Source organism: Lithobates pipiens, unplaced genomic scaffold, assembly GCF_037356315.1.
Source record: "Lithobates pipiens isolate NorthernLeopardFrog02 unplaced genomic scaffold, aLitPip1_a1.2 Scaffold_8, whole genome shotgun sequence".
NCBI lineage: Eukaryota > Metazoa > Chordata > Amphibia > Anura > Ranidae > Lithobates > Lithobates pipiens.
The window spans coordinates 650431120-650719477 of record NW_027507903.1 but is presented as its reverse complement, the minus strand read 5'-3'; the positions used below and the strand labels follow the sequence as shown (position 1 = coordinate 650719477).

Sequence of the window (288358 nt, the reverse complement as noted above, 5' to 3'; positions counted from 1 at the left end):
ATCGCAGGGATCAGGCCTGACTCTGCGATCGCTGCAGTTATGTGTTTAGTGTTTTGTAAGTGACAGTGATCGATCGATACTGCACTTGGGTGGGCTGGGCGGAGGGGCAAAATGCAGGTGCTAGCAGGTATCTGGGCTGATCCCACTAACAATGCATTTTTTTGGAACCCTAAACTGCTGGGGACGCTAGTATAGATCTGATCAGATCAGATATTGATCTGTTCAGATTCTATACCACTACGGGAGGTGTATGCTTTGCGCGTGGGTGTTAGCGGTACTGGCACTAACCTAGCGCTGCCTGGGGCGACGCAGACCCTGACACTAAAACCTAATTGATATCACCCGCCGGGTGATCAGGGGGTTAAATCTTTATTGGGTAAAAAATGGTGGGTGCCCTGATGCTATAAAAAGCAAACTAACCGGAGTCACCCGTAACACTTATACGGTGATCAGTGGTGAAAGGGTTAACTAGGGGCAATCAGGGGGTTCAAATTTTTATTAGGTAGTATATGGGGGTCCCTGACACTATATAAAAACCTGACGGGGAACCTAAATAACTAACTGGCTAACCAGCGTCACCAGCGACACTTATACTGTGATCGCTGGTGAAAGGGTTAACTAGGGGCAATCAGGGGGTTAAAACCATTATTGGGTAGTATATCGGGGTACCTAGCGCTATAAAAACCTGGCGGTGGAGAAGGGGGCGTGTCCGGCCGGCGGAGAAGATGGCCGCATAACTCCGAGCTCCTGCCGCCTCACGCTATACAGCGGTTGACCGCGACCGAACGGAGGGGTTTCTAAAGAGTGAGTGACACTCTGGAGACAGCGGACATCACCGGCACTATGACTAAGCGGCGGAAAAGCAATAGACCGCCTCAGCGCCTCACGGATTTCTATACAGCGGTACCTCAGCGAATCCAAGATGGCGCCGGCGCTCATTCCGGCGGAGGACACAGCACGAATGGCGGCCCTCAGGCTGGGGTGAGTCAGGCCCCTACAGATGTGAGAAGCTCAGGGGAGAATTCTCCCCCTTCTACCCCCACTATGCGCAGCCCTGCTAAATCCAGGCAGAGAAGGGAGGGAGATGAATTCTCGGCTGGGCTGCAGCATGTCTCCTCACAGCTCTCCTCACAGAAGACACAGGCTGAGCCCTCTATTGCTCTATTTCCAGCATCTGACTCTGCTATATCTGAGAGTACCATGAAGAATATGCTTTTCTCTCAGGAGCACTTTATTCAATGATTTCTCTGACATGTTTGCAGCTGTGAATAATACTGTTCAAGCTCATTCTACACAAATTCATCATTTAGAGTCTAAAATGGCGGATCTTTACACTGCCCATAATGAGCTTGTTGATGCATATACTGATCAAGAAGCTGAGTTACAACGCCTTCAATATAAATTATCAGACTTGGAAGACCGTTCCAGGAGGAAAAATATCAAATTCAGAGGTATTCCTGAAACTATACCTCCGAGCGATCTCACCAATTTCGTTCAACGCCTTATGAAAGCTCTCATTCCATCTCTGACAGACATTGAATTGTGTGTGGATAGGGCGCATCGTATTCCGAAACCTAAATTCCTTCCTGACACTGCTCCTAGAGATACTCTGGCGCGTATCCATTATTATCACGTAAAGGAAAGGATAATGGGGGCGGCTAAACAAAATCCAGTGGTTCCTGAGGAATTTACAGGTATATCTTTATATACTGACATTTCACAACAAACAGCATTGAACAGGAAGAAATTGAATCCTCTCACGAAGATTTTGCGCAACAATAACATCAATTACAGATGGGGATTTCCCATGAAGCTCCTCGTCTCATGGAATGGTAAATTATTCCCCATACATAGTGTGGATAAAGGAATACAACTGTTTAAACAGTGGAATCTGCTTCCGCCTGATGAGCATCTCCCCGCTTCAAATGCTCCAGAACGCCTGGCTACGGATTGGAAGTGATCTGCCTGCTGAGAAGTATATGTCCTCTCCGTAACGTTGCTAATAATCGGTAGCGTGAGGCCGGGAGGTCGAACGTTAGTTTCCACCCCTTTTGTTGTGCCAAGTGCGCTGCACTATTGGGCTATTTACACCACACCTTTTGTTGAAGCAGCTTTTGCTGCCCATTGTCCTGTTTATACAGGTCTTTTTTACTTATGATGATCGTGTTCCCATTTTTGTTCTTTGTTTTGTGGTTTTCCCCCCTCCCTTCTCTTTGGGTCACTGCTTATGATCTATTCTTCAAGGAAAAAGAACATGGCTTCTGGTATGTGGATCTTTCATTGTCTGATGTTCTACTTCAGCTGCACCTTATTCGGTTGCAAGTACATCACCTCTTCCAAATGGATGGCTGTCCCAACTCTGCCTGGCTCCTTACAGCAAGGACACCTACATCTCCTAAGATATCTCTTCAAGATTACTGGACTATCCGGTTCTGCAACTTCACAGCATATACTCAAGCTTTGATATGCCATTGACGTTTATGTCGATTAATACCAAAGGCCTTAACAGCCCCTTTAAACGGTCTGCACTGCTAAAGGAAGCTCGATCACTTAAAGCGGATGTCATATTCGCTCAGGAGACGCATTTTGCTGCACATAAGTGTCCTAAACTATATTTCAGGAACTACTCCAAAATTTTCATCTCTAATGGTCCTAAAAAGGTGTGTGGAGTCCTAATTGCTATTAAAGACTCTGTTGTGTTCCGGTCCATCCAAACCATCCAAGATCCACTTGGACACTATCTCATACTTATTTGTGAACTCAACCAAAAAACATTTACATTGGTCAATTTATATGCTCCAAACACCCGACAAAAATCGTTTCTTGCTCCTCTGCTTACAAAAATTTCAGAGGTGGTTCAAGGCACCCTCCTTTTGGATGGAGATTTCAATGTGGCTCTTGATCCTGCCTTGGACTCTTCAGCCCAGGCCAGGAGAACAGGGCAATCTATTGTTCCTCTGCTTTTACAATATGAGCTGTATGATGTTTGGCGCTGTTTACATGGATCGGAGAAAGATTATACGTTTTTATCAGCAGCACATTCTTCCTACTCTCGCATAGATTTATTCTTGACTGGGAAGAATTCGCTCCAAAATGTCTTGAGCTCCAGTATTGGCACAATATCTTGGTCAGATCATGCACCGATTGTGTTGTGCTTTGATGATGCATTGCGAAACACTCCTCCTCCAATTTGGAGGCTGAATGCCTCCCTTCTGGGTGACAAGCTAGTGTGCCAAACAATCCTGCAGGAGCATAGAAATTTCTTTGAATTTAATGACTCGCCTGATATAAATAGATTCACATTGTGGAATACTTATAAAGTATACATGAGGGGGGTATTGATTAAGTTGGCATCCATGGTTAAAAAAAAGAGAACAAAGCAGATTGACGATTTGCTACACTCCATAGCCTCTAACGAACGAGATAACAAACTTAACCCAGACCCCCAAAGGACGCAGGATATCCTTCGAGATAGACAGCAATTGAGGTCCCTACTTCTTTATAAACAAGTAAATCCCCTCAAATATCTTAAGGCTTCCTACTACGGATTGCATAACAAAGCGGGAGCATGGTTGGCTATAGGGATGAGCCGAACACCCCCCGGTTCGGTTCGCACCAGAACTTGCGAACGACCCCCGCGTTCGGTACGAACGTTAGAACCCCATTGACGTCTATGGGACTCGAACGTTCGAAATGGAAAGTGCTAATTTAAACGGCTAATATGCAAGATAGTGTCCTAAAAAGGGTTTGGGGACCTGCCTCCTGCCTCAGGGGACATGGGTCACTGCAAAAAAAAGTTTTAAAAACTGCCGTTTTGGCGGGAGCACTGATTTTAATGACGATTAAAGTGAAAAAAAAAAAGTGAAATATTCCTTTAAATATGGTGCCTGGGGGGTGTCTGTAGTATGCCTGTGAAGTGCCACGTGTTTCCCGTGTTTAGAACAGTCCCTGCACAAAATGACATTAAACGGAAATAACACCATTTAAAACTGCTTGCGGTTTTAATGTTATATCTGGTTCCTGCAATATGGTTGAAAATCATTCAGAAAAATGGCATGGGTAGCCCTCCCTGCCCATTACCAGCCTATTTGGGTCTTGTACGCATATTAAGGGGAACCCCGTACCCATATTAAAAAAAGGAAATGCGTGTGGCCCCCAGGCCCTATATACTCAGAACAGCAGTATACAGGCGGTGCAAACAAGACAGGGACTGTGTAGGTTTGTTGTGTTAAGTTGAATCTGTTTGTCATTTTCAACCGGTACATTTTTAAAGTGTAGCTCCAGTCAAAAAAACTATTTTTAAGCTTTTTGGAAAACATAGGGAAGGGTTATCACCCCTGTATAATTTGTTTTGTCGTCCATCTTTTTTCATCTCACTTGCTGCTGTCTCCTTGCGTTTGCAAGTAGGAGATGTTTGTAAGTTGGATGTTTGAAAGTAGGGGCCTGCCCTATATTATAGCGGTATGTACTGGGTACAGAGCACGCAGACAGCACGCACTATCTCCTAACAATACTGACTGCAAGCTCTATTATTAGCCACTTGTTAGCCCAATGTTTGCATAAAGTGAAAGATGAAGTTATGCTGAGTAAATAGATATCAAACATGTCACTCTTCAAAATTGCACATGCCCGTGGAATGGCGCCAAACGTCGCTACTTAAAAAATCCCCATAGGCGACGCTTTAAATTTTTTTTTACTGGTTACATGTTTTGAGTTGCAGAGGAGGTCTAGGACTAGAATTATTGCTCTCGCTCTAACATTCTCGGCGATACCTCACATGTGTGGCACATGCGAGCACATGGGGACATGGGCGCTTTAATTTTTATTTTATTTTTTTATTGTTCATTTTACTTTATTTATTTTAGTTTGACATTTTTTTCCCCAAAAATATATTTTTGATCACTTTTATTCCTATTACAAGAAATGTAAACATCCCTTGTAATAGGAATATGGGGTGACAGGTCCTCTTTACGGTGAAATCTGGGGGGTCAATATGACCCCACATCTCACCTCTAGGCTGGGAAGCCTGAAATAAAAAAATAAAAAAAGATTCTGGCTTTGATCGTACTGGCGAGTTGGTAGAAGCACCGGAGGGCAGTGAGGGGCGTCTATGGCTGGGTATTTCAGGGTATCACCGAGTATGGCTGGGTATCTCTGAATATGGCTGGGTATGGCAATTTATGGCAGGGTATTACAGAGTATTGGCGGGGTATTGGCGGGGTACTACAGAGTAATAGCAGGGTACTGCAGAGTATTGGGGGGTACTACAGAGTAATGGCAGGGTACTGCAGAGTATTGGGGGTACTGCAGAGTAATGGCGGGTACTGCAGAGTAATGGCGGGTACTGCAGAGTATTGGGGGGTACTGCAGAGTAATGGGGGTTACTGCAGAGTAATGGGGGTTACTGCAGAGTAATGGGGGGTACTGCAGAGTAATGGCGGGTACTGCAGAGTAATGGCGGGTACTGCAGAGTATTGGGGGGTACTGCAGAGTAATGGCGGGTACTGCAGAGTAATGGCGGGTACTGCAGAGTATTGGGGGGTACTGCAGAGTAATGGGGGTTACTGCAGAGTAATGGGGGTTACTGCAGAGTAATGGGGGGTACTGCAGAGTAATGGCAGGGTACTGCAGAGTAATGGCAGGGTACTGCACTGCAGAGTAATGGCGGGGTACTGCAGAGTAATGGCGGGGTACTGCAGAGTAATGGCAGGGTACTGCAGAGTATGCACTGGTATTGCAGAGTATTGGCAGGGAATTGAGGGGTTAAATTCGGTGAGCAGCGATGTGGGCACTGCAGATGCAGCCCACATCGCTGCTGACACCGATCTCTTTCCCCTCCGCTGTACCGATCGGTACAGAGAGGGGAGGGAGGAACCGGCGTCATAAAATGACGCCGGTTTGTTTCCAAGTGATCACTCCGTCATTTGACGGAGCAATCACGTGGTAAACGGCCGCTATGAGCGGCCGTTTACCGTGATCCGTGATGCACACAGGACCCGGCGGTCACGGATGCTCTCGAATGCGCACACCTCGGGGCACGCGAGAGCAGAATTCTAGGAGGCCGTTAATTAACGGCCTCTCAGAGTTAAACAACCGCCCTGAAGCCGTTAATCGGCAATGGGCAGTTGTTAAGTGGTTAAAGCTAGATCACTAGCTATATAGGTGAGGTGAATATAGTGGTGTATACTGCAGACAGGGCACAGACAACAACCACTACACAGCAGCAAGATAGGAAATCAGCCAAAAACCATTGGTGTGTACTGTGTTGAAGGTACACAGAACACCCACTGCTTCAGATGCTAAGTAACACACTACACCTCAAAGGCGGCCTTATATAGTGTGGGGCGTGCACTACACAGCCTGAGCTATGATTGGCCACAGGCAGGATGCCTGTGGCCAATCATGGCTCTCCTCGCTGCCGGCGCTGCGATTGGCCAAGCATGCGGGGTCACAGTGCATGCTTGGCCAATCATGGGGCAGCAATGCACTGCGCCACCGCAGTGCATTGTGGTCCGCGCGCGCGTCACTCGAATTTTGACGCGAACATCCAAAACGTTCGGAATTCGCCGAACGGACGAACAGCCAATGTTCGAGTCGAACGTACGTTAGACTCGAACACGAAGCTCATCCCTAGTTGGCTAGAGTAGTGAAGGCAAAACAGATTAAAAGAAGAATAGCCGGGGCGTGGCTTGACCATGGAGGAGTGAAGACGTGTGTCTCCTCAGCTCCGTCTCACCGCCGCATGATAACAGCGCACGGAGGGTGAATCTGTCCCCATCCTCACACAGCGATGTCCCACAAGAGCCGGGCGTCATCCCAGCACTCACGGGTGGACCGCTCGCGGCAAGCACAGCTGGACAACTTCTTCCCGGGGCAGGAGGTGAAGGGCCGGGAGGCCTCCAAAATGGCGCCGGCAGGCAAGGCCCTGAAAGCTGGCAAGGCCGCGCCATCCACGGCCACAAAGTCGCACCGGAGGGATGCCTCGCCGATACCTTCCCCGCAGTTGGTGAGTGATTCGGCCCCCCCGACCTCCCCACGGTCCCCCGGGTTGCTGCCAGAAGCCCCTGACGAACCGGACCCCCTGGCTGATGCGGATATCAGGCGCCATATTCTGTCCCTCCCCACCAAAGCTGACCTGGAGCGCTTTGCAGATAGAGTGGAGAAGGCGTTTAAGGAGGACATTGCACAGCTTAAGGCAGACACAGTACACCTGGGGGGTAGGATGGAGTCCCTGGAGCAGAGATTTGAGGAGGCTCTCCCTGTTATACATATGCTGAAGGACCAATGTGATGCACAGGGCCGTCAGATTGAGGCCCTGCTTTGCCAGTTAGACGACGCCGAGAACCGCAGTCGCAGAGCTAACATCAGGATCCGGGGCCTACCTGAGGCCACGGGAGCTAGGGACATTGTTCCTACCCTGGAGGGTGTTTTTAAGGAGATCCTAGGCTTACCTGCTACGGCTACTGTGGAAATTGACCGTGCCTTGAAACCCCCCTCTCAAGATGTGAATAATCCCAGAGACATTATCTGTAAGCTACATAAGTATACGCTTAAAGATCGCATAATGCAGAAAATGAGAGGGAAACCCTATTTTGATTTTGATGGTGCACACCTGGCTTTTTACCCGGACATTTCAAGGCGCACTCTTATGCAACGCAGGGCCTTGCGTCCCCTCCTGCTGGCTATTCAAGAGGCTGGACTGCCATACCGCTGGGGGTTTCCCTTTGCCCTACAAGTTACCAGGGATGGTAAGACCGTGACTCTCCGCACTAAAGATGACCTCCCACATTTTTTGGCTGCCTTGGAGCTGGAACAGGTAGACTTCCCGGACTGGAGGAACCCTTCGGACTTTGCAGCTTTTAGATTGCCGACACCGCAACCGTGGCTGCCAGCTAGAAGTCAGAACCGCAGACGGCGCCACAGGAGACAATCAAGGGATCTTTCCACGGATGCTGCTGCCCCGGGTCCCTGAGGGTACCAAAACTTTTTCCCAAGGACATACTCCTGTGATCTGAAGAACTCTGGGTTGACTTGACTTGACTTACTTGGAATTCCCCACGGCACCCTGAGCTGGTTCTGGGTTTTTGGTTCGCACTGGCAGTTAATTTAATTTGATTTTTTTTGTCTCTCTTTTTAATGGCCATATTATTTTTTTTTATTATTTTCATTTCTTTGGTTCTGCCGTGGGGACCCTGTGAACTGTTAATGATTGCTGCTTTATGTGTTTTTTCCCCTCCTTTATCGCACTAAGTCAGGTGCGGTGGGCGGAGATGGGGACCCACTTCCCTCTTTGTTATGGGATTCCGCGTACCCCCAGTAGGATGCCCGTTTTTTTCTTTTTTTTTCTTCTATACGGGTTTAGATCCTGGTGAGGATCTGGAGTTGTGGCTTGGGCCCCACCCCCCCTTTGGGGGGGGTGGGGACCTCGCCATAGCTTTTAGTTTTTTTCTACATCTAGCCGGCCTCGGCCGCTATGTTTTATCAGTTGTACCTTGTATATCTTTCACATGTATGTTTTTCCTCCCCTTTTTTCTTCCCCTCTCTTCTTTTGCCTGCCCTCTTCTTCTTGACTCTTCTCTCTTTAGGTCTGCTCTGATGTTCTGCCGTCTGCACCGGGCGCACCACCACTTCGCGAGCATGTCCCGGCCTGGACTTTTGGGATGGCTACATTGCGGGTAAGCACTTACAATGTTCGGGGCCTATGCTCCCCTCATAAGCGTAGTAAGCTCTGGGGGGAACTGAAGCGGCTGAGGTCGCAGGTGATTTTCCTTCAGGAGACTCATTTTACGCATCAGTCGTCCCCTAAATTGCCCACCCATCTTTTCAACCAGTGGTTTCTAAGCAACTCCCCCTTAGCTAAATCGCGCGGTACAGCTATCGGCATACATAAGTCCTGCCCCTTCCAACCCTCTGCTCATAGGGTTGACCCCCAGGGCAGGTATGTTTTTTTGAAGGGCACTATAGCTGGACAACTCTATACGTTCGCGACACTCTATGCCCCTAACGCTGACCAACTTGCTTTTATTGACCGTACCTTGGACCGTCTAGCGGAGTTTCGGGAAGGTTTTCTAATTGTAGGAGGAGACTTTAACGTAAGCCCTGACCCCCAACTGGACACTTCCCATGCGAGACCCTCCCATTCCTATAAATTCCTTAAACATTACCGCAAGACTTTGCAATCCCATCTCCTGTCGGACGGTTGGCGGATACTGCACCCCTCGGATAGGGACTACAGTTATTATTCCTCGGTACATGATGTGTACACACGGATTGACCACATCTACGTTGACCGTAATGTCCTGGAACTCCTTCAGTCTGCGGCCATAGACGTCATTTCCATCTCAGACCATGCCCCAGTGACAGTGGCTTTTGCCCTGCCCATGGTTCAACAGAGGGCCTGGACATGGCGGCTTAATGATAATTTATTGGATGATGGCATAGCGGTGAAGGAGGTCACGGATACGCTGACTAACTACTTTAAGGAGAATACACCGGCTGAGATAGGTGAGGGGGTTGTATGGGAAGCTCATAAGGCGGTGGTTAGGGGGGCATTAATCTCTCAGGGGTCTAGGCTTAAAAAAGCTCGTCGGGCGGATTTTACGCGGGTGTATACTGCCCTTCAGAAAGCGGAACTCGCTCATAAAACTAATGGGACTCCGGAGGCTTTGTTGGCCCTGATGGAGCTACGGGAATTATTTCTGCGGTTATTAGACCGCCAAGCCCGCAAACAATTTCGCTTTTTGGCCCACAAGTATTATGAACACGGGAATAAGTGCGGTCGGATGCTGGCTCGTGCCCTCCGTAAACGCCATGCCCAGACCTATATTCACAAACTACACGATTCGGCAGGGGTTCCGGTTGTCCAATCCTCTAAAATAGCGGCCGGGTTCCGTGACTATTACACAACATTATATAACTTAGACTCTACAATCTCCCCCGCGACCCGAGTAGATAGACTCAAGGCGACCCGTGCCTATTTGGCGGCGGCTGATCTGCCGAAGCTTACCGAAGAACAATCCGCTGCCTTGGAACTCCCAATCACGGTGGAGGAGATTGGGGCCACGGTGGAGTCCTTGCCCAATGGTAAGAGTCCTGGTCCGGACGGATTTACTAAGGTTTACTATAAAACTTTCCTGCCCCAGCTACAGGCTCCCATGTGCGCTTACTTTAATGCTATCGCAGGGGGCAGTGCCATCCCCCCGGAAGCCCTTCTGGCTCATATTACTGTGCTGCCGAAGGAGGGCAAGGACCCCACCGTCCCCCAGAGCTACCGCCCTATTTCCCTCCTTAATGTGGACATAAAGATTCTGACGAAAATTCTAGCAAATAGACTGAAGCTCCTTATTCCTGACCTGGTCCACCCGGACCAGACAGGCTTTGTTGCTGGGAGGGAAGCCAGGGATAACTCCCTTCGAGCGGTCCATCTTATTCACTGGGCCCGCTCCCACCCGGTCCCGCATCCGTATATTGTTTTGTCCACTGACGCTGAAAAAGCTTTTGACCGCATAGACTGGTCCTACCTGACAGAGGTACTTCACTCAATACAACTGGGCCAGCGGATGTTGACGACGATTGCGGCCTTATATTCTGCACCTTGTGCTCAGGTCAAAGTAAATGGGATTTTGTCGGCCCGGTTCCCCATTAGAAACGGCACGAGGCAGGGGTGTCCTCTTTCACCCCTCTTGTTTGCCCTAGTGCTGGAGCCGTTTCTCCGCACGGTGCGGGCTAGCCCCGATATTAAGGGCCTCCAAGTTGGTAACACAGAACACAAACTCTCGGCTTATGCTGACGATGTGTTGTTTCACCTTACGGACCCCCTGCTCTCTCTGCCAAATCTGATGAGGGAACTGAAACTTTTTGGGTCATTGTCTAATTTTAAGATAAATTTTTCAAAGTCGGAAATACTCCCTGTCCACTTAGCCCCGCATCTCATGACATCCCTCAAGTCCGCCTTTCCCTTCGTTTGGACTATGTCGTCCCTGCGATACTTAGGAGTACATTTAACGAACCGTTACGATACCCTGTACTTAGCTAATTACCCACCCTTACTGGATGCGATCAAACGAGATCTCTTACACTGGACGGGGACGGCGTTTACTTGGTTTGGTCGGGTGAGTGTCATAAAGATGAATGTCCTACCCCGTGTGCTCTTTTACTTACAGATGCTTCCGATCCCCTTGCCCAAATGTTTCTTTGACCGCTTAAATAGTATGATGTCTCGCTTTATATGGAACGACCGTAAACCTAGAATAGCGTTACGGATACTGCGTCGTTCGAAGAGGTGGGGTGGACTGGGTGTCCCAGACATTAGACAGTATTATCAAGCGGTGGCCCTCCAGAAGATTCTAGACTGGCATTTCCATTCTCGAACTAAGCTCTGGGTCCCTTTAGAGAAGTATCTGGCGGGTAGGAACTTGGCTTACGCGCCCTGGTTGCCCCGGGTATATAGGGGCCTGGCGGAGACGACCTCCCCTCTGACGACCCATGTGTTCTCAGTTTGGGACAGGCTCAATGCGACCCTTAAGCTGGCTCCCCCTATGTCCCCGGTGGCCCCATTGGGGGGTTTCCTGTGGTTCCCGCCGGGAGAACAGATGGGTTTCTTTGGGAATTGGGTTGACGATGGGAACGCTAGTTGCGGGCAATTCTTGAGGGATGGTGGTCTTATGCCATATGAGGCCCTGCCCGTCGGTAGCTGTGGCTCCCGAATGAACTACTGGAGATACCGGCAACTACACCACTTTTTTCAGGCACATGGTCATACTATTAGGGATCCCCGGACCCTTACCCCGTTTGAGCGCATCTTTCTTGCAGAGGAGCCGACTCCACACCTGGTTTCCGAGTTATACCGGCTGTTGGACTCGGCCAGCTCCCAGACTACTCCTGCCTATATTAGACGGTGGGAGACTGACTTGGGGACAACGTTCACAGAGACGCAGTTATCACACCTTTATTCCCTCACCCATTCGTCCTCTAGAGATTCCAAGGTTCAGGAGACCAACTTTAAGTTATTAGCACGCTGGTACCGGGTGCCGGCAGACTTGGCCTGTATTTACCCCTCCGCATCGGAGTCCTGCTGGAGGGGATGTGGACAGCGAGGAACCCTAGTTCACGTGTGGTGGGAGTGCCCCCTAATCCGACCCTTCTGGGAAGACATACAGGGTCAAGTGAAGGCTGTGACCGGGATTGAGGTCCCCCTCTCGCCGCTGCACTTCCTTCTGCAGGTGCCCTCGGTCCCGCTTAGGGTTTATAAGAATTCCGTGTTGGCACATTTGCTGAATGCAGCCAGACGCCTGATTCCGTTATATTGGAAGCGGCCTGGAATCCCCACTCGAGAAGAGTGGTGCAGGGGAGTGCATGCGGTGAAGGAGGCAGAGCACTGGGTCGCTACCTGTAAAGGCCTAGAGGATCGTTTCCACGATATCTGGAGATCCTGGTCGACGTATGCATCGGATCCTAACCATATGCCCTCCAGTCTAGACGTGGCTCTGCTGGAATTGGCAGACCCCACCCTTAAAACTCTCAGACTGGGCGGAGCCCAGGGGGGGACTGGATCTCCCCCTGGAAGCTCTTAGCGTAGGCATACTGCTTACGAATATTGAAGCTGGGGAGTGGTGTGCCCGGTGCGGACGGAGCGGACATTTGGTGACTATACTCAGGTAAATGGACCTACTTTTCCTATTCTCTTCCTGTCCCTGTCGTTCTTCCTTTCTACCCTCTGCTGACCTTTTCTCTTTTCCTTTTCCTCTTCCCCATCTTTCTACCTTTCTTGGGTCAGAATGTCATGTAACCTGAGCTGCCGAAGCTGGTAGGTGGTGGGCTGGGATCCCTATTTTGACGCTTGGGCTGCCAGGCAAGAAATTCTAAGTTTGGCGGAGGGAGGCGTTCCGGCCGACCCTCTGTGGTGACACCGGCTCCCGGGATGCGCTGGCGGTGGAGGGTGGTTAGCTGGCGGCTGTTGGGGCCCCCCCCCTCTACCCTGGTGCCGGGACGGTGTCCATTTCTCTGGTCTCTGTCTGCCGGATTTTGACCCACTATTGGTTGAGGTAATTGTTTCCTTTTACCCTGGCACTTATCTGGGTTTCCCAGCCCGCCTGCTATGTATACACCCAAGACATTCTCCTTCTCCTTATGACTCTAAGACCTCTCTCTTTAAGTCTGGTTAAATGTTCAACTTACATGATGTTACTCTAGCACTGGAGTGGCCTTTTTTGAGGCCGCTAAATATTGCACTTCAATGTGATGTTGGACCTGTATTGTTTTTCTGTCTCTGTTATATTGCAATAAATACTGATTACACAAAAAAAAAGAAGAATAGCCACTCTTACCCATCCACTTACCAAACAATCTGTTACCAATCCTAAAGATATAGCCAATGTGTTTGCGGACTATTATCAAACGTTATACGATCTTCGCAATGACGGGTCTACTCCTCAACCATCTCCAAAACTTATTGATGGGTTCTTAAAGGATTTAAAACTACCCACCCTTTCTAAAGATCAAATTGACTCCATCTCTCAATCATTTACTACACAATAAATCTGTTTGGCCATTCACCAACTTCCCAACCGTAAGTCTCCTGGAGAAGATGGTTTTATAAATGAGTACTATAAACACCTTTCTACAGAAATTGCCCCGCACCTACAATCAGTCTTCAATCTTGCTTCGTCCTCGGGATTTTTTCCAACTGATATGCTTAAAGCGGTGATTGTGACGTTACCTAAACCTGACAAAGACCCCACTAGCCCAGTTAACTATAGACCTATCTCCCTTCTTAATACGGATGTAAAGCTGTATGCCAAACTTTTAGCAACTAGATTGCAATCAGTCCTTCCCTATCTAGTTCACCCGGACCAAGTAGGCTTTGTACCTGGTCGTCAGGCCCCAGACGGCACTAGACATCTTCTCAACTTAATCTCACAGGTTGGATCCTCTCGGGTGCCTTCTCTGCTTCTATCTTTGGATGCGGAGAAGGCATTCGACAGGGTCCAATGGGGTTACCTTCAGGCAGTGCTCAACGCCTTCGGAATCGCAGGGTGGTTACAAAAGGCTATATTAGCTCTCTACTCCAACCCCTCGGCCACGGTACTTACATCTGGGATCACCTCCAAACAGATACACATTACCAACGGGACACGACAAGGGTGCCCCCTTTCCCCAATAATTTTTACACTTCTCATGGAACCTCTAGCAGAGCATATCAGATCTCATCCTAAAATAACTGGAATGTCTATAGCTGGTAAAGAGCATAAAATCAGCTTATTCGCTGATGATGTAATGCTTATACTCTCTAACCCCTTGACATCGTTGACTGCAACTCAACAACTGCTGCAGGATTTCAGTGCTGTATCCTATTATAAATTGAATGCCACAAAATCCCAAATTCTTGATATTAACGTCTCAGTGGCCATGAAATCTACTTTATCCAAACGATTCCCTTTTAAGTGGGCCACTCACTCTATACCCTTTTTAGGTATTAATTTGACCCGTCAGACCTCTCAATTGTTTAACTATAATTTTAAACCCTTTCTAGAAACATTACCTCAACAATTGTCACATCTGCATACTCAAGGTCTATCTACCACGGGGAAAATAGCAGCACTTAAAATGATTATCCTCCCCAAACTTCTCTATTTATTTCGCACGTTAATCCTCCCTATACCCCGCACCTTTCTTTCCTCAGTCCAAACAACGTTTAATCACTATATATGGAATCGTAAACCTCCCAGGTGCTCTATTACTATCCTTTTAAAACATAAGAGAATTGGGGGCATGGGTGCCCCTAATGTATTGGCGTACTACAAAGCGTGTGTCCTGGACCAACTTAAATACTGGTGGTCCCCATCCGAACACAAAACGTGGAATTCCATGGAAGCCGGTGATAACCCTAATAGAAATCTCAAGGCAACCCTGATAGCTATTCAACTAGGGGCTCGTGTACCTCCCTCCCATATTCCCACTATCCAGATTTCCACCACCTTATGGTCGGAGTTTCATGTTTCCTCCATATCTACTCAGCCATTATGTAAACTGTCTACCCCGCTTGAGGTTCTTTATGACTTCATTCCGTACCTTGATTTGAAACCTTGGATCTCCAAAGGCATTACTCTTGTCAAAGATTTATACCATGAAATGTCCCTATACAAATTTGACGATTTAATCACCAAATTTTCTCTCCCTACATCAGCTTATTTCTCCTATATACGCATTTATTCATTTCTACTCTACTGAAGCGCCCATTACCGTTGTACCTGTCATTGCCTTCTTCACTCTATAAGTTACTCTAGGATCCTAGTAACTCCATTAAAGGAATTTCCCTATTCTATGGTATTTATACCTTCCACGACTCTTTCTCTAAAACTACTACTATCTCCAAATGGGAAAAAGTCCTGAGTAAATCGTTTCCTGACACTCACTGGAAATCAGCATTTTCTACCACTTACGCCTCTACTAGATGTGCTAATCATTGGGAACTGTTTCAAAAAGTTGTACACTCCTGGTATCTCACCCCCTACAGATTGAGTAAATTTTGTCAGGACCGCACGGCCTTATGTTGGAGGGATTGTGGTGATGTAGGCACTTTGTTCCACATCTTGTGGTCTTGTAAATCGGTGCGATCCTTCTGGAACAAAATTTTTGTGTTGGTATCTGAAAAAAGCGATACACGTATAGATCCTTCCCCTGAACTCGCTCTGCTTCACCTCACAATACATGAATTTCCATCCAATACCAGAACCGTACTTACTCATCTTTTGCTAGCAGCTAAATTGACTATCACTAGACTGTGGAACTCGGATAAATCTCCATCCCTTACTGATGCAGTAACTACTCTCAACCATCAGTGCGAGATGGAGAAACTATTAGCTATCACTGATCTCAAGATCATATCATTTAGGACCAAATGGAAACTATGGCTTTCACACCCACGGTGTACGGTTAAAGGTTAAAGAATGATAACGTGTTTTCATGCCTCAAGCCATACCATGTACGTGTACCTATCATTTATATCTGCCCTTGATATTTGCATAAAGTGACTCCCCCTTCCCTTCCTTTCCATCACTCCTTCCTCTCCCTCTTATTCATCTGCAAGGGCACCATCTATCCAAGATTTTCATCTAATGGAAGTGAAAGTTCACATCGTCTGTAGAAATTATATCTATATTAAACTTTCAATTCTCTTGGCTACCTGGTGCCACTTGAGGTTTGCACCCCGTGTATTCTCAGATTGCCCCACTTGTTTCCCCATTTTTGTACATTTCCTGTTGTGTATGTATTCTTTCTTTATTTTATATATATATATATATTTTTTTTCTCTTTTGCTATTAGTAATGTTTAAATTGTAGGGTGAGAGGCCCCTTCCCTCTCAGGTACAATGTGATCCCATTGGGGTGCCTGTGAGGGAATGGGGGGTTATCTCTTGCCTAATACATGAGCGAGTTATTCCTTTACTTACTTTCTATGCAAAGATTTGCCAATATAAGCAACTATTTCATAATAGCGGTTCATTGTATGGCAGATATTGAATATATGACTTTGTTCTTTACGATTTCTGTTATTTTCTGAAAATTCAATAAAAATTATTGAAATTAAAAAAAAAAAAAAACCTGGCGGTGAACCTAAAAAATAACTAGCTACCTAGCGACACTAGCGACACTAATGCAGCGATCAGAAAAATGATCGCTTAGTGACACTGGCAAAAGGGGGTGAAAGGGTTAATTGGGGGCAATCAGGGGGTTAAAACCATTATTGGGTAGTATATCGGGGGACCTAGCGCTATAAAAACCTGGCAGTGAACCTAAAAAAATAACTAGCTACCTAGCGACACTAGCGACACTAATGCAGCGATCGGAAAAATGATTGCTTAGTGACACTGGCAAAAGGGAGTGAAAGGGTTAACTAGGGGCAATCAGGGGGTTAAAACTGTTATTGGGTAGTATATCGGGGTACCTAGCGCTATAAAAACCTGGCGGTGAACCTAAAAAAATAACTAGCTACCTAGCGACACTAGCGACACTAATGCAGCGATCAGAAAAATGATCGCTTAGTGACACTGGCAAAAGGGGGTGAAAGGGTTAACTCTAAGGGCAATCAGGGGATTAAATCTTTATTGGGGGGTGGTAGGGGGCTACCCTGGACCTAACACTAACTGCCCTGACAGTTTTTACTTTTACAACTGACACTGAATGCAGTGATCAGTAAATAAATGATCACTGCAATCGGTGACAGTGTGACTCGGGGGGGGACATCGGGGGGCGATCGGGGGGGTGATCGGGGTGGTTTGTGTGCCTATGTGTTATTTAGTGTCAGTGTAGTGTTTGGTGCACTTACTTTCTGTCTTCTCTTCGCAGTCCGGTCAATAAGACCGTCCCGAGGAGAATTACATCACTTCCTCCCTGCCTGTGTATACAATACACAGTGGGAGGGAGCTTCTCATTCGCCAGGAGCGATTGAGAGGGGATGGCCAGAAACCAACGGCCATCCCCTCATCCCGGATCGCTCCTGAAGCGAACCGGACTGCCGCATGCAGTGGGAGGGGGTCCGATCGGACCCCCCCACCCGCTGGAAGGCAAGCACGTACATGTACGTGCTTGTGCCTGTACATGCCATTGTAATGACGTACATTGGCATGCGGCGGTCCTTAAGTGGTTAAGGGGAACCCTGCACCCAAAATATGTTATGTTAATGTTAGGCAGATGCCTGTGTTGCACAAATGAACTACACAACACCAGCAACGAGGGGGTAGATTGAGGTGCATGCTGTGCAGGAGGCACACTACACTGACTGAATATTAGGCAGATGCCTGTGTTGCACAAATCAATTACACAACACCAGCAATGAGAGGGGGTAGATTCAGGTGTATGCTGTGCAGGAGGCACACTACACCCACTGTAACAGTGGCGCAGTGCATTGTGGGCCGTTCGTATCACACAAATTTGATGCGAACGGGCCACAAAGTTCTGGTTTCGATAAACGGACGAACTGACGAACGGCCGATAAACATGAGTTTGAATCGAACACCGGGCTCATCCCTAGTGACTGCATTAACGTTCCTAGTAAGCAGATCTGCGTACATGGGAACCATAGCATAACCATACAAAATTATGGCCCACTGAGCAATGATAGAGTACGGCTTGCGTCATTGGTAGCAGTGGGAGTGTGCACACGGTTGTGTTCAGAGCCATGTAAGTAGTGTTCAAATTCTGAGACCCTTTGGGTCTCAGAGGACGCTTGCCACATGGCTCTGCACACAACCATCTGCACACATCACTACTGTATTTCTATTTGAATATATACATGTGTGTGATTGGTTCTTTTGAAATAATACAAGTGTCTGGCTGATTCTGAAGCCACCAACTTCCTTTCTTATTCATGTTTACAATATAAATAAAGGGAGCTGCTCATCCTAGGGAGGATTCTGCTAAGCTCAAGTGTGATACCAGCGTCTGTCTGTGTTACTTGGAGATATACAAGCGTGCTTTCCCGGGAATTATACATTGTATTTGTGCTTTTAAGCGCAAAGAAATTATTTGCTTATAGGAGAAGCTTATAATTTCCAGCACACCAGTGAGTCCCGCAGCTAGCATCCACAAGGGGGAGGTAGGCGCAGGGACGGCATGACATGTGCTGGACTGCACAGTCGCCGTTGGGCGGAGCCAGGGGGCGGAGCCACTGCGTCCATCTCGTGCTAGCAGGGACAGTGCTAGCAGTTGGAGAGCGGAGGAGGAAGCAATCCCCACCCACCCTCCCTGGTTTGGTACGGGGATTCGGTCTCGGGTGATAGTGTGTTTCATTGGGCGGTTCTGGGGGCTTGAGATGAGGAAGTGAGGTACAGGTAAAAAGGCCTGTTGTACCCATCCATGGGATGGGAGTGGTTGTAGGTACTTCCAGGTTACAAGGGTTTGACCTGGAAGGGTTTAAAATGGGTAGGTCACTGCTACAGTTGGTTATAGCCTCTGAGACAGGGGTTGCCGTCTGGAGGTCAAGAGGTTACAGTTGAAGTTGTTGGCAGTGACCATTTTATGTTGTGATGCTACGTACCCATGACCCCTTGGAAAGGCTGGGAAAGTTTCTTACCGTATTTAAATGTTGGTATTTATTAAAGATTATATTTTGGTTAATAAAAAGTTTAGGCCTGATGGCCATTTACTCCAAAATCTGTCCAGTCGTTTGTTAAGAGGGACAAGGTTTGGGAGGGGGCGGGTAAGCCGGGTTATGAAGGTTCCGAGGTAATGTAAAATATAACACTGGGTTGAGTCCTACAGATGTCAAGCAGTACTGGACCTCTTTATTATAAAAAGGTCAGTAACGCTTTTGGATGATTACCCCGCCATGGCCTTTCAATGATGTTCCTGCTGACTCTCAGAGGGCCTTTGATCAGTTCCTCCCGTTGGGGTGTCCGTGATGTCAGGAGAGTCCAGTAGAGCCGTGTACTCGTGTTAGGTCCCCCGTGCACCACACACAGCCAAGTCCATTGCATCCTAACTGCTCTCCGCCTCTCCAGGAACTTTGTGCGGTCCCCGGTATCCTCTATATCAGATGATCACCATCTGATCCGCATGTTATGTTTACAACTCAGTAAGTGTGTTGTGATCTTTATATACTGGGGTTTAGAACTGGATAGGCCTTTGCGCTTATGATTACACTATTACATACTCAGTGCCTTGGTGTTAATTATGCTCTGTGTTCATTTGCACCCGATATAGGATCGCTGGTCCATTAACCGTTTGTGCTGTTCGTCTGTCTTATCCTGGTGTGCGCCTATGCTCGCCCTAGGTGTTGTGGTTTGCCTATTTACTATCTGGTCTCACTGTTAGGAGCATGCATTGTTCACATTGATGCAGCAAGTACAGTGGTGTGAAAAAGTGTTTGCCCCCTTCCTCATTTCCTGTTCCTTTGCATGTTTGTCACACTTAAGTGTTTCGGAACATCAAACCAATTTAAACAATAGTCAAGGACAACACAAGTAAACACAAAATGCAATTTGTAAATGAAGGTGTTTATTATTAAAGGTGAAAAAAAATCCAAACCATCATGGCCCTGTGTGAAAAAGTGATTGCCCCCCTTGTTAAAACATACTATAACTGTGGTTGTCCACACCTGAGTTCAATTTCTCTAGCCACACCCAGGCCTGATTATTGCCACACCTGTTCACAATCAAGGCATCACTTAAATAGGAGCTACTTGACACAGTAAGGTCCACCAGAAGATCCTTAAAAGCTACACATCATGCCGAGACCCAAAGAAATTCAGGAACAATTGAGAAAGAAAGTAATTGAGATCTATCAGTCTGGAAAGGGTTATAAAGCCATTTCCAAAGCTTTGGGAATCCAGCGAACCACAGTGAGAGCCATTATCCACAAATGGCGAAGACATGGAACAGTGGTGAACCTTCCCAGGAGTGGCCGGCCGCCCAAAATTACCCCAAGAGCGCAGCGACGACTCATCCAAGAGGTCACAAAAGATCCCACAACAACGTCCAAGGAACTGCAGGCCTCACTTGCCTCAGTTAAGGTCAGCGTTCATGCCTCCACCATCAGGAAAAGACTGGGCAAAAATGGCCTGCATGGCAGAGTTCCAAGGAGAAAACCACTGCTGAGCAAAAAGAACATCAAAGCTTGTCTCAATTTCTCCACAATACATCTTGATGATCCCCAAGACTTTTGGGACAACATTCTGTGGACCGATGAGACAAAAGTGGAACTCTTTGGAAGGTGTGTGTCCAAGTATATCTGGCGTAGAAGGAACACTGCATTTCAGAAAAAGAACATTATACCAACAGTAAAATATGGTGGTGGTAGTGTGATGGTCTGGGGCTGTTTTGCTGCTTCAGGACCTGGAAGACTTGCCGTGATAAAAGGAACTATGAATTCTGCTGTCTACCAAGAGATCCTGAAGGAGAATGTCCGACCATCTGTTCGTGTACTCAAGCTGAAACGAACTTGGGTTCTGCAGCAGGACAATGATCCTAAACACACCAGCAAGTCCACCACCGAATGGCTGAAGAAAAACAAAATGAAGACTTTGGAGTGGCCTAGCCAAAGTCCTGACCTGAATCCTATTGAGATGTTGTGGTATGACCTTAAAAAGGCAGTTCATGCTCGAAAACCCTCTAATGTAACTGAATTAGGACAATTCTGCAAAGATGAGTGGGCCAAAATTCCTCCAGGACGCTGTAAAAGCCTCATTGCACGTTATCGCAAACGCTTGGTTGCAGTTGTTGCTGCTAAGGGTGGCCCAACCAGTTATTAGGTTTAGGGGGCAATCACTTTTTCACACAGGGCCATGATGGTTTGGATTTTTTTTCACCTTTAATAATAAACACCTTCATTTACAAATTGCATTTTGTGTTTACTTGTGTTGTCCTTGACTATTGTTTAAATTGGTTTGATGTTCCGAAACACTTAAGTGTGACAAACATGCAAAGGAACAGGAAATGAGGAAGGGGGCAAACACTTTTTCACACCACTGTATATGATATTGTGTACCTTATGACATGTGTGTAGCGGTACCCTCATAAGAGCCACTGGTTAAATCAGTACCCCACTGGTTGCCCTGACCCTGCAAGTCCTACACGACATCCGACACCTTCGGTTCAGACATTTTTTCTTATAATGGTGACCACAATGAGATAAATACACCTCAATTGGATATTTCAATAGGCCGGTTTACTTGGTGGAATTAAAGTAGTTAAAGGTAACAGCACAGATTTATATTGACCAGAAAACCAGGACCAGGAGGACCTAGAAAAAAAAAATCACAGAATTCCAATCTGTGACCACTGGACAACATTTCAAAATTCATCCCCTTATCACATGCAACTCGGAGTATGTAACCTACATGCCGGAGTGCCCATGCTCATTCCAATACGTAGGCTGCACGACGAGAGAATTGAGGGAGAGAATAAATGAACATCTAACGAATAGCTAGTAGATAGTGAATTGCAGACTGTCCCTGCTCCAAACACCAAACTGTCCCTCCCTACACTGAGAAACGACAGCTGCAGAATCGGTCAGCAGCACAGCAGTGCACTATAATATGCTTTCTATATTTGAAAGAAAGTATATTATACGTGTACAACCCTATATACTGTACACCTATACCAGTCCTTCAAAGGACCTTTGTGGACCTAGTAGCTATTGAATTGCAGACTGTCCCTGCTCCAAACACCAAACTGTCCCTACACAGAGAAATGAAAGCTGCAGAATCGGTCAGCACTGCATGCAGTCCACTATAATATGCTTTCTATATTTGAAAGGAAGTATATTATACGTTTATTACAACCCTATGTACTGTACACCTATACCAGTCCTTAAAAGGACTTTTGTGGACCTAATAGTAATAGCTACTGATTAGACTGACTGTCCCTGCGCCACACAGCAACCTCTCCCTACACTGACAAAAGACAGAATGTAAAATGGCCGCCAGATCAGGTCTATTTATAAGGTAGGGGTTATGTCCATGTGCTGAAATGTCTCAATTGGCTGTCCTGTACCCCATGATGGATGTATCATGGGTCGAAGTTCTTCACAATGTAAATTAATATGTCCACAGCACCAGAAGTCCACTGGTTTGGCGAATCGCGAACGAGCAAAGTTCACCGCGAACCGACCGCCGGGCGAACCGCAAGGCCATCTCTAGAGAGGAGTAGCAGACACCGAGCGATTGGTAAGGTGGATGAGTCTGGCGGCAGCATTCATGATGGATTGAAGAGGTGATAGACTATGTAGAGGTAAGCCAATGAGAAGGCAAGAGATGATCAGCGAGTGAATTAAGAGCTTTATTGTGTCATTGGTTAGAAAGGGACATATTTTGGAGATGTTGCGGAGGTTGAGGCAGCAAGATTTGGACAGTGATTGGATGTGGTGCTTAAAGGAGACTTCAGAGTCCAGGACCACACCTAGAACCTTGGCATGCGGGGATTGGCTTATAGTTGTGCCATCGAGTTTGACCGAGAGATCAGGGGAAGGGGAAGGGGCATATGGGGGAGGAAAAATTCTAAGTTTGGTTTTGGATAGATTGAGTTTGAGGAAGTGGTGTGACATCCAGACTGATATATCTGATAGTAAATTAGTGATATATACCTGAGGAAACAGAGGGAGTGTACAGCAAATATCTCCTAAACAGCTCATGTTTAGGAAATATTTCCACTACCTATAGGTAAGCCGTATTATAGGTAAAAGTCACAATCAGAGGTTTACAATCACTTTAAGAAGAAGCACATTGAGGTCATGGAGAAAACTAGCCAGTCTCCAGACCTTTATCCTATAGAAAATGTATGGAGGGAGCTGAAACTTCGAGTTGCCAAGTGACAGCCAAGAAATCTTAAATTGATTGTAAAGCTTTCATTTTTGTTTTCATTAAAATAAAATAAAATGTCATACTTACCTGCTCTGTGCAGTGGTATTGCACAGAGCAGCCTGGATCTTTCTCTCCTCGAGTTCCTCGCTGGAGCTCCTGGCTCCTCTCTCCTTTTTGGGTGCCCCCCCCCCCCCCCGCAGCAAGCAATTTGCTATGGGAGCTCCCAATCTGAGCTTCTGCTCTGTGTCCATTCACACACGGAGCCGCGGTTTGGTCCCGCTATCTCCTGATTGGCTCACTGGCTGTGATTGACAGCAGCGGGAGCCAATAGCTCTTGCTGCTGCCAATAGCCAATCAGGATTTTGAGTACCCAGAGAGGCAAGGCGCTCCTGGACATCGCTGGATCAAGAGGGGGCTTGGGTAAGTATAAGGGGGTTTGGGGGGCTGCTGCACACAGACGTTTTTTTACCTTCATGCATTGAATGTATGAAGGTAAAAAACCTTCTGCCTTTACAACCACTTTAACCATTTCAGCCCCGGAACATTTGGCTGCCAAATGACCAGGCCACTTTTTGCGATTCGGCACTGCTTCGCTTTAACTGACAATTGCGCGGTCGTGCGATGTGGCTCCCAAACAAAATTGACGTGCTTTTTTTTTATACAAATAGAGCTTTCTTTTGGTGGTATTTGATTGTCTCTGTGGTTTTTATTATTTTTTTGCGCTATAAACAAACATAGAGTGATAATTTTGAAAAAAAGCAATATTTTTAACTTTTTGCTATAATAAATATCCCCAGAAAATATATATATATTTTTTTTCCTCAGTTTAGGCCGATACCTATTCTTCTACCTATTTTTGGTAAAATAAGCTTTTATTTTGCGCAAAAATTATAGTTATAGGGGATAGTTTTAAGCCATTTTTTAGTAATGGCGGCGATCAGCGATTTTTATCGTGACAGTGAAATTATGGTGGACACATGGGGACAATTTTGACACATTTTTTGGGACCATTGGAATTAATACAGCGATCAGTGCTATAAAATTGCATTGATTACTGTAAAAATTTCACTGGCAGGGAAGGGGTTAACCACTAGGGGGCGGGAAAGGGGTTACGTGTGTCCTAGGGAGTGATTCTAACTGTCTGGGGGAGGGGCTAGCAGTGACACAACACTGATCGCTGCTCCCGATGAGAGGGAGCAGACTCAGGCGGAATTTTGAGGGGGGGGGGGGCAGAGTGCCTAACATACTGCCCCTTGAGCCATTTTCACCCCTCTCACTCCTCTGTCTCACTCCCCTGTCTCTCGGCCCCCCTCTCTCACTCACTCCCTCTCTCTTACACTCACCCCCACTCTCTCACTCACCCAACCCTCGCTCTCATCTTCTCTCACACTCCACCCCTCTCTCAGCCCCCCTCTGTCTCTCACCCCCTCTCTCTTACACTCATTTCCTCTCTCTCTCACCCACACTCTCTCACCCTCTTTGCCTCAAACCCCCTCTCAGCCCAACTCTCTCTCTGACCCCCTGCCCTTCTCATGATAAACAAATATGGATGGGGGGGTCTTTTGGTTTGTGTAATTTTTTTTTGGGGGGGTGGGGGCAGAATTTTACTACTGGATCCAGACAGCCCAATGTCTTGGGCCAGCCCTGTCAGCACACACATTTTTTCACCCACCCCCTCTCTTACCCCTCTCTCTCCCACTCCACCCCTGTCTCTCAGCCTTCCTCTGTCTCTCACTCCACTCTCTCTCTCACCCCCTCTCAGCCCCTCTCAGCCCCCCTCTTTCTCACTCCCACCTCCCTCTTACCCCCCTCTCATCCCCTCTCTTTCTCTTTCACTCCCACCTCTCTCTCTCACCCCTTCATAATATACAAAAATGGATGTGGGGACCTTTGGTGGGCGTGATGGGGTTTGTTTTTGGTGTGGGGGGCAGAATTTAATTCTTAGTAGCACAATACAGCAATGTCTTGGGCCAGCCCTGTCAGCAAACACATTGCTTACCTCCTATTCAGCTTTTCATACTAGTGTCCTCACTTCCTGTAACTTCGCCACCTACCTCACCATCTTACCTTACACAGACTGAAGATCAGAGGGAGGCACAGGATATATGGATGGAGGGTGGGTGTTGCAAGTTGGTGGTTGGCTGCTAAGATGAAGCAACCAATCACCTGCTTGTTAACCAGCTCCACCCTCCATCCAGAACTGTCTCGGCTCCCACTGTTGGCTCTGTGAGGATTACAGATCAACGGCGGGGGGGGGGGGTTGCTAAATGGCGGTACTGCGGTGGTCCGAATGGGAATGTGACGCGGTTCGCATTTGGCCCGCGGTCTGCCATTTAGTGATGCCCATTAAAGAAATGTAGTAATTGGGCAAACCTATGAAATCTGCAGGGGATTAAATCATTCTTTTCCTCACTGTGTGTGTATATATATATATATATATATATATATATATATATATATATATATATTTTGATATTGGGGGGGTGTCTGGCTCAGTGGTAGGTGAGTTCACAGTCAACAGGAACTTCAGTTTAAGGGCGTGGTAGCCCACTTTTATTGAAAGTAACAAAAAATGAAAGTTCATACATGCATGGGTTGCCCACACAGGGGTTCTTATCCCAAAAATTACAACACAAACAAAAATTTCAAGCCACCTCGCTCTCAAGGCTCGCTCAGCCTTGGTTGCAGTACAAAGCTGCGCAGGCCCACTCCTGGCCTCTATGAAGGGGTTCTCTTGACACTCCAGGCTTTCACACTCCTCCAAGACTCACAGTCCCCTCTGGTCCCCAAGACTCTCTCTTCCAGTTGTCTCAGCTATGGTCTCCCCGACTCTCTCAGCTGGCCCAACTCTCTCAGTCCACTGACCTGGAACCTCTCCCACATGGAGTGCCGTCTCAAGGATATTGGCTGGGTTGTTAAACTGTAGCACCCCTCCCTCCTGAGTTATGTTCAGATCTGCCTTATAATGAGTGTGTGCACCTGGACATACACTCACAACCTGCAGAACTTCTGGAAATCCCGAACACAAGACTGAAGACTCCATCCCTCCCAATGCTCTTTGAGGTCTTCAAGTTTCCATCCCCAATCCAGACTTACAAATTCCAGAGAAGACTTAAAGCCTAGTTTTCTATGCTTCACCAATCTTCTGCTGGGACTTCTCAAACTGCCTCTTTGAGAGTCCTGCGTCCATTTTACCCTAATTTTCACAGAGACCGGGGCTCTCACTCTCACAATATATTGTATTTGGGTGTGAAATTTATACTGAAACATAACAACCGATGAGATGCTGGCTCCTATTACCTCTATACAGATATAGTAAGCCCTTGTACACATGTTGTCGGTTAATCCAACTGTGTGTGGGCCCCATCGGACTGTTTCCATCGGAATATCCAACGGACAAAGTTTGAGAGCTGGGCTATAAAACTTTCCGACAAAATGCTCCGATCGGACTTTGTCCAATCATGTGTAGAGAATTCCGATCGGACAAAGTGCCACGCATGCTCAGATCAAATTACTAGACCAAAGCTATTGGCTATTAGCCTGAACGTAGTCCCGTCGTAATGAAATAACATTGCCACGTTACGTACGATTGGATTTTCCGACAACTTTGTCCGACCGTGTGTATGCAACACAAGTTTCAGACAAAATCCGTCGGACAAACTCCGACAGATTTTGTTGTCGGAATGTCCGACCGTGTGTACAAGGGCTTAAGCCGCGTACACACGGGCGGACTGTATGGCCAACTTAGTCCGTCAGACAATCCGACGGACAGTCTGTCCTACTTTCGAATGAACGGACTTGACCACACACGATGAACAAACAGTCCGCTGAAAGCTTGCGCGATGACGTGTACAGCACGTACGACGGGACTAGAAATAGGAAGTCCAAGACACAGCAATGCAACCTTTCGCCGTGTAAATCCTTTCTGAGCATGCGCCATACTTAGTCCGTCCAACTAGCCTACTCACGAGCGGATTGTCCGCTGAAACCAAAGTCTGACGGACAATATTACGGAAATTCCGAAATACTTAGTCCGCCAGACTGCACGCTGAAAAAGTCCGCTGAAGCCCACACACGAGCGGACTGTCCGCTGAAATGTGTTTCGACGGACTAAGTTGGCCAGACAGTCCGCCCGTGTGTACGCGGCTTTAGAGGTGATTTGCTCTGATTTATAGAGGCAGTATAGCAATATTAATATTAGTAGACATTTGTCCTATAAATGGAGACTCGGGTCCTCAGCTGTTTATAATGAATGAAGAGGATACCCCTCGTTATAATAACTTACCTTTGGCTTTTGGTGTGTTCTTCCTCCTCTGTACATCAAGATCACACGTGTTGGCATATATATTTTCCTCACAAAATTGCTCTGCAGAGAAGCATAGACCTTCTTATCAATATTGTAGATTTCAGGGAGGATATTCAGATATAATGTAGCACTATGAGAGCAATGCATACTCTCCACTCAATATTCTTCCCATCAGAGATCCACACATATCAGATATGCTCTAAAGGCCCGTACACACAATCAGACTTTTTGACAACAAACATGCAAATTAGCTGTTTTGGAGCAACATCCGACCGTGTGTACGCTCCATCGGACAAACTTTTTTGGTTTTCATCAGACTTTTGTTGGCTGTGCGAACGGACAAACTTTCTGGCAACAAAAGTCCGATGGAGCAAAGTCTGATCGTGTGTACAGAAAACCATAGGACTTTTGTACAAAGTACAAACAGGCATGCTCAGAACCAATGCAAAAGATCAGACAACAATACAGAAGTTGACCAAAGGTGGCGGTAAAGAGCAGAAAAACCACGTGATTTGGTGAAAGTTGGCTGAAAAAGTCCTGCTGTGTGTATGCAATACAAGTTCAGGGCCGATGCCCTTTGTACAAAAATCCAAGGGAAAGTTTGTACAAAGTCCTATCGTGTGTATGAGGCTTTAAGCCTCATACACACGGTCGGACTTTGTACAAACTTTTCCGTGGACTTTTGTACAAAGGGCGTGGTCCACAAGTTTGTATTGCATACACACGGTCGGACTTTTTGACAACAAACACGAACGTGGTGACGTCACAACGTACGGACGCCACATCAAAAGAGGACGTTCAATGACTCCAGCGCCACCTTTGGTCAACTTCTGTATTGTAGTCTGATCGTTTGCATAAGTTCTGAGCATGCGTGTTTGTACCTTGTACAAAAGTCCGATGCTTTTGCGTACACACGGTCGGACTTTGCTCCATCGGACTTTTGTTGCCAGAAAGTTTGTCCGTTCGCACAGCCAACAAAAGTCCGATGAAAACAGAAAAAGTTTGTCCGATGGAGCGTACACACAGTCGGATGTTGCTCCAAAACAGCTAATTTGCATGTTTGTTGTCAAAAAGTCCGACCGTGTGTACGGGCCTTAAATCTGACTTTTGTTGGCTGTGCGAACGGACAAACTTTTTGACAACATAAGTCCGATGGAGCAAAGTCCGATCATGTGTATGCAAAACCATCGGACTTTTGTACAAAGTACAAACACGCATGCTCAGAACCAGGGCAAAAGATCAGCCAACAATAGAGAAGTTGACCAAAGGTGGCGGGAAAGAGCAGAAAAACACGTGATTTGGTGAAAGTTGGCTGAAAAAGTCCTGCTGTGTGTATGCAATACAAGTTCACGGCCGATGCCCTTTGTACAAAAATCTGATCTTGTGTATGGGGCTTAAGGATCTCATTAGTAGAGGTGTCAACCCTAAAGCCTCATACACACGGTCAGACTTTGTACAAACGTTCCCGTGGATTTTTGTACAAAGGGTGTCTGCCGTGAACTTGTATTGCATACACACAGAAGGACTTTTTAAGCCAACTTTCACCAAATCACATGGTTTTTCTGCTCTTTACCGCCACCTTTGGTCAACTTCTGTATTGTTGTCTGATCTTTTGCATTGGTTCTGAGCATGCGTGTGTGTACTTTGTACAAAAGTCCTATGGTTTTCTGTACACGCGATCAGACTTTGCTCCATCAGACTTTTGTTGATCGTGTGTACAGAAAACCATATGATTTGGTGAAAGTTGGCTGAAAAAGTCCTGCCGTGTGTATGCAATACAAGTTCTCGGCCGACGCCCTTTGTACAAAAATCCACAGGAAAGTTTGTACAAAGTCCGATCGTGTGTATGAAGCCTTAGGGTTGACACCTCTACCAATGAGATCCTAAAGCCTCATACACACGATTGGACTTTGTACAAACTTTCCCTTGGATTTTTGTACAAAGGGCGTCAGCCGTGAACTTGTATTGCATACACACGGCAGGACTTTTTCAGCCAACTTTCACCAAATCATGTGGTTTTTCTGCTCTTTGCCGCCACCTTTGGTCAACTTCTGTATTGTTGTCTGATCTTTGCCATTGGTTCTGAGCATGCATGTTTGTACTTTGTACAAAAGTCCGATGGTTTTCTGTACACACGATCGGACTTTGCTCCATCTGACTTTTGTTGCCAGAAAGTTTGTCCGTTCGCACAGCCAACAAAAGTCAGATGAAAACCGAAAAAGTTTGTCCAATGGAGCGTACCCATGATCGGATGTTGCCTAAAGGCCCGTACACACAATCAGACTTTTTGACAACAAACATGCAAATTAGCTGTTTTGGAGCAACATCCAACCGACCGTGTGTACGCTCCATCGGACAAACTTTTTTGGTTTTCATCAGAGTTTTGTTGGCTGTGTGAATGGACAAACTTTTTGACAACATAAGCCTGATGGAGCAAAGTCCGATCGTGTGTACGCAAAATCATCGGACTTTTGTACAAAGTACAAACACGCATTCTCAGAACCAATGCAAAAGATCAGACAACAATACAGAAGTTGACCAAAGGTGGCGGTAAAGAGCAGAAAAATCACATGATTTGGTGAAAGTTGGCTGAAAAAGTCCTGCTGTGTGTATGCAATACAAGTTCAGGGCCGACGCCTTTTGTACAAAAATCCACGGGAAAGTTTGTACAAAGTCCAATCGTGTGTATGAGGCTTAAGGATCTCATTGGTGGAGGTGTCAACCCTAAAGCCTCATACACACGATCGGACTTTGTACAAACTTTCCCGTGGATTTTTGTACAAAGGGTGTCGGCTGTGAACTTGTATTGCATACACACAGCAGGACTTTTTCAGCCAACTTTCACCAAATCACGTGGTTTTTCAGCTCTTTTCCGCCACCTTTGGTCAACTTCTGTATTGTTATCTGATCTTTGGCATTGGTTCTGAGCATGCCTGTTTGTACTTTTACAAAAGTCCGATGGTTTTCTGTACACGCGATCGGACTTTGCTCCATCGGACTTTTGTTGCTGGAAAGTTTGTCCGTTCGCACAGCCAACAAAAGTCCGATGAAAACCCGAAAAAGTTTGTCCAGTGGAGCGTATACATGGTCGGATGTTGCCTTAAAACAGCTAATTTGCATGTTTGTTGTCAAAAAGTCTGATCATGTGTATGGGCCTTAATAGATAAATTACAAAAAAAATACAACCATGGGGGAGGCTTTGAGGCACCAATAACCATCAACAAATGTATATAAAATTACAAAAATGTTATTAGAGCATGATTGAAAACATCAAAGGGAATAAGACATATTATGTCCTAAATAGAGGAGAAACAAAACATACAGTGCCTTGGAAAAGTATTCATACCCCTTGAAATTCTCCACATTTTGTCATGTTACAACCAAAAATATAAATGCATTTTATTGGGATTTTATGTGATGGAGCAACACAAATGCCGCGTACACACGATCAAACAGTCGGGTGGAAAAGTCCGGCAAACACAAGTCCGCCGGACAATCCCCCCGTGTGTAGCCTCCAGCGGACTTTTTTTACCCCCAAGGTACGGCGGACTTAGAAAGTAGTTTTGCACTCCAATCTTCCCGGCGGACTTGCATTTCGGCGGACAGTCCGGCCGTTGGTATGCCAGTCCGCCGTACTTTTGAAATGAGCGGACTTTTCCCGCGCGGAGAAAAGTCCGCTCATTTTGAGCGCGTCTCCAGGTAGACGGGGCCAGCGAAGGATGCGTCGCTGACCCCGTCACCTGGTATGGACTTAAAGGGGAACCCAAAAAAAATCGGCGTGGGGGTCCCCCCCAGGTCCACATCAGACCCTTGTCCGTGCACGCTACCCGGCCGGCCAGGAAAGGGGGTGGGGATGAGCGAGCGCCCCCCCCCCCCCCTCCTGAGCCATACCAGGCCGCGTTCCCTCAACATGGGGGGGTGCCTTGGGGAAGGGGCGGCGCGCGGCCCCCCCACCCCAAAGCACCTTGTTCCCATGTTGATGAGGACAAGGGCCTCTTTTCCGGACAACCCTATCTTCTGATGTGGACCTAAGGGGGACCCCCACGCTGATTTTTACGGCGTTGGGGGTTCCCCCTTAAGTCCATACCAGGTGGGGGGCCAGCGACGTCTCCTTCACGGGCCCCGCCTACCTGGAGACGCGCTCAAATTGAGCGGACTTTCCTCCGCATGTGTGGGCGAGTCCGTTCATTTCAAAAGTACGGTGGATAGTCCGGCGGACTTAGTACGCCGTATTAGTCCGCTGAAAAAGTGCCGTTTGTGGGCAAGTCCGCTACGTGTGTACGCGGCAAAAGTGACACATAATTGTGAAGTGGAAGGAAACTGATAAAAGGTTTTCAATTTTTTTTTTTTACAAATGAATGTGTGAAAAGTGTGGGGGGTACATTTGTATGGCGCCCCCCCCCCCCCCCCCCCCGAAGTCAATAGTTTGAGGAACCGCCTTTCTCTACCAGCTTTGCACATCTAGAGAGTGACATTTATATTCATTCTTCTTTGCAAAATATCTCAAGCTCTGTCAGAGATTGGATGGAGAGCGTCTGTGATCAGTAATTTTCAAGTCTTGCCACAGATTCTCAATTGGATTTAAGTCTTGACTTTGACTGGGCCATTCTAACACATAGAAATGCTTTGATCTAAACCATTCCATTGTAGCTCTGGCTGTATGTTTTCGGGTTGTTGTCCTGCTGGAAGGTGAACCTCCGCCCCGGTCTCAAGTCTTTTGCTGACTCTAACAGCATTTCTTCTAAGATTGCCCTGTATTTGGCTCCATCCATCTTCCCATCAACTCTGATCAGCTTCCCTGTCCCTGATGAAGAAAGACATCCCCACAATAAGGCTACCACCACCATGTTTTATGGTGGGGATGGTGTGTTCAGGGTGATTTGCAGTGTTAGTTTTCCGCCACTCGATTGCCGCGGGGATACCCGCAATGTAAACAGCATCTCCCCGTTCTGCCTAGCAACAAGTGACACTGATCTCTGCTCCCTGTGATTGGAGCAGAGATCAGTGTTCACTAACACACAGCAATGTCCCCCACAGTTAGTAACACGCCTCTAGGACACACTTAAACCCTACACTGCCACCCCCTGGTTAACCCCTTCACTGCCAGTGTCATTTACACAGGAATCAGTGCATTTGTATAGCACTGATCGCTGTATAAATGACAATGGTTCCAAAAATGTGTCAAAAATGTCCGATGTGTCCGCCATATTGTTGCAGTCACAATAAAAATCGCTGATCGCCACCATTACTAGTAAAAAAAAAAAGTATTAATAAAAATGCCATAAAACTATCCCCTATTTTGTAAACGCTATAACTTTTGTGCAAACCAATCAATTATCGCTTATTGCGATTTTTTTTTATACCAAAAATATGTAGAAGAATACGTATCGGCCAAAAACGGAGGGAAAAAAATGTTTTTTTATATATTTTTTTGGGGGGGGGGGGGGGGTTGGTTTCTGGTGAACAGAAATTGAGCATCCTATAGCATCGCCGGAGGACATCCACATGCCCAGATATCAATAGATAGCACAAGGGATAGGAGCTCAATCATAACTCAAACTGGGACCAAACAAGAAAAGTAGCCAGCAGATATTGTAATGATATATCTGCACACAGCTCAAAATACATAAGGGGGATATGATCTCCATGTATAAATATATAAGGGGGGATATGATCTCCATGTATAAATACATAAGGGGGGATATGATCACCATGTATAAATACATAAGGGGGGATATGATCTACATGTATAAATACATAAAGGGGGATATGATCTCCATGTATAAATACATAAGGGGGGATATGATCTCCATGTATAAATACATAAGGGGGGATATGATCTCCATGTATAAATACATAAGGGGGGGATATAATCTCCATGTATAAATACATAAGGGGAGGATATAATCTCCATGCATAAATACATAAGGGAGGATATGATCTCCATGTATAAATATATAAGGGGGATATTATCTCCATGTATAAATATATAAGGGGGGATATGATCTCCATGTATAAATACATAAGGGGGATATGATCTCCATGTATACATACATAAGGGGGGATATGATCTCCATGTATAAATACATAAGGGGAGATATGATCTCCATGTATAAATACATAAGGGGGATATGATCTCCATATATAAATACATAAGGGGGGATATGATCTCCATGTATAAATATATAAGGGGGATATGATCTCCATGTATAAATACATAAGAGGGATAATGATCTCCATGTATAAATATATAAGGGGGATATTATCTCCATGTATAAATACATAAGGGGGGATATGATCTCCATGTATAAATACATAAGGGGGATATGATCTCCATGTATAAATATATAAGGGGGGGGGGGGTATGATCTCCATGTATAAATACATAAGGGGGATATGATCTCCATGTATAAATATATAAGGGGGATGTGATCTCCATGTATAAATATATAAGGGAGATATGATCTCCATGTATAAATACATAAGGGGTGATATGATCTCCATGTATAAATACATAAGGGGGGATATGATCTCCATGTATAAATACATAGGGGGGGATATGATCTCCATGTATAAATACATAAGGGGGAATATGATCTCCATGTATAAATACATAAGGGGGGATATGATCTCCATGTATAAATACATAAGGGGGATATGATCTCCATGTATAAATATATAAGGGGGATGTGATCTCCATGTATAAATATATAAGGGAGATATGATCTCCATGTATAAATACATAAGGGGGGATATGATCTCCATGTATAAATACATAAGGGGGGATATGATCTCCATGTATAAATACATAGGGGGGGGATATGATCTCCATGTATAAATACATAAGGGGGATATGATCTCCATGTATAAATATATAAGGGGGGATATGATCTCCATGTATAAATACATAAGGGGGGATATGATCTCCATGTATAAATACATAAGGGGGATATGATCTCCATGTATAAATATATAAGGGGGATATGATCTCCATGTATAAATACATAAGGGGGGATATGATCTCCATGTATAAATACATAAGGGGGGATATGATCTCCATGTATAAATACATAAGGGGGATATGATCTCCATGTATAAATATATAAGGGGGATATTATCTCCATGTATAAATACATAAGGGGGATATGATCTCCATGTATAAATATATAAGGGGGATATTATCTCCATGTATAAATACATAAGGGGGGATATGATCTCCATGTATAAATACATAAGGGGGATATGATCTCCATGTATAAATACATAAGGGGGGATATGATCTCCATGTATAAATATATAAGGGGGGATATGATCTCCATGTATAAATACATAAGGGGGGATATGATCTCCATGTATAAATACATAAGGGGGGATATGATCTCCATGTATAAATATATAAGGGGGGATATGAGCTCCATGTATAAATACATAAGGGGGGATAAGATCTACATGTATAAATAGATAAGGGGGGATATGATCACCATGTATAAATATATAAGGGGGGATATGATCTACATGTATAAATAGATAAGGGGGGATATGATCTCCATGTATAAATACATAAGGGGGGATATGATGTCCATGTATAAATATATAAGGGGGGTATGATCTCCATGTATAAATACATAAGGGAGGATATGATCTCCATGTATAAATATATAAGGGGGGTATGATCTCCATGTATAAATACATAAGGGGGGATATGATCTCCATGTAATAAATACATAAGGGAGGATATGATCACCATGTATAAATACATAAGGGGGGATATGATCTCCATGTATAAATACATAAGGGGGGATATGATCTCCATGTATAAATACATAAGGGGGGGGATAAGATCTCCATGTATAGGGGATGTATGGGGGAAATAGCCATCTGTGTTTTGTGGTTCTCTGTAATAAAGAACCACTAACATCTGGTAAGCGGCAGCGTGTACTGTGGTGGAGGTTCTGGTTTCCACAGATGACACATGTTTTTGGATTTACTTCACTCTCTCTTCACTGTGGAAGATTGTATTATTTTTTGTCTGGGACTCTTTTGATGAACTTTTAGTAGAGTCATTATTTCTATTGATCTATTATGGTTCAAGTTGAATAATTTTTTATATTTATACGCTTGAGTTAAAGCGGGGTTCCACCCTAAAGTGGAACTTCCGCTCATCTGAACCCCCCCCCCCCCCCACTCCGGTGTCACAATTGCCACCTTTCAGGGGGGAGGGGGGTGCAGATACCTGTCTAAGACAGGTATTTGCACCCACTTCCAGGCATAGACTCCCATCGGAGTCTATGCCTCTTCCTGTCCCTGCGCACTGTCTGCTGGGATGCACACGGGTCCCAGAGACAGCGCGGACAATTCCTATCGTGCTGCGCGACTCGCGCATGCGCAGTAGGTAACCGGGAAGTGAAGACGCAACGCTTCACTTCCTAATTCCCTTACCTAGAATGGTGGCTGCAGCAGCCGAGAGCCAAGCGATCGATCGACCTCGGCTGCCGGCATCGCTGGACCCTGGGACAGGTAAGTGTCCATTTATTAAAAGTCAGCAGCTGTAGTATTTGTAGCTGCTGGCTTTTAATAATTTTTATTTTTTTCACAGTGAAATCCCTCTTTAACAATACTTTTATGGTCAGATTTGTTTAGATAATTTATTTTGTATTTATTTATATGAATTTTTTGCACATATTCTTATACAACATTGGGGAGATAATTAATATTTTGTGGATTGGATAGTTTCACTTCAATTTTCACTGATTAAGTATTTCATAACTTTTAGCGCAGCCCACTTCTTTTTTCTTGATTCTGTGAATGTAGTATAATTTTTGGGTATTGCAGATTGTTCGGTTCTTTTTGATTAGGCAAGCACGTTTTTTTATTTTTCTATAAATACATAAGGGGGGGTATGATCTCCATGTATAAATACATAAGGGGGATATGATCTCCATGTATAAATACATAAGGGGGGTATGACCTCCATGTATAAATATATAAGGGGGATATGATCTCCATGTATAAATACATAAGGGGGGATATGATCTCCATGTATAAATACATAGGGGGGATATGATCTCCATGTATAAATACATAAGGGGGATATGATCTCCATGTATAAATACATAAGGGGGGATATGATCTCCATGTATAAATACATAAGGGGGATATGATCTCCATGTATAAATACATAAGGGGGGTATGACCTCCATGTATAAATATATAAGGGGAGATATGATCACCATGTATAAATACATAAGGGGGGGATATGATCTCCATGTATAAATACATAAGGGGGGATATGATCTCCATGTATAAATATATAAGGGGGGATATGATCTCCATGTATAAATACATAAGGGGGGGATATGATCTCCATGTATAAATACATAAGTGGTCCATATAGTGTACTTGGTGTTGAGTTATTCACCTTAAGGTCAGAGGAGAGGGGGGCTCTTTTTATGTCTGGAGGAAAAGAGACTTAATCTCCAAATACAGAAAAGGCTTCTTCACAGTAAAAGCTGTGAAATTGTGGAATAGAATTAACTATTTTTTGCCCCCCGCTTTTATTGGTTGAACTAAATGGCCTTTTTTTCAACCAGAACTTATTATGTAACTACGTATATGCTTACTAACATGTATAGGCAATAACACCAGAGATTGTAAATCCGGGGAATTATCTGCCTCCTGTGGGTTCAGGAACATTTTTTTACCCTGGTGGGGCATATTGGACCATGCTTTTTATAAAAAAAAAAATAGTTTTGCCTTCCTCTGGATCAAATGTATTATAGAGCTTTGTATATTTCTATTTATATATTTATTTATCTTCTCTAATTGGTGAACTTGATCGACTTTGGTCTTTATTCTACCGGACTAATTCTGTAATCATGTCACTGGTAGGATCAAGAAGAGTTTTTTTTTATTTTTTTACCCCTGACAAACATAACACAACTTTTTTATTGGAATTTTTCCCAGGCAAACAAGGAGAAAATAAGAGGAGCTCATTGATTACACCCCCTTTAATAATACTACACTTTCTTGCCAGGATTCCCACCTCCGTCACTATCCATCAATGATCACATCTCTGACCTACCTGACTCCATCTCCAGATCTTCAGGTCTCCTCATTGCGGACAATCCCGATTCCGTGCCCTGCAGAGTCCGTGTCTTCAATAGGAGTTGCCCGTTTTAGAACATTTTGGTTTTGGGAACTAACAAACACCACAGACGCAAAGAGGAAGTGTATATATTTCTGTATTTTCTTTAGCATTATTACTAAACCAGACATTTGCTCTTGGGGAAGTTGGCAATTGCGCAGTCATACAACACTGAACCCAGATGAAATTTTCACACACATTTAGTTTTATTTTGGTGGTATTTAATCACAGCTGTTGTTTTTTTTTTTTTTTTTTTTTTTTTTTTTTAGCTACACAAAAAAAAAAAAGAGTGAAAATGAGAAAAAAATATGTTTTTCATATTTTGTTATAACATTTTGCAAACAGGTAATTTATCTCCTTCACTGATGCGCTCTGATGAGACTGCATTGATGGGCACTGATGGGCACTTATGAGGCGGTACTGATGGGCACTGATCGACTGCACTGATAGGCACTGATGAGGCAGCACTGATAGACACTGATAGTTTGCACTGATGGGTACTGATGAGGCGGCACTGATGGGCACTAATAGGTGGTACTGATGGGCACTGATAGGTTTCACTGATGGGTACTGATGAGGCGGCACTGCTGGACACTGATCAGGAGGCACTAATGAGGTTGCACTTATGGGTGTCACTGATGGGCACTGATAGGTGGCACTGATGGGAACTCATAGGTTGCACTGGTAGGCACTGATGAGGCAGCACTGATGGTCACTGATCAGGAGGCATTGATGAGCTGGCACTGATGGGTGGCACTGATGAGCACTGATAGGTGGCACTGATGGGCACTAATAGGCAGCACAGAGAGGTGACACTGTTGGACACTGACAGGCTGCACTGATGTACACTGATCAGTAAGCACTGATGGGCACTGATAGGTGGTACTGATGGGCACTGATAGGTTTCACTGATGGACACTGATGAGGCAGCACTGGTGGACATTGATCAGGAGGCACTGAAGAGGCTGCACTGATGGGTGGCACTAATAGGTTGCATTGATGTGCACTGATGAGGCAGCACTGGTGGGCACTGATCAGGATGCACTGATGAGGCGGCACTGATAGGTGGCACTGCTGGGCACTAATATGTGGTACTGGTGGGCACTGATATGTGGAACTGGTGGACATTGATAGGTGGCACTGGTGGGCACTGAAAGATGGCACTGATTAGCAGCACATGTGGGCACTATGGGGACTAATGTCCCTTTAATCCCTCTAAAAGAAGCCATGCTTTTTTTTCCTTCACCCTGACAACGTGAAGAAAAAAAAACGGTAACCGGTACCTGTTTATTTCCGTGATCAGCTGTCATTGGCTGATAGCTGATGATGTGGTAAAGGGCCTGCTGTGATTGGCTCTTTACCTGATCTACGATCAGCCAAGTCTCACGTAGAACATCTATGGATGCCCTCCCGGCAATATAAGCTGTTGTGGAAATTTTATGATGATGTATTTAATATGTATTGTCACAGTGTGTCCCAGTGTTAGTTCTCCCGCAACCCGCTCTAAAGAGCTGACTGGGGCAGACTGACGCTGGTTGAGATCTGTCTGATAGTGAAAAGCTTCTTGATGATACAGAGAAGTGTTTGCAGAGTGAGGATATGTCCGCCAGTGAAGGGCCCCTGTGCAATGCACAGACGATCGTCTGGGGGGAAGACATTATCGGTTATGGGGGAATGCACACTTTTGTCTTTCGGTGTCTGATTAGCACATGGGGGGGCCATGGCGTGCCCCTGCAGATAGTCTCCCATGCATAGGAATGGTAGCATAATCCAGGTATGCATTGTTCTCTGAACAATGCAGAATAAGGATTCACACCAATGGTAAAAACGGTCTGACACAGCGTCCATGATTTCAAGACCAGCCATGCGAGTACAGGGGGCGGGAAATCATATACACTGCCGCTGCCCAGACACACCCATAAGACTCCCCTAGTCATTGTTCATTGGTTGAGATTTGTATAACTCCTCCTGTATGCCTGTGCTTGATTGGCTGATTTGTGAAGCAACCAAGCTCTATTGAGCTAAGGATGTAAGAATGGTGGTCATGTCTGTGTTACTTGGAAAGATACAGAAAACAGGGTCGTACGAAGATGCATTATACCAAAAGGCTGAAAGTGACATGGATTACGTGCAGCGTATAGCGACATTTCCACATCAGTGATGGCGGGCCAGGATATTATGGAGTGAACAGAATCATCTAAACATCGGATCAGGAGGAGGGAAGAGCGGATCCCAGTTCAGGACATCAAACCGTTTGAAATACTTTGTTGTCCTGAGGCAAAGGGGTTTGTTTTATCTGTCCGATGTGTTAGGTAGGTTCCGCTTTGCAAAAGAACACATTTTTCATCTTTTGGTATAATGGCGGGATTTAATTTGTATGTTTGTCAGTATTGTTTGGAAAACTTCCCTCATCTATAGGACCCATCTAATACAACCTAAAATATTTGTGTAATTAACTGTATGTTGTGTATGACTGAGCAGGCTGATAAGAAACTGTATGCTGTGGAATAAGTTGGTGATGTATGTAAGAAATAGAAATGTGTGAATTGTGATTATTACCTATGTATGGGACCAGAAAGACAGTTGTGTATATTGTTTAACTGATGCAAGACACATGTCCCCATAAATGTAATAATATTTTTCACCTACAAATGGTTTAGTGAACTTTGTGTTTTAAGTTGCTTTTGAAAATGGCTGCCGCATATTCAAGTGGCAATGTGGCTGGGGGGGGGGGGTGGGGGTCAGCCATGCAGGATTCTAGGCAATAGCATGGAGGGATTTGTTTTGTTTTGAGATGAAAAGATCAAGCATGCAAGCAGCATTGTCTTGGTCTTGTGTATCTGTTGACCTTCCAACTTTCAGAGCCAAGTATTGTGTTGTATTTGGGAACACTGGACCCTAGTTAATGCATCCGAAAGTGTTTGTCTATGGTTAAGTGTTCATTTGGTGCCTCAATTGTGTAGTCAGTTTTTGTGGGGAGAAATTCTGTTTTTCTAGTGAAGAAATCTTGGTTTGTGGTGGTTTTGGCGGGATCAGCGACTGCATGTCATGTGTTAATGCCACCATGTGGTCGTGGCCCGGCTTTCGTCGGCCATTTTGCTCTAGTACAGATTTCATCTACCGTGTGCTCGTGGTCTGGCTTTCGTCTGCCATTTTGCTGTAGTCCAGATTTCATCTACCGTGTGGTCATGGTCCGGCTTTCGTCTGCCATTTTTCTGTAGTCCAGATTTCATCTACCATGTGGTCGTGGTCTGGCTTTCGTCTGCCATTTTGCTTTAGTCCGGATTTCTTCCACCATTTTGCCATTGCCTGATTTTCATTTGTTGCAACTGCCATTTTGTGTCTGCTGTGTTTTGGTTTTGGGTGAAATTGCTCTGCTTTTGGGCCAGATTTCAGAGTTTAGTAAGGTTGAGTAATCTTTTTGCAGGAGTTTCAGTGGTCTGACTGCCCAGGGGATGGAAGTCGCGGGGGATTCCCTCCCATTTGCAGTATAGTGGTTTATTCCACCCTTTCCTGGACACAAGTTTTTTTTAGACATGTTGAAGTTTCCTATATGATGTTATAAAGTCCAGAAGGGGGTAGCCATAGCTATTTTTTTGTGTCTAAGGCTAGGTTCACACTATAGCGATGCGGGAACGCCGCGAATCCGCGGCGTTTTCCCGCATCGCATACCTCCCGCCGGCAGTTCACACTGCCCTATGCGGACGGCTGGGAGTGTCAATGATATGTTAATGACACCCCCAGATCCGTCCGCATATCGCAGTGCGATCTGCACACTCGCACAGGAATCGGATCGCATGGTGTGAACACCCATGCGATCCGATTCTGCTGCGGACCAAAAAAAGGGTCCCGTGCGAGTTTGCTGCGGGAGCGATGCGAATTCAGCCATACTATCTGTATGGCTGAACTCGCATCGCTACGGAGATCGGATGTGATTTGCACTGCAGTGCGGTGCGAATCACATCCGGATCTCCCCCCGCAGCAGTGTGAACCCAGCCTAAAAGACATAATATGAAGTTCAGGGAAGGTAGGCTTCCCCTCCTCCTTCCTGTCCATTGATATGTAAATAAACCAGTTAGATGGGTTTTTAGAACTGATCAGACATCAGGAAGTTCTTTGCAGGATGTGATGTATAAACAGGAAGTCGGTGGGAGGAGCTTGGGGTCTTTTGAAACAAGCATGTGGACAAAGGGACTTGTGTTTGGAAGGACCATGGAAATCACTTTGGTTTTAAAATTTTAATTCCAGTTGTTTTGCAAAGTTTTATACTGCAATACAGTTTTGGGTAGAGAGTAAACAGGAGGAATCCACGTTATTGTTGTAACATCTAGGTATAGAGAGAAGCCACATTGTTCTGTAGAGAAAGCGGGCGAAAGTGTGCTATGCAGTTTAGTCAGGCAACGCAGTGTACAGTCGTACCGCGAATACGCTTGTGTATGCATACACTGTGAGGGGTAGGGACATAATTCGGGGGGGGGGGGGGGGGTGAGCTGTGGTTGTTGACTAATCATTTGACATAGTTAATAGTTGGTTGTTATTATGGGTATTGCAGTGTAAAAGAGTGGTTAAATAACACCTCAGTTAGGGTTTCTAGTTGGGGGACTGGACCAGATATAGTGGTTGTCCGTGAATCCACTGTAGAAGAAGGCACTGGGCGGTGCACTCCCGAATGGGTGCAAGGGTTTCCCTGGAGGCAAGGGTAAGACGATAAGCTGATTTGAATCGCCATGGGCAATGGGCAGTCCGTGCAAGGGAAGGAATGAGAGGCTTCCCACAGTCAGACGAATGCACAGTACATGAAGCCTAGTTTTGGGGCAAGGGCCATTAAACCCCTTAAGGAATTATATAGGTGGTCCAAGGATACTACTTGGGGTATTTGACGCCTGGAGTTGGGAGAAATTCATAACTGAGTTTAAACCCAGGCTCTGGACAGCAAAGACCTTAGATGTAGCTCAGCTGTGGCTTTAAAAATCTGTAATGATGAGTGGGTTGATGGATGTGTAGTACACGCTTGTGTGATTAAAATACGCATACCTGTTTTTGAATTTATGTGGCTGGTCCATGCAAGGTTTGGAGCTGCTGTTCTGTTTTTCCCATTTTATTTTTTTCTACCGCTAAAAGAGTGAAGGCAGCATACCGTCTGGTTGTTTTTGCTTTTTATTTTTGTTTTGGAAACTATGAAATATCTCCCTCACGTTTGTATCTAAATGTTTGTCTCATGTCTTAGTATGTAGTAACATGAATATGTTAGAACCCACCGCGGTGGCCCTCCTTCACTTCGTGGCCGCTGTATTTTTGTAGGAAAATATATATATATATACACACACAAGTAATAAGGAATTCAGCCATTGTTGATGAAACAATTTACATCACATTCAGTTACATACATAGTTACATAGTTAGTAAGGTTGAATAAAGACACCAGTCCATCCAGTTCAACCTGAGTGTCTACAATTGTCCCTATCCCTGTACATTGCACACTCACATTGCTCCCTACCCTCAAGCCCACAATCTAAGGTCCCCATTCATATACTAGGGCCAATTTTGGACAGAAGCCAATTAACCTACCTGCGTGTCTTTGGATTGTGGGAGGAAACCAGAGTACCCGCAGGAAACCCACATAGGCACAGAGAGAACATGCAAACTCCAGGCAGGTAGTGTCGTGGTTGGGATTCAAACCAGTGACCCTTCTTACTGCTAGGTGAGAGTGCTAACCACTACACCACTGTGCCGCAGTCCAAAAGGAACGTACGTTTTTAAATGATGTATCCAGCGTGTCTCCATGTGTGAGATTTCTCTTCTAACATGACAGCCTCTTCAGTGAGTCAGTTTGGTCAGTTTGTCAATGGCAACAAACAGAGTATTATTGGGATTCTAATGATGACATCGGTCATAGTGTTTGGGCACACTGTGGCCCAGGAAACGCCTTTTGATGTTGCCAACATGTTCACCCAACCTCACTTGCAACACCCTGATAGTTGGACCTACATATTGTCTTCCACTTTTACATTGTAACATGTAAACTACATTTTAAGTGGAACATGTAGTAAAGGAATTAATAATTCACGTAAAGTCTTTTGAGATCGTAAACTTTCCAATCTCATCCCTTTAAATGAGTGAAGTGCACAGATTACATTTGCGACATGGGAAAAAGCCTTTTAAATCTTGAAGAAAGGTTGATCTCACTGGTCGATCCATAAGGTTATGGGAAATGATATGCCTTAAAGATGGGACTCCTCTGAAAAGTACACAAGGTTGTTCTGGGAGCACACATTCCAGTACAACATTGTGTACTGGGATGTGTGCATAGTATAGTTTCTTTTGGTTTGGGGGTTCTTTTTATTTGCAAAACCATGGAGTAGCCATGGGTGCCAAGTCCACCCCCAGCTTGGCAAACTTATTTATGGCTAAATGGGAGGAGGACATCATTTTGAGTAATTGCCCACCTCAGCTTCTTCTGTGGCGAAGGTACATCGATGACGTCCTCCTCCTATGGGAAGCTGATCTCCACTCTTTGGAAACCTTTATACCAACACTAAACTCTATTGAGCTGGACTATGCTGCTAGTAAAGAAAAATATCCTTTTTAGATCTAAATATCATAGTTAAAGACAATCAGTTAATTACCACCACTCACTTTAAAGAAATAGATCGTAATAGGTTCATCCCAGTTGACAGTTGTCACCATTGTGATCGATACCCCCTGTTGATGACCGTTTGAGTCGAAACACGTAGGGCTGGCTATCGGAGAGTCCCATACTGCTTTTTTTAATGATTTTATGCTATTTTTATATTACTATTGTATCCTCTTTTATGTCTCCTTGACTGTGAGAAATTTCCCAATAAAACATTATTGGCTGATCTGCACTATATGAAGCACTTTTTTCCTCCTTTTTTATGATACTTTCGGTACTGGTGAACACTGACGGGTTGGATTCTGAAGTTCCGGACATGTGTGGAAACCACCTTTGGCCGTTAACCTATCCTTGTGATTGGGACCGTGTCATCACACTTTAAAGACAACCATCCGGCACCTCAGTATCACATCCAAAAGACAACCATTAATGCGCATTTGACCCATTGCCAGATGGTATGTGTGTCCACCTCTGCTGGTAAGAGTACCTCATTGAGTGTCTATAAGTATTGATGTTCTCCGTGTCACAAGCATCATCCCCTTGTGCAGTCATCACCTCTGAGACACCACGGTTGATCCACATTTGGATCTAATCCCCCACATTGATTCACATTTCCCAGTTGTATATTGGTCATTGGACTTCAACTTGCACATTGTACTGTATCGTTCACTTTGTGATTTTTTATGTAATTCTTTATATGGCTATTACAAGCCTCAGCGCTACACATTTTTTGTTCATGACAGTTGTCACCATACTGGATAAACGCAGTTCCTAAAGGCCAATATATGCGCCTGAGGCGGAATCGCTCTTTGGAGAGCGATTTTTTGCTTCAAGCCCAAGAGCTGAAATCTAGGTTCATTGATAAAGGCTATGATGGAAATAATCTAACATCTACTATTAGGGAAGCTGCTTAACTAATAACATTTGTAGGGATCAGGCAAATGAGTCATTTAGAAGTTCATTCATTACCTCCTATTCGACTCAACATTATGTTCTGAAAAAGATCTTTTGCAAGTATTGACAACGTACTGGAACCTGTGCTCCCAGAACAGCCTTGTGTAATTTATTTTCAGAGAAGTCCCGTTTAACCACTTAAGCCCCGGACCAATTTGCAGCCAAAGCACCAAGCCCCTTTTTGCGATTCCGCACTGCATTGCTTTAACTGACAATTGCGCGGTCATGCGACGTGGCTCCAAAACAAAATTTGTGTCCTTTTTTTCCCACAAATAGAGCTTTCTTTTGGTGGTATTTCATCACCTCTGCAGTTTTTATTTTTTGCACTATAAACAAAAATAGAGCGACAACTTGTCGCAATATTGTTTACTTTTTGCTAAAATAAATATCCTCAAAAAATATATAAAAAAATATTTTTTTTCCTCAGTTTAGGCCGATACATATTTTTCTACATATTTTTGGTAAAAAAAATCGCAATTAGTGATTATTGATTGGTTTGCGCAAAAGTTATAGCGTTTGCAAAATAGGGGATAGTTTTATAGCATTTTTATTAATATTTTTTTTTTACTGGTAATGGCAGCGATCAGCGATTTTTATTGTGACTGCGACATTATGGCGGACACATCAGACATTTTTTACACATTTTTGGGACCATTGTCATTTATACAGCAATCAGTGCTATTTAAATGCACTGATTCCTGTGTAAATGACATTGGCAGTGAAGGAGTTATCCACTAGGGGGCAGTGTAGGGGTTATGTGTGACGTTATGTTTTTTTTTATTGTAGGGGGCGTGGCCTGGCATGCAACGTCACTGATCGTCTTTCCCTATAAAAGGGAACAGACGATTGGTGACAGCCACACTAGGAAGCACGGGAGAGGTTTTTTTACACAGACCTCTCCTCATTCTTCAGCTCAGTTACCCGATTGCGGGACACCAGCGGTGGTTGGGTCCGCTGGTCCCGCGGCCACGGTCACAGAGCTCAGGACCGTGTTGGGAGCTTTTTCCGTTTTTCACCCATCACTTGCTGGATTTGATTGGTACACTGGATTTCATCTCTAAAGCCTTTTTCATATTGACTTTTCCTTTGATCTATCCTATCTATGGAGGGCAGCCTCTCCCACCGCCTGTAAAAGCAATCAAGCGGCTAAACAGCTGCTATGATGATTTTTACTTTGCAGGGAATAGCCCGCTGGAAAAAAAAAAAATATCTGAATGATGCCAGCAGCTGCACCCATCATTCAGAGATCTCCACTCAAAGTCCAGGGTGTCATATGATAACCTATGGGCGGGAAGTGGCTAAAGTGCTCGATACGGCTTCATAAATGCAGCCCGCTATCACATTTTACCAACAAAGTGGGTTATATTGTGTTTGTGAGCACTACAATTCATTTATTTTCGTGTATTTTTTTTTTTTTTTTTTGATAGATGACTACACAAATACCGTGTGGCATAAAAAAAATGCTAGATAATGATAAAGTACAAATGGTGCCAACCTTGAAACTATTACAAATTATTTGGTAGCTGCCCCTTTAAGTGAACAACCTACTCAGAAAATAGTGAATATGTGAAGTAAGGCACCACTCAAAAATAAATTCAATATTGTGCAAAAAACTAAATATTCCTTAATATGTAGCATCAGCCCTATTACACAAAAGCAATATAAAAATATACCAGAAATATGTTAAGTGTTTTATGCAGTATTATGTAAACTTTATACCAGGACATTTTATCAAAAAAAATATATATAAAAGTGTCCACACAAAAAAACAGAAGTGCCCACCGTGAACCAAAAATAAAACAAAATAAATCCTCTGTGCAATGCTTGTATTCTAAAATAGATCAGTTAGTCCCATCCACCGTGCCTTATGAATGACTGTGAAAAACTCTTCTTCTGGTCCTCATCTCGCTGGTCGCTCACAGAACATCGTGCTGTGCAGGACATACACCACCAATCTCCTCCGACAAGGGCCGGCCGGGAGATCTCCTACATCCTTACAGGAGGCTGCCTAAACTGAAAGAATTGTTCATCTCTAAATATGGCATTGCTCCATCCTTCTATGCACGTGCACCAGGCAAGGGTCAACCTGATAGTGATTCAGGGCCGTTTTTAAGGCAGGGCAAAAGGGGCAGCTGCCCTGGACCCTGTCATTGTTGTGGGGCCCAAAGCAGCTGCTTCATACTTGCCAACTATCCTGGTTTAAATTCCCTCGTCCCTTGAGGTTTTAGTCCTATGCTGTGTCCCGATATCTCAATGTGAAGTGCTGCTACTAATGCTGCCCAGCTCTGCCTTATTGTTGTGTAAAGATGACTCACCTTCAGACCCTGTGTTTACATGTAAATACCAGCATTCATATGTAAATAGGGGCAGCCAGTGGCATTGATATGTATATCATGCCCCCCTGAGGTCATATCCACAGTAATCTCTAGCAACCAATCAACAAGAAGAAATCATGTGCTGTAACCTTTAGCAACGAATCAGTGAACCATAATGTGTGCTGTAACCTCTAGCAACCAGTCAGTGAGCGGTAATGATACACTGTAACCTCTGGCAACCAATCGCAATAGCTGCCTGATCTGATTCAGTAAACTTATATTGAGTCTAGCTGCTATTTATTGTATGTCTCAGAGCAGGTGGAGAGCAAAAGTGCATGGGGGGGGGGGGGGAGCCTAAGAAAAGTTTTGCCCAGGGTCCAATTAATATTAAAGACAGCCTTGTAGTGATTCCATATTGGATGTGAGAGAGGAGAACACACTGGATGCAACATTCATCCCACTCTTCCTGTTGGGATAAGTTCTAAGGCTGTATAGGTCTTTAAGGCCACAAGGATCTGGTGAGTGTCCTCCTAAACCACACGTGGTGGAGCACATTGGAGAGCTGAGAAGTTTTTCACAGTCATTCATAAGGCATGGTGGATGGGACTAGCTGGTCAATTTTAGAATACAAGCATAGGACAGGAGATTTATTTTGTTTATTTTTGCTTCATGGTGGACACTTTTTAAGTTTATGTGGACACTTCTATACAGGGCCGCCATCAGGGGAGGGGGGGGTGGCTCATACACATATAGGGGGCCCAGACCCCAACCAGGTCTGATGACAGTGAGAACGGGGCAGCAAACATCGGTGTCCTCGGGATACAGGCAGGATAATAGCTCCTTGCTCATCTCCATACTACAAGTAGGCGGCCGTAGGGAAGGTAAGCAGCGAGTTCAGCTAGGACCAAGTAGGGAGAAGACACCACTTCCCTGACCCCTGAAGAAGCAAACAGCAGTGGGCGCAGCATACCCATTGCCTCCCAGTGCCTAGACTCCTCCAACCTCCTCTTTGCTCCCAACTCCATCAACAAGGACTGTGGCCCATAAGATAAGGACTGACAGGAGGTGCAGGCAGTCAGAGATCTGCTGAGAGGAGTAGAGCACCCCCATCTTCACCCAGAAGGAGAATGGGCCCTGCCTGCTGCTGGTCATCATGAACGTCATGGAAGGTATCGGGCATCAAACACAGTCACCTAACCGCAGATAACGACTGGGACAGGGGGGCACAGGATGGACTGCAGGGCTTGTGGTGTCTATTTCATCCCCCATCCTCTCACCTCATCCTCCTCTCTCTCTCACACCCTCTCTCCCTCAGCCCCCTCTCTCCCTTACCCTCTCTCTCCATCACCCCACTCTCTCTCACCCCCTTATCGATCCCCCCATTTCTCTCTCACCCCTCCCGCTCACACTCCCGTTCTCTTGCCCCCCAACCTCTCGCTCACCCTTCTTTCGTCCCCTTCTCTCTCACCCCATCTCTCTCTCAACCCCCTCTATTTCTCCCCCCTTTCTCTCGCCCCCTCTCTTACCCCCTTTCCTCTCTTCTACCCCCTGTCTCTCACCTACCCTTTCTCTCACCCCTCCCTCTCTTACACCCTCTCTCTCTTACCCCCCCATCTTACCTTCTTCTCTGTCTCTCACCACCCCCACAGCGGGTATGGAATTGAGGGACGGGACTGGGGGAGGAGGAACACATGAGATGGAGGAGATGGGACTGGAGGAGGACATGGGAATGGAGGATGGGACTGGAGGGGGAGGACATGGAATAAAGGACATGGGATGGAGGAGGAGGAGAACATGGAATGGAGGGACTGGACTGGAGGAGGTGGAAGACATGAGATGGAGGAGATGGGACTGGAGGAGGACATGGGAATGGAGGATGGGACTGGTGGGGGAGGACATGGAATAAAGGACATGGGATGGAGGAGGAGGAGAACATGGAATGGAGGGACTGGACTGGAGGAGGAGGAAGACATGAGATGGAGGAGATGGGACTGGAGGAGGACATGGGAATGGAGGATGGGACTGGAGGGGGAGGACATGGAATAAAAGAGATGGGATGGAGGAGGAGGAGAACATGGAATGGAGGGACTGGACTGGAGGAGGAGGAAGACATGAGATGGAGGAGATGGGACTGGAGGAGGACAAGAGAATGGAGGATGGGACTGGACTGGAGGAGGAGGAAGACATGAGATGGAGGAGATGGGACTGGAGGAGGACATGGGAATGGAGGATGGGACTGGAGGGGGAGGACACGGAATAAAAGAGATTGGATGGAGGAGGAGGAGAACATGGAATGGAGGGACTGGACTGGAGGAGGAGGAAGACATGAGATGGAGGAGATGGGACTGGAGGAGGACATGGGAATGGAGGATGGGACTGGACTGGAGGAGGAGGAAGACATGAGAATGGAGGAGATGGGACTGGAGGAGGACATGGGAATGGAGGATGGGACTGAAGGGGGAGGACATGGAATAAAGGACATGGGATGGAGGAGGAGGAGAACATGGGATGGAGGGATTGGACTGGAGGAGGAGGAAGACATGAGATGGAGGAGATGGGACTGGAGCAGGACATGGGAATGGAGGATGGGACTGAAGGGGGAGGACATGGAATAAAGGACATGGGATGGAGGAGGAGGAGAACATGGAATGGAGGGACTGGACTGGAGGAGGAGGAAGACATGAGATGGAGGAGATGGGACTGGAGCAGGACATGGCAATGGAGGATGGGACTGGAGGTGGAGGACATGGAATAAAAGAGATGGGATGAAGGAGGAGGAGAACATGGAATGGAGGGACTGGACTGGAGGAGGAGGAAGACATGAGATGGAGGAGATGAGACTGGAAGAGGACATGGGGATGGAGGATGGGACTGGACTGGAGGAGGAGGAAGACATGAGATGGAGGAGATGGGACTGGAGGAGGATATGGGAATGGAGGATGGGACTCGAGGGGGAGGACATGGAATAAAGGAGATGGGATGGAGGAGGAGGAGAACATGGTATGGGGAGATGAGACTGGAGTAGAGGGAGAACATGTGATTGCTATGGCCGCCGAGTGTATCACACAGGAGCGCACCTGCAAGCTAACCCCCTCAGGAGAGTGCTTCCTAGAGGGGGGCTAGCTCCTGCGGGGAGGAACTGAGACAGCCGCCGAGGGACCCCAGAAGACGAGGATTGGGGGCACTCTGTGCAAAACAAACTGCACATTGGAGGTAAGTATGATATGTTTGTTATTAAAAAAAATAATAATAATAACCTATACAACCCCTTTAAGGAATATATATTTGTTTTGCACAATATTGAATTTATGTTTGCTCATACAGGAGTAGTGCCTTATTTTATATATTCACTATAAAAAATTGCTGCAGCCACTATTTTTTTCTCCGGGGCCTCTGGAGAAAAAATATATCATGTTTGGGGTTTCTAAGTAATTTTCTAGCAAAAAAAAAAAAAGATGCTGAGTTTAAAATTGCCGCGGCCAGTAAGTGGTTAATGCATTCCGAGAAAACATTTGTATCAGTTTTATGGCAACACATGAATATAATATGCAACAAATGTACCCCTTATCACACCCTCAATAACACTTAATGTGTGAAGATGGAACAAACTATGACACACAACACAGTTTTGTTCTCACACTTTGACACATTATATTGACTATTCTTATAAATTTTGAGTTCATTTTTCATCTCTTGAAAACTCTGTACTGGATACCACATCAGATTCCATGTATTGTGTTCTGCTACATGTTTTTGGTACAAAAAAATCCCAATAAGCGTATATTGATTGGTTTGCGCAAAAGTTATAGCGTCTACAAAATAGGGGATAGATTTATGGATCATTTATTAATTATTTACTAGTAATGGCGGCGATCAGCAACTTATAGCAGAACTGCGATATTACGACGGACAATCTGACACTTTTGACACTGTTTGGAGACCAGTGACACTAATACAGCGATCAGTGCTAAAAATATGCACTGTCACTGTACTAATGACACTGGCTGGGAAGGATTTAATCATCTAAGGTGATCAAAGTGTTTAAAGCGGGAGTCCACCGGGACTCCGCATTTTTTTTTATTTTTTTAAAAGCCAGCAGCTACAAATACTGCAGCTGCTGACTTTTAAAATAGTGACACTTACCTGTCCAGCGCGCCCGCGATGTCGGCACCCGAAGCCGATCTGTAGATCGACACTCGAGTGCTGCCGCCGCCATCTTGGGTATGGGAATCAGGAAATGGAGCCTTTCGGCTTCATTTCCCGGTTCCCTACTGCGCATGCGCGAGCCGCGCTGCGCAATGAGGACGGTCCCCGCTGCCTCTGGGATCTGTGTGTTTCCCAGCAGGCAGCGGGGCACTTGCGGGAAGGGATGGGCACTTGCGGAAAGGGGCGTAAGTTACGCCCCTTTCCGCAGAGAGCTATCCCGGAAGTGGGTGCAGTTACCTGGATTATCCAGGTAACTGCACCCCCCTCCCCCCTGAAAGGTGCCGATTGTGGCACCGGAGGGGGGGAGGGTTCCAATGAGCGGAAGGTCCACTTTAGGGTGGACCTCCGCTTTAACCGCTTCAGCCCCGGATGGTTTTACCCCCTTCCTGACCAGAGCACTTTTTGGGATTCGGCACTGCATCGCTGTAACTGACAATTGCGCGGTCGTGCGACGTGGCTCCCAAACAAAACTGACATTCTTTTTTTCCCCACAAATAGAACTTTCTTTTGGTGGTATTTGATCACCTCTGCGGTTTTTATTTTTTGCTCTATAAACAAAAAAAGAGGGACAAAATAAGAAAAAAACGCAATATTTTTTACGCTATAATAAATATCCCCCAAAAATATAAAAAAAAATGTTTTTTTTTCCTAAGTTTAGGCAGATATGTATTCTTCTACATATTTCTGGTAAAAAAAAAATCGCAATAAGCGTACATTGATTGGTTTGCGCAAAAGTTAAATGTCACTCGTAGTGAAGGGGTTTACACTAGGGGGCGATCAAGGGGTTAATGTGTTCCCTAGTTTGTGTTCTAACTGAAGGGGGGAGGGGACTGTCTAGGGGAGATGACAGTTCGCTGTCCATACTCTGTACTCTGTATGAACAGACAATCTGTCTTTTCTACCCTCTGAGAACCGGAAAACTGCGTGTTTACACACCCAGATCCTGGTTCTCCGTGTCCCAGCGGCGATCGCGGGAGCCCGGCGGTGATTGTGACCGCTGGGCATTCGCATCAGCTCGGGGGCGAGTGGGCGGTGCACGCACGCCCCTTAGTGGCCACAGGGTGAAATGACATTACATAATGTCGTTTCGCCCAGCCGTGCCATTCTGCCACAGTATAACTGCGGCGGCTGGTCGGCAAGTGGTTAATGTGTCCCTAAGCAGTGAGTACACCCCTAAGTGAAAATGTCCAAATTGGTCCCAATTGACCATTTTCCCTCCCCAGTGTCATGTGACTCGTTAGTGTTACAAGGTCTCAGGTGTGAATGGCGAGCAGGTGTGTTAAATTTGGTATTATCGCTCTCACTCTCTCATACTGGTCACTGGAAGTTAAATATGGCACTTCATGGCAAAGAACTCTCTGAGGATCTGAAAAAAAAAGAATTGTTGCTCTACATAAAGATGGCCTAGGCTATAAGAAGATTGCCAAGACCCTGAAACTGAGCTGCAGCACCAAGGCCGTACAGTGGTTTAAAGTGGTTGTAAACCCTTACAACCAACTTTGACCTACAGGTAAGCCTAGATTAAGGCTTACCTGTAGGTCCAATAAATATCTCCTAAACCTATACGGTTTAGGAGATATTTACCCGAAGTCAGTGGTGCGCAGGCGCACTGGGGCAGGCCGCAGTGCTGGCTCCCATGCGCATGCGCGGGAGAGATGTCATTGCGGCTCTGGCAAATCACAGCGCCGAAGTCGCTCCGGGACCCATGACAGCGGCGAAGAGGAAGACGGAGGACCGCTTCAGGGGCTTCATTCTCAGGTAAGTTATTCATAATGAGCTAGTGTGCTAAGCATACAAGCTAATTATGCTTTTGCCTTACAGAGTGTGCTTTTAAAAAAAATTATTTTGCCTTTACTTCCTCTTTAACAGGACAGGTTCCACTCAGCACAGGCCTTGCCATGGTCCACCAAAGAAATTGAGGTCACGTGCTCAGCATCATATCCAGAGGTTGTCTTTGGGAAATAGACGTATGAGTGCTGCCAGCATTGCTGCAGAGGTTTAAGGGGTGGGGGGTCAGCCTGTCAGTACTCAGACCATACGCCGCACACAGCATCAAATTGGTCTGCATGGCTTTCATCCCAGAGGGAAGCCTCTTCTAAAAGATGATGCACAAGAAAGCCCGCAAAAAGTTTGCTAAAGACGAGCAGACTAAGGACATGGATTACTGGAACCATGTCCTGTGGTCTGATAAGACCAAGATAAACTTATTTGGTTCAGATGGTGTCAGGCGTGTGTGGGGGCAACCAGGTCAGGAGTACAAAGACAAGCATGTCTTGCCTAAAGTCAAGCATGGTGGTGGGAGTGTCATGGTCTCGACCCTGCTGCCGACCCTATTGAGCATCTGTGGGGCATTCTCAAACGGAAGGTGGAGGAGCGCAAGGTCTCTAACATCCACCAGCTCTGTGATGTCATCGTGGAGGAGGGGAAGAGGACTTCAGTGGCAACCTGTGAAGCTCTGGTGACCTCCATGCCCAAAGGGTTAAGGCAGTGCTGGAAAATAATGGTGGCCACACAAAAGATTGACACTTTGGGCCCAATTTGGACATTTTCACTTAGGGGTGTACTCACTTTTGTTGCCAGCAGTTTAGACATTAATGGCTGTGTGTTGAGTTATTTTGAGGGGACAGGAAATTTACACTGTTATACAAGCTGTACACTCACTACTTTACATTGTAGACAAGTGTCATTTCTTCAGTGTTGTCACATGAAAGATAGCAGAAAATATTTACAGAAATGTGAGAAGTGTACTTACTTTTGTGAGATACTGTACGTGGTACTGTGCAGCCGGCCCGCATTGTCGCAGTAGATGTACAGTCAGGGCCAGATTGGGAATAAAAACCAGCCCTGGAAAAAATTTCATACCAGCCCCACAGCATAACGTCATTATTTTCTTGTTCATGAAAGGGAAAACCATACATTTTAAAGCACATTTGATGAAGAGAGTATTATATATAGATATGAAATCACATAGGGCTTTATATATATATATATATATATATATATATATATATATATATATATATATATATATATACATACGGCCTCACTGTGTCCATCAAATGCAGCTTTACTGTGCCGTGAATGCAGTCTCACTGTGCCCATCATTGCAGCCCCTCCTGTGCCTTATGTCCCAGTCTGCAGTCCCTGTCTGTGGGAAGGTGTGTTGTTGTTGATGCTCGGTACGGTACCTTGCATGCCAGCAGGATATCCATGATGGCTAGGAGCAGGCAGGGTCTGTTCTCGTTTTGGATGGGGACGGTGCTCCTTCCAGAGGATCTGTTTGCTGTGAGATGGAGTGGTCCCTGGTCACCTGCACCTTCAGCCATCCTCAAAGAGCAGGGGGGAGTGGAGATCACAGGGGTGGGGAGCAGAGAGTGCTGGGGGGGGGGGACTTGAGAGCACTGGGGGGGGGCAAAAAGAACAGGAGTGGAGAGCACGGTAGGCTGAGAGCACTGGGGGGGGGGGCTAAGAGTGTGGGGTGGTGAAGAGCACTGGGGGGCGCAGAAAAACAGGGGTGGAGAGCACGGGGGCTGGAGAGTACAAAGAGCAGGGGGGAGTGGAGAGCAATGGGGGAGGGGAGCTTGAGAGCACCAGTGGGGGTCAGAAAGAACAGAGGTGGAAAGCACAGGAGACTGGAGAGCACTATGGGGGGTGGAGAGCACTATGGGGGGTGGAGAGCACTATGGGGGGTGGAGAGCACTGGTAGGGTTGGAGAGCACATAGGTGAGGGCAAAATGCAGGGGGGGTGGAGAGCACTGGGGGGTGGAGAACAGGGGGAAGAGCACTGGGGGGGGAGAACAGGGGGGAGAGCACACTGGGGGGAAAGAACAGGGGAGAGAGCACTGGGGGGAAAGAACAGGGGGGGAGCACTGGGGGGAAAGAACAGGGGGAAGAGCACTGGGAGGGGAAGAACAGGGGGGAGAGCACTGGGGGGAAAGAACAGGGGGGAGAGCACTGGGGGGGAAAGAACAGGGAGGACAGCACTGGGGGGGAGAACAGGGGGGAGAGCACTGGGGGGGTTGGAGAGCACATAGGTGAGGGCAAAATGCAGGGGGGGGGGGTGGAGAGCACTGGGGGGGAGGAGAACAGGGGGAGAGCACTGGGGGGGGAAGAACAGGGGGGAGAGCACACTGGGGGGGAAAGAACAGGGGGGAGAACACTGGGGGGGAAAGAACAGGGGGAGAGCACTGGGGGAAAGAACAGGGGGGAGGGCACTGGGAGGGGAAAGAACAGGGGGGGGGAGCACTGGGGGGGGAAGAACAGGGGGGAGAGCACTGGGGGGGAAAGAACAGGGGGGAGAGCACTGGGGGGGGGGAGAACAGGGGTGAGAGCACTGGGGGGGAGAACAGGGGGGAGAGCACTGGGGGGGAAAGAACAGGGGGAGAGCACTGGGGGGGGAAGAACAGGGGGGAGAGCACTGGGGGGAGTGGAGAGCACTGGGGGGGAAAGAACAGGGGGGAGAGCACTGGGGGGAGTGGAGAGCACTGGGGGGAATGGGTCTGGTATAGATTTTTAGGGGGACCCCCAACATCATTTTTTTTTTACATTTTGGCCTGGGGTTCCCCTTAAAATCCATATCACACCTGAAGGGTCTGGTATGGATTTTGAGAGGGACCCCCACACCATTGTTTTTTAAAATGTTGGCGCGGGATTCCCCTTAATATCCATACCAGACCTGAAGGGCCTGGTATGGAATTTGGGGGGACCCCCACGCATTTATTTTTTATTTTTGTTCTGGGTTCCCCTTAATAAGTCAAAGGGCCTGGTAATGGACTTTGGGGGAATCCCAGGCCGTTTTTTTCAACTACTTTTATGTGCATTGCAGAGACCCGACAATTTATTAATAGCCGCTAGTGCGAGTACTTTTGAATTACTTTTTTTCCTTTAGAAATGTAATTTTGCTCTCTGACTGTTCTAAACACGGGAAACATGCGCCTGATTACAGGCATACTATAGACACCCCCCAGGTACGAAAATTTAAAGGAATATTACACTTTTATTGTTTCACTTTAAGCTTAATTAACCACTTCAGCCCCGGAACAATAAACACCCTAAGGACCAGAGGTCTTTTTACAATTTCGCACTGCGCTGCTTTAACTGGTAATTGCGCGGTCATGCAATATTGCACCCAAACGAAATTTGCGTCCTTTTCTTCCCACAAATAGAGCTTTCTTTTGATGGTATTTGATTGCCTCTGTGATTTTTATTTTTTGCGATATAAATGGAAAAAGACCAAAAATGTTGAGAAAAAATGATATTTTCTACTTTTTGTTATAAGAAAAATCGAATAAACTCCATTTTAGTCATACATTTAGGGCAAAATTTATTCAGCCACATGTCTTTAGTAAAAAAAATGTCAATAAGCGTATATTTATTGGTTTGCGCAAAAGTTATAGCGTCTACAAACTACATTTTCTGGAATTTACACAGCTTTTAATTTACGACTCTCATTTCTTGAGGTGCTAAAATGGCAGGGCAGTACAACCCCCCCCCCAAATGACCCCATTTTGCAAAGTAGACACCCCAAGGAAGTTGTGGAGAGGCATGTTGAGCCCATTGAATATTTTTTTTTGTCCCAAGCGATTGAATAAGGACACAAAAAAAAAAAAAAAAGAAAAGAAATTTACAAAAAGTTGTCACTAAATGATATATTGCTCACACATGCCATAGTTATATGTGGAATTACACCCCAAAATATATTCTGCTGCTTCTCCTGAGTACGGGGATACCACATATGTGGACTTTTTGGGAGTCTAGCTGCGTACGGCACCCCGAAAACCAATCACTGCCTTCAGGGTTTCTAAGGGTGCAAATTTTTGATTTCACTCCTCACTACCTATCACAGTTTCAAAGGCCATAAAATGCCAAAATAGCACAAAACCCCCCCAAATGACCCCATTTTGGAAAGTAGACACCCCAAGCTATTTACTGAGAGGCATGTTGAGTCCATGAAATATTTTATATTTTGCCACAAGTTGCAGGAATTTTAAATTTTTTATTTTTTTTTGTACAAAGTTGTCACTAAATGATATATTGCTCACACATGCTATAGGCATACATCAAATTACACCCCAAAATAAATTCTGCTGCTTCTCCCGAGTACGGGGATACCACATGTGTTGGACTTTTTGGGAGCCTAGCCACGTACGGGACCCCGAAAACCAAGCACTGCCTTCCGGATTTAAATATAAAATGCTACCAAAAAAAACTTAGCGATCGCAGGGATCAGGCCTGACTCTGCGATCGCTGCAGTTATGTGTTTAGTGTTTTGTAAGTGACAGTGATCGATCGATACTGCACTTGGGTGGGCTGGGCAGAGGGGCAAAACGCAGGTGCCAGCAGGTATCTGGGCTGATCCCGCTAACAATGCGTTTTTTTGGAACCCTAAACTGCTGGGGACGCTAGTATAGATCTGATCAGATCAGATATTGATCTGTTCAGATTCTATACCACTACGGGAGGTGTATGCTTTGCGCGTGGGTGTTAGCGGTACTGGCACTAACCTAAATAAATAAAGTAAAGAGTCCTGCGCAAATCGTGCCACTGAAAAAAATTGATAATAGATATAAAAATGTGAAAAAATGTAGAAACAGTCAATAAAAATGGGAAAAAGTCAAAATTCACACACCGATGAGTGAGGATATATAGTGAAAAAAAACGAGAGAAAGAACGGGACCAAATGTTCCAAAATTCACAAATCCAGGCTCTCAGAACTCTCACCTCAAGATGAAATAGGCAAGCAAATGAAAATAACCCCAGAAACTTCTCCTTTGTTTCTCTGTATAAAGCTACCAAAGAATTGCGGATAAAGCATGTAATATATACTTCTGCCACTAGAGGGCCATTTCCAGCTCTTGGATGTAGTATTGCAGATAACAGCTTCTATTTCCGTAGTATGGAGCTTAAAAAGAACACAGAGGAGAGGGGGAAAGGGAGAGAGAGAGGGGACTCCAATCGTGTAGTGGTTCAAATAAAGTAGATAAATTTATTAAGCAATAACCTAGACTCTCACATTTCAAAGTTAAAAATACCACAGATAGAGGAAGATGGAGGTCTGGCGTCTTCCGCCAGTCTTACGCTACTTCCGGTTTGTCCTACGGCCACTCCCTACATGTTACGTCATACCACGTGACTTCTTCAATACACGTATTTAGATATATTTTCACGTTTAGCACTTAGTGGTGCGAGGGTCCTTTTTTTAAATTTTATATACTGGCACTAACCTAGCGCTGCCTGGGGCGACGCAGACTCTGACCCTAAAACCTAATTGATATCACCCGCCGGGTGATCAGGGGGTTAAACCTTTATTGGGTAATAAATGGTGGGTGCCCTGATGCTATAAAAAGCAAACTAACCAGAGTCACCCGTAACACTTATACGGTGATCAGTGGTGAAAGGGTTAACTAGGGGCAATCAGGGGGTTCAAATTTTTATTAGGTAGTATATGGGGGTCCCTGGCGCTATAAAAACCTGACGGGGAACCTAAATAACTAACTGGCTAACCAGCGTCACCAGTGACACTTATACTGTGATCGCTGGTGAAAGGGTTAACTAGGGGCAATCAGGGGGTTTAAACCATTATTGGGTAGCATATCGGGGTACCTAGCGCTTGTTTGTGTACCTATGTGTCAGTGTAGTGTTTTGGTGCACTTACTTTTTGTCTTCTCCTCGTAGTCCGGTCAAAAAGACCGCCCCGAGGAGAATGACATCACTTCCTCCTTCCTGTGTATACAATACACAGTGGGAGGAAGCTTGTTATTGGCCAGGAGCGATCGAGAGGGGATGGCCAGAAACCAACGGCCATCCCCTCATCACGGATCGCTCCTGCAGCGAACCGGACCGCCGTATCCAGCGGGAGGGGGTCCGATCGGACCCCCCACCCGCTGGAAGGCAGGCACGTACATGTACGTGCTTGTGCCTGCCTGTGCCATTGTAATGACGTACATTGGCAATACGGCGGTCCTTAAGTGGTTAAAATCACTGCTCCCGAAAAAACTTCAGTTTCTAAAACTTTTTTTTGCATTGATCCGTGTCCCCTGGGAGAGGATCCGGTCCCCAAACACTTGATATGACAATAACTTGCATATTATCCTTTAAAATGAGCACTTTTGATTTCTACCATAGACTTTTAAAGGGTGTTCCACGGCTTTTCGAATTTGCCGCGAACACCCCAAATTGTTCGCTCTTCGGCGAATAGGCGAACAGGCAATGTTCGAGACGAACTTATGTTTGACCCGAACATGAAGCCCATCCCTAGTCAGCATATGTAAACACCTTATATGTGAGGTGTCACCACAAACACTATAGCGGGAGTAATAATTCTAGCTCTAGACTTCATCTGTAACCATAAACAGAAAAACTGTAAAAAAAAAATAAAATGAAAGTACCGTAATTTGGCCACATTCCACGAGCATGCGCAAAGTGTGACATGTTAGATATATGTTTACTCAGCATAACATCATCTTTCATATTTTACAAAAAATTGGGCTGTGTTTTTTTTTTTCTATCAAAAATACTCTGACATAAATTTTTTTAACCCCCACCAATTTATTCTTTAGGGCCTCTGCTTATGAAAAAAAAAAAAATGTGTGTGTATATATATATATATATATATATATATATATATATATGATTTTAACATATAGGAGAGAAATGTCAGAATTGGCCCGGGGTGGATGTTTTGAAAGAGCCAGTTGTGTGAGAGCAGCACTCCGACTCTCCGGTGAGCTGCTGGCACTGAATTTTAACCCTTAAAGGAAAATACACAGACTGAAGTGAGTATTTATGACAGCCTGACTGCAGTAAAGTCATAAAAACAAACAAGTGTCACTAAACCCACAACGGTAAAAATCAATCTGTACAGTGCCTTGAAAAAGTATTCATACCCCTTGACATTTTCCACATTTTGTGATGTTACAACCAAAAACGTAAATCTATTTTATTGGGATTGTATGTGATAGACCAACACAAAGTGGCACATAATTGTGGTGTGGAAGGAAAATGATAAATGATTTTCTCATTTTTTTTTTATACAAATAAATATGTGAAAAGTGTGGGGGGTAGATTTGTATGGCGCCCCCCCCTGAGTCAATACTTTTGTAGAACCTCCTTTCTCTAAAATTACAGCTACAAGTCTTTTTGGGGATGTCTCTACCAGCTTTGCACATCTAGAGAGAGACAGCATTTTTGCCCATTCTTCTTTGTAAAATATCTCAAGCTGTGTCAGATTGGATGGAGAGCGTCTGTGAACAGCAATTTTCAAGTCTTGCCACAGATTCTCAATGGGATTTAGGTCTGGACTGTGACTGGGCCATTGTAACACATGACTATGTTTTGATGTAAACCATTCCATTGTAGCTCTGGCTGGATGTTTCGGGTCGTTGTCCTGCTGAAAGGTGAACCACCACCCCGGTCTCAAGTCTTTTGCAGACTCTAATTCCATGTACACATGATCAGACTTTCAGGCAGACTTGGTCCGGCGGACTGGAATCTGTCGGACAATTCGTGTATGGGCTCTAGCAGACTTTTTTTCCCCAAAAGTCAGACGGACCTAGAAATAAAACGTGTTTAAAATCTATCCGAAGGACTCAAGTCTGACAGACTAAAAATCGGGAAAACCATTAGTCTGTGTGCTGGTCCGACGGACAAAATAGGACACAAGGGCAGTTATTGGCTACTGGCTATTGAACTTCCTTGTTTAGTCCCGTTTACGTCATCACGTTCAACATGGACGGACTTTCGAACGGACTTAGTCCGGTCATGTGTGGCCAAGTCTGTTTCGTTCAGAAAGTCCGTCGGACCTCGGCCGAAAATCAGTCAGGAAGACCGCCTGACCTAGCGGCATTACAGGTTTTCTTTTAAGATTGTCCTGTATTTGGCTCCATCCATCTTCCCATCAACTATGAACAGCTTCCCTGTCCCTGCTGAAGAAAAGCATCCCCACCACATGATGCTGCCACCACCATGTTTCACGGTGGGGATGGTGTGTTCGGGGTGATGGGCAGTGTTAGTTTTCTGCCACACATAGCGTTTTGCTTTTAGGCCAAAAAGTTGAATTTTTGTCTCATCTGACCAGAGCACCTTCTTCCACATGTTTGCTGTGTCCCCCACATGACTTCTTGCAAACTGCAAATGGGACTTCCTATGGATTTCTTCCACCAATGTCTTTCTTCTTGTCACTCTTCCATAAAGGGCAGATTTGTGGAGAGACGACTAATAGTTGTCCTGTGGACAGATTCTCCCCCCCTGAGCTGTGGATCTCTGCAGCTCCTCCAGAGTTACCATGGGCCTCTTGGCTCTTCTCTGATGAATGCTCTCCTTGCCTGGCTGGTCAGTTTAGGTGGACGGCCATGTCTTGGTAGGTTTGCAGTTGTGCCATACTCTTTCCATTTTCCGATGATGGATTGAACAGAGCTCCGTGAGATATTCAAAGCTTAGGTTATTTTTTTTTATAACCTAACCCTGCTTTACACTTATCCACAACTTTATCCCTGACCTGTCTGGCGTGTTCCTTGGCCCTCATGAGGCTGTTTGTTCACTACGGTTCTCTAACAAACCTCTGAGGGCTTCACAGAACAACTTTATGTATACTGAGATTAAATTACACACAGGTGGACTCTATTTACTAATTAAGTGACTTCTGAAGGCAATTGGTTACACTATATTTTAGTTAGGGATATCACAGTAAAGGGGGCTGATTACAAATGCCCCCCACACTTTTCACATATTTATTTGCAAAAGATGTTGAAAACCATTTATCGTTTTACTTCCATGTCACAATTATGTGCCACTTTGTGTTGGTCTATCACATAAAATCCCAAAAAAAAGCTTTTACGTTTTTGGTTGCAACATGACACAATGTGGAAGATTTCAAGGGGTATGAATACTTTTTCAAAGCGCTGTATATGCAGTAAAGCATGCTTGTTATATTCACTGTGGAACCTTAGGGGTTAATCCTTGCATTGTGTAAAAAGGCTGTTCGATCCTGTCTTCTGTGATCCTCCCTTTCTTCCAGCGTCCCCAATCCATCTCCTGATATAACAGAGCCATTGGCAGTCACTCTGCACATGCTCAGTTTGATGTGTATTGCTAGAGAGTTTTTTTTTCCTCTTGGGAGAGTGCATGTGATCACCACAGGGCCAATCAGCACTGTGCAGACACAGGGTCAGGGGTCCTGCAGCCTCATAGGACAGTCAGAGTAGAATGAAAACTCCTCCTGCAAGCTTTAACCAGACGCTGAAAGAAGTCACAAGACTCCTATATACTGCTGATGTGAAAAAGTATTTAGAAGTTTCTATTTACTAAAATAATTGCATTTCCATGTTCTGTGGGAGATTAGATATAGTGAATGCGGGGTCCAGGGTTTAGTAGTTGGGAGTTTCGGGATTAAAGGGTATGCAATCACCACCAGTGAACTTCTCTTATTTGCCCCCTTTGGTCTTTTTAATATACAGTTGAATATATATATATATATATATATATATATATATATATATTTATATACACACAGTGGGTAAAATAAGTATTGAACACATCACCGTTTTTCTAGGTAAATATATTGGTAAAGATGCCATTGACATGAAATTTTCACCCCATGTCAGTAACAACACATGCAATCCATACATACAAAGACACCAAAACGAATACGTTCAGAAATTCAGTTATGTGTAAAAAAATAGATAAAGTATTGAACATATGAAGAAAGGGAGGTGCAAAAAGGCATTGAAAGCCAAGACACCAGCTGAAATCTATCAGTAATTATAAAGCGATCCTGCCCCTTTACAGTGTAAATTAATATCAGCTGGATCAGTTGCAACTGATGGCCTTAAAAAAAGGTGTCTCATTACTGAGGTGTCACACAAGAAACATTTCATGATGGGTAAAAGCAAAGAGCTCTCTCAAGACCTTCGCAAACTTATTGTTGCAAAACACACTGATGGCATTGGGTGCAGAAGGATTTATAAACTTCTAAATGTTCCAGTGAGCACTGTTGGGGCCATAATCCGGAAGTGGAAAGAACATCATTTCACCATAAACCAGCCACGACCAGGTGCCCCTCGCAAGAGGAGTGAAAACAATTATCAGGAGTTGTCCAAGAGCCGCGGATCCCTTGTGGAGAGCTTCAGAAAGACCTGGAATTAGCAGGTACAATTGTTTCAAAGAAAACAATAATCCAGTATGCACGCTCTCCACGCAAGACTCCATTGCCGAACCTTACCAGAACCTAACCTCCTATTACTATTATGGCAATCTGTAGACAGGAATGAACAGACAATAAACAGGTGAGATATGCTTTTCTTTGGATCTTTTTCAGGTATGGCATAGTGGGCTGTGTATCTCAGCAGGTCCATGCTTTTTCACATATGTAGCCAATCTTGTCCTCACAGTTGCGGTCATTCATTGATTGTGATCCTCCCAGGATCTCTGCACAATGTTCTATGCCTCTGTCATTATTGGGTTCTCCCGTATTCCAGGGACTGTAAAAAACAGGAACAATACCCTTTAAGAATATATTTTTTAATTGCTACTAAAATCAACAAATCTGCCTCCAAATTACTCATTCACTTGATTAAAAAAAATATTTTAGACCTAAGCGAACACAGCAAGATCCACCAAAATCTCTTCAGTAGCTTTGTAATGGCCTCATTATGGTTGTTATGTGATCTCAGGAGTCTTCTGGGATGATTCAGAACCAATGTTTTATTCAAAATCAAAAAAAGTCTTGGTAGACTTTAATCACTTAATGCCCGCCTGCATTGTACTGCGGACGAGGGGCCGCTGTAGGCAAAGCAACGGACTGGTACATCACTGCCTACATCCCGGGTTTAGGGAGCGCACACCCTCCACCCATCATCCACTATGATTGTACACAGCAGAAGTCTGTCAGCAAGTCCGAGCCGGGACCTGCTTATCGGCTGTGTCCAGCCACAATCCAGAGCTCTGTATGGAGGGAACAATCTCTCTGTTTCTCATCCCTGCAAAGAAAGAAGTGTGCGTAAGAAGGAGAAGCAGCCTGCTGACAGAGGAAGCGTTGATGTTGGCTGGTGATGGGGCCCAGGGCCGTTTTTAAGGCAGGGCAAAGGGGGCAGCTGCCCTGGGCCCTGTCATTGTTGTGGGGCCCAAAGCAGCTGTCTCATACTTGCCAACTATCCTGCCTTAAATTCCCTCGTCCCTTGAGGTTTTAGTCCTGTGCTGTGTCCCAATATCTCAGTGTGAAGTGCTGCTACTAATGCTGCCCTGCTCTATCCTATTGTTGTGTACAGATGACTCACCTGCATTACCGGCATTCATATGAAAATAGCAGTGGCATTCATATGTAAATACCCCCCCCCCCTCCGGGGTCATATCCACAGTAATCTGTAACAACCAATCAACAAGCAGAAATCATGTGCTGTGACCTCTAGCAACTAATCAGTGAGCTGTAATGTGTGCTGTAACCTCTAACAACCAATCAGTGAGCGATAATGATACACTGTAACTTCTGGCAACCAACCGGAATAGCTGCCTGATTTAATTCAGTAAACTGATATTGAGTCTAGCTGCTATTTATTATATGTCTCAGAGCAGGTGGAGAGCAAAACTGCATTGGGGGGGGGGGGGGGCAAGAAAAGTTTTGCCCTGGGTCCAACCAATATTAAAGACGGCCCTCATGGGGCCTCTGGTAGTGAGGGGACAGTTTAGTACTTCATGTTCCCCACTTAGTGGTAGGTGGGCTCCATGTTGGAGCCTTCTGCGGTACAGAGCGCCCCTAGGGATTAATGTAAAATATGGGAGCTGTTCTCTGTGTCTTTGGGCAGAAGACAACCTGGTTCAGTGAGTTGAGGCAAGGACAAGATGGTGGAATAAGTGTGTTCGATGTGCAACTTGATCAAAAGGACTTCATAGTCATATGTTGGGGCAAGTAGGAACAGGCCGCACCACTGGGTGAGAAGGAGGTGCTTCTTTCTGTAAGTGTGTGGGGCCCAAGAATACAGTATGCCCCAAGGCCTACAGGCAGGATCATCCCCCACTGGTTAATGGTGAATGTCTTGGCTGGTAACTCTCTCGAGGTGCTCCTAGAGCAGGGGTAGGGAACCTATGGCTCTCGAGCCAGATGTGGCTCTTTTGATGGCTGCATCTGGCTCTCACCTCTCAATCGGCAGATTGCGTGGTGTGCAGATCTGTGGATTGAGCCCATAGGAAAGGCCGCAGCTTCGGCCTAGCTCCGGAGCGGCGGCCATCTTGGTACACCTGGCGGCGGCCTTGGTGAGCGCCGTGCTGACGTCATCATCACCCGTCTCAACTGCTCGTGGATCTGCCTGCCTGTGTAGTGGTAAGCAAGCAAACAATCATAGGGGAGATGCGGATATTACACTGGGGGAGATGACTTGGATATTACAGTTATAATTGAAATTAGTCAATCGATTAAAAAAACAAAAATTTGTTTTAAACATATTGTATGGCTCTCGTGGAATTACATTTTAAAATATGTGGCGTTCATGGCTCTCTCAGCCAAAAAGGTTCCCTACCCCTGTCCTAGAGGGTGACTTCCCAACATGTTTGGGGCCTAACATATGCTTACTAATGGAGGCCTGGTGTTGGATCAAAAGCTGTCCTTTCTGGAAGTAGGTGGAAGCTGCCCAGGAATGAGAGCCGGGGATGGAGACTCTGATGGGGGAAGGAGCTGGATTCCAGGAGGGGCCTGGTGACTCTCTTGGAACAAAGCATGGAGAAGTCTACAATCCAGCGGAAGGCGTTAATTACGATGTTAATGGTGTCAGAACTTATGTAGTGTTTCTATCACACCTGGAAGACCTCACCTGAATGAAAGGCTGCTCCCATCTGCCCACAGCCAATGATTGATGTTTGCACTGTCCCTCCTCAGTCCTAACCAGTATCTCCCACTTCCTATGGTTGGCAGCAGAGAATCCTGGATCAATAAAGAAACGGTCATCAGAAATATATAGAACACATACGCTAGAATGAAGTAGAGGAATCATATATCACTATAACGACTACAACTTATTTTTCTCCTGTTGTGCCCTCCTATTATTTTAGATAAAGAGTCATTTTAAGCAGAACAATCACATTGCAACTTCTTTATTTGTTTAAATGTTTCAGTAGGTGACTGTAACGACTCTTTCCATACAAGAAGAAAAAAATCCTGGAATCCTGATTTATTGGAACTAACGACCACACAGGCGGTCTCCACCCATGGGACCTACCATTAATGTGCGTCACCCAACAGGGCTTACTCATAGAGTAACTCATGATTGAGCTTTAAAGTGATTGTATACTCGATTTTTTAACTTTTACCTACAGGAAAGCCTATAATAAGGCTTACCTGTAGGTAAAAAAAATATCTCCTAAACCTGTACGGTTTAGGAGATATTCCCCTCGGTATGCGCCGCTGACTGCAGCGGCGCATGCGCACAAGGGGATTCTCGGCCTGAAAATCCGGCAGTGGCCGGCTGGCCGGAGTGAAATCTCCCGCGCGCATGCGCTGGAGTGACGATATCGCGGCTCCGGCCACTCACAGCGCCGGAGCCGCGATACCCGGAAGAAACGCCGAGGGAGCATGTCAGCTCCCTCGGCGTGGATCGGGCCAGATGTCGGGGCCTCGTTCTAAGGTAAGTATTTCATAATGAGCTAGTATGCGGTGCATACTAGCTGATTATGCCTTTTGCTTTGCAGGTTTAAAAAAAAAAAAAATGTGCGGGTTTACTACCGCTTTAAATCTGAAGAATAAAAATAATATGCAATATTCTTGTATCTCAAGGGAGTTTCTGGATGAATAGTATTGATAGTCAGACTGACTTGAAACAAAGTCTGAGTTTATTGTCACGCAGTTGGCATCATAAAAAGAATGTAAAAAGTATAATAGTTCAGTTCAGTGTAGGTAAAAATATATGAAATAAAATAAATAGTCATAAAGCTGTAATAAGCTTATAAAAGCATGTGCGCTTCATGGCTGCTGCCTTCTGTCTCCATGCTGTCTTGTGTAACCAAAAAGAAGCAGGAAATGACGTTCTTAAGCCTCGTACACACGATCATATTTTTCCGCAGGCAAAACCTCAGACTTTTTTAGCTCTTTTGCGCCACCCTTTGGGTTCCTTCTGCTAATTTCGTGTTGGTAGAAGTTTGGGGAGTGTTGATTCGTGATTTTCATTTTGCGATTTTCATTTTGCGCTTTTCATTTCGCGCTTTTCAGTTAGTTTCTGAACGGCCGTTCATCAAACAAGCCGTGTTGCAGAATCGGAGGAGATAACGTGTTATTTATGATTGGCCTTGGAGTCATTGCTTTGGCCCAAGTCCAGTCCAGGAACAGGAGGAGTAGGATTTATTGGACCAAAAAGTGGTTGCTTTATTAATGGTGACCAATTATGTCATATGCCTTTGCTGCAGGAGCTCCAGGAGAATAATCCAGATTATTTTCGGTATTATCTCCGGATGATGGACCCCTGCTTTCACCAACTCTTGGCATTGCTGCCCCCCTATATTAAGAAGCAGGACAAATGCATGAGGCTTTTATTTTATTTTTTGGTTGAATAATAATGATTTGATTTGGTATATTTTCTATATTTTTGGATGCACAGAACGCACTTTTTGGTTAAGTTCTATTGGCAGATATCATGTCTAATTATAGTTGTTTTATTTTTTTAATGCACAATAAAAAATATTGTGTAGAATAATACTTGACAATGTAAAATGAACAAGAGACACCAACATAGTTGTATCTTTGATATAAAAAAAAACTACGGGATAATGGTGTTGTGGTAACTTGCACCAAAAAAAAAAAAGCATAATAATATTATTCTAGATATCACAAAAAAAAAAAGCCTTTGAAAATATGTTTGGCAGAACTCCATCAGTATCACCAGCAAAGCAACTTCATTATTATCCCATTAAAGAAGAAGAGAATCGTGCGCTGCATTTCCAGATTTCCCAATTTGCCACGTCGCAAATGTTAATTCTCCATTATGAATGCTCGTTTACAAGACCGAACGCTTCCAGCTCATCCTTGCTTCTGAGTATGCATGTTTGTACTTTGGACTTTTGTCCGATGGAGTTGTGTCCACACGCTCAGAAAATCCGACAACAGACATTTGTCTGCGGAAAATTTTAAAGCCTGCCATCCAACATTTGTCCGTGGAAAATCCGACAATAATTGTCCGATGGAGCGTACACACGGTCAGATTTTCTTCCAACAGCCTGTCATCACACAATTCCCGCCAGAAAATCCGATCGCGTGTACGGGGCTTTAGACTTCTGGGGGAATTCAGCTGTTCCAACTTGTCAAAGTCTTTGTATAAATATGTCTGTGTCATCTCTCCTATTGGGTGTGTGTGTGTTTCTGTCTGACGTTCAATATGGAAGCGTTGGTTTTATAAGTTACACGTGAACGGAATAACCTCACAAAAACGTAGAACCGTGTATGGCGCACATTGATTTCTGCTAACTTCAGCAATATGCTCTACAAAAGGAGATACTAACTCCGAGAGTCATATATGGAGTTTGATTCACAATCCCACATGTAACACTTTAGTAATGTGCTGATCATGTAATGTCATATAACCAAACATCTACTAATATGAACACATATTACCAAATTGAACTACATTAAGTAACTATATACTAATACTCAGTGGCAGCCCATGCACTTTGGGTGCAGGGGCGCCACCCCCCCCCCCATCCATGAGCCTGGCCCCTTTCAGGAAGCCAGATACATGGACTCCTATGGCGGGGGTGGTACTTTTTGAAGCACCTGATTAGAGCCAGAGGCTCCAATAGGCTCCAAAATAGGGTGGGCTTGGGGTGCAGAGAGTGCGCCCTGATCTCACTCAATTGTGCGACGATAATAAATACATTATCGCTATTTTCACACAAACCATCCTCCCTGCCAATCAGGAGGCAGGGCGTCAGACCTGTTTATTGATTGGCCAAAGCGCCAGGCCACCCTATTGGATGCTTGGCGCTTAGGAAGAGGAGGGGAGGAGACACATTGGAGTGGAGGTTGCCGCCGCTCTGGTGCATTGGAGAGCTGCTGCGGTAAATCCCCTCTGTCAGAGCCACACACGGGGGGGGGGGAGGGTGTTGTGGTGCTGTCAGAGCCACGAGCGGGGGGTTCTGTGCAGGCCAGTCAAGTTCATCCACCCCAAACTCGCTCAGAACTCTCTGAGGATCTGAAAAAAGGAATTGTTGCTCTACATAAAGATGGCCTAGGCTATAAGAAGTTTGCCAAGACCCTGAAGCTGAGCTGTAGCACGAAGGCCAAGACCATACAGCGGTTTAACAGGACAGGTTCCACTCAGAACAGGCCTCGCAATGGTCGACCAAAGAAGTTGAGTGTTGGTGCTCAGCGTCATATCCAGAGGTTGTCTTTGAGAAATAGACCTATGAGTGCTGCCAGCATTGCTGCAGAGGTTGAAGGGGTGGGGGGTCAGCCTGTCAGTGCTCAGACCATATGCTGCACACTGTATCAAATTGGTCTGCATGGCTGTCCCAGAAGGAAGCCTCTTCTAAAGATGATGCACAAGAAAACCCACAAACAGTTTGCAGAAGACAAGCAGACTAAGGACATGGATTACTGGAACCATGTCTTGAGGTCTGATGAGACCAAGATAAATGTATTTGTTTCAGATGGTGTCAAGTGTGTGTGGGGGCAACCAGGTGAGGAGTACAAAGACAAGTGTGTCTTGCCTACAGTCAAACATGGTGGTGGTAGTGTCATGGTCTGGGACTGCATGAGTGCTGCCGGCACTGGGGAGCTACAGTTCAATGAGGGAACCATGAATGCCAACATGTACTGTGACATACTGAAGCAGAGCATGATCCCCTCCCTTCAGAGACTGGGCCGCAGGGCAGTATTCCAACATGATTATGACCCCAAACACACCTCCAACACCACCACTGCCTTGCTAAAGAAGTTGAGGGTAAAGGTGATGGACTGGCAAAGCATGTCTCCAGACCTAAACCCTATTAAGCATCTGTGAGGCATCCTCAAACGGAAGGTGGAGGAGCGCAAGGTCTCTAAAATCCACCAGCTCTGTGGCATCATCATGGAGGAGTGGAAGAGGACTCCAGTGGCAACCTGTGAAGCTCTGGTGAACTCCATGCCCAAGAGGGTTAAGGCAGTGCTGGAAAATAATGGTGGCCACACAAAATATTGACACTTTGGGCCCAATGTGGACATTTTCACTTAGGGGTGTACTCACTTTTGTTGCCAGTGGTTTAGACATTAATGGCTGTGTGTTGCGTTATTTTGAGGGGACAGCAAATTTACACTGTTATACAAGCTGTACACTCACTACTTTACATTGTAGACAAGTGTCATTTCTTTAGGGTTGCCACATGAAAAGAGATAATAAAATATTTACAAAAATGTGAGGGATGTATTCACTTTTGTGAGATACTTGTATATATATATATATATATATATATATATATATATATATATATATGCAGTATATCCATACAGATCTGGGCACATGGGGTTCATTCTTTGAGCATTATTTCACTAGCTTGCCTCAAGGAAATGTAGAATCTGATTGGCTTTTGGTGATGAACGGTGGACTCTCATCATCCAGAGGTAGGTGCGACACTTACCAGCTCAGCTTTGTCCCTCAGGATCAGCATGACGCCACTACGCTTTTCACATTCCTCCCGACTCCTAGTCCAGGTTTCTCCATTGGCCTGGAAATAGTAGCAGTTGGATTTAATTAGTTGCCATCCACTGGGGCAGCTGGTGCAGGAATCCCGGATCACTGGGAAGAGAGGAGAAGACAATGAAGTCAGTTCTGAGATCTCAAACCCAAAACAATGCTGCGGAAAAAACGTGAAGCTGAATAACTGTTATACCAAACGCAATCAGAATGAAACTTTCTAAATATCATACTTAAGACTAGTGATGGACGAACTTCCAACGGGACGTTTCGCGAACGCGGACCGCGAACGGGGCCGATAGTTCGCAGACCAGAACGTTCGTGGCGGGCCCCATTGACTTCAATGGGAGGTGAACTTTGCAAACCTACAGGTCAAATTTGCAGCCACAAAATAATTACTAGCTGTGCAAACATAGTCCCACCACATGGCCAGTGACATAACACATGTATGAGGTGAATCTGGGATCGACAACTACAAGCATTCTTTTTTTATATGGGAAATTGTTGTGACAATTCAGGACTGTGGAGTGCATGAAGGCAATGGAGGAGAGGAAAGGTCAGGGACCAGGGTAGGCAAAGAAGAGGGTGCAGGAGATGATCACCAGCAGCGTGACATATAGCAATGACACCTGCACCGTGATAGAGTCATCTGACACCAGCACCATGATAGAGAGCACTGACATCAGCAGCGTGACATAAAGCACTCACACCAGCACCGTGATATACAGCACTGACAGCAGCACCGTGATAGAGAGCACTGACATCAGCAGCGTGACATAAAGCACTCACACCAGCACCGTGATATACAGCACTGACAGCAGCACCGTGACATAAAGCACTCACACCAGCACCGTGATATACAGCACTGACAGCAGCACCGTGACAGAGAGCACTGACATCAGCAGCGTGATATACAGCACTGACGCCTGCACCGTAAGCAGCCCCAGGAGGAAGTCAGCATAGCACAGGGATGGTGGGAGCCCCTCATAATGAGCATAGCACAGGGATGGTGGGAGCCCCTCATAATAAGCAGCCCCAGGAGGATGTCAGCATAGCACAGGGATGGTGGGAGCCCCTCATAATAAGCAGCCCCAGGAGTAAGTCAGCACAACACAGGGATAGTGGGAGCCCCTCATAATGAGCATAGCACAGGGATGGTGGGAGCACCTCAAAATATGCACAGCAGAGGTACAGCCCCAGGAGGATGTCAGCACAGCACAGGGATGGTGGGAGCCCCTCATAATAAGCAGCCCCAGTAGAAATATGACACCGCTCAACCTCTTCAAACAGGAGGGTACGGGCATATAGTACGGTGTGCTTTTTTTGGACAAGGAAGGGAGCCAGATGAAGAAAGAAGGTCTCTGCGCTCGATTAAAACAATTGCTTATAGACATATACATGGTCTACTGGTCACATGTGTTGAATTCCTACGAGATCCATGCCTCATTCATTTTTAGAAATGTGAGGTAGTTAACACTGTCGTGAGCTAGGCGAGTACGCTTATCGGTCACAATCCCTGCGCTGAACGTCCTTTCGGACAGGACAATGGATGAGGGGCAAGCCAACAGTTCGATTGCAAATTGGGCAAGCTCTGGCCAGAGGTCAAGCCTGCCCACCCAGTAGTCCAGGGGTTCATCACTCCTCAGAGCGTCCACATCGGCCGTTAACCCGATGTAGTCGGACACCTGACGGTCTAGGCGTTCCCTGATGCTGGATCCGGATGACACCTGACGATGGGTCGGCTGAAAGAATGACCTCATATCCGAAGTCACCAACACATCTTCAAACCGGCCTCTTCTTGCAGGCGCTGTTGAATTGGTACCCGCAACTCCTTCTCTGGGAGTGGGAATTGCTCCTCTGCCAGCGCACGCAAAAGCAGAATGCAGCATTTCTCGAAGCAAGGCCTGGAAGTGCTGCATTCTGCATACAGCCCTCTGTGACGGCGGTAACATTTCCGCCATTTTGTGTTTGTACCGGGGGTCTAAGTACGTTGCCACCCAGTACTGGTCCTTGACCCTTATGCTTTTTATACGGGGGTCCCTATTAAAACACTGGAGCATGAAGGTCCCCATTTGCACTAAAGTGGAAGCGGTGTCATGGCCTAGCTCCTGCTCATCATCCAGGATAATATCGTCCTCTTCATTCTCCTCTCCCCATCCACGCACAACAGGGATCACAGAAAGCTTTAATGCATGCTCTTCTTGCTCCTCCTCATCCGCCCCGGCACCATCCTCCTCTGACTCCTCTTCAGACTCCTGTTGTTGACTTGTCTCAGATAGAGTAGCCCCCCCTGGGAATTCATCCAGCATTGCGACTTCCTCATCTTCCCGCTCCTGCTCCTCCACAGCTTGATCAATGACACGACGCAATGCACGCTCCATAAAGAAGGCATAAGGTACTATGTCACTAATGGCGCCATGGCTGCGACTGACCAGTTTGGTGATCTCCTCAAATGGCCTCAGAAGTCTGCATGCGTCGCGCATGAGCAGCCACTGGCGTGGTGAAAAAACCCCCAGCTCCCCAGAACCGGTTCTGCCGCAGAGTTCATACAGGTAGACGTTAACTGCACGTTTCTGCTGGAGCAGCCTATCAAGCATATAGAAGGTTGAGTTCCATCGCGTCGGGCATTCGCAAATAAGACGTCTAACCGGCAGATTGTGTCGCCGCTGAATGTCAGCAAGGCGAGCCATGGCCGTGTAAGATCTTCTGAAATGGCCCGAGATTTTCCTTGCCTGCCGCAAGATGTCCTGGACCCCAGGGTATTTGACAAGGAATCGCTGCACGACCAAGTTTAAGACATGTGCCATGCATGGCACGTGCGTGATTTTGCCCTGTTTCAATGTGCTAAGCAGATTGGCACCGTTGTCACACACCACTTTTCCAACTGTCAAATTGAGCGGTGTTAGCCACTGATCTGCCTGTGAACGCAAAGCTGAAAGGAGTGCCGGGCCAGTGTGGCTCTTGGCTTCCAGGCACAACAGACGCAGCACGGCATGGCAACGTCTCACCTGACATGTCGAATAGGTTCTGGGGAGCTTGGGCGGCGCAGCAGAAGAGACGCTAGCAGTGGAAAAGGAGGAGTCAGCTGAGGAGGAGAGGGAGGAGGATGGAGTAGGAGGAGAAGGAGAAGAAGAGTCAGGCCTGCATGCAATCCGTGGCGGTAAAACCAAATCTACACAGGTGCCACGGGTTACATGCTTGACGGCCGTCAGAAGGTTCACACAGTGGGCAGTAAAAGTTATATACCTTCCCTGCCCATGTTTGCTAGACCACGTGTCTGTGGTCAGATGTATCTTGGCACCGACACTGTGTGCCAGAGATACATTCACTTGCCGCTGAACATGGCCATATAGCTCTGGGATGCCCTTCTCTGAGAAATACTTCCTTCCTGGGACCTTCCATTGTGGTGTTCCAATGGCCACAAATTTGCGAAAGGCCTCCGAGTCCACCAGTTTATATGCCAGTAGTTGGCGGGCTATCAGTTCTGACAAGCCAGCCATCAACTGTTGGGCAAGAGGGTTATCCGGTGTCATCATTTTTTTACGCTCAAACATTAGGCCCATGGAAGCCTGCCTTTTTGCAGAAAAATGTGAGCTTGGCGTGGTGGAAGGTGGAGTGGAGGACAATTGTGAGGAGAGAGGAGAAGGAGAAGTAGAAGACGAGGCTGGACGGTGAGAGCCTGGAGTGTGGCTTTGTGTGTCCTGTTGCTCCCACTCGGCTCGGTGATGGCTGCTCATGTGCCTTCTTAAGGCGGTCGTCCCTAGGTGAGTGTTGGGCTTACCGCGACTAATGCGTTGACTGCAAAGATTGCAGATGACAACGCTATTGTCAGCAGCGGACACGTTAAAAAAAGCCCACACTGCGGAACCATGTGCCGGTGTCCTGGGAGCGCCAGATGTGATAGTATATGGTCAATGACTCGCTCCTGATACATTTGCAGTCTGCTTTGTCCCTCCTGTGCAATGTAAGTTATTGCTGCTTCTCCTCCCTATCTGCTGGTCCATTTCTCCCTCTGAACTCCCCTCCTCTTCCTCTCTTGTGGGCACCCACGTGACATCACTAGACACGTCATCATCAACGTCACTTTCCCCACCACTATATGTAGAGATCTCAGAGTAGGCAGCAACACCGGGGACCAACCTCCTCCTTGGGCTGATCTGGGTACTGTCGTCAGACTGCTGAGTAGCGGTTGTTGCTGCCACCTCTTCCTGATCCAATACCAAGAGTGGCTGCGTATCAGAAATGTCTTGATATGGATCGGAAAATAATTCCTGTGACTCAAGCGGAAGGTATGTGGTGGTGGTGGTGGTGTTGTTAGTGGTAGTGTCTTTGGGGGTGCACATAGCAGAGAGTGAAGAAGAGGGTGCAGATCGAGAGGATGAGGAGGGTGCAGAAGAGTAAGGCTGAGGGAGCCACTCAACCAAGTCTGGTGCGTCCTTTAAAGTAATTGAACGCACCTTCTGCAACTTCCCACTTTGGCTCAAGCCTGTTGCTCCTGCCCTACCCCTACCACCCCTGCGGAAGGGCCTGCCTCTTCCTCTGCCTGTAATTTTTTAAATGACCCTGGGACAAAACTCTCAGTCCCTATATCGATGAAGGACTGCTGCAGTATAGGGCAGCGGTCAGCAGTAATGCACCTCAACCCTATGTATTGTGGACCGATACCAGTTCTTATAGAATGGCAGACTGTACCTCACTCAACCCTATGTACTGTATCACCCTAGACAGACCAAGTTACCAGTCCTTATAAGGACTTTTGTGGACCAAGTAGGTTGTGTGTGAATGATTAGCAGACTGTACGTCAGTCCCTATACCGATGAAGGACTGCTGCAGTATAGGGCAGCGGTCAGCAGTAGTGCACCTCAACCCTATGTATTGTGGACAGATACCAGTCCTTATAGAATGGCAGACTGTACCTCACTCAACCCTATGTACAGTAGCACCCTAGACAGACCAAGTTACCAGTCCTTATAAGGACTTTTGTGGACCAAGTAGGTTGTGTGTGAGTGATTAGCAGACTGTACGTCAGTCCCTATACCGATGAAGGACTGCTGCAGTATAGGGCAGCGGTCAGCAGTAGTGCACCTCAACCCTATGTATTGTGGACAGATACCAGTCCTTATAGAATGGCAGACTGTACCTCACTCAACCCTATGTACAGTAGCACCCTAGACAGACCAAGTTACCAGTCCTTATAAGGACTTTTGTGGACCAAGTAGGTTGTGTGTGAGTGATTAGCAGACTGTACGTCAGTCCCTATACCGATGAAGGACTGCTGCAGTATAGGGCAGCGGTCAGCAGTGGTGCACCTCAACCCTATGTATTGTGGACCTATACCAGTCCTTATAGAATGGCAGACTGTACCTCACTCAACCCTATGTACTGTAGCACCCTAGACAGACCAAGTTACCAGTCCTTATAAGGACTTTTGTGGACCAAGTAGGTTGTGTGTGAGTGATTAGCAGACTGTACGTCAGTCCCTATACCGATGAAGGACTGCTGCAGTATAGGGCAGCGGTCAGCAGTAGTGCACCTCAACCCTATGTATTGTGGACCTATACCAGTCCTTATAGAATGGCAGACTGTACCTCACTCAACCCTATGTACTGTAGCACCCTAGACAGACCAAGTTACCAGTCCTTATAAGGACTTTTGTGGACCAAGTAGGTTGTGTGTGAGTGATTAGCAGACTGTACGTCAGTCCCTATACCGATGAAGGACTGCTGCAGTATAGGGCAGCGGTCAGCAGTAGTGCACCTCAACCCTATGTACTGTGGACCTATACCAGTCCTTATAGAATGGCAGACTGTACCTCACTCAACCCTATGTACTGTAGCACCCTAGACAGACCAAGTTACCAGTCCTTATAAGGAGCTTTGTGGAACAAGTGGGTTGTGAATGATTAGCAGACTGCAGCAGAAGGGCAGCAGTCAAGTATAATATTCTTTCTATATTTGGAAGAAAGAATATTATACGTGTACAAGCCTATTACCATACCACTGATACCAGTCCTGAAAAGAACCTTTGTGGAACTAATAGTAACAACTACTGATTAAACTGACCCTCACTGCCTCACACACTGCTTCCTGCCTGTCCCTATATAAACTGACAAAACAGAGGCTACTGGAACAATAATTGAAATAGCACTTTTGTGGACCTGATAGTAACAGCTAATGACTAAACTGGCTGTCCCTGCAGCACACAGCGCTCTGTCCCCTTCTCTAAACTGACAAAAGACACTCAGGCTGCTGCAACAATCACTAGCACAGCACTGCCTATCCTGAACTACACCTAACACCTATACCAGTCCTGAAAAGAACTTTTGTGTACCAAATAGCTAGCGATTTGGGTCACTGCAATCTCTCCCTGCTCCACACAGCAACCTCTCCCTATAGTGACAGAAGAAAGAATGTAAAATGGCCGCCGGTTTGGGTGTATTTATAAGTTAGGGGCAATGTCCAAGTGTCCATGTGCTGTAATGTCTCAATTGGCTGTCCTGTACCCCATGATGGATGTGTCATCATAGGTCAAAGTTCTTTTACACAGTAAACACGGAAGTCCGCCGGGCGAACGGCGCCAATAGTCCACCGAACGGGTGGACCGCGAACAGCCGAAATTCGCCGCAAAACGACCGCCGGGCGAACCGTTCGGCCATCACTACTTAAGACATTCCATATATTGTTTTTATATACATACAGTAGACCCCAAAGTGTTATCTTACAGTGTGATGATGTGCAATCATGAGTTACTGCATACTACAACGATTGAGACTTGATTAAACTTTGAATGGGCATAGTCAATGTGTAAGGTGGCCGCCTCTATCAATGATGCCATGGAATAAAAGGTCCAAGCACATGTACATTAGGAGAAAGAGGAAATTTACCGTTTAATAATATCTTTGGATTCCAGTGGCAGAACTACCGGGGTCAAAAAGGTCCACTTGTGACCAGGCCCTGGCATTCCACCACCATGGAGGGCCACAAGACCAACTAGTGTTCAGGGGCCAAGAGGGGCATGTGGTGACATCTGTAGAGAGGAGGGTAGTAGGCCAGCACACGGCCATACTCTGTTCACAACAGCTGATGGGACAAAAATCTTTCAAAATGTCCACAGAGCCACACTCCAGACACCAGCCTGGACAGGACATCTTCCCCTCAGATCTCTGTCACCGGGAGCTCAACCCCCCACCAAGCCAATTTCTCTATTACCGGCACCATTTTGTTGAAGTCTGCCCGTATACACAGATCTGAGTTAGTCTTCAACAATATGGCGCCCAAAGCCGCAAATATGGGATAAATGTTACTTGTTTTTCAGCATCTCACCAAACAGGGCATGGAAGAGGTGAGGTCAGTGTGACAGCTCCAACCAGGCCACACAGAGTCTATGGAGGGTCACTGTGGTCACCAGAGTCCCACCTTCGCTTTATCCCCTTTACATCAAACTCTACGGGATTCCCCTCTACAGTGCAAGGGGGAACTCTGCGGATCCTGATGTAAAGGGGAACTCTGATGTAAAAGGGAATGTTACAGACATAATGGGAAACACATGTGTTTGTTATAACTGTAAACAGTTAAGTAACTTGAGGTTCTCTATCTGAGGACCTCCCTTCCCTTAGAGGTAGGGAAGACATTAAATGTTTCTGTTAAATTTAACATTGAATAACAGGTAACAGTAAGCATTAGCAGGTGAAGGAACCTACCTGTTCTATTGCAATGGGCACCCTGGAACACAGTTTGGGCAACTGAGACCAGTTTTGCCATCCCTACAGCTTCATCAGTGCCACCTCAACCAACAAAGTGGAGTGCAATGCATGGAGAGGAAAAAATACAACTCCAGTATTTGTTTATTGAATGCTCTACTCAGGATGAACAAAGGTCCATGGTGGGACTCCATGAATAAAGATTTATAATGGGACCCTGTAAATAAAGGTTCATGGTTGGACCCCATAAATAAAGGTTGATTGTGGGACCCTAAATAATGGTCCAGGTTGGGATACCATAAATAAAGGTCTATGGATGGACCCCATAAATAAAAGTTCTTGGTGGGACCCCATAAATAAAGATTCATGGAGTAAGACCATAAATAAAAGTCCTTGGTTGGACCTCATAAATAAAGGTTTGTGGTGTGACCCCATAAATAAAGGTCCATGGATGGACCCCCCAAATAAAGGTTTATGGTGGAACCACATAAATAAAGGACCATTGGGGAACCCCTTGCTATCTGATATTATTAGCTCTGCATTAGGCCAGGGAGTAAGAAGGAGGGTGGAGCTAGCTATTTTCTGGGCTTCTGCCTCATAATTAATTTCAGGTACTCTAGAGCTGTCAATTAACACTGTGCTTTACATATATATATATATATATATATATATATATACATTCACATCAGTCCCTGCCCTCAAGGAGCTTACAATCTATGGTCCCTTATTCACATTCATACACATACTATGGCCAATTTAGACAAAAGCCTATTAAGCAACCAGCATTCTTTTGGAATGTGTAAGAAGTACCCAAAGGAAACCCAGGCAGGTAGTGCCGTGGTTGGGATTCAAACCAATGACGCTAGTTCTGCTAGGTGGAAGTGCTAACCACTTAGCCACTGTGCTGCCCAATAAGGAATGCCAAATGTTTACCTTTATTTATAATCAATTTTATCTTGTTCAGATCATCCGTTATGTTGGTAACTGGAAAGAGAAAACACAAAGCTGAAGAGGCTGAACATTGTAACAACATTTCTCATGACTTCCTGTCTAAGTAACAATGGTCACCAGGACATATACAGGGTGGAACTCCTCAAGTGGGGACACAGACTGCAAATAAATAAACTCAAAGGAGATTCTAATAAGATTCTTCATTCAAATTAATACAAATGAAAATGGAGATAACAAACAATATGGAACCCTTCTCACATATACTAGCACAGAAAGAGTAACCAACTGATGACATGAAATATGAATCACCAATAGGAGGAATGACCAAGGTATGTAACTAAAGCCAAAAATACAATTTACTATTGACAGTCCTGTATTGGACCTCCAATGTATATAAGGAAACTAACCAGTAATATAGCTAGTACTTCTATATGCCATAACCGAATAGCACACAGAAGTCTCACCAGTGATAAGGAAATTATATAGGGGTGTACCTATGCTTTATTAATAAAGGCATTGACATCCCAACCAATGTTTATCCCATGAGGGGAGTAACAACTGAGTTGGTATATCCAGAATGTCTCTAATTGTGAATCGCCCCTCACACAGGATTCACCTCTCCAATGGTTGACAAATTTGTCAATGACCTGGAATCTAGTACCTGGAGGATTTTTATTGTGATAGCGCAGGTAATGTCTAGGCCCGCTGTGGTTAATGCGACCCTTCTTGATACTAGCAATATACTTGTTCACCCTAACTGAAAAAGATCTAATAGTCCGTCCCACATTTTGCTGTTTGCACGGACATGTCATGAGGTACACAATATAGCGGGTGGCGCAGGTGGTCAAGGGCTTCATCTGGTAGATCACGGAGGTGGTAGTAGACTCAAAGGTCACAGACTTTCTCCTTCCAAAAAGATTGTGTGTACAAACATTATATTTAGGACAGGGATAATATCCCTTCAGGTTATGAAAAAAAGAAGGTCGAGTGGGGGGGTCTATTACATTCGGGGCAATCTGATTCCTTAAAGATGAAGCTCCCTTATAAACCACTCCTGCTCTATCTGGAAGAGCAGGACCTAACAACGGATCATTTTTAAGTACACTCCAGTGGCACAATGAAGGACCATTTAAACTTGGTGTAAGGTACATGTTTAGATTGTTCAAAAGTCAATGTACATCTATCAATCATTGAAACCCTATTAATCTCCTTGTCAATAATCTTCGGGAGGTATCCTTTCTCGACAAATTTAGAATTCAGAGTTAGGGCTTGTTGATGAAAACTAAATAGATCAGTACAGTTCCATCTGATGCATAGTAGTTGACCATGTGGGACTGATTTAAGCCATGAACTGTGATGGCAACTATTTGGTTTGAAAAAAGTCTTAGTGGTAAGACTATGGTCGATACTAGAAATTTCCAAATCAAGGAAGCGTATTGCAGTATCACTAGTCTCATAGCTCAGCTTAATGTCTCTCTCATTATCATTAAGCGTGGCCATAAAGTCATGTAAGGACTCTTCATCCCATTTCCATAAGAGGAGGTTGTCGTCAACGTATCTAGCCCACATGGCCAATTCAGGCCTCTGTAGAGCATAGACGACATTCTCCTCCCACAAAGCCATAAATAAATTGGTGAGGTCATTTGAAGGAGTTTGAGCTGAAGAGCGACTTTGGAACATTGTTCATGCTTGTTTGACTCACCGCTGCTGGTATGTGGGTCCACATCTTTGGGTAAGAGTACCCATCCCCTTTCCCTAGTGTTGGAGGCACATTCACGGGTGTCGTGTGTGAATATCACCTTGTTTTGCATCCAATTCCATTGCTGTTTCCCATGTGATTTTTTATTGTTTTATCGTGTTCAAGGGATTGCATATGATATGATGAACTTTATTTTTATTTTCATTTGAGTGACTTTTATGTTGCTAGTTTGGACTTTACTTTTCACATAGATGGTATTATTTATGAAATATTTTGTGGCCATCACAGGTCTTTATATTTTGGTTTGAGTACCATATTAGGTTTCATTGCCTATAAACCGTTATGAGAACTCCTTGATCATATATGTAATTAGCACTGTACACATGGTTATGTCACCATTTTGAAAATAAAAATTCTCAGTTCACTTACTGATTGTATATGCACTTGGCACTTTTTTCTGAGCTATTTATAGTTTGGGTCACATCCCTGGATCACATGCAAAGGTTTATATATACATTCAGCGCTGCATCTTTTCAGTTTTTTAGTTTTTCATACACTTTAATAGATTTCCTATAATTACCTGATTTCTGCAAATCAGATACATCCTTTGTCAATCCAGAATCTAAAAAAATATATATAATAAAAAAAGTAAATATGAATCAGAAACATTGGACAACAAGACTCTCCACAGACAGGAAGGGTGATCAGACTATGAAGGAAACATGTGACTGCTCAGAACGACGTTAAATCTTTACAATTGATTCAGAAAGTGACATTAGAAGGGTGAGTTACTTCCTTAACAATTTCAGTTGTGTATGTACAGAATATTTAAGCTTGAGCTATTGAGCTCTGTACAGATACATCCTTTGTCAATCCAGAATCTAAAAAAATATATATAATAAAAAAAGTAAATATGAATCAGAAACATTGGACAACAAGACTCTCCACAGACAGGAAGGGTGATCAGACTATGAAGGAAACATGTGACTGCTCAGAACAACAGTCGTTCAGAACACGACTCACGTTAAATCTTTACAATTGATTCAGAAAGTGACATTAGAAGGGTGAGTCACTTCCCTAATGATATCAGTTGTGTATGTAACGGTATATTTAAGCTTGAGCTATTGAGCTCTGTACAGAATACATTTTGTTTCCAAGAAAATATACAAAGAGAGCTTAGAAAAACATGAAAAAGGAGCAGAGAGAGAGAGATACTCGTAATACTAGCTACATGGCCTGCCTTGTGTATCTGCACTTGGCACTAATTTATCAAGGGTATTAGAACTGCATGTGCGTTTTTTTTTGTTTGTCTACAGAGATGGAGGGTGCAGGGTATTAGGACCTCCTCCTCCACAGAATTATGTATGCAGGATCTCCTTCCACTACCTCCTCCACAGAATTATGTATGCAGGATCTCCTTCCACTACCTCCTCCTCTACAGAATTATGTATGCAGGATCTCCTTCCACTACCTCCTCCTCCACAGAATTATGTATGCAGGATCTCCTTCCAGGAACTCCTCCTCCACAGAATTATGTATGCAGGATCACCTTCGACTACCTCCTCCTCCACAGAATTATGTATGCAGGATCTCCTTCCACTACCTCCTCCTCCACAGAATTATGTATGCAGGATCTCCTTCCACTAACTCCTCCTCCACAGAATTATGTATGCAGGATCTCCTTCCACTGCCTCCTCCTCCACAGAATTATGTATGCAAGATCTCCTTCCACTACCTCCTCCTCCACAGAATTATGTATGCAGGATCTCCTTCCACTACCTCCTCCTCCACAGAATTATGTATGCAGGATCTCCTTCCACTACCTCCTCCTCCACAGAATTATGTATGCAGGATCTCCTTCCACTACCTCCTCCTCCACAGAATTATGTATGCAGGATGTCCTTCCACTACCTCCTCCTCCACAGAATTATGTATGGAGGATCTCCTTCCACTAACTCCTCCTCCACAGAATTATGTATGGAGGATCTCCTTCCACTAACTCCTCCTCCACAGAATTATGTATGCAGGATCTCCTTCCACTACCTCCTCTTCCACAGAATTATGTATGCAGGATCTCCTACCACTACCTCCTCCTCCACAGAATTATGTATGCAGGATGTCCTTCCACTACCTCCTCCTCCACAGAATTATGTATGCAGGATCTCCTTCCACTAACTCCTCCTCCACAGAATTATGTATGGAGGATCTCCTTCCACTACCTCCTCCTCCACAGAATTATGTATGCAGGATCTCCTTCCACTACCTCCTCCACCACAGAATTATGTATACAGGATCTCCTTCAACTACCTCCTCTTCCACAGAATTATGTATGCAGGATCTCCTTCCACTACCTCCTCCTCCACAGAATTATGTATGCAGGATCTCCTTCCACTACCTCCTCCTCCACAGAATTATGTATGCAGGATCTCCTTCCACTACCTCCTCCTCCACAGAATTATGTATGCAGGATCTCCTTCCACTACCTCCTCCTCCACAGAAGTATGTATGCAGGATCTCCTTTCACTACCTCCTCCTCCACAGAATTATGTATGCAGGATCTCCTTCTACAACCTCCTCCTCCACAGAATTATGTATGCAGGATCTCCTTCCACTACCTCCTCCTCCACAGAATTATGTATGGAGGATCTCCTTCCACTACCTCCTTCTCTACAGAATTATGCATGCAGGATCTCCTTCCACTACCACCTCCACAGAATTATGTATGCAGGATCTCCTTCCACTACTGTGACAGACTTAGCTGGGACCAAGGCTTGTGGAGGGGACTGAATGCCAGCCTCTTGCTTGCGATTATGGGCCATGGCATTTGGGGGAATGGTGCTCTTTGTGAGCTGTATGCCTGGGGACCCCTGAGGTGGTGTTACTTGGATTCAGGTCCGTGCCCCCCCAAGACACCCAGACTCTGGATATGTATTTGCCATTTAAGCAATAGTGACTGAATCATACTGTTGAGACACAAACTGTTAGATGCTAATGTCATCAACTCCAGCCACTTGTCTGTTGTGTAAATGAAGCTAGTCTAGCTTGTAAGAGTATTCCAAACTATTGTTTGTGCTAATTAACCCTGTGTTGATGTTTATGGTAATGTGTATTGAATAGTCAGTCAGTGAGCTAGGAGACATAAAATCTTACCCTGAAAAGTCTATCTCCCCGACAACTAGTCTGGGTCAATGATTAGATAATTAGCTAATGCTAATTAGGTTAGGTTTTAGTCATCCTGCTGTATATACTTGTGTAAAATCTCAAATAACAGACTATTCCTGAAGTACTCCAAGACTGGTGTTGTCTAGTTCTTGGAGGTTCCTATAGCCATATCCATTGGACTCATGTCCCAGGACTTAGGAAGCCGTATACTGACGGAAGCACTCAAGCGGAGTGTGGGGGATAGGTTCCATCACAACTACCTCCTCCTCCACAGAATTATGTATACAGGATCTCCTTCCACTACCTTCTCCTCCACAGAATTATGTATGCAGGATCTCCTTCCACTACCTCCTCCTCCACAGAATTATGTATGCAGGATCTCCTTCCACCACCTCCTCCTCCCCAGAATTATGTATGCAGGATCTCCTTCCCCTACCTCCTCCTCCACAGAATTATGTATGCAGGATCTCCTTCCACTACCTCCTCCTCCACAGAATTATGTATGCAGGATCTCCTTCCACTACCTCCTCCTCCATAGAATTATGTATGCAGGATCTCCTTCCACTAGCTCCTCCACAGAATTATGTATGCAGGTTTCAGAGAGGACTGAAGGTCTAGTGGGGTTGGAGATCCCAGCTGATGAGGAGCAAGGAGAGGTCCGCTTTGTTCTTTGGTGTGGATCTTTGAGGTAAGCTTGCCGACGAGCTGCATGGCAGGTCAACATATGTCTGGTCAAGCATGTGGTGCCCAAGCGGCTGATGGTTTGGCCATGCGAGATATGCTTGAGACATATGTTGCAAATAGCAGCGATGCGATCTGATGCACTCGTCTCAAAAAAGGCCCACACCAAAGAACTTTTAGAATAACGCGCAGAGGCAGCACCCTGCACAGGCGGAGCTCTGCGGTGTGATTCAGTCGGTGTGCTGCCCCTAAGCTGGCCCCCGGAGGGCATCCTGCCTCGTTGGACATGTGCCTCCTCCTCCTCCTCTCTCCTACCAGGCACCCACGTGGAGTCAGTGCCCTCATAATCCCCTCCCTCTTCATTGCTGGAGCAAACCTGGCAGTATGCTGCAGCTTGTGGAACATGACTGCCAGATTGCTGTCCTTCTTGAGCATCCCCTCTCTCTGTGCTCACGCTACTGCCTTCCTCTAGCTGAGTGTCATCATCAGAGCCCACAAAACACTGGGCATCCTCCTGGAGCATGTACCCAACACTGTGCTCAAAGAGCTCAGGAGACTCCTCAGGAGGACGTGGTGGGTCTAGGGAAGGAGTCACTGATGATGACATTGAGAGGAGGGAATACGATGCGTTGGCAGCTGCTTTGTTAGTACCCTGAGCCTGGGTGAGAGAGGATGAGGAGGATGAAGAGGGCTTGGTCATCCACTCTACCAAGTCATTGGCATGTTGCGGCTCAACATGTCCAGCTGCCGAAAAGAAGGACAAGCGTGTCCCATGGCCACGTGCTGATGATGACGATGCACCGCGTCCACGACCAGCACTGTTGTCTCTAGACACAGAGCCTGCTTGCCCTCTTTTATCGGCTCGTGCCTGTCTGCCTCTCCTTGCTGGCCTTCCAGACATGGTAATGGCCTGAAGGGAGTTGGGAAAACCAGCAATTGGTAGTGTATATTGTGCTGGAGGCACACACAACTTCCACTAACTCCTGCAGATGGCTCAAATAGAGAAGAGCTATGTAGGTGGATATAGCGGTGTATACTGGGTTCAGAGCACGCAGACAGCACGCACAATCTCCTACCGCTGACTGAAAGCTCTATTTAAAACGAGCAAGATAGTTAGCTATATAGGTGGCTATAGCGGTGTATACTGCGTTCAGAGCACGCAGACAGCACGCACAATCTCCTAACACTGACTGCAAGCTCTATTATAAAAGATAGATATATCGCTAGCTATATAGGTGGATATAGTGGTGTATACTGCGGTCAGGGCACGCAGACAACAACCACTACAGAAGAGCAAGAACGAAAAATCGGCCGATAACGATCGGTGTATACTGTGTTGAAGGTACACAGAACACCCACTAACTGCTACAGACGCCAACACACTACACAAGGCCGCCGCGCTGGCGGCCTTATATAGTGTGGGGCGTGTACTACACAGCCTGAGCTATGATTGCCCACAGGCATGCTGCCTGTGGCCAATCATGGCTCTCCTCGCTGCCGGCGCTGTGATTGGCCAAGCATGCGGGGTCACAGTGCATGCTTGGCCAATCATGAGCCAGCAATGCACTGCGCCATCTCAGTGCATTGTGGGCCGTGAGTGCCACATGAATTTGGCGCGAACGGCCCATAACGTTCCGAATTCGCGAACGGGCGAACAGCCGATGTTCGAGTCGAACACTAAGCTCATCCCTAGAGACGGGAAACCTGTTACGCAATAAGGGTTTCTTAATGGGTAAATTATTTGATAAAATGTGGCAGAAAATGAAAAATAAGGGTTAATGGTTATACGTTATTTACCCCGTTGTGGAAAAATTCCAGCTATGGAGAATTAAGTAAATTGGAAGAGTTGGATTTATGGAAGACTAAAGGGTTGAGGTATATATTCCAACTATTTCATCATCATGATGTGTTAAAAACTTTTACACAATTAAGTAATGAATATGGGATCCCAAAACAAAGATCTTTACACTTTCTCCAGCTTAGGATACAGGCACAGGCCCAATGCCATGTATTGAATCTCAATAAATCTATAATAATCTCACTGTTGTCTAGAAGGGATTGTCAGGGAAATGGCTGTGGAAGTATTGGCAGGCTTGCCAGTAGAAGAAATGGGTGCCATGGGCGCATCATTTGATAGATGGATCCCCCTGTTGGCCTATAAAAGACTGCCTCTGTCTGATCCAAGTTGCTGGCTTGTCGTCAGCTTCCTGTATCCCTGAACCTCTGTTATTGCTTGGATCTCTTGTTCTTGACCTGTTCCAGACCTGTTGACCTCCTCTCTCGATTCATCCCCTGGCTTGCTCCTTGACCTTCCTTCTGCCTGAGTACCCGTGTATGACCCCGGCTTGCTATATGGACTTTGCCTCCGCCTGATTACCTGTGTATGACCCCAGCTTGCTATATGGACTTTGCCTCTGCCTGATTACCCATGCGTGACTCCGGCTTGCTGTATGGATCTTGCCTCTGCCTGATTAACCGTGCATGAGCCTGGCTTGCTATGTGGACTTTTCCTCTGCCTGATTACCCATGCTTGACCCCGGCTTGCTATATGTACTTTGCCTCTGCCTGATTACCCGTGCATGACCCTGGCTTGCTATATGGACTTTGCCTCTGACTGATTACCCATGCATGACCCCGGCTTGCTATATGGACTTTGCCTCTGCCTGATAACCCGTGCATGACCCCGGCTTGATATATGGACTTTGCCTCTGCCTGATTACCCGTGCATGACTACGGCTTGCTATATGGACTTTGCCTCTGCCTAATTACCCGTGCATGACTACGGCTTGCTATATAGACTTTGCCTCTGCCTGATTACCCGTGCATGACCCTGGCTTGCTATATGGGCTTTGCCTCTGCCTGATTACCCGTGCATGACCTCGGCTTGCTATATGGACTTTGCCTCTGCCTGATTACCCGTGCATGACCCCGGCTTGATATATGGACTTTGCCTCTGCCTGATTACCCATGCATGACCCGGCTTGCTATATGAACTTTGCCTCTGCCTGATTACCCGTGCATGACCCCGGCTTGATATATGGACTTTGCCTCTGCCTGATTACCCATGCATGACCCGGCTTGCTATATGGACTTTGCCTCTGCCTGATTACCCGTGCATGACCCCGGCTTGCTGTATGGGCTTTGCCTCTGCCTGATTACCCGTGCATGACCCCGGCTTGCTATATGGACTTTGCCTCTGCCTGATTAACCATGCGTGACTCCGGCTTGCTATATGGGCTTTGCCTCTGCCTGATTACCCGTGCATGACCCCGGCTTGCTATATGTATCTTGCCTGTGCCTGATTATCTGTGCATGACCCCATCTTTCTATATGGAATTTGCTTCTGTTTGATTAACAGTTTATGACCTTAGCTTAATTCACGGATTTGTTCTTGCTTCTTGTCATCCTGTGTTTGACCTCAGCCGGGCGTTCACTGATGTCCTCTAAAGCAGTGGTCATCATCCCTGTCCTCAGGGCCCACTAACAGGCCAGGCTTTATATATTACCTTGGGGAGATGCAGACTAGAATACTGCAATCACTGAGCAGCAAATGATATCACCTGTGATGTATTTCAGTTATCTTCGAAACCTGGCCTGTTAGTGGGCCCTGAGGACAGGGTTGATGACCACTGCTCTTGGTTTATTCCAAGCACAGCCGGGAGTTCCTGGCCTCCTGTGCACCGCCACGCCCTGGCAATCCTCATGAGGTGACTCTCTTCTGGACCCATCCAAAATCTTGCGGGCAACCCTTGCTTCTTTGGGACGTATACCTTCTGGGGCACTTTCAGAGGTATACCGCACCCAGCCACATGGGGACCACCTCTCTGCATACTGGCATCAGATCAGGTACATGACAGGGATGCTAAGAGGGTTCTTATATGTCAACAATATTGTGTCTTTTATAAGTTTCAAGAATCGGTGGATATACCATCAAAGGCACAATGGGCATGAGACTTAGGGCCTATATCCGATGACCTATGGGAGGCGGCACTGTCAGCATTGCCCATGGTTTCCATATCTCCTACACAAAAATTAACCCAACTATTCGTCCTGCATAGAACCTATCATACTGAGGAGAAGCTATTTAAATGGCAGCGTGGGGATTCACCCTAACGTCCCAGGTTGGACTTGATGGACTGATGTGTCTTTTTTCGACCTCACCTGCTATGTAACTATGCAATTGGGGTCCAGTCAATTTAATACATATGTTATGGAGATGCCCCAAACTTCACCTATACTGGCAGGGAAGAGAGGGATAGTTAGGAATAGAGGGATAATAGGTTGGAGGAATACAATGGAAGTAGGGAAAAGGTGGTGACCATTTTTTCCCTTATGACTGAGAAAGGTGGATATGCAATTATAAAAACGGCAAAATCTGATTGACCAGGAATAGATAGATAGCGATAATAGGATATTATAGATTTTTTTTTCTTGGAATATATATAAAATATATGTTTACTGTAATTATTAATATGTACATGGGATGTATGTGTGTTTTGTATTTATTGCTTATAAAATGAATAAAAAAAGGATCTGATTTAACCACTTGCTGGCCAGCTGCCGTCATTGTACATCGGCAGGTCGGCTCGTTCCTGCGAATCGCCGTACTGGTACATCGGCTCTTTTACAAGCCATAGCAGGCGCGTGTGCGCTGCACGGCGGGGGACCCAAAGCCCGTGGCCAGCGGCTGTGATGTCCACTGGCCACCTGCGATCGAGAGCCAGAATGGAGATATGTAAACACACCTGACAGAGGAAGAGAGAGAGATCTGCTTTTCCTGGTGATCAGGAACAGCGATCTCTCTCCTCCTCCAGTTGGTCCCCTCCCCCCAACAGTTAGAAACACCTCCCCAGGGAACACATTTAACCCCTTGATCGCCCCCCTAGTGTTAACTGCTTCCCTTCCAGTGACATTTACACAGCAATCAGTGCATTTTTATAGCACAGATTGCTTTATAAATGTCAATGGTCCCAAAAAAGTGTCAAAAGTGTCCGATCTGTCCGCCGTAATGTCTCAGTCCCAATACAAAAATCGCAGATCGCCGCCATTACTGGTAAAAAAAAAAAAAATGTAATAAAAATGCCATAAATCTATGCCCTATTTTGTAGACGCTATAACTTTTGCGCAAAACAATCAATATACGCTCATTGTATTTTTTTTTTACCAAAAATATATAGAAGAATACATATTGGCCTAAAGTGATGAATTTTTTTTTTTTTTACATTTTTTGGGATATTTATTATAGCAAAAAGTAAATAATATATTTTTTTTTTCAAAATTGTCGCTCTTTTTTTGTTTATAATGCAAAAAATTTAAACTGCAGAGGTGATCAAATACCACCAAAAGAAAGCTCTGTTTGTGGAAAAAAAAGGACATGAATTCTGTTTGGGTACAGCATCACACAAATTGTCAGTTAAAGCAATGCAGTGCCGTATTGTAAAAAATGGCCTGGTCATTAACCACTTGCCGACCAGCGCACGACGATGTACGTCAACAGAATGGCACGGGCAGGCAAATGGGCGTACATGTACGTCCCTTTAAATTTGCCGCCCTGCCATCGGGAGCGCACCGCCGGCGGCACGCTCCCGCGCTGGTCGGGACCCCCGTGAGTCCGGTCGCGGGACCCGCGGACTCGATCGCCGCGGGCATCCCCGCGATCGTCTCACGGAGCGGCCGAAGGAAGAAATGCCGTTGTAAACAGAATTTCTCCATTCTGCCTAGCAACTAGTGACGCTGATCTCTGCTCCATGTGATTGGAGCAGAGATCAGTGTTCACTAAATGAAAGCCCAACCCCCCCACAGTTAGTAACACTCCCCTAGGAACACTTAACCCCTACACTGCCACCCACTGGTTAACCCCTTCACTGCCAGTGTCATTTACACAGGAATCACTGCATTTATATAGCAGTGATTACTGTATAAATGACAATGGCCCCAAAAATGTGTCAAAAATGTCCGATGTGTCCGCCATAATGTCGCAGTCACAATAAAAATCGCTGATCGCCGCCATTACTAGTAAAAAAAAAAAATAATAAAAAATTATTAATAAAAATGCTATAAAACTATCCCTATTTTGTAAACGCTAAAACTTTTGCGCAAACCAATCAATAATCGCTTATTGCGATTTTTTTTACCAAAAATATGTAGAAGAATATGTATTGGCCTAAACTGAGGAAAATTTTTTTTATATATATTTTTGGGGGATATTTATTATAACAAAAAGTAAAAAATAATGTGTTTTTTTCAAAATTGTCGCTCTATTTTTGTTTATAGCGCAAAAAATAAAAACCGCAGGGGTGATCAAATACCACCAAAAGAAAGCTCTATTTGTGGAAAAAAAAGGACGTCAATTTTGTTTTGGAGCCACGTCACACGACCGCGCAATTGTCAGTTAAAGCGACGCAGTGCCGAATCACAAAAAGTGGTCTGGTCTTTGACCAGCAAAATGGTCCGGGCTGAAAGTGGTTAAGAGGGCAAATACTTCCGGGGCGGAAGTGTTTAATATGTACATGGGATGCATGTGTGTTTTGTATGGATTGTTTATAAAGTTATTAAAAAAGGTTTTGATTAAAAACAAAAAAAAAAAAAGATATAATTTGGAGACTCAATGGCGGTCCAGATTCCTCATGCGCTCACCATTCATCTGAGACATTTCTTCTCTAATACTTTTGTCTGAGGAGGAAACAGAAAATTCTGTCAGATTTTGGAGAAGTCTCCTGATAAAATTCATTAAAAAATTCATAAAAAAAAATAAAAAAATAAAAACCTAAAGAGATTACACATTGCACTGAAATGATGAAAGGTGTTTTTCATGTTTATGTTGGCATTTAAAATAAAATCAAAAAAAAAAAAAAAAAATAAGAAATGGAAACCTTAAATTGTCAGCCATGAAACCAAAGCACACCTTTTTTTTAAATGAATGCCTGACTGCAAAAAAACAAAAATTAATCTTAAAGCCTTTATCAACATGGAACAATCATGTACACACTGAAAATAAAATAAAACCTCCAAATACCACCTCCTTATTCATAAGGGAAACCTTTTGGCAAAAAAAAAAAAAAAACACAAGAAGATCCGATGTAGATCTAAAATGTAAATGAGAGAACCCGATTCAGATCCCATAGATTGATGGGCGAATTAACAAATCCGCCGGACAATTCAGTTGTGTGTGGGCTTCATCGGACCTTTGCTGTCTAAAAAAGAGATGGACTTTAGATTTAAAACATGTTTCAAATCTTTCTGACGGACTCGAGTCCAGTCGAATAATCAGTTCGTGTGTATGCTAGTCCAACGGATGAAAACCGACGCTAGGGCGGCTATTGGCTATTGGCTATGAACTTCCTTATTCTAGTCCGGTCATACGTTATCACGTTCGAATTCGTCGGACTTTGGTGTGCTTGTGCGTGGCCAAGTCTGTTCGTTTGGAAAGTCCATCGGAACTACGCCGAAAGTCAGTCGGGAAGACCGTCGGAACTAGTCCGTCGAAAAGTCGTGTGTACGCGGCATTAGAGCTTCATTGGAGACTCCCTGTACATTTGTCATAATGAAGGATTGAGAGGGTGATGGTTTCTGAAACACCAGAGAAAGGGAAGAAACTCAACCTTGGATAGTGCCGAGAGCAGAATTTTGGACCAAACCCAACCACTTTCCCACCCAACATCACCATTTTATATTTTTATTTTATTTTTAGTTACATGATGTTTAACATTTTAATTTTTTTACATTTTATATGGTTTAAAAAAAAGAAGAAATCTTAAAAGGGGTTGTAAACCCTCGTGTTTTTTCACCTTAATGCAGTGGTCTTCAAACTGCAGCCCGGGGGCCAGATGCGGCCCTTTGCTTGCTTTTATCTGGCTCTTGGGGCACTATTTCCTCCACTAATACCAGCAATGGTAAATATAACTGAGACCAGTGAGGAGGCACAATTCCTCATGACGACACCAAAGATGGGACAAGTCCACCCAATGACACCAACAATTAGGCCCAAATATGTCAACAATGGGGCACAATTCCTCCCACTGAACCCCAATGATGGGGTACAATGACTCCCAGTGACACCAACAATGGGGTACAATGCCTCCCACTGAACCCCAATGATGGGGTACAATGACTCCCACTGACACCAACGATGGAGTACAATGCCTCCCACTGACACCAACGATGGGGTACAATGCCTCCCACTGACACCAACGATGGGGTACAATGCCTCCCACTGACACCAACGATGGGGTGCAATGCCTCCCACTGACACCAACAATGGGGTACAATGCCTCCCACTGACACCAACGATGGGGTACAATGCCTCCCACTGACACCAACGATGGGATACAATGCCTCCCACTGACACCAAAGATGGGGCATTGTTTTTCCCTGTGTTGCGGGGACTTTTACTACTCCCAAAGGTCACAGTCTGGCCCCTCTAAAGTCTGAAGGACTGTAAGCTGGCCCACTGTGTAGAAAGTTTGGAGACCCCTGCATTAATGTATCCTATGCATTAAGGTGAAAAAACATCTGGCAGTGACTGGCCCCCCCAGCCCCCCCCCCGGTTTACTTACCTGAGCCCCGTATTTCTGTTGGTGGAGATGTGCTCTCCCTCCACGAGGTCCAGGCTCTTGATTGGATAGATTGATAGCAGCCATTGGCTCCCGCTGCTGTCAATCAAATCCAAAGACTTGGGGGACGGGGCAAAGTCCGGCATTCGTGTCTATGGAAACCGAATGCTGGACTCGGACCGCAAGGCAACCCCCCTCGGGAGAGCGCTTCTCCTAGGGGCTTAACCTTCCTTTCTCTCTGCTCAATCTTCACAATTTGAAAACTGCTGCATTGCATTGGACATGTTTTTTTTTTTTTAACTCCTTCCCATCCTATCCTGGTGTCCCTTTTATTGGGGCCATTAAAGTGGTTGTAAACCCTTAAGATCCACTTTTTACTACAGGCGAGCCTATAATAAGGCTTACCTGGAGCTACCCCGGATATCTCCTAAACCTGCCCAGTTTAGGAGATATCCCCTGTATCAGCATTTCCCAATGTCACTGGCACATGCGCACTGAAGCAATGATACATTTTTGCCGTTGCTTCAGCTAGTCTGCCGCTACCGGGGAGTGACGTCATCGCGGCTAAGGCCAATCAAAACATCGAGCCTGCGATACTAGACATGGGCGCCGTCAATAAATTTGTTTCGTTTCGTTACGCTCTGTTTCGTATTAGAATTCATTTGTATTTCGGAATTCATGTCCGAAATTCAATTTGGATTCGTACGAAATACGAATTTTGGTTAGATTTGTTAACTTTTGGTAACAATTCCGAATGGTCGATATGATGAATTTATCATCGTGAGGGGCTCCCACCATCCCTGTGCTGTGCTGACTTCCTGGGGTTTTAACTTTTAAGTTCGTTAACTTTTCGTAACAATTACGAATGTTCGTTAGGAATTTGGATCCAAAATTTCATAAATAAAATGTCATATTTCGTACAAAATTCGGAAGCATACCAATTCGTATTTCGGATCCTCCCGAATTTGCGGAAATTTTTTACGAATTTTCGATTTGTATGAAACTAATCGCGCATGTCTAGGCGATACCCGGAAGTAACTCTGAGATTGATGTCACCGGACGGAGCTGTGTACTGGAACCGCTGCGGGGGCTTCGATCTAAGGTGAGTATTTCATAATGAGCTAGTATGCATACTAGCTCATTATGCCTTTGTCTTGCAGATTTTTTTTTTTTTGGGGGGGGGGGGCTTACAACCCCTTTAAGTCTGGGAGGGGGGGGGTTGATCGGTCTGATCATGTGACCACTGTAATTAGCTGCCTCTGAAGGAGAAGTCTAACCATTTTCCCTCAGCAGATACTTTCGTTTCTTACTGTTTAAAACAAAAGTCAAAGTTTATGTGACTTCCCCATTTTTAACCCATTTACTAAGCCACCCGATCACTTCTACAATCTATCCAAGTGCTTGCCAACCTCTTTGTGACAAAAATAAAGTTACCGATCCTGTCACCAACTTGAAAAAAAAATGCACTTAAAGGAAAGCAAAATACTGAATTTGTTTTTTCGTAAATTTTAATACTGTATTTATTGGTGTATAACACGCAATTTTTTCCCCCTAAAATCAGGGGGAAATTGGGGGTGTGTGTTATATGCCAATCCCCCACTATTTTTAACCCTTTCTTCCGCTTTCTGCGGCTTCGGGGTATTTTCGGCGGCACTCGGCCGCTCTTGTCTATTTTCGCCCACTACAAGCCAAAAGCCACCGGGAGAATGGCTGAGTGTGGCCGAAAATAGCCAAGATAGGCCGAAAATAGCCGAGAACGGCCAAGTGCGGGCCGAAAATAGCCGAAAGCCGCCGAGAGCGGCCGAGAACTACCGAGCGCCGCCGAGATACACAGGACATCCGCTCCGTATCTCGGCGGCGCCATTTTTAAATGGCAAAGCCACAGACAAGACTGCAAATAACTGACGAGGCTAAATGTAAGGCTGCAAGTGACTGACAAGGCTGCAATGGAAGGCTGCAAATGACACTGATAAGGCTGCATTGATGGGCATTTATATGTAAGTTTTTTTCCTTAAAGTTTTTTTCTTTTAAATTCCCTCCTAAACTTGGGGTGTGTGTTATACGCCGGCTCGTGTTATACGCCGATAAATACAGTATATTAATATTTAATGGCCTAAAATGTGCCTATAGTGTCTCTAGCCCAGCCCTACTCGCCTTGCATCTCATAGTCCTCTCCTGTCCTGCAAGTTTCTAATTACTATGTGTGCCGGCTCAGTTCATCCGTCCTTCTCCCCACTAGGGATGAGCCTGATGTTCGCCCGTTCGTCGGAAACTGAACATTATGGGACGTTCATGGGAAATTTGAGCGCCTGCATAATGAACGGCAAGACCGTCAATGCACTGAGAGGTCGCAGTGCATTGATGGCTTCGAATTGGCCAAAGCATGCACCTGATCTGCATGCTTTGGCCAATCACAGCACACTCTGCTGTGAGAGCCATGATTAGCCAAAGGCAGGGTGCCTTTGGCCAATCATGGCTCGGGGAGCTGAGTTCTTACGCCCCACACTATGTAAGGCTGCTTTCACGGTAGAAGTACATAGTTTTATGAATGAGAGCAGCAAAATTACTTTTGTAAAGGAATAAATGTAATTTAAAACTGCTTGCGGCTGTAATGTATTGCCGGATCCTGGCAATATACATAAAAATCATTGAAAAAAAACGACATTCCCCCCCCCCCCCCAGTCCATTACCAGGCTCTTTGAGTCTAGTATGAATATTAAGGGGAACCTTTACCAAAGTAAAAAAAAAAAATTGCATGGGGGTCCCCCCCAAAATCCATACCAGGCCCTTCAGTTCTGTTATGGATTTTAAGTGGAACCCCATGCCAAAATAAAAAAAATGGCATGGGCGTCCCCCCAAAATCAATACCAGACCCTTATCAAAGCAAGCAACCTGGCAGGCCGCATGAAAAGGGGGGGATGAGAGATCGCCCCCCCTGAACGGTACCAGGTCACATGCCCTCAACATGGGGTGGGTGTTTTGGGGTCCCCCAAAACACCTTGTCCCCATGTTGATGGGGAGAAGGGTCTCTTCCCCACAACCCTTGCCCGGTGGTTGTGGCAGACTGCGGACTGGGCGGACCCCCCAGATCCCAGTCCCCCCTATGTGAATGGGTATTGGGTACATTGTACCCCTACTCATTCACCAAAAAAGTGTCAAAATGGTAAAAATAACAGGAGACAGTTTAGGACAAGTCCTTTATTAAGAAAAAAAAAAATGTCCCACGATGTAACTCTATCTTCGATGACAGTGCAGACGACTTAAAAAAAATCCAGGGAAAAACTCTGGCTCAATGGGAGGCGTCCACGCTCTCTCCTCTCACCCCCCCTTTTCCCTGCGACCTGCCAGGTTGCATGTTCGGATAAGGGTCTGGTATGGATTTTGGGGGGACCCCCCACACCATTTCTTTTATTTTGGTTCAGGGTTCCCCTCAATATTCAGACCAGACCCAAAGGGCCTGGTAATGGACTGGGGGGGAACCCATGCTTTTTTTTTCAATGATTGTTATCCGATCAGGATCCTACAATATATTACAGCCGCAAGCAATTTTAAATGACCTTTTTTCCTTTAGAAATGTAATTTTGCTGTGGTACTGTTCTAAACATGGCAAAGATGCGCTACTTTACAGGCAAACTAAGGAGACCCCAGGCACAATATTTAACGGAATATTTAATTCAAGTTCTGGTGCAAACCGAACCGGGGGGGGGGGGGAGTGTTCGGCTCACCCCAACTCCCCACATAACCTTCTTCCTGGCTCTTCTCATGGCAGTATACTACTTGTGAGCCAACCCCACCCCCTAGGACAATCACTTAGAATAGCATAAAATCCAGTCCCAACTCCCCCCAGTGTTCTTCTCACTTCCCTTAATCTGGACAGTCCCTCCTCACTAGGTTCAAACTCTCCTAGTAAGAAGATTCCATGTTGGAGGTAAATTATTCTGATATGAATACCTGAGTGTCAAATACTCTCATTGCCTGGTCTAAAGGACTGGTTCTCTTATGCCCCGTACACACGATCGAACTTTAAGACAAAAAAAACTAAAGGGGGGGCGTGGCTTGGCGCCGTATGGAGATGGCTGCCTGATCCTCGGGCTCTCTCCACCGGAGGCTACACCATTAGCAGTTAGGAGCTAAAATCAGCGACATCATGGGGAAACTGAAGGGAAAGTCACCGCAGTCGTGGTCGCGCTCCCCGAGAGGTACGGATCCGCCGCCGGAACGCAGTATTCCGGAGATATTCCGGGCCCGATCACGCGAGGCCGCGGCTTCACCTCGGGCCTACTCGGAACAACGAGCATCCAGCCTCAGCCCATCACACAGCAGAGAAGCTTCTCCCACAGCCAGTGCTACCGCTGCCCGCCCGCTTAATATGCAGGATCTCAGGGCGGTGGCAGCGGATATTAAAGAATCCCTTACAGCGGTGATCACTGACCTCAGGAGGGACATTCAGTCTCTTCACGTAAGGATGGAGGAGCTGGAAGAAATGACGGCCCGCCATGACACCACCATGCAGCACCTGCAACATGCCTCACATACCCACAGCAGCCAGCTCAGAGATATCCACAGACACGTGGAAGATCTGGACAACCGTGGACGCCGCCATAATCTCCGGGTAAGAGGCATCCCCGAATCTGTTGATCAGGCCCACCTAACCCAAGTGACAGTACAGATTTTTAATGACTTGCTGGGAAGACCCCCTGAATCCCCTATAGAATGGGAAAGACTGCATAGAGCGCTTAAACCCAGGGGTAGAGATACAGATCCCCCCAGGGATGTGATCTGCTGCCTGACAAGCTTTAGAATGAAGGAGGACATACTGCGTAGAGCCAGAGATCGCCGTAACCTAAACTACCAAGGGGCAGAGGTTAAAATATTTCAAGACCTATCCCCCATAACCCTTCAAAATAGGAGAGATTTACGTCCACTTCTGGACGTCCTCCGCCACAAAGGGATCCAATACCGCTGGAAGTTCCCCTTCTGCTTATCGGCCTCATCAGCAGGAAGAACGGCTAATCTGAGAGTCCCGGAGGACCTCAGGGAATTCTGCAATATTCTACAAATTCCTCTAGTGGCTCTTCCAGACTGGTACAGAGCCTACCGCAACCCTCCATTGCCAAGAACCAATTCGATGGAAGCCATACCGGTGCGGGACGATTTCCACATCCGAAGACGCAGATCGCTGTCCCCTAGGCCGCTGACTCAGAGGGATCCGAGAGACCGCCAGAGCCCCACTGCTTCTCCCGCCCATAGGAGAGCAAGGCCAGATAGGCCCTGAGGGTCTGGACTTCATATCATTGTCCATCTTCAGGTACATTCCGGCCCAGAACTGTCCTTTGTTGGGAATCTCATCATATCTACGCTCTCTTCTCAAGAATTTCCACAGGTCGCCAGCCCTCTACGTTTCACGAAACGACGTGCCCTGTCACCCTGAACATACTTATTCCCCCTTGCTTGAAACTCTCTCTTTGGACCAGCGACCAGGATTCGGATAGACGGTCCTTATGGAACAACTATTCAGTACAGGGAGATGGGGAGGATACTGATACCTTTTGTCTTCTGTGGAAGGGGAAATTTTTCTTGCCCCCCCCCCCCTTTTTCCGTGACCACCGCCAGGACCAGTGTCCATTCATTCCTTGACACATAACTGACACCGGAAGACCCAACTTGGTCAGCATGCGTCTCACATACACACTGTAATGGTCCTATACTGCCTGCGGAGACGCATTCTACTCTTTCCCCAACACCCTCTTCATCTCTATACACTTGCCCCTCCTTCTTCTCTTTTTCTCACTGCGCCAAGATGCCTCCTTTATGATTATGTGCTCTGTCTTATGGGGATAAAGTATTTGAAGATGGGCGGTGGGGGATGGGGTTGCACTCAAGGTTCTTGAAACGCTTAGCTTTTGTCACTGCAATTTACTATGTTATCAAGTTTTCTGCTTATCCCTCTCTTTATAGTGGTCCCCACACGTTAATATTGTACTCTAGAAAAAAAATCGCCAGGCTTGGTATAGATACACCTCTTTATCTAACACACGACCTCATGACGCGCTGTGGCAATACTTCCTCGGAAGCTTTATTTTATGGTGCACCTTACGACTCTAGTACCTTAACCTACCCTGAGACGCACTTGGTCGAGACATCCCCCATTCCTGCCTCTCAGATAGTCGGAAACTGATCACCCCACACTCTACTTCCTAAGAAGCTGACGTACTTAGAGCACCTCGACCACTGCTAGAGCCCAAAACTGACGCAGCTGACATTCTAGTTGTCTACACTCTACAAATTTCCTACACTTTTTTTTTTTAACCCTCAGAGAGAACGAGAGAATGACGCACCTTATCCCCCCATCCAGAGTGTAGCTTACCACCCTGTGCAACCCAACAGTCAGGATAGCATTAGTCCTTCAGCTCACCACAGTTACATGTTGTTTCCAACTTCCGAAGGGCATTTTCCACAATGAAGCCCTATCCAAAGCTGCCCCCCTGAAGTTACTATTGGTTTTACTTATAAATTTGTGGGTTTATAATATGTTTTATGTACATGTTTATGCTGTGATACATTTTACGGACCTCATACTGTGCTCTGTGATCCAGTGTCTCTAATCTTTTTCTTCTCCTCCCCTAATGTACAAACTAGGCATCTGCTCCAACGTCTTATGACTTTAGCCTAGACCTCCCGTGGACCAGCAACACCACTGACTGATTCTCGGACGTCTTTCACCCCCCCACACAACGGGAAAGTGAATATCTCCGTTGACCCATACCGGACGTACTCCTCTGTGACAGGGTAAGGTAGCTGGTCTACACATACCCCCGGTAAGTTCCTTACCCCACACACCAATCCCATCTTATTTACCCTCTTCCCTCCTTCCTCACCCCCACTCCCTGTAGATCTCCTACCCCTCCAACCCTTCCCCCTTTCCTTTCAATCCTGGGCCTCGCCTTCTCTGTCCCTTCCGATCCTCCCTCTCAAACTGAAACACACACAGAGGCTAACTTCTACCCCAGAGAACTCCTCTCGGGATCCTCCCTTCGGTAGCAGTCTGCCATGGCTGGCACACGTAATACCATGCCACTGACCAAAGTTAAGGTGGTTTCACAAAATGTTAAGGGCCTGAACATCCCTGAGAAGCGTAGCCAAGTCTTAGATATGATGGCCAAATTGAAGGCGGACATAGTATTCCTGCAAGAAACCCACTTTCATGCAAAAAACATACCGAAATTTTCAAACCATTTGTACCCGATAGCTTTCCATGCACCGAATCCTATAGCAAAAACGAAAGGGGTCTCAATCTTATTGTCAAAAAATGTGAAGTGGCATACGATTGACACCCTTATAGACCCAGAGGGGCGCTTTCTGTTTCTGAAAGGAACCATACACAACAGAACGGTTACTTTAGCTAATGTATACAGCTCTAACACAGCCCAGGTCAGTTTTGTCCGATCTATAGTTTCTGCCCTGATAGGTTTCCAGTCTGGAATCCTACTTCTGGGGGGTGACCTTAATGTGCCTCTACAACCCCTCCTAGATTCATCATCGGGGTCTTCATTCCTGCCGTATAGAGCGCTCAGACAGATTAAGCTGCAATTACAAGAACTCCTATTACATGACACTTGGCGAACACTCCACCCTGCTGAAAAGGACTACACTTTCTTTTTTCAGCCCCCCACAATAAATATTCTAGAATTGATTAAATATTCGTCTCGCAGAAGGATCTACCCCTCATGACATCAGCCACAATTGAACCATTGCTATTAGCAGACCACCATCCCGTAACTCTTACTTTAACATTCCCTGAACGCTGCACAGCCACCAAAACATGGAGACTTGACTCCTCTCTCCTCACCTCAGAAAGGGACATTACAGATATACGGGAATCCATTAATGCGTATTTCCAAGAAAATGCCAACCCGGAGACATCTCCCATTACCTTGTGGGAAGCACACAAATGCGTAATTCGTGGCAAATTCATAACCCTTAAAGCTGCCCGGAAGAGAGAACAGCAGGCTATACTCGTGGAACTGACCACCAAAATTCAGAAGCTAGAAAAGGCCCACAAGCAAACACATGCCCAAAACACATATATGGAACTTACGCAGGCCAGGAAGTCGCTTTTAGACATTCTCAACCACAAGACCCAGCGCAAATTTACCCTGACCCATAAACTTTTCTATGAACAAGGAAACAAATGTGGGAAGTTGTTAGCGAAAGCACTCCAAACCAAAAAGGCCACCGCTAACGTCCACACAATAAAAGACCCTAAGGGTAAATCTTACTCAGCCACAACTGACATAACAACACAATTCGTACACTACTTCAAAGGACTATACAATCTCCCCCAACAAACTGACACCCCATTGAGTAAAATTAACAGACAAACGCTAATCACAGACTTTCTCAACAAATACAGCCCCAACCCTATTCCGGAAGAAGAGGTTCGTGATCTTGACAACCCCCTATCCGAGGAGGAATTTAAAAAGGCCATCAAACAACTAAAGCCTGGCAAGAATCCGGGCCCAGATGGCCTCTCGGCGCCATACTTCAAAACCTTTGCGGACCTCCTATCATCCCCGTTTCTTAAAGCCTTTAACTCCCTTACACCATCCTCTACTCCTTTTCATAGATTATTAGAAGCCCATATCACGGTCATACCGAAAGAAAACAAAGACACCACCTCAGTAGCCAACTATAGGCCAATTTCCCTACTCAATGTAGACCTTAAAATATTTGCCAAAATTTTAGCGAACCGATTATTACCCTTTTTACCCTCTGCGATAATGAACGATCAGGTGGGCTTTGTCCCTGGCAGGGAAGCCAGGGACAATACCATTAAAGCTATTAACTTACACCACTTGCTTACCACCCAAAACCATAGAGGTTTCTTTCTATCACTGGATGCAGAGAAGGCATTTGACAGGCTGGCCTGGGACTATCTGGGAGCAGTCCTGCGCCACTTTGGAATACAGACTCGAATGTATAACCTCATTATGTCCCTATATGCCACGCCTATGGCAAGAGTCAGAGTAAACGGCCACCTGTCAGATGCCTTCCCCATCCAAAATGGTACGAGACAGGGATGCCCCCTATCCCCCCTCCTCTTTATCTTGACCCTAGAACCCTTCCTCCAATGCATACGTTCCAATGACAACATAAAAGGGATCCTAATGGCAGGACACACATACAAGCTAGCAGCCTTCGCTGACGATGTCCTACTATTCCTGACCGAACCACTGACGTCAATCCCCTCTCTACTTAAGGATTTCGATCTATTCCGTCGCATCTCTAACTTAAAGATTAATTTCTCTAAATCCCACGCCCTCAATATTTCCCTACCCGATGATGTAGTTACCCAATGTCAGAACAATTTCCCCTTCGTTTGGAAAAAAGATGCCATTACTTACCTAGGTACCCAACTCACCACTCAACTGTCAGATCTATACGCCAAGAACTTTGCCCCGCTGGTCCGTGCCATTTCCGAAGATCTACGAAGGTGGGATAGACCACACTTCTCCTGGTTTGGCCGTGCAGCCATTCTAAAAATGAATGTCCTCCCACGTATCTTATATTTATTACAAGCGCTTCCCATAAAACTCCCACAAACATTTTTCCGGACAGTTAGACATCTATCACTACAGTTCCTTTGGAAACACAAACGACCGAGGATTAGCTTCGTTCAACTTTCCAGACCTAAAACTAAGGGAGGGATCGGCCTCCCCGATATCCAAAATTATTACAGGGCTTGCCATCTTGGCAGGATAGCCGACTGGTCACTACACAAAGGTAGTAAAGACTGGATATCCTTGGAAGAATCCTTCTCAGACTTACCGCTAAAGTCCACACCGTGGATTCCAGCCTCCCTTATCCCACATACACTAAAGAAACATCCTCTCATAGGAGCAACCCTAGGCTGCTTCTGGGAGGCCTGCAAGAGATTCCGTGTTTCCTCAAGCCCGGGTCCCCTAACTCCTGTCCGCCTAAATCCGGCGTTTACTCCGGGTATGTCCAGCAACTTTTTAAAAAACACATGGCCACATGATACAATCCTAGCCCACCACTTCTTCCATGCAGGCAAACTGCTGGAACGTAATGCAATCCCCAATCTCCCAAATAGCCCTCCCTTCCCACGCTGGACTTACTTCCAGATCAGACATTTTCTATCTACTAATAACCATGCTGCATGTCTATCTCGGGAACTAACCCCATTTGAAAAGTTATGCTCCCAGTCCTCAACACAGCAACATATGATCTCCTACACTCACTCATTGCTTTTCACACCAGCCTCCCCTAAAGACGGGAAGGCATGTCAAGCTTGGGAAAGAGACTTGCGGCTTGATCTGTCTGAGGCAGACTGGGAACGGATCTTCACAATAGCTCATAAAGGCTCACTTAATGTAGCAATACAGGAAAATAACTCCAAAACACTCACCAGGTGGTATCGCACACCAGAGCTTTTGAACAAATTCAAACCTGAAACATCGGACAAATGTTGGAGATGCTCTGCTGATAAAGGTACATTTCTCCACATCTGGTGGGATTGCCCGTTGCTTCAACCATTCTGGTCGCAGGTCGTTGACATAACTTCTCAAATAACTACATAACCTTTAGAACTTACACCAGCTCGGCTTATCCTTCACCACGCCTCTATCTCAACCCAATCTTACAAAAGATCCCTGGGGATCCATACGATAAATGGAGCCAAACTATGTATCTCAACACACTGGGGCACGTCTAATGCCCCGACGGTGTCTGAATGTCTTACACGCGTGGGAAGGATAGCCGAAATGGAAGAGTTGATCCACATAGCACGAGATTCACCATCCAAATTTGCTCAGACGTGGGCCTGTTGGACCCACTTTCGATCCACGGACAGATATTCCTCCTTGATGAACCCTAACATTCCTCCTTGTCCCAATAGCTGATTAAGTTGGTTTACCCAATCCCTCCTTGTTAGACTAATCCAGCCATTATTATCGGGTACCTTGGGAATACCCCTCACGGGGTCGCAAAGGGCGCTCCCGCAGGCCGGGGACCCCGAGAGAAACCCTCCCCCTCACCGCTGTGGTGGGGGGGCCGAGAAGGCGATGCCCCTAGATAACTCCCATCCTCCCTCACCCCCACTCTCTTACCGACCCTCCCCACATGCCCCATTCCCCCCCTTAGAAGACTGACTCCCCCCCCCCCCTCAGATTAACCCAGCTTGACAGATTGATATCCTTCCTTGCCCCTTGAACCCATTGAGACCGGTGATAACACCTATCTTCTCAAGACTCCAGATATAGTGATCCAGGCCACAGACACTGTAGGTCAAGCTCCGTAACATATATGTGATTGATACTCTTATTACCGTTAATCCCTTATCTTGCAAGATAGGGCCTGACATGCTCACATATTCTGCTCGGTTGTATATGCCCGCAATCATCGGAGCCACAGCCAATTGTTTGATTATTATTGTGACTTGCTTGTACCACATGTTCAATTAGATGTTTTCTGTATTAGAGCGCGACAGCGCACGTTTTCGGTTCATTCAACTTACACTTTTCACTGCTATATCTGTTCTCATTTTCTATTATTGTTAATAAAAAATTTTATGGAAAAAAAAAAAAAAAAACTTGGGTTTTTGCTTGAAGGTTGTTGGCTCCAACTTGTCTTGCATACACATGGTCACACAAATGTTGGCCAACAAATTACAAACGTAGTGACGTACAAGACGTACGTGATGTCTCCATTACAAACACTAGTTTTACAAGACCGAGCGCTTCCAGCTCATCCTAGATTCCGAGCATGCGTGGACTTTTGTGCAAAAAAATTGTTGGTGGAAAATTTGAGAATCTGCTAGCCAACATTTGTTGGCAGAAAGTAAGACAACAAATGTTCGATGGAGCGTACACACGGTCGGACTTTCCGCCAACAAGCTCACATCCCACCTTTGTTGTCAGAAAATCCGATCGTGTGTACAAGGCATTAGAGTATACTCAAAGTCTTCCCGATGTTTCTATAGCATTTGTGGAGTTCTTGGCTTACTCCTATACAGTTTTCTCTTATGGTTAGCCTACTTGAGATCTATTCTACTTTTGTTTTCTTGACCATGTCTCTGTGGTACATCTTCATTGTCCCTCATCCTACTGCCTGGATGTGTGTAGGCGGTTTGCATTCCAGCTTGGACTTCACATAGTGGACTGTCAGATGCAATGGACAGAAGTGACAACTGGTCGTCTTCCGGTGGCTTTCTGCTTTCCTCACTGGTTGTGTTTTCCCAGTCTGGGCTTGTTTTAAAGTGGTTGTAAACCCTTACACATACCCAGTGAAGTGACTGGTCTCAGGTGATATAAAAAGTTACAACAAATCCTCCTACATAGGTTGTACCTGTTTATCTGCAGTCTCATCTTCTCTACTGTTCAAAGTGTCATATTTATGAAGCTTATCTGAGAGTTCAGAAAACAGGGGGCAGGGAGCTGAAGTTAGACACACAGTGAGAGCTGATTGGAAGGAAGGGACCCCCCCTTCTTACAGCACAGGAACAGAGTTGAGGCTGTCAATCACAGGATGTGTGCTTGAGATCCCTCCCCTGTAACATTTTTTTCTCTTAGTATCAGGAAAACATGTCAGATTTTTTTTATGCTGATAGCAGAGGAACACAGTAGAAGACAGAAATGACACTTAACCACCTTCAGACCGGACCATTTTGCTGGTAAATGACCAGAGGTCTTTTTACAATTTGGCACTGCGCTGCTTTAACTGGTAATTGCGCGGTCATGCAATGTTGTACCCAAACAAAATTTGCGTCCTTTTCTTCCCACAAATAGAGCTTTCTTTTGATGGTATTTGATTGCCTCTGCGATTTTTATTTTTTGCGATATAAACGTAAAAAGACCGCAAATTTTGAAAAAAAATGATATTTTCTACTTTTTGTTATTAGAAAAATCCAATAAACTCAATTTTAGTCATACATTTAGGCCAAAATGTATTCAGCCACATGTCTTTGGTAAAAAAAAAGTCAATAATTGTATATTTATTGGTTTGCGCAAAAGTTGTCACATCTACAAACTAAGGTACGTTTTCTGGAATTTACGCAGCTTTTAGTTTACGACTGCCTATCTCATTTCTTGAGGTGCTAAAATGGCAGGGCAGTACAAAACCCCCCCCAAATGACCCCATTTTGGAAAGTAGACCCCCTAAGGAAATTGATAAGTGGCATGTTGAGCCCATTGAATATTTTATTTTTTTGCCTCAAGCGATTGAATAATGACAAAAAAAATTTTTTTTTTTTTTTTTTTTACACAAAGTTGTCACTAAATGATATATTGCTCACACATGCTATGGGCATATGTGAAATGACATCCCAAAATAAATTCTGCTGCTTCTCCTGAGTACGGGGATACCACATATGTGGGACTTTTTGGGAGCCTAGCCGCGTACGGGGCCCCGAAAACCAAGCACCGCCTTCAGGCTTTCTAAGGGCGTAAATTTTTGATTTCACTTCTCACTACCTATTACAGTTTTGAAGGCCATAAAATGCCAAGATGGCACAAAACCCCCACAAATGACCCCATTTTAGAAAGTAGATACCCCAAGCTATTTGCTGAGAGGCATTTTGAGTCCATGGAATATTTTATATTTTGCCACAAGTTGCGGGAAAATTACAAACTTTAATTTTTTTTAATTTTTTTTTCACAAAGTTGTCACTAAATGATATATTGCTCACACATGCTATGGGCATATGTGAAATGACACCCCAAAATAAATTCTGCTGCTTCTCCTGAGTACGGGGATACCACATATGTGGGACTTTTTGGGAGCCTAGCCGCGTACGGGGCCCCGAAAACCAAGAACCGCCTTCAGGTTTTCTAAGGGCGTAAATATTTGACTTCACTCCTCACTACCTATTACAGTTTTGAAGGCCATAAAATGCCAAGATGGCACAAAACCCCCACAAATGACCCCATTTTAGAAAGTAGACACCCCAAGCTATTTGCTGAGAGGCATGTTGAGTCCATGGAATATTTTATATTTTGCCACAAGTTGCGGAAAAATTACAAACTTTTTTTTTTTTTTTTTCACAAAGTTGTCACTAAATGATATATTGCTCACGCATGCTATGGGCATATGTGAAATGACACGCCAAAATTAATTCTGCTGCTTCTCCTGAGTACGGGGATACCACATATGTGGGACTTTTTGGGAGCCTAGCCACGTACGGGGCCCCGAAAACCAAGCACCGCCTTCAGGCTTTCTAAGGGCGTTACAGTTTTGAAGGCCATAAAATGCCAAGATGGCACAAACCCCCCCCAAATGACCCCATTTTGGAAAGTAGACACCCCTAAATTTAGGGGTACACTAGTGAGACTAGGTAATAAATGGCGGGTGCCCTGAAACTATAAAAAAAAATAACTAACCAACCAGCGTCACCTGTAACAGTTATATGGTGATCACTGGTGAAAGGGTTAACTAGGGGGCAATCAGGGGGCTTTATGCGGTAGTATATGGGGGTCCCTGGCGCTATAAAAAGCTGCGGCGAACCTAAATACCTACCTGCCTAACTAGCGTCACCTGTGACACTAATACAGTGATCAGAAAAACGATCGCTTATTAGGCTGGGTTCACACTGGAGCGATGCGGGAACGCCACAAATCCGCGGCGGGTTCCCGCATCGCATGCCTCCCGGCGGCAGTTCACACTGCCCTATGCGAACTGCTGGGAGTGTCAGTGAAATGTTAATGACACCCCCAGATCAGTTCGCATATCGCAGTGCGATCTGCAAACTCGGATCGCATGGTGTGAACACCCATGCGATCCGATTCTGCTGCGGACCAAAAAAAGGGTCCCGTGCGAGTTTGCGGCTGGTGCGGCGGGTGCGACACGAATTCAGCCATACTATCTGTATGGCTGAACTCGAATCGCACAGAGATCGGATGTGATTTGCACTGCAGTGCGGTGCGAATCACATCCGTTCTCATAAACCGCTGCAATGTGAACCCAGCCTTAGTGACACTGGCGACGGGGGGTGATCACGGGGTTAAACCTTTATTGGGGGGGTTAGGGGGGTACCTTAGAACTAAAGGGGGCTAACCCTAACTGCCCTAACAGTTATTACAGTCACAAATGACACCCGCCGGGTGATCAGGGGGTTAAACCTTTATTAGGTAATAAATGGCGGGTGCCCTGAAACTATAAAAAAATAACTAACCAACCAGCGTCACCTGTAACAGTTATATGGTGATCACTGGTGAAAGGGTTAACTAGGGGGCAATCAGGGGGCTTTATGCGGTAGTATATGGGGGTCCCTGGTGCTATAAAAAGCTGCGGCGAACCTAAATACCTACCTGCCTAACTAGCGTCACCTGTGACACTAATACAGCGATCAGAAAAATGATCGCTTATTAGGCTGGGTTCAAACTGGAGCGATGCGGGAACGCCATGAATCCGCGGCGGGTTCCCACATCGCATGCCTCCCGGCGGCAGTTCACACTGCCCTATGCGAACTGCTGGGAGTGTCAGTGAAATGTTAATGACACCCCCAGATCAGTTCGCATATCGCAGTGCGATCTGCAAACTCGGATCGCATGGTGTGAACACCCATGCGATCCGATTCTGCTGCGGGCCAAAAAAAGGGTCCCGTGCGAATTTGCGGCGGGTGCAGTGGGTGCGACACGAATTCAGCCATACTATCTGTATGGCTGAACTCGAATCGCACAGAGATCGGATGTGATTTGCACTGCAGTGCGGTGCGAATCACATTCGTTCTCATAAACCGCTGCAATGTGAACCCAGCCTTAGTGACACTGGCGACGGGGGGTGATCACGGGGTTAAACCTTTATTGGGGGGGTTAGGGGGGTACATTAGAACTAAAGGGGGCTAACCCTAACTGCCCTAACAGTTATTACAGTCACAAATGACACCAATGCAAAAAAAATAAAAAAATAAAATAAAAAAGCAATTGGTGTCACTGTGACTGGGGGGGCAGGGGTAATTGGGGGGTGATCGGGGGGTAAAGGGGGGGTGTGAGTGTGCCTGGCATGTTCTACTGTATGTGTGGTGTGTTGGTGCAACTCACCGATACTCTCTCCTCGGTGCCGGAACGAAAAATACCGACACGGAGGAAAGAATACATCACTTCCTCTCCAGTGTTTACATTACAGGAGAGGAAATGATGTCACGGGACATTTTCATTCGTCGGGAGCGATCGCGAACGAATACCGACCGCCGCAGGCACCGGGCGGGGGCCCGATCGGGCCCCCGACCGGCGGGCAGGCAAGGACGTACATGTAAGCCCTTATGCCTGCCCGTGCCATTCTGTCGACGTACATCGTCGTGCGGCGGTCGGGAAGTGGTTAATACTCCTAATTGAGACAAGTACACATTATAGAGGGATATTTTCAACCATTACATTATGGAGGGATGATTTACAACCACTTTAAGGCACCGGGTCAGCAGAGTTTATTTTTATGAGCTTTATCCTTGGCTGCTCTTGTGATTGATGGGTTTTAATGCTTTAAGGTGTCCTTGATGTCTCTTGCTCTCTAAGCTTCCTCACTGCCCTCCGGGTTGATGTTGTTCCTTCCTGTCTTCCACTACTGGCCCCTAGCTTCTCACTCTGTTGGCCTCTGGCTTTGTCAGATTTCTTTTCTGGTTGGTGCTTCTCTTTCTTTCCCTGTTTAGGGAGGTTCTGGGCTTCTTGGCATTGTGTTTCTGGAAAAGGTTCACCATGAGTCCTCCCAGCCCTGATCACCCAGCAAGAACTCAGAGCCAAAGCCTAAGGACTTTAAGAAGACCAAGTTTGAGCAATCCCGGCCTTCCTCCTCATCTCACTCCAGCTGATGCTGTTCTTCAAGAATGTGCGAGGAATATCACTCGTCTAGTCCCCATTCACTACCTACACTCAGCATCTTCACACAAGAGACTATTGGCGGGTTTGCCATCTAAAAACAGGGGGGTAACAGGAGATAAGGATGCCGAATGGCAGAAACTGAAGTTGTTCATCAGGCAGGAAAATGAGTAGAGGGTTCGTTGAGACATTATCTCCTTATTAGAGTAAGAACTCAAAGCCCAAGTCTAAGGACACCTAAGGACTCCAAGAAGACCAGGTCTTAGCACTCCAAGTATTTTTCTTCCTCTCAATCTAGCTGATGCTGTTCCTCAAGAATGTGCAAGAAATATTGTTTGTGTATTCCCCATTCCTTACTTACACTCAAGCAGCCCTCACCCAAGAGATCATTGGTGGGTTTGCCATCTAAAAACATTTGCCTGAGGGTGGTAAGAGGAGATAAGGATGATGAATGGCAGAAACTGAAGTTGTTCATCAGGCAGGAAAATTGGTAGAGGGTTCATTGAGACATTATCTCCTTATTAGAGTAAGAACTCAAAGTCTAAGCCTAAGGAGTCCAAGAAGACCAGGTCTTAGCACTCCGAGTATTCTTCTTCCTCTCAAACTAGCTGATGCTGTTCCTCAAGAATGTGCAAGGAATATTGTTGGTGTATATTGTTATATAACACACTGATTCTCCTCCCAGCCATTGGGTCGTGAGACCCGTTTCCCAATTGGCCCGAAAGGAGAAGCGATCTTATTGGTCAAGATGGAGGAGGGAGGAGACGCATGGGCGGAGGAGAAGCAGGGGAAGCCCCATTGACCGAATCACCAGCCGCCACTGTGACTCCTAAGGTAAGGAGGCCACCCCCCGCCCCCCAGCCGCCAATGCTTTCTGCCCTAGGTGCTGACCTTCCCAGGCGCCATTATAGAAAATATATCCCTGTCTGTTAGCAAAACAATGAGTTTAAACCAATATTCTGGTAATACATGTGTCCTTTCTTTAACATGAATTGAAATTAATACAGTATAATAGAGATACTCACAGTAACGGAACAGGACACCGGTGAGGATGAACAAAATCAGGAAAGCCAATATTAGGAGGACCCCCAGGATCAGTATCACCCGGTATTTTCTACTCCTGGCAGCCAGAATTACTACAGACAGAGAGGATAGTGAATAATCCTGAGTATATCAGACGGTATAATAATCCTCCGGAATTCTTATCTCACATAAAGACATTTTATATTCATCCCGGATCATCTTATTAATAATAATAATAATAATCTGTGTGCTCCCCCTCACCATACAAATCTATCATATTAGGTTATTCTGCTGATTGAATTTTCTAACAAATTCCAATTTTTTAGAACGATTCAAATCCAGATCAGTCAAAAAATTGTCGAGAGATTCAAATTCTGTGTGAAGAATAGCTGGTTGTTAAGGAGGGGGCTGGGAAGCCGGCCGCGTCATTAACAACCGATCGCTCATCAGCTGTCCAAGTTTTTTTTTTTTTTTTTTGCTACTGACAGCTGAAATGTAAACAAAACAATGCCGGCAATAAAAAAAATGCAGAAAAAAAGACCAAAACTCCACTCCATACCAGGCCCTTCAGGTCTGTAATGGACTTATCATTAAAACAAAAACATAAACGGCATGCCCCCCCCCCCCCCAAAAATCCATACCAGACTCTTATGTGAGCATGCAAGCAAGAAAAATGGGGGGGGAGGGGGGGAGCAAGCACCCCCCTCCTCCTGAACCATGCCAGGCCCACAAGCTCTCAAATTGGGGGGGGGGGGGGTGCTTTGGGGCAGGGGGGCTTTTTAAAATATTTTGGTGTGGGGTTCCCCTTAAAATCCATACCAGATCCAAAGGCCCTGGTATGGATTGAGGGGGGCCCCACACTGGAATTCGCTTGTACTCACCCTTTCCTGGCCTGCCGAGCTGCATACTAGGATAAGGGTCTGATTTGAATTTTAAGGGGAACCCCACACTAAACCTAAAAGAAAAAAAACAGAATGGGCTCCTCTCCAAAATCCATACCAGACCCTTACCCGAGTATGCAGCTTGGCAGGCCAGGAAATGGGGGGAAAAGCAAATTACACCCACCCTTCCGCCTTCAACATGGGGGAGGGGTGCTTTGTGGCAAGGGGGTTCTTCTAGCACCTTGTCATCATGTTGATGGGGACATGGACTTCTTCCCCACAACCCTGGCACTGTGGTTGTTGGGGTACAGGGGTTACTTATTGGAATCTGGAAGCCCCCTTTAAAAAGGGGGTCCCCAGATGCCACCCCCGCATATGAATGAGTAAAGGGTACATAGTACCCTTACTCATTCACCAAAAAAGTGAATAAAAATACAGCAGTTTTTGACCTTTATTAAAAACAAAAAAACAATGTCCCTCAAAGTAAATCCAACGTCAATCAGGATACCCAACGCTACTGCTCACCCACCCTCTTTTTTGGTCGGTGGTGGTGGCGTGCATCATGATTCATATTGGATCTACTTCGGGGGAACATTTATTTTTCATTTATTTATTTTTTAATAAAGGAATTGTCAAAACCGTCTCTGCCTTTTTATTTATTTTTTTCACCTTTTTTGGCGAATGAGCACAGGTACAATGTAACCCATACTCACTCACTTGGAGGAGTGGGCCTGGGTCCTGGGTTCCCCTTTGTTAAAGGGGGCTTCCTGATTCTAAAAAACGCGTCCATCCTGCTGCCCCCAACACTGGCCTGGCAGAACCCCCCCCCCACCCCAAAGCACCCTACCTATGTTGAGGGAATGTGGCCTAGTATGGTTCAGGAGTAGGGTGGCACTCACTAAGCTTCTGGTATGGTTTTGTGGGGGGGGGGACCCCACGCTGTTGTTTTTAAATATTGGTGTGGGGTTTCCTTTTAAATACATACCAGCTCTAGGGGTCTGGTATGGATTTCGGGCGGCCCCCCATTTTTTTTTTTTTAAACTGACATTTGTTTTGTTTACAATCTGCTGCTGTTGATGGGGACAAGGGCCTCTTCCCCTCAACCCTGATCTGGTGGTTGGGGGGGGGGGGGGGGTGACTTATTGGAATCTGAAAGCCTCCTTTAAAATGGGGGCCTCCAGGTCCTGTCCCCTCCTCATGTGAATGAGTATGGGGTCCATAGTAAAAAAAAGTGTAAAAAAAAAATAAAAAAAAAAAATCACAGCAGTTTTTGACCAGTCCATTGTTAACAAGGAAGTAAACTCATTTTTTTTTTTACTTGTACCTACAGGTAAGCCTAAACTTCAACAGTTTAGGAGATTTTCAGAGTGCAGGCAGCCGATGACGTCATCCACTCATGCACTCTGAAGGTCCGGCTTACCGCTCCCGACCTTCAGAGCCCCTGCCATAAACGGCAGCTCCCTGTGAGCATGAACAGGAGTGATGCCATCGCTGCTCCGGCCACTCACTTCGCTGAAGCCCGCGAACCCGGAAGAAACACCGGGGAAGACGTCAGCCGCCTCAGCGGCAGGCATGTACTGGCCATCGGGACTACAGGAAGTTTCCCGGTGGGCCGATGGCTCAGTGGGCCGATTTCAGTGACAAAATAATGGCTACGCGGCTCGCCCTCAACTTCACAATGTGATGTGAGAAAGATGAGAAAAATACAGAGGAGAATAAGTGAAATAATAAAAGAGGTTGGTGGGGACTCCTTATGTTATGCTACTTATGTTTTGTTTTTTTTGTTGCACAATTACGTATAGTTTTATATACTGTTTTTGTGCTTGTTTACAAAATTTAAGTGGGCTGGTCTGGATGAAGTCCAGGGCCAAATTTTTGTCCCAATCCAGCCCTGCTCAGCGGTGTGCAGGTGCTGCTGCAGGGCTTCATTCTAAGGTAAGTATTTCATAATGAGCTAGTATGTAATGCATACTAGCTCATTAAGCCTTTGTCTTACAGATTTTTTGTTTTTAGTTTTTTTGTTTTTTTTTCTCCAGAGTTTACAACCTCTTAAAAAAATAAACATCACAATGCCCGCCATTACCGCCGACCAAAATGAAGGCTCCAGCAGTCTGACAGCTCCTAAATAACTAAGGGGCAGGGCCCCCTGATGATGTCATCGGGTGACCCCCGCCTCCTTGTGGTGTTGTCGACCCAGCATGTCCCAGGAACCCCATGCCCTGGGAGCGTTCGGCATGAACGGAGAGTTTTTTCCTTTTTTATTTTTTTTGCAGGTTGGCAGTGGTGGTGGGTGGCATGATTAACTATGTATCTACACCAGGGGACATTTTTTTTTTTTTTTTTAATAAAGGACTTGTCAAAAACTTGTGTTGTGTTTTTATTTACTTTTTACACTTTTTTTGGCGAATGAGTAGGCCATATTTCTTCACACGGGGGAGTATGGGATCTGAGGGCCCTCTTTTTAAAGGGGGGCTTCCACTCAATAAGCCCCCCACCCGCAAACCTCCACAGCCACCAGCCAGGGTTGTAGGAAAGAGGCCCTTATTAACATGGGGGACAAACTGCTTTGAGGGGCTTTTTGTCTTGCATTTTTCATTGCCGGCATTCTTCTGTTTGCATTCATCTGTCAGTGGGGGGGAAGCCCGCTGACAGCTGATCAGTCATCGGGTGTTAAGGACGCAGGCAGCCGGCTTCCCGACACGTTGCTTAAAAAAAAAAAAACAGCTATTCTTCACACAGAATTCGAGTTTGTTCGATCATTTTAGGTCCGATCCAAATTTGAATGGTTCTGAAAATTTGGAATTTGTCAGAAAACAAATATTTCGAAATGAAGTTAAACAAATTACATTATTATTTTATTTGGAAATTTGGATACATCCGAATAACCAAAAATGCATCCGAATTTATATTCGGACCAAAAACAAATTGCACGTGTCTACATCACATCCTATTATATCATGTAATTATCTTCTACTATAACTCTAAACTATACTCTACTATTACTTATCTTCTACTATAACTTTAAACTATACTCTACTACTACTTATCTTCTACTATAACTTTAAACTATACTCTACTACTACTTATCTTCTTCTATAACTTTAAACTATACTCTGCTACTACTCTATACTATAACTATATATCTACAACATACATCACATGCCATTACATCATATGTATTGTATTTAGAGGTGAAATTTATACTGAAGCATGGCAACCAATGAGACTCTGGCTTTTATTACCTCTATAAAGACATAGTAAGAGGTGATATCTGATTGGTTGGTCTGGGTTATAGATCCAGTATAGCAGTATTAGTATTAGTAGACATGTGTCCTATAAATGGAGACTTGGGTCCTCAGCTGTCTACAATGAATGAAGAGGACACCCCCTCATTATAATAACTTACCTTTGGCTTTTAGTGTTTTCTTCATCCTCTGTACATCGAGATCACACGTGTTGGCATATACATTGTCCTCACAAAGTTGATCTATAGAGGAAAAGAGACCTTCATATGAAGACTTACAGGTTCTGGAGAGGATATTCAGGCAATGCAATGCAGATATAATGGAGCTCTGTGAATGTAATGCCCTCAGATATCAGCTCTGCTCTCACTCAGCACTGACCATGTGTAATCCATATGCCGCTAGCATTAGAAAATAGATAGAAATTATTATATTTACTTGTTTTAATTTTTTTTTTACAATTTCTTGTTTTTAACCACTTTACTTTCTGGGGAATGCTTTATTTTATGCATACATGTGCTGCAAAATTAATAAAATCCTGCAAACAATGAGGGGGGATATGATCACCATGTATAAATACATAAGGGGGGGGGGGGATATGATCTCCATGTATAAATACATAAGGGGGATATGATCTCCATGTATAAATACATAATGGTGGGATATGATCTCCATGTATAAATACATAAGGGGGGATATGATCTCCATGTATAAATACATAATGGTGGGATATGATCTCCATGTATAAATACATAAGGGGGGATATGATCTCCATGTATAAATACATAAGGGGGGATATGATCTCCATGTATAAATGCATAAGGGGGGATATGATCTCCATGTATAAATACATAAGGGGGGATATGATCTCCATGTATAAATACATAAGGGGGGATATGATCACCATGTATAAATACAAAAGGGGATGTGATCTCCATGTATAAATACATAAGGGGGATATGATCTCCATGTATAAATACATAAGGGGGGATATGATCACCATGTATAAATACAAAAGGGGATGTGATCTCCATGTATAAATACATAAGGGGGGATATGATCACCATGTATAAATACATAAGGGGGGATATGATCTCCATGTATAAATACATAAGGGGGGGATATGATCTCCATGTATAAATACATAAGGGTGGGATATGATCTCCATGTATAAATACATAAGGGGGGATATGATCACCATGTATAAATACAAAAGGGGATGTGATCTCCATGTATAAATACATAAGGGGGATATGATCTCCATGTATAAATACATAAGGGGGGATATGATCACCATGTATAAATACAAAAGGGGATGTGATCTCCATGTATAAATACATAAGGGAGGATATGATCACCATGTATAAATACATAAGGGGGGATATGATCTCCATGTATAAATACATAAGGGGGATATGATCTCCATGTATAAATACATAAGGGGGATATGATCTCCATGTATAAATACATAAGGGGGGATATGATCACCATGTATAAATACATAAGGGGGATATGATCTCCATGTATAAATACAAAAGGGGGGATATGATCTCCATGTATAAATACATAGGGGGGATATGATCAGGGGCATTTGAGGGGGGCGGGGTCACCATTTACATCACCACCCTCAGCTATATAACAGCTGTCATCGAGAAGAAGCCTCACTCGGCGGGAGCCTCCCATTTTTTTTCGGTCTGTCGGGCGGCGTGGATTTACATTGCTGGACATTTTTATTTTTTTATCTTTTAATAAAGGACTTGTCCCAAGCTGTCTCTTGTCTTTTTTACCATTTTTGACACTTTCTTTTTGTGAAATGGTAGTGGTGCAATGTACCCCGTTACCAATTCACTTGGGGGGGGGGCTGCATCTGGAGGTCAATTGTTAAAGGGGGCTTCCAGATTCTGATAAGCCCCCCGCCCGCAGACCTCCACAACCACCAGGCAAGGGTTGTGGGGATGAGGCCCCAAAGCACCCTCCCCATGTTTAGGGCATGTGGCCTGGTATGGTCCAGGAGGGGGAGTACTCTCTCATCCCCCCTCTTTTCCTGCAGCCTGCCAGGTTGCATGCTCGGATAAGGGTCTGGTATGGATTTTGGAGGGACCCCACGCCATTTTTTTATTTTGGTGCAGGGTTCCCCTTAAAATCCATACTAGACCTGAAGGGCCTTTTTTTTTTTTATTTGGCGCAGGGTTGCCCTTCATTTCCATACCAGACCTGAAGGGCCTGGTGTGGATTTTGGGGGGACCCTAACACAATTTTTTTTTTACATTTTTGGTTTGGGGTTCCACCTTATATTCATACCAGACCCAAAGGGCCTGGTAATGGACTGGGGGGGGGGGGGGAACCATGCCACTTTTTTCAATGAGTTTTATCTATACTGCAGAGACCCGACAATTCATTACAGCCGCGATCAGTTTTAAATTACAATTTTTTCTTTAGAAATGTAATTTTGCTCTCGGACACAGGAAACATGTGCCACTTTACAGGTATACTATAGACACTCCCCAGGTACAATATTTAAATAAATATTTCATTTTTATCGTTTCACTTTACGCATTCTTAAAATCACTCTCCCGAAAAAAAACGTCCGTTATTAAAAGCATTGATACATGTCCCCTGGGGCAGGACCCGGGTCCCCAAACACTTTTTAGGACAATAAATTGCATATAAGCCTTTAAAATTAGCACTTTTGATTTTTCACGTTTGAGTCCCACAGACTTTAACGTTGTTCCGCGGCTTTTTGAATTTGCTGCGAACACCGCATATTGTTCGTTGTTCACCGAACGACAAACTTATGCTTGAGTCGAACCGTTCGCCCATCCCTACTTATCACCCCTGTCACCCAGTCAGTGTCATTAGTACAGTGTTAGTGTACAGTATTATCAATGATCACTGTATTAGTGTCAATCCCAGACAGTCAGCACCAGATTGTCCGCCACACAATCACAGTCACACTATAAGTCACTGATCACCGCCATTACTGGTATAGTGTCTGTATGGATCAGTAACTTGATCACAATCATGACTATTCTAGTGTCCCCAATAGTAAAATGTCCCCAAAAATGCAGTGTTAGCAGGATCATCCCCCGATCACTGCCAGGACTTGCGATATGTAGCAGAATTCATTATGGCCTACATTTATGAAGATTATTATAAAAGAATATTAGAAGTAGAAGTTGAAAATATTTTTTTCAACATTTTTTTTTTTTCATTGATATAGCAAAAAAAAAAAAAAAATCAGTGGTGGTTAACCGCTTCCCAACCGCCCAACATCATATGACGTTGTGGACTGAGTGGTGATATCTGAATGACGAGTGCAGCTACAGATATCTCATTCAGATATCTTCTTTTAGAGCCAGCGATTCCCTTCACCATAGGAACAATCATAGCTTGATCGTTCTTACAGGCGGTGCTTGATCGATCTTACAGGCGGCACTTGATCGTTCTTACAGGCGGTGCTTGATTGTTCTTACAGGTGGCATTTAAACGTTCTTACAGGTGGCATTTGATCGTTCTTACAGGCGGCGCTTGATTGTTCTTACAGGCGGCGCTTGATCGTTCTTACAGGCGGCACTTAATTGTTCTTACAGGTGGCGTTTGATCGTTCTTACAGGCGGCGCTTGATTGTTCTTACAGGTAGCGCTTGATCGTTCTTACAGGCGGCGCTTGATTGTTCTTACAGGCGGCGCTTGATCGTTCTTACAGGCGGCGCTTGATTGTTCTTACAGGTGGCGCTTGATCGTTCTTACAGGTGGCACTTAATTGTTCTTACAGGTGGCGTTTGATCGTTCTTACAGGCGGCGCTTGATTGTTCTTACAGGTAGCGCTTGATCGTTCTTACAGGCGGCGCTTGATCGATCTTACAGGCAGTGGGAGGGGATGCCCCCTCCCGCCGCCCTCCAGTGCTTCTCCCAGCTCACTCCTGCGATTTGCAAACCGAAGAAGGAACTGACTGGCGCCAGATGCTGACCATAGTGATTTCTGGCAAGCCAGATGGACCCCCAAGTCTTTATGATCGTTTGGAGGCTGGGTGGGATGTTATGACATCACGCCCGGCCTCTGCATTTGAAAAGTTGCCAACGCCTGGGCTGGGAAGCCAGGATCTTTTTTTTTATTTTTTTTATTTCAGGTTTCCCAGCCTAGAGGTGAGATGTGGGGTCTTATTGACCCTATATCTCACTTTAAAGAGGACCTGTCATGCCCTATTCCTATTACAAGGGATGTTTACATTTCTTGTAATAGGAATAAACTTGATTAAAAAAATTTTTTTTAAAAGAAAGCATCAAACTATAAAAAATAAAAGTAAAATTAACAATAAAAAAAAAGTTAAAGCACCCCTGTCCCCGTGTGATCGCTCGCAGAAGCGAACGCATATGTAAGTTATGCCCACATATGTAAAGGTGTTCAAACCAAGAATGTGAGGTATCACCGCAAATGTTATGCTGCGTATACAGGACCGGACTTTCCGGCAGACTAGGTCCAACAGGATTAGACTGTCGGACAATAATCCATTCGTTTTTTGGGAGAAAAGTCAGACGGACCTAGAAATAGAATATGTTTCAAATCTGTTTGACGGACTCAATTCCAATGGACTTAATTCGGACTTAGTCTGTTCGTGTGTGAGCAAGTGCATTCGTTCTGAAAGTCCGTTGGAATTTCGGCAAGGGTCCCTCGGGAAGACCGCCGGACCTAGTTTGCCAGAAAGTCCGGTCATGTGTAGAGTGAGAGCAATCATTCTAGCACTAGAACTCCTCTGTAACTCCAAAAATGTAACCTGTAAAAAATTTGAAAGCGTTGCCTATGGGGATTTTTAAGCACTGCCATGGTGCCATTCCACGATCGTATGCAATTTTGAAGCGTAACATCATCTTTCACATTATGTAAAACAATTGGGCTCTTTTTTTTTTTTTTTTTTTTTTTTTAATGCATGAAACTGTTTTTTTTCTCCCCCCAAAAAAACGCGTTTGACAAAATTGCTGCGCAAATACCATGTGAGATAAAAAGTGGCAATAACCGCCATTTTATTCTCTAGGGTCTCTGATAAAAAAAAACATATATAATGTTTGGGAGTTCTGTGTAGTTTTTTTTTTAAGCAAAAAAAATTATGATTTTTCCATGTAGGAGAGAAATGTCAGAATTGGCCTGGTAGTCAAGTGGTTAAATACCACCGAAAGAAATCTATATGTGTGTAAAAAAAAAAAAAAAGATATAAATTTCATTTGTGTACAGTGTTGCATGACCGCGCAATTGCCAGTTAAAGTAGTGCAGTGCTGAATTGCAAAAAATTGCCCGGTCACGCAAATATAAAATAACATTGATCAGACATGAGCTAGAGAGATACAAAGTAACATTGTTTATAAAAAGAGATCAAACATGAGATAGAGAGATACAAAGTAACATTGTTTATAAAAAGTGATCAAACATGAGATAGAGAGATACAAAGTAACATTGTTTATAAAAAGTGATCAAACATGAGATAGAGAGATACAAAGTAACATTGTTTATAAAAAGTGATCAAACATGAGATAGAGAGATACAAAGTAACATTGTTTATAAACATTGATCAGACAAGAGATAGAGAGATACAAAGTAACATTGTTTATAAACATTGATCAGACAAGAGATAGAGAGATACAAAGTAACATTGTTTATAAAAAGAGATCAAACATGAGATAGAGAGATACAAAGTAACATTGTTTATAAAAAGTGATCAAACATGAGATAGAGAGATACAAAGTAACATTGTTTATAAACATTGATCAGACAAGAGATAGAGAGATACAAAGTAACATTGTTTATAAACATTGATCAGACAAGAGATAGAGAGATACAAAGTAACATTGTTTATAAACATTGATCAGACATGAGATAGAGATATACAAAGTAACATTGTTTATAAACATTGATCAGACATGAGATAGAGATATACAAAGTAACATTGTTTATAAACATTGATCAGACATGAGATAGAGATATACAAAGTAACATTGTTTATAAACATTGATCAGACATGAGATAGAGAGATACAAAGTAACATTGTTTATAAACATTGATCAGACATGAGATAGAGATATACAAAGTAACATTGTTTATAAACATTGATCAGACATGAGATAGAGATATACAAAGTAACATTGTTTATAAACATTGATCAGACATGAGATAGAGATATACAAAGTAACATTGTTTATAAACATTGATCAGACATGAGATAGAGATATACAAAGTAACATTGTTTAGACACAAAATAGAGAATTGTGAAGTTACAGTTACTTATGTAACTACCCTGTTTCTTCCATCTGCAGATGCTGTTAAAACAAAGAGCTACATAAAAAAAGTATTTTCTTTTTAAAAAAAAACCTTGTCTTTGTATTAACCCTTGGTTTACCCTAATTGCCCATCAGGCACCTACTTTCCCTTCTCCCTACATCCAATTATTTAACAATTCTAATTCATTAATTAATTAGGAATTCTGTTTTTTTTTTTTTGTATTTTTTAGAATGTAAACGAATAACCATTTTTTTTTTTTTTTTAACATCCTATTTTCTAAAAAAAAGTACAAACCTTTGTGAAAAAAATAAAATAAAAAAAGTACAACATTGAAAAAATAAAAAAAAATCCTCCTTAACAGTAAATTACTTTGCCATTCTCTGTACCAAAAAACATCATTTCTTGTCATTTCAAACAGGGCAGAACATTTTAAATTTTTTATCTAAAATAATACTTTTTTTTTTTTTACAAGAAAAATAGGAAAACATTCCCATGCCCTGGACTAATGTAAAAAAAAATTCAATACACATGCCAATTAATGGGCAATTGCTGCCACCATACAACATAAAAAAAAGCATGTTTTTTTTTTAATTTTTTTTATTTTGTTACTTTTGTTGCATAAAATATATATATTTTTTTCTTAAGAAAATATCACACAAGGAAATTTGTGTTTTACCTTCAAAACTATATATATATATATATATATATATATATATATATATATATATATATATATATATATATATAAATAAATAAAAATTAATATATATATAAAAATAAATATATATATATATATATATATATATATATATATATATATATAAATAAAAATAAATATATATATATATATATATATATATATATATATATATATATATATAAATAAATAAAAATAAATATATATATAAAAATAAATATATATATATATATATATATATATATATATATATATATATATATATATATATATAAATAAAAAAAAAATATATATATATATATATATATATATATATATATATGACTTTATTATCTTAAGTAATGACGCAGTTATTGCTGAGCAAACAGGTCTATAGCAGAAATGTAAATATCTCTCGGCTCCATAGGGCAGTTTTATGGGTGGGAGATGGTAAGTGATGAATAAATAATATTTGGTCAGGGTTCCTGTCTTCCTCAATACTCATAAATCATCATGTCCACCACCTACCTGGCTCCATCTCTAGATGTTCAGTTCCCCTCATTGCACGCTGTGAACAGCCTCAGTTCCGTGCGTTGTGCGATCTTCATCTCCCACATCTGCTGTTGCTTCATTTATAGGGTTCCCAAGGAAGATGTTGCGTCATTCTGTATTTAGATTTTAGGAACTTACAAATGAAGGGGAAGTGTGTGGAGTTCTGTAGACTTCTGTCTATCATTACCACACAGAAATGTGTGCCCGCACATGAACAGGATATTTCATCTCAGCAAGTTCTGATTGGTTTCTAATACATATAATTGTGTGCATTACTTACCATTAAAAATAACATTTGAGCTGGGCAAGAATTGTTTGTTCAAGAGAGGACCATCACTTACACTGGTCTTCTTGGGGGATCTTCTCAGGGTAAGTGACAGAGGAGACACCCCAATCATGGTAGATGAGGGAGTGGAGGACCCCCTAGCAAAGCATCTTGCTCCCATGTCGATGAGGACAAGGGTCTCCTCACCACATACCTGACCTAGTTCTGGACTCTGATTGGTTTATAATAAATTGGTGTGCTTTAAAAACAACATTAGAGCTGGACATAAATTGTTCATTCTAGAATGGACCATCACTGTCTCAAAAATAACATTTGATCTGGACATAAATTGTTTATTCAAAAAGTGGACCATCACTTACTTGGGGGGCTTTAAAAAAACGACATTAGACCTGGACATAAATTGTTCATTCAAGAGTGGACCATCACTTACACTGGTCTTCTTGGGGGGGGGGGGGGGGGCTTCTCAGGGTAAGTGACAGAGGAGAAACCCCAATCATGGTGGACAATGGAGTGGAGAGAGGAGATATCAGCCTGGCTGGATAAGCAATGGGGTGTTGAATGTGAACTCCCTGTCATAACAGGCCAATGCGCTCAACATGGGGAGGGTACCTTGCCAGGGAGGACCCCTTGGCGAAGCATCTTGCTCACATGCTGATGAGGACAAGGGCCTCTTCACATCCCTGACATCGTTTTGGACTCTGATTGGTTTATAATACATTGATGTGCTTTAAAAAATAACATTAGACCTGGACATGAATTGTTCATTCAAGAGTGGACCATCACTTACACTGGTCTTCTTGGGGGGGGGGGGGCTTCTCAGGGTAAGTGACAGAGGAGAAACCCCAATCATGGTGGACAATGGAGTGGAGAGAGGAGATATCAGCCTGGCTGGATAAGCAATGGGGTGTTGAATGTGAACTCCCTGTCATAACAGGCCAATGCGCTCAACATGGGGAGGGTACCTTGCCAGGGAGGACCCCTTGGCGAAGCATCTTGCTCACATGCTGATGAGGACAAGGGCCTCTTCACATCCCTGACATCGTTTTGGACTCTGATTGGTTTATAATACATTGATGTGCTTTAAAAAATAACATTAGACCTGGACATGAATTGTTCATTCAAGAGTGGACCATCACTTACACTGGTCTTCTTGGGGGGGTGGGGGGCTTCTCAGGGTAAGTGACAGAGGAGACACCCCAATCATGGTGGACAATGGAGTGGAGAGAGGAGATATTAGTGTGGCTGAATAAGCAAGGGGGTGTTGAATGTGAACTCCCTGTCATAACAGACCAATACCCTCAACATGGGGAGGGTACCTTGCCATGGAGGACCCCCTGTCAAAGAATCTTGCTCCCATGTTGATGAGGACAAGGGTCTCTTCGCCACATCCCTGACTTAGTTCTGGACTCTGACATTAGAGATGGACATGAATTGTTTATTCAAAAGTGGGCCATCACTTACACTGGTCTTCTTGGGGGGTGGAGGGCTTCTCAGGGTAAGTGACAGAGGAAACACAAATCATGGTGGCCAATGGGGTGGAGAGTGGAGATATCAGCCTGGCTGGTTAAGAAGGGGGGTGTTGAATGTGAACTCCCTGTCATAACAGACCAAATGCCCTCAACATGGGGAAGGTACCTTACCAGGGAGGAACCCCTGGGGAAGCATCTTGCTCCAATGTTGATGAGGACAAGGGTCTCTTCACTACATCCCTCACTTAGTTCTGGACTCTGATTGGTTTATAATACATTGGTGTGCCTCAAAAATAACATTAGAGCTGGACATGAATGGTTTATTCAAAAGTGAACCGTCACTTACGCTGGTCTTCTTGGGGGGATGGGGGGGGGGGGTGAGGGCTGCTCAGGGTAAGTGACAGAGAAGGCACCAATCATGGTGGACAATGGGGTGGAAAGAGCAGATATCAGCCTGACTGGATAAGAAGGGGGTGGGGGAGGTGTTGAATGTGAACTCCCTATCATAACAGACCAAATGCCCTCAACATGGGGAGGGTATCTTTCCAGGGAGGACCCCCTGGCACAGTATCTTTCTCCCATGTTGATGAGGACAAGAGTCTCTTCACCACATCCCTGACTTAGTTCTGGACTCTGGTTTATAATACATTGGTGTGCCTCAGAAATATCATTAGAACTGGACATGAATTGTTTGTTCAAGAGAGGACCATCACTTACACTGGTCTTCTTGGATGGAGGCTACTCAGGGTGAGTGATGGAGGAGACACTTATCATGGTGGACAATGGAGTGGAGAGAGGAGATATCAGCCTGGCTGGCTAGGAAAGGGGGTGGGTGGGGTGTAAACTCCCCATCATAACAGGCCAAATGCCTTTAACATGGGGAAGGTACCTTTCCAGGGAAGACCTCTTCACCACTTCCCTGATGGTGGTTGTGGTAGGGGTTGTGAGGGTCTGCAGGTTTGGGTTTACCAGAATATTGGAAGCACCCTATCATTCCCCCACATTTGTTAAATGATAAGGGTCCCGATGATGTCATTTACCAAATAGGGTCATGTCCATATTTGGTCAATGATGTCACCCAGGAGACCCCCGGCCTTTTATTTACATTTAGTGGCAAGGAATTGGAGCCGTCATTCATGGTGAGTATGTTATGGGAGGAGACATGTCAGCAGGTTTTTCCTTTGGCCGGATGGCTGGCGTTCATTATGATTGACATGGATCTGCATCACTGAGTCTGATGAGAGTTGTAGTTCTTCTAGATTGAGAGGATCTCAGTACCCATACTGCTGAACCCCAGCCTTTCCTTCAGTCTTTCACAGCTGTACATTAGATTCCTGTGATTCACCGCATGCTATGAACTTTTCATACTATGCATAAGAAACTGCAATAAGTCATATAGATTCTGACTCATTGCATGGCTGGAAAACACCCAGCATCATCTAATCCTTTTCTCCCCTTTTCCTCCACTTGTGGTGCAAGGAAAGGAAATTGCATAATGTACGCCTACTGAAGCAAAGTCATTGATTGGAGCCCAAAGGCGGCTTCCTAACCCGTGGGGCAGGGGTCTGGTGTGTCCTGGTTCACTGTTTCAGGTCTGATTTCAGCCAGAATTTTGGGCTGAATTCAGACCTGAAATGGACCAAAAGACGCACAACGATTTTGTGCAAAACGCACCGGACCCGCTGCAGAGATATATGACCCGGCTCCATAGAGAGCTGGTCAAAATATCCTGCTATTGCGAATTGGAGGCGGAGAACCCATATCCAATTCCCAATGGTGTGAACCCAGCCTTAGAGATTTGTTTTTTAATTGTCATCACACGTGCTAATTAACCACTTCACCTACAGAAGATTTACACCCCTCCCTGGCCAGGCCATTTTTTGCTATACAGCACTGCTTTCCTTTACCCAATAATTGCGCAGTCTTGTGGCTCTGTACCCAAATAAAATTTCCTTTTATTCCCACAAATAGAGTTTTATTTTGGTGGTATTTTATCTCCGCTGCATTTATTTTATTTTATTGCACTATAAACAAAAAACAACCGACAGTATATGTACAGTATCTCACAAAAGTGAGTACCCCCCCTCAATACTCGGAATCGCTCGGAAATGCTCAGAAACACTCATGAGTGTTTCCAAGCTTTTCCAAGGGTTTCCGAGTGCATCTGAGTGGTCTCCGAGTATTTCTGAGTCCCTCTAGCACCCCCCCACCTCTGGCCACATGCGGTATTGCATGTGCATTCTCCTGGAACGGATTGTGCTCATAATCCAAGGTTCCACTGTAACTCAACACACAGCCATTCATTTCTAAACCTCTAGTAACAACAGTGAGTACACCCCTAAGTGAAAATGTCCAAATGGGGCTCAATTAGCCATTTTCCCTCCCCGGTGTCATGTGACTCGTTAGTGTTACAAGGTCTCAGGTGTGAATGGGGAGCCGGTGTGTTAAATTTGGTGTTATCGCTTTCACTCTCTCATACTGGTCACTGGAAGTTCAACATGGCACTTCATGGCACAGAACTCTCTGAGGATCTAAAAAAAAGAATTGTCGCTCTAAATAAAGATGGCCTAGGCCAGTGATGGCAAACCTTGGCACCCCAGATATTTTGGAACTACCCTTCCCATGATGCTCACGGACTCTGCAGTATAGTTGAGCACCATGGGAAATGTAGTTCCAAAACATATGAGGTGCCAAAGTTCTCCATCACTGGCCTAGGCTAGAAGAAAATTGCCAAGATCCTGAAACTGAGCTGCAGCACGGTGGTCAAGACCATACAGCAGTTTAACAGAACAGGTTCCACTCAGAACAGGCCTCACGATGGTTGACTAAAGAAGTTGAGTGCACGTGCTCAGTGTCACATCCGGAGATAGTCTTTGGGACATAGATGTATGCCAGCATTGCTGCAGAGGTTGAAGGGGTGGGGGGAGTCAGCCTGTCAGTGCTCAGACCATATGCCGCACACTGCATCAAATTGGTCTGCATGGCTGTCATCCCAGAAGGAAGCTTCTTCTAAAGATGATGCACAAGAAAGCCCACAAACAGTTTTCTGAAGACAAGCAGACTAAGGACATGGATTAGTGCAGCCATGTCCTGTGATCTGATGAGACCCAGATATATTTATTTGGTTCAGATGGTGTGAAGTTTGTGTGTGGTGGCAACCAGGTGAGGAGTACAAAGACAAGTGTGTCTTGCCTACAGTCAAGCATTGTGGTGGGAGTGTGATGGTCTGGGTCTGCACTGGGGAGCTAAACCCTATTTACCACCTGTGGGGCATTTAACTGCTAGAAACACCCTATGTTAGAGCAATGGGAGGTCACGGTTCTTTTTATGGAGACATCAGAGGTCTATTAGACTCCCCAATGTCTCTCCTGACCACCTCAGATGTTTATATACAACCTAACAGGCCTAAAGTCCTGCGGGAACACATGAGAACGGAGTTCCTGTACTTTTTCCACAACAGGAGCTCAGTTCCCGTTAGCAGCCACGTCCTGCATATGCTAGGCTGAGCAGCGCTTCCGAGAGAGAGCATCCAGCCACAGACACCTCACCAGACAGAGCCACACTTACTGCTGTTAAGGATCCAGCCTGTGCCCACTGACCAGTCAGTGCCAGACAGTCCCGGGGCCGCCGCCAACTACTCCCGCAGCCGCTGTAGCACATTGCCAGCAGTGCAGCCCAACTCTGAGCTGCCAGACTTGAATGAATTAAATATTTGTATAGCGCGCAACGCGAACTGAATCACCTCAAGGCGCTGTGACGAGCTTTGATCATCAGCTAGAAGAGGAAGGTCTTGAGTTTTTTCCTAAAAGCCAGGTTTTCTCCCAGGCAGATGTTGATTGGTAGAGCATTCCATAGCCAAGGTCCTTGGACAGCGAATCTCCGATCCCCCTTAGATTTGTACCGGGATTCGGGCACGAGGAGGAGGTTTTTGTTGGCTGATCGAACTTCTCCAGTTCAATTTCTCCTCTCCTGAGCTGAGTCTCTGAGTCCTCCCGCCCACGAGGTCCACCACAAGTTTGCTGCCCGCCAGAGTCATTGACAAACTTCCAGGTTAGTGTGTTACACACACTTTGTTAGTTACAGGGTGCATGCTCCCCCTCCATTCTGCTGCTGTGTTCCACACTCCCCCTCCATTCTGCTGCTGTGTCCCACACTCCCCCTCCATTCTGCTACTGTGTTCCACACTCCCCCTCCATTCTGCTGCTGTGTTCCACACTCCCCCTCCATTCTGCTGCTGTGTCCCACACTCCCCCTCCATTCTGCTGCTGTGTTCCACACTCCCCCTCCATTCTGCTGCTGTGTCCCACACTCCCCCTCCATTCTGCTACTGTGTTCCACACTCCCCCTCCATTCTGCTGCTGTGTTCCACACTCCCCCTCCATTCTGCTGCTGTGTTCCACACTCCCCCTCCATTCTGCTGCTGTGTCCCACACTCCCCCTCCATTCTGCTGCTGTGTCCCACACCCCCCCTCCATTCTGCTACTGTGTTCCACACTCCCCCTCCATTCTGCTGCTGTGTCCCACACTCCCCCTCCATTCTGCTACTGTGTTCCACACTCCCCCTCCATTCTGCTGCTGTGTTCCACACTCCCCCTCCATTCTGCTGCTGTGTCCCACACTCCCCCTCCATTCTGCTGCTGTGTTCCACACTCCCCCTCCATTCTGCTGCTGTGTTCCACACTCCCCCTCCATTCTGATGCTGTGTTCCACATTCCCCCTCCATTCTGCTGCTGTGTTCCACACTCCACCTCCATTCTGCTGCTGTCCCCCACTTCCCCTCTGTATTGCTGCTGTCCCCCACTCCCCCTCCGTTCTGCTTCTGTGTTGCCCACTCCCCCACCATTCTGCTTCTGTGTTGCCCACTCCCCCACCGTTCTGCTTCTGTGTTGCCCACTCCCCCACCGTTCTGCTGCTGTGTTCCACACTCCCCCTCCATTCTGCTGCTGTGTCCCACACTCCCCCTCCATTCTGCTGCTGTGTCCCACACCCCCCCTCCATTCTGCTACTGTGTTCCACACTCCCCCTCCATTCTGCTGCTGTGTCCCACACTCCCCCTCCATTCTGCTACTGTGTTCCACACTCCCCCTCCATTCTGCTGCTGTGTTCCACACTCCCCCTCCATTCTGCTGCTGTGTCCCACACTCCCCCTCCATTCTGCTGCTGTGTTCCACACTCCCCCTCCATTCTGCTGCTGTGTTCCACACTCCCCCTCCATTCTGATGCTGTGTTCCACATTCCCCCTCCATTCTGCTGCTGTGTTCCACACTCCACCTCCATTCTGCTGCTGTCCCCCACTTCCCCTCTGTATTGCTGCTGTCCCCCACTCCCCCTCCGTTCTGCTTCTGTGTTGCCCACTCCCCCACCATTCTGCTTCTGTGTTGCCCACTCCCCCACCGTTCTGCTTCTGTGTTGCCCACTCCCCCACCGTTCTGCTTCTGTGTTGCCCACTCCCCCTCCGTTCTGCTGCTGTCTCCCATTCCCCCTCTGTTCTGCTGCTGTGTCCCCCACTGCCCCTCCATTCTGCTGCTGTCCCCCTCCAGTTTACCTCCGTGTCCCCCTTCCGTTCTGCTGTCCCCCTCCATTCTTCTACTGTCCCCCTCCGTTCTGCTGCTGTCCCCCTCCAGTTTTCCTCCATGTCCCCCTCCGTTCTTGTGGTGATTATTCTGTTAGTTTGACAAGTTCACTTATTTTGTTTTTGTAAACTGTCACTTTACAAAAACTCTCAGGTGGCGTACACACGGGCGGACTGTCTGCCCAAACTAAGTTCGTCAAACAGTCCGCTCAAACTTTTGAATGAACGAACTTGCCCACACACGGCACTTTTTGAGCGGACTAATACGGCAAACTAAGTTCGTCGTACTAAGTCCGCGCAACTTTTGAAATTAACGGACTCGCCCACACACGCAGAGGACAGTCCACTCATTTCGAGCGCGTGTCAAGGTAGGAGGGGCCCGCGACGGAGACGTTGCTGGAACCGCCGCCTGGAATGAACTTAAAGGGGAAACCCAACGCCGAAAAAAAATCGGCGTGGGGTTTCCCCCAAAGTCCACAACAGACCCTTGTCCGAGCACGCTACCCGGCCGGCCAGTAAAGGGGGGCGAGCGAGTGCGCCCCCCCTCCTGAGCCGTACCAGGCCGCGTGCCCTCAACATGGGGGGTGCCTTGGGGAAGGGGGGGCCGCGCGGCCCCCCCACCCCAAAGCACCTTGTCCCCATGTTGATGAGGACAAGGCCCTCTTCCCGACAACCCTGGCTGTTGGTTGTCGGGGTCTGCGGGCGGGGGGCTTATCGGAATCCGGGAGCCCCCTTTAATAAGGGGGCCCCCGGATACCGGCCCCCCACCCTATGTGAATGAGTATGGGGTACAATGTACCCCTACCCATTCACCTGTAAAATAAAAGTACCCAAAAAAAACCACAACACACGAGATAAAATATTTTATTGCACAGCTCCGGGGGTCTTCCGTCTTCGGGGGTCTTCTCGCCGGACTCCTCCGCTATCTTCTTGTAGCTCTTTTACTAGCGGAGGAGTCCGGCTTTCTTCCTCCCCGCCGCCGGCCTCTTCTCCCGACTTCGGGGGTCTTGTCCCCCTCTTCGGTTCTTCTGCCGGGCCACCGCGCCTTCTTATAGCTCTTTTAGAGGCGGTGGCCCGGTCTTCTGTCGCCGTCGCCGCCTTCCGTTCTTCTTCTTCTTCTTCTTCTTCTTCTCCAGGAGATGTTGACACGACGATCACGACGAGCGGTGGCCCGGTCTTCTGTCGCCGTCGCCGCCTTCCGTTCTTCTTCTTCTTCTTCTTCTTCTCCAGGAGATGTTGACACGACGATCTCTCCGGCCGGAATGCCAGAGCCGCGCTGCGCTGCCACTTATATAGTGACAATGGGGCGGTGTCACATGGTATATGTCACATGGGTTGGTCACATGGGTTGATGTCACATGGGGACTATGACATCGTAAGGGGGCGGGGTCACCATGTGACCAACCCATGTGACATATACCATGTGACACCGCCCCATTGTCACTATGTAAGTGGCAGCGCAGTGAGGCTCTGGCATTCCGGCCGGAGAGATCGTCGTGTCAACATCTCCTGGAGAAGAAGAAGAAGAAGAAGAAGAAGAACGGAAGGCGGCAACGGCGACAGCGGTGACAGAAGACCGGGCCACCGCCTCTAAAAGAGCTATAAGAAGGCGGGTGGCCCGGCAGAAGAACCGAAGAGGGGGACAAGACCCCCGAAGTCGGGAGAAGAGGCCGGCGGCGGGGAGGAAGAAAGCCGGACTCCTCCACTAGCAAAAGAGCTACAAGAAGATAGCGGAGGAGTCCGGCGAGAAGACCCCCGAAGACGGAAGTCCCCCGGAGCTGTGCAATAAAATATTTTATCTCGTGTGTTGTGTTTTTTTTGGGTACTTTTATTTTACAGGTGAATGGGTAGGGGTACATTGTACCCCATACTCATTCACATAGGGTGGGGGGCCGGTATCCGGGGGCCCCCTTATTAAAGGGGGCTCCCGGATTCCGATAAGCCCCCCGCCCGCAGACCCCGACAACCAACGGCCAGGGTTGTCGGGAAGATGTCCTTGTCCTCATCAACATGGGGACAAGGTGCTTTGGGGTGGGGGGGCCGCGCGGCCCCCCCTTCCCCAAGGCACCCCCCATGTTGAGGGCACGCGGCCTGGTACGGCTCAGAAGGGGGGGGCGCGCTCGCTCGCCCTCCTTTCCTGGCCGGCCGGGTAGCGTGCTCGGACAAGGGTCTGTTGTGGACTTTGGGGGAACCCCCACGCCGATTTTTTTCGGCGTTGGTGTTGCCCTTTAAGTCCATACCAGGTGGCGGGGCCCGCAACGTCTCCTTTGCGGGCCCCGCCTACCTGGAGACGCACTCGAAATGAGCAGACTTTTCTCCGGGCGGGAACAGTTCGCTCATTTCGAAAGTACAGCGGACTGGCACACACACGGGCGGACTGTCCGCTCAAACCAAGTTTCAGCGGACAGTTTTACGGAAATTCCGTAAGACTTTGTTCGTCAGACAGTCCGCTGAAACTGTCCGCTGAAGCCCACACACGAGCGGACTGTCCGCTGAAACACTGTTCAGTGGACAAAGTTGGGCGAACAGTCCGCCCGTGTGTACGCGGCCTCACTTTACAATAAATGTTGCACTGTATTTTCTGTAAAATATATATGCATATGAGCGTATCATTTTTTATTTTTTTTTGGTGGGGGAGTGGATCTTTGGTGGGAGTTCCCACGCTTTTTTCCCCGGGACTTGACTCCTGCAACTTACTGATTGATAAAGGTCAATGATAAAAGGGGGAACTTTAAAAAATATATATATTGATGAAGTATATGGTCATAGGGTCAGGTCTTATTATATCACCAATGACACACCCCATGATCTATGGAACCTCATAAAAATGTATAATTCATTGTATGTATTTAACAGAACTACAAAGATTATTACAATTTAATTTTATTATTACAAACCATGTGGAAACTCTGCCCAAATCTAGTGGGAAAAGTGGAGACCATCTGAAGTGCTGATGCATTTCCTAAATACCTAGAAGGAACTATAATACTCGATGGAAGAGGAAGAGAGAAAATAAAATTAATGAAAAGAGGAACTGGGGGAAATGAAACTGAGAGAAATGCAACTGGAAGAAATGAAACTGAGAGAAATGAAACTGGGAGAAATGAAACTGGGAGAAATGCAACTGGGTGCAATGATGTGACCGTAAAATATATTCTCATTGTATGAGAAAGGAAAGCAAAAGTTTGAATGTCATCCATGGGAAGTTGGAAACACATGAATCAATGTGACGAGTCAGAAAGGTATTCACGTTGAGTTGTAAAGTTACTCAACATTGTTGAATAACTCAACAAAGTTATTAAAAAATTTTACACCATGAAGAAAATTCTTAGTAAAAGGACAATAACCTCCATTGGGCAGATTGGGGGCTGGATCCAGAATGGTATCAAGAATTTCTCCAACAACCCTTCACAGAATGTAATGTGTAGAGATCTCAAAGATCACATGTGCCCCCCCCCCCCATACTCAGAAATAGGGGGTTTCCAAGGATGGCTGATGTCTGAAAGGGAAAGCAGAGAAGAGACTTATCTAGGTTGGAGGGGACTGGATATCCAGTGGCCTCTTTCTTACTTTGCCCTGAAAGGACAACATTCTACGTTTACATTGGGCTGGCCAAAAATGTACGCTATGTCCTTCTGTCCCACTCCTGTACCCCTCGCCCACCTTTCCCTGCATTCGCTATGGTTGCTGTGTTATTCAGGAGATATTACAGCATATGCTGTCCAAATAATAAATAAATAAATAAATAAATCTTTTGGACAATACCCCCACTGTATATGTTGTGGTAGAGCGAGGCTCTGTCCCTATGAAAATAGGGTTAAAGTGGACACAGAGTAGGGATGAGCTTCGTGTTCGAGTCGAACGTACATTCAACTCGAACATTGGCTGTTCGGGCGTTCGGCGAAATCCGAACTCTTGGTCCGTTCGCGTCAAAATTTGTGTGGCGCGCGCGGACCACAATGCACTGCGGTGGCGCAGTGCATTGCTGGCTCGTGATTGGCCAAGCATGCACTGTGACCTCGCATGCTTGGCCCCTCGCAGCGCCAGCAGCGAGGAGAGCCATGATTGGCCACAGGCATCCTGCCTGTGGCCAATCATAGCTCAGGCTATGTAGTGCACGCCCCACACTATATAAGGCCTTTGAGGCGGCCTCGTGTAGTGTGTTGGCATCTAAAGCAGTGGGTGTTCTGTGTACCTTCAACACAGTTACAAACCAATCGTTTTTGGCTGATTTCCTATCTTGCTCTTGTGTAGTGGTCATTGTCTGTGCCCTGACCGCAGTATACACCACTATATTCACCTCACCTATATAGCTAGTGGTCCATCTTTAATAATAGAGCTTGCAGTCAGTAGTGCCAGGAGATAGTGCGTGCTGTCTGCGTGCTCTGTACCCAGTACATGCCGCTATAATCCACCTACATAGCTGTTCTCTATTTGGGCCCAATTGCCATCTGCAGGAGTTATTGGAAGTTGTGTGTGCTTCCAGCACAGCACAGTATACATCTGTATATACCCCTTTATCTCTGCTGTTCTATAAAAAAGGCATCTGCAGGAGTTAGTGGGTGTTGTGTGCCTCCAGCACAATATAAACTACCCAACTACTGTTTTACCCAACTCCCTTCAGGCCATTACCATGTCTGGAAGGCCAGCAAGGAGAGGCAGACAGGTGCGAGCCGATAAAAGAGGGCAAGCAGGCTCTGTGTCTAGAGACAACAGTGCTGGTCGTGGACGCGGTGCATTGTCATCAGCACGTGGCCATGGGACATGCTGAGTGACTGTCCTGTTATGTTGATTGTCTATCCTCTTCCTCCTCCGCTGATATGTTGGAAGAACATTTTTGGTTCTGGGTGATGCCAGCAGCCCAATTTTTCTGCCCCTGTTTAACAGGGGCGTTTAAGTACAATTTTTGATGCAATGCTTTGCAGCAGGGCTAATTCCTGCAATAAAACTAGAGTATATGGCAGAGGTTGCAGTGTGATGGCACCAGCACCAGTGCCTAAGGCCCAATTTTTCTGCCCCTGTTTAACAGGGGCGTTTAAGTACAATTTTTGATGCAATGCTTTGCAGCAGGGCTAATTTCTGCAATAAAACTAGAGTATATGGCAGAGGTTGCAGTGTGATGGCACCAGTGCCTAAGGCCCAATTTTTCTGCCCCTGTTTAACAGGGACATGTAATTACAATTCTTGATATAATATTTCACAGGAGGGCCCCTTCCTGTGCCCACCCAGAGTAACGGTGAGGACTTATAGTGTTGTGGCACCAGCACCACAACCACCAAAGGTCAATTTTTCTACCACTGTTCAACAATGGCATGTAATTACAATTCTTGATATAATCGTTCACAGCAGGGCGCTCCAGCGCCCACCAAGAGTCACTTTGAGGGCTTACAATGTTGTGGCAACACCAACACCTTGTTCCGCCATTTCTGCAGAGCATATAGGGCAGGCCCCTACTTTCAAACATCCAACTTACAAACATCTCCTACTTGCAAACGCAAGGAGACAGCAGCAAGTGAGATGAAAAAAGATGGACGACAAAACAAATTATACAGGGGTGATAACCCTTCCCTATGTTTTCCAAAAAGCTTAAAAATATTTTTTTTGACTGGAGCTACACTTTAAAAATGTACCAGTTGAAAATTACAAACAGATTCAACTTAACACAACAAACCTACACAGTCCCTGTCTTGTTTGCACCGCCTGTATACTGCTGTTCTGAGTATATAGGGCCTGGGGGCCACACGCATTTCCTTTTTTTAATATGGGTACAAGGTTCCCCTTAATATGCGTACAAGACCCAAATAGGCTGGTAATGGGCAGGGAGGGCTACCCATGCCATTTTTCTGAATGATTTTCAACCATATTGCAGGAACCAGATATAACATTAAAACCGCAAGCAGTTTTAAATGGTGTTATTTCCGTTTAATGTCATTTTGTGCAGGGACTGTTCTAAACACGGGAAACACGTGGCACTTCACAGGCATACTACAGACACCCCCCAGGCACCATATTTAAAGGAATATTTCACTTTTTTTTTCACTTTAATCGTCATTAAAATCAGTGCTCCCGCCAAAACGGCCATTTTTAAAACTTTTTTTTGCATTGACCCATGTCCCCTGGGGCAGGAGTCAGGTCCCCAAACCCTTTTTAGGACAATATCTTGCATATTAGCCGTTAAAATTAGCACTTTCCATTTCGAACGTTCGAGTCCCATAGACTTCAATGGGGTTCTAACGTTCGTGACGAACGTGGGGTCCGTTCGAAAGTTCTGGTGCGAACCGAACCGGGGGGTGTTCGGCTCATCCCTAACACAGAGTCTGCATATCGGCTGAGTGTAGAGCTACAGAGTGTATGTTTGAAACAGAGAAAACTGCTCTGGCAGTTTTCTCCAGGTTTTGCCAGTTCCCTATGGGGTTCTGTAGTTTGGAGATCCTTCGGGGTCTTGGGTGGGACGGGATCTCCAACCCTGTGTCCGGGTCTTTTGGATAGCCAGCAGGTTGTGTGCCCAGGTGCACACAGCCCATATAATGAGAGGCTGGTGAGAGCAGAGGGTGGAGGAAGGTTTAGTGTGAGCAGCTTGCTGTGGCTGTGTGAAGACAAAATCTGTATCTGGAGAGTGGTCTGCTCTGTGGGAGATTGTAGCCTGTGTAAGGGGGATTCTTTGCCCAGGGACTGGGAAAGGCTGGCCAGCCTTGAGAGTCGGGAAGACTAAGGAAGCCAGTCCAGGGTGCTGGAAAGCATAATCTCTGTTGGGAGCAAGCAGAGGAACTGCTGACGAGAGAGCCAGGTGGCTTGGTATGTTTTTACTTATGAGTGCTTAATGAAGTTAAACCCCTGCGTGGGATTCCTGGATGGACTGTTGTTTTGTTTTACCTTTTACTAGACATTGACTACCGGGCACTTAACTATAAATGCCTGTCTGACATGGACACCAAAACGCATCTATCTACTTGAGCTAAACACCCCAATATCACAATATATATATATATATATATATATATATTTACTATAGCGCCATGGCGCTAATTAGTGGGAATTACTGCAAATTTGCGATAATTAGCGTTGATCGCGCTAATTAGCACTAAAACTGTATTCACTATAGCACTGGTGAGAAAATACTCCCAAAATACTATAGTTCACTGAAACCGAATAGCGTCCAAACCCTAATGCCGCGTACACACGACCGGACTTTTCGAGGGACTAGGTCCGACGGTCTTTCCGACTGACTTTCGGCGAAGTTCCGACGAACTTTCTGAATGAACGGACTTGGCCACACACAATCACACCAAAGTCCGATGGATTTGAACGTGATGACGTACGACCGGACTAGAATAAGGAAGTTCATAGCCAGTAGCCAATAGCTGCCCTAGCGTTGGTTTTTGTCCGTTGGACTAGCATACACTTGAAGGGATCTCTCGGTCTGGCGGAGTTCCGGTGGAAAAATGTAAAACATGTTCTATTTCTAAAGTCCGCCGGATTTTTGCCAAGCAAAGGTCTGATGGAGCCCACACACAATCGAATTGTCCGACGGACTCGTTCCGTCAGACCTTTGTTGTCAAAAAGTCTGGTCGTGTGTGCGCGGCATTACTCTACTAAAACCTGGAGAATTGCACATGGAAATAATGTTTAGAGCAGAATATAATTGCCTAAATGGTACTGAAATATACAGTATATTGTTTAACCTCCTCAATACAGGGCACTTACACCCCCTTCCTGTCCAGACCAATTTTCAGCTTTCAGCGCTCTCACAGTTTGAATGACAATTACTCAGTCATGCCACACTGTACCCATATGAAACTTGTGTTCTTTTTTCACACAAATAAAGCTTTACTTTGATAGTATTTAATCACTAATGTTTTATTTTTTATTTTTTGTGCTATAAATAAAAATAAAACGTAAATTTTGTGAAAAAATGCCTTTTTCTTTGTTTCTGTCATAAAATTTTGCTAATTAGTAATTTTTCTTCATAAATTTTGGCCAAAATTTATACTTTATCTTTGGTAAAATAATCTAAATTAGTGTATATTATTTGATCTTTGTGAAAGTTATAGAGTCTACAAACTATGGTACCAATCTCTGAAAATTGATTACATCTGATCGGACTTTCGGTACATCAGGTGTACCTCATTTCTTGAGACACTAACAAGTCAGGAAAGTAAAATACTCCCCCAAATGACCCCTTTTTAGAAAGTAGACATTCCAAGGTATTAAGTATGTAGCATGGTGAGTTTTTTGCAAAATGAAGATTTTTATTTATTTATTTTTTACAAAATTGTCATATTATGACATTATTCCTCACACACAGCATATGCATACATCAAATTAAACCCCAAAATACATTCTGCTACTCTTCCCGCGTATGGCGATACCACATGTGTGAGACTTTTACACAGCCTGGCCACATACAGAGGCCCAACATTGAAGTGGCACCTTCAGGCGTTCTACAAGCATGAATGACACATCTCATTTCACAACCACCTATTACAGTTTTGAAGGCCCTGGAGCACTAGGACAACGGAATTGCCCACAAAATTACCCCATTTTGGAAAGAAAACACCTCAAAATATAATCTATAAGGCATAATGAGTCTTTTAAATGGTTCATTTTTTTCCAAACGTTTTTGGAAAATGTGGAAAAACAATGAAAACGCATATTTTTTTTTTACACAGAGTTGTCCATTTATAAGATATTTCTAACACATAGCTTGTATATAGCAAAAATTACACCTCAAAATACATTCTGCTACTCTTCCCAAGTATGGCGATACCACATGTGTGAGACTTTTACACAGCCTGGTCACATACAGAGGACCAAAATTGAAGTAGTACCTTCAGGCGTTCTAGGAACATAAATTGCACACTTCATTTCATTCCTACCTATCACACTTTTGAAGGTCCTGGAGCACCAGGACAGTGGAATTACCCACAAAATGACCCCATTTTGGAAAGCAGTAACCCCAATGTATATTCTATGAGCCATGGGCTGCAAATAGGTACTCGGGTACTCTGATGGCCTGGTGACAGGTACTCGGGAACTCTGATGGCCTGGTGACAGGTACTCTGTAACTCTGATGGCCTGGTGACTGGTATTCGGGTACTCTGAAGAGTGGTGATAGGTACTCAGGTACTCATATGGACTGTGACAGGTACTCGGGTACTCATGTGAACTGTGACAGGTACACAGGTATTCATATGGACTGTGACAGGTACTCAGTGAGGATGAGCCGAACACCCCCCAGTTCGGTTCGCACCAGAACTTGCAAATGGACCAAAAATTTACGCAAACATTAGAACCCCATTAAAGTCTATAGGACTCAAACAATCGAAAACAAAAGTACTGATTTTAAAGGCTTAATATGCAAGTTATTGTTCTGAAAAGTGTTTGGGGACCTGGGACCTGCCCCAGGGGACATGTATCAATGCAAAAAAAACTTTTAAAAATGGCCATTTTTTCAGGAGCAGTGATTTTAATGATGCTTAAAGTGAAAAAAGTGAAATATTCCTTTAAATATCTTACCTGGGGGGTGTCTATAGCATGCCTATAAAGTGGCGCATGTTTCCCATGCTTAGAACAGTCCCTGCACAAAATGATATTTTTAAAGGAATAAAAGTCATTTAAAACTGCTTGCGGCTTTAATGTAGTCAGTGTCAGTTCCCGGCAATATGGATTTAAATCAATGAGACAAACGGCATGGGTACCCCCCCAGTCCATTACCAGGCCCTTTTGGGTCTTATATGGATATTAAGGGGAATCCCGCACCCAAATTAAAAAAAGGTAAAGTTGTGGGGTCCCCAGGCCCTATATACTCTGGACAGCAGTATACAGGTGGTGCAAACAAGACAGGGACTGTGTAGGTTTGCTGTTAAGTAGATTCATTTTGAACTGGTACATTTTTAAAGTGTAGCTCCGGTCAAAAAATCTATTTTTAAGCTTTTTGGAAATTATAGGGAAGGGTTATCACCCCTGTAACATTTTCTTTGCTGTCTGTGCACCTCTTCAGAAGATTTCACCTTACTTTCTGCCCCAATGACAAATGTTTTTTGAAAATGTGGGGTTTTTAGTGAAACAAGGATTTGTGATAAAGCATCAGTGGAGAGGAGACATGTTTTTTCCCATATCAACTCTTACAGAAGAGAATTTCCCTTCCTAGGGGTAGATTTCATCTCACTTCCTGTTGTCGCCTTCTGATTGCAAGTAGGAGACATTTGTAAGTTGGATGTTTGAAAGTAGGGGCCTGCCCTATATGCTCTGCAGAAATTTGGGCCTAAGGTGTTGGTGTTGCCACAACATTGTAAGCCCTCAAAGTGACTCTTGGTGGGCGCTGGAGCGCCCTGCTGTGAACTATTATATCATGTCTTGTTGACAATTACTTGACCCCACATGTCATTTCTCTTTTTTCCTATGTAAAGGACACAATTGATCTCCTAAAAATACTTGAAGGTATTTCCTTACCTCAAAAATGTTGTTTAGTCTCAATTGATGTAGAGTGTTTATATAACGCTACCCCACATCACAAAGACATAAAAACTATACGTACCTACTTGGAAGAAAGGGGATCTGCTGCCTCCGCCTATAACGAATTTGTTATTGAACTATTGGATTACATCCTCAGACACAATGTGTTCCAATTTAATCAGTCTCACTACCTCCAGGTGCAGGGGGTTGCGATGGGTACTAAATGTGCCCCATCGTATGCCAACCTGTACCTGGGGGGGTGGGAAAAAGATATTTTTTCACGTGAGGATCTTACCTCACTTCTGGACAACATCCTAGCCTGGTATAGGTACATCGACGATGTCCTGTTTTTCTGGTCGGGCTCAGAATCTGAGCTGAAACGCTTTTTTGACTTAATCTCTATAAATCCCTTCAATCTAAAATGTACATTAAAATACAGTCAAGAACTGATTGAATTTTTAAATTTGACTATTAAAATTTACCCAAAAGGCAATCTTCACTCTGCCCTTTACAGAAAACCTACGGCAGGTAATACCATATTGCATGCCACCAGTTTTCACCCTGAACCTCTATTGCAGAGTATTCCTTACAGTCAGTACCTGAGAATTAAGCGTAACTGTAGCAACAATGATGATTTTCGAATTGCAGCTAAAGACCTGTATAGACGACTCAGAATACGTGGTTACAGCCATTGAATTCGCGAGGCGGTTCTGTAGATAAGCTACATTTGCAGACCGAAGCCAAATGGATTTTTACTTTAAAGGCCACCCAATATCCGGGCTTCAACGAAAATATTAGCTATAGATCGTTCCTATAACTCTTGTTTTTTGGGGGCATATTTCCTGAAGTCACTGGCCCTTCTTACCTCGGCTCTGGGCTCCCATGGATGATAGGATGGAAGAAAAAATGTATTATTATTTTTATTTTTTTGTGTATTTGCATATTTGTATTTTTATTTTATGTATTCATTATTATTCTTTGTAAACAGATCATCACTACTTGAATTTTGTCTTAGTTTTTAATACTGTTGTTATGGACCTTAAGGTGTGTGACCCGTGGGTGCAGCTCACGGTCCTCAAACATTGGGATCTCTGTTGTTCACTATGAGTTGCACTAACATGATGGCGTCCCGTTGGTTGCCAGAATCCCGCTCGGATCATAATCAATGCTTGCATCCCCCTGACACATTATCACTGAGCTTGCCTGCCTATTCTTGGGGTGCATATGGACACACAGGGTGTCCCCTCAGTGTATACTGTCAGGGATACCCGTTTTGGGTAGGTTTCTGGGCATGACCCCATTGATGTGGGAAACGGATCTGGTTAGGCTGACTGGTTTGTCTCTGCATTCGTCTCCTTTCTCCGCTCTCGCGGAGACAGGAGACGTTCACCCCCCCCTCGCTAACTTTTGTTGGCAACCGCTCTGTTGGTATGTTATTTCTCCAGCACAGCGGAATGATGGGTAATGTAGTTCCGCCGTCAGCGCTGCCAGCTCTGGACATGCTCAGTTCCTTCCCCATAGTGTCCGCATCGAGCCGGTGACGTCAGATGCCGGCTCGATGGATGGGGGAGATATAAGCCAGGCTGTCTTCTGCTGTTGTGCACGCATGGTTACTTTTTTCTGGATGCCCTAGGCACAGGATCGCTAACTCCTTGGTAATTACCATTTACTCGTTTGGATACACAGTTTCCTCTTGGTTATTTTATATTTTTTACTTAGCTGTTATGTCTGGTTGTCCCTAGGGAAACAACCTATTGAGGGGCAGCACAGCTGTGTGTTAATTCGTTCGTCTGGCTGCACATTTATCTGGCTTATCAGTCTATACTGTGCGAGCAGTTTCTTTGAAGTAGATACATTTTAGTTTGCCCTACATTCAACAATTACCACCGTAGTAAGTACATTTCTATCCTTACCTATTTTCTCTCTTTTCTTGTGTATTTACTTTTACTTTTTCTTCATAGTCAAGCTCATTTTTTTTATTTTATACATTAATAATCACCTCTCCTCTCTGTGCATATTCTCCTTATTCAATTTCATTTTATCGATTGAGGCTTTTGCCCGTTTCCCTCATACAAATGAGGTTGTTCTATTACTAATTATACATCATTTTTATTTTCCACAGTTTTACAGTAGGTTTCCCCTATTTCTTGCCATACCTACTAGCTTTCCTTTGCTTTATTTCTATTTCTTTAGCACTGGCTTACCCCCATCTATGTCCTCCTTAAGGCTTGGCGGCCTTTGATTTGGCCTGGAGGTTGCATTTCCGTTCCATCCTGCTGTCGATCTCCGGGATGCGGTTTGGCCTGGCAATAGGTGGTAAGCGCCATCTCATTAGATCTCACACTTTGAGGTTCCTATGTATAATTTGTTTTAACATGTAGTTTTGTTATCATTATCATTGACTCTATTATATATTGATATGCATTATGAAATCAATTTGTTTGCTCTTCCTGTATACTAATTTTTATTAAATTCATTGCTAGTTGCACATTTCCCCTGATGAAGCTAATTGCGAAACATGTTGGGAACAAGTGCTGTCAGCCTGTCAACTCTCACTTCTGGGATTCCTCTCACTGAGTAACAATGCGCATATTTCTCTCTATACTTTTGTATTCTGCATTTGATGTCTCAGTGCTTTTTAAAGTGGAGGGCTACCCTGAAAACCAAAAAATGTTAATAGTGACAAAAAAATCTAAAAAAAATAAAATGAAAATTTTTTTATTTTTTTACTTACCAGAAATGCCTGTTGCTAGGCACTTTATCCTAATCTTCCTCTTCCTCCTCCGCGGAGATCTTCTGTCTTCTGTCTTCGTCGCGGCGTCTTCTGGGTAATGGGTCGCGCTGTGTTCTGGGAACTGTGTGTTCCAGAACACAGCGCGTCCCATTCAGAAAGCACTGCGGGACTCGCGCATGCGCAGTAGGAAACGGGCAGTGAAGCCGTAAGGCTCCGCTGCCTGTTTCCCTTACAGGGAATGGCGGCGCCGGGACCCGAGAGCCGAGGGACGGCTCGGCCTCGGGCGGCCGACATCGCGGGCGCCCTGGACAGGTAAGTGATTTTATTAAGTCAGCAGCTGCAGTGTTTGCAGCTGCTGACTTTTTTTTTTTTTAAACTGGCCCTCCTCTTTAATATATATTAATAAACTATTATGAATTTTTATTGTAGTGGTTAGATTTTTGCTATACTCAGCACCGTTGAAAAATCCCCCCCCCCCCCTGTTTCTTTTCCCCCTCCTTCTATGCAAGTTTATATTATATCAAGAATTGTAATTACATGCCATTGTTGAACAGTGATAGAAAAATTGGGCCTTTGGTGGTGTTGCCACAACACTGTAAGCCCTCACAGTTACTCTTGGTGGCTGCAGGAATGGGTCCTGCTGTGAAATATTAGATCAAGAATTGTAATTACATGTCCCTGTTGAACAGGGGCAGAAAAATTGAGCCTTAGGCATTGGTGCCACAACACTGCAACACTTCGCATAAACTCTAGTTGGAGCGCAGGAATGAGCCCTACTGCAAAGTATTGCATCAAAAATTGTAATTACATGCCCTGTTAACCACATGCCAACTGGGCCATAGCCGAAAGACGGCTACAGCGCTGTTGGCTTATTTTGGGAGGGCGTCCATGGACGTCCTCCCAGAATCTTGATCCCACGCACCCCCCCGGGGCGTGCACACGGGTACACCAAAAATCACGGTAAATGCCCGCTGATATCGATCACTTGTAAACAAACTTCATGATGCTGGTTCCTCCCTCCCCTCTCTGTACCAGTTGGTACAGTGAGAGGGGAGAAGGGGAGAGGGAGAGAGATGGCAGCAGTGCTGTGGGCTGGATGTGAAGTGCCCACAGAGCTGCTCTATGCCAAAAATCTGCAGTAATCTGCCCATACTGTGCAATAATATGCCAATATTCTGAAACACTGTGCAATACTCTGCCAATACTCTGTCGATGCTCTGCAAAACTGCAATAATCTGGCAATACTCTGCAAGATTGCAATACTCTGCAATAATCTGCCAATACTCTGCTAATACTCTCCCAATACTCTGCCTATACTCTGCCAATACTCGCCAATAAAATAAAAAAAACTGCGGTGATTAAATACCACCAAAAGAAAGCTCTATTTGTGTGAAAAAAGGACAACAATTTCATTTGATTAAAGTGTTGCGTGACTGAGTAATTGTCATTCAAAATGTGAGAGCACCAAAAGATGAAAATTGGTCTGGTTAGGAAGAGGGTTTAAGTGCCCAGTGGTCAAGTGGTTAAACAGGGGCTGAAAAATTGGGCCTTAGGCACTGGTACTGGTGCCACAACACTGCAACTACTCACAGATATTGTAGTTGAGCGTACAACGAACCCTCCTCAAAAATTGTAATTACACGCTAATGTTAAACAGGGGCTGAAAAATTGGGACTTAGGTACTGGTGCTGGTGCCACAACACTGCAACCCCTCACAGATACTATAGTTGGAGCGCAGGAATGTGCCCTGCTGCAAAGTATTGCATCAAAAATTTTAATTACACGCCCCTTACAGGGGCTGAAAAAATGGGCCTTAGGCACTGGTGCTGTTGCCACAACACTGCAACCACTCACAGATATTGTAGTTGAGTGCAGCAACGAACCTTCCTGCAAAATATTGCATCAAAAATTGTAATTACACGCCCCTTACAGGGGCTGAAATATTGGGCCTTAGGCACTGGTGCTGGGGCCAAAACACTGCAACTCCTCACAGATATTGTAGTTGAGCACAGCAACGAACCCTCCTGCAAAATATTGCATCAAAAATTATAATTACACACCCCTTTTAAACAGGGGCTGAAAAATTGTGCCTTAGCCACTGGTGGCAGCACCCAGAACCAAAAATTTTCTTACAAGCTATCAGCATGATCATTGAGGAGGAAGAGGATAGTCACTCAGCATAACAGGATAGTCACTCAGCATAGGCAGTCTTGTAGGAATCTGACATTTAAAAAAAAAAAAATTTGGTTACATCAGCATCAGGTGCTTGGTAGCTGGTGGTGATCCAAGACTGATTGATTTTTATGAAGGTCAGTCGACAAGTCGGTGGACAGGCACACTCTGTGATTGGTTACAAAGCCCCCAGTAGCACTGAATGTGAGTTCCGAAAGAATGCTGGATGCAGGAAAGGCCAGTAGCGCAATTGCATACTGTGCAAGCTCTGGCCAGTGATCCATCCTCAAGACCCAGTAACCCAGAGGATTTTCTGTGGTAAAGGTGTCCAAGGCTGATCTTGCTCCTAGGTATTCCTGCGCCATGTAAATCAGACGCCGGCGATCGTTGCTGGAACCGATCATACCTTTTTGGCTGCGTACTAAAAAATTGTCCGAAAGCCTTAGCAACACGTTGTCCAGGACCAGGAATTTGTAACCTCGTGTTGCACAGACCTTTCTGCAAGGCCTCCCGAAGATGTTTCATCCTCTGCTCCCTCTGCAATGGCAAGATAAGGTCTGCAACCTTACCCTTGTAACATGGATCAAGGAGGGTTTCCAGCCAGTAATGATCCCTCTCCTTGATCCTACGAATACGAGGATCCTTCCGCAGGCTTTGCAGGGTCAAGGAGGCCATGCAGCGTAGGTTAGCTGAGGCATTCAGTCTGGAGTCCTCTGAGTCACTAAGGATGACATGATCTGCAGCCACCTCCTCCCAGCCACGTACAAGTCTATGGGTTTCTTGGGACTGTAAATGATCCCTTAATGACTGCTGCTGATGCTGAGTGCTAGGCTCTACCTCCATTCTGACACAATCCTCTTCATCCTCCTCATCCTCTTCCTGTGTGATCGGCAGGCCAGCAGGGACACTGTCTGGATAAAGGGGGCCTTAAGAGGTAAGGAAGTCCTCCTCTTCCTGCCTCTGTTCTGCTCAAATGCCCTGTCCATTATTCCATGCAGCGTATGCTCCAACAGGTGGACAAGAAGGACAGTGTCACTGGTGCATGCACTGTCACTGCTCACCATCCTTGTGGCCTCTTCAAATGGTGAAAGGACAGTGCATGCATCCCTGATCATGGCCCACTGGCATGTGAGAAAAAAAAAACAAGCTCCCCTGACCCTGTCCTGGTGCTGTAGTCAGGTACTCATTGATGGCCCTCTGCTGCGTGTGCAGCCGCTGCAGCATGGCCAACGTTGAGTTCCACCTGGTGGGCATGTCACAGATCACAGGTTCTTTGGCAGGTTAAATTCCTTTTTGAGGTCAGCCAGCCGAACACTGGCATTATATGACTGGCAGAAATGCACACAGACTTTCCTGTTCTGCCTAAAGGACATCCTGTAAGCCTGGGTACCTGCCCAAGAACCACTGCACAACCAAGTTAAGGATATGAGCCAAATGGGGCACATGGGTCAGTTGTCCCTGTTGGAGGGTGGAGGTTGTTGCCATTGTCGCAAACCACCATTCCTGGCTTAAGCTGGCATGGTACCAACCACCTCTCAGCCTGCTCCTGCAGAGATGACAGAATCTCTGCCCCAGTGTGGCTCCTGTCCCTCAAGCACACCAGCGCAAGCACTGCATGGCATCTTTTTGCCTGCGTACTTGCGTAGCCTCTTGAAAGCCTGCGGAGCACCGCTGTTTCCGAGGACTAAGCACAGGAAGAGGCCACGGAGGAAGAAGAAGAGGAGGGGGTGGAAGAGAGAGGTGTGTCAGAATCACCAGTAGTAACATTTTGTAGGTGTAGTGGTGGAACAACCTCCAACACTACTGCACTTTGTCCTGCTTCCTTCCCAGCTGCCAGCAGTGTCACCCAATGCCCTGTGAAAGATAGGTAGCGTCCCTGTCCATGCCTGCTGAACCATAAGACAGTGGTAATATGCACCTTACTGATGACCGCCCTGTCCAGTGAGGCCAAGACATTGCCTTCCACATGCTGGTAGAGAGCCGGAATCGCCTTCCATGCGAAAAAGTGGCGTTTGGGAACCTGCCACTGAGGAACCACACATTCCACAAACTCACGGAATGGGACAGAGTCTACCAACTGAAAAGGCAACTGCTGGGCATGTGGATGGCTGGGAGTGAACTTCTTTCGGCGGTGCAGCAGCTGGGGCAGGGAAATTTGCCTGATACAATCTGACGTTGGTGTACCGATAGCAGATTGCCCGCAAGTACTTGGCTGTGACACACCTAATTCTACACCTTCATTCCGCTCAGTGCAAGTTTCAGAGAGGACTGAAGGTATAGTGTGGTTGGAGATCCCAGCTGATGAGGAGCAAGGAGAGGTCCGCTTTGTTCTTTGGTGTGGGTCTTTTAGATACACTTGCCAATTAACTGTATGGCAGGTCGAAATATGTCTGGTCAAGCATGTGGTGCCCAAGCGGCTGATGTTTTGGCCACACGAGATATGCTTGAGACATATGTTGCAAATAGCAGTGATGCGATCTGATGCACTCATCTCAAAAAAGGCCCACACCAAAGAAATTTTGGAAAAATGCGCAGAGACAGCAGCGCCCTGCACATGTGGAGCTCTGCGGTGTGATGCAGTCGGTGTGCTGCCATTAAGCTGGCCCCTGGAGGGTATCCTGCCTCATTGGAGATGTGCCTCCTCCTCCTCTCTCCTATCAGGCACCCACGTGGAGTCAGTGACCTCATTATCCCCTCCCTCCTCATCACTGGAGCAAACCTGGCAATATGCTGCAGCTGGGGCAACATGACTGCCAGATTGCTGTCCTTCTTGGGCACCCCCTCTCTCTGAGTTCACGTTACTGCCTTTCTCTAGCTGGGTACCATCATCAGAGCCTTAACAATGCTGGGCATTCTCCTGGAGCATGTACCCAACACTGTGGTCAAACAGTTCGGAGGACGCCTCAGGAGGACATGGTGGGGCTAGGGAAGGAGTGACTGATGCCATTGAGCCAAGGGAAGAGGCCCTGTTGGCAGCTGCTATGCCAGAGAAAGTACCCTGAGCCTGAGTGAGAGAGGATGAAGAGGATGAGGATGGCTTGGTCATACACTCTACCAAGTCTTCGGCATGTTGTAGCTAAACACGGCCAGCTGTCAGAAAAAAGGATGAGTGTGTCCCATGGCCACATGCTGATGAGGATGCACCATCTCCAATGAGGCCAAGACATTGCCTTTCACATGCCGGTAGAGAACCGGAATCGCCTTCCATGCGAAAAAGTGGCGTTTGGGAACCTGCCACTGAGGAACCGCACATTCCACAAACTCATGGAATGGGACAGAGTCTACCAACTGAAAAGGCAGCAGTTGAAGTTCTAGCAATGTAGCCAAGCTAGCATCCAACCGCTGGGCATATGGATGGCTGGGAGTGAACTTCTTTCATCAGTGCAGCAGCTGGGACAGGGGAATTTGCCTGGTACAATCTGACGTTGGTGTACCGATAGCAGATTGCCCGCAAGTACTTGGCTGTGACACACCTAATTCTACACCTTCATTCCGCTCAGTGCAGGTTTGAGAGAGGACTGAAGGTATAGTGTGGTTGGAGATCCCAGCTGATGAGGAGCAAGGAGAGGTCCGCTTTGTTCTTTGGTGTGGGTCTTTTAGATATACTTGCCAATGAACTGTATGGCAGGTCGATATATGTCTGGTCAAGCATGTGGTGCCCAAGCGGCTGATGTTTTGGCCACACGAGATATGCTTGAAACATATGTTGCAAATAGCAGTGATGCAATCTGATGCACTCATCTCAAAAAAGGCCCACACCAAAGAAATTTTGGAATAATGCGCAGAGACAGCAGCGCCCTGCACATGTGGAGCTCTGCGGTGTGATGCAGTCGGTGTGCTGCCATAAAGCTGGCCCCTGGAGGGTATCCTGCCTCGTTGGAGATGTGCCTCCTCCTCCTCTCTCCTATCAGGCACCCACGTGGAGTCAGTGACCTCATCATCCCCTCCCTCCTCATCACTGGAGCAAACCTGGCAATATGCTGCAGCTGGGGCAACATGACTGCCAGATTGCTGTCCTTCTTGGGCACCCCCTCTCTCTGGGCTCACGTTACTGCCTTTCTCTAGCTGGGTACCATCATCAGAGCCTTAACAATGCTGGGCATTCTCCTGGAGCATGTACCCAACACTGTGGTCAAACAGTTCGGAGGACGCCTCAGGAGGACATGGTGGGGCTAGGGAAGGAGTGACTGATGCCATTGAGCCAAGGGAAGAGGCCCTGTTGGCAGCTGCTTTGCCAGACAAAGTACCCTGAGCCTGAGTGAGAGAGGATGAAGAGGATGAGGATGGCTTGGTCATACACTCTACCAAGTCTTCGGCATGTTGTGGCTAAACACGGCCAGCTGTCAGAAAAAAGGATGAGTGTGTCCCATGGCCACATGCTGATGAGGATGCACCATCTTCAATGAGGCCAAGTTATTGCCTTCCACATGCCGGTAGAGAGCCGGAATCGCCTTCCATGCGAAAAAGTGGCGTTTGGGAACCTGCCACTGAGGAACCGCACATTCCACAAACTCATGGAATGGGACAGAGTCTACCAACTGAAAAGGCAGCAGTTGAAGTTCTAGCAATGTAGCCAAGCTAGCATCCAACCGCTGGGCATATGGATGGCTGGGAGTGAACTTCTTTCATCAGTGCAGCAGCTGGGACAGGGGAATTTGCCTGGTACAATCTGACGTTGGTGTACCGATAGCAGTTTGCCCGCAAGTACTTGGCTGTGACACACCTAATTCTACACCTTCATTCCGCTCAGTGCAGGTTTCAGAGAGGACTGAAGGTATAGTGGGGTTGGAGATCCCAGCTGATGAGGAGCAAGGAGATGTCTGCTTTGTTCTTTGGTGTGGGTCTTTTAGGTATGCTTGCCAATGAACTGCATGGCAGGTCTATATATGTCTGGTCAAGCATGTGGTGCCCAAGTGGCTGATGTTTTGACCACGTAAGATACACTTGAGACATATGTTGCAAATAGCAGCGGTGCGATCAGTGGCGTACTAAGTGGGGGGCGGGCCGCCCCGGGTGCCACACACTGGGTGGGTGTCAGGCCAGCGCCCTCCCCCTCTGCAACTGAAGAGGAGACAGCACCGCGCCTCGGGTTCGCAGCCCACACAGAGAGAGCCCGAGGCACTGGTAGTGGGTGGCATTGCAGGGGGGAGGTGCGAGCAGCACCCGAGTGGAGTGACACCTGCCGGCTCAGTGATCAATAATCCCCTTTTCTCTGTGGTCGCGTCGCGCGGCCGTTCTGACCAGTCTCGGCAGCGGCTGTCACTCACACCTGAGCACAGTGAAGCCGCCTCCCCCTCCTCCTGCATGCACAGCACTGTGTAGACATAAAGGAGGAGGGGGAGGCGGCTTCACTCTGCTCGGCTGTGAGTGACAGCCACTGCTGAGACTGATCAGAACGGTGCGACACGAGTCACGCGACCACAGAGAGAAGGGGATTATTGCGATGGGTCCCGGATCACTGAGCCAACAGGTGTCACTCCACTCGGGTGCTGCTCGCACCTCCCCCCTGCAATGCCACTGCCTTGGGCTTGAGGTACATTATGGGTCGTTAGGGGGGTCTGTGCACTGTAGAGGGGTCCTGCACTGTAGGGGAGTCCTGCACTGTAGGGGGGGTCTGCACTGTAGGGGGGTCTGCACTGTAGTAGGGGTCCTGCACTGTAGGGGGTCCTGCACTGTAGGGGGGTCTGCACTGTAGGAGGGGTCCTGCACTGTAGGGGGGTCTGCACTGTAGGGGGAGGGGTCTGTACTGTAGGGGAAGATTCGGCACTGTAGGGGGGTCTGCAGTGTAGGGGGTATGCACTGTAGGGGGGAGGGGTCTGTACTGTAGGGGAGGATATTGTACTGTAGGGGGTCTGTACTGTAGGGGAGGATTCTGAACTGTAGGGGGGGTCTGTACTTTAGGGGGGGTCTGTACTGTAGGGGAGGATTCTGTACTGTAGGGGAGGTTTGCACTGTAGGGGGGAGAGGTCTGTACTGTAGGGGAGTCTGTACTGTAGGGGAGTCTGTACTGTAGGGGGGTCTGTGCTATAAGGTGGAGGGGTCTGTACTGTAGGAGGGTCTGCACTGTAGGGGAGGATTCTATACTGTAGGGGGTCTGTACAGTAGGGGAGTCTACACTGTAGATGGGGGGTCTGTACGGTAGGGAGGGGGGTCTGCACTGTAGGGGGTCTGTGTAACATGCAGGGGGTCCAGAGCTGTGAGGGGCTGTGTAATGTAAAGAAGTGTAGAGGTGCAGGGTGCTGTGCAATGTAAAGGGGTCCAGAGGTACATGGGCTGTGTAATGTAAAGGGGTCCAGAGGTTCAGGGTGCTGTGTAATGTAAGGGGGTCCAGAGGTACACGGGCTGTGTAATGTAAAGGGGTCCAAAGGTGCAGGGTGCTGTGTAATGTAAAGGGTCCCAGAGGTGCAGGGTGCTGTGTAATGTAAAGGGGTCCAGAGGTGCAGGGCGCTGTGTAATGTAAAGGGGTCCAGAGGTGCAGGGTGCTGTGTAATGTAAAGGGGACCAGAGGTGCAGGGTGCTGTGTAATGTAAAGGGGTCCAGAGGTGCAGGGTGCTGTGTAATGTAAAGGGGTCCAGAGGTGCAAGGTGCTGTGTAATGTAAAGGGGTCCAGAGGTACAGGGTGATGTGTAATTTAAAGGGGTCCAGAGGTGCAGTTGTGGAGAGGGGGGTACACAGTAGTGACAAAAAGATATTGAAGGATGCAGAGGTATGCAGGGGGCACAGTGGGGAGTTTTTACCTTTTATGGTGGGGGGGTGCCAGATATAGGATCCGCCCCAAGTTCCAAATGCTATAGGTACGGTGCCAGATATTTAGGGGGACCCCCACATCATTTTTTTTTAATTTGACGTGGGGTTCCCCTTAATATCCATACCAGACCTGAAGGGTCTGGTAATTGGATTCAGGGGAACCCCGCGCTTTTTTTTTTTTTTTTTTTATCAATGAATGAATTGTCGGCTCCGTAATACAGAGAACACTCATTAAGTATTCTCTGTATTACGGGAGCCAACAATTCAAAGTGATTTTAAATGACTTTTTTTCCTGCAGAAATTACACTTTGTGCAGGGACAGTTCTAAGCACCAGAAACATGCGCCCCTTCACAGGCATACTATAGACACCCCCCAGGGTACGAAATTTATAGGAATATTACACTTTTATTGTTTCACTTTAATCATTATTAAAATCACTGCTCCTGAAAAAACGTCCGTTTTTAAAACTTTTTTTGGCATTGATACATGTCCCCTGGGGCAGGACCCGGGTCCCCAAACACTTTTTAGGACAGTAACTTGCATATTAGCCTTTAAAATTAGCACTTTAGATTTTGAACATTCGAGTCCCATAGACTTTAATAGGGTTCTAAAGTTCACACAAGGTTTAGGTCTCTTCGCAGGTTCTGGTGCAAACTGAACAGGGGGGTGTTCGGCTCATCCTTATTCTTCTATATCAATCCCCCGGGCAGACCAGTCCGGGACTGTCATGTACTTTTCACATAGTAGATCACTGCGCAGCGGCAGCCGAAAATGGAGAAAGAGTCTGCTTGATGGGGAATTTGTGTTTTCTTTTAATTGCTACAGCCTGCAGATCACAGTCTTCTCTCTGCCTCTGCCTACCCCCCTCCTTCCCTGCTTGATCGGCCAGATGCCCTCTACCCAAAAAAAAAAGTACCCATGCAGCAGCCAAAGCCCCGCCTCAGCTCGCAGCGCCTTACATACGCCTGTCACTCAGCCACAGATAAACCGGCCGTACTCCATTCAATCACTCAGGACGCTCCTGTGTCTGTGGCTGAGTCACAGACCCAGCTGGGAGATCGCACACCGCTTGCAGCCAAATGCGGGAGACTCTCGTGGCTCGCGGGAGACTAGAGATGTCTGGTACATGTAGGAGGGGGAGGAGAGGGAGGACACTCTGATGTAAAGGGGGCTGCTGTTGGGGACACTCTGATGTGAAGAGGGCTGCTGATGAAGACACTCGGATGTGAAGGGGGCTGCTGATGGGGACACTCTGATGTGAAGGGGGCTGCTGATGGGGACACTCTGAAGTGAAGGGTGCTGCTGATGGGGACACTCTGAAGTGAAGGGGACTGCTGATGGGGACACTGATGTAAAGGGGTGCTGTTGGGATTACTCTGATGTAAGGGGGTGCTGTCGGGGACACTCAAAATTAAAGTGGGCCGGCCTGGATGAAGTCCAGGGCCAAATTTTTGTCCCAGTCCTGCCCTGCTGTCCACTATGTCCCAGTATGAATTGGTGAACGGTTCAGCCTGAGCATGAGTTTGGGCCAAACATTTGCCCATTTGGCTGTGTGCCAAACACCCAAATTTGCAGTCTGTGCCCCAATTGGGCAAAGCTTTGTTTTTTTTTAAATTTTGGCATGGGGTTCCCCTCCAAATCAATACCAGACCGAAGGGCCTGGAATGGACTGGGGGGACCCAATGCCATTTTTTTCTTAATTTTTTCAATAATCAGGTGTCAGAAATTGTAACCACGAGTCAATGAGTCATTTATGTAGTAGCGGTGTAGTTGAGGTATCTACTTCAGTGATTTCCAGCTTCCAAGGGCATTGGCCAGGTATGGTATATATATATATATATATATATATATATATATATATATATATATATATATATATATAGTTAGAAAGATCCTTGCTTTGTGTTCTGATGCACAGTCATGTTGGAACAGGAAGGGGCTGTTCCCAAACTGTTCCCACAAAGTTGGGAGCATAAAATTGTCCAAAATGTCTTGGTATGCTGATGCCTTAAGAGTTCCCTTCTCTGGAACTAAGAGGCCAAGCCCAACCCCTGAAAAACAACCCCACCCCATAAATCCCCCTCCACTAAATGATTTGCACCAGTGCAGAAAGCAAGGTCCATAAAGACATGGATGATAGAGGTTGGGATGGAGGAACTTGGCTGGCCTGCACAGAGTCCTGACCTCAACCTGATAGAACACATTTGGGATGAATTAGAGCAGAGATTGGTGAGCCAGGCCTCCTCATCCACATAAGTGTCTGACCCCATAAATGCACACACTGAAAGAATGGTCAAACATTCCCAGGGCTATTGCTAGCACTAGGCAAACTAGGCAACTGCCTAGGTCGCCCAGCCGCTGGTTTCCCCCCACATCGGCATGCTCTGCAAGCTGCAGCATGTAACTCAGTCTCAGGCAGCCACTCCGTCTGACCGATAGTGTAATTAGAGTTGCAGCACAGCACTGGAGCCTGGAGGACATGTTCTGGTTCTCCCAACAGAACGGAAGCAAATATCCCCTGCCATTGTGCGCCATGCCTGTGTCTTCTCCGGCGGAACTAGAGGCTGCATGGGCTGAGCTGTGTGTCTCTCTCACACACAGCTCAGCCTCAGTTCCGTGCTCCGCTCCTATGGACTGTTCCTCCTCCTCCAGCCAGGGGCGTCTGCAGGGTGAGGCAAGGGGGGGGAGAGCTGCGGGCCGCTGTCAGGATGTTTCCCTCGCTCACCCCCCTTCTCATGTCAGCAGCACGGGAGAAGAGAACGTGTCCTACCTGTTCTTCTTCCATCTCCATTCGTCACAGCGAAGGGCCAATCAGAAGAAACTAGAGGGGCATCATGGGAAATGTAGTCCCAGAGATTGGTGGCCCATTTGTTTGCAGCAGGGAGCCAGCTACAGTCCCCAGCATGCACTCTGCTGGGGACAAAAGAGAAAACCTGGAAACAAGCTGAGGAGTGCTACACTGCAGCAGCTACTACAGAAGACAAGGAAAAAGAGAGGACTGTGCTGGGGGAACTAATAGCCCCAGCACCACCAAAGAGAGCCATGCTGTACCTGCACCACCAGAGAGAGAACCACACTGTACCCTCACCACCAGAGAGAGCCACAAGAGCCACGCTGTACTCACATAACCAGAGAGAGAGAGCCACGCTGTACCTGCACCACCAGAGAGAGACACACTATACCCGCACCACCAGAGAGAGAGACACACTGTACCACACCACCGGAGAGAGTCACAAGAGCCACGCTGTACCCACATAACCAGAGAGAGAGCCATGCTGTACCCGCACCACCAGAGAGAGCCACGTTGTACCACACCACCAGAGAGAGCCACAAGAGTCACGCTGTACCCTCACCACCAGAGGGCGAGAGCCACAATGTGCCTGCAGCACCAGAGAGATCCACGTTGTACCACACCACCAGAGAGAGCCACAAGAGTCACGCTGTACCCGCACCACCAGAGGGTGAGAGCCACAATGTACCCACACCACCAGAGAGAGCCACGCTGTACCTGCACCACCAGAGAGAGCCACGCTGTACCCGCACCACCAGAGAGAGCCACACTGTAGCCACACCACCAGAGAGAGTGAGAGCCACGCTGTACCTGCACCACCTGAGAGAGCCACGCTGTACCCACATAACCAGAGAGAGAGCCATGCTGTACCTGCACCATCAGAGAGAGCCAAGCTGTGCCCGCTCCACCAGAGAGAGCCAGGAGAGCCATGGTGTACCCGCACCACCAGAGAGACAGAGCCATGCTGTACCCGTACCACCCGAGAGAGCCATGCTGTACCCAGACCACCAGAGAGAGCCACGCTGTACCAACACCACCAAAGAGAGCCACAAGAATCACGCTGTACCTGCACCACCAGAGAGCGAGAGCCACGCTGTACCTGCACCACCAGAGAGAGCCACAATGTACCCACACCACCAGAGAAAGCCACACTGTACCCACACCACCAGAGAGAGGGAGAGAGTCACGCTGTACCCGCACCACCAGAGAGCGAGAGCCACGCTGTACCTGCACCACCAGAGAGAGCCACAATGTACCCACACCACCAGAGAAAGCCACACTGTACCCACACCACCAGAGAGAGGGAGAGAGTCACGCTGTACCCGCACCACCAGAGAGAGCCACACTGTAGCCACACCACCAGAGAGAGTGAGAGCCACGCTGTACCTGCACCACCAGAGAGAGCCACGCTGTACCCATATAACCAGAGAGAGAGCCACGCTGTACCTGCACCATCAGAGAGAGCCAAGCTGTGCCCGCTCCACCGGAGAGAGCCAGGAGAGCCATGGTGTACCCGCACCACCAGAGAGACAGAGCCATGCTGTACCCGTACCACCAGAGAGAGCCATGCTGTACCCAGACCACCAGAGAGAGCCACGCTGTACCGACACCACCAAAGAGAGCCACAAGAATCACGCTGTACCCGCACCACCAGAGAGCGAGAGCCACGCTGTACCTGCACCACCAGAGAGAGCCACAATTTACCCATACCACCAGAGAAAGCCACACTGTACCCACACCACCAGAGAGAGGGAGAGAGCAACGCTGTACCCGCACCACCAGAAAGTGAGACACACTGTCCAGCACCACCAGAGAGTGAGAGCAGGTCAGTGTCACTGGGCAGTGTGGGCACAACAGGAGTCAGACAGCACTAGCATTGTATGGCCACAATAGGACTGGGGCACTGTAATATAAAGGGGACGGCACAGTAAAGGGGCACTGTAATCATTGTATCACAGTGTCCCTGCACACTATAGTGTGGAAGACCGACACCAGGCACCCCCGCGAATGTCTACTGACACATAAAAGTTGGCTGCGCAGTCTAAAATGCCCAGTCCAGGCCTGGACCCACCCCACACTATAAAATTATTCTTTCCATAGTGGCCATTTGTAGTGTGATAGTGGCACGGAGAGAGATAGAACAGCACTCTGTTCAATGATATTAGACAGTTAGTGTGCTATTCTGATTCTATTGGCACTGTAAAGTTTCAGTTTAGTGTGAATCTAGGGATAGTTCAGTGTGAGTGTAATGTGACCATTTGTTTTTACTTCAGTGTCAGTTTATATTGCAGCACAGGTTCCCTGCAGTATATTTCAGTGCATTGCTGCACATTTACCATAGTATATTTCAGTGTGTTACTGCAAGTTTACCGTAGTATAGACATGGGCCGACGACATCCGGTTCAGTTCACGGCAAAACTTTCAAGCATTGCAAAAATTCGGAACCCGAATAATGAACCCCACTGAAATCTTTGGGACCAGAACTGTAAAAATCAAAAGTGCTCATTTTGAATGCTTACATGCAAGTCATTTGGCATATAATGGTTATGGGGGTCCGGATATTGCCCTGGGGGAAATGAATCAATGAACACAAAGTTTGTAAAAAACATCATTTTGAAATGAGCAGTGATTTACTGAAATCATTAAAAAAATAATCAGTGAGACCATAAAAATAAGAAATAACAATAAAAATTAAAAATTCCTTTACATATAGTGCGGGGGGGGGGGGGTCCCCTTAGTCTGCCTGTAAAGTGACATCTGTACTGTGTATAGAAGCTTCTGCAGCAATAATTGCATTTATAAAGCCAAAAAATTAAATTTTCTCTTCAAGTTTTCTTTATTTTGTAAACAGTGGGTTGGGGAGCCAGTCTCTATGATGAGGCCACAATGTAGTGCACATGGAACAAGATTAGACATTTTTTTGGATAAATTCTGGTGTCTCTTTGGCAGTCCGTAACCCTATAGAGGTAATCTTCATGAAAGCAAGAATTTGCCTTGCTGTCAAAAATTGAAACGATATGCGCCTGTCAATTAGGTGTGGAAAAATTGGTCCTTGAGCATTAAATGTGTACATAAAACCTACACCAAAAAATTTCTTTCAGATGAAATCAATATCCACAAAACTAGGCAGCCTAGGCGGTCTATCAGAGATTCCATGTCCAGAAAGCACTTAATCAGCAACATCGGCATCAGGGGCTTGATATCTGTTACTAATCTAGGACTGATTCATTTTGATAAATGTCAGCCAGTTCACGGAGTCTGTGGACACGTGCTGCCACGTACCTGATAGAGATCAAGCTGTAGAGGGGGGCTTCTCTTGCACCTCCTGTCCAACACACAATAGAGATGACAGGGAATGTAGGCCACAGAGTGGCACGAGGGCCGTTATAGCAGGTGGCACCAGCTGGAGCTCGACAGGAACCTGATGCCCGTAGATCACCAGACAGGCATACCTCCCAACTTTTTGAGATGGGAATGAGGGACACCTATCAGCAAAAGTATGTAGGCATAGGACACACCCCTTGCTACGCCCCCTTAAAGGAGAATTGCCCAACAAAAACGAGATCGGTTAAACCCACAAGTGCTTTTTTTTTTACCACTACTATTCCTTTATATTGGCATTTGGAATTGGCAAATGCAGCAAGTTAGAAATCAGATGAAAGGTTTAGCACTGGAAAACACTATTTGATAAAAAAAAAAGTGCATTTGATATACATCTATATAGATCAGACCAAAATGAGAGACACATGAGGAGAAATGAGGGACAGAGGGACATTTCTCCAAATCAGGGACAGTTGAGAGCTATGGACAGGCACTGCAAACTTGAACTCTGTGATGCCTGATCAGTAGGCAGGAGTGTAGCCAGAACATAAGCCAGGGGGTTATCAAGAGCTGGGCAGTGCAGGTACAGGAACACAAGACTGAAGCAGGAACAGGATAAAAGCTGGGTTTGGTACACAATTGGGCAGCGAGGTACAAGAGCATGAGACAGGAGCAGAGTCAAACACAAGCCGAGGTTACAGGTAGGCAGACTGAAATCCAGAGGTGGGTACAGGTAAAGCTGGGTCAAACACAGGTAGGCAGGAAACGGATAAGGGCACAGGTAAACAGGAACAACCTGAAAGACCACTCAGAAATGTGTTCATGTCATTACTTTTTTTGAATAGGCCGTTTGACACCAGTACGTGCACATGTGTGTGTGCGCGCCTGCTCAAGCTCACAAATGTGCCGATACATGTTTCTCCTTGTGTGGCCTAAAATAAACTCTGCTTGACCCATTATGGCTGTTGGAGTAACATGGGGCAGCAGCATCCAATCCGCTTCCCCAGTGACTCAGCAAACCATAGAAGAACCATGTTCCTCTTGACTTCCTCTCTAGATGCCACTGCGGACAAGCGCCATCCTTAGAGCTGTCCAAAACTGTTTCTTGTCATTTTTTTATTTTTTGACACTTTTTGGCGAATGGGTAGGGGTACAATGTACCCCATACCCATTCGCATAGGGGGCGGCATCTGGGGACCCCCTTTCTAAAGGGGACTTCCAGATTCCGATTAGCCCCCGGCCTGCAGACCCCCACAACCATCGGGCAAGGGTTGTGGGGATGAGGCCCTTGTCCCCATCAACATAGGGACAAGGTGCTTTGGGGGGACCCCAAAGCACCCTCCCCATGTTGAGGACATGTGGCCTGGCACTCTCTCGTTCCCCCCCCCCCATCATTTTCCTGCGGCCTTCCAGGTTGTGTGCCCTGAAGGGCCTGGTAATGGACTGGGGGGAGGACTCACATTTTTTTTCAATGATTTTTATATATATTGCCGTGATCCGACAATACGTTACAATACAATACAATTTAAAATCATTTTTTTCCTTTAGACATGTAATTTTGATGCTCTCATTCATTACACTATGTACGGTCGCTATATAAGTAGCCTTACATAGTGTGGGGCATGGACTTAGCCCCCTGAACCATGATTGGCCTCTCACAGCAGAGATCGCTGTGATTGGCCAAAGCATGCAGGTCAGGTGCATGCTTTGGCCAATTAGCAGCCGTCAATGCACTGCAATCTCAAAGAGCATTATGGGGCGTTCCCCGGGCACTCAAATTTCCCGCAAACGCCCCATAACGGTCACAATTCAGAGAAAACCTGATGTTCGAGACGAACTGTGGGCTCATCCCTATTAAAAACCTTGGAATGTCTACTTTCCAAAAAGGGAATACATTTTGGCCTACATTTATGAAGAACAATTTGCAACGTTTTATAACAGCAATGAAAAAAAAATGCTCTATTTATGTAAAAAAATAATTATTAAAAATGTCATGTGTACAGCATTGCATGACAGCGCAATTGTCATTCAAAGTGTGAGAGCGCTGAAAGCTGAAAATTGGCCTGGGCAGGAAGGGGATGGAAGTGCTTGGTATTGAAGTGGCTAAAGGTCTCGTCCCCCTCTGGCAGGTTAACCCCCCCATGTTGTGGAATGGTCTCAAGAAAGAGGGGGACGCACTCGTTTTCATGCAGATCACCCTCGATAACACCCACATATGATGCTGAGCCTCCATGTTTTAAAGAAATGAAATTCAATGAATGACTTGTGGTGGGTCAGGGACAGTCTGGCTGGGGAGGAAAGGCCTAGGTGACGCGGGACCTCCTCCAACCAAGAAATGAGATGGGGCTCTATCTGACTCTTTGTAGCTTCTAATGATTTTGCTTGATGAAGGGGACATACCCCAAAAGCTTGTCCTGAAAATTTTTATGTTAGTGCAAATAAAAAAAGTATCACGGACAGCACTCAATTTTCTCTAGCTTCTAATGCACATTTTGAAGCTCAGAGTTTGTGGTGAAATACAGGACCCTATACAACTGTTCAAGACTAAAGACAAGGCTGGAGTTCCAATTGAAAACTGCAGATCGGACGCTCTGAGATCCTCCTAGTCTGGAAGAAGAACAAGTCCCAGCATATCCTGCAGCATTATTTTATACAGTAGCAGATTCTATATGGCCGTAGTATGATGACGAAAAAGGTAGAGACATCAGATGTCCTCTGACGTCTTTCAAGAGGAACCTCAGTCTTCTCACATAATTTGTAATACAAACATCTTTGCCAAGCTTCCCTCCAACCACTTTGCATATAGTTTTATATATACTGTGATTCTGTACTTGCCAAATATACTGCAAAAAGTCTAGCTGCTTTCATTTTAACTGTGGGCAGCTGAAGTTGCTGCCAGTTCACCTGGATTTACACAGACACACAGAGGCACACAACCAGCTCTGCAGCTCTCATTGGCCCTCTTATGACTTGCCCCCCCCCCCCCTCCCTTCCTGGCAAACTCTCACTAGAGTGAGAGAGAGAGAGAGAGCTATGCATGATGTCATAAGCCTAGGCTAATGACCAGACAAGAAACAGGAAGTGAGCTGTATAAGGGATTTACTGGCAGAAAAAAAATGTTTTACTTTCCAAAGTTAAAACAACAACAAGGGTAGAAGATTTAATAGATGGAAAGATGAAAAAGGGACTGAAGGTCTGCGTTCAGTCCATATCAGAAGATCTTCTTTTCACAGATGTACTCTGCTTTTATAGAACAGCGAGCATCATTCCAGTCATCTCCATTCTTTAACTGGGCACAATCTTCCCCTCCTCCCAGACCATGACCCGTCCAATCATCGGGCTGACTCTGCTCCCAGAACCTGAAGGACAGAGGAGACAATAGTGATTAGACCAAGGCAGGAATTGAGCAGAACTGGGACCTGGGAAATGCTATAGTGTTAGATCTTCAAGGTGTGAGCCCAACTACTGTGATGGATTGCAAGAGTGCTGACCACACACTACAATGTGATGGTACAATCTACTGGGGTTAGATCAGTGATGGCCAACTCCATACATACACAGCCCCTAGCTACTGTATGTGATGAGTTCTTCCCCCTCTTCTTTCCCTGACTGAATATGTAAAGAGTTCTTTCCTCCAGGTCCTTCCCCATGTGAGAAGTTCTTCCCCTTTACTCCTTTACCTATTGGCCGATGTGAGGAGTTATTTCCCTCCACTCTTTCCCTAAAGTGAGGAGTAGGGATTAGCCAATGGTTTGGCCTATACCTAGGCTGTTAGGAAGAATGCCCAAACTTTGGCACGTTTGGCCCCCTGTTAGGTGAGAGCGGAGCATCCTCTATAGAAGTGATATTTCCACCTCTTTTATATATAGTTACATAGTTAGTCAGGTTGAAAAAAGACACAAGTTCACCTAGTTCAATCAATAAACATAAATAAAAAATTCATACAATCCCATATACACAATCCTATACCCACAGATGACCCAGAGGAAGGCGAAAACCCCCAGCAAAGCATGATCCATCTTGTTTACAGCAGAGGAAAAAAAAATCCTTCCTGTTCCCCCCGAGAGACAATCGGATTTTCCCTGGATCGACTTTACCTATAAATGTTAGTACCCAGTTATATTCTGTACATTTGGGAAAGAATCCAGGCCCTTCTTAAAGCAATCCACTGAGCTGGCAGGAACCACCTCTAGAGGGAGTCTATTCCACCTTTTCACAGCTCTTACTGTGAAGAATCCTTTCTGTATTTGGAGATTAAATCTCTTTTCCTCTAGACGTAAAGAGTGCCCCCATGTCCTCAGCGATGACCTTAAAGTGAATAACTCAACACCAAGTTCACTATATGGACCCCTTATATATTTGAACATGGTGGTCATATCCCCCCTTTCAAATGCCAAATGCTTGTAAACGTGGTAACTCGTGTGCGTTTAAAAGCATTTTTAACCACCGGAAAGGATTTACTCCCTTAATGACCAGCCCATTTTTTGCAATACGGCACTGTGTTGCTTTAACTGATAATTGTGTGACGTCGTACCCAAATAAAATTGATGTCCTTCTTTCCATTTTGGAGACGGGTGTGAGCCAGTATCACTGTGTGCATTGAAGAGGAGTTGTGTGCAATAATGAGGAGTTGTGTGCAATAATGAGGAGTTGTGTGCAATAATGAGGAGTTGTGTGCAATAATGAGGAGTTGTGTGCAATAATGAGGAGCTGTGTGCAATAATGAGGAGCTGTGTGCAATAATGAGGAGCCGTGTGCAATAATGAGCAGCTGTGTGCAATAATGAGGAGCCGTGTGCAATAATGAGGAGCCGTGTGCAATAATGAGGAGCTGTGTGCAATAATGAGGAGCCGTGTGCAATAATGAGGAGCTGTGTGCAATAATGAGGAGCCGTGTGCAATAATGAGGAGCTGTGTGCAATAATGAGGAGCCGTGTGCAATAATGAGGAGCTGTGTGCAATAATGAGGAGCCGTGTGCAATAATGAGGAGCTGTGTGCAATAATGAGGAGCCGTGTGCAATAATGAGGAGCTGTGTGCAATAATGAGGAGCCGTGTGCAATAATGAGGAGCTGTGTGCAATAATGAGGAGCCGTGTGCAATAATGAGGAGCCGTGTGCAATAATGAGGAGCTGTGTGCAATAATGAGGAGCTGTGTGCATTGATGGGATTGAAGATATGTGCATTGAAGAGACGTTGGTCTGAGGGACACATTACTAAAGGCCCGTACACACGGTCGGACTTTTTGACAACAAACATGCAAATTAGCTGTTTTGGAGCAACATCCGACCGTGTGTACGCTCCATCGGACAAACTTTTTCTGTTTTCATCAGACTTTTGTTGGCTGTGCGAACGGACAAACTTTTTGACAACAGAAGTCCGAAGGAGCAAAGTCCGACCGTGTGTACGCAAAGGCATCGGACTTTTGTACAAGGTACAAACACGCATGCTCAGAGCCTATGCAAACGATCAGACTACAATACAGAAGTTGACCAAAGGTGGCGCTGGAGTCATTGAACATCCTCTTTTGAAGCGGTGTCAGTACGTTGTGACGTCATTACGTTCGTGTTTGTTGTCAAAAAGTCCGACCGTGTGTATGCAATACAAACTTGTGGACCACGCCCTTTGTACAAAAGTCCACGGGAAAGTTTGTACAAAGTCCGACCGTGTGTATGAGGCTTTAGAGTAGAAGTACTGCTGAAGAAAGAACCAGATATGTGAGAAGGATTCTGATATTGTGTCTTACTTTGGAGTTATGTCATAAGGCGTTCCATCCACCCATCTCCAGGTTCCATCCGCATCCGTTAGACCGATCCAAAAGGATTTTTGGTTTGCAATCCCACGCAGAAAATTCTTAAGAAAGACAAAATATAGAAATTGATAGAAGATTAATTATTATACACACAATGGCTGATTAGGTCACATGACAGTTGGGCTACCACTATATTTTAGGGGTTGGATAGGAAACTGGGGAACTGGGGTGGAAATCCACTAAAATGGTGAGAACACTTCACACCTCAACACAAATGTAATCCACCCCTGGAGACACAGTCATGGTATGACCCACCTCCAGGCTCGTGACACCACTGAGGTTAGCCTTAGAAAATGGACAGCAAGGTCAAGGTTGAAAAAGGGAGAGGCAGGGAAATGTACTCTAGAAAAGCATAGTTTTGACAATGTGTGGCGATCCAACATAACCAGGGCCGTTTTTAAGGCAGGGCAAAAGGGGCAGCTGCCCTGGGCCCTGTCATTGTTGTGGGCCCCAAAGCAGCTGCCTCATACTTGCCAACTATCCCAGTTTAAATGTCCTTGTCTCTTGCTGTGTCCTGATATCTCAGTGTGAAGTGCTGCTACTAATGCTTCCCAGCTCTGCCCTAATGTTGTGTACAGATGGTTCACCTGCAGGCCCTGTGTTTACATGTAAATAACCGGCATTCATATGTAAATAGCTGCATAGATATGTAAATAAAGGCGGCATCCATATGTATAGCATGACCCCTGGAATGAGGAGATGATGTACTGTAACCTCTAGCAACGAATCAGTGAGCAGTATTACTGTACAGTAATCTCAACAAGGAAAGTTTTGCCCAGGGTCCAATCAATATTAAAGACGGTCCTGAACATAACCCCATGGCAACTGAGGATCATGCCTAGAAACCAATTCATTCTAAAAAAGGAAACATATTTCCACTGAAAATGATTTTAAAGTAAATTTGCCATAATAAAAACACAGGGGGGGGGGGGTAACTGCTGACCTCCTACTAAATATATCAGATTGATGGCTGTTACATTAGCCCACTGGTATCCATAGATGAACCCTTATCCCAGGTCGGTGACTCAAAAACACCAAAAGCCAGAGTCAGCATGAGAGCCTAAAAACTCACAATTTTATAGGGAGACGTCAAAAATAGGCAACTTCGTGTTTCTCTTAAGATAGGTGTTCTTTGGTGCTACTCTCCACCAGCTAGCTGTTTCGAAGAATGTGTAATGCCGTGTACACACGACCAGTTTTCCCGTCGTAATAAACTCTGAAACTGTCTTGCGTACACGCGATCGCACCAAAATCCGATCGTCAAGAACGTGGTGACTAGTGATGGACGAACTTCCGACGGGACGTTTCGCGAACGCGAAACGCGAACGGACACAAACGTTCGCGAAAACGACCGTTCGCCGCGGGCTCCATTGACTTCAATGGGAGGCGAATTTCGCAAACCTTTAGGTCGAATTTGCGGCCACGGGGTAATTATTAGGGGGTAGCACGTAGTCCCACCACCTGGACAATAGCATAATACATGTATGAGGTGAATTTGGGATCGATAACTACAAGCATTTTTTTTTTATTTGGGAAATTGTTCTGACAATTCAGGACTATGGAGCTAATGAAGGCAATGGAGGAGAGGGAAGGTCAGGGACCAGGGTAGGCAAACAAGAGGGTGCAGGAGATACAGAGCACTGACAGCAGCACCGTAATACAGAGCACTGACATCAGCACCGTGACATACAGCGCTGACAGCAGCTCCGTGACATACAGCGCTGACAGCAGCTCCGTGACATACAGCGCTGACAGCAGCTCCGTGACATACAGCGCTGACAGCAGCTCCGTGACATACAGCGCTGACAGCAGCTCCGTGACATACAGCGCTGACAGCAGCACCGTGACATACAGCGCTGACAGCAGCTCCGTGACATACAGCGCTGACAGCAGCTCCGTGACATACAGCGCTGACAGCAGCTCCGTGACATACAGCACTGACAGCAGCTCCGTGACATACAGCGCTGACAGCAGCTCCGTGACATACAGCGCTGACAGCAGCACCGTGACATACAGCGCTGACAGCAGCTCCGTGACATACAGCGCTGACAGCAGCTCCGTGACATACAGCGCTGACAGCAGCTCCGTGACATACAGCGCTGACAGCAGCTCCGTGACATACAGCGCTGACAGCAGCTCCGTGACATACAGCGCTGACAGCAGCTCCGTGACATACAGCGCTGACAGCAGCTCCGTGACATACAGCGCTGACAGCAGCTCCGTGACATACAGCGCTGACAGCAGCTCCGTGACATACAGCGCTGACAGCAGCTCCGTGACATACAGCGCTGACAGCAGCACCGTAAGCAGCCCCAGGAGGAAGTCAGCACAGCACAGGGATGGTGTGATCCCCTCATAATAAGAACCCCCAGGAGGAAGTCAGCACAGCACAGGGATGGTGGGAGCCCCTCATAATAAGAACACCCAGGAGGAAGTCAGCACAGCACAGGGATGGTGGGAACCCCTCATAATAAGCAGCCCCAGTAGAAATATGACACCGCTCAACCTCTTCAAAGAGGAGGGTAGGGGCATATAGTACGGTGTGCTTTTTTGGGTCAGGGAAGTGAGCCAAATGAATTAAGAAGGTCTGTGTGCTTGATTCCAAAAATTGTTTATAGACATATACATGGTCTACTGATCACATGTGTTGAATTCCTCCGAGATCCATGCCTCATTCATTTTTAGAAATGTGAGGTAGTTAACACTGTGGTGAGCTAGGCGAGTACGCTTATCGGTCACAATCCCCCCTGCTGCGCTGAACGTCCTTTCGGACAGGACACTGGATGAGGGGCAAGCCAACAGTTCGATTGCAAATTGGGCAAGCTCTGGCCAGAGGTCAAGCCTGCCCACCCAGTAGTCTAGGGGTTCATCACTCCTCAGAGCGTCCACATCGGCCGTTAACCCAATGTAGTCGGACACCTGACGGTCTAGGCGTTCCCTGATGCTGGATCCGGATGACACCTGTCGATGGGTCGGCTGAAAGAATGACCTCATATCCGAAGTCACCAACACATCTTCAAACCGGCCTCTTCTTGCAGGCGCTGTTGGATTGGTACCCGCAAATCCTTCTCTGGGAGTGGGAATTGCTCCTCTGCCAGCGCACGCAAAAGCAGAATGCAGCATTTCTCGAAGCAAGGCCTGGAAGTGCTGCATTCTGACAGCCCTCTGCGACGGCGGTAACATTTCCGCCATTTTGTGTTTGTACCGGGGGTCTAAGTACGTTGCCACCCAGTACTGGTCCTTGACCCTCATGCTTTTTATACGGGGGTCCCTATTAAAACACTGGAGCATGAAGGCCCCCATTTGCACTAAAGTGGAAGCGGTGTGGTGGCCTGGCTCCTGCTCATCATCCAGGATAATGTCGTCCTCTTCATTCTCCTCTCCCCATCCTCGCACAACAGGGATCCCAGAAAGGTTTAAAGCATGCTCTTCTTGCTCCTGCTCATCCGCCCCGGCACCATCCTCCTCTGACTCCTCATCAGACTCCTGTTGTTGACTTGTCTCAGATAGAGTAGCCCCCCCTGGGAATTCATCCAGCATTGCGACTTCCTCATCTTCCCGCTCCTGCTCCTCCACAGCCTGATCAATGACACGACGCAATGCACGCTCCAGAAAGAAGGCATAAGGTACCATGTCACTGATGGCGCCATGGCTGCGACTGACCAGTTTGGTGATCTCCTCAAATGGCCGCAGAAGTCTGCATGTGTCGCGCATGAGCAGCCACTGGCGCGGTGAAAAAAAACCCAGCTCCCCAGAACCGTTTCTTTCGCAGAGTTCATACAGGTAGACGTTAACTGCACGTTTCTGCTGGAGCAGCCTATCAAGCATATAGAAGGTTGAGTTCCATCGCGTCGGGCAATCGCAAATAAGACGTCTGACCGGCAGATGGTGTCGCCGCTGAATGTCAGCAAGGCGAGCCATGGCCGTGTAAGATCTTCTGAAATGGGCCGAGATTTTCCTTGCCTGCCGCAAGATGTCCTGGACCCCAGGGTATTTGACAAGGAATCGCTGCACGACCAAGTTTAAGACGTGTGCCATGCACGGCACGTGCGTGATTTTGCCCTGTTTCAATGCGCTAAGCAGATTGGCACCGTTGTCACACACCACTTTACCAACTGTCAAATTGAGCGGTGTTAGCCACTCATCTGCCTGTGAACGCAAAGCTGAAAGGAGTGCCGGGCCAGTGTGGCTCTTTGCTTCCAGGCACAACAGACGCAGCACGGCATGGCAACGTCTCACCTGGCATGTGGAATAGGTTCTGGGGAGCTTGGGCGGTGCAGTGGAAGAGACGCTAGCAGCGGAAAAGGAGGAGGCAGCTGAGGAGGAGAGGGAGGAGGATGGAGTAGGAGGAGGAGAAGAAGAGTCAGGCCTGCATGCAATCCGTGGCGGTAAAACCAAATCTACACGGGTGCCACGGGTTACATGCTTGACGGCCGTCAGAAGGTTCACCCAGTGGGCAGTAAAACTGATATACCTTCCCTGCCCGTGTTTGCTAGACCACGTGTCTGTGGTCAGATGTATCTTGGCACCGACACTGTGTGCCAGAGATACATTCACTTGCCGCTGAACATGGCCATATAGCTCTGGGATGCCCTTCTCTGAGAAATACTTCCTTCCTGGGACCTTCCATTGTGGTGTTCCAATGGCCACAAATTTGCGAAAGGCCTCCGAGTCCACCAGTTTATATGGCAGTAGTTGGCGGGCTATGAGTTCTGACAAGCCAGCCGCCAACCGTTGGGCAAGAGGGTTATCCGGCGTCATCATTTTTTTACGCTCAAACATTAGGCCCACGGAAGCCTGCCTTTTTGCAGAAAAATGTGAGCTTGGCGTGATGGAAGGTGGAGTGGAGGACAATTGTGAGGAGAGAGGAGAAGGAGAAGTAGAAGACGAGGCTGGACGGTGAGAGCCTGCAGTGTGGCTTTGTGTGTTCCGTTGCTCCCACTGGGCTCGGTGATGGCTGCTCATGTGCCTTCTTAAGGCGGTCGTCCCTAGGTGAGTATTGGGCTTACCGCGACTAACGCGTTGACTGCAAAGATTGCAGATGGCAACGCTATTGTCAGCAGCGGACACGTTAAAAAAAGCCCACACTGCGGAGCCATGTGCCGGTGTCCTGGGAGCGCCAGATGTGACCGTACATGGTCGATGACTCGCTCCTGATACATTTGCAGTCTGCTTTGTCCCTGCTGTGCAATGTAAGTCATTGCTGCTTCTCCTCCCTATCTGCTGGTCCATATCTCCCTCTGAACTCCCCTCCTCTTCCTCTCTTGTGGGCACCCACGTGACATCACTAGACACGTCATCATCAACGTCACCTTCCCCACCGCTATAAGTAGAGTAGGCAGCAACACCGGGGACCAACCTCCTCCTTGGGCTGATCTGGGTACTGGCGTCAGACTGCTGAGTAGCGCTTGTTGCTACCTCCTCTTCCTGATCCAATACCAAGAGTGGCTGCGCATCAGAAATGTCCTCTTGATATGGATCGGAAAATAATTCCAGTGACTCAAGCGGAAGGTATGTGGTGGTGGTGGTGGTGGTCGTGTTGTTGGTGGTAGTGTCTTTGGGGGTGCACATAGCAGAGAGTGAAGAAGAGGGTGCAGATCGAGAGGATGAGGAGGGTGCAGAAGAGTAAGGCTGAGCGAGCCACTCAACCAAGTCTGGTGCATCCTTTAAAGTAATTGAACGCACCTTCTGCAACTTCCCACTTTGGCTCAAGCCTGTTGCTCCTGCCCTACCCCTACCACCCCTGCGGAAGGGCCTGCCTCTTCCTCTGCATGTCATTTTTTAAATGACCCTGTGACAAAACTCTTAGTCCCTATACCGCTGAAGGACTGCTGCAGTATAGGTGAGCGGTCAGCAGTGGTGCACGTCAACCCTATCTATTGTGGACCGATAGCGGTCCTTACAGAACAGCAGACTGTACCGCACTCAAGCCTATGTACCGTAGCACCCTATACCAAGTTACCAGTCCTTATAAGAACTTTTGTGGACCAAGCAGGTTGTGTATTAGTGTTTAGCAGACTGTACGTCAGTCCCTATACCGCTGAAGGACTGCTGCAGTATAGGGCAGCGGTCAGCAGTGGTGCACGTCAACCCTATCTATTGTGGACCGATAGCGGTCCTTACAGAACAGCAGACTGTACCGCACTCAAGCCTATGTACCGTAGCACCCTATACCAAGTTACCAGTCCTTATAAGAACTTTTGTGGACCAAGCAGGTTGTGTATTAGTGTTTAGCAGACTGTACGTCAGTCCCTATACCGCTGAAGGACTGCTGCAGTATAGGGCAGCGGTCAGCAGTGGTGCACGTCAACCCTATCTATTGTGGACCGATAGCGGTCCTTACAGAACAGCAGACTGTACCGCACTCAAGCCTATGTACCGTAGCACCCTATACCAAGTTACCAGTCCTTATAAGAACTTTTGTGGAACAAGCAGGTTGTGTGTTAGTGATTAGCAGACTGTACGTCAGTCCCTATACCGCTGAAGGACTGCTGCAGTATAGGTGAGCGGTCAGCAGTGGTGCACGTCAACCCTATCTATTGTGGACCGATAGCGGTCCTTACAGAACAGCAGACTGTACCGCACTCAAGCCTATGTACCGTAGCACCCTATACCAAGTTACCAGTCCTTATAAGAACTTTTGTGGACCAAGCAGGTTGTGTATTAGTGTTTAGCAGACTGTACGTCAGTCCCTATACCGCTGAAGGACTGCTGCAGTATAGGGCAGCGGTCAGCAGTGGTGCACGTCAACCCTATCTATTGTGGACCGATAGCGGTCCTTACAGAACAGCAGACTGTACCGCACTCAAGCCTATGTACCGTAGCACCCTATACCAAGTTACCAGTCCTTATAAGAACTTTTGTGGACCAAGCAGGTTGTGTATTAGTGTTTAGCAGACTGTACGTCAGTCCCTATACCGCTGAAGGACTGCTGCAGTATAGGGCAGCGGTCAGCAGTGGTGCACGTCAACCCTATCTATTGTGGACCGATAGCGGTCCTTACAGAACAGCAGACTGTACCGCACTCAAGCCTATGTACCGTAGCACCCTATACCAAGTTACCAGTCCTTATAAGAACTTTTGTGGACCAAGCAGGTTGTGTATTAGTGTTTAGCAGACTGTACGTCAGTCCCTATACCGCTGAAGGACTGCTGCAGTATAGGGCAGCGGTCAGCAGTGGTGCACGTCAACCCTATCTATTGTGGACCGATAGCGGTCCTTACAGAACAGCAGACTGTACCGCACTCAAGCCTATGTACCGTAGCACCCTATACCAAGTTACCAGTCCTTATAAGAACTTTTGTGGAACAAGCAGGTTGTGTGTTAGTGATTAGCAGACTGTACGTCAGTCCCTATACCAATGAAGGACTGCTGCAGTATAGGGCAGCGGTCAGCAGTAGTGCACGGCAACCCTATGTATTGTGGACCGATAGCGGTCCTTACAGAACAGCAGACTGTAACGCACTCAGGCCTATGTACCGTAGCACCCTATACCAAGTTACCAGTCCTTATAAGAACTTTTGTGGACCAAGCAGGTTGTGTGTTAGTGATTAGCAGACTGTACGTCAGTCCCTATACCAATGAAGGACTGCTGCAGTATAGGGCAGCGGTCAGCAGTAGTGCACGGCAACCCTATGTATTGTGGACCGATAGCGGTCCTTACAGAACAGCAGACTGTACTGCACTCAGGCCTATGTACCGTAGCACCCTATACCAAGTTACCAGTCCTTATAAAAACTTTTGTGGACCAAGCAGGTTGTGTGTTAGTGTTTAGCAGACTGTGCGTCAGTCCCTATACCGCTGAAGGACTGCTGCAGTATAGGGCAGCGGTCAGCAGTAGTGCACGGCAACCCTATGTATTGTGGACCGATAGCGGTCCTTACAGAACAGCAGACTGTAACGCACTCAGGCCTATGTACCGTAGCACCCTATACCAAGTTACCAGTCCTTATAAGAACTTTTGTGGACCAAGCAGGTTGTGTGTTAGTGATTAGCAGACTGTACGTCAGTCCCTATACCAATGAAGGACTGCTGCAGTATAGGGCAGCGGTCAGCAGTAGTGCACGGCAACCCTATGTATTGTGGACCGATAGCGGTCCTTACAGAACAGCAGACTGTACTGCACTCAGGCCTATGTACCGTAGCACCCTATACCAAGTTACCAGTCCTTATAAGAACTTTTGTGGACCAAGCAGGTTGTGTGTTAGTGATTAGCAGACTGTACGTCAGTCCCTATACCAATGAAGGACTGCTGCAGTATAGGGCAGCGGTCAGCAGTAGTGCACGGCAACCCTATGTATTGTGGACCGATAGCGGTCCTTACAGAACAGCAGACTGTACTGCACTCAGGCCTATGTACCGTAGCACCCTATACCAAGTTACCAGTCCTTATAAGAACTTTTGTGGACCAAGCAGGTTGTGTATTAGTGTTTAGCAGACTGTGCGTCAGTCCCTATACCGCTGAAGGACTGCTGCAGTATAGGGCAGCGGTCAGCAGTAGTGCACGGCAACCCTATGTATTGTGGACCGATAGCGGTCCTTACAGAACAGCAGACTGTACCGCACCCAAGCCTATGTACCGTAGCACCCTAGACAGACCAAGTTACCAGTCCTGATAAAGAGCTTTGTGGAACAAGTGAGTTGTGAATGATTAGCAGACTGCAGCAGAAGGGCAGCAGTCAAGTATAATATTCTTTCTATATTTGGAAGAAAGAATATTATACGTGTACAAGCCTATTACCGTACCACTGATACCAGTCCTGAAAAGAACCTTTGTGGAACTAATAGTAACAGCAAGTCTTTAAAATTATCCTCACTGCCTGACACACTGCTTCCTGCCTGTCCCTATACAAATTGGCAAAAAAGAGTAGGCTGGAACGATTAGCTGGAACAGCTCTTTTGTGGACCTGATAGTAACAGCTAATGATGATGATGATGATGATGATGAAGAAAGACTAATCTGGCTGAGCTGTCCCTAAAATAGCAGCATACAGCGCTCTGTCCCTTTATCTAAACTGACAAAAGAAACTCAGGCTGCTGACCTAACACCTATACCAGTCCTGAAAAGAACTTTTGTGTACCAAATAGCTAGCGTTTTCTCTGTCCCTACTCCACACAGGATCCTTTCCCTACAGTGACAGAAGAAAGAATGTAAAATGGCCACCGGATCGGGTGTATTTATAGGTTAGGGGGAATGTCCAAGTGTCCATGAGCTGTCATGTCTCAATTGGTTGTCCTGTAACACATGATAAACGTGTCACGAAAGGTTAAAGTTCTTGTATACATTAAACACGTAAGTCCGCCGGGGCGAACGACGGAAAAAGGCGTTCGAACCCGCGGACGGCGAAAGTCGGAAATTCGCCGCGAAACGACCGCCGGGCGAACCGTTCGGCCATCACTAGTGGTGACATACAACACGTATGACAGGACTAGAAAAAGGAAGTTCAATAGCCTCCGTCTCGTACTTGCTTCAGTGCATGCATCATTTTTGGTTCGCCGTAACAGCATACAGACGAGCGGTTTTCTCGATTGGAATGGATTCCGTCAGAAATATTTAAAACATGTTCTATTTATAGGTGCGTCAGAATTTAAAAAAAAAGTCAGATGGTGCATACAAACGATCGGAATATGATGAAAAGATTCCATCTGACTTTTTCTGTCAGACATTCCGCTAGTGTGTACGCGGCATTAGTCATTGAAGCAGAATCTGCACAAAAGTTTTTTTTTGTACTTCTTTACAAATGTCAACAACCCAGCATGAAAAAAATAAAAAGTAGAACTTTGCTCTGATGTTTGGAAACAAAAAAGGAAAAAAAAAAAATGAAATTCAGCCTAAATAATGTAGCAAGGTCCCAGGCCTCCTTCGGTCTAATGAGAACCTCCAGGGCCAGAGATAGCTGACATCCTTCTGTATATGGTGGGTTGTGAGGCATGGTGGGTACAAAGTAGTTAGAGTTATTGGGCACCAGACAATTCTTGAATGCAAAAGAGCGTTTATTTCTCTTAAACTTTTTGAGGGGAGAGAGAGGGTTAGGGCCAGGACATCCTTAGATAGTTGCAAGATTAATTGGCAGTTTCCGAAACTTCAATAGGAGGACAGCCATGCAGGGAAAGGCATCCAGCAAAACGCCACACCTGCATGTGAAGGAATACTGTCTCCTATGGCAAAATCTGGCTACTAGGCTGCCTGAGGACCTATCCAGAAGGAAGAGAGCAGCGCAGGGTTGGGACTGCGACATCAACACCAGGGGGTATTAGACAGGAGGTGTAAGGGAAGCCCTCTCATTAGTTTGGCCTCTACCAGGTATATGACAACAGTTAAGATTCATACAATCGCCATAATTCTTACTGTACTAAACCTATCTTCGGAAAAATTGGTTATGGTAATCAGTCAGACATCATACACACCTACGTTACAAGGTCCAGAAGGTGAATAAGGCAAAATTCAACTTGGAAAATAAATATATGCATAAGATGTATATCACATTTGGTGTCTAATAAATTGTAATATCATGTTGCTGAATAATATGTTGGTTGTTGAATTGTGAAACCTTATCAGTTGGTAATATAGATGTATTTTTTAATAATTGGCAATTAGGGACCTTTTGATTTAGTGGAGCCTTTTTGCAACACCCAACGGGGTAAATAAAAAACACGTCTGTCCCCACAGCCCTGGACTCCCATCTTACCATATAAAAAGGAGTGCGAAGAGTCATTTATGAGGGTCAGTGACTCTGATATATCGGATTGGACTTATTCTGCAAGATTCTGCACAGAACTAAAGACAAGGTGGACTTTACTGAAGCATTTTTCCACTTTTAAACTTTTTATTCTTCCCTATCTCTATTTTTGTAATAGAGCATCGTAATCAAATACTGCTGACACTGAAGTGATCTGAAAGTGGAACTGTCACAGTAGGAAGTGTCTATCTGTTCAGCATTCATACCATCTCTTCCTCGCTGTTAATGACCACCAGATGGGCCTCCCTGTCCTCGCACTCTTTCTTGGAGTCGTTCCATGGTTTTGAGTCTGACGACAAGTAGTAACAGTTGAGTCCATACCGTTTCCATCCCTCACTGCATAATGGATTAGAAGAGCCTGAGGGAGCAAGAAAGAGGATTATGTGGGTGATGCTGAATGGTCATGGTTATAGCCGGACGGTTCAGCCAAGATGGTAAAATTATAAAAAAAAAAAGGAAATCAGGCACAGCAGGTGTAACAACATATTCGGTGACCCATCGCTGTTTGCTACAGAAGTGATGTTCCGTCGCCGCCATCTTGCTATACCCTACACTAGGCCACAGTAAGGATACACTAAGAAGGGGGAAAGCGGACATGTTGTTACACCCACTGGAGTTTTGCATTTTACACGTATTTATAACAGTAAAGTCAGTTTATATAGTGAAATACAGGACTTAGAACTCCGTCTGGCTACTTAGATCTTGAATTTTAAAAGCAGCGGCAACCCCAATCATCTCACAGGTTTGATAATCTGACAGAAGTCCGCTGCTTTTAAAATTCAACATTTAACCAGTCAGGCGGAGTTCTAAGTACTGTATTTCACTAAAGAAACTCACTTTACTGTTATAAATACGTCTAAAAAGCAAAACTCCGGTGGGTGTAACAACATGTCCGCTTTCCCCCTTCTTTCTTAGTGGATCCTTACTGTGGACGAGTGTGGGGTGTAGCAAGATGGCGGCGACGGAACGTTACTTGCATAGCAAACTGCGATGGGTCGCCGAATATGTTGTTACATGCAGACATACATTTTATGGGGATGATGGGGGTATTCTACTATGGGCCAACATCCCTTTATCACCAGGGATGGACTGACCATTCGGGCACTCAGGCACTGCCCCAGGGCCCCATGCCACTAAGGGGTCCCATCAGGGTTGCCAGCTTTAATAAAACCAGGGACAGTATGTAAAAATCTGTGTTTTTTAATAAAATCACAAGATTATAGCTGCCCCGCCTCTCCAGTACCTTTTCAGTGTGTGTATGTGTATTCTGTGTGTGTATAATCTCCTATTGCCTGGGGCCCCATAATCTCGTCACAGGTCCCGCGGACTCGATCGCCGTGGAGATACCCGCGATCGTCTCATGGGGCGGCTGAACTGGGAGATCCAGTTGTAAACAGCATCTCCCCATTCTGCCTAGCAACAAGTGACGCTGATCTCTGCTCCATGTGATTGGAGCAGAGATCAGTGTTCACTAACACAAAGTCCAGCCCCCCACAGTTAGTAACACGACCCCACTTAACCCCTACGCTGCCACCCCCTGGTTAACCCCTTCACTGTCAGTGTAATTTACACAGGAATCACTGCATTTATATAGCACTGATTGCTGCTGTGTATAAATGACAATGGTCCCAAAAATGTGTCAAAAATGTGCGATGTGTCCGCCATAATGTCGCAGTCACAATAAAAATCGCTGATCGCCGTCATTACTAGTAAAAAAAATAAAACTATCCTCTATATTGTAAACGCTATAACTTTTTTACCAAAAATATGTAGAAAAATACGTATCGGCCTAAACTGAGGATAAAAATGTTTTTTTATATATTTTTGGGGGATATTTATTATAACAAAAAGTAAAAAATAATGTGTTTTTTTCAAAATTGTCGCTCTATTTTTGTTTATAGCGCAAAAAATAAAAACCACAGGGGTGATCAAAAACCACCAAAAGAAAGCTCTATTTGTGGGGAAAAAAAAAAGGACGTCAATTTTGTTTGGGAGCCATGTCGCACAACCGCGCAATTTTCAGTTAAACCGACGCAGTGCCGAATCGCAAAAAGTGGTCTGGTCTTTGACCAGCAAAATGGTCCGGTCTGAAAGTGGTTAAAATCCTCCAAAGGCATTGTTTTAAACACCTTTACAGGTTACCGGTTTTGAGTTACAGAAGAGATCTGGTGCTAGAATTATTGCTCTCACTCTAGCATTTGTGGGGGGGGGGGGGCAGGGTGCTTTACATTTTATTTTATTATTATTTATTTTATACAAAACATTTTTTACACTTTATTAATTTTATTGCTATCACAAGGGATGAACAACATCCCTTGTGACATCATGGGCCGTGACAGGTCCACTTTATTAGATTTATTAGACTACTATTAGACCCCCAAATCTCTCCTCTGGCATCCCACGCAGCTGATCAAGCACAGATTGGTCTGATTGACTGCTTTCCTGGCCGCTGGCCATCAATTTGACCCACTGACCCTTAGAAAATCAAATGGGTGGGCCGGCCGTCTGTTCAGAGGATGGTCGCAGGTTGTTAGAGCTCTGAGGTAAAGGTCTCCCTGAAGCTTAAAGTGACTAAAATATCTCCTGGGGGAAGATGGGGAATTGGAAAAATTAAGAAGGACCCTGCAAATTAAAGATGGCGCTGGTCTCTCCTCACCTCACGGCAGCACAAAGCAGCAGGACACCAGCACTGAAGGAGACACGGCCTGGCTCACAGGGAAACAGTCTACAGCTCCGGGTTGACATTAATAGCCCCATAAAAAGGAGGAGAAGAATTTCATCCTCTGAGGAAAATGTGAGTGAAACTCCAAATGGGTATTAACCCCTATGATGTAAAACTAAATACGATACCTACGACAGGTCAACCCATATCAGATTCCACTATTAACACCTTCGGATCCGCGCTATAGCCGAACGACGGCTACAATGCAGATCTGCTTTGCCGGGAGGGCTTCAACAGACGTTCTCTCCTTTTTCATGCTCGCCACACCCCCCTAAAGGGCACATGCGGCATGTGCTATGATCAACCAAGTCAATGAGACTCAGGTGATCACAGATCGGAGTAAGGGACTCCTTACCACGTGATCAGATGTCAGCCAATAACAGCTAATCACATGATGTAAACAGAAGATCGGTAATTGTTTTTTTTTTTCTTCTCACGCTGACAGCGTGAAGAGAAAAAATAGCTGATTACCGGCTTCTGTTGAAGGGACATCTGTCCCTAAGAGAAAGAGATGAAGCCACCTCATATGTGCCCACCAGTACCGCCTGCCAGTGCCACCAATCAGTGCCCACAGTTCCCACCAATCAGTGCCACCTATCAATGCCCACCAGTGGTGCCAATCAGTGACTCATCAGTGCCAGCTAGCAGTGCTGCCTATCAGTGTCACCTACCAGTGCCGATCAGTACCCATCACTGCCACCCATCAGTGCCCATCAGTGGCATCTATCAGAGCCTCCCTTCAGTGCCCCCATCAATGCCGCCTTATCAGTGTCGCCTTATCAGTGCCCATCAATGCAGCCTATCAGTGCCCATCAGTGCAGCCTCATCAGCATACATCAACGAAGGTGAAAAATGACCTGTTTGCAAAATGTATTAATAAAATATAAAATGCTTTTGTAATTTTTTTTTTCGGTATTTAATTTTTTTAACAAAAATTAAAAATCCAGAGGTGATCAAATACCACAAAAAGAAAGCTCTATTTGTGGAGAAATTTTTTTATAAAAATAAAATTTGGGTGCATCGTTGTATGACCGCACAATTGTCATTCAAAGTGTGACAGTGCTAAAAGCTGAAAATTGGTCTGGGCAGGAGGGGGGATTAGGCGCCCAGTAAGCAAGAGGTTAAAGACATTATAATGTCACTGAGGGGAGCTCTTTAGCCTGACATGATACATTTTATGAATCAGTCAAAGCAAGAAATTGATGAACTAGGTGACAAAGTGGAATATGTGGAAAACAAAATGAGTGACTTCACAGAAGCTCATAATTAGGGACTTTAAGGCAGGGCAAAAGGGGCAGCTGCCCTGGGCCCTGTCATTGTTGTGGGGCCCAAAGCAGCTGCCTCATACTTGCCAACTATCCAAGGTTTAAATTCCCTTGTCCTTTGAAGTTTTAGTCCTGTGTCCCAATATCTCAGTGTGAAGTCCTGGTACTAATGCTGCCCAGCTCTGCCTTATTGTTGTGTACAAATGACTCACCTGCAGACCCTGTGCTTACATGTAAATAACCGACATTCATATGTAAATAGCGGCAGCATTCATAAGTAAATAGCTGTGACTGGCGGCATTGATATGTAAATAAAGGTGGCATTCATATGTATATCATAGTGAAATGAGGAGATGATGTGCTGTAACCTCTAGCAACCAATCAGTGATCAGTAATACTGTACAGTAATCTCAAGCAACCAATTAACAACCAGAAATCATTTGCTGTAACCTCTAGCAACTAATGAGTGAGCCGTAATGTGTGCTGTAACCTCTAGCAACCAGTCAGTAAGCAGTAATGATATGCTGTAACTGCTGGCAACCAATCGCAACTGCTGCCTGATCTGATCTGATCTGGGGGGCACCAAAAAAATTTTTGCCCAGGGTCCAATCAATATTAAAGACGGCCCTGCTCATAATGAATTAGTTGACACACATTTTGATGTGGAAAATGAAATCAGAAATCTAAAACTTAAAGCCTCAGACCTGGAATATAGGTCCAGAAGGAATAATATACAATTCTGCAGAATTCCTGCAAATATTAAACCTGCTGACCTGAAAAGATTTCTAACAGAAATGATTTCTAAACTGCTCCCTGCAACTCCCCAACAAGAACTGATGATAGACCGCGCACATAGACTTCCTAAACCGTCACATATACCATAAAGACCGCCTAGAGATGCCATCGCAAAAAATCATTTCTTCCACGTAAAAGATCAACTGATGCAATTTACGAGGCGTAATTCACCGCTTCCAGATCCCTATGCAGGAAGAATATTTTATTCGGATCTGTCACAAGCAACAATCCTGGCACGCCAAAACTTAAATTCAATCACCAAAATCCTCAGAAACCACAGTATCCTCTATAAGGAAAAAAAAAATAATGATAGACAGAGAAGAGACTACATACAACATTACCAACGTGGAAGACAATACAATTTGAAAATCTGGGGATTATTACCAAAAGATGAAGAAATCTCACTTAACAAAACCACTCCTGGGAAAAAAAAAAGTCCTAGGCGAAATGATTCTCCTTTCTTAAGAGGTTTCCAAATTCCTCACAACACACAATGCTACTTGTTTACTAGCTTATTATATACAACGGCATATGATAATTAATGCCTCAGGTACCGTATTGCTCAGGGAGCCCCCAATCGGGGGAATCTTCTGTTTCAAGTTTAACTCTTCCCTGACGATATTACCCCCCACAGACAGTCTCTGTACACAGGCATTTATATATTTCCTATTTTTATTATACAGTACTGTTATAAATATGTTTTCTGGTTTATTTCTTTTTTTCTCCACTCAGTAGCATACAAAATACAATACTTCCATCTACTGGATGAAAATGGAACCAACTCTGTTAGTACCGATGTCTCTTTACCTCATACAAAGAATCTACTAATGATATTCATTAACAATGCTTACAGACATTTCCATGGATCTTAACCACTTGCCGCCCGCCCTATAGGGAATTGACGGTGGCAAAGTGGTTGCATAATCCTGATCGGACGTCATATGATGTGATCAGGATTATGAGCCGCTGCGCGCCCCCGGAGGCGCGCATCGCGGCGATCGTTGTTGCGGGGTGTCAGTGTGACGCCCGGCAACTACGATCTCGGTAAAGAGTCTCCGACGGAGACTCTTTACCACGTGATCAGCCGTGTCCAATCACGGCTGATCACAGTGTAAATGGGAAGAGCCGGTGATCGGCTTTCCCTCACTCGCGTCTGTCAGACGCGAGTAGAGGAGAGCCGATCGGCTGCTCCTCTGACAGGGGGGGTCTGTGCTGATCGATTATCAGCACAGCCCCCCCGAGGATGCCCACACTGGACCACCAGGGATGCCACCAGACCACCAGGGAAAAGGTAATCCTCCCTAGAGCACCAGGGATGCCAGTCAGCACAATGGATGCCAATCAGTGCCCATAATGGATGCCAATCAGTGCCCACAATGGGCATCACTGATTGGCATGCATTATTGTTTGGCACTGATTGGCATCCATTAGTACAGTATAACACCAATGCCGCCTATGAGTGCCCACCTGTGCCGCCTATGAGTGCCCACCCATGCCCATCTGTGCCGCCCATCCATGCCCATCTGTGCCGCCCATCCATGCCAATCCGTGCCAGCTATTAGTGCCAATTTGTGTCGCCCATCCGTGTCGCCCATCCGTGTCGCCCATCCGTGCCGCCCATCAGTGCCACATATCAGTGCCACATATCAGTGTCCATCAATGCCACCTCATCAGTGCCACTTCATTGGTGCCCATCAGTGCCGCCTTATCAGTGCCCATCAGTGTAGCCCCATCAGTGAAGGAGAAAACGTACTTATTTACAAAGTTTTGAAACTGAAACAAAAAAAACATTTTTTTTTCAAAATTTTCAGTATTTTTTTATTTGTAGCGCAAAAAATAAAAACCATAGAGGTGATCAAATACCACCAAAAGAAAGCTCTATTTGTGGGAAAAAAATGATAAAAATTTCATTTGGGTACAGTGTAGCATGACCGCGCAATTGTCATTCAAAGTGCGACAGCGCTGAAAGCTGAAAATTGGTCTGGGCAGGAAGGTGTTTAAGTGCCCTGTATTGAAGTGGTTAAACTAATGTCACACAATGCAAAAGGCCTCGACAGCAAATTTAAGCGGAAAGCTCTCTGGTATGACATGTTAAAACTCATTAAAAGTGACATTGTATGCATTCAAGAATCACATTTGGCTATGAACAAAGCGCTAAAATTCTCCCACCACAAATTCCCTCATATATTTCTATCCAACCAACACCAAGAAAACAAAAGGAGCAATATTGGCAATAAAAGTGTCATGGTTATGCAGTGATCTTCCTGTGTTTGCTTACCTCTCCTCATGTGTTCAGACTAAGAGGCCAGCTACTTCCACCTGGTGGTTTTTATAACCTCTCCTCTAAGCAATGCTCCACCCCAGGCCCTATCAGGGAACCTTATATTAACCTGTGCACCGCAAGCCAGCGCTGCTGATCAACCATTGTGTATCATTGTGTGTTCGGCTTCCTGTTTCCTGCTTGCCGTGCGCTCTACGTTTGACTCTGTGGAACTCTGTGGACTGTGACTCGGACATCCTCTCCGCCGCTCAGCCTTGCCGCTAATACAGTGGATGGATTAAAAGCAGCGCAGCCATTGACTCGCGCTGCTTTCAATCACATCCAATGAGGCGTCGCGCCAGGGGCGGGGCCGAGTGATACAGTAAGCGACTATAGCCGCTGGCTGTATCACGGGAGCGCACCGGCAAGTACTTCTCACCATGAGAGGGAGCTCGCATGAACGTGAGAAGTACTTGCGGTGGGAAGCCAAGACAGCCGCAGAGGGACTCCAGAAGACCAGGCTCAGGGCCACTGTGTGCAAAATGAGCTGCACAGTAGAGGTAAGTATAACATGTTTGTTATTTAAAAAAATAAAAAATAAATAATAACTTTACAACCACTTTAAAAAGGGATCAAACTCCAGAGATAAAACAATCATTCTCCCGCTCTACAAGACTCTGGTCCAGGCACACCTAGATTATGCTGTCCAGTTCTTGGCTCCAGTCCTCAGGAAGGATGTACTGGAAATGGAGCGAGTACAAAGCAGGGCAACAAAGCTAATAAAGGGTCTGGAGGATATTAGTTATGAGGAAAGGTTGACAGCACTGAACTTATTCTCTCTGGAGAAGAGACGCTTGAGAGGGGATATGATTTAAATTTACAAATACCGTACTGGTGACCCCACAATAGGGATAAAACTTTTCATTGTAAGGGAATTTAATAAGACACATGGCCACTTATTAAAATTAGAAGAAAGGAGGTTTAACCTTAAACTAGGGTTCCTTATTGTAAGAGCGGTTAGGATGTGGAATTCCCTTCCACAGGCGGTGGTCCCAGTGGGCGACATCAATAGTTTCAAGAAACTATTATATAAGCATCTGAACAACCACAACATACAGGGAAATACAATGTAATACTGACACATAATCACACACATAGGTTGGACTTGTGTCTTTTTTCGACCTCACCTACTATGTAACTATGTAACTATGCAAATGTCAAAATAAAAACAAAATTAGTACGTTAATTCACCACAAATCAAATAAAGCAATTTACAACCCCCAAGAAATATTTGATTCCTTCTCAGAATATTATGAATCTCCATATAACCTTAAAGAAGATCAATCCACCCCACAACCTTCACCCCAAAAAATAGCATGCCTATCTAAAAAATATCAACCTGCCAAAAATAGATCTGGAAGATCTACAACAAATCAACAACCCAACCTCATCACAAGAAACTCTCAAAGTTATAAAACCCCTCTCTAAAAACAAAACCCCAGGCATAGATGGACTCTCAGGAGAATATTTCCAAGCATTTAGTGAAATACTATCGCCTCATCTGACCAAAACGTTCAATCAAACAGCATTATCTTGCCAATTCCCAAAAGAGATGCTAGAAGCATTAATAATTACCACCCCAAAACCAGATAAAGAACCAACATCACCCATAAATTAAAGACCTATATCACTACTAAATGTAGACATAAAAATGTATGTAAAGGTTATAGCCAATAGTTTAATAAATATGACTTAAATAAATATATCTTATCTCATTGGGCCAGATCAAGTAGGATTTGTTAAAGGCAGACAAGCCCCTGACGGCACTAGAAGATTGGTGAATCTAATCCATATTGGAAATAACTAAAAACACCCATTCTTCAGCTTTAGGCCACGTACACACGAGAGGATTGTCCGCCCAACTTAGTCCGCTGAACCGTGTTTCAGCGGACAATCCGCTCGTGTGTGGGCTTCAGCGGACTTTTTCAGCGGACTGTCTGACGAACAAAGTCTTACGGAATTTCCGTAATTTTGTCCGTCCAAACTTGGTTTCAGCGGACAGTCCGCTCGTGAGTAGGCAAGTTGGACGGTCTAAGTATGGCGCATGCTCAGAAAGGATTTAGACGGCGAAGGTTGCATTGCAGTGTATTGGACGTCGAATTTCTAGTCCCGTCGTACGTGCCGTACACGTCATCGCGCAAGTTTTCAGCGGACTGTTCGTTCATCGTGTGTGGTCAAGTCCGTTCATTCTAAAGTTGGACGGACTGTCTGTCAGACTGTCTGACGAACTAAGTTGGTACGGACAATCCGCCCGTGTGTACGCGGCCTTAAACGCTAAAAAAACATTCAATAGAAGGCATTGGCAATATATCTCCAAAACATTAGAAAAATTTGGCATGAAAGGATTCATACACTCAGCTATTATGTCATTATATTCCCAACCCTCAGCAAAAAGTACTCTCCTCGGGATTAATCTCCAAAGGCTTCAATTTATCCAATGGCACTAGACAAGGATGCCCACTTTCCCCAATAATATTTTGCTTAGCAATAGAGCCTTTAGCTGAATATATACACACTAATCTGGACATCAGTGGCATAAAAATAGGACAATATGATTAGTGATGGACGAACTTCCGACGGGACGTTTCGCGAACGCGAAATGCGAACGGACCCAAACGTTCGCGAAACCGAACGTTCGCCGCGGGCCCCATTGACTTCAATGGGAGGCGAACTTTGCAAACCTTCATGTCGAATTTGCGGCCACGTGGTAATTATTAGGGGGTAAAACGTAGTCCCACCATCTGGACAATGACATAATACATGTATGAGGTGAATTTGGGATCGATAACTACAAGCATTTTTATTTTATTTGGGAAATTGTTCTAACAATTCAGGACTATGGAGCTAATGAAGGCAATGGAGGAGAGGGAAGGTCAGGGACCAGGGTAGGCAAAGAAGAGGGTGCAGGAGATGATCACCAGCAGCGTGACATACCGGAATGACACATGCACCGTGATAGAGGCATCTGACAGCAGCACCGTAATACAGAGCACTGACAGCAGCACCGTGACATACAGCGCTGACAGCAGCACCGTGACATACAGCGCTGACAGCAGCACCGTGACATACAGCGCTGACAGCAGCACCGTGACATACAGCGCTGACAGCAGCACCGTGACATACAGCGCTGACAGCAGCACCGTGACATACAGCGCTGACAGCAGCACCGTGACATACAGCGCTGACAGCAGCACCGTGACATACAGCGCTGACAGCAGCACCGTGACATACAGCGCTGACAGCAGCACCGTGACATACAGCGCTGACAGCAGCACCGTGACATACAGCGCTGACAGCAGCACCGTGACATACAGCGCTGACAGCAGCACCGTGACATACAGCACTGACAGCAGCACCGTAAGCAGCCCCAGGAGGAAGTCAGCACAGCACAGGGATGGTGTGATCCCCTCATAATAAGAACCCCCAGGAGGAAGTCAGCACAGCACAGGGATGGTGGGAACCCCTCATAATAAGCAGCCCCAGTAGAAATATGACACCGCTCAACCTCTTCAAAGAGGAGGGTAGGGGCATATAGTACGGTGTGCTTTTTTGGGTCAAGGAAGTGAGCCAAATGAATTAAGAAGGTCTGTGTGCTTGATTAAAAAAATAGTTTATAGACATATACATGGTCTACTGGTCACATGTGTTGAATTCCTCCGAGATCCATGCCTCATTCATTTTTAGAAATGTGAGGTAGTTAACACTGTGGTGAGCTAGGCGAGTACGCTTATCGGTCACAATCCCCCCTGCTGCGCTGAACGTCCTTTCGGACAGGACACTGGATGAGGGGCAAGCCAACAGTTCGATTGCAAATTGGGCAAGCTCTGGCCAGAGGTCAAGCCTGCCCACCCAGTAGTCTAGGGGTTCATCACTCCTCAGAGCGTCCACATCGGCCGTTAACCCAATGTAGTCGGACACCTGACGGTCTAGGCGTTCCCTGATGCTGGATCCGGATGACACCTGTCGATGGGTCGGCTGAAAGAATGACCTCATATCCGAAGTCACCAACACATCTTCAAACCGGCCTCTTCTTGCAGGCGCTGTTGGATTGGTACCCGCAAATCCTTCTCTGGGAGTGGGAATTGCTCCTCTGCCAGCGCACGCAAAAGCAGAATGCAGCATTTCTCGAAGCAAGGCCTGGAAGTGCTGCATTCTGACAGCCCTCTGCGACGGCGGTAACATTTCCGCCATTTTGTGTTTGTACCGGGGGTCTAAGTACGTTGCCACCCAGTACTGGTCCTTGACCCTCATGCTTTTTATACGGGGGTCCCTATTAAAACACTGGAGCATGAAGGCCCCCATTTGCACTAAAGTGGAAGCGGTGTGGTGGCCTGGCTCCTGCTCATCATCCAGGATAATGTCGTCCTCTTCATTCTCCTCTCCCCATCCTCGCACAACAGGGATCCCAGAAAGGTTTAAAGCATGCTCTTCTTGCTCCTGCTCATCCGCCCCGGCACCATCCTCCTCTGACTCCTCATCAGACTCCTGTTGTTGACTTGTCTCAGATAGAGTAGCCCCCCCTGGGAATTCATCCAGCATTGCGACTTCCTCATCTTCCCGCTCCTGCTCCTCCACAGCCTGATCAATGACACGACGCAATGCACGCTCCAGAAAGAAGGCATAAGGTACCATGTCACTGATGGCGCCATGGCTGCGACTGACCAGTTTGGTGATCTCCTCAAATGGCCGCAGAAGTCTGCATGTGTCGCGCATGAGCAGCCACTGGCGCGGTGAAAAAAAACCCAGCTCCCCAGAACCGTTTCTTTCGCAGAGTTCATACAGGTAGACGTTAACTGCACGTTTCTGCTGGAGCAGCCTATCAAGCATATAGAAGGTTGAGTTCCATCGCGTCGGGCAATCGCAAATAAGACGTCTGACCGGCAGATGGTGTCGCCGCTGAATGTCAGCAAGGCGAGCCATGGCCGTGTAAGATCTTCTGAAATGGGCCGAGATTTTCCTTGCCTGCCGCAAGATGTCCTGGACCCCAGGGTATTTGACAAGGAATCGCTGCACGACCAAGTTTAAGACGTGTGCCATGCACGGCACGTGCGTGATTTTGCCCTGTTTCAATGCGCTAAGCAGATTGGCACCGTTGTCACACACCACTTTACCAACTGTCAAATTGAGCGGTGTTAGCCACTCATCTGCCTGTGAACGCAAAGCTGAAAGGAGTGCCGGGCCAGTGTGGCTCTTTGCTTCCAGGCACAACAGACGCAGCACGGCATGGCAACGTCTCACCTGGCATGTGGAATAGGTTCTGGGGAGCTTGGGCGGTGCAGTGGAAGAGACGCTAGCAGCGGAAAAGGAGGAGGCAGCTGAGGAGGAGAGGGAGGAGGATGGAGTAGGAGGAGGAGAAGAAGAGTCAGGCCTGCATGCAATCCGTGGCGGTAAAACCAAATCTACACGGGTGCCACGGGTTACATGCTTGACGGCCGTCAGAAGGTTCACCCAGTGGGCAGTAAAACTGATATACCTTCCCTGCCCGTGTTTGCTAGACCACGTGTCTGTGGTCAGATGTATCTTGGCACCGACACTGTGTGCCAGAGATACATTCACTTGCCGCTGAACATGGCCATATAGCTCTGGGATGCCCTTCTCTGAGAAATACTTCCTTCCTGGGACCTTCCATTGTGGTGTTCCAATGGCCACAAATTTGCGAAAGGCCTCCGAGTCCACCAGTTTATATGGCAGTAGTTGGCGGGCTATGAGTTCTGACAAGCCAGCCGCCAACCGTTGGGCAAGAGGGTTATCCGGCATCATCATTTTTTTACGCTCAAACATTAGGCCCACGGAAGCCTGCCTTTTTGCAGAAAAATGTGAGCTTGGCGTGATGGAAGGTGGAGTGGAGGACAATTGTGAGGAGAGAGGAGAAGGAGAAGTAGAAGACGAGGCTGGACGGTGAGAGCCTGCAGTGTGGCTTTGTGTGTTCCGTTGCTCCCACTGGGCTCGGTGATGGCTGCTCATGTGCCTTCTTAAGGCGGTCGTCCCTAGGTGAGTATTGGGCTTACCGCGACTAACGCGTTGACTGCAAAGATTGCAGATGGCAACGCTATTGTCAGCAGCGGACACGTTAAAAAAAGCCCACACTGCGGAGCCATGTGCCGGTGTCCTGGGAGCGCCAGATGTGACCGTACATGGTCGATGACTCGCTCCTGATACATTTGCAGTCTGCTTTGTCCCTGCTGTGCAATGTAAGTCATTGCTGCTTCTCCTCCCTATCTGCTGGTCCATATCTCCCTCTGAACTCCCCTCCTCTTCCTCTCTTGTGGGCACCCACGTGACATCACTAGACACGTCATCATCAACGTCACCTTCCCCACCGCTATAAGTAGAGATCTCGGAGTAGGCAGCAACACCGGGGACCAACCTCCTCCTTGGGCTGATCTGGGTACTGGCGTCAGACTGCTGAGTAGCGCTTATTGCTACCTCCTCTTCCTGATCCAATACCAAGAGTGGCTGCGCATCAGAAATGTCCTCTTGATATGGATCGGAAAATAATTCCAGTGACTCAAGCGGAAGGTATGTGGTGGTGGTGGTGGTGGTCGTGTTGTTGGTGGTAGTGTCTTTGGGGGTGCACATAGCAGAGAGTGAAGAAGAGGGTGCAGATCGAGAGGATGAGGAGGGTGCAGAAGAGTAAGGCTGAGCGAGCCACTCAACCAAGTCTGGTGCATCCTTTAAAGTAATTGAACGCACCTTCTGCAACTTCCCACTTTGGCTCAAGCCTGTTGCTCCTGCCCTACCCCTACCACCCCTGCGGAAGGGCCTGCCTCTTCCTCTGCATGTCATTTTTTAAATGACCCTGTGACAAAACTCTTAGTCCCTATACCGCTGAAGGACTGCTGCAGTATAGGTGAGCGGTCAGCAGTGGTGCACGTCAACCCTATCTATTGTGGACCTATAGCGGTCCTTACAGAACAGCAGACTGTACCGCACTCAAGCCTATGTACCGTAGCACCCTATACCAAGTTACCAGTCCTTATAAGAACTTTTGTGGACCAAGCAGGTTGTGTATTAGTGTTTAGCAGACTGTACGTCAGTCCCTATACCGCTGAAGGACTGCTGCAGTATAGGGCAGCGGTCAGCAGTGGTGCACGTCAACCCTATCTATTGTGGACCGATAGCGGTCCTTACAGAACAGCAGACTGTACCGCACTCAAGCCTATGTACCGTAGCACCCTATACCAAGTTACCAGTCCTTATAAGAACTTTTGTGGAACAAGCAGGTTGTGTGTTAGTGATTAGCAGACTGTACGTCAGTCCCTATACCGCTGAAGGACTGCTGCAGTATAGGTGAGCGGTCAGCAGTGGTGCACGTCAACCCTATCTATTGTGGACCGATAGCGGTCCTTACAGAACAGCAGACTGTACCGCACTCAAGCCTATGTACCGTAGCACCCTATACCAAGTTACCAGTCCTTATAAGAACTTTTGTGGACCAAGCAGGTTGTGTATTAGTGTTTAGCAGACTGTACGTCAGTCCCTATACCGCTGAAGGACTGCTGCAGTATAGGGCAGCGGTCAGCAGTGGTGCACGTCAACCCTATCTATTGTGGACCGATAGCGGTCCTTACAGAACAGCAGACTGTACCGCACTCAAGCCTATGTACCGTAGCACCCTATACCAAGTTACCAGTCCTTATAAGAACTTTTGTGGAACAAGCAGGTTGTGTGTTAGTGATTAGCAGACTGTACGTCAGTCCCTATACCGCTGAAGGACTGCTGCAGTATAGGGCAGCGGTCAGCAGTGGTGCACGTCAACCCTATCTATTGTGGACCGATAGCGGTCCTTACAGAACAGCAGACTGTACCGCACTCAAGCCTATGTACCGTAGCACCCTATACCAAGTTACCAGTCCTTATAAGAACTTTTGTGGAACAAGCAGGTTGTGTGTTAGTGATTAGCAGACTGTACGTCAGTCCCTATACCGCTGAAGGACTGCTGCAGTATAGGGCAGCGGTCAGCAGTGGTGCACGTCAACCCTATCTATTGTGGACCGATAGCGGTCCTTACAGAACAGCAGACTGTACCGCACTCAAGCCTATGTACCGTAGCACCCTATACCAAGTTACCAGTCCTTATAAGAACTTTTGTGGACCAAGCAGGTTGTGTATTAGTGTTTAGCAGACTGTACGTCAGTCCCTATACCGCTGAAGGACTGCTGCAGTATAGGGCAGCGGTCAGCAGTGGTGCACGTCAACCCTATCTATTGTGGACCGATAGCGGTCCTTACAGAACAGCAGACTGTACCGCACTCAAGCCTATGTACCGTAGCACCCTATACCAAGTTACCAGTCCTTATAAGAACTTTTGTGGAACAAGCAGGTTGTGTGTTAGTGTTTAGCAGACTGTACGTCAGTCCCTATACCGCTGAAGGACTGCTGCAGTATAGGGCAGCGGTCAGCAGTGGTGCACGTCAACCCTATCTATTGTGGACCGATAGCGGTCCTTACAGAACAGCAGACTGTACCGCACTCAAGCCTATGTACCGTAGCACCCTATACCAAGTTACCAGTCCTTATAAGAACTTTTGTGGACCAAGCAGGTTGTGTATTAGTGTTTAGCAGACTGTACGTCAGTCCCTATACCGCTGAAGGACTGCTGCAGTATAGGGCAGCGGTCAGCAGTGGTGCACGTCAACCCTATCTATTGTGGACCGATAGCGGTCCTTACAGAACAGCAGACTGTACCGCACTCAAGCCTATGTACCGTAGCACCCTATACCAAGTTACCAGTCCTTATAAGAACTTTTGTGGAACAAGCAGGTTGTGTGTTAGTGATTAGCAGACTGTACGTCAGTCCCTATACCGCTGAAGGACTGCTGCAGTATAGGGCAGCGGTCAGCAGTGGTGCACGTCAACCCTATCTATTGTGGACCGATAGCGGTCCTTACAGAACAGCAGACTGTACCGCACTCAAGCCTATGTACCGTAGCACCCTATACCAAGTTACCAGTCCTTATAAGAACTTTTGTGGACCAAGCAGGTTGTGTATTAGTGTTTAGCAGACTGTACGTCAGTCCCTATACCGCTGAAGGACTGCTGCAGTATAGGGCAGCGGTCAGCAGTGGTGCACGTCAACCCTATCTATTGTGGACCGATAGCGGTCCTTACAGAACAGCAGACTGTACCGCACTCAAGCCTATGTACCGTAGCACCCTATACCAAGTTACCAGTCCTTATAAGAACTTTTGTGGAACAAGCAGGTTGTGTGTTAGTGATTAGCAGACTGTACGTCAGTCCCTATACCGCTGAAGGACTGCTGCAGTATAGGGCAGCGGTCAGCAGTGGTGCACGTCAACCCTATCTATTGTGGACCGATAGCGGTCCTTACAGAACAGCAGACTGTACCGCACTCAAGCCTATGTACCGTAGCACCCTATACCAAGTTACCAGTCCTTATAAGAACTTTTGTGGACCAAGCAGGTTGTGTATTAGTGTTTAGCAGACTGTACGTCAGTCCCTATACCGCTGAAGGACTGCTGCAGTATAGGGCAGCGGTCAGCAGTGGTGCACGTCAACCCTATCTATTGTGGACCGATAGCGGTCCTTACAGAACAGCAGACTGTACCGCACTCAAGCCTATGTACCGTAGCACCCTATACCAAGTTACCAGTCCTTATAAGAACTTTTGTGGAACAAGCAGGTTGTGTGTTAGTGATTAGCAGACTGTACGTCAGTCCCTATACCGCTGAAGGACTGCTGCAGTATAGGGCAGCGGTCAGCAGTGGTGCACGTCAACCCTATCTATTGTGGACCGATAGCGGTCCTTACAGAACAGCAGACTGTACCGCACTCAAGCCTATGTACCGTAGCACCCTATACCAAGTTACCAGTCCTTATAAGAACTTTTGTGGACCAAGCAGGTTGTGTATTAGTGTTTAGCAGACTGTACGTCAGTCCCTATACCGCTGAAGGACTGCTGCAGTATAGGGCAGCGGTCAGCAGTGGTGCACGTCAACCCTATCTATTGTGGACCGATAGCGGTCCTTACAGAACAGCAGACTGTACCGCACTCAAGCCTATGTACCGTAGCACCCTATACCAAGTTACCAGTCCTTATAAGAACTTTTGTGGAACAAGCAGGTTGTGTGTTAGTGTTTAGCAGACTGTACGTCAGTCCCTATACCGCTGAAGGACTGCTGCAGTATAGGGCAGCGGTCAGCAGTGGTGCACGTCAACCCTATCTATTGTGGACCGATAGCGGTCCTTACAGAACAGCAGACTGTACCGCACTCAAGCCTATGTACCGTAGCACCCTATACCAAGTTACCAGTCCTTATAAGAACTTTTGTGGACCAAGCAGGTTGTGTATTAGTGTTTAGCAGACTGTACGTCAGTCCCTATACCGCTGAAGGACTGCTGCAGTATAGGGCAGCGGTCAGCAGTGGTGCACGTCAACCCTATCTATTGTGGACCGATAGCGGTCCTTACAGAACAGCAGACTGTACCGCACTCAAGCCTATGTACCGTAGCACCCTATACCAAGTTACCAGTCCTTATAAGAACTTTTGTGGAACAAGCAGGTTGTGTGTTAGTGTTTAGCAGACTGTACGTCAGTCCCTATACCGCTGAAGGACTGCTGCAGTATAGGGCAGCGGTCAGCAGTGGTGCACGTCAACCCTATCTATTGTGGACCGATAGCGGTCCTTACAGAACAGCAGACTGTACCGCACTCAAGCCTATGTACCGTAGCACCCTATACCAAGTTACCAGTCCTTATAAGAACTTTTGTGGAACAAGCAGGTTGTGTGTTAGTGATTAGCAGACTGTACGTCAGTCCCTATACCGCTGAAGGACTGCTGCAGTATAGGTGAGCGGTCAGCAGTGGTGCACGTCAACCCTATCTATTGTGGACCGATAGCGGTCCTTACAGAACAGCAGACTGTACCGCACTCAAGCCTATGTACCGTAGCACCCTATACCAAGTTACCAGTCCTTATAAGAACTTTTGTGGACCAAGCAGGTTGTGTATTAGTGTTTAGCAGACTGTACGTCAGTCCCTATACCGCTGAAGGACTGCTGCAGTATAGGGCAGCGGTCAGCAGTGGTGCACGTCAACCCTATCTATTGTGGACCGATAGCGGTCCTTACAGAACAGCAGACTGTACCGCACTCAAGCCTATGTACCGTAGCACCCTATACCAAGTTACCAGTCCTTATAAGAACTTTTGTGGAACAAGCAGGTTGTGTGTTAGTGATTAGCAGACTGTACGTCAGTCCCTATACCGCTGAAGGACTGCTGCAGTATAGGGCAGCGGTCAGCAGTGGTGCACGTCAACCCTATCTATTGTGGACCGATAGCGGTCCTTACAGAACAGCAGACTGTACCGCACTCAAGCCTATGTACCGTAGCACCCTATACCAAGTTACCAGTCCTTATAAGAACTTTTGTGGACCAAGCAGGTTGTGTATTAGTGTTTAGCAGACTGTACGTCAGTCCCTATACCGCTGAAGGACTGCTGCAGTATAGGGCAGCGGTCAGCAGTGGTGCACGTCAACCCTATCTATTGTGGACCGATAGCGGTCCTTACAGAACAGCAGACTGTACCGCACTCAAGCCTATGTACCGTAGCACCCTATACCAAGTTACCAGTCCTTATAAGAACTTTTGTGGAACAAGCAGGTTGTGTGTTAGTGATTAGCAGACTGTACGTCAGTCCCTATACCGCTGAAGGACTGCTGCAGTATAGGGCAGCGGTCAGCAGTGGTGCACGTCAACCCTATCTATTGTGGACCGATAGCGGTCCTTACAGAACAGCAGACTGTACCGCACTCAAGCCTATGTACCGTAGCACCCTATACCAAGTTACCAGTCCTTATAAGAACTTTTGTGGACCAAGCAGGTTGTGTATTAGTGTTTAGCAGACTGTACGTCAGTCCCTATACCGCTGAAGGACTGCTGCAGTATAGGGCAGCGGTCAGCAGTGGTGCACGTCAACCCTATCTATTGTGGACCGATAGCGGTCCTTACAGAACAGCAGACTGTACCGCACTCAAGCCTATGTACCGTAGCACCCTATACCAAGTTACCAGTCCTTATAAGAACTTTTGTGGAACAAGCAGGTTGTGTGTTAGTGATTAGCAGACTGTACGTCAGTCCCTATACCGCTGAAGGACTGCTGCAGTATAGGGCAGCGGTCAGCAGTGGTGCACGTCAACCCTATCTATTGTGGACCGATAGCGGTCCTTACAGAACAGCAGACTGTACCGCACTCAAGCCTATGTACCGTAGCACCCTATACCAAGTTACCAGTCCTTATAAGAACTTTTGTGGACCAAGCAGGTTGTGTATTAGTGTTTAGCAGACTGTACGTCAGTCCCTATACCGCTGAAGGACTGCTGCAGTATAGGGCAGCGGTCAGCAGTGGTGCACGTCAACCCTATCTATTGTGGACCGATAGCGGTCCTTACAGAACAGCAGACTGTACCGCACTCAAGCCTATGTACCGTAGCACCCTATACCAAGTTACCAGTCCTTATAAGAACTTTTGTGGAACAAGCAGGTTGTGTGTTAGTGATTAGCAGACTGTACGTCAGTCCCTATACCGCTGAAGGACTGCTGCAGTATAGGGCAGCGGTCAGCAGTGGTGCACGTCAACCCTATCTATTGTGGACCGATAGCGGTCCTTACAGAACAGCAGACTGTACCGCACTCAAGCCTATGTACCGTAGCACCCTATACCAAGTTACCAGTCCTTATAAGAACTTTTGTGGAACAAGCAGGTTGTGTGTTAGTGATTAGCAGACTGTACGTCAGTCCCTATACCGCTGAAGGACTGCTGCAGTATAGGTGAGCGGTCAGCAGTGGTGCACGTCAACCCTATCTATTGTGGACCGATAGCGGTCCTTACAGAACAGCAGACTGTACCGCACTCAAGCCTATGTACCGTAGCACCCTATACCAAGTTACCAGTCCTTATAAGAACTTTTGTGGACCAAGCAGGTTGTGTATTAGTGTTTAGCAGACTGTACGTCAGTCCCTATACCGCTGAAGGACTGCTGCAGTATAGGGCAGCGGTCAGCAGTGGTGCACGTCAACCCTATCTATTGTGGACCGATAGCGGTCCTTACAGAACAGCAGACTGTACCGCACTCAAGCCTATGTACCGTAGCACCCTATACCAAGTTACCAGTCCTTATAAGAACTTTTGTGGAACAAGCAGGTTGTGTGTTAGTGATTAGCAGACTGTACGTCAGTCCCTATACCGCTGAAGGACTGCTGCAGTATAGGGCAGCGGTCAGCAGTGGTGCACGTCAACCCTATCTATTGTGGACCGATAGCGGTCCTTACAGAACAGCAGACTGTACCGCACTCAAGCCTATGTACCGTAGCACCCTATACCAAGTTACCAGTCCTTATAAGAACTTTTGTGGACCAAGCAGGTTGTGTATTAGTGTTTAGCAGACTGTACGTCAGTCCCTATACCGCTGAAGGACTGCTGCAGTATAGGGCAGCGGTCAGCAGTGGTGCACGTCAACCCTATCTATTGTGGACCGATAGCGGTCCTTACAGAACAGCAGACTGTACCGCACTCAAGCCTATGTACCGTAGCACCCTATACCAAGTTACCAGTCCTTATAAGAACTTTTGTGGAACAAGCAGGTTGTGTGTTAGTGTTTAGCAGACTGTACGTCAGTCCCTATACCGCTGAAGGACTGCTGCAGTATAGGGCAGCGGTCAGCAGTGGTGCACGTCAACCCTATCTATTGTGGACCGATAGCGGTCCTTACAGAACAGCAGACTGTACCGCACTCAAGCCTATGTACCGTAGCACCCTATACCAAGTTACCAGTCCTTATAAGAACTTTTGTGGACCAAGCAGGTTGTGTATTAGTGTTTAGCAGACTGTACGTCAGTCCCTATACCGCTGAAGGACTGCTGCAGTATAGGGCAGCGGTCAGCAGTGGTGCACGTCAACCCTATCTATTGTGGACCGATAGCGGTCCTTACAGAACAGCAGACTGTACCGCACTCAAGCCTATGTACCGTAGCACCCTATACCAAGTTACCAGTCCTTATAAGAACTTTTGTGGAACAAGCAGGTTGTGTGTTAGTGTTTAGCAGACTGTACGTCAGTCCCTATACCGCTGAAGGACTGCTGCAGTATAGGGCAGCGGTCAGCAGTGGTGCACGTCAACCCTATCTATTGTGGACCGATAGCGGTCCTTACAGAACAGCAGACTGTACCGCACTCAAGCCTATGTACCGTAGCACCCTATACCAAGTTACCAGTCCTTATAAGAACTTTTGTGGAACAAGCAGGTTGTGTGTTAGTGATTAGCAGACTGTACGTCAGTCCCTATACCGCTGAAGGACTGCTGCAGTATAGGTGAGCGGTCAGCAGTGGTGCACGTCAACCCTATCTATTGTGGACCGATAGCGGTCCTTACAGAACAGCAGACTGTACCGCACTCAAGCCTATGTACCGTAGCACCCTATACCAAGTTACCAGTCCTTATAAGAACTTTTGTGGACCAAGCAGGTTGTGTATTAGTGTTTAGCAGACTGTACGTCAGTCCCTATACCGCTGAAGGACTGCTGCAGTATAGGGCAGCGGTCAGCAGTGGTGCACGTCAACCCTATCTATTGTGGACCGATAGCGGTCCTTACAGAACAGCAGACTGTACCGCACTCAAGCCTATGTACCGTAGCACCCTATACCAAGTTACCAGTCCTTATAAGAACTTTTGTGGAACAAGCAGGTTGTGTGTTAGTGATTAGCAGACTGTACGTCAGTCCCTATACCGCTGAAGGACTGCTGCAGTATAGGGCAGCGGTCAGCAGTGGTGCACGTCAACCCTATCTATTGTGGACCGATAGCGGTCCTTACAGAACAGCAGACTGTACCGCACTCAAGCCTATGTACCGTAGCACCCTATACCAAGTTACCAGTCCTTATAAGAACTTTTGTGGACCAAGCAGGTTGTGTATTAGTGTTTAGCAGACTGTACGTCAGTCCCTATACCGCTGAAGGACTGCTGCAGTATAGGGCAGCGGTCAGCAGTGGTGCACGTCAACCCTATCTATTGTGGACCGATAGCGGTCCTTACAGAACAGCAGACTGTACCGCACTCAAGCCTATGTACCGTAGCACCCTATACCAAGTTACCAGTCCTTATAAGAACTTTTGTGGAACAAGCAGGTTGTGTGTTAGTGATTAGCAGACTGTACGTCAGTCCCTATACCGCTGAAGGACTGCTGCAGTATAGGGCAGCGGTCAGCAGTGGTGCACGTCAACCCTATCTATTGTGGACCGATAGCGGTCCTTACAGAACAGCAGACTGTACCGCACTCAAGCCTATGTACCGTAGCACCCTATACCAAGTTACCAGTCCTTATAAGAACTTTTGTGGAACAAGCAGGTTGTGTGTTAGTGATTAGCAGACTGTACGTCAGTCCCTATACCGCTGAAGGACTGCTGCAGTATAGGTGAGCGGTCAGCAGTGGTGCACGTCAACCCTATCTATTGTGGACCGATAGCGGTCCTTACAGAACAGCAGACTGTACCGCACTCAAGCCTATGTACCGTAGCACCCTATACCAAGTTACCAGTCCTTATAAGAACTTTTGTGGACCAAGCAGGTTGTGTATTAGTGTTTAGCAGACTGTACGTCAGTCCCTATACCGCTGAAGGACTGCTGCAGTATAGGGCAGCGGTCAGCAGTGGTGCACGTCAACCCTATCTATTGTGGACCGATAGCGGTCCTTACAGAACAGCAGACTGTACCGCACTCAAGCCTATGTACCGTAGCACCCTATACCAAGTTACCAGTCCTTATAAGAACTTTTGTGGAACAAGCAGGTTGTGTGTTAGTGATTAGCAGACTGTACGTCAGTCCCTATACCGCTGAAGGACTGCTGCAGTATAGGGCAGCGGTCAGCAGTGGTGCACGTCAACCCTATCTATTGTGGACCGATAGCGGTCCTTACAGAACAGCAGACTGTACCGCACTCAAGCCTATGTACCGTAGCACCCTATACCAAGTTACCAGTCCTTATAAGAACTTTTGTGGAACAAGCAGGTTGTGTGTTAGTGATTAGCAGACTGTACGTCAGTCCCTATACCGCTGAAGGACTGCTGCAGTATAGGTGAGCGGTCAGCAGTGGTGCACGTCAACCCTATCTATTGTGGACCGATAGCGGTCCTTACAGAACAGCAGACTGTACCGCACTCAAGCCTATGTACCGTAGCACCCTATACCAAGTTACCAGTCCTTATAAGAACTTTTGTGGACCAAGCAGGTTGTGTATTAGTGTTTAGCAGACTGTACGTCAGTCCCTATACCGCTGAAGGACTGCTGCAGTATAGGGCAGCGGTCAGCAGTGGTGCACGTCAACCCTATCTATTGTGGACCGATAGCGGTCCTTACAGAACAGCAGACTGTACCGCACTCAAGCCTATGTACCGTAGCACCCTATACCAAGTTACCAGTCCTTATAAGAACTTTTGTGGACCAAGCAGGTTGTGTATTAGTGTTTAGCAGACTGTACGTCAGTCCCTATACCGCTGAAGGACTGCTGCAGTATAGGGCAGCGGTCAGCAGTGGTGCACGTCAACCCTATCTATTGTGGACCGATAGCGGTCCTTACAGAACAGCAGACTGTACCGCACTCAAGCCTATGTACCGTAGCACCCTATACCAAGTTACCAGTCCTTATAAGAACTTTTGTGGAACAAGCAGGTTGTGTGTTAGTGATTAGCAGACTGTACGTCAGTCCCTATACCGCTGAAGGACTGCTGCAGTATAGGGCAGCGGTCAGCAGTGGTGCACGTCAACCCTATCTATTGTGGACCGATAGCGGTCCTTACAGAACAGCAGACTGTACCGCACTCAAGCCTATGTACCGTAGCACCCTATACCAAGTTACCAGTCCTTATAAGAACTTTTGTGGAACAAGTGAGTTGTGAATGTTTAGCAGACTGCAGCAGAAGGGCAGCAGTCAAGTATAATATCCTTTCTATATTTGGAAGAAAGAATATTATACATGTACAAGCCTATTACTGTACCACTGATACCAGTCCTGAAAAGAACCTTTGTGGAACTAATAATAACAGCAAGTCTTTAAAATTACCCTCACTGCCTGACAACACTGCTTCCTTCCTGTCCCTATACAAATTGGCAAAAAAAGAGAACGATTAGTGGTTACTGGAACAGCTCTTTTGTGGACCTTGATAGTAACAGCTAATGATGATGATGATGATGATGATGATGAAAGACTAATCTGGCTGTCCCTGTAGCATACACCGTCCTTTCCCTTTCTCTAAACTAACAAAAGACACTCAGGCTGCTGCAAGAATCAGCAGCACAGCAAACCTATCAACACCTAACACCTATACCAGTCCTGAAAAGAACTTTTGTGTACCAAATAGCTAGTGGTTTATCTCTCCCTACTCCACACAGGAACCTGTCCCTATCGTAACAGAAGAAAGAATGTAAAATGGCCACCGGATCGGGTGTATTTATAGGTTAGGGGGAATGTACAAGTGTCCATGTGCTGTCATGTCTCAATTGGCTGTCCTGTATCACATGATAAACGTGTCACCAAAGGTTAAAGTTCTTGTATACATTAAACACGTAAGTCCGCCGCGGCGAACGACGGAAAAAGGCGTTCGAACGTGCGGACCGCGAATGTCGGAAATTCGCCGCGAAACGACCGCCGGGCGAACCGTTCGGCCATCACTAAATATGATCACAAACTGGGCCTTTTTGCAGATGACATCATCTTAACCTTGACGAACCCCGACATATCTCTTTATAGTGTTCAGAAATGATTAGACCAATATAGTAATGTGTCCTATTATAACATTAATCCAAATAAATGTTATATTCTACCCATGATCTCCACAAAGCCCAAACAGAAAAAAACTTTTGTGAGAAATACAGATATAATTGGGAATGAGACAACTATAACATATCTAGGTATAAAACGTACATATCCTTCTTCCAAACTCTATGCCCCTGTACACACGGTCGGAGATTTCGACAACCAAATCCGTCGGATTTTGTCCGTCGGATTGTGTCCGAAACTGTTGCATACACACGGTCGGACTAAGTTGTCGAAAAATCCGATTATTCAGAACGTGGTGACGTAATTTCGTTACCATGGGACTACATTCAGGCTAGTAGCCAATAGCTTTGATGTAGGAATTTGATCTGAGCATGCGTGGCACTTGGTCCGATCAAAATTCTCTACACATGATCGGAGTATGTCCGATCGGACCAGTTGGTCAGGAAATATTTCCAACAAGTTGGAAAATTGGGTCCGACAGATATTCCGACGGAATCAGTCCGATGCATACCACACACAGTCGGATTATCAGACAACACGGTCCGATAGGACACATTCCAACGGATTCTCCGACCGTGTGTACAAGGGCTTAGATGTCAAATGTCCAAAACTCCTAGAACAAACTAATAATGATCTGCACCAAATCCAAAAAAACTCAACTTTCATGGGTCGGGAAATTAACAGTATTTAAGATGCAAATGTTGCGCAAAATACTATATTATTTCCGCACTCTTCCAAATCCTTTAAACAAATGAACAATAAATTAAAAAAATTACATATGGAATGGAAAAAAATAAGAGTAGCATTCTCAATACTAACTGCCAACAAAGACCTAGGAGGAATGGGACTGCCAGACATTAGAAACTATCATTATGCTTCTTTACTAGCCCAAATGAAATATTGGTTTACCTCTTCTAATGATAAACTATAGATAAAAAATCGAAAAAGGAATTACTGTAGGTAGGAAGTACTGTAGGTCACTTCCTATTCGCCCATTCTATGGCGAAGCATGTAAAAAAAAACTGTTCCAAACCTCCTTTCTATTAAATCAACTTTAATAGCCTGGAAACACAATCTATCTAAAACTAAAAAGAGAAACGTGTTCACTAAAAAATCATTGCACACAAGAATAATAGACTACTGTAAAATACGTCAATCAACAACAGAATGGACCAAACAAGGCTTCCCAACCTATAATTGCCAACCAGCACACTTCAAGAACATAGTGGAAGGGAAATTCAGGAAATGCGCATATCTAAAAAAATATAATAATTTCTGACAAAATCGATATCCCAACAGAAATATGGCAAAATCATTAGCAAGTGAAGGAACCTACCTGTTCTATTGTAATGGGCACCCTGGAGCACAGTTTGGGCAACTGAGATCAGTTTTGCCATCCCTACAGCTTCATCAGTACCACCTTAACCAACAAAGAGGAGTGCAATGCATGGAGAGGAAAATATACAACTCCAGTATTTGTTTACTGACTGCCCTGGACTTTACTCAGGATGGACAAAGGTCCATGGTGGGACCCCATGAATAAAGATTCATAATGGGACCCTGTAAATAAAGGTTCATGGTTAGACCCCATAAATAAAGGTTGATGGTGTGACCCTAAATAACGGTCAATGGTTGAACCCCCATAAATAAAGGTCCATAGAGGGATGTCTGAAATAAAGGTTGATGGTGGGACCCTAAATAATGGTCCAGGTTGGGCTACCGTAAATAAAGGTCTATGGATAGACCCCATAATTAATGGTTCTTGGTGGGACTCCATAAAAAAGGTCCATGGTGGGACCCCATAAATAAAGATTCATGGAGGAAGACCATAAATAAAAGTCCTTGGTTTGACCTCATAAATAAAGGTTCATGGTGGGACCCCATAAATAAAGGTCCATGGATGGACCCCATAAATAAAGGTCCATTGGGGGACCACTTGCTACCTGATTTTAGAGCGCACATAGGCCAGGGAGTGAGAAGGAGATTGGAGCTAGCTACTTCCTGGGCTTCTATTTCATAATTTATTTCAGGTACTATAGAGTTGTCAATTTACACTGTGCTTTACATTTATACATATATTATACATTCACATCAGTCCCTGTCCTCAAGTAGCTTACAATCTATGGTCCCTAACTCACATTCATACACATACTAGGGCCAATTTAGAAAAAAAGCCTGTTAAGCTACCAGCATTCTTTTGGAGTGTGTGAGGAAAACAAAGTACCCAGAGAAAACCCAGGCAGGTAGTGCTGTGTTTGAGGATTCAAACCATTGGTCCTAGTTCTACTAGGTGGAAGTGCTAACCACTTAGCCACTCTGCTGCCAAATAAGGAATGCCGAATGTTTACCTTTAATTATAAGCAGTTTTAACTTGTTCAGATCATCTGTTATGTTGGCAACTGGAAAGAGAAAACACAAAGCTGAAGAGGCTGAACATTGTAACAACATTTCTCATGACTTCCTCTCTAAGTAACAATGGTCACCAGAAAATATACAGGGTGGAACTCCTCAAGTGGGGACACAGACCCCAAAAATCTCACAGATATTCTAATCCTTCTGCTTTCTATCCAAAAATATGCTTTTAGCATTTCATACACTTTAATAGATTTCCTTTAATTACCTGATTTCTGCAGATCAGATACATCCTGTGTCAATCCAGAATCTAAAAAAAGTAAATATAAATCAGAAACATTGGACAACAAGACTCTCCACAGACAGGAAGGGTGATCAGACTATGAAGAAAACATGTGACTGCTTAGAATGACAGTTGTTCAGAATGCGACCCACGTTAAATCTTTACAATTGATTCAGAAAGTGACATTAGAAGTGTGAGTCACTTCCCTAACGATTTCAGTTGTCTTTGTACAGTATATTTAAGCTTGAGCTATTGAGCTCTGTACAGAATACATTTTGTTTCCAAGAAAATAGATGAAAAGAGCTTAGAAAAACATGTAAAAAGAGAAGAGAGAGAGAGAGATGATTGTAATACTGGCTACAAGGCCTTCCTTGTGTATCTGCACCTGGCACTAACTTATCAAGGATATTAGCACCTTATGCATGGTTTATTTTTGTTTGTTTTTTATGCACAGAGATGGAGGGTGCAGGGTATTGGGATCTGCATTGATGTTGGGGTAGGTTCATTGGCTTTTAACCACTTTCCAACAGTGAGGGGTTTCTCTACAGGAGAGCCCCTCACCAAATACCCAGTTGACTGGCTTTGGCCTAGGTAGACTTTTGTGTGCCTTGCACCCCGGGGAGTTAAGAGTTAGAGGGCCCTCTTTTTTGCAGGCTTGGACATTTCTCCAACATATGCAGGGTCTCCTTCCACTACATTCTCCTCCACAGAATTATGTATGCAGGATCTCCTTCCACTACCTCCTCCTCCACAGAATTATGTATGCAGGATCTCCTTCCACTACCTCCTCCTCCACAGAATTATGTATGGAGGATCTCCTTCCACTACCTCCTCCTCCACAGAATTATGTATGGAGGATCTCCTTCCTCTACCTCCTCCTCCACAGAATTATGTATGTAGGATCTCCTTCTACTACCTCCTCCTCCACAGAATTATGTATGGAGGATCTCCTTCCATTACCTCCTCCTCCACAGAATTATGTATGCAGGATCTCCTTCCACTACCTCCTCCTCCGCATAATTATGTATGGAGGATCTCCTTCCACTACCTTCTCCTCCACAGAATTATGTATGCAGGATCTCCTTTCACTACCTCCTCCTCCACAGAATTATGTATGCAGGATCTCCTTCCTCTACCTCCTCCTCCAGAGAATTATGTATGTAGGATCTCCTTCTACTACCTCCTCCTCCACAGAATTATGTATGGAGGATCTCTTTCCATTACCTCCTCCTCCACAGAATTATGTATGCAGGATCTCCTTCCACTACCTCCTCTTCCACAGAATTATGTATGCAGGATCTCCTTCCACTACCTCCTCCTCCACAGAATTATGTATGGAGGATCTCCTTCCACTACCTCCTCCTCCACAGAATTATGTATGGAGGATCTCCTTCCTCTACCTCCTCCTCCACAGAATTATGTATGCAGGATCTCCTTCCACTACCTCCTCCTCCACAGAATTATGTATGTAGGATCTCCTTCTACTGCCTCCTCCTCCACAGAATTATGTATGGAGGATCTCCTTCCATTACCTCCTCCTCCACAGAATTATGTATGCAGGATCTCCTTCCACTACCTCCTCCTCCGCATAATTATGTATGGAGGATCTCCTTCCACTACCTTCTCCTCCACAGAATTATGTATGCAGGATCTCCTTTCACTACCTCCTCCTCCACAGAATTATGTATGCAGGATCTCCTTCCTCTACCTCCTCCTCCAGAGAATTATGTATGTAGGATCTCCTTCTACTACCTCCTCCTCCACAGAATTATGTACCGAGGATCTCCTTCCATTACCTCCTCCTCCACAGAATTATGTATGCAGGATCTCCTTCCACTACCTCCTCCTCCACAGAATTATGTATGCAGGATCTCCTTCCACTACCTCCTCCTCCACAGAATTATGTATGGAGGATCTCCTTCCATTACCTCCTCCTCCACAGAATTATGTATGCAGGATCTCCTTTCACTACCTCCTCCTCCACAGAATTATGTATGGAGGATCTCCTTCCACTACCTCCTCCTCCACAGAATTATGTATGCAGGATCTCCTTCCACTACCTCCTCCACAGAATTATGTTTGCAGGATCTCCTTCCACTACCTCCTCCTCCACAGAATTATGTATGGAGGATCTCCTTCCACTACCTCCTCCTCCACAGAATTATGTATGCAGGATCTCCTTCCACTACCTTCTCCTCCACAGAATTATGTATGGAGGATCTCCTTCCACTACCTCCTCCTCCACAGAATTATGTATGCAGGATCTCCTTCCACTACCTCCTCCTCCACAGAATTATGTATGCAGGATCTCCTTCCATTACCTCCTCCTCCACAGAATTATGTATGCACTTTCCTCTTATCCACTTCTGTGTATTCATGAGAACAAATTCCAAAACCAAATTAAAAACAATCAGGGAACATTAAATACTTACTATTAACCTTCAGTTGTGTAATTTCCTCTTCAATAATTTTATCTGAGAATGTAAAAGAGTTCATATAAGTGAATGTTTCTTGATGTTTTATGACTCACAAGAGCAAATATTTCCATGACTGGGAGGCACAGATGTTGTACATAGAAAGTTATAGTATTGAATTTCTGTATGCTTACTGTAAATGGAAATATGACATGATTATGTCAACTCTCAAATGTTCAAGGGCGAAAATGCACAAAATACAGAACCCTACTTCCCATTACCCACTACTAGGGATGAGCTTCGTGTTCGAGTCGAACGTACGTTCGACTCGAACATTGGCTGTTCGGCGAATTCCGAACGTTTGGGCCGTTCGCGTCAAAATTCGAGTGACGCGCGCGCGGACCACAATGCACTGCGGTGGCGCAGTGCATTGCTGCCCCATGATTGGCCAAGCATGCACTGTGACCCCGCATGCTTGGCCAATCGCAGCGCCGAGAGCCATGATTGGCCACAGGCATCCTGCCTGTGGCCAATCATAGCTCAGGCTGTGTAGTGCACGCCCCACACTATATAAGGCCGCCTTTGAGGTGGCCTCGTGTAGTGTGTTAGTTAGCATCTGAAGCAGTGGGTGTTCTGTGTACCTTCAACACAGTTACACACCAATCGTTTTTGGCTGATTTGCTATCTTGCTGCTGTGTAGTGGGTGTTGTCTGTGCCCTGACTGCAGTATACACCACTATATTCACCTCACCTATATAGCTAGTGATCTAGCTTTAACCACTTAACAACTGCCCATTGCCGATTAACGGCTTCAGGGCGATTGTTTAACTCTGAGAGGCCGTTAATTAACGGCCTCCCAGAATTCTGCTCTCGCGCGCCCCCTGGGGCGCGCACTCGAGAGCATCCGTGACCGCCGGGTCCACAGGACCCGGCGCATCACGGATCACGGTAAACGGCCGCTCATAGCGGCCGTTTACCACGTGATCGCTCTGTCAAATGACAGAGTGATCACTTGTAAACAAACCGGCGTCATGTTATGACGCCGGTTCCTCCCTCCCCTCTCTGTACCGATCGGTACAGCGGAGGGGAAAGAGATCGGTGTCAGCAGCGATGTGGGCTGCATCTGCAGTGCCCACATCGCTGCTCACCGAATTTAACCCCTTAATTCCCTGCCAATACTCTGCAATACCAGTGCATACTCTGCAGTACCCCGCCATTACTCTGCAGTACCCCGCCATTACTCTGCAGTGCAGTACCCTGCCATTACTCTGCAGTACCCTGCCATTACTCTGCCATTACTCTGCCATTACTCTGCCATTACTCTGCCATTACTCTGCAGTACCCCCCATTACTCTGCAGTACCCGCCATTACTCTGCAATACCCCCAATACTCTGCAGTACCCTGCTATTACTCTGTAGTACCCCGCCAATACTCTGTAATACCCTGCCATAAATTGCCATACCCAGCCATACTCGGAGATACCCAGCCATACTCGGTGATACCCTGAAATACCCAGCCATAGACGCCCCCCACCCCTCACCGCCCTCCGGTGCTTCTACCAACTCGCCAGTACGATCAAAGCCAGAATCTTTTTTTTATTTTTTATTTCAGGCTTCCCAGCCTAGAGGTGAGATGTGGGGTCATATTGACCCCCAGATTTCATAGTTTCATAGTTAGTAAGGTTGAATAAAGACACCAGTCCATCTAGTTCAACCTGAGTGTCTACAATTGTCCCCATCCCTGTACTTTACACACTCACATTGGTCCCTACCCACAATCCAAGGTCTCCATTCATATACTAGGGCCAATTTTGGACAGACGAAAATCAACCTACCGGCATGTCTTTGGTTTGTGGGAGGAAACCGGAGTACCCAGAGGAAACCCACGCAGGCACAGGGAGAACATGCAAACTCCAGGCAGGCAGTGTCGTGGTTGGGATTCGAACCAGCGACCCTTCTTACTGCTAGGTGAGAGTGCTAACCACTACACCACTGTGCCGCCACTGTAAAGAGGACCTGTCACCCCATATTCCTATTACAAGGGATGTTTACATTTCTTGTAATCGGAATAAAAGTGATCAAAAATATATTTTTGGGGAAAAAAATGTCAAACTAAAATAAATAAAGTAAAATGAACAATAAAAAAATAAAATAAAAATTAAAGCGCCCATGTCCCCATGTGCTCGCATGTGCCACACATGTGAGGAATCGCCGAGAATGTTAGAGCGAGAGCAATAATTCTAGTCCTAGACCTCCTCTGCAACTCAAAACATGTAACCAGTAAAAAAAAATTTAAAGCGTCGCCTATGGGGATTTTTTAAGTAGCGACGTTTGGCGCCATTCCACGGACATGTGCAATTTTGAAGAGTGACATGTTTGATATCTATTTACTCAGCATAACTTCATCTTTCACTTTATGCAAACATTGGGCTAACTTTACTGTTTTTTTTGTTTGTTTTTTAAGCACAAAACTGTTTTTTCCCCCAAAAAAACGCGTTTGAAAAATTGCTGTGCAAATACCGTGTGAGATAAAAATTTGCAACGACCACCATTGTATTCTCCAGGGTCTTTGCTAAAAAAAAAATATATATATAATGTTTTGGGGTTCTCTGTAATTTTCTAGCAAATAAATGATGATTTTTACATGTAGGAGAGAAATGTCAGAATTGGCCTGGGTGCTCCAGAACGCCTGATGGCGCTCCCTGCATGTTGGGCCTCTGTATGTGGCCACGCTGTGTAAAAGTCTCACACATGTGGTATCGCCGTACTCGGGAGTAATAGCAGAATGTGTTTTGGGGTGTAATTTGTGGTATGCATATGCTGTGTGTGTGAAATAACCTGATAATATGACAATTTTGTGGAAAAAAAAAAAAAGGAAATAGGCCGTCAGTACTTCAGGTGTGATCAATTTTCAGATATTGGCACCATAGCTTGTGGACTCTATAACTTTCACAAAGACCAAATAATATCCACCAATTTGTACTTATTTTTACCAAAGATATGTAGTAGTATGAATTTTGGCCAAAATTTATGAAGAAAAAATTACTAATCTGCTAAATTTTATAACAGAAACGAAGAAAAATTCATTTTTTCGCAGAATTTTCGGTCTTTTTTCTTTTATAGCACAAAAAATAAAAAACTGAGAGGTGATTAAATACCACCAAAAGAAAGCTCTATTTGTGTGAAAAAAAGGACAAACATTTCCTATAGGTCCAGTGTTGCATGACTGAGTAATTGTCATTCAAAATGTGAGGGCACCGAAAGCTGAAAATTGGTCTGGTTATTAAGGGCCGGTTCACACTGCAGGCGCGGCGAGGCGTCTCCGACTTGCCTCGCCGCGACCTGCGGCGACCTCAGCGGCGACTTGCAGAGGACTTCTGTATAGAAGTCAATGCAAGTCGCCCCCGAAGTCGCCCAGAAGTAGTACAGGAACCTTTTTTCTGAGTCGGAGCGACTCGAGTCGCTCCTCTCAGAACGGTTCCATTGTACAGAACGGGGGCGACTTGCGGGAGCGAGGCGAGGCGAGTCGTGTTGCCTCGCATCGCCTGCTGTGTGAACCGGCCCTAAGGGTGTTTAAGTGCCCAGTGGTCAAGTGGTTAATAATAGAGCTTGCAGTCAGTAGTGTTAGGAGATAGTGCGTGCTGTCTGCGTGCTCTGTACCCAGTACATACCGCTATAATATAGGGCAGGCCCCTACTTTCAAACATCCAACTTACAAACATCTCCTACTTGCAAACGCAAGGAGACAGCAGCAAGTGAGATGAAAAAAGATGGACGACAAAACAAATTATACAGGGGTGATAACCCTTCCCTATGTTTTCCAAAAAGCTTAAAAATCGTTTTTTTGACTGGAGCTACACTTTAAAAATGTACCAGTTGAAAATTACAAACAGATTCAACTTAACACAACAAACCTACACAGTCCCTGTCTTGTTTGCACCGCCTGTATACTGCTGTTCTGAGTATATAGGGCCTGGGGGCCACACGCATTTCCTTTTTTTAATATGGGTACGGGGTTCCCCTTAATATGCGTACAAGACCCAAATAGGCTGGTAATGGGCAGGGAGGGCTACCCATGCCATTTTTCTGAATGATTTTCAACCATATTGCAGGAACCAGATATAACATTAAAACCGCAAGCAGTTTTAAATGGTGTTATTTCCGTTTAATGTCATTTTGTGCAGGGACTGTTCTAAACACGGGAAACACGTGGCACTTCACAGGCATACTACAGACACCCCCCAGGCACCATATTTAAAGTAATATTTCATTTTTTTTTTCACTTTAATTGTCATTAAAATCAGTGCTCCCGCCAAAACGGCTGTTTTGAAAACTTTTTTTTGCATTGACCCATGTCCCCTGAGGCAGGAGGCAGGTCGCCTTTTTAGGACAGTATCTTGCATATCAGCCGTTAAAATTAGCACTTTCCATTTCGAACGTTCGAGTCCCATAGACTTCAATGGGGTTCTAACGTTCGTAACGAACGCGGGGGTCGTTTGCAAGTTCTGGTGCGAACCGAACCGGGGGGTGTTCGGCTCATCCCTACCCACTACTCTCTTATTCTACTTAATTACACCTGTGGGGTCTCCTCTCACTGCCCCCTCCACAAATAATTTATTTGGAGTCTTCTTCCACTACCTCTTCCTCCACAGAATTATGTATGCAGGATCTCCTTCCACTACCTCCTCCTCCACAGAATTATCCCACACTATATAAGGCCGCCAGCGCAGTGGCCTTGTGTAGTGTGTTCCGGCGTGCAGGGAAAGAGCAAGATAGGCAGGGACAGTGTTCTTTTCTCAGGCATCTGCAGGAGTTAAAGTGGGCGTTGTGTACCTCCAGCACAGTATACACCTGAAGATACCCCTTATTGCTGGTGTTGTCTGGTGCATATCTTGCATATTAGCCTTAAAAATGAGCACTTTTGATTTGGAACGTTCGAGTCCCATAGACTTTAATAGGGTTCTAAAGTTCGTACGAATTTTTGGTCCTTTCGAAGGTTCTGGTGCGAACCGAACCGGGGGGGGGGGGGGGTGTTCTGCTCATCCCTACTCACGACAGTAAATATTTCTGTGCTTGGGAGGCACAGCTGTGGTACATAGAATATAATATTGAATGGCTGTATGCTAACTGTAAATTGAAATATGATATGATTATGTAAACTCTCAAATGTTCAAGAGTGGAAATGCATCAATGCACAAAAAACAGTACCCTACTTCCCATTACCCACTACTCTCTTATTCTACTTAATTATATCTGTGGGGTCTCCTCTCACTGCCTCCTCCACAAAAAATGTATTTGGAGTCTCCTTCCACTACCTCCTCCCCCACAGAATTATGTATGGAGGATCTCCTTCCACTACCTCCTCCTCCACAGAATAATGTATGCAGGATCTCCTTCCACTACCTCCTCCTCCACAGAATTATGTATACAGGATCTCCTTCCACTACCTCCTCCTCCACAGAATTATGTATGGAGGATCTCCTTCCACTACCTCCTCCTCCACAGAATTATGTATGCAGGATCTTCTTCCAGTACCTCCTCCCCTACAGAATTATGTATGGATGATCTCCTTCCACTACCTCCTCCTCCACAGAATTATGTATGGAGGATCTCCTTCTACTACCTCCTCCTCCACAGAATTATGTATGGAGGATCTCCTTCCACTACCCTCCTCCTCCACAGAATTATGTATGCAGGATCTCCTTCCACTACCTCCTCCTCCACAGAATTATGTATGCAGGATCTCCTTCCACTACCTCCTCCTCCACAGAATTATGTATGCAGGATCTCCTTCCACTACCTCCTCCTCCACAGAATTATGTATGGAGGATCTCCTTCCACTACCTCCTCCTCCACAGAACTATGTATGCAGGATCTCCTTCCACTACCTCCTCCTCCACAGAATTATGTATGGAGGATCTCCTTCAACTACCTCCTCCTCCACAGAATTATGTATGCAGGATCTCCTTCCACTACCTCCTCCTCCACAGAATTATGTATGGAGGATCTCCTTCCACTACCTCCTCCTCCACAGAATTATGCATGCAGGATCTCCTTCCACTACCTCCTCCTCTACAGAATTGTGTATGCAGGATCTCCTTCCACTACCTCCTCTTCCACAGAATTGTGTATGCAGGATCTCCTTCTACTACCTCCTCCTCCACAGAATTATTTATGCTGGATCTCCTTCTAAAATCTCCTCCTCTACAGGATTATGTATGCAGGATCTCCTTCCACTACCTCCTCCTCCACAGAATTATGTATGGAGGATCTCCTTCCACTACCCCCTCCTCCACAGGATTATGTATGCAGGATCTCCTTCTACTACCTCCTCCTCCACAGAATTATGTATGCAGGATCTCCTTCCACTACCTCCTCCTCCACAGGATTATGTATGCAGGATATCCTTCTACTACCTCCTCCTCCACAGAATTATGTATGCAGGATCTCCTTCTACTACCTCCTCCTCCACAGAATTATGTATGCTGGATCTCCTTCTACTACCTCCTCCTCTACAGGATTATGTATGCAGAATCTCCTTCTACTACCTCCTCCTCCACAGAATTATGTATGGAGGATCTCCTTCCACTACCCCCTCATCCACAGAATTATGTATGGAGGATCTCCTTCTACTACCTCCTCCTCCACAGAATTATGTATGAGGATCTCCTTCCACTACCTCCTCCTCCACAGAATTATGTATGCAGGATCTCCTTCCACGACCTCCTCCTCTACAGAATTATGTATGGAGGATCTCTTTCCACTACCTCCTCCTCCACAGAATTATGTATGGAGGATCTCCTTCCACTACCTCCTCCTCCACAGAATTATGGATGCAGGATCTCCTTCCACTACCTCCTCCTCCACAGAATTATGTATGATGGATCTCCTTCCACTACCTCCTCCTCCACAGAATTATGTATGGAGGATCTCCTTCCACTACCTCCTCCTCCACAGAATTATGTATGGAGGATCTCCTTCCACCACCTTTTCCTCCACAGAATTATGTATGCAGGATCTCCTTCCACTACCTCCTCCTCCACAGAATTATGTATGATGGATCTCCTTCCACAACCTCCTCCTCCACAGAATTATGTATGCAGGATCTCCTTCCACTACCTCCTCCTCCACAGAATTATGTATGCAGGATCTCCTTCCACTACCTCCTCCTCCACAGAATTATGTATGGAGGATCTCCTTCCACTACCTCCTCCTCCACAGAATTATGTATGGAGGATCTCCTTCCACTACCTCCTCCTCCACAGAATTATGTATGGAGGATCTCCTTCCACTACCTCCTCCTCCACAGAATTGTGTATGGAGGATCTCCTTCCACTACCTCCTCCTCCACAGAATTATGTATGCAGGATCTCCTTCCACTACCTCCTCCTCCACAGAATTATGCATGCAGGATCTCCTTCCACTACCTCCTCCTCCACAGAATTATGTATGGATGATCTCCTTCCACTACCTCCTCCTCCACAGAATTATGTATGGAGGATCTCCTTCCACTACCTCCTCCTCCACAGAATTATGTATGGAGGATCTCCTTCCACTACCTCCTCCTCCACAGAATTATGTATGCAGGATCTCCTTCCACTACCTCCTCCTCCACAGAATTATGTATGCAGGATCTCCTTCCACTCCCTCCTCCTTCACAGAATTATGTATGCAGGATTTCCTTCCACTACCTCCTCCTCCACAGAATTATGTATGCAGGATCTCCTTCCACTACCTCCTCCTCCACAGAATTATGTATGGAGGATCTCCTTCCACTACCTCCTCCTCCACAGAACTATGTATGCAGGATCTCCTTCCACTACCTCCTCCTCCACAGAATTATGTATGCAGGATCTCCTTCCACTACCTCCTCCTCCACAGAATTATGTATGGAGGATCTCCTTCCACTACCTCCTCCTCCACAGAACTATGTATGCAGGATCTCCTTCCACTACCTCCTCCTCCACAGAATTATGTATGCAGGATCACCTTCCACTACCTCCTCCTCCACAGAATTATGCATGCAGGATCTCCTTCCACTACCTCCTCCTCTACAGAATTGTGTATGCAGGATCTCCTTCCACTACCTCCTCCTCCACAGAATTATGTATGCAGGATCTCCTTCTACTACCTCCTCCTCCACAGAATTATGTATGCTGGATCTCCTTCTACAATCTCCTCCTCTACAGGATTATGTATGCAGGATCTCCTTCCACTACCTCCTCCTCCACAGAATTATGTATGGAGGATCTCCTTCCACTACCCCCTCCTCCACAGGATTATGTATGCAGGATCTCCTTCTACTACCTCCTCCTCCACAGAATTATGTATGCAGGATCTCCTTCCACTACCTCCTCCTCCACAGGATTATGTATGCAGGATATCCTTCTACTACCTCCTCCTCCACAGAATTATGTATTCAGGATCTCCTTTCACTATCTCCTCCTCCACAGAATTATGTATGCTGGATCTCCTTCTACTACCTCCTCCTCTACAGGATTATGTATGCAGAATCTCCTTCTACTACCTCCTCCTCCACAGAATTATGTATGGAGGATCTCCTTCCACTACCCCCTCCTCCACAGAATTATGTATGGAGGATCTCCTTCTACTACCTCCTCCTCCACAGAATTATGTATGAGGATCTCCTTCCACTACCTCCTCCTCCACAGAATTATGTATGCAGGATCTCCTTCCACGACCTCCTCCTCTACAGAATTATGTATGGAGGATCTCTTTCCACTACCTCCTCCTCCACAGAATTATGTATGGAGGATCTCCTTCCACTACCTCCTCCTCCACAGAATTATGGATGCAGGATCTCCTTCCACTACCTCCTCCTCCACAGAATTATGTATGATGGATCTCCTTCCACTACCTCCTCCTCCACAGAATTATGTATGGAGGATCTCCTTCCACTACCTCCTCCTCCACAGAATTATGTATGGAGGATCTCCTTCCACCACCTTTTCCTCCACAGAATTATGTATGCAGGATCTCCTTCCACTACCTCCTCCTCCACAGAATTATGTATGATGGATCTCCTTCCACAACCTCCTCCTCCACAGAATTATGTATGCAGGATCTCCTTCCACTACCTCCTCCTCCACAGAATTATGTATGGAGGATCTCCTTCCACTACCTCCTCCTCCACAGAATTATGTATGGAGGATCTCCTTCCACTACCTCCTCCTCCACAGAATTGTGTATGGAGGATCTCCTTCCACTACCTCCTCCTCCACAGAATTATGTATGCAGGATCTCCTTCCACTACCTCCTCCTCCACAGAATTATGCATGCAGGATCTCCTTCCACTACCTCCTCCTCCACAGAATTATGTATGGAGGATCTCCTTCCACTACCTCCTCCTCCACAGAATTATGTATGCAGGATCTCCTTCCACTACCTCCTCCTCCACAGAATTATGTATGCAGGATCTCCTTCCACTACCTCCTCCTCCACAGAATTGTGTATGGAGGATCTCCTTCCACTACCTCCTCCTCCACAGAATTATGTATGGATGATCTCCTTCCACTACCTCCTCCTCCACAGAATTATGTATGGAGGATCTCCTTCCACTACCTCCTCCTCCACAGAATTATGTATGGAGGATCTCCTTCCACTACCTCCTCCTCCACAGAATTATGTATGCAGGATCTCCTTCCACTACCTCCTCCTCCACAGAATTATGTATGCAGGATCTCCTTCCACTCCCTCCTCCTTCACAGAATTATGTATGCAGGATTTCCTTCCACTACCTCCTCCTCCACAGAATTATGTATGCAGGATCTCCTTCCACTACCTCCTCCTCCACAGAATTATGTATGCAGGATCTCCTTCCACTACCTCCTCCTCCACAGAATTATGTATGCAGGATCTCCTTCCACTACCTCCTCCTCCACAGAATTATGTATGCAGGATCTCCTTCCACTCCCTCCTCCTTCACAGAATTATGTATGCAGGATCTCCTTCCATTACCTCCTCCTCCACAGAATTATGTATACAGGATCTCCTTCCACTACCTCCTCCTCCACAGAATTATGTATGCAGGATCTCCTTCCACTACCTCCTCCTCCACAGAATTATGTATACAGGATCTCCTTCCACTACCTCCTCCTCCACAGAATTATGTATGCAGGATCTCCTTCCACTACCTCCTCCTCCACAGAATTATGTATGCAGGATCTCCTTCCACTACCTCCTCCTCCACAGAATTATGTATGCAGGATCTCCTTCCACTACCTCCTCCTCCACAGAATTATGTATGCAGGATCTCCTTCCACTACCTCCTCCTCCACAGAATTATGTATGCAGGATCTCCTTCCACTACCTCCTCCTCCACAGAATTATGTATGCAGGATCTCCTTCCACTACCTCCTCCTCCACAGAATTATGTATGCAGGATCTCCTTCCACTACCTCCTCCTCCACAGAATTATTATGCAGGATCTCCTTCCACTACCTCCTCCTCCACAGAATTATGTATGGAGGATCTCCTTCCACTACCTCCTCCTCCACAGAATTATGTATACAGGATCTCCTTCCACTACCTCCTCCTCCACAGAATTATGTATGCAGGATCTCCTTCCACTACCTCCTCCTCCACAGAATTATGTATGGAGGATCTCCTTCCACTACCTCCTCCTCCACAGAATTATGTATGGAGGATCTCCTTCCACTACCTCCTCCTCCACAGAATTATGTATACAGGATCTCCTTCCACTACCTCCTCCTCCACAGAATTATGTATACAGGATCTCCTTCCACTACCTCCTCCTCCACAGAATTATGTATGCAGGATCTCCTTCCACTACCTCCTCCTCCACAGAATTATGTATACAGGATCTCCTTCCACTACCTCCTCCTCCACAGAATTATGTATGCAGGATCTCCTTCCACTACCTCCTCCTCCACAGAATTATGTATGCAGGATCTCCTTCCACTACCTCCTCCTCCACAGAATTATGTATGCAGGATCTCCTTCCACTACCTCCTCCTCCACAGAATTATGTATGCAGGATCTCCTTCCACTACCTCCTCCTCCACAGAATTATGTATGCAGGATCTCCTTCCACTACCTCCTCCTCCACAGAATTATGTATGCAGGATCTCCTTCCACTACCTCCTCCTCCACAGAATTATGTATGCAGGATCTCCTTCCACTACCTCCTCCTCCACAGAATTATTATGCAGGATCTCCTTCCACTACCTCCTCCTCCACAGAATTATGTATGCAGGATCTCCTACCACTACCTCCTCCTCCACAGAATTATGTATGGAGGATCTCCTTCCACTACCTCCTCCTCCACAGAATTATGTATGGAGGATCTCCTTCCACTACCCTCCTCCTCCACAGAATTATGTATGGAGGATCTCCTTCCACTACCCTCCTCCTCCACAGAATTATTATGCAGGATCTCCTTCCACTACCTCCTCCTCCACAGAATTATGTATGCAGGATCTCCTACCACTACCTCCTCCTCCACAGAATTATGTATGGAGGATCTCCTTCCACTACCTCCTCCTCCACAGAATTATGTATGGAGGATCTCCTTCCACTACCCTCCTCCTCCACAGAATTATGTATGGAGGATCTCCTTCCACTACCTCCTCCTCCACAGAATTATGTATGCAGGATCTCCTTCCACTACCTCCTCCTCCACAGAATTATGTATGCAGGATCTCCTTCCACTACCTCCTCCTCCACAGAATTATGTATGCAGGATCTCCTTCCACTACCTCCTCCTCCACAGAATTATGTATGCAGGATCTCCTTCCACTACCTCCTCCTCCACAGAATTATTATGCAGGATCTCCTTCCACTACCTCCTCCTCCACAGAATTATGTATGGAGGATCTCCTTCCACTACCTCCTCCTCCACAGAATTATGTATACAGGATCTCCTTCCACTACCTCCTCCTCCACAGAATTATGTATGCAGGATCTCCTTCCACTACCTCCTCCTCCACAGAATTATGTATGGAGGATCTCCTTCCACTACCTCCTCCTCCACAGAATTATGTATGGAGGATCTCCTTCCACTACCTCCTCCTCCACAGAATTATGTATACAGGATCTCCTTCCACTACCTCCTCCTCCACAGAATTATGTATACAGGATCTCCTTCCACTACCTCCTCCTCCACAGAATTATGTATGCAGGATCTCCTTCCACTACCTCCTCCTCCACAGAATTATGTATACAGGATCTCCTTCCACTACCTCCTCCTCCACAGAATTATGTATGCAGGATCTCCTTCCACTACCTCCTCCTCCACAGAATTATGTATGCAGGATCTCCTTCCACTACCTCCTCCTCCACAGAATTATGTATGCAGGATCTCCTTCCACTACCTCCTCCTCCACAGAATTATGTATGCAGGATCTCCTTCCACTACCTCCTCCTCCACAGAATTATGTATGCAGGATCTCCTTCCACTACCTCCTCCTCCACAGAATTATGTATGCAGGATCTCCTTCCACTACCTCCTCCTCCACAGAATTATGTATGCAGGATCTCCTTCCACTACCTCCTCCTCCACAGAATTATTATGCAGGATCTCCTTCCACTACCTCCTCCTCCACAGAATTATGTATGCAGGATCTCCTACCACTACCTCCTCCTCCACAGAATTATGTATGGAGGATCTCCTTCCACTACCTCCTCCTCCACAGAATTATGTATGGAGGATCTCCTTCCACTACCCTCCTCCTCCACAGAATTATGTATGGAGGATCTCCTTCCACTACCCTCCTCCTCCACAGAATTATTATGCAGGATCTCCTTCCACTACCTCCTCCTCCACAGAATTATGTATGCAGGATCTCCTACCACTACCTCCTCCTCCACAGAATTATGTATGGAGGATCTCCTTCCACTACCTCCTCCTCCACAGAATTATGTATGGAGGATCTCCTTCCACTACCCTCCTCCTCCACAGAATTATGTATGGAGGATCTCCTTCCACTACCTCCTCCTCCACAGAATTATGTATGCATTTTCCATTAGACCACTTCTGTGTATTCATGAGAACAAATTGCAAAACCAAATTAAAAACAATCAGGGAACATTAAATACTTACCTTTAACCTTCAGTTGTGTAATTTCTTCTTCAATAATTTTATCTGAGAAAGTAAAAGAGTTCATATAAGTGAATGTTTCTTGATGTTTGATGACTCACAAGAGCAAATATTTCCATGCTTGGGAGGCACAGATGTGGTACATAGGAAAGGTATTGTATTGAATTTCTGTATGTTAACTGTAAATGGAAATATGACATGATTATATCAACTCTCAAATGTTCAATGGCGGAAATCAACAAATGCACAAAAAACAGTAACCAATTACCCACTACTCTCTTATTCTACTTAATTACATCTGTGGGGTCTCCTCTCACTGCCTCCTCCACAAAGAATGTATTTGGAGTTTTCTTCCACTACCTCCTCCCCTACAGAATTATCTATGGAGGATCTCCTTCCACTACCTCCTCCTCCACAGGATTATGTATGGAGGATCTCCTTCCACTACCTCCTCCTCCACAGGATTATGTATGGAGGATCTCCTTCCACTACCTCCTCCTCCACAGAATTATGTATGCAGGGTCTCCTTCCACTACCTCCTCCTCCACAGAATTATGTATGCAGGATCTCCTTCCACTACCTCCTCCTCCACAGGATTATGTATGGAGGATCTCCTTCCACTACCTCCTCCTCCACAGAATTATGTATGCAGGATCTCCTTCCACTACCTCCTCCTCCACAGAATTATGTATGCAGGATCTCCTTCCACTACCTCCTCCTCCACAGAATTATGTATGCAGGATCTCCTTCCACTACATCCTCCTCCACAGAATTATGTATGCAGGATCTCCTTCCACTACCTCCTCCTCCACAGAATTATGTATGCAGGATCTCCTTCCACTACCTCCTCCTCCACAGAATTATGTATGCAGGATCTCCTTCCACTACCTCCTCCACAGAATTATGTATGGAGGATCTCCTTCCACTACCTCCTTCTCCACAGGATTATGTATGGAGGATCTCCTTCCACTACCTCCTCCTCCACAGAATTATGTATGCAGGATCTCCTTCCACTACCTCCTCCTCCACAGAATTATGTATGGAGGATCTCCTTCCACTACCTCCTCCTCCACAGAATTATGTATGCAGGATCTCCTTCCACTACCTCCTCCTCCACAGGATTATGTATGGAGGATCTCCTTCCACTACCTCCTCCTCCACAGAATTATGTATGTAGGATCTCCTTCCACTACCTCCTCCTCCACAGAATTATGTATGGAGGATCTCCTTCCACTACCTCCTCCTCCACAGAATTATGTATGGAGGATCTCCTTCCACTACCTCCTCCTCCACAGAATTATGTATGAGGATCTCCTTCCACTACCTCCTCCTCCTCCACAGAATTATGTATGCAGGATCTCCTTCCACTACCTCCTCCTCCACAGAATTATGTATGAGGATCTCCTTCCACTACCCTCCTCCTCCACAGAATTATGTATGCAGGATCTCCTTCCACTACCTCCTCCTCCACAGAATTATGTATGAGGATCTCCTTCCACTACCCTCCTCCTCCACAGAATTATGTATGCATTTTCCATTAGACCACTTCTGTGTATTCATGAGAACAAATTGCAAAACCAAATTAAAAACAATCAGGGAACATTAAATACTTACCTTTAACCTTCAGTTGTGTAATTTCTTCTTCAATAATTTTATCTGAGAAAGTAAAAGAGTTCATATAAGTGAATGTTTCTTGATGTTTGATGACTCACAAGAGCAAATATTTCCATGACTGGGAGGCACAGATGTGGTACATAGAAAGGTATAGTATTTTATTGAATTTCTGTATGTTAACTGTAAATGGAAATATGACATGATTATATCAACTCTCAAATGTTCAATGGCGGAAATCAACAAATGCACAAAAAACAGTAACCAATTACCCACTACTCTCTTATTCTACTTAATTACATCTGTGGGGTCTCCTCTCACTGCCTCCTCCACAAAGAATGTATTTGGAGTTTTCTTCCACTACCTCCTCCCCTACAGAATTATCTATGGAGGATCTCCTTCCACTACCTCACTACCTCCTCCTCCACAGGATTATGTATGCAGGATCTCCTTCCACTACCTTCTCCTCCACAGAATTATGTATGCAGGATCTCCTTCCACTACCTCCTCCACAGAATTATGTATGGAGGATCTCCTTCCACTACCTCCTCCTCCACAGGATTATGTATGGAGGATCTCCTTCCACTACCTCCTCCTCCACAGAATTATGTATGCAGGATCTCCTTCCACTACCTCCTCCTCCACAGAATTATGTATGGAGGATCTCCTTCCACTACCTCCTCCTCCACAGAATTATGTATGAGGATCTCCTTCCACTACCCTCCTCCTCCACAGAATTATGTATACAGGATCTCCTTCCACTACCTCCTCCTCCACAGAATTATGGATGCAGGATCTCCTTCCACTACCTCCTCCTCCACAGAATTATGTATGGAGGATCTCCTTCCACTACCTCCTCCTCCACAGAATTATGTATGGAGGATCTCCTTCCACCACCTTTTCCTCCACAGAATTATGTATGCAGGATCTCCTTCCACTACCTCCTCCTCCACAGAATTATGTATGATGGATCTCCTTCCACTACCTCCTCCTCCACAGAATTATGTATGCAGGATCTCCTTCCACCACCTTTTCCTCCACAGAATTATGTATACAGGATCTCCTTCCACTACCTCCTCCTCCACAGAATTATGTATGGAGGATCTCCTTCCACTACCTCCTCCTCCACAGAATTATGTATGAGGATCTCCTTCCACTACCCTCCTCCTCCACAGAATTATGTATGCAGGATCTCCTTCCACTACCTCCTCCTCCACAGAATTATGTATGAGGATCTCCTTCCACTACCCTCCTCCTCCACAGAATTATGTATACAGGATCTCCTTCCACTACCTCCTCCTCCACAGAATTATGTATGCAGGATCTCCTTCCACTACCTCCTCCTCCACAGAATTATGTATGCAGGATCTCCTTCTACTACCTCCTCCTCCACAGAATTATGTATACAGGATCTCCTTCCACTACCTCCTCCTCCACAGAATTATGTATGCAGGATCTCCTTCTACTACCTCCTCCTCCACAGAATTATGTATACAGGATCTCCTTCCACTACCTCCTCCTCCACAGAATTATGTATGCAGGATCTCCTTCCACTACCTCCTCCTCCACAGAATTATGTATGCAGGATCTCCTTCTACTACCTCCTCCTCCACAGAATTATGTATGGAGGATCTCCTTCCACTACCTCCTCCTCCACAGAATTATGTATGCAGGATCTCCTTCTACTACCTCCTCCTCCACAGAATTATGTATGGAGGATCTCCTTCCACTACCTCCTCCTCCACAGAATTATGTATGCAGGATCTCCTTCCACTACCCTCCTCCTCCACAGAATTATGTATGCAGGATCTCCTTCCACTACCTCCTCCTCCACAGAATTATGTATGCAGGATCACCTTCCACTACCTCCTCCTCCACAGAATTATGTATGCATTTTCCATTAGACCACTTCTGTGTATTCATGAGAACAAATTGCAAAACCAAATTAAAAACAATCAGGGAACATTAAATACTTACCTTTAACCTTCAGTTGTGTAATTTCTTCTTCAATAATTTTATCTGAGAAAGTAAAAGAGTTCATATAAGTGAATGTTTCTTGATGTTTGATGACTCACAAGAGCAAATATTTCCATGCTTGGGAGGCACAGATGTGGTACATAGGAAAGGTATTGTATTGAATTTCTGTATGCTAACTGTAAATGGAAATATGACATGATTATATCAACTCTCAAATGTTCAATGACGGAAATCAACAAATGCACAAAAAACATTAACCTATTACCCACTACTCTCTTATTCTACTTATCTACATCTGTGGGGTCTCCTCTCACTGCCTCCTCCACAAAGAATGTATTTGGAGTTTTCTTCCACTACCTCCTCCCCTACAGAATTATCTATGGAGGATCTCCTTCCACTACCTCACTACCTCCTCCTCCACAGAATTATGTATGCAGGATCTCCTTCCACTACCTCCTCCTCCACAGGATTATGTATGCAGGATCTCCTTCCACTACCTCCTCCTCCACAGGATTATGTATGCAGGATCTCCTTCCACTACCTCCTCCTCCACAGAATTATGTATGCAGGATCTCCTTCCACTACCTCCTCCTCCACAGAATTATGTATGGAGGATCTCCTTCCACTACCTCCTCCTCCACAGAACTATGTATGCAGGATCTCCTTCCACTACCTCCTCCTCCACAGAATTATGTATGGAGGATCTCCTTCAACTACCTCCTCCTCCACAGAATTATGTATGCAGGATCTCCTTCCACTACCTCCTCCTCCACAGAATTATGTATGGAGGATCTCCTTCCACTACCTCCTCCTCCACAGAATTATGCATGCAGGATCTCCTTCCACTACCTCCTCCTCTACAGAATTGTGTATGCAGGATCTCCTTCCACTACCTCCTCTTCCACAGAATTGTGTATGCAGGATCTCCTTCTACTACCTCCTCCTCCACAGAATTATTTATGCTGGATCTCCTTCTAAAATCTCCTCCTCTACAGGATTATGTATGCAGGATCTCCTTCCACTACCTCCTCCTCCACAGAATTATGTATGGAGGATCTCCTTCCACTACCCCCTCCTCCACAGGATTATGTATGCAGGATCTCCTTCTACTACCTCCTCCTCCACAGAATTATGTATGCAGGATCTCCTTCCACTACCTCCTCCTCCACAGGATTATGTATGCAGGATATCCTTCTACTACCTCCTCCTCCACAGAATTATGTATGCAGGATCTCCTTCTACTACCTCCTCCTCCACAGAATTATGTATGCTGGATCTCCTTCTACTACCTCCTCCTCTACAGGATTATGTATGCAGAATCTCCTTCTACTACCTCCTCCTCCACAGAATTATGTATGGAGGATCTCCTTCCACTACCCCCTCATCCACAGAATTATGTATGGAGGATCTCCTTCTACTACCTCCTCCTCCACAGAATTATGTATGAGGATCTCCTTCCACTACCTCCTCCTCCACAGAATTATGTATGCAGGATCTCCTTCCACGACCTCCTCCTCTACAGAATTATGTATGGAGGATCTCTTTCCACTACCTCCTCCTCCACAGAATTATGTATGGAGGATCTCCTTCCACTACCTCCTCCTCCACAGAATTATGGATGCAGGATCTCCTTCCACTACCTCCTCCTCCACAGAATTATGTATGATGGATCTCCTTCCACTACCTCCTCCTCCACAGAATTATGTATGGAGGATCTCCTTCCACTACCTCCTCCTCCACAGAATTATGTATGGAGGATCTCCTTCCACCACCTTTTCCTCCACAGAATTATGTATGCAGGATCTCCTTCCACTACCTCCTCCTCCACAGAATTATGTATGATGGATCTCCTTCCACAACCTCCTCCTCCACAGAATTATGTATGCAGGATCTCCTTCCACTACCTCCTCCTCCACAGAATTATGTATGGAGGATCTCCTTCCACTACCTCCTCCTCCACAGAATTATGTATGGAGGATCTCCTTCCACTACCTCCTCCTCCACAGAATTGTGTATGGAGGATCTCCTTCCACTACCTCCTCCTCCACAGAATTATGTATGCAGGATCTCCTTCCACTACCTCCTCCTCCACAGAATTATGCATGCAGGATCTCCTTCCACTACCTCCTCCTCCACAGAATTATGTATGGATGATCTCCTTCCACTACCTCCTCCTCCACAGAATTATGTATGGAGGATCTCCTTCCACTACCTCCTCCTCCACAGAATTATGTATGGAGGATCTCCTTCCACTACCTCCTCCTCCACAGAATTATGTATGCAGGATCTCCTTCCACTACCTCCTCCTCCACAGAATTATGTATGCAGGATCTCCTTCCACTCCCTCCTCCTTCACAGAATTATGTATGCAGGATTTCCTTCCACTACCTCCTCCTCCACAGAATTATGTATGCAGGATCTCCTTCCACTACCTCCTCCTCCACAGAATTATGTATGGAGGATCTCCTTCCACTACCTCCTCCTCCACAGAACTATGTATGCAGGATCTCCTTCCACTACCTCCTCCTCCACAGAATTATGTATGCAGGATCTCCTTCCACTACCTCCTCCTCCACAGAATTATGTATGGAGGATCTCCTTCCACTACCTCCTCCTCCACAGAACTATGTATGCAGGATCTCCTTCCACTACCTCCTCCTCCACAGAATTATGTATGCAGGATCACCTTCCACTACCTCCTCCTCCACAGAATTATGCATGCAGGATCTCCTTCCACTACCTCCTCCTCTACAGAATTGTGTATGCAGGATCTCCTTCCACTACCTCCTCCTCCACAGAATTATGTATGCAGGATCTCCTTCTACTACCTCCTCCTCCACAGAATTATGTATGCTGGATCTCCTTCTACAATCTCCTCCTCTACAGGATTATGTATGCAGGATCTCCTTCCACTACCTCCTCCTCCACAGAATTATGTATGGAGGATCTCCTTCCACTACCCCCTCCTCCACAGGATTATGTATGCAGGATCTCCTTCTACTACCTCCTCCTCCACAGAATTATGTATGCAGGATCTCCTTCCACTACCTCCTCCTCCACAGGATTATGTATGCAGGATATCCTTCTACTACCTCCTCCTCCACAGAATTATGTATTCAGGATCTCCTTTCACTATCTCCTCCTCCACAGAATTATGTATGCTGGATCTCCTTCTACTACCTCCTCCTCTACAGGATTATGTATGCAGAATCTCCTTCTACTACCTCCTCCTCCACAGAATTATGTATGGAGGATCTCCTTCCACTACCCCCTCCTCCACAGAATTATGTATGGAGGATCTCCTTCTACTACCTCCTCCTCCACAGAATTATGTATGAGGATCTCCTTCCACTACCTCCTCCTCCACAGAATTATGTATGCAGGATCTCCTTCCACGACCTCCTCCTCTACAGAATTATGTATGGAGGATCTCTTTCCACTACCTCCTCCTCCACAGAATTATGTATGGAGGATCTCCTTCCACTACCTCCTCCTCCACAGAATTATGGATGCAGGATCTCCTTCCACTACCTCCTCCTCCACAGAATTATGTATGATGGATCTCCTTCCACTACCTCCTCCTCCACAGAATTATGTATGGAGGATCTCCTTCCACTACCTCCTCCTCCACAGAATTATGTATGGAGGATCTCCTTCCACCACCTTTTCCTCCACAGAATTATGTATGCAGGATCTCCTTCCACTACCTCCTCCTCCACAGAATTATGTATGATGGATCTCCTTCCACAACCTCCTCCTCCACAGAATTATGTATGCAGGATCTCCTTCCACTACCTCCTCCTCCACAGAATTATGTATGGAGGATCTCCTTCCACTACCTCCTCCTCCACAGAATTATGTATGGAGGATCTCCTTCCACTACCTCCTCCTCCACAGAATTGTGTATGGAGGATCTCCTTCCACTACCTCCTCCTCCACAGAATTATGTATGCAGGATCTCCTTCCACTACCTCCTCCTCCACAGAATTATGCATGCAGGATCTCCTTCCACTACCTCCTCCTCCACAGAATTATGTATGGAGGATCTCCTTCCACTACCTCCTCCTCCACAGAATTATGTATGCAGGATCTCCTTCCACTACCTCCTCCTCCACAGAATTATGTATGCAGGATCTCCTTCCACTACCTCCTCCTCCACAGAATTGTGTATGGAGGATCTCCTTCCACTACCTCCTCCTCCACAGAATTATGTATGGATGATCTCCTTCCACTACCTCCTCCTCCACAGAATTATGTATGGAGGATCTCCTTCCACTACCTCCTCCTCCACAGAATTATGTATGGAGGATCTCCTTCCACTACCTCCTCCTCCACAGAATTATGTATGCAGGATCTCCTTCCACTACCTCCTCCTCCACAGAATTATGTATGCAGGATCTCCTTCCACTCCCTCCTCCTTCACAGAATTATGTATGCAGGATTTCCTTCCACTACCTCCTCCTCCACAGAATTATGTATGCAGGATCTCCTTCCACTACCTCCTCCTCCACAGAATTATGTATGCAGGATCTCCTTCCACTACCTCCTCCTCCACAGAATTATGTATGCAGGATCTCCTTCCACTACCTCCTCCTCCACAGAATTATGTATGCAGGATCTCCTTCCACTCCCTCCTCCTTCACAGAATTATGTATGCAGGATCTCCTTCCATTACCTCCTCCTCCACAGAATTATGTATACAGGATCTCCTTCCACTACCTCCTCCTCCACAGAATTATGTATGCAGGATCTCCTTCCACTACCTCCTCCTCCACAGAATTATGTATACAGGATCTCCTTCCACTACCTCCTCCTCCACAGAATTATGTATGCAGGATCTCCTTCCACTACCTCCTCCTCCACAGAATTATGTATGCAGGATCTCCTTCCACTACCTCCTCCTCCACAGAATTATGTATGCAGGATCTCCTTCCACTACCTCCTCCTCCACAGAATTATGTATGCAGGATCTCCTTCCACTACCTCCTCCTCCACAGAATTATGTATGCAGGATCTCCTTCCACTACCTCCTCCTCCACAGAATTATGTATGCAGGATCTCCTTCCACTACCTCCTCCTCCACAGAATTATGTATGCAGGATCTCCTTCCACTACCTCCTCCTCCACAGAATTATTATGCAGGATCTCCTTCCACTACCTCCTCCTCCACAGAATTATGTATGGAGGATCTCCTTCCACTACCTCCTCCTCCACAGAATTATGTATACAGGATCTCCTTCCACTACCTCCTCCTCCACAGAATTATGTATGCAGGATCTCCTTCCACTACCTCCTCCTCCACAGAATTATGTATGGAGGATCTCCTTCCACTACCTCCTCCTCCACAGAATTATGTATGGAGGATCTCCTTCCACTACCTCCTCCTCCACAGAATTATGTATACAGGATCTCCTTCCACTACCTCCTCCTCCACAGAATTATGTATACAGGATCTCCTTCCACTACCTCCTCCTCCACAGAATTATGTATGCAGGATCTCCTTCCACTACCTCCTCCTCCACAGAATTATGTATACAGGATCTCCTTCCACTACCTCCTCCTCCACAGAATTATGTATGCAGGATCTCCTTCCACTACCTCCTCCTCCACAGAATTATGTATGCAGGATCTCCTTCCACTACCTCCTCCTCCACAGAATTATGTATGCAGGATCTCCTTCCACTACCTCCTCCTCCACAGAATTATGTATGCAGGATCTCCTTCCACTACCTCCTCCTCCACAGAATTATGTATGCAGGATCTCCTTCCACTACCTCCTCCTCCACAGAATTATGTATGCAGGATCTCCTTCCACTACCTCCTCCTCCACAGAATTATGTATGCAGGATCTCCTTCCACTACCTCCTCCTCCACAGAATTATTATGCAGGATCTCCTTCCACTACCTCCTCCTCCACAGAATTATGTATGCAGGATCTCCTACCACTACCTCCTCCTCCACAGAATTATGTATGGAGGATCTCCTTCCACTACCTCCTCCTCCACAGAATTATGTATGGAGGATCTCCTTCCACTACCCTCCTCCTCCACAGAATTATGTATGGAGGATCTCCTTCCACTACCCTCCTCCTCCACAGAATTATTATGCAGGATCTCCTTCCACTACCTCCTCCTCCACAGAATTATGTATGCAGGATCTCCTACCACTACCTCCTCCTCCACAGAATTATGTATGGAGGATCTCCTTCCACTACCTCCTCCTCCACAGAATTATGTATGGAGGATCTCCTTCCACTACCCTCCTCCTCCACAGAATTATGTATGGAGGATCTCCTTCCACTACCTCCTCCTCCACAGAATTATGTATGCAGGATCTCCTTCCACTACCTCCTCCTCCACAGAATTATGTATGCAGGATCTCCTTCCACTACCTCCTCCTCCACAGAATTATGTATGCAGGATCTCCTTCCACTACCTCCTCCTCCACAGAATTATGTATGCAGGATCTCCTTCCACTACCTCCTCCTCCACAGAATTATTATGCAGGATCTCCTTCCACTACCTCCTCCTCCACAGAATTATGTATGGAGGATCTCCTTCCACTACCTCCTCCTCCACAGAATTATGTATACAGGATCTCCTTCCACTACCTCCTCCTCCACAGAATTATGTATGCAGGATCTCCTTCCACTACCTCCTCCTCCACAGAATTATGTATGGAGGATCTCCTTCCACTACCTCCTCCTCCACAGAATTATGTATGGAGGATCTCCTTCCACTACCTCCTCCTCCACAGAATTATGTATACAGGATCTCCTTCCACTACCTCCTCCTCCACAGAATTATGTATACAGGATCTCCTTCCACTACCTCCTCCTCCACAGAATTATGTATGCAGGATCTCCTTCCACTACCTCCTCCTCCACAGAATTATGTATACAGGATCTCCTTCCACTACCTCCTCCTCCACAGAATTATGTATGCAGGATCTCCTTCCACTACCTCCTCCTCCACAGAATTATGTATGCAGGATCTCCTTCCACTACCTCCTCCTCCACAGAATTATGTATGCAGGATCTCCTTCCACTACCTCCTCCTCCACAGAATTATGTATGCAGGATCTCCTTCCACTACCTCCTCCTCCACAGAATTATGTATGCAGGATCTCCTTCCACTACCTCCTCCTCCACAGAATTATGTATGCAGGATCTCCTTCCACTACCTCCTCCTCCACAGAATTATGTATGCAGGATCTCCTTCCACTACCTCCTCCTCCACAGAATTATTATGCAGGATCTCCTTCCACTACCTCCTCCTCCACAGAATTATGTATGCAGGATCTCCTACCACTACCTCCTCCTCCACAGAATTATGTATGGAGGATCTCCTTCCACTACCTCCTCCTCCACAGAATTATGTATGGAGGATCTCCTTCCACTACCCTCCTCCTCCACAGAATTATGTATGGAGGATCTCCTTCCACTACCCTCCTCCTCCACAGAATTATTATGCAGGATCTCCTTCCACTACCTCCTCCTCCACAGAATTATGTATGCAGGATCTCCTACCACTACCTCCTCCTCCACAGAATTATGTATGGAGGATCTCCTTCCACTACCTCCTCCTCCACAGAATTATGTATGGAGGATCTCCTTCCACTACCCTCCTCCTCCACAGAATTATGTATGGAGGATCTCCTTCCACTACCTCCTCCTCCACAGAATTATGTATGCATTTTCCATTAGACCACTTCTGTGTATTCATGAGAACAAATTGCAAAACCAAATTAAAAACAATCAGGGAACATTAAATACTTACCTTTAACCTTCAGTTGTGTAATTTCTTCTTCAATAATTTTATCTGAGAAAGTAAAAGAGTTCATATAAGTGAATGTTTCTTGATGTTTGATGACTCACAAGAGCAAATATTTCCATGCTTGGGAGGCACAGATGTGGTACATAGGAAAGGTATTGTATTGAATTTCTGTATGTTAACTGTAAATGGAAATATGACATGATTATATCAACTCTCAAATGTTCAATGGCGGAAATCAACAAATGCACAAAAAACAGTAACCAATTACCCACTACTCTCTTATTCTACTTAATTACATCTGTGGGGTCTCCTCTCACTGCCTCCTCCACAAAGAATGTATTTGGAGTTTTCTTCCACTACCTCCTCCCCTACAGAATTATCTATGGAGGATCTCCTTCCACTACCTCCTCCTCCACAGGATTATGTATGGAGGATCTCCTTCCACTACCTCCTCCTCCACAGGATTATGTATGGAGGATCTCCTTCCACTACCTCCTCCTCCACAGAATTATGTATGCAGGGTCTCCTTCCACTACCTCCTCCTCCACAGAATTATGTATGCAGGATCTCCTTCCACTACCTCCTCCTCCACAGGATTATGTATGGAGGATCTCCTTCCACTACCTCCTCCTCCACAGAATTATGTATGCAGGATCTCCTTCCACTACCTCCTCCTCCACAGAATTATGTATGCAGGATCTCCTTCCACTACCTCCTCCTCCACAGAATTATGTATGCAGGATCTCCTTCCACTACATCCTCCTCCACAGAATTATGTATGCAGGATCTCCTTCCACTACCTCCTCCTCCACAGAATTATGTATGCAGGATCTCCTTCCACTACCTCCTCCTCCACAGAATTATGTATGCAGGATCTCCTTCCACTACCTCCTCCACAGAATTATGTATGGAGGATCTCCTTCCACTACCTCCTTCTCCACAGGATTATGTATGGAGGATCTCCTTCCACTACCTCCTCCTCCACAGAATTATGTATGCAGGATCTCCTTCCACTACCTCCTCCTCCACAGAATTATGTATGGAGGATCTCCTTCCACTACCTCCTCCTCCACAGAATTATGTATGCAGGATCTCCTTCCACTACCTCCTCCTCCACAGGATTATGTATGGAGGATCTCCTTCCACTACCTCCTCCTCCACAGAATTATGTATGTAGGATCTCCTTCCACTACCTCCTCCTCCACAGAATTATGTATGGAGGATCTCCTTCCACTACCTCCTCCTCCACAGAATTATGTATGGAGGATCTCCTTCCACTACCTCCTCCTCCACAGAATTATGTATGAGGATCTCCTTCCACTACCTCCTCCTCCTCCACAGAATTATGTATGCAGGATCTCCTTCCACTACCTCCTCCTCCACAGAATTATGTATGAGGATCTCCTTCCACTACCCTCCTCCTCCACAGAATTATGTATGCAGGATCTCCTTCCACTACCTCCTCCTCCACAGAATTATGTATGAGGATCTCCTTCCACTACCCTCCTCCTCCACAGAATTATGTATGCATTTTCCATTAGACCACTTCTGTGTATTCATGAGAACAAATTGCAAAACCAAATTAAAAACAATCAGGGAACATTAAATACTTACCTTTAACCTTCAGTTGTGTAATTTCTTCTTCAATAATTTTATCTGAGAAAGTAAAAGAGTTCATATAAGTGAATGTTTCTTGATGTTTGATGACTCACAAGAGCAAATATTTCCATGACTGGGAGGCACAGATGTGGTACATAGAAAGGTATAGTATTTTATTGAATTTCTGTATGTTAACTGTAAATGGAAATATGACATGATTATATCAACTCTCAAATGTTCAATGGCGGAAATCAACAAATGCACAAAAAACAGTAACCAATTACCCACTACTCTCTTATTCTACTTAATTACATCTGTGGGGTCTCCTCTCACTGCCTCCTCCACAAAGAATGTATTTGGAGTTTTCTTCCACTACCTCCTCCCCTACAGAATTATCTATGGAGGATCTCCTTCCACTACCTCACTACCTCCTCCTCCACAGGATTATGTATGCAGGATCTCCTTCCACTACCTTCTCCTCCACAGAATTATGTATGCAGGATCTCCTTCCACTACCTCCTCCACAGAATTATGTATGGAGGATCTCCTTCCACTACCTCCTCCTCCACAGGATTATGTATGGAGGATCTCCTTCCACTACCTCCTCCTCCACAGAATTATGTATGCAGGATCTCCTTCCACTACCTCCTCCTCCACAGAATTATGTATGGAGGATCTCCTTCCACTACCTCCTCCTCCACAGAATTATGTATGAGGATCTCCTTCCACTACCCTCCTCCTCCACAGAATTATGTATACAGGATCTCCTTCCACTACCTCCTCCTCCACAGAATTATGGATGCAGGATCTCCTTCCACTACCTCCTCCTCCACAGAATTATGTATGGAGGATCTCCTTCCACTACCTCCTCCTCCACAGAATTATGTATGGAGGATCTCCTTCCACCACCTTTTCCTCCACAGAATTATGTATGCAGGATCTCCTTCCACTACCTCCTCCTCCACAGAATTATGTATGATGGATCTCCTTCCACTACCTCCTCCTCCACAGAATTATGTATGCAGGATCTCCTTCCACCACCTTTTCCTCCACAGAATTATGTATACAGGATCTCCTTCCACTACCTCCTCCTCCACAGAATTATGTATGGAGGATCTCCTTCCACTACCTCCTCCTCCACAGAATTATGTATGAGGATCTCCTTCCACTACCCTCCTCCTCCACAGAATTATGTATGCAGGATCTCCTTCCACTACCTCCTCCTCCACAGAATTATGTATGAGGATCTCCTTCCACTACCCTCCTCCTCCACAGAATTATGTATACAGGATCTCCTTCCACTACCTCCTCCTCCACAGAATTATGTATGCAGGATCTCCTTCCACTACCTCCTCCTCCACAGAATTATGTATGCAGGATCTCCTTCTACTACCTCCTCCTCCACAGAATTATGTATACAGGATCTCCTTCCACTACCTCCTCCTCCACAGAATTATGTATGCAGGATCTCCTTCTACTACCTCCTCCTCCACAGAATTATGTATACAGGATCTCCTTCCACTACCTCCTCCTCCACAGAATTATGTATGCAGGATCTCCTTCCACTACCTCCTCCTCCACAGAATTATGTATGCAGGATCTCCTTCTACTACCTCCTCCTCCACAGAATTATGTATGGAGGATCTCCTTCCACTACCTCCTCCTCCACAGAATTATGTATGCAGGATCTCCTTCTACTACCTCCTCCTCCACAGAATTATGTATGGAGGATCTCCTTCCACTACCTCCTCCTCCACAGAATTATGTATGCAGGATCTCCTTCCACTACCCTCCTCCTCCACAGAATTATGTATGCAGGATCTCCTTCCACTACCTCCTCCTCCACAGAATTATGTATGCAGGATCACCTTCCACTACCTCCTCCTCCACAGAATTATGTATGCATTTTCCATTAGACCACTTCTGTGTATTCATGAGAACAAATTGCAAAACCAAATTAAAAACAATCAGGGAACATTAAATACTTACCTTTAACCTTCAGTTGTGTAATTTCTTCTTCAATAATTTTATCTGAGAAAGTAAAAGAGTTCATATAAGTGAATGTTTCTTGATGTTTGATGACTCACAAGAGCAAATATTTCCATGCTTGGGAGGCACAGATGTGGTACATAGGAAAGGTATTGTATTGAATTTCTGTATGCTAACTGTAAATGGAAATATGACATGATTATATCAACTCTCAAATGTTCAATGACGGAAATCAACAAATGCACAAAAAACATTAACCTATTACCCACTACTCTCTTATTCTACTTATCTACATCTGTGGGGTCTCCTCTCACTGCCTCCTCCACAAAGAATGTATTTGGAGTTTTCTTCCACTACCTCCTCCCCTACAGAATTATCTATGGAGGATCTCCTTCCACTACCTCACTACCTCCTCCTCCACAGAATTATGTATGCAGGATCTCCTTCCACTACCTCCTCCTCCACAGGATTATGTATGCAGGATCTCCTTCCACTACCTCCTCCTCCACAGGATTATGTATGCAGGATCTCCTTCCACTACCTCCTCCTCCACAGAATTATGTATGCAGGATCTCCTTCCACTACCTCCTCCTCCACAGGATTATGTATGGAGGATCTCCTTCCACTACCTCCTCCTCCACAGAATTATGTATGTAGGATCTCCTTCCACTACCTCCTCCTCCACAGAATTATGTATGGAGGATCTCCTTCCACTACCTTCGCCTCCACAGAATTATGTATGCAGGATCTCCTTCCACTACCTCCTCCTCCACAGAATTATGTATGGAGGATCTCCTTCCACTACCTCCTCCTCCACAGGATTATGTATGGAGGATCTCCTTCCACTACCTCCTTCTCCACAGAATTATGTATGTAGGATCTCCTTCCACTACCTCCTCCTCCACAGAATTATGTATGGAGGATCTCCTTCCACTACCTTCGCCTCCACAGAATTATGTATGCAGGATCTCCTTCCACTACCTCCACCTCCACAGAACTATGTATGATGGATCTCCTTCCACTACCTCCTCCTCCACAGAATTATGTATGCAGGATCTCCTTCCACTACCTCCTCCTCCACAGAATTATGTATGAGGATCTCCTTCCACTACCCTCCTCCTCCACAGAATTATGTATACAGGATCTCCTTCCACTACCTCTTCCTCAACAGAATTATGGATGCAGGATCTCCTTCCACTACCTCCTCCTCCACAGAATTATGTATGGAGGATCTCCTTCCACTACCTCCTCCTCCACAGAATTATGTATGGAGGATCTCCTTCCACCACCTTTTCCTCCACAGAATTATGTATGCAGGATCTCCTTCCACTACCTCCACCTCCACAGAACTATGTATGATGGATCTCCTTCCACTACCTCCTCCTCCACAGAATTATGTATGCAGGATCTCCTTCCACTACCTCCTCCTCCACAGAATTATGTATGAGGATCTCCTTCCACTACCCTCCTCCTCCACAGAATTATGTATACAGGATCTCCTTCCACTACCTCCTCCTCCACAGAATTATGTATGCAGGATCTCCTTCCACTACCTCCTCCTCCACAGAATTATGTATGAGGATCTCTTTCCACTACCCTCCTCCTCCACAGAATTATGTATACAGGATCTCCTTCCACTATCTCCTCCTCCACAGAATTATGGATGCAGGATCTCCTTCCACTACCTCCTCCTCCACAGAATTATGTATACAGGATCTCCTTCCACTACCTCCTCCTCCACAGAATTATGGATGCAGGATCTCCTTCCACTACCTCCTCCTCCACAGAATTATGTATGATGGATCTCCTTCCACTACCTCCTCCTCCACAGAATTATGTATGGAGGATCTCCTTCCACTACCTCCTCCTCCACAGAATTATGTATGCACCTTCCATTAGACCACTTCTGTGTATTCATGAGAACGAATTGCAAAACCAAATTAAAAACAATCAGGGAACATTAAATACTTACTATTGACCTTCAGTTGTGTAATTTCTTCTTCAATAATTTCATCTGAGAAAGTAAAAGAGATCATATAAGTGAATGTTTCTTGATATTTGATGACTCACAAGTAGGGATGAGCTCGGTGTTTGACTCAAACATTGGCCGTTCGTTCCAAACGTGGATTTTTTGCACCAAATTCATGTGGCAGGAACGGCCCACAATGCACTATGCCATCGCAGTGCATTGCTGGCTCATGATTGGCCAAGCATGCACTGTGAACCCGCATGCCTGGCAAATCACAGCACCGGCAGTGAGGAGGGCCATAATTGGCCACAGGCAGGATGCGAATGTGAGCCTCTTGCCCACCGATTATGGGCCCTGCCATTTGGGGAAACAGTGCTCTTTGTGAGTTGTGTGCCTGGGGACCCCTGAGGTGGTGTTACTTGGATTCAGGTCTTTGTCCCCCACCCCCCCAGACACGCAGACTCTGGATATTTATTTGCCATATTAGCAATAGTGACTGAATCATACTGTTGGGACACAAACTGTTAGATTCTAATGTCATCAGCTCCAGCCACCTGTCTGTTGTGTAAATGAGTCTAGTCTGGCTTGTAAGAGTATTCCACACATTGTTGTTTGTGCTAATTAACCCTGTATTTATGTTTATGGTAATGTGTATTTGTCTATTACTATCTGTTTATGATGATTATCCATTAATATCTTTATTAGAGACGGGAAACCTGTTACGCAATAAGGGTTTCTTAATGGGTAAATTATTTGATAAAACGTGGCAGGAAATGAAAAATATTACAAGGGTTAATGGTTATATGTTATTTACCCCGTTGTGGAAAAATTCCAGCTATGGAGAATTAAGGAAATTGGAAGAGTTGGATTTAAGGAAGACTATAGGGTTGAGGTATATATTCCAACTATTTCATCATTATGAAGTGTTAAAAAACTTTTACACAATTAAGTAATGAATATGGGATCCCAAAACAAAGATCTTTACACTTTCTCCAGCTTAGGCTACAGGCACAGGCCCAATGCCATGTATTGAATCTCAATAAATCTATAATAATCTCACTGTTGTCTAAAAGGGATTGCCAGGGAAATGGCCATGAAAGTGTTGGCAGGCTTGCCAGTAGAAGAAATGGGTGCCATGGGCGCATCATTGGATAGATGGATCCCCCTGCTGGCCTATAAAAGACTGCCTCTGTCTGATCCAAGTTGCTGGATTGTCGTCAGCTTCCTGTATCCCTAAACCTCTGTGTTATTGCTTGAATCTCTTGTTCTTGACCTGGCCGTTCCAGACCTGTTGACCTCCTCTCTTGGCTCATCCCCTGGCTTGCTCATTGAACTTCCTTCTGCCTGAGTACCCGTGCATGACTCCGGCTTGCTATATGGACTTTACCTCTGCCTGATTATCTGTGCATGACCCCAGCTTGCTATATGGACTTTGTCTCTGCCTGATTACCCATGCATGACCCTGGCTTGCTATATGGACTTTGCTTCTGCTTGATTACCAGTCTATGACCTTAGCTTACTTCACGGATTTGCTCTTGCTTTTTGCCCCCCTGTGTTTGACCCTCAGCTGGGTGTTTACTGCTGTTCTCTGAAGCACGGTTTATTCCAAGCACAGTGGGGAGTTCCCGGCCATCTGTGCACCACCACACCCTGGAAATCCTCACAAGGTGACTCTTCTGGACCCATCCAGATCCTGCCAGTAACCCTTGCTTCTTTGGGCCGTATACCTTCTGTGGCACTTTCAAAGGTATACCACACCCCGCTGCAAGGGGAACTCCTCTCTACATATTGGCTTTGGATCAGGTACATGACAGGGATGCTAAGAAGGGTCTTAAATCTCAAATATATTGTGTCTTTTATAATATGTTTCAAGAATTGGTGGATATACCATCAAGGGCACAATGGGCATGAGACTTAGGGCCTATATTGGACGACCTATTGTCAGCATTTCTCAAGAGAAGCCCATAGCAAAAGGCATAGGAATAGGTGCAGAGCTGGCATGACAGGGTAGCTGGGCCATCTTGCCAATTAAGGATTAACTGGGTGTTTTCAGTTGGTCAGCGTAGAGGGGGTGGCCAGAATAGTATGCAGAATACTTAAGGAGGGGCCAGTGTCCGGTGGTCATTTGGAGATCACCAGACGAAGAAACAGCCCCCACCTTCCGTCCTGTTGCCTGTATTATATTTGGAACATTTGGCATTTATTGTAAGTTATGGCAGTTGAGATCTTTGGAGGCCTTCTAAAACTAAGACTAGTATGGCATAGCGGGGAACCATCTTGGTATGGGATCCTCAGGAAGATGCCAGTTAACCGAGGTTTAACTGGGCATTTGGAAATTGAAGAGTTGGTATTGTCCCCGCATCGGCGTGCTGCGACTGGGGACTTGGTGTGTCACGCTGATACGATATAAATTCGGGGGTCTTTTCAGTGCCTTCAAAGATCTACAACATGGTTACGATTGATCTGAAAAAGTAATGTTTGTAAATAATATGTTTATGGTTTATTGTTAATAAAATAGCTGGTATGGCCAAGTTTACTCCAAAAGGGTGTCGTCTGGTTATTTAAGTTGGTAAACATAATAGTAGGGTACGTGCAATTATTATTAGGCCAGCTTGCATCTGTCTTACCATAGTCATGGTTTCCATATCTCCTACACAAAAATTAACCAAACTATTCATCCTGCATAGGACCTATCATACTGAGGAGAAGCTATTTAAATGGCAGCATGGGGATTGGCCCTAATGCCCCAGGTGTAATTAGGGTCCGGTCAATTTAATACATATGTTATGGAGATGCCCCAAACTTCACCGATACTGGCAGGGGGTTATTTCTACTATTAATATGATAGGTGAGACAAAGATCCCAGAAAACACCCTTATATCGATAGTTAGGAGTCTTTTTCAGGCTTGTAAGCTTATAGCACATCAATGGATGTCATCATACACCCCCCCCCCCCCCTCAACAATAGTTGAATGGAGATCACAAATAAAATAAATTATACTTAAATAAAAATATACATTTTTACATTGAGGTTGGCCGGGGAAATTTGAAAAAGTGTGGAAGAGGTGGTTGGATAGCTTGGATTTAGCAGCTACTCTGGCTAGTTAGGAAGAGAGGGATAATAGGTTGGAGGAATACAATGGAAGTAGGGAAAAGGTGGTGTCCATTTTAACCCCCAATGACTGAGAGATGTGGATATGCAATTATAAAAGCGGCAAAATCTGATCGGAAATAGATAGATAGCGATAATAGGATATTATAGATTTTTTTTTTCTTGGAATATATATAAAATATATGTTTACTGTTATTATTAATATGTACATGGGATGTATGTGTGTTTTGTATTGATTTTTTATAAAATTTATTAAAAAAGGATCTGATTTACTTGCCGACCAGGCGCCGTCATTATACAGCAGGAGGGTGGCTCGTTCCCACGAATCGCCATACTGGTACATCGGTTTCTTTATTGCCATAGCAGGGTGCACTGCGTGGCAGGGAACCCAATGCCCGTGTCCAGCGGCCGCGATGTCCGCCGGCCACCCGCGATCATGGGCACAAGAACACAGAATGGGGATCTGTCAATGGAAACACACCTAACAGGGGAGGAGAGACAGATCTGCTGTTCCTAGTGATCAGGAACAGCGATCTCTCTCCTCCTCCAGCCAGTCCCCTCCCACCACAGTTAGAAACACCTCCCCAGGGAACACATTTAACCCCTTGATCCCCCCCCTAGTGTTAACTGCTTCCCTACCAGTGACATTTACACAGTACTTCCTGCATTTTTATAGCACTGATCGCTGTTTAAATGCCAATGGTCCTAAAAAAGTGTCAAAAGTGCCCCATCTGTCCGCCACAATGCTGCAGTCTCGCTAAAAATCGCAGATCGCTGCCATTGCTAGTAAAAAAAATTATAATAAAAATGTCATAAATCTATCTCCTATTTTGTAGACGCTATACCTTACGCAAAACAATCAATGTGCGCTCCTTGCAATTTTTTGTAACAAAAATATGTAGAAGAATACATATTGGCCTAAACTGATGAAGAATTTTTATTTTTTTATATATATTTTTGGGATATTTATTATAGCAAAAAAGTAAAAAATATTGTTGTTTTTTTTTCAAAAAATAAAAAACAATATTTTTTTACATTTTTTGGGGGTATTTATTATAGCAAAAAGTAAAGAAAAAAATATTTTTTTTTCAAAATTGGCTCTCATTTTTTGTTTATTACGCAGAAAATAAAAACTGTAGAGGTGATCAGATACCACCAAAAGAAAGCTCTGTTTGTGGGAAAAAAAAGGACATCAATTTTGTTTGGGTACAGCGTTACATGACTGCACAATTGTCAGTTAAAGTGACGCAGTGCCGTATTGTAAAAAATGGCCTGGTCATTAAGGGGGCAAATCCTTCCGCGGGCTGACATGGTTACAATGTACATGGGATGCATGTGTGTTTTGTATTGATTGTTTATAAAATTAATAAAAAAAGGATTTGATAAAAAAAAAGACAATTTGCAGATTCAATGGCGCTCCAGATTCCTCATGCACTCACCATTCATCTGAGAAATTTCTTCTCTGATACTTTTGTCTGAGGAGGAAACAGAAAATTCTGTCAGATTTTGGAGAAGTCTCCTGATAAAATTCATAAAAAAAAAAAAAATACATAAAGAGATACAGCAGATTACACATTGCACTGAAATGGTCAAAGGTGTTTTTCGTCTTTATTTTGGCATTTCAAATAACGTACAAATCTAAAAAAACAAAAAAACTAAAGAAATGGAAACCTTAAAATGTCAACCATAAAACCAAAGCACACATCTTCTAAATGAATGCCTGACTGCAAAAAAAAAAAAAAAAAAGTTTATTCTTAAAGTCTTTATCAACCTGGAACAATACTGTATACACTGAAAGTAAAATAAAACCTCCAAATACCACCTCCTCCTACAAAAGGGAAACCTTTCAGCAACAAAAAAAAACACAACAAAATAGATGTAGATCTAAAATGTAAATGAGAGAACTCGATTCAGATCCCATAGATCAGTGATTCTCAACCAGGTTCCGTGGAAACCCTAGGGTTCCTCCAGAGGTTGTAGGGGTTCCTTCAGCATTGGGCAATTTCTGCCTCTTACATAAGTTCCCACTCACACCATTGATCTTTTTAGCTATCTGTAAGGAGGTAATTTTTTCCAATGACCACAAGTGTAAGGACCATTCTTCCCACTGACCATCACACTAATGTATCATGAGTTGTAGATTTCTAATTTTTTTTTTTTTTATTTAATTTTTTTTATTTTTTTTTTAGCAGGGGAGACCAGTGAACTATTTCAAGAGTTCCTTTGTGCTGAAAAGGTTGAGAAAGGCTGCCATAGATTGATGGGGAATGAACACTTGGAGCTTCATTGGAGACTCCCTGTACATATGTCATAATGAAGGATTGAGAGGGTGATGGTTTCTGAAACACCATAGAAAGGGAAGAAACTCAACCTTGGATAGTGCCAAGAGAAACATTTTGGACCAAACCCAACCACTTTCCCACCCAACATCACCATTTTATATTTTTATTTTATTTTTATAGTTACATATAAATGGAAGAACTAATGCGCAAACCACAGGAAACTAAAAAAGAGAGTGGCAGCCAACATTAAAAATGTGTCCCCACAAAAATATGAATATAAAAAAAAATAAAAGTGGTGCCAACTCAAAACAATAAATAATGATAATATATCCAAATACATGTATACAAATACAAATATATGCAAAATAAATGTTAAACAGTAACAAGTGCATGTGCATAAAATCTAATTAAAAAAGTAAAAAAAAAAAAATATATATATATATATATATATATATATATGAAATACACTGCAGCTAACTGAATCAACTAAATAGAGAAAGAGACGGCGCCCTCTAAGTGCAGCAATAAAGTTGCTCAAATTTATTAAAAATGGTTAAAAAACACTGTCTTGAAGCCTGATGAAGGAGCATGCATGCTCCGAAGCGCCGCCTTGCTTAGCCCGTCTTCTGAGGACACCGACTCCCTGAACACCGGACTAAAGGCACCACAGCTACCAGCACTACCCCGATTGCTCTGACCATTCCGAGGAAATACATGGAATAGACCAAAACACCAACCATCGGTCAAAAAAGTCAGATGCCGGAAACCCTGCCTTACAGCCCTGCGAGTCGCCCCCATGGACATACGGATGAAACATTATATCCCTGATGTGCCTGTACACCACTAATTTAATGTGAGTGTTTTTTAACCATTTTTAATAAATTTGAGCAACTTTATTGCTGCACTTAGAGGGCGCCGTCTCTTTCTCTATTTTATTGTTTCCTAGAGCTACTTCTTGCTTTAAGACTGGCAGCCTTTTAGGGTACAGCCTGTACTGCTGATCCCCCTCACGGACCACCTTGATGATCCACAAAGACCCTGAATTTCTCATCGAGGATACTGGTGTGTGGATATACCTAAAACTCACACAAAAATTGATATACTTTGGCTACATAAAGACGACCAATCTTTTATACTAACAATTTTTTACACTAACATTTTGTGATTATACTACAATATATTTTTGGGATCCCCAGCGAGCGCCATATCACCCTCCTCTGCTGTGTTACCACTTAACTGAATCAACTGCCTGCTCAGAATAAATGAAATTACCCTCTCTTTATATATATATATATATATATATATATATATACTAGACTAACTATATATATATATATATATATATATATATATATATATATATATATATATATATATATATATATATATATATATATATATATATATATATATATATATATATATATATATATATATATATATATATATATATATATATATATATATATATATATATATATATATATATATATATATAAAACACTGCAGCTAACTGAATCAACTGCCTGCTCAGACTAAATTAAATGACCCTCTCTCTTTTTATATATATATATATACACTAGACTGAATATATATATATATATATATATATATATATATATATATATATATATATATATATATATATATATATATATATATATATATATATATGAAATACACTGCAGCTAACTGAATCAACTGCCTGCTCAGACTAAATTAAATGACCCTCTTTCTTTTTCATTTTTATTTATATTGATTCACAGTTTTTTGCACATGCTCTTAGTATTTTTTAACACTTATTTTTCACATATATGTATTTGGATATATTATCATTATTTATTGTTTTGAGTTAGCGCCACATTTATTTTTCTATATTTTTAGTTACATGTTGTTTAAAATTTTCATTTTTCGCACACACTGCATACTGGTCATCCAAACTGCAACACGCAGTTCCACCAGAAACTTGGCAGAAGGCTCTGAATGCTCCGACACGCTTCTCTCACTGCATCTCACATTGGGAATCTCTGATGAAACTTTACCACGGTTGGTACTACACACTGAACAGACTGGCTAAAATTTTTCCCTCTTCCTCACCTAACTGTTGGAGAAACTGCGGTGACAGAGGTACATTACTGCATATTTGGTGGGGCTGTCCCCATATACAACCATTCTGTAAAAAAATTAAAAACCTAATACACCAGATTTGTAAAATAACTTTCCCGCTCTCTCCCACTGACTTACTACTAGGTCTATCTGTCCTCTCGTGGCCGCACCACCTGCACGCCCTACTGACCCACATCCTTATCGCTGCCCGACTAGCTATTGCAAAAAATTGGAAATCTGTACACTCCCCGACCCTGAAACAAGTCCTCATACTGCTGAATACCCACTTTGGATTCGAATACGCCTTTGCTAAAGCTAACCTCACAACCGATAAGTTCCTGTATGCCTGGAAACTTTGGATAGCGGACCCCAGGAGTAGCCCATTACACTGAACATCCTGGGATATCATATTCATTTTATATCTGCTTCTAAAGCTTGATGTTACCTATAATCAAAAGTATACCCACAGTACATATACTGAACTTACCCGTATATTTTTCTCTTGGCTGATTTTTCTCCCTCATTCAGTTATTGCCTATACCATGTCTGTAAATCAAACTCTGGTTATACCTGCTTTTTTTTTTTTTTTTTTTCCTCTTTGTATTTGTACTCTTATATGTCCTCACTCATCCCTTTTGCAAACCTCCCCTTCCTTCAGAACCGTGTATCCTGCTAGAATTTTGATGTGTTACTGTGTTATACACCATACCTGCATACCTGTATCTGTATGTACCCTACCTGTTTGACAAGTTTACTGCCAGGGTATGCCCGTTTGGCTATGTACCTTTCTTCTGACTTTTCTTTTCATTTCATAATAAAAATTTACAGTTAAAAAAAAAAAAATTAAAAAAAAAAATTTTTTTCATTTTTTACATTTCATACATTTAAAAAAAAAAAGAAGAAATCTTAAGAAGCATTCTCCGATTGGATAAGGTGGAAAGTAATATGTCAACACCCCATCTCTCCACCTTGTCCATTCGGAAGAACACATAGCCATGAATGACAAAACATTCACTGAATGACACCTGTGCTGAGTGGTCAACCTCCTGGGTTTGCAATGCTCCAGGCCAGCCAATCAGCACGGAACCGGAAAACCAGTGGAGGTTGCTGGAGTAGGGATGCCTTATATACAGTGATTTATGTCTTCCACAGAGAATCCACAGACAAGTTATATGCAAAATTCCATTTATCTAAGATTGATCAATGTAATTATGTAAAGTTTCCATTCCTGGAAGGCTTTAATTAAATGTTTTACAAGGGATCATATCCATGGAACTGCTGTGTGTCAAGGATGCATCACTGGCTGGAGATTGCCCAATATGTGATTGAGATACCAGCCTGACCTGCTGCATATTGACGGGCAAAACACCCCCCCGGGTTTAATTCAACAGAACCAGAACCCCCAAACTTGGAAAAATTTTGTACCTGAACCCAGAACCCTATAAAAGTTTTTGGGACCCCGAACTCGAAAAATCAAAAAAGTCTTGATTTTCAAGGCTTGTATGCAAGTTATTGGCCATAAAAAGGTATGGAGGCCAAAGTACTTCCATAGAGGAACATGTATCAGTGCAATATCATCTTTAACCCCTTTCCCCGTGCTATAGCTGAATGACGGCTACAGCGCAGGCTTACTTTGCCAGGAGAATGTCTATAAACATCCTCCCATGAGTGCTCCTGTGGGGGTTAGCCTCCGTCATGGGCGGAGCTTTTTTTTTTCTTTTTTCGGGTCTGGCGGTGCGGTGGATGTTGTAATTGACGATGGATCTACATTGGGGCACATTGCTTTTTTTATTTTTAATAAAGGAATTGTCAATAACAGTGTGTGTGTTTGTTTTTATTTCTTTTTGACACTTTTTTTGGTGAATGAGTAGTGGTACAATGTACCCCATACTCATTCACATGGGGGGGGCAGGATCTGGGAGATTATTCAGATTCTGATAAGCCCCCTGCCCTCAGACCCCCACAACCGCCGCCCAGGGTTTTGGGGGAGAGGCCCTTGTCCCCATCAACATGGGGACAAGATGCTTTGGGGTGTTCCAAAGCACCCCCCATGTAAAGGGCATGTGGCCTGGTATGGTTTGTCGCCCCCCTTTCCTGGCCTGCCAGGCTGCATGCTCAGATAAGGGTCTGGTATGGATTTTGAGGGGGGCCCTATGCTGTTTAAAAAAAAATCTATTTTGGGGTGGGGGTTTCCCTCACAATCCATAGCAGACCTCTATATAGATATATAGATATAAATATGTGTAATATTGACTACTAAATGTATATATATATATATATATATATATATATATATATATATATATATATATATATATATATATATATATATATATATTTGTAATTTGGAATATTGACTACTAAATAAACCACTTTTTTTAGAGTTATTTTAATTTATACTTTGAGGTACATATATTAAATAACCTCAATATTATTCATGTTAAGCATTCATATCTTTTCTCATTTTTTCCATATTTTTGCCCTAAAGGATGAAGAAAATTCCCCTGAAGGGTGTTGGCTTCTCTTGATCACTTAAGAATTACTGAGCAATTCTCCTAATAAATATTCACCCAAAAATCACCCCAAAGATTAAACAGCAGGTTTCACCCATCCATTGTGACTTTATTTATTATGTAGACAGTGAATCTTAAGTTTTGAAAAAACAAAAAACCATAGAAGTTACTTTCCCATCTCTGGTTGAATCTCGGGGTGAATGTTTGGATCCATCATTGTAAATACAGTAAATATTTGATGGTGTCTGCTCCAGCACTTTCAAGATTACCTTCTTTTCTCTCTGCTCAAACTTCACAATTTGAAAACTGGTGCATTGCATTGGACATTTTTTTTAACTCCTTCCCATCCTGCCCCGGTGTCCCTTTATTGGGGCCATTAAGACTAGGAGGGGGGGGGGGGGAATGATCTGCCTGATCATGTGACCACTGTGATTAGCTGCCTTTGAAGGAGAAGTTCAGCCATTTCCCCTCAGCAGATACTTTCGGGTTCCTACTGCCTAAAACAATAGTCACGTTTTATATGACTTCCCCATTTTTAACCCATTTACTAAGCCACCCGAACACTTCTACAATCTGTCCAAGTGCTTGTCAGCCACTTTGTGACAGAAATAAAGTTACTGTCATCGACTTGACAAAAAATGCAGCAAAAGCGCAGCCAAATCCTGATTATGTTTTACCTTTGATTTTGCTAGTAAGTCTGACTACTCAAGGAAGAGTCAGTTCTCTAGCCCTGCCCTACCTACCTTGCACCTCATAGTCCTCTCCTGTCCTGCAAGTGTCTAATTGCTGTCTGTGCCGACTCAGTTCTTCCGTCCTTCTCCCCACATAACCTTCTTCCTGGCTCTTCTCATGTCAGTATACTTGTGGGTCAACTCCACCCCCTGTCCCACTAGGACAATCACATAGAATAGCATAAAGTCCAGCCCCAATTCCCACCAGTGCTCTTCTCACTTCACTTAATCTGGACAGTCCCTCCTCACTAGGTTCAAACGCTCCTAGGAAGAAGATTCCATGTCGGAGGTAAATCATTCTGATATGAATACCCGAGTGCCAAATACTTTCATATCCTGGTATAAAGGACTGGTTCCCTTAGGGTATACTCAGTCTTCCAGATGTTTCTATAGCATTTATTGGGGTTCTTGGCTCCCTCCTATACAGGTTTCTCTTATGGGTAGCCTACATAAGGTCTGTTCTACTTTTGTTTTCTTGACCATCTCTCTGTGATGCCTCATCATTGTCCCTCATCCTACTGCCTGGATGTGTGTAGGTGGTGTGCATTCCAGCTTAGACCTCACATAGTGGACTGCAGTGGCGGACTGACCATTTGGCCACTTGGGCACTGCCCGAGGGCCCTGGGCCACTAGGGGGCCCCATCAGGGTTGCCAGCCTCAGTAAAACCAGGGACAGTATGTAAAAATCTGTGTTTTTTATACATCTGTTTCTGAAATGTCCTTTACCGACATCCTTTTGGTCTAAAAACAAAAAAATCTTGAGATTATAGCTGCCCCACCTCTCCAGTACCTTCTCAGCCAATAGAAACATGTCTGTGTATACTGTGTGTACATGTATGTGTATACTGTGTGATGGTATACTGTATGGCCCCATAATCTGATTGCCTGGGGGCCCCATAATCTCCTATTACCCGGGAGCCCCATGACTTGTCAGTCCGCCCCTGGTGGACTGTCAACTGCAATGGGCAGAAGTGACAACTGGGTGTCTTCCGGTGACTTTCTGCTTTCCTCACTGGTTGCATTTGCCCAGTCTGGGCTTGTTTTGACCCTTTAACATTCTGCTCCACCGTTTGGTAGAGCACATTTTGAGTCATGCTAACTCATTGAAAAATGTGGACTTTAAAGGGTTAAAGTGGTTGTAAACCCTTACATATACCCAGTAAAGTGACTGGTGATACAAAGAGTTGAAACAAATCCTCCTACATAGGTTGTACCTGTTTATCTTCAGTCATCTCTTCTCTACGTGTCATATTTATGAAGCTTATCTGTGAGTTCACAAGGCAGGGGGCAAGAAACTGAAGTTACACTGCAAAGTTCAGTGAGAGGTAATTGGAGAGAAGGGACCACCACCCCCTCCCCCCTTTGCACAGCACTCAGGAACAGAGCTGAGGCTGTCAATCACAGGTTGTGTGCTGGAGATCCCTCGAATGTCAATTTTTTTTTCTTTTGGTGTCAGAAAAACAAGTCAGAAGTGCTTCAAGCTGATAGCAGAGGAGCACAGCGACAGACAACAAAAATTACACTTAAAATGCTCTTAATTGAGACAAGTACATATTATAGAGGGATATGCATGGTTCATATTTCATGTCTAAGGTTTACAAGCACTTTAATTGCACCAGGTCAGCAGTGTTTGTTTTTATGAGCTCTTTCTTTGGCTGCTCTTGTGATTGATAGGTTTTAATGCTTTAAGGCGTCCTTGATGTCTCCCCCTCTCTAAGCTTGCTCAGTGCACTCAGGGTAGATGTTGCTCCTTCTCTTTCCCCCATTCCCTGTCTTCCACTACTGGCCCCTAGCTATTCGCTCTGTTGGCCTCTGGCTTTGTCTGGCTTCTTTTCTGGTAGGTGTTTCTCTTTCTTTCCCTGTTTAGGGAGGTTGTGGGCTTCTTGGCATTGTGTTTGTGGCAAACTCGTTTCTGGCAAACTCACCCAACATGAAAGTCATCCGTAAAGTAGGATGCATTTTATCGTTTCTCAGGTGCCTTTAAACAAGCAGGGCTCATAGAGATGTTCTCTCTGAATTAGAGGAATAACTCAGAGCCCAAGCCTAAGGACTTTAAGAAGATCAAGTCTTAGCACTCCCAGCCTTATTCTTCATCTCACTCCAGCTGATGCTGTTCCTCAAGAATGAGCGAGGAATATCACTTGTCTAGTCCCCATCCACTACCTACACTCAGCATCTTCACACAAGAGACCATTGGTGGGTTTGCCATCTAAATACATTTGCCTGAAGGAGTTAACAGGAGATAAGGATGCTGAATGGCAGAAACAGAAGTTGTTCATCAGACAAATGAGTAGAGGGTTCGTTAAGACATTATCTCCGTATTAGAGTAAGAACTCAAAGCCCAAGCCTAAGGACACCTAAGGGCTCCAAGAAGACCAGGTCTTAGCACTCCCAGTATCCTTCCTCTCAATCTATCTGATGATGTTCCTCAAGAATGTGCAAGAATTATTGTTTATGTATTCCCAATTCCCCATTCCTTACACTCAAGCAGTCCTCACCCATGAGACCATTGGTGGGTTTGCCATCTAAAAAACATTTGCTTGAAGGGGTTAACAGGATGCTGAATGGCGGAAACAGAAGTTGTTCATCAGGCAAATGAGTAGAGGGTTCGTTAAGACATTATCTCCGTATTAGAGTAAGAACTCAAAGCCCAAGCCTAAGGACACCTAAGGGCTCCAAGAAGACCAGGTCTTAGCACTCCCAGTATCCTTCTTCCTCTCAATCTAGCTGATGCTGTTCCTCAAGAATGTGCAAGGATTATTGTTTGTGTATTCCCAATTCCCCATTCCTTACACTCAAGCAGTCCTCACCCAAGAGATCATTGGTGGGTTGGCCATCTAAATGTTTGCCTGAGGGAGGTAGCGGGAGAGAAGAATGCTGAATGGAAGAGCGTGAAATCATTTGTCAGACAGTCGAGGACTTTGTTTAAAAAGAATAAATAAAAAGAAATAAATAATAAAATGAAGTCACGCTGGGGTTAGGAGGGTCCTTCCCTGCTTCAAGATACTTTAGAAGGAGACCAGAGCCCAGAACAAAGGGAGCTGGAACCATTTCATTTACATTTTTAGATCTTTTCTTTTGTGACAGCAATCAAAAAGGCTATTGGTTGGGAACAGAAGGTGGCAGATCCTACTTTGAAGCAGAGGAAACATTTTCCTTTCCTTAGGAATGAGTTACCTACCTTTCCGCTGACCTTTGAGGTCAAAGGGTTGTTGGAGGAATAATGGATAAAATTTGAAAGCCCAGCTGGTCCAACAGGTTCTTCAAGCCTTTTGCATGGAGGATTCGAAATGTTGTCCTTCAACTCCAAAGTTGATACAGCTTTGCAGAGGTTAGCCAGACATGTTACTGTACATAATTCTGGGTGCCGGACTTATGGATTCCAATGGGGGATTTTTTTTAAGCATGTGATTAGAGCCAGAGGCTCTAATTGGATTAAAGAAAGGGTGGGCTTGGGGCGCATAGCATTGCGCCCTGAGCCCACCCAGTTGTGTGACAGTAGCGAATGAATATTCACTTTTGTCACACTGATTCTCCTCCCAGCTAAACAGAAATCGGGTAGTGAGACTTGTTTCCCGATTGGCCAAAAGGAGAAGCGATCTTATTGGCCAAGGAGGAGGAGGGAGGAGACGCATGGCCCGAGGAGAAGCAGGGGAAGCCCGACTGACCGAATCACCAGCCGCCACTGTGACTCCAGGGTTGGCTCACCCACAGTGGCTCAGCCATCCAGCATCCAGCACTCCCCAGCTCGGACAGGGGAGGGAGGAGGAGGAGAGATCGGAGTCACCCCAGGCAGGACATATAAGGTATGGAGGCCATCCGTCTCCTGCCAAGGGGGGTGGTGTTGTGTTGGTGTCGTTCCCCCCCCCCCCAGCCACCACTGCTTTCTGCCCTAGGTGCTGACCCCCCCAAGGTGCCATTATAGAAAATACATCCATGTCTGTCAGCAAAACCATGACTTTAAACCGATATTCTGGTAATACATGTGTCCTTTCTTTACAGTATAATAGAAATACTCACAGTAACGAAACAGGACACCAGTGAGGATGAACAAAATCAGGGAAGCCAATATTAGGAGGACCCCCAGGATCAGTATCACACAGTACTTTCTACGCCTGGCAGCCGGAATCTCTACAGACAGAGAGGACAGTGAATAATCCTGCGTGTATCAGTCGGTATAATAATCTTACAGAATTCTTATCGCACATAAAGACATTTTGTCAGCTGTCGGCTAATTGCCAGCTCCTATCTCTCTCCAAAGTTACTCAGCTGTTGATGATATCCTGCTCATCAGTCCTGCCTACTTAAGCCGTCCAGTCCAGAGGATCTCTGCCTTCACCTTGGACAACATCACAGAGACTATCTCCTGCATTCCTGTTCAAGACTTGCTTTGCTGACATCCCTTCTGGCTCCAGATCCTGCTTGCTGTTCCACTACATTGATCCCTGACTTCTGGCTTGGCTGACTATCCGTTCCGGTTACTGAACTTTGGCTATGTTTTCACTACTTTTGTTCTTTTTACTTTTATTATTAAACAAGTGTGATTTAACTGTACTTCTGTCTCCGCCTGATTTCATGGTTTCTGACACATTTCACATTCATCCCGGATCATCTTAATAACAATAATAATAATAATACTAATCTGTGTGCTTCACCTCCTCATAAAAATCCATTATATTAGGTTATTCTGCTGATTGAATGTGACATTGATGTGATATTCTGCTGATTAAGGGATCTTCTTCTATAACTGTATATACAATATCTACAGTATATTACATCTTATTATATCATATAATAATCTTCTACTATAACTGTTTATATCTATATCACATTAGACATGTGCAGAATGGAAAAATGTGTTTTATGTTGGATAGATTTGTTATGTTACCAGTTTTGTTTCCTTTAATTTGTTTAGTTGTGATACATTATTTTTTTTCATTGACTAATTTTCTAACAAATTCCAAATTTTTAGAACGATTCAAATCCGGATCAGTCAAAAAAAAAATGTCAACAGATTCAAATTCTGTGTGAAGAATAGCTGGTTGGTAAGGTGTGGGGTGGGATTGCCGGCCGCATCCTTAACAACCGATCGCTCATCAGCTGTCAACGTTTTTTTATTTACAACTGACAGCTGAAATGTAAACAAAAGAATGCCGGCAATAAAAGAAATGAAGAAAAAAAAAACATGTGAGGTCCCCCCACTCCATACCAGGCCCTTTGGGTCTGTAATGGATTTTAGGAGGAACCCAACGCCAAGATAATGAAAAAAAAAGCAATGGGGTCCCCCTCAAAATCCATACCAGACTCTTATATGAGCATGCAGCCTGGCAGGCCAAGAAACGGGGGAAAAAGCGAATTCTTGCCTTCAACATGGGGGGAGGGGTGCTTTGTGGCAGGGGGGCTCTTCTCCCCCAAAGCACCTTGTCATCATGTTGACGGGGACAAGGACCTCTTCCCCACAACCCTGGCACAGTAGTTGTTGTGGTACAGGGGTTACTTATTGGAATCTGGAAGCTCCCTTTAACAAGGGGGTCCCCAGATCCATCCCCCGCATGTGAATGAGTAAAGGGTACATAGTACCCTTTACTCATTCACCCAAAAAGTGAATAAAAATACAGCAGTTTTTGACAAGTCCTTTATTAAAAACAAAAAACAATGCCCCCCAAAGTAGATTCAATGTCAATCAGAATGCCCTTCACTACTGCTCACCCACCTTCTTGTTGGGACCACCGTTATTTTTTTTTCTTATCTTTTTTTTGGGTCAGCGGCGTCATGATTCGTATTGGATCTACTTTGGGGAACATTTATTATTTTTATTTATTTTTAATAAAGGAATTGCCAAAACTGTCTCTGCCTTTTTATTTATTTTTTTTCACTTTTTTTGGTGAATGAGTACGGGTATAATGTACGAGTACAATGTACCCCATACTCATTCACATGGGGGGTGGGCCTGGGTCCTGGGTGCCCCCATGTTAAAGGGGGCTCCTTGATTCTGATAAGCGCCTTTTCTGCAGACCCCAGCGCTGGCCTGGCAGAGCCCCCCCCCCGCCCCAAAGAACCTTGCCTATGTTAAGGGAATGTGGCCTAGTATGGTTCAGGAGTAGGGTGGCACTCACTTGTTCCCCCCTTTCCTAGCCTGCCAGCCTACATGCTCGGATAAGGGTCTGGTATGGTTTTGGTGGGGACCCCACGCTGTTGTTTTTAAAAACTGGTGCAGGGTTTCCCTTTAAATCCATACCAGACCTAGGGGTCTGATATGGATTTCAGGTGGACCCCCAATTTTTTTTTTTTTAAACCACTGTTTGTTTTGTTTACCATCTGCTGCTGTTGATGGGGACAAGGGCCTCTTACCCTCATCACTGATCCGGCGGTAGTGGGGGGGTGTGGGGATGACTTATTGGAATCTGAAAGCCCCCTTTAAAAAGGGGGCCTCACAGGTCCTCCCCCCATGTGAATGAGATATACAAGAAAAAGAAGGTGTATAGAGATGAGGCTGATTGGAGCATCTTGCAGAGTGTTGGCCCCGGCCGCCTCAGTGGGAAACTTGGAAAGAAGAAAGAAATGGCGGCACATCCAGAACTTCCCATTGCCTTTTATTTTGCTTCACAAAGAGAACACCAAAGACACCAAACTTTGGTCATGTAGACGACGCGTTTCACACACACACATCTTGTGCTTAACCACTTAAGGACCGCCGTATTGCCATTATACGTCATCGCAATGGCACAGGCAGGCACAAGCACGTAGATGTACGTGCCTGCCTTCCAGCGGGTGGGGGGTCCGATCGGACCCCCTCCCGCTGGATACGGTGGTCCGTTTCCCTCCGGGAGCGATCCGTGATGAGGGGATGGCCGTTGGTTTCTGGCCACCCCCTCTCGATCGCTCCTGGCCAATGACGAACTTCCTCCCACTGTGTATTGTTTACACAGGAAGGAGGAAGTGATGTCATTCTCCTCGGGGCGGTCTTTTTGACCGGACTACAAGGAGAAGACTAAAAGTAAGTGCACCAAAACACTACACTGACACATAGGTACACATAGGTACACAAACCCCCCCCCCGATCGCCCCCTGATCGCCCCCCGATCCCCCCCCCCCCCCCCCAGTCACAGTGTCACTGATTGCATTGATCATTTCTTTACTGATCAATGCATTCAGTGTCAGTTGTAAAAGTAAAAACTGTCAGGGCAGTTAGTGTTAGGTCCAGGGTAGCCCCCTATCACCCCCCAATAAAGATTTAACCCCCTGATTACCCCTAGAGTTAACCCTTTCACCCCCTTTTGCCACTGTTACTAAGCGATCATTTTTCTGATCGCTGCATCAGTGTCGCTAGTGTCGCTAGGTAGCTAGTTATTTTTTTAGGTTCACCGCCAGGTTTTTATATCGCTAGGTACCCCGATATACTACCCAATAATGGTTTTAACATCCTGATTGCCCCTAGTTAACCCTTTCACCCCCTTTTGCCACTGTCCCTAAGCGATCATTTTTCTGATCGCTGCATTAGTGTCGCTACTGTCGCTAGGTAGCTAGTTATTTTTTTAGGTTCACCGCCAGGTTTTTATATCGCTAGGTACCCGATATACTACCCAATAATGTTTTTTTTTTTTTTTTATAAATGTATTTTTATTGAGAAAAAGATTTCTTTCACAGAACAAAGTATATATGCTTCCGATACATACAATCAAAATTAATATTGCAACTGTAACAGCAAGTACCGCCGCAGGCGGGATATGAAATGTCGGTAACTTAAAATATCACATTAAAGGGGAAGGAACAGGATACACCACGGATTTGCATATAAAGATGCATAGTTAAACCAAGTACCGTATTTTATAGAGGTAACACAGGGGTAGGATCTCGGGAGTGAGCCATGGGAACAATTTCCTGGAAGCTCATGTCTATACATCGGGGTGTTGCCTCAGGATTCGATGTAGAGTTGTCCCATCTGTCCCATATTTTAGAAAATTTAGGTAGAGAGTCTTGTACCAAAGCAGTCATATGTTCCATTCTACGTATGTTTGCAATAGCGGAAATCAACTGAGAGTGGGTTGGGGGGGAGGAGGACAACCAAAGAGCAGGTATCACTCTCTTGGCAGCTAGGAGGACATATGCCGTCAGCTTCTTAGCGCTTTTTGAAAGCGTCGCAACAGGCAGGCCCAGCAAGTAATGCCTCGGGTCTAAAGGGATGGTGATCCCCAACACGGTATGGAGTAGGGATTGGACCATAGACCAAAAAGGTACAATTAAGGGGCAACTCCAAAAAATGTGATAATGAGTGCCCTCATGTCGTAGGCACCTCCAGCACATCTTAGATATAGAGGGGTCATATTTGTGTAGCATTTCAGGAGTTTTGTACCAAAACATCAGTACCTTGTAGGCTGTCTCTCTCTGCTCCACGCACCTAGAAACCTTGGAGGTGGACAACCAAACATCTTGCCATTGAGAGAGGGTTAAGGGAGTCTGTAAAATAGTGGCCCATTTCCTCATATATACAGTGGTGTGAAAAATTGTTTGCCCCCTTCCTCATTTCCTGTTCCTTTGCATGTTTGTCACACTTAAGTGTTTCGGAACATCAAACCAATTTAAACAATAGTCAAGGACAACACAAGTAAACACAAAATGCAATTTGTAAATGAAGGTGTTTATTATTAAAGGTGAAAAAAAATCCAAACCATCATGGCCCTGTGTGAAAAAGTGATTGCCCCCTAAACCTAATAACTGGTTGGGCCACCCTTAGCAGCAACAACTGCAACCAAGCGTTTGCGATAACGTGCAATGAGGCTTTTACAGCGCCCTGGAGGAATTTTGGCCCACTCATCTTTGCAGAATTGTCCTAATTCAGTTACATTAGAGGGTTTTCGAGCATGAACTGCCTTTTTAAGGTCATACCACAACATCTCAATAGGATTCAGGTCAGGACTTTGGCTAGGCCACTCCAAAGTCTTCATTTTGTTTTTCTTCAGCCATTCGGTGGTGGACTTGCTGGTGTGTTTAGGATCATTGTCCTGCTGCAGAACCCAAGTTCGTTTCAGCTTGAGTACACGAACAGATGGTCGGACATTCTCCTTCAGGATCTCTTGGTAGACAGCAGAATTCATAGTTCCTTTTATCACGGCAAGTCTTCCAGGTCCTGAAGCAGCAAAACAGCCCCAGACCATCACACTACCACCACCATATTTTACTGTTGGTATAATGTTCTTTTTATGAAATGCAGTGTTCCTTCTACGCCAGATATACTTGGACACACACCTTCCAAAGAGTTCCACTTTTGTCTCATCGGTCCACAGAATGTTGTCCCAAAAGTGTTGGGGATCATCAAGATGTGTTGTGGAGAAATTGAGACAAGCTTTGATGTTCTTTTTGCTCAGCAGTGGTTTTCTCCTTGGAACTCTGCCATGCAGGCCATTTTTGCCCAGTCTTTTCCTGATGGTGGAGGCATGAACGCTGACCTTAACTGAGGCAAGTGAGGCCTGCAGTTTCTTGGACGTTGTTGTGGGGTCTTTTGTGACCTCTTGGATGAGTCGTCGCTGCGCTCTTGGGGTAATTTTGGGCGGCCAGCCACTCCTGGGAAGGTTCACCACTGTTCCATGTCTTCGCCATTTGTGGATAATGGCTCTCACTGTGGTTCGCTGGATTCCCAAAGCTTTGGAAATGGCTTTATAACCCTTTCCAGACTGATAGATCTCAATTACTTTCTTTCTCAATGGTTCCTGAAGTTCTTTGGGTCTCGGCATGATGTGTAGCTTTTAAGGATCTTCTGGTGGACCTTACTGTGTCAAGCAGCTCCTATTTAAGTGATGCCTTGATTGTGAACAGGTGTGGCAATAATCAGGCCTGGGTGTGGCTAGAGAAATTGAACTCAGGTGTGGACAACCACAGTTATAGTATGTTTTAACAAGGGGGGCAATCACTTTTTCACACAGGGCCATGATGGTTTGGATTTTTTTTCACCTTTAATAATAAACACCTTCATTTACAAATTGCATTTTGTGTTTACTTGTGTTGTCCTTGACTATTGTTTAAATTGGTTTGATGTTCCGAAACACTTAAGTGTGACAAACATGCAAAGGAACAGGAAATGAGGAAGGGGGCAAACACTTTTTCACACCACTGTAGGTGAGCCTCCGCGGTGGGAGCAGTAGAATTGTGAAGAATGCTGTATATGACGGATATGAGGCCCTTCTGGCAAGGACCCTGGGAACATAAAGTTTCAAAGGTGGTAGGATTGACCAGAGCCAGGTCAGGGGATCTGGAATGAAAATAGTGTTTAAATTGGAGGTATGAAAATAGGAGTTGGCTCGGGATATCATACTTATTCTGAAGTTCTAAAAAGGATAGAAATTTACGAGATATCGGGTTTACTAGGTGGCGAAGTTGGAAGATACCCGAACTGAACCAGGGGTACATATTCTTCAAGGAGAGACTATCAGGTATGTCTGGATTGAAAACGACATTTAACATAGGTGAGCATGGAGAAGAGAGAGAGTACCTCCCATAACATTTTTTCCATATGGATAGAGTAAATAACATCGGCCCAAGGAGTATGCGTCTTAACTGAGCCATAGAGGAGGGCAGATCTGACCACAGCATGGAGCAAGGGTGAACAGGACCAATGACACTCATTTCAAGTTCCGACCATCTACTGGTAGCGAAATAGGACGACCAGGAGATAGCCGGCAGAAGGTGAGTCACATAAAAGTACTTCACTATATCAGGAGCTCCCAATCCCCCATGAGACCGCGGAGCAAAGACCACGGTCTGGGCGATTCTGTGCATTTTATTTCCCCATATAAATTTAGTGAAGGCCCGTTGAATATTCCGAAGCTGAGACATGGAAATAGCAATTGGTAACGTTTCAAAGAGATACAAAAATTTAGGGAGTATGGCCATTTTTAATACATTAATCCTACCCAGGAGGGACAGAGGGCAAGTTGACCAGCTTCTGAGCAGACTATGTGTTTCCGCTATCAGAGAGACAAAGTTAGCTTCGTATAAGGAATTATATGTAGCGGTCAAATTAATGCCAAGGTATTTAAGGGAGACCGGGCACCAATGGTAGGGGAAGTCATTCTTTAAAGAAGCCAGAAGTGGAGGAGGTATGTGGATGGGGAGCGCTTCAGTTTTAGTCGTGTTAACCCTATACCCCGAGAGTTTACTGAATGTATCCAGGAGTGTATGAAGTTTGGGGAGGGAAATTTGAGGTTTCGTCAAGGTGAGGAGGATGTCATCTGCAAAAAGGGACAACTTATATTCCTTCAGTTTAAGAGAAATCCCGCTTATATCTGAGTCTTCCCTTATAGCTGCGGCCAAGGGCTCAAGGCATAATATAAACAACAGGGGGGATAGGGGACATCCCTGTCTAGTGCCGTTACTATGCGTAAAGAGTGGGGATCTATAAGATGCCAATTGGACCTGAGACGTGGGAAGTGAGTACAAGGCCTGCAGGGCTGATAGGAAAGAACCAGAAAAACCAAAACGCTGGAGCGTGGCAAACATGTACGGCCATCCCAGCCTATCAAAGGCTTTTTGTGCGTCTAAACTCAAAATAATGGCAGGGCGGGATGTCTTGTCGAGCAGGTCTATAAGATCGATAGTGCGTCTAGTGTTATCACCGGCACGTCTACCCAGGACAAATCCCACCTGGTCATTATGGACCAGGGCGGGAATCATCGAGGAAAGTCTATTAGCTAAAATTTTGGTGAAGATCTTATAATCGGAGTTAAGTAAGGCTATGGGTCTGTAATTGTCCGGTAGGGTAGGGGATTTACCCGGCTTCGGGATAACCGTTATGTGCGCATGTAGGAATTGGGAATGAGGCACTCTACCTTTCTGTAAAGAGGAAAAAAGATTTAGCAAATGAGGGCTCAGAGTCGGAAGGAAAGATTTATAATAGATATAGGGAAGTCCGTCTGGGCCTGGGGATTTATGGGATGGGAGAGCTTTTACTACCGCAGCCAATTCCTCTGGCGTGACGGCAGCGTTCAGGGTATTCACCTGGGAAGAGGATAAGACTGGTAGTTTCAATGAGGTGCAGAAGTCATTAAAGTTATCTTGGGAGAAAGCGTGGTTGGGATCGGAGGTTAGGCAGTTATATAGTTTCTTATAAAAAGCACCAAAAACTTTAGACATTGTTAAGGGGCAATAGGTTGGTGTGCCATCCGACTGAATAAGAAGATCGGGGTAGGAGTGGAATGGGCGGGGTTTGAGCTTATTCACCAACATCCTATGAGGCTTGTTAGCGAACTCATAAAATTTCTGTTTTGCCCAGAGTAGGGCTTTGGAGCATCTATGCAAATCTAATGATTTTAACCGTTCGCGTAGGGAGGTCACTGCGCGGAGACGAGACACCGAAGGGGAGGACAGGAGCAGAGCTTCAGCTTTTTGCAACTGAGAAAGAATATCTAGTATCTGCGCTGCCGAGTCCCGCTTAAGGCGGGAGCCGGCTGAGATACATTCTCCTCTAAAGAAGGCCTTGTGCGCCTCCCAAAGGGTGGATACGTCCCGCACAGATCCCACGTTAAATCGGAAAAAGTCAGTTAAACTTTGAGATAAATGAGCCTTAGTGACCGAATCCCGGAGAAGGAAGTCATTAAGTCTCCAATGACAGGTCCTGGGTGTAGAGGAGGAGAGGGTAAGGTCGAGCTGGACCGAGGCATGATCCGACCACGTCATGGGGTTCAACTCTGAGGCTACTGCCGACGTCAGTAGAGGTGCCGTTACAAAAATATAATCCAATCTAGAGTACATTTTATGTGGGGGGGAATAAAAAGAAAATTGGCGGTGTGTGGGGTGTTTAATCCTCCAAATATCTAGCAGGTGATGGGATCTAATAAGCTTGCGAAACGCAGTGGATTGACGTTCAGTTTTGGAAGAGGGGTTACCTGGGAAAAGGGTTTGTCTGTCCCTCTTAGCGGACATGGTCATATTAAAGTCCCCGCCAATGATCATGAATGGCTGGGCATAGGAGCCCAGAGCATCCAAGACCCCAGAGAGGAACTGAACCTGGCCCGAATTTGGGGCGTAAATATTAACTATAGTAAGTGAGCGGGATAAGTAGTCGCAGTCCAGGAGAATGTATCTACCCTGAGGGTCAAGGAATGAGGACTTCACCCGCAACGGGCAGGTTTTTTTAATCAGTATCGCGACCCCTGCTTTACCAGAGGGATCGGAAGCCATAAAAGAAACCGGAAAATGTTTAGCAGCAAATTTAAGAGAGCCTCCTGGGCGGAAGTGAGTCTCCTGGACTAGGACCACGTCTGCGTTGGAGGACTTGAACTCCTTCAGAGCCAACCATCGCTTATGAATAGAGTTCAAGCCTTTAACATTGTATGTAAGTACCCTTAACCACTTGAGACCCAGGCCAATTCTGACATTTCTCTCCTGCATGTAAAATTCCTAATTTTTTTGCTAGACAATTACATAGAACCCCCAAACATTATATATGTTTTTTTAGCAAAGACCCTAGAGAATACAATGGCAGTCATTGCAACTTTTTATCTCACACGGTATTTGCGCAGCAATTTTTCGAACGCGTTTTTTCTGAAAAAAAACAGTTTCATGCTAAAAAAAAAAAAAAACAGTAATGTTAGCCCAATTTTTTTGCATAGTGTGAAAGAGGAGGATACGCCGAGTAAATAGATACCCAACATGTCACGCTTCAAAATTGCATGCGCTCATGGAATGGCGCCAAACTCTGGTATTTAAAAATCCCTATAGGCGACAATTTAAATTTTTTTACTGGTTACATGTTTTGGGTTACAGAGGAGGTCTAGGGCTAGAATTATTGCTCTCGCTCTAACGTTCGTGGCGATACCTCACATGTGTGGTTTGAACACTGTTTTCATATGTGGGCGGGACTTACGTATGCGTTCGCTTCTGTGTGCGAGCTCACGGGGACAGGGGCGCTTAAATTTTTTATTTTTTTTTATTGTTAATTTTATTTTTATTTTTTTAGTTTTACACTTAAAAAAAATAAATAAAAAATTGATGACTTTTATTCCTATTACAAGGAATGTAAACATCCCTTGTAATAAGAATATGGCACGTTCGGACCTATTTACAGTGAAATATGGAGTCAATAAGACCCCATATCTCACCTCTAGGCTGGGAAGAATAAAAAAAAAAAAAAAAAACGATCCTGGCTTCCTAGCCAGATTGGCGCCGTTAATTTGAATAAGGAGGCCGGGCGTGACGTCATAACATCGCGCCCGGCCTCCGAACGATCATAGAGACTCCGGGGACAATCTAGTCAGCCGGAAATCTCTATGATCAAATGCTGGGGCCGGCGGATCCTGTGACCGACTCACCGATGGAAACGGTGAGTCGGTAGAAGCACCGGAGGGCGGCAGGAGGGGGGGGGCGTCCCCTCCCGCCGCCCGTAAGAACGATCAAGCGGCGGAACAGCCGCTATGATCATTCTTATGGTGTAGGGAATCGCCGGCTGAAACCGGCAATATCTAAATGATGTCTGTAGACTCAGGCATCATTTAGATATAACCACCGGAACCCCATGACGTCAATAGACGTATTGCGGGTCTCAAGTGGTTAAAGCCATTGTGCACCAAGTAGTTGAAGCTTAAAGTACCCATAACCAACATACAATAAACAAATATACCTGAGTAAACCAAGGAAATACTGGGAGCCGTGGTGTATCCTAGGAATGAAAAGCGAGTAGAAACATATAATAACAACAATAATGCATCTAGAGATTGAAAAAGACAACAGCCAAAATGGGCAAGAAATGAAAAAAAGGCCAAAAAAAAGGCCTAAAAAGTAAAAAAGTAAACTATAAGTAATAGCAAAAAGGCCTGGGGGGTAAAAACCACCCAGGAGTCCGCAGCCGCAGCCGCGGAACAAAAGGAGGCACATCAGGGGTACCTGCTCATCTAGAGGGACCCCGCCACCTTCCAGAAAAAAGCTATAGGCAGCGTGAACAATATACCATAGTCCCAATCAACAAAAACAAAAAGAAAAGTCACAACCCGTAAATAGGGGTGCGAATACCCCCTGTCAAGAGGGGAAAAAAAAAAAAAAAAAAACACAAACATGGCGAAACAGGGTCCGAAGCCAAGATAAACCAAACACAGCACTTAAATGTTCTCTTCAAGGAGGTAGTCTGGGATGCAAGTTCCGCTGGGGAGTAGAGAAGGATTTCTGCGATCTCTGACGAGCTGGGGTCCAAATCCGTGTCGGGATGGCCGTGGGTCTGGGTGTCGTTGGAAGCGGGACAGGGTCTTCGTCAGGCAGTGGTGGCAAACCCAGACTGCGTATGAAAGCTTCACTTTCCTGAAGATCCCTCATGGAGTATTGAATCCCATCTTTAGTAGCCGAAAGACGAAAGGGGAAACCCCAGCGATACGGAAACTGGTGATTCTGCAGATGGGCAGTTACAGGGCGGAAGCTGCGACGTTTAGCCAAGGTAATGGGGGATAGGTCACTGAAAATTTGTATCTTGGCCCCTTTAAATTCCAGACGAGACTTGTTACGGGTGGCCACAGTCAGAGCTTCTTTGCTGTCGTAGTAGTGGAAGCGTACAATGATGTCTCTAGGGTTGGCCCCGGCTGGGGGCTTTGGGGCTAAAGACCTGTGGGCCCTATCCAATCTCCAATCAATGTCCGGGATTTTAGGAGCGACAACATTGAAGAGGCTGAGAAGGTAAGGTTTAATCTCCCCCTCACTAACGGTCTCGGGGACTCCTCTGATGCGTAGGTTTTGGCGGCGTTGCCTGTTCTCCAAGTCCTCCTGTTGGGACTGGAGCTGTGAGACAGACTGCTTCAAACCGGCATTATCCTCCTCCAAGACGTGTACATATTGCAATAAATCGTCAAATTTGGTTTCCAGGACGTCAGTTCGTTCCCCAATCTGGGCCAGCTCCCCCCGCAGTTCATGGGCGAGTTTGCCCATTTCCTTCGAAACATTACTGGTAAAGTCTTGCAGGAGAACTCGCAGTTTATCATCGAGTACTTCAACTGTAACAGGGGCGGACATCGTGTCAAAGTGGCCCTTTGACAAAGGGTTCGGATTATCTTGTACGGACAGTTGGGAAGCCACTTGTGCGTATGTGGAAGAACCCGGAGTTGGAACAGGGGAGGCCGGCCTGCTTAGGAAGCGATCTAAAGTCTGTGAGGGCCGCAGTTCAGGAGACAGAGATTGAGGGAGGTGTTTTGGACCGTATTTCACCATGAGGCGTTGGGACTAGGCATACATTCAGTTACACGTGGAGCTCCCCATGTAAAGGTAGCGACTGTGAGCTGTAGGGGAACATTGAAAGGCGGCTAGGGCTCGTAGAGAGTGATCACATGTCTGTCAAGTAAAGGGACCCGGGGTGTGACCCCAGAATAGGACGTTGCAGATTAGGGGGTAGTGGGGGGGTTGGAGCCCAGGTAACACTATATCACTGGAGTATGAGGAGAGTCTAGGCATAAACCAGGATGCGGCTGAAAGAGATGTAGGCCTCAGGAGGGTGGGTGGAGGGACTGGGTGCACCAAGATCGCCGCTGGTGGGGCCTAGGGCGTGTGTGCAGGACTCAGAGAGGCACCAGAACCAAGTGGGCAGCGATCCAGTGGGGGACAGGCTGAACTGAGAGTGGGGGCAATGTTCTCCCTGCAGGAATTTGTGGAGCAGCTGCCAAAAGGGGTTTGCAGGAGGACTGCTTTAGGCCTCGGGTGTACCAAGATGGCCGCCGGGTCTCACCTCTCAGGGCGCAGCTCTGGATCCTCTCCGGGCCTCCGGCGGGCGCTCATCCGGCTCCTGTCTCAGGCGAGGGGGTCCGGTGGGTCCAGTAGGGAGATGCGCCGTGGGATCCGTCTCTGGATACGCCTCGAGAGCCGCCGTCCGGAGGTCTCGAGGCACGGAGTAGGCCGCAAGATGGCGGCGGAGACCGGCCTGTCTCGCCGCTCGCAGCCCCGGGGTCCGTTTCGGCGATGGATCGGCCAAAAATAGCAGCTCCGTCCGGAGCTCGGATGGTCCCTAGGATGGATGGATAGCCTGGAAGGGCGAAAAAACGCCCGGCGGGCACGGATGGCTATAGATGCTGAGAGGTCTCTGCGGAGCTCAGCCAAGGCACATCCGTCCGTCTCCACTTCCCAATAATGGTTTTAACATCCTGATTGCCCCTAGTTAACCCTTTCACCCCCTGTTGCCAGTGTCACTAAGCGATCATTTTTCTGATCGCTGCATCAGTGTCGCTACTGTCGCTAGGTAGCTAGTTATTTTTTTAGGTTCACCGCCAGGTTTTTATAGCACTAGGTACCCCGATATACTACCCAATAATGGTTTTAACATCCTGATTGCCCCTAGTTAACCCTTTCACCCCCTTTTGCCAGTGTCACTAAACGATCATTTTTCTGATCGCTGCATCAGTGTCGCTACTGTCGCTAGGTAGCTAGTTATTTTTTTAGGTTCACCGCCAGGTTTTTATAGCACTAGGTACCCCGATATACTACCCAATAATGGTTTTAACATCCTGATTGCCCCTAGTTAACCCTTTCACCCCCTGTTGCCAGTGTCACTAAGCGATCATTTTTCTGATCGCTGCATCAGTGTCGCTACTGTCGCTAGGTAGCTAGTTATTTTTTTAGGTTCACCGCCAGGTTTTTATAGCACTAGGTACCCCGATATACTACCCAATAATGGTTTTAACATCCTGATTGCCCCTAGTTAACCCTTTCACCCCCTTTTGCCAGTGTCACTAAACGATCATTTTTCTGATCGCTGCATCAGTGTCGCTACTGTCGCTAGGTAGCTAGTTATTTTTTTAGGTTCACTGCCAGGTTTTTATAGCGCTAGGTACCCCGATATACTATCCAATAATGGTTTTAACCCCCTGATTGCCCCTAGTTAACCCTTTCACCAGCGATCACAGTATAAGTGTCACTGGTGACGCTGGTTAGCCAGTAAGTTATTTAGGTTCCCCGTCAGGTTTTTATATAGCGCCAGGGACCCCCATATACTACCTAATAAAAATTTGAACCCCCTGATTGCCCCTAGTTAACCCTTTCACCACTGATCACCGTATAAGTGTTACGGGTGACTCTGGTTAGTTTGCTTTTTAAAGCATCAGGGCACCCACCATTTATTACCCAATAAAGGTTTAACCCCCTGATCACCCGGCGGGTGATATCAATTAGGTTTTAGGGTCAGGGTCTGCGTCGCCCCAGGCAGCGCTAGGTTAGTGCCAGTACTGCTAACACCCACGCGCAAAGCATACACCTCCCGTAGTGGTATAGAATCTGAACAGATCAATATCTCATCTGATCAGATCTATACTAGCGTCCCCAGCAGTTCAGGGTTCCAACAAAAAACGCATTGTTAGCGGGATCAGCCCAGATACCTGCTAGCACCTGCGTTTTGCCCCTCTGCCCAGCCCACCCAAGTGCAGTATTGATCGATCACTGTCACTTACAAAACACTAAACACATAACTGCAGCGATCGCAGAGTCAGGCCTGATCCCTGCGATCGCTAACAGTTTTTTTGGTAGCATTTTATATTTAAATCCGGAAGGCAGTGCTTGGTTTTCGGGGTCCCGTACGTGGCTAGGCTCCCAAAAAGTCCCACACATGTGGTATCCCCGTACTCAGGAGAAGCAGCAGAATTTATTTTGGGGTGTAATTTGACTTCTGCCCATAGCATGTGTGAGCAATATATCATTTAGTGACAACTTTGTGCAAAAAAAAAAAAATGTTTGTAATATTCCTGCAACTTTTGGCAAAATATAAAATATTCCATGGACTCAACATGCCTCTCAGTAAATAGCTTGGGGTGTCTACTTTCCAAAATGGGGTCATTTTGGGGGGTTTTGTTCTATTTTGGCATTTTATGGCCTTCGAAACTGTGATAGGTAGTGAGGAGTTAAATCAAAAATTTGCACCCTTAGAAATCCTGAAGGTGGTGATTGGTTTTCGGGGTGCCGTGCGCGACTAGACTCCCAAAAAGTCCCACACATGTGGTATCCCCATACTCGGGAGAAGTAGCGGAATATATTTTGGGGTGCAATTCCACATATAACCATGGCATGTGTGAGCAATATATCATTTAGTGACAACTTTTTGTAAAAAATTTTTTTTTTTTTGTCATTATTCAATCCCTTAGGACAAAAAAAATAAATATTCAATGGGCTCAACATACCCATCAGCAATTTCCTTGGGGTGTCTACTTTCCAAAATGGGGTCATTTGGGGGGGGGGGGGGGGTTGTACTGCACTGCCATTTTAGCACCTCAAGAAATGAGATAGGCAGTCATAAATTAAAAGCTGTGTAAATTCCAGAAAATGTACTCTAGTTTGTAGACGCTATAACTTTTGCGCAAACCAAAAAATATATAAGCTTATTGACATTTTTTTTACTAAAGACATGTGGCTGAATAAATTTTGCCCTTAATGTATGACTAAAATTTAGTTTATTCGATTTTTCTTATAACAAAAAGAAGGTTGATACCCAGCTGCGGGGTGGCCTGTCTCCCCTACAAAAGTGTCTCCTCCTGGAATGCACTGGATATCCACCAAGCAGCCTAACGTATTTTGGCTGGGGTGGGGGGTGGGTGGGTTAGTTGATGGCGGCCTTTCCTGTCCGGTCTCCTGCAGGCTACCTGCCTCGGGTGGGGCCGCATGTCCAGGTTGCCTATATCAGTTCTTTTTTCTTTTTTTGTTTTCCACCACTTGGATGAACTAGCTAGTGGGAGACGAGGTGAGGCACGGGTTATCCGGATTTCCACACCGAAGGATGGACGAGTTGCGAGTGGAGTGGGAGCTCCAGGCACGTGAACACTATGTCCATGTAACTTTTGACTTCTGGTTTACACTTGAACCTCTTTTTGTGGTTCTAGGGCTTATACTTTTTGTCTAATGGTCCTTTTTTGACCCATCAAGGCTATGTCTTCCGGGACTATTTTTGGACACAGTTTGGGGATAAGCTGCGTGTACGTGTTTTTTTTCTGTTGTTGCACAGCAGCAGGGTGTTTTTGGGTTCTACAGGGTAATGGGTGGGATAGGTGCAGCCCTCCAGGGTAAATTGTTTATCTATATGCTTAATGTTGTATCTGCTCTCAGTCTACAATTGTATGTATCACTGATGTCGTTAGTACGTTACTATCAGTTTAATGAGTCATGTGGGGAATGATGGCGGGATCGGGATTTAATGTAGTTTCATGGAATGTTAGAGGTCTTAATGATAAATTCCGTAGAGCTTTAATGTTTCAATATTTAAAAACGTTCAATCCTGCTGTGGTGTTTTTGCAAGAGACGCATCTGGATGGGAGCAGGTGGTGGTTGTGGCAGATATTGGTGCGTGTAAAATGGTTTTGGTGAATGTTTATATCCCACCCCCCATTCCAGATTCAGATTCTGTATGACCTTTTGGGTAAATTGGCGCCCTACACGCATCTCCCTCTCCTTATAGCCAGGGACTTTAATGCTATGCTTTCTACTGCATTGGACTCGTCTAATGCATCTAGAGTAGCGTCGGCCGACCTCTCTGCCTGGGCGGCGGCTGCTTCCCTGACAGAGGTTTGGCGTTGGAAAAACCCTGTCACCAGAGGTTACTCGCACGAAAAGGCCTAATTAATAAAGCTTTACCGTTATACAAAGCCACTTATCTCAGCAGAGGGTGTCCTAACAAATTTGAGAGGGTGTGGAGGTGTTGGCTTGATGCCGCAGACACTGAATTGATCGCTTGGCTGGTGGTGTACTCTTTGTATGTCGGGAGGGGGGCGGGGTGGGAAGGTGCTACCTCTTGGATTGGATAACATCCCCATCTCGGGTAGTTGAATACTCAGTAACGGTACAAATAATGTGTTTCTTATCTGTGTGATACTGTCGATGATCACAGACTGAGCTCCAGAAGGAGAATGGAGGGCTGCACGGGTGGGAGTTTTGTCGGGCGGGGGGAGGGTGTGGTTGGGATGGGCGGGGGGGGGGGAGGTTATGTTTGTATGTTATTACTGTGTTGAAAAACTTTCAATAAAAAATAAATTTATAAAAAAACAAAAAGAAGAAAATATCTTTTTTTTTCAACATTTTCGCTCTTTTTCCATTTATATCGCAAAAAAAAAAAATCGCAGAGGCAATCAAATACCATCAAAAGAAAGCTCTATTTGTGGGAAGAAAAGGACGCAAATTTCGTTTGGGTGCAATATTGCATGACCGCGCAATTACCAGTTAAAGCAGCGCAGTGCGAAATTGGAAAAAGACCTCTGGTCCTTAAGGTGTTTATTGGCCTGGGGCTGAAGTGGTTAATCATTACCAATGGTAATGATTAAGCACAAGATGTATGTGTGAAACGTGTCTACGTGACCAAAGTTTGGTGTCTTTGGTGTTATCTTTGCGAAACAAAATAAAAGGCAATGGGAAGTTCTGGATGTGCCGCCATTTCTTTCTCCTCATGTGAATGAGTATGGGGTACATAGTAAAAGAGTGTAAAAAGTAAATAAAAACAGTTTTTGACAAGTCCATTATTAACGAGGAAGTAAAAAAATTATTCAGAGATATTCAGAGCGCATGCAGCCGTCGATGATGTCATCGGCACATGCGCTCTGAATGTCCGGCTTACCGCACCAGACCTTCAGAGCCCGGCTTCCCGGCCCGTTCCTTAAAAAAACAGCTATTCTTCACACAGAATTCGAGTTGGTCGATCATTTTAAGGCCGATTCAAATTTGAATAGTTCTGAAAATTTGGAATTTGTTAGAAACCGATTACAGTGGAACCTTAGTTAATGAGTAACGCGGTTAAAGAGCGTTTTGAAAGATGAGGAACTTTTTTTTTATTCTGACTTGCAAAACAAGCAGAATTCAAGCTACTGAGGTGTGCAGTACCGCATTTGGCCAGAGGTGCGGGGGGGGGGGGGTGCCGGTGACACTCAGAATGGTTCAGAGTCTCTCGGAAATACTTGGAATCACTCGGAAATACTTAGAAACACTCGGAAATACTCAGAATCACTCGGAAATACTCCATTCCCGAGTGTTTCTGAGCTTTTCTGAGTTCAGCCGAGCTGTCCCCGAGTATTTCTGAGTCTCTCCGGCACCCCCCCCCCCCCCACATCTGGCCACATGTGGTATTGCATGCATTAGAAGTCAATGTGGAACGAATTATGTTCATTTCCATTGACTTCTATGGGGAAATTCGCTTTGATATGCAAATGCTTTGGATTACAAGGATTCTCCTGGAACGGATAATGCTCGTAATCTGAGGTTCCACTGTATTTTTTAAAAATGAAATGAAATTAAAGAAATTTCATCGGAAGTTTCTTATTATTTTATTTGGAGATGCATCCGAATAACCAAAAATTCATCTGAATTTATATTCGGACCGAAACAAATTGCACGTATCTATATCACTTCCTATTATATCATGTAATTATCTTCTGCTATAACTCTATATATCTACAGCATACATCCCATCCCATTATATCATACTGTATATATTGTTTTTAGAGGTGAAATTTATAGTGAGACATGACAACCAATGAGATTCAGGCTTTTATTTCCTCTATACAGACATAGTAAGAGGTGATATACGATTGGTCAGTCTGTGTTATAGATCCATTATAGCAGTATTAGTAGACATGTCTATAATGAATGAAGAGGACACCCCTCATTATAATAACTTACCTTTGGCTTTTGCTTTCGTCATCCTCTGTACATCGAGATCACACGTGTTGGCATATATATTGTCCTCACAAAGAAGATCTATAGAGGAACAGAGACCTTCATATGAAGACTTACAGGTTCTGGAGAGGATATTCAGAGAATGCAATTCCATTCCTCCCAACTGTCCCGGATTTTGAGGGACTGTCCCTGATTGAGAACAATGTGCCACCGTCCCTCTTTCCCCCTCATTTGTCCCTCATTTTGGTCTGATCCATATAGTTGTATATAAAATGCACTTTTTAACTTTCAAAAAGTGTTTCCTGGCGCTAAACCTTTCACCTAAATTGCTGCATTTGTAAATTTAAGCCAATAGAAAAAGGAATAGTAGTGGTAAAAAAAAAAGCCCTTGTGGATTTAATTAACCTTTTTTTGGAGGGATTAATTCTCCTTTAAGAGGGTGTGGCAGGGGGCGTGTCCTATGCCTACATACGTTTGGTAGTAGGTGTCCCTCGTTCCCATCTCAAAATGTTGGGAGGTGTGTACAAGTCAGATATAATGGAGCTCTGTGCATGTAATGCCCTCAGATGTCAGCTCTGCTCTCACTCAGCACTGACCATGTGTAATCCTTAGTAAATAGAAAGAAATTATTACTATTACTACTATTATTACTACTTATATTTACTTGTTTTAACTTTTTTATATAACAATTTCTTCAGTTCCTTCCTGGTTTCTGGCTTAGAAAGTGTTTTTTAACCACTTTACTTTCTAGAAAATGTTTTATTTTATACGCATGTGCTGCAAAATTAATAAAATCCTGCAAACAATAAGGGGGGATATGATCTCCATGTATAAAAAGATAAGGGGGGATATGATCTCCATGTATAAATACATAAGGGGGATATGATCACCATGTATAAATACATAAGGGGGATATTATCTCCATGTATAAATACATAAGGGGGATATGATCACCATGTATAAATACCTAAGGGGGACATGATCTCCATGTATAAATACATAAGGGGGGATATGATCTCCATGTATAAATACATAAGGGGGGATATGATCTCCATGTATAAACACATAAGGGGGGGTATGATCTCCATGTATAAATACATAAGGGGGGATATGATCCCCATATATAAATATATAAGGGGGGATATGATCTCCATGTATAAATACATAAGGGGGAATATGATCTCCATGTATAAATACATAAGGGGGAATATGATCTCCATGTATAAATACATAAGGGAGATATGATCTCCATGTATAAATACCTAAGGGGGACATGATCTCCATGTATAAATACATAAGGGGGGATATGATCTCCATGTATAAATACATAAGGGGGGATATGATCTCCATGTATAAACACATAAGGGGGGGTATGATCTCCATGTATAAATACATAAGGGGGGATATGATCCCCATATATAAATATATAAGGGGGGATATGATCTCCATGTATAAATACATAAGGGGGAATATGATCTCCATGTATAAATACATAAGGGGGGATATGATCTCCATGTATAAATACATAAGGGGGATATGATCACCATGTATAAATACATAAGGGGGATATTATCTCCATGTATAAATACATAAGGGGGATATGATCACCATGTATAAATACCTAAGGGGGACATGATCTCCATGTATAAATACATAAGGGGGAATATGATCTCCATGTATAAATACATAAGGGAGATATGATCTCCATGTATAAATACCTAAGGGGGACATGATCTCCATGTATAAATACATAAGGGGGGATATGATCTCCATGTATAAATACATAAGGGGGGATATGATCTCCATGTATAAACACATAAGGGGGGATATGATCTCCATGTATAAATACATAAGGGGGGATATGATCCCCATATATAAATATATAACGGGGGATATGATCTCCATGTATAAATACATAAGGGGGGATATGATCCCCATATATAAATATATAATGGGGGATATGATCTCCATATATAAATACATAAGGGGGATATGATCTGTATGTATAAATACATAAGGGGGATATGATCTGTATGTATAAATACATAAGGGGGTATGATCTCCATGTATAAATACATAAGGGGGGATATGATCTCCATGTATAAATACATAAGGGGGGATATGATCTCCATGTATAAATAGATAAGGGGGGTATGATCTCCATGTATAAATACAAAAGGGGGGATATGATCTCCATGTATAAATACATAAGGGGGGATATGATCTCCATGTATAAATACATAAGGGGGGATATGATCTCCATGTATAAATACATAAGGGGGGATATGATCTCCATGTATAAATACATAAGGGGGATATGATCACCATTTATAAATACATAAGGGGGATATGATCACCATGTATAAATACATAAGGGGGGTATGATCTCCATGTATAAATACATAAGGGGGATATGATCACCATGTATAAATACATACGGGGGGTATGACCACCATGTATAAATACATAAGGGGGACATGATCTCCATGTATAAATATATAAGGGGGGATATGATCTCCATGTATGAATATATAATGGGGGATATGATCACCATATATAAATACATAAGGGGGGATATGATCACCATGTATAAATACATAAGGGGGGTATGATCTCCATGTATAAATTCATAAGGGGGGGATATGAACTCCATGTATAAATACATAAGGGCGGATATGATCTCCATGTATAAATACATAAGGGGGATATGATCTCCATGTATAAATACATAAGGGGGATATGATCTCCATGTATAAATACATAAGGGGGATATGATCTCCATGTATAAATATATAAGAGGGGATATGATCTCCATGTATAAATACATAAGAGGCATATGATCTCCATGTATAAATACATAAGGGGGGGATATGATCTCCATGTATAAATACATAAGGGGGATATGATCTCCATGTATAAATACAAAAGGGGGATATGATCTCCATGTATAAATACATAAGGGGGGTTATGATCTCCATGTATAAATACATAAGGGGGGATATGATCTCCATGTATAAATACATAAGGGGGATATGATCTCCATGTATAAATACATAAGGGGGGAAATGATCTCCATGTAAAAATATATAAGGGGGGATATGATCTCCATTAGTGATGGACGAACTTCCGACGGGACGTTTCGCGAACGCGAAACGCGAACGGACACAAACGTTCGCGAAAACGACCGTTCGCCGCGGGCTCCATTGACTTCAATGGGAGGCGAATTTCGCAAACCTTTAGGTCGAATTTGCGGCCACGGGGTAATTATTAGGGGGTAGCACGTAGTCCCACCACCTGGACAATAGCATAATACATGTATGAGGTGAATTTGGGATCGATAACTACAAGCATTTTTTTTTTATTTGGGAAATTGTTCTGACAATTCAGGACTATGGAGCTAATGAAGGCAATGGAGGAGAGGGAAGGTCAGGGACCAGGGTAGGCAAACAAGAGGGTGCAGGAGATACAGAGCACTGACAGCAGCACCGTAATACAGAGCACTGACATCAGCACCGTGACATACAGCGCTGACAGCAGCTCCGTGACATACAGCGCTGACAGCAGCTCCGTGACATACAGCGCTGACAGCAGCTCCGTGACATACAGCGCTGACAGCAGCTCCGTGACATACAGCGCTGACAGCAGCTCCGTGACATACAGCGCTGACAGCAGCACCGTGACATACAGCGCTGACAGCAGCTCCGTGACATACAGCGCTGACAGCAGCTCCGTGACATACAGCGCTGACAGCAGCTCCGTGACATACAGCACTGACAGCAGCTCCGTGACATACAGCGCTGACAGCAGCTCCGTGACATACAGCGCTGACAGCAGCACCGTGACATACAGCGCTGACAGCAGCTCCGTGACATACAGCGCTGACAGCAGCTCCGTGACATACAGCGCTGACAGCAGCTCCGTGACATACAGCGCTGACAGCAGCTCCGTGACATACAGCGCTGACAGCAGCTCCGTGACATACAGCGCTGACAGCAGCTCCGTGACATACAGCGCTGACAGCAGCTCCGTGACATACAGCGCTGACAGCAGCTCCGTGACATACAGCGCTGACAGCAGCTCCGTGACATACAGCGCTGACAGCAGCTCCGTGACATACAGCGCTGACAGCAGCTCCGTGACATACAGCGCTGACAGCAGCTCCGTGACATACAGCGCTGACAGCAGCTCCGTGACATACAGCGCTGACAGCAGCTCCGTGACATACAGCGCTGACAGCAGCTCCGTGACATACAGCGCTGACAGCAGCACCGTAAGCAGCCCCAGGAGGAAGTCAGCACAGCACAGGGATGGTGTGATCCCCTCATAATAAGAACCCCCAGGAGGAAGTCAGCACAGCACAGGGATGGTGGGAGCCCCTCATAATAAGAACACCCAGGAGGAAGTCAGCACAGCACAGGGATGGTGGGAACCCCTCATAATAAGCAGCCCCAGTAGAAATATGACACCGCTCAACCTCTTCAAAGAGGAGGGTAGGGGCATATAGTACGGTGTGCTTTTTTGGGTCAGGGAAGTGAGCCAAATGAATTAAGAAGGTCTGTGTGCTTGATTCCAAAAATTGTTTATAGACATATACATGGTCTACTGATCACATGTGTTGAATTCCTCCGAGATCCATGCCTCATTCATTTTTAGAAATGTGAGGTAGTTAACACTGTGGTGAGCTAGGCGAGTACGCTTATCGGTCACAATCCCCCCTGCTGCGCTGAACGTCCTTTCGGACAGGACACTGGATGAGGGGCAAGCCAACAGTTCGATTGCAAATTGGGCAAGCTCTGGCCAGAGGTCAAGCCTGCCCACCCAGTAGTCTAGGGGTTCATCACTCCTCAGAGCGTCCACATCGGCCGTTAACCCAATGTAGTCGGACACCTGACGGTCTAGGCGTTCCCTGATGCTGGATCCGGATGACACCTGTCGATGGGTCGGCTGAAAGAATGACCTCATATCCGAAGTCACCAACACATCTTCAAACCGGCCTCTTCTTGCAGGCGCTGTTGGATTGGTACCCGCAAATCCTTCTCTGGGAGTGGGAATTGCTCCTCTGCCAGCGCACGCAAAAGCAGAATGCAGCATTTCTCGAAGCAAGGCCTGGAAGTGCTGCATTCTGACAGCCCTCTGCGACGGCGGTAACATTTCCGCCATTTTGTGTTTGTACCGGGGGTCTAAGTACGTTGCCACCCAGTACTGGTCCTTGACCCTCATGCTTTTTATACGGGGGTCCCTATTAAAACACTGGAGCATGAAGGCCCCCATTTGCACTAAAGTGGAAGCGGTGTGGTGGCCTGGCTCCTGCTCATCATCCAGGATAATGTCGTCCTCTTCATTCTCCTCTCCCCATCCTCGCACAACAGGGATCCCAGAAAGGTTTAAAGCATGCTCTTCTTGCTCCTCCTCATCCCCCCCGGCACCATCCTCCTCTGACTCCTCATCAGACTCCTGTTGTTGACTTGTCTCAGATAGAGTAGCCCCCCCTGGGAATTCATCCAGCATTGCGACTTCCTCATCTTCCCGCTCCTGCTCCTCCACAGCCTGATCAATGACACGACGCAATGCACGCTCCAGAAAGAAGGCATAAGGTACCATGTCACTGATGGCGCCATGGCTGCGACTGACCAGTTTGGTGATCTCCTCAAATGGCCGCAGAAGTCTGCATGTGTCGCGCATGAGCAGCCACTGGCGCGGTGAAAAAAAACCCAGCTCCCCAGAACCGTTTCTTTCGCAGAGTTCATACAGGTAGACGTTAACTGCACGTTTCTGCTGGAGCAGCCTATCAAGCATATAGAAGGTTGAGTTCCATCGCGTCGGGCAATCGCAAATAAGACGTCTGACCGGCAGATGGTGTCGCCGCTGAATGTCAGCAAGGCGAGCCATGGCCGTGTAAGATCTTCTGAAATGGGCCGAGATTTTCCTTGCCTGCCGCAAGATGTCCTGGACCCCAGGGTATTTGACAAGGAATCGCTGCACGACCAAGTTTAAGACGTGTGCCATGCACGGCACGTGCGTGATTTTGCCCTGTTTCAATGCGCTAAGCAGATTGGCACCGTTGTCACACACCACTTTACCAACTGTCAAATTGAGCGGTGTTAGCCACTCATCTGCCTGTGAACGCAAAGCTGAAAGGAGTGCCGGGCCAGTGTGGCTCTTTGCTTCCAGGCACAACAGACGCAGCACGGCATGGCAACGTCTCACCTGGCATGTGGAATAGGTTCTGGGGAGCTTGGGCGGTGCAGTGGAAGAGACGCTAGCAGCGGAAAAGGAGGAGGCAGCTGAGGAGGAGAGGGAGGAGGATGGAGTAGGAGGAGGAGAAGAAGAGTCAGGCCTGCATGCAATCCGTGGCGGTAAAACCAAATCTACACGGGTGCCACGGGTTACATGCTTGACGGCCGTCAGAAGGTTCACCCAGTGGGCAGTAAAACTGATATACCTTCCCTGCCCGTGTTTGCTAGACCACGTGTCTGTGGTCAGATGTATCTTGGCACCGACACTGTGTGCCAGAGATACATTCACTTGCCGCTGAACATGGCCATATAGCTCTGGGATGCCCTTCTCTGAGAAATACTTCCTTCCTGGGACCTTCCATTGTGGTGTTCCAATGGCCACAAATTTGCGAAAGGCCTCCGAGTCCACCAGTTTATATGGCAGTAGTTGGCGGGCTATGAGTTCTGACAAGCCAGCCGCCAACCGTTGGGCAAGAGGGTTATCCGGCGTCATCATTTTTTTACGCTCAAACATTAGGCCCACGGAAGCCTGCCTTTTTGCAGAAAAATGTGAGCTTGGCGTGATGGAAGGTGGAGTGGAGGACAATTGTGAGGAGAGAGGAGAAGGAGAAGTAGAAGACGAGGCTGGACGGTGAGAGCCTGCAGTGTGGCTTTGTGTGTTCCGTTGCTCCCACTGGGCTCGGTGATGGCTGCTCATGTGCCTTCTTAAGGCGGTCGTCCCTAGGTGAGTATTGGGCTTACCGCGACTAACGCGTTGACTGCAAAGATTGCAGATGGCAACGCTATTGTCAGCAGCGGACACGTTAAAAAAAGCCCACACTGCGGAGCCATGTGCCGGTGTCCTGGGAGCGCCAGATGTGACCGTACATGGTCGATGACTCGCTCCTGATACATTTGCAGTCTGCTTTGTCCCTGCTGTGCAATGTAAGTCATTGCTGCTTCTCCTCCCTATCTGCTGGTCCATATCTCCCTCTGAACTCCCCTCCTCTTCCTCTCTTGTGGGCACCCACGTGACATCACTAGACACGTCATCATCAACGTCACCTTCCCCACCGCTATAAGTAGAGTAGGCAGCAACACCGGGGACCAACCTCCTCCTTGGGCTGATCTGGGTACTGGCGTCAGACTGCTGAGTAGCGCTTGTTGCTACCTCCTCTTCCTGATCCAATACCAAGAGTGGCTGCGCATCAGAAATGTCCTCTTGATATGGATCGGAAAATAATTCCAGTGACTCAAGCGGAAGGTATGTGGTGGTGGTGGTGGTGGTCGTGTTGTTGGTGGTAGTGTCTTTGGGGGTGCACATAGCAGAGAGTGAAGAAGAGGGTGCAGATCGAGAGGATGAGGAGGGTGCAGAAGAGTAAGGCTGAGCGAGCCACTCAACCAAGTCTGGTGCATCCTTTAAAGTAATTGAACGCACCTTCTGCAACTTCCCACTTTGGCTCAAGCCTGTTGCTCCTGCCCTACCCCTACCACCCCTGCGGAAGGGCCTGCCTCTTCCTCTGCATGTCATTTTTTAAATGACCCTGTGACAAAACTCTTAGTCCCTATACCGCTGAAGGACTGCTGCAGTATAGGTGAGCGGTCAGCAGTGGTGCACGTCAACCCTATCTATTGTGGACCTATAGCGGTCCTTACAGAACAGCAGACTGTACCGCACTCAAGCCTATGTACCGTAGCACCCTATACCAAGTTACCAGTCCTTATAAGAACTTTTGTGGACCAAGCAGGTTGTGTATTAGTGTTTAGCAGACTGTACGTCAGTCCCTATACCGCTGAAGGACTGCTGCAGTATAGGGCAGCGGTCAGCAGTGGTGCACGTCAACCCTATCTATTGTGGACCGATAGCGGTCCTTACAGAACAGCAGACTGTACCGCACTCAAGCCTATGTACCGTAGCACCCTATACCAAGTTACCAGTCCTTATAAGAACTTTTGTGGACCAAGCAGGTTGTGTATTAGTGTTTAGCAGACTGTACGTCAGTCCCTATACCGCTGAAGGACTGCTGCAGTATAGGGCAGCGGTCAGCAGTGGTGCACGTCAACCCTATCTATTGTGGACCGATAGCGGTCCTTACAGAACAGCAGACTGTACCGCACTCAAGCCTATGTACCGTAGCACCCTATACCAAGTTACCAGTCCTTATAAGAACTTTTGTGGACCAAGCAGGTTGTGTATTAGTGTTTAGCAGACTGTACGTCAGTCCCTATACCGCTGAAGGACTGCTGCAGTATAGGGCAGCGGTCAGCAGTGGTGCACGTCAACCCTATCTATTGTGGACCGATAGCGGTCCTTACAGAACAGCAGACTGTACCGCACTCAAGCCTATGTACCGTAGCACCCTATACCAAGTTACCAGTCCTTATAAGAACTTTTGTGGAACAAGCAGGTTGTGTGTTAGTGATTAGCAGACTGTACGTCAGTCCCTATACCGCTGAAGGACTGCTGCAGTATAGGGCAGCGGTCAGCAGTAGTGCACGTCAACCCTATGTATTGTGGACCGATAGCGGTCCTTACAGAACAGCAGACTGTAACGCACTCAGGCCTATGTACCGTAGCACCCTATACCAAGTTACCAGTCCTTATAAGAACTTTTGTGGACCAAGCAGGTTGTGTATTAGTGTTTAGCAGACTGTGCGTCAGTCCCTATACCGCTGAAGGACTGCTGCAGTATAGGGCAGCGGTCAGCAGTAGTGCACGTCAACCCTATGTATTGTGGACCGATAGCGGTCCTTACAGAACAGCAGACTGTAACGCACTCAGGCCTATGTACCGTAGCACCCTATACCAAGTTACCAGTCCTTATAAAAACTTTTGTGGACCAAGCAGGTTGTGTGTTAGTGTTTAGCAGACTGTGCGTCAGTCCCTATACCGCTGAAGGACTGCTGCAGTATAGGGCAGCGGTCAGCAGTAGTGCACGTCAACCCTATGTATTGTGGACCGATAGCGGTCCTTACAGAACAGCAGACTGTAACGCACTCAGGCCTATGTACCGTAGCACCCTATACCAAGTTACCAGTCCTTATAAGAACTTTTGTGGACCAAGCAGGTTGTGTATTAGTGTTTAGCAGACTGTGCGTCAGTCCCTATACCGCTGAAGGACTGCTGCAGTATAGGGCAGCGGTCAGCAGTAGTGCACGTCAACCCTATGTATTGTGGACCGATAGCGGTCCTTACAGAACAGCAGACTGTAACGCACTCAGGCCTATGTACCGTAGCACCCTATACCAAGTTACCAGTCCTTATAAGAACTTTTGTGGACCAAGCAGGTTGTGTATTAGTGTTTAGCAGACTGTGCGTCAGTCCCTATACCGCTGAAGGACTGCTGCAGTATAGGGCAGCGGTCAGCAGTAGTGCACGTCAACCCTATGTATTGTGGACCGATAGCGGTCCTTACAGAACAGCAGACTGTAACGCACTCAGGCCTATGTACCGTAGCACCCTATACCAAGTTACCAGTCCTTATAAAAACTTTTGTGGACCAAGCAGGTTGTGTGTTAGTGTTTAGCAGACTGTGCGTCAGTCCCTATACCGCTGAAGGACTGCTGCAGTATAGGGCAGCGGTCAGCAGTAGTGCACGTCAACCCTATGTATTGTGGACCGATAGCGGTCCTTACAGAACAGCAGACTGTAACGCACTCAGGCCTATGTACCGTAGCACCCTATACCAAGTTACCAGTCCTTATAAGAACTTTTGTGGACCAAGCAGGTTGTGTATTAGTGTTTAGCAGACTGTGCGTCAGTCCCTATACCGCTGAAGGACTGCTGCAGTATAGGGCAGCGGTCAGCAGTAGTGCACGTCAACCCTATGTATTGTGGACCGATAGCGGTCCTTACAGAACAGCAGACTGTAACGCACTCAGGCCTATGTACCGTAGCACCCTATACCAAGTTACCAGTCCTTATAAGAACTTTTGTGGACCAAGCAGGTTGTGTGTTAGTGTTTAGCAGACTGTACGTCAGTCCCTATACCAATGAAGGACTGCTGCAGTATAGGGCAGCGGTCAGCAGTAGTGCACGGCAACCCTATGTATTGTGGACCGATAGCGGTCCTTACAGAACAGCAGACTGTAACGCACTCAGGCCTATGTACCGTAGCACCCTATACCAAGTTACCAGTCCTTATAAGAACTTTTGTGGACCAAGCAGGTTGTGTGTTAGTGTTTAGCAGACTGTACGTCAGTCCCTATACCAATGAAGGACTGCTGCAGTATAGGGCAGCGGTCAGCAGTAGTGCACGGCAACCCTATGTATTGTGGACCGATAGCGGTCCTTACAGAACAGCAGACTGTAACGCACTCAGGCCTATGTACCGTAGCACCCTATACCAAGTTACCAGTCCTTATAAAAACTTTTGTGGACCAAGCAGGTTGTGTGTTAGTGTTTAGCAGACTGTGCGTCAGTCCCTATACCGCTGAAGGACTGCTGCAGTATAGGGCAGCGGTCAGCAGTAGTGCACGGCAACCCTATGTATTGTGGACCGATAGCGGTCCTTACAGAACAGCAGACTGTAACGCACTCAGGCCTATGTACCGTAGCACCCTATACCAAGTTACCAGTCCTTATAAGAACTTTTGTGGACCAAGCAGGTTGTGTGTTAGTGATTAGCAGACTGTACGTCAGTCCCTATACCAATGAAGGACTGCTGCAGTATAGGGCAGCGGTCAGCAGTAGTGCACGGCAACCCTATGTATTGTGGACCGATAGCGGTCCTTACAGAACAGCAGACTGTAACGCACTCAGGCCTATGTACCGTAGCACCCTATACCAAGTTACCAGTCCTTATAAGAACTTTTGTGGACCAAGCAGGTTGTGTGTTAGTGTTTAGCAGACTGTACGTCAGTCCCTATACCAATGAAGGACTGCTGCAGTATAGGGCAGCGGTCAGCAGTAGTGCACGGCAACCCTATGTATTGTGGACCGATAGCGGTCCTTACAGAACAGCAGACTGTAACGCACTCAGGCCTATGTACCGTAGCACCCTATACCAAGTTACCAGTCCTTATAAGAACTTTTGTGGACCAAGCAGGTTGTGTATTAGTGTTTAGCAGACTGTGCGTCAGTCCCTATACCGCTGAAGGACTGCTGCAGTATAGGGCAGCGGTCAGCAGTAGTGCACGGCAACCCTATGTATTGTGGACCGATAGCGGTCCTTACAGAACAGCAGACTGTACCGCACCCAAGCCTATGTACCGTAGCACCCTAGACAGACCAAGTTACCAGTCCTGATAAAGAGCTTTGTGGAACAAGTGAGTTGTGAATGATTAGCAGACTGCAGCAGAAGGGCAGCAGTCAAGTATAATATTCTTTCTATATTTGGAAGAAAGAATATTATACGTGTACAAGCCTATTACCGTACCACTGATACCAGTCCTGAAAAGAACCTTTGTGGAACTAATAGTAACAGCAAGTCTTTAAAATTATCCTCACTGCCTGACACACTGCTTCCTGCCTGTCCCTATACAAATTGGCAAAAAAGAGTAGGCTGGAACGATTAGCTGGAACAGCTCTTTTGTGGACCTGATAGTAACAGCTAATGATGATGATGATGATGATGATGAAGAAAGACTAATCTGGCTGAGCTGTCCCTAAAATAGCAGCATACAGCGCTCTGTCCCTTTATCTAAACTGACAAAAGAAACTCAGGCTGCTGACCTAACACCTATACCAGTCCTGAAAAGAACTTTTGTGTACCAAATAGCTAGCGTTTTCTCTGTCCCTACTCCACACAGGATCCTTTCCCTACAGTGACAGAAGAAAGAATGTAAAATGGCCACCGGATCGGGTGTATTTATAGGTTAGGGGGAATGTCCAAGTGTCCATGAGCTGTCATGTCTCAATTGGTTGTCCTGTAACACATGATAAACGTGTCACGAAAGGTTAAAGTTCTTGTATACATTAAACACGTAAGTCCGCCGGGGCGAACGACGGAAAAAGGCGTTCGAACCCGCGGACGGCGAAAGTCGGAAATTCGCCGCGAAACGACCGCCGGGCGAACCGTTCGGCCATCACTAATCTCCATGTATAAATACATAAGGGGGATATGATCTCCATGTATAAATACATAAGGGGGGAATATGATGTCCATGTATAAATACATAAGGGGGATATGATCTCCATGTATAAATACATACGGGGGGATATGATCTCCATGTATAAATACATAAGGGGGGATATGATCTCCATGTATAAATACATAAGGGGGGGGGATATGATCTCCATGTATAAATACATAAGGGGGATATGATCTCCATGTATAAATACATAAGGGGGATATGATCTCCATGTATAAATACATAAGGGGGGTTATGATCTCCATGTATAAATACATAAGGGGGATATGATCTCCATGTATAAATACATAAGATGGGATATGATCTCCATGTATAAATACATAAGGGGGGATATGATCTCCATGTAAAAATATATAAGGGGGGATATGATCTCCATGTATAAATACATAAGGGGGGAATATAATCTCCATGTATAAATACATAAGGGGGGATATGATCTCCATGTATAAATACATAAGGGGGGATATGATCTCCATGTATAAATATATAAGGGGGGGGGATATGATCTCCATGTATAAATACATAAGGGGGATATGATCTCCATGTATAAATAAATAAGGGGGATATGATCTCCATGTATACATAAATAAGGGGGATATGATCTCCATGTATAAATACATAAGGGGGATATGATCTCCATGTATAAATACATAAGGGGGATATGATCTCCATGTATAAATACATAAGGGGGGTTATGATCTCCATGTATAAATACATAAGGGGGATATGATCTCCATGTATAAATACATAAGATGGGATATGATCTCCATGTATAAATACATAAGGGGGGATATGATCTCCATGTAAAAATATATAAGGGGGGATATGATCTCCATGTATAAATACATAAGGGGGGAATATAATCTCCATGTATAAATACATAAGGGGGGATATGATCTCCATGTATAAATACATAAGGGGGGATATGATCTCCATGTATAAATATATAAGGGGGGGGGATATGATCTCCATGTATAAATACATAAGGGGGATATGATCTCCATGTATAAATAAATAAGGGGGATATGATCTCCATGTATACATAAATAAGGGGGATATGATCTCCATGTATAAATACATAAGGGGGATATGATCTCCATGTATAAATATATAAGGGGGGATATGATCAATAGGGATGTGCAAACAGTTCAGCCTGAGCATAAGTTCGGGCCAAACTTTGGTTATGCGGATGTTCTGCAAACAGCAAACATTATGATGTGTTCGGGGCAAATTCGAAAGCTGCTGGAACAGTCTATGGAATACTAACATGAATAATTAAAATTGCTAATTTTAAAGGCTAATATGCAAGTTATTGTCATAAAAAGTGTTTGGGAACCCGGGTCCTGCCCCAGGGGACATGTATCAATGCAAATTTTTTTTAAAAAAATTGTAGTTTTTTTCGGGAGAAGTGATTTTAATAATGCTTAAAGTGAAACAATAAAAGTGAATAAATTCCTTTATATTTCGTACCTGGGGGGTGTCTATAGTATGCCACTAAAGGGGCACATGTTTCCCGTGTTTAGAACAGTCCAAGAGCAAAATTACATTTCTAAAGGAAAAAATTGTCATTTAAAACTGACCGCAGCTGTAATGAATTGGCAGGTCTTGGCAATATAGATACATTAAAAAAAAGAGCATGGGTTCCCCCACAGTCCATTACTAGGCCCTTTGGGCCTGGTATGAATATTAAGGGGAACCCCAAACCAAAATGTAAAAAAAATTGCGTGGGGGTCCCCCTAAATTCCAGACCCTTATCCGAGCATGCAACCTGGCAGGCCGCAGGAAAAGAGGGGGGGAGGAGAGAGTGCCCCCCCAATGAACTGTACCAGGTCACATGCCCTCAACATGCGGAGGGTGCTTTGGAGTAGCCCCTCAAAGCACCTTGTCCCCATGTTGATGGGGATAAGAGCCTCATCCCCACAACCCTTGCCCGGTGATTGTGGGGTTATGCGGGCAGGGGGGCTTATCGGAATCTGGAAGCCCCCTTTAACAAGGGGACCCCCAGATCTCGGCCTCACCTCTATGTGAATTGGTAACGGGGTAGTGTCAAAATGGTAAAAAAAGACAAGAGACAGCTTGGGACAAGTCCTTTATTCACGCCGGCCAACAGACCAAAAAGAAAAAAAAAGCAGAAACCGTTCCGCCTCCATGGAAGGCTCCCGCCATCTTCAGCTTTTTCTGGGTGACAGCTCTTACATAGCTGAGGGCGGGGCCACCTGATGACTTATATTGGTGACCCCGTCCCCTTCTGATGCCACAGGGGATTCCCTGTAGATTCCCCTTGATAGTGATTTCCGGCGAGCCAGATGGTTCCTGGAGTCTCTATGATCGTTTGGAGGCCGAGCGCGATGTTATGACATCACGCCCGGTCTTTGCATTTGGAAAATTGCAGCCACTTCGGCTGAGAAGCCGGGATTTTTTTATTTTTTTTTATTTCAAGCTTCCCAGCCGGGTGGAGAGATGTGGGGTCTTATTGACCCCCAAATCTCACTGTAAAGAGGACCTGTCATGCCATATCCTATTACAAGGGATGTTTACATTCCTTGTAATAGGAATAAATTTGATTAAAAGAAAAATGTAAAAGGAAAGCATCAAACTAGAAAAATAAAAGTAAAATGAACCAAAAAAAAATGAAAGCGCCCCGTCCCTGCGTGCTTGCTCGCAGAAGCAAACACATATGTAAGTCACACCCACATATGTACGTTCAAACCACACATGTGAGATATCGCCACGAATGTTCGCGTGAGCGCAATAATTCTAGCACTAGATCTCCTCTGTAACTTAAAAAATGTAACCTTTAAAAGATTTTAAAGTGTTGCCTATGGGGATTTTTAAGTACCGCCAGCCAAGTAACATTGTTTATAAACATTGATCAGACAGGAGATAAAGAGATACAAAGTGATTAATGTTTATAAACAATGTTAAACGGGAGATAGAGAGGTATAAAGTAACATTGTTTAGACACAAAATAGAGAATTGTGAAGTTATATTTACTTATAAAAATACCCTGTTTCATCTATCTGCAGATGCTTTAAAACAATATAGCACATAAAAGTGTTTTCTTTAAAAAACAAAACAAAAAAACTTGTCTTGGTATTAACCCTTAGTTTGCCCTAATTGCCCATCATGCACCTACTTTCCCTTCTCCCTTCATCCTCTTATTTAACAATTCTGTTTTTTTTTTCTATTTTATAAATCTTTAGAATGTAAACGATATATATATATATATATATTTTTTTTTAAATACAACATGGGAAAAATAAAAACCCCTCTTTAAGCGTAAATTACTTTGCCATTCTCTGTACCAGAAACATAATTTCCTGTCATTTCACAAATTGTAAAAGAACGTTTTTAATTTTTATCCAAATACTTTTTTTTTTTTTTTAAATAGGAAACCCCCCCCCACGCCCTGGGCTAATGTAAAACAATAAAAAAATAATACACACTCCAACTAATGGGCAAATGCTGCCACCATACAACATAAAAAAAAAAAAAAAAAAAATGTAATTTATATATATTTTTTTAAACTAACACTGGTCAAAAAAGAAAAAGCGTTTGTATTGCTTTTTTTCATTTTGTTACTTTTGTTGCATAATATATAAATATATAAATAAATATAAATATAAATATATATATATATATATATATATATATATATATATATATATATATATATATATATATTTTTTTTTTTTTTTTTTTTTTTTAAATAAGATATCACACAAAGAAAGTAGTGTTTTCCCTTCAAAACAATATATATAATGACTTTATTATCTTAAGTAATGATACAGTTATTACTGAATAAACAGGTCTATAGCAGAAATGTAAATATCTCTCGGCTCCATAGGGCAGTTTTATGGGTGGGAGATGGTAAGTGATGAATAAATAATATTTGGTCAGGGTTCCTGTCTTCCTCAATACTCATAAATCATCATGTCCACCACCTACCTGGCTCCATCTCTAGATGTTCAGTTCCCCTCATTGCACGCTGTGAACAGCCTCAGTTCCGTGCGTTGTGCGATCTTGGTCTCCAACATCTGCTGTTGCTTCATTTATAGGGTTCCTATAGGAAGATGTTGCCTCATTCTCTATTCAGATTTTAGGAACTTACAAATGCCACAATGAAGGGGAAGTGTGTGGAGTTCTGTAGACTTCTGTCTATCATTACCACACAGAAATGTGTGCCCGCACATGAACAGGATATTTCATCTCAGCAAGTTCTGATTGGTTTCTAAAACATATAATATATGTATAATACATGGTGTGCATTACTTACCACCAAAAATAACAAGTGGGCAAGAATTGTTTGTTCGAGAGTGGACCATCACTTACACTGGTCTTCTTTGCGGGCTTCTCATGGTAAGTGACAGAGGAGACACCCCAATCATGGTAGATGAGGGAGTGGAGAGTGGAGATATCAGCCTAACTGGATAAGAAAGGGGTGGGGTGATGAATGTGAACTCCCTGTCACAATAGACCAAATACCCTCAACATGAGGAGGGTACCTTGCCAAGGAGGACCCATTGGCAAAACATCTTGCTGCTATGTTGATGAGGACAAGGGTCTCTTCACCATATCCCTGACTTAGTTCTTGACTCTGATTGGTTTATAATACATTGGTGTGCCTCAAAAATAACATTAGAAGTAGACATGAATTGTTTGTTCAACAGTGGACCATCACCTACACTAGTCTTCTTGGGGGGGCTTCTCAGGGTAAGTGACGGAGGAGACACCAGTCATGGTAGACAATGGAGTGGAGCAAGGTGATATCAGTCTGGCTGGATAAGAAGGATGGGGGTTCTCAGGGTAAGTGACAGAGGAGGCACCAATCATGGTAGATGAGGGAGTGGAGAGTGGAGGTATCAGCCTGACTGGATAAGAGGGGGGGGGGTTGAATGTGAACTCCTTGTCATAAGGGGGGGGGCATCTCAGGGTAAGTGCCAGAGGAGACACCAATCATGGTAGTTGAGGGAGTAGAGAATGGAGATATCAGCCTGATTGGATAAGAAGGGGGGGTGTGTTGAATATGAACTCCCTGTCACAACAAGCCAAAAGCCCTCAACCTACGTAGGGTACCTTTCCAGGGAGGAACCCCTGGGGAAGCATCTTGCTCCCATGTTGATGAGGACAAGGGTCTCTTCACCCCATCCCTGACTTAGTTCTGGACTCTGGTTGGTTTATAATACATTGGTGTGCCTCAAAAAGAGAGGAGATATCAGTCTGGCTGGATAAGAAGGGTGGGGGTTGAATGTGAACTCCTTGTCATAAGGGGGGGTGGGGCATCTCAGGGTAAGTGCCAGAGGAGACACCAATCATGGTAGATGAGGGAGTAGAGAGTGGAGATATCAGCCTGACTGGATAAGAAGGGGGGGGGGTGTTGAATATGAACTCCCTGTCACAACAAGCCAAAAGCCCTCAACCTACGTAGGGTACCTTTCCAGGGAGGAACCCCGGGGGAAGCACCTTGCTCCCATGTTGATGAGGACAAGGGTCTCTTCACCACATCCCTGACTTAGTTCTGGACCCTGATTGGTTTATAATACATTGGTGTGCTTTAAAAATAACATTAGACCTGGACATAAATTGTTCATTCAAGAGTGGATCATCACTTACACTGGTCTTTTTTTTTGGGGGGGGGGGGCTTCTCAGGTTAAGTGACAGAGGAGATACCCCAATAATGGTGGACAATGGAGTGGAGAGAGAAGATATTAGCCTGGCTAGATAAGAAAGGGGGTGTTGAATGTGAACTCCCTGTCATAACAGGCCAACATGGGGAGGGTACCTTGCTAGGGAGGACCCCCCGGCAAAACATCTTGCTCCCATGGGCTTCTCGAGGTAAGTGACAGAGGAGACACCAGTCATGGTAAACAATGGAGGGGAAAGAGGAGATATCAGCCTGGTTGGAGAAGAAGGGGTGGGGGAGGTGTTGAATGTGAACTCCCTGTCATAAAAGGCCAAAAGCCCTCAACATGGGTAGGGTACCTTGCCAGGTAGGAGAGCCTGGGGAAGCATCTTGCTCCCATGTCGATGAGGACAAGGGTCTTTTCACCACATCTCTGACTTAGTTCTGCACCCTGATTGGTTTATAATATATTGGTGTGCTTTAAAAATAACATTAGACCTTCACATAAATTGTTCATTTAAGAGAGGACCATCACTTACACTGGTCTTCTTGGGGGGGCTTCTCAGGGTAAGTGACAGAGGAGACACCCCAATCATAGTAAACAATGGAGTGGGGAGAGGAGATATTAGCCTGGCTGGGTAAGAAAGCGGGTATAAGCAATTAAACAAAGTTGCGCTATGGACTGTTCAGAATGTTGGTAGTAAATGGGTTAGAGCTGCCTCTATTTAGAAACCACCACCCCAAGTCAGGGGAGAGGGTACTGGGATTAAAGTTATGAAAGAATAGATAGTGGCGCTAAACCCAGTGTGAATTATACCAATCCTTAATGGAGGGGTTATGCTAATTTACGTGATGAATGGGGTGTTGAATGTGAACTCCCTGTTATAACAGGCCAACATGGGGAGGGTACCTTGCCAGGGAGGACGCCCTGTCAAAGCTCCCATGTTGATGAGGGCAAGGGTCTCTTTGTCACATCCCTGACTTAGTTCTGGACTCTGATTGGTTTATAATACATTGGTGTGCCTCAAAAATAACATTAGAGCTGGACATGAATTGTTTATTCAAAAGTGGACCATCACTTACACTGGTCTTCTTGGGGGGTGGAGGGCTGCTCAGGGTAAGTGACAGAGGAAACACAAATCATGGTGGACAATGAGGTGGAGAGAGGAGATATCAGCCTGACTGGATAAGAAAGGAGATTGAATGTGAACTCCCTATCATAACAGACCAAATGCCCTCAACATAGAGCTGAACATGAATTGCTTGTTCAAGAGTGGACCATCATTTACCCTGGTCTTCTTGGAGGGGAGTGACGGAGGAGACACTTATCATGGTGGACAAT

At 45.6% G+C, this 288358-nt stretch overlaps 2 protein-coding genes across 8 annotated transcripts in view; both read right to left on the bottom strand.

The window, feature by feature from the left end:
• The window catches only part of LOC143961707 (CD209 antigen-like protein C), a 321050-nt gene extending 283239 nt beyond the window's left edge, over positions 1 to 37811 (bottom strand). For 3 of the 4 annotated variants that reach the window (XM_077471028.1, XM_077471032.1, XM_077471029.1), the window contains exons 1-2: positions 37683 to 37811; positions 27581 to 27661 (exon numbers count right to left, since the gene is read on the bottom strand). In XM_077471028.1, the coding sequence (XP_077327154.1) occupies positions 27581 to 27661; positions 37683 to 37716 (115 nt within the window). In that variant the 5' untranslated portion in view covers positions 37717 to 37811. The remainder of the gene's footprint in view (positions 1 to 27580; positions 27662 to 37682) is intronic. The other variant, XM_077471030.1, reaches the window with a different exon arrangement.
• A 25581-nt stretch (positions 37812 to 63392) lies between these two features.
• Positions 63393 to 285514, bottom strand: LOC143961705 (uncharacterized). Of its 4 annotated transcripts, none has more exons than XM_077471024.1 (14): positions 285342 to 285491; positions 269089 to 269166; positions 250510 to 250620; positions 240297 to 240332; positions 235749 to 235790; positions 233777 to 233818; positions 220440 to 220481; positions 205766 to 205807; positions 203319 to 203360; positions 82424 to 82465; positions 80127 to 80177; positions 71439 to 71596; positions 66653 to 66762; positions 63393 to 64330 (listed from the first exon to the last, which is right to left on the bottom strand). In XM_077471024.1, exons 1-14 carry the CDS (start codon positions 285373 to 285375, stop codon positions 64192 to 64194), a joined length of 969 nt encoding a protein of 322 aa, XP_077327150.1. In that variant the 5' UTR covers positions 285376 to 285491; the 3' UTR covers positions 63393 to 64191. The 4 variants fall into 4 exon arrangements, with proteins under 4 accessions (XP_077327150.1, XP_077327151.1, XP_077327153.1 ...); XM_077471025.1 differs by lacking the exon at positions 233777 to 233818 and adding an exon at positions 218829 to 218870; XM_077471027.1 differs by lacking the exons at positions 63393 to 64330; positions 66653 to 66762; positions 71439 to 71596; positions 80127 to 80177; positions 82424 to 82465 and adding exons at positions 162339 to 162615; positions 165001 to 165107; positions 176012 to 176163; positions 203047 to 203097 and having other exon boundaries at positions 285342 to 285514.
• Positions 285515 to 288358: the final 2844 nt, after the last annotated feature.

Excerpts from the sequence above, each read along its gene's own strand:
- LOC143961705 (XM_077471024.1), bottom strand. The coding sequence starts at position 285,375 with ATGAGGGGAACTGAACATCTAGAGATGGAGCCAG. Across the intron at positions 240,333-250,509 it reads TGGTGTCCTGTTTCGTTACT|ACAAAAGTATCAGAGAAGAA; the intron begins GTGAGTATTTCT and ends TTTCCTCCTCAG. Across the intron at positions 82,466-203,318 it reads ATCTGATCTGCAGAAATCAG|ATTCTGGATTGACAAAGGAT; the intron begins GTAATTAAAGGA and ends ATATTTTTTTAG.